The sequence below is a fragment of the Hyla sarda genome, chromosome 3 (assembly GCF_029499605.1).
Source record: "Hyla sarda isolate aHylSar1 chromosome 3, aHylSar1.hap1, whole genome shotgun sequence".
Classification (NCBI taxonomy): domain Eukaryota; kingdom Metazoa; phylum Chordata; class Amphibia; order Anura; family Hylidae; genus Hyla; species Hyla sarda.
The window spans coordinates 377,049,568-377,303,782 of record NC_079191.1 but is presented as its reverse complement, the minus strand read 5'-3'; the positions used below and the strand labels follow the sequence as shown (position 1 = coordinate 377,303,782).

General features: G+C 43.7%; 2 protein-coding genes, 1 long non-coding RNA gene and 1 pseudogene across 9 annotated transcripts; 1 reads left to right on the top strand and 3 right to left on the bottom strand.

Moving 5' to 3' along the window:
• Positions 1 to 12,934: 12,934 nt before the first annotated feature.
• Positions 12,935 to 15,910, bottom strand: LOC130362821 (uncharacterized). The gene is made up of 2 exons (XM_056567877.1): positions 13,698 to 15,910; positions 12,935 to 13,555 (listed from the first exon to the last, which is right to left on the bottom strand). The coding sequence occupies exons 1-2, from the start codon at positions 15,788 to 15,790 to the stop codon at positions 13,486 to 13,488; spliced, it is 2,163 nt and encodes a 720-aa protein (XP_056423852.1). The 5' UTR covers positions 15,791 to 15,910; the 3' UTR covers positions 12,935 to 13,485.
• A 4,813-nt stretch (positions 15,911 to 20,723) lies between these two features.
• BTBD3 (BTB domain containing 3) lies at positions 20,724 to 53,012 on the bottom strand. 4 transcript variants are annotated; one of them, XM_056567875.1, is made up of 5 exons: positions 52,877 to 53,012; positions 33,620 to 33,878; positions 33,369 to 33,459; positions 31,436 to 31,554; positions 20,724 to 27,590 (listed from the first exon to the last, which is right to left on the bottom strand). In XM_056567875.1, the coding sequence occupies exons 2-5, from the start codon at positions 33,760 to 33,762 to the stop codon at positions 26,558 to 26,560; spliced, it is 1,386 nt and encodes a 461-aa protein (XP_056423850.1). In that variant the 5' UTR covers positions 33,763 to 33,878; positions 52,877 to 53,012; the 3' UTR covers positions 20,724 to 26,557. The 4 variants fall into 4 exon arrangements, with proteins under 4 accessions (XP_056423850.1, XP_056423848.1, XP_056423849.1 ...); XM_056567873.1 differs by having other exon boundaries at positions 52,832 to 52,972; XM_056567874.1 differs by lacking the exon at positions 52,877 to 53,012 and adding an exon at positions 34,167 to 34,726.
• Positions 53,013 to 53,052: 40 nt separating this feature from the next.
• LOC130362820 (uncharacterized) lies at positions 53,053 to 237,986 on the top strand. 4 transcript variants are annotated; one of them, XR_008891585.1, is made up of 5 exons: positions 53,053 to 53,158; positions 59,928 to 59,992; positions 79,024 to 79,205; positions 142,918 to 142,971; positions 237,862 to 237,986. It is a non-coding gene; the product is annotated as an uncharacterized LOC130362820 (long non-coding RNA). The 4 variants fall into 4 exon arrangements; XR_008891586.1 differs by lacking the exon at positions 142,918 to 142,971 and having other exon boundaries at positions 237,862 to 237,898; XR_008891584.1 differs by lacking the exons at positions 142,918 to 142,971; positions 237,862 to 237,986 and adding an exon at positions 119,172 to 119,589.
• Positions 71,200 to 71,369, bottom strand: LOC130363343 (U2 spliceosomal RNA; annotated as a pseudogene).
• Positions 237,987 to 254,215: the final 16,229 nt, after the last annotated feature.

The window sequence follows — 254,215 nt, the reverse complement described above, 5'->3', positions numbered from 1 at the left end:
GTACAGACTGCAGGGGAAGAAATCTCATACTGGATCTCTATATGTGAAGGGGGAGGGGAGGGGGACTCCTGAATGACACATGCAGGGAGTTGTAGGTTGTAGTCCCTGTTATGTGTGTGTATGTTAGTGTTTCCAAACCAGTGTGCCTCCAGCTGTTGCAAAACTGCAACTCCCAGCATGCCCTGACAGATTTTGGGCATGCTGGTAGTTGTACATTTGCAACAGCTGGAGGCACACTAGTTGGTAAACACTGTTCTAGCCTATTCAGCATACACATCAAGATACACCAGTGTTTCCCAACCAGTGTGCCTCCAGCTGTTGCTAAACTACAACTCCTAGCATGCCCAAAGGCTGTCAGGGCATGCTGGGAGTTGTAGTTATGCAACACCTGGAGGCACCCTGGTTGGGAAACACTGGTGTATGCCCTATAGAGGTGTGGTGAACTACAACCCCCAGGAGACTACAGAGGCAGCATGCTGGTGTTATACCACAGACTGAAGACTCCTGAATGACATGCTGGGAGTTGTAGTCCCTTTTGTGTGTGTGTGTGTGTGTGTATTACAGTGTATCCCAACCAGGGCTGATTTTATTAGTGTGCTGTGTATAAGGGGGTCGACCCGGGAAAATAGTAGGGTGGGTAAAGGGCGGAACAAACAAACACAAAAAAATGTGGCATGCTGGGATTTGTAGTTTTCAGCACAGCAAGAAACAGGAAATAGAAGCAAAGGTAGGAAAACAAAGTGGGGGATAAAAAGACAACAAAGAACGGAAATAGAGTAGGCTAAACAACAAGAATAGAAATGAAACAAAACAAATAGGGTAAGTCAAAAACGGAAAAACACGTTGACCAACGGAGTACCCCTTTAAGCATGATTAAGTATGAACTCACGAAATATCAACAATGTCAAAATTTTCATCTGTAAAGATTACACAACTTTTGAAAAGCAGAGCTAAAAAAAAAAAGGTTACTCAAACGGTTAGGAATAACTACAAAATTTAAATTGTCTACGCATAAATTTAAATGATAAATAGTAAATTGGGTGGCTAGCAGTGCATAATAAATATAATTTACAACATTTAAAAAGCTAAGCAAAAAAAAAAAAAACTGCCTAAAATGCAGACTTGGGGACCTTATTGAGAAGAGAGGACATTTGTAGAAAATGACTATGTTCAAAGCAATAACAAGAAAAATATCCCTCTAGTCAAAATTAATTTAAAATTAAACAAAAATAGTGCATGTAAAGAAAGGCTGACTAAAGGGCTCAAAATCACCCACCAGCTTGTTAACATCTCTAACGGCTATTGTTGTGAAAACCCTCCGCTTTTATGAACTTTCCGACTGCTGCCGGCAGTCGGGTTTTCTTTTTCACATTCTCACACTTTTTCCGTGTGTTTCACATTATACTCCGAGATCTTTTGGAATTTAATCAGGAACACGCCCGATTTCTGTCAAACCACGCTCATTTGGTGTGTTTTCAAAAACACTCGCAGAGTTTGCAAAAAGACAGTTTTTTGGGGTCGCACAAAGTGTCGCATACATCGTGCGACAGAATATTAGGCGCATAACCCGACAAAAACACTCAGGTTCACTTTAGTAAATCAGTATCTCATTTTCTTTTGTTAAAATTGTTTCTTCTACTTGATCTGGAAAAAAATATATGCTATTAATAGAGTTACCCAGCCTTACAAAATTGATAGGCCACCAATATTAGATCGGCAGGGGTATGACCCCTGGTACCCTAGTTGATCAGCTGGATAAAGGGTCTGTGGTACTCTCATGAGTGGCGGAGCAAATTATTATGCATTGTCCCATTTATTTGATTGAAAATCTGGTACAGTACCTTAAACTATGATTGATTTATGGATGACCAGAGCTAAATATTATAAGCTGTAGGGCTTGCATGTGTTTTGAAATCATATCTGTGATTTTCTTGTACTTGAGTGACTAAGTGTGGTGATTCTGTAACTTCTGACCAGGTATTGACCATGGGTTGGGACTCCCTAGGATCCAAAAATGGTCTTACTCAAAGACAGACACTCCATTTCATTTCCTCAGGAACAAGTAAAAAACAAGTAAAAAAAATATGTACCCAGAATTCCCTTTTGAACCCTGTTTAAACCTCTCAGAATTTTACCATTGATATAATAAGGATTACAACCGTTAGCTGTCCGAAATCTGAGGCTCTCATTTTATCCTGAACACTAAATCTGTCTAGTCTATAACAGAACAATGACTTGGGGTGCTGTTCTAAAGTCATAGCTGAGAGGAGAACATAGATTATGGTCATTGTTCTAATAGGCCATCCGAACAGCTAAAATCTATATAAAAATGCCCATGATGAAGTCAATCTGGAGGGTACCATGTTCCACATTAATGTCTTTTTTTTTTTTTATGTATAATCTATACTGTGTACAGTTCTGCCAAAAAAGGACAATCAGAGTAATAGACAGAATGGGAGGACTACAGAACCCAGAAAGATAATAAATATTAGGGCTGTACAGAGATCTTTTCCATGATCTATTCATACCCAGGACTGTATCTAAATCCTAATGCGCATCAATAGATCAATGTAAAGATGTGGATTCCGCCATTTTGGTTTCAGTATCATCAATTCTTGATTCTGCCCCAAAGATAGCTTGGCGGATAGGCTGGAGATTTTTAGAAACATTCGCAGGAATGGAAGTATGGAACAACAGCAGCATATTTTTCATGGAGGTTTCTGTCAGAGGGATTGCCTAGGTAGACATAGCATCAAAATAATCCTCACTTATTGTCAGGGGAAATCGTGTGGGTCAGAGGATCCCTCCTGCCTTCTGGTGTGGAGAGGCAGGGTCTCTGCATTACCAGGCTAGATGAGGCTTGAGAAGATGGCGTTGATGCCTCCGAACACCGTGAAGAGTGATATAGTAAGTTGGCAACCCCAGTGTCCACAGTTTCAGATGCCACCAGATCTTTCGTTGGAAAGCAGGTGATACAGGCACAGAACTACTTCTCCTATGCTGCCAGTAGCAGCCTGATGGGAAACCAGCTGTGAGCGTTCAGAAACTGAGGAGAATGAGGCAGTGCCAACTTGGTGCATGCTTAGCAGTGGTTGAGTAGAAATCAATCCAGTTTTTCGATTTCGCTGAGGTTTTTCCTCTCCTCCGAGAAGACATTATCAAACAACAAGGTAATATTGAAAGACTGGTCAGTAGAGAAAAGTGGAACAGGTCTGCAATCACTATATAGATCACTTTAGAAAGATGCTCAGCGATCATGTAGCCATATTGCTCAGCAGCAACAAATAGCATTAAGACTATGGCACTCTCACCCAAAGAAGGTGGCCATGGTGACCTCAATAAAAGAGTTTATAAAGGGGCCTGGAGGCATTTCTAAAGAGTAGTAATAACACAGGTTATAGTCACAAGATTGAGGAGGTGGGATGTTGATCCAGGGATTTAAATGAGATTGCCAGAATTTAAAAGATTGTCAGAAATTTGTACCCCTAAAACGAGCTCCACCTTATGGTTTATTTTTTATTTTTTTTTACTTAGTCTGGATCAACACTATAGGCTAATGGTTACACTATAGGCTAACAGCTGTCAGGAACCGGACTGGAAGTGGGTAGTGGATCCTCTGTGTTAGTGAGGCGATGACGTGGGCCGTACCAGGGGACCGGTTCTAAGAAGTTACTGGGATGGACTTGCTGCAGCGGTAACTCCTTGGTCGTATCCCCCAATAGCGACTCGACCTCACTAACAGCTGAGATAGGCGTAGTACACAAGGACAAGGTGAAGGCAAGGTCGGACGTAGCAGGAGTTCAAGGCAGGCGGCAAAGGTTCGTAGTCAGGGCCAACCGCAAGGGTCTGGATACACAGGCTTGGGAACACACAAAACACTTTCTCAGGGCACTAGGGCAACAAGATCCGGCAAGGACAGGAAGGGGAGGAAGGGGAAGCGGGTTTATATGGAGTAGGGAGTGATTGGAACTGATTGGGCCAGGCACCAATTAATGGTGCACTGGCCCTTTAAATCTGAGAGACCCAGCACGCGCGCACCCTACAGAGCGGGGCCGCGCGCGCCGGGACTGAGCAGGAGGACGGGGCAGGTGAGAGATATGGGATGCGACCCGCGGGTGGGCACGTCCCACCATGGGGATCGCATCCCTGCCGAGAGACACAGAGCAGCGCTCCCGGTCAGCGGGTCTGTCCGGAGCGCTGCAAGCAAGGGCAGAACGCTGTGAGCGCTCCGGGGGAGAAGCGGGACCCGGAGCGCTCGGAGTTACAGTACCCCCCCCCCCTTAGGTCTCCCCCTCTTTTTTGAACCCCAGAATTTATGAATGAGTTCCTTGTCAAGGATGTTGGCCTCGGGTTCCCAAGATCTTTCTTGGGGGCCACAATTCTCTCAATCAATAAGATAATCTCTTTCACGGAAAAGACATCCGAGGACCCAGTGACAGGAGCAGGAACGGTGACCTTGGGGGAAAAACGGTTAAGTATGAGAGGTTTGAGAAGGGAGACATGAAAAGAGTTAGGAATGTGGAGAGAAGGAGGAAGATGGAGCTTGTAGGAGACAGAATTAATTAGATTTTTTATTTTAAATGGCCCGAGGTACCGAGGACCAAGCTTGTAGCTAGGGACACGGAAACGGATGTATTTGGCAGAGAGCCAGACTTTGTCATCGGGGGGAAAAGATAGGAGGAATTCTTCTCTTTTTGTCAGCATTTCTCTTCATGCAAGATGAGGCCCGTAGGAGCGACTTTTGGGTCTCTTTCCAAATGGAGGCGAAATCTTGAGTCAATTCGTCCACGGCAGGGACTCCAGAAGAAGTGGGAATGGGGAGGGGGGAAGAGGGTGACGGCCGAACACCACAAAAAATGGAGATTTGGAGGAAGATTCAGCATTTTTTAAGTTGTACGAGAATTCAGCCCAGGGCAGAAGATCAACCCAGTCATCTTGACGGGAGGAGACAAAATGTTGAAGGTAGTCACCAAGAATCTGGTTTACTTTTTCCACTTGTCCATTGGATTGCGGATAGGAGGAAGAGAAATTTAATTTGATTTTTAATTGACTACAAAGTGCTCTCCAAAATTTAGAAACAAATTGAACGCCTCTATCAGACACAATATGCGTGGGAAGCCCGTGGAGACGAAAAATGTGGAGAAAAAATTGTTTAGCCAATTGAGGCGCAGAGGGAAGACCTAGAAGTGGGACAAAATTTGCCATTTTGGAAAAAACGACCCACGACCACCCAAATGACAGAGTTGCCAAGAGATACAGGAAGGTCAGTGATAAAGTCCATACCTATATGGGACCATGGTTGTTCAGGCACAGGTAGAGGAAGGAGAAGACCCGTACAAAATCTTTCTCCAGAGAGGACCACCAATAATGTCTGACAATTAACTGTATGACTTTTTGATACCAGCATGACCAGCCAGGTGGGAGGAATTTCCCCATTTGAGAGTTTGGAAGCGAAGACGTGGAGGAACATATGTTTTTCCAGGAGGAATTGGTACTAGGGAAGCAGGAGCAGAGGAGATCAGACATTCTGGAGGTATGATGTGTTGAGGAAAAGCTTCAGATTCTGAGACCTCGGTGGAACGTGATGGAGCATCTGCCCTGATTTTCTTGTCCGCAGGGCGAAAATGAATCTGAAAATTGAAACGGGCAAAAAACAATGACCATCTAGCCTGGCGAGGATTTAAACGCTGGGCGGACTGGAGATAGGACAAGTTTTTGTGGTCCGTGTAGATGATGATGGGATGAAGGAACCCTTCCAGAAGAGGTCTCCACTCTTCAAGTGCCAACTTGATGGCCAATAATTCACGATCACCTATAGAATAGTTTTTTTCAGGAGGGGAAAACATTTTGGAGAAAAATCCGCAAGTGACATTTTTTCCTTTAGCGTTTTTTTGTAGAAGAACAGCTCCGGCTCCAACTGAGGAGGCATCTACCTCAAGGATGAAAGGTTTGAGAGGATCGGGCCAGGACAAGACTTGTGCAGAGGCGAATGCGGCTTTGAGATGATTAAAGGCTTCCTCCGCCTGTGGTGGCCAGGATTTCGGATTAGCATTCTTCTTGGTTAATGCTACAATAGGAGCAATGATGGTGGAGAAGTGGGGAATGAATTGTCGGTAATAATTAGCAAATCCAAGAAATCGCTGGATAGCTCGCAGACATGTGGGGCTTGGCCAATCCATTACCGCAGATAGCTTGTCAGGGTCCATTTGAAGGCCTTGGCCGGACACTATGTAACCCAGTAAGGGTAGGCTGCTGCGTTCAAAGAGACATTTCTCAATCTTGGCATAAAGGTGACTTTGGCGTAGGCACTGAAGCACTTGACGGACATGGAGGCGATGTTCCTCTAGGTTGGAGGAAAAGATGAGGAGGTCATCTAGATAGACTACCACACAGGAATACAGCATGTCCCGAAATATCTCATTAACAAAGTCCTGAAACACTGCAGGGGCGTTGCAAAGTCCAAAGGGCATGACAAGGTACTCGAAGTGACCATCTCTAGTATTTAAGGCAGTTTTTCATTCATCACCTTGTCGAATGCGGATGAGGTTATATGCGCCCCTTAGATCCAATTTGGTGAAAATGTTTGCTCCACGCAGTCGGTCAAAGAGTTCGGAGATCAAAGGCAAAGGATAGCGATTCTTTACCGTGATTTTATTAAAACCGCGGTAGTCTATACAAGGGCATGGAGATACGTCTTTTTTGGAAACAAAGAAGAATCCAGCTCCGGCTGGAGAGGAAGATTTTCAGATAAAACCTCTTTTTAGGTTTTCCTGAATGTATTCAGACATGGCTTGCGTTTCTGGAGCAGAGAGTGGGTAAATCCTACCACGGGGCGGAGTGGTACCAGGGAGCAAGTCGATAGGACAGTCAAAGGGTCTATGTGGTGGTAAGACCTCTGCCTGCTTTTTACAAAAAACGTCTGAATAGTCCTGATAGGCCTTAGGAAGACCAGGCAATGGAGGAGCGATGGAGACTAGATTGACAGGAACCGACTTAAGACATCGCTTGTGGCAGGAAGGTCCCCAACTCTTAACGTCCCCAGTGGCCCAGTCGAGGATAGGCACATGACGCTGGAGCCAGGGCAAGCCAATAAGAATTTCTGAAGTACAATTGGGCAATAGGAAAAATTCGATATTTTCAAGATGGTGAACACCAATGTTCATGAGCAGGGGTTCAGTGCGGTAACGCACGGTGCAGACCAGTCTCTCTCCATTCACTGAGGCTATGAAGAGAGGTTTGACGAGACGGGTAACAGGAATATTGTACCTGTTGATGAGTGAGGCTTCGATGAAATTTCCTGCAGAACCAGAGTCCAGAAAGGCCTCAGCAGAGAAGGAAGACTTAGTGGATAAGGAAATCCATATTGAAATGGTAAGACGTGGAGAGGAAGAATTCACACCTAGTAACGCCTCTCCCACGTTCACTAGGTGCGCGCGTTTCCCTGACGCGGAGGACGAAGAGGACAGTCCTTTAAGAAATGCTCAGAGCTCGCACAGTATAAACACAAGTTCTCGTTCCTACGTTGAGTCCTGTCTTGTTGGGTCAGGCAAGACCGGTCCACTTGCATGGCCTCCTCGGTGGAAGGCACAGAAACAGGTTGCAATGGATGCTGAAAGAGAGGAGCCAGGCGCGGATTACGCCTGGTGCGAACAAGATCTTTTTCCTGGCGAAGCTGCTGGCGTCTTTCAATGTAGCGCATATCAATGCGGGTAGCCAAATGGATGAGTTCAGTCAGGGAGGAGGGTATCTTGCGGCTTTCTTGAAGGTCGCGCAGAGAACCTCATTATTCCAGGCCAACTCAAAGGCCAGAGTAGGGAACTGTATGGCATATTCGCCCACTGTAGAGTCTCCTTGGACGAGGTTTAGCAGGGCTATTTCAGCAGAAGAGGGACGGGCAGGTTCCTCAAAGACACTTCGTAGTTCGGTGAAGAAAGACTGGGTGGTAGCAGTAGCAGGATCGTTGCGGTCCCAAAGCGGTGTGGCCCAGGACAAGGCCTTTCCAGATAGCAGACTGACCACGAATGCCACCTTAGACCGTTCCGTGGGAAAGTGGTCCGACATGATCTCCAGGTGCAGCGAACACTGGGTCAGGAACCCACGGCAGAGCTTAGAATCCCCATCAAACTTGTCAGGTAGAGACAGGCGGACTCTGGACGTGGAGGCGGCAGCTCGCTATGGAGGAGATGCAGGAGCTGGCGGGGGAGATGGTAGCTGCTGTGGAGGTAGAAGCTGCTGGAACATAACAGTCAACTGTGACAGCTGCTGTCCTTGTTGGGCGATCTGCTGGGACTGCTGGGCGATCACAGTGGTGAGATCAGCGAGGCTGGGCAGTGGTACCACAGCGGGATCCATGGCCGGATCTACTGTCAGGAACCGGACTGGAAGCGGGTAGTGGATCCTCTGTGTTAGTGAGGCGATGACGTGGGCCGTACCAGGGGACCAGTTCTAAGAAGTTACTGGTCTTCACCAGAGTCCACCGCAAGGTGGGATGGACTTGTTGCGGGGGTAACTCCCAGGTTGTATCTCCTGATAGCGACTCGACCTCACTAACAGCTGAGATAGGCGTAGTACACAAGGACAAGGCGAAGGCAAGGTCAGACGTAGCAGGAGGTCAAGGCAGCCAGCAGAGGTTCGTAGTCAGGGGCAACAGCAAGGGTCTGGATACACAGGCTTGGGAACACACAAAACGCTTTCTCAGGGCACTAGGGCAACAAGATCCGGCAAGGACAGGAAGGGGAAGCGGGTTTATATGGAGTAGGGAGTGATTGGAACTGATTGGGCCAGGCACCAATTAATGGTGCACTGGCCCTTTAAATCTGAGAGACCCAGCGCGCGCGCCCTAGAGAGCGGGGCCATGCGCGCCGGGGCTGAGCAGGGGGACGGGGCAGGTGAGAGATACGGGATGCGACCCGCGGGCAGGCACGCCGAGAGACACAGAGCAGCACTCCCGGTCAGCGGGTCTGATCGGGGCGCTGCAAGCAAGGGCAGAACGCCGTGAGCGCTCCAGGTGAGGAGCGGGACCCGGAGCGCTCGGCGTTACAACAGCCTTACAAACTATGTTACTATGTATCTTACTAGAAAAAGGCAGTGAATATTTTAAGTGTGATACATGCTGGATTATGATAACTAATAAAATTACTGATACCTTTTTTCCGATCTTTGCTAAATTGGAACTTTTTTAAGCATCAATCTGAATTGTGCAGACATTGTACGAACCAGTCAATAGATGTTTGTTTAAATCCAGCCAACTAAGAACAAGAAAAATAAATAAAGAACCACAGATCTTGTGAATGAGGCTTGACTTGTTGGATTACCCCATGTATTCCAAATGTGGGTTAGTGGGACACAGATTTATTCCTTTGACTGTGTTGGGAATTCTTGGACTAGTCACATAAAACATGCTTAGGACAGGATTTAATATGTGAAGCATCTACAAGTTTAGTTGGATCTGTGTCTCCAGCTTTTAACAGCACAAAGAGTAACGCCTTAATAAACATGATATATTTACATTACCCTAATAAAAAATCAGCTCTTGGGAAATGTCCTAAAAAATGTCATGCTTGTTTATTTTTGTGTGTATCTATTGATCATATAATGCCTTTTATACAAATAGAGAATTTATTATTTGCTCAGTTCCTTGTGCTCTAACTCTATTGATAGACTTTTTTTTCCCCCAGTGTGTAAATTTATCATTAGTTGGACGCCTCATCTTTTTCACGGCATGTGCGCCAATAGTACATAAACTATATAATACTCCGTCCATTAAATTGTACATTCAACGAAGGCTCCGGCGTTAGAATATGTGATTTGAATTTCGCTGCAACTTTGGAGACTTGCCTGAGGCTACAGTGATTAGGATACAGATTTCCCAGTCCCATAGGACTTTTGGCAGGTACATATTCTGATCACTGTAGCCTCGGGTAATTCTTGGGCTCAGAAGTTGCAGTTAAAAAGAAAAAAAATATTCTTCTGTTATTATCCATTTTAAAAGGAAAAATGACAAACAGAGCATCACGTGTCCTGCATGCAGGCCAGCATGAAAATAAGTGTTGTTACAAACATATACACGAGCATAGGAGCTTTCCCATGCCCAAGGCCTCAAGCATAACAAGCATTCTTGGTCTATGTTGTATATGCGTAAATAGATGTTTACAGAAAGTAAGCACCACAGAACGAAAGGAAAACAACGAAACCGGCGGCCTCTCACACTCTCCACTCCATGATAGAAGTTGTAAATTCAGCAAGTTTTAACCTCTTAAGGACTGAGCCCTTTTTCACCTTAAGGACTCGGCCATTTTTTGCAAATCTGACCACTGTCACTTTAAACATTAATAACTCTGGAATGCTTTTAGTTATTCTGATTCCGAGATAGTTTTTTCGTGACATATTCTACTTTAACATAGTGGTAAAATGTTGTGGTAACTTGCATCCTTTCTTGGTGAAAAATCCCCAAATTTGATGAAAAATTTGAAAATTTAGCATTTTTCTAACTTTGAAGCTCTCTGCTTGTAAGGAAAATGGATATTCCAAATATTTTTTTTTTTATATTCACATATTCAATATGTCTACTTTATGTTTGCATCATAAAATTGATGAGTTTTTACTTTTGGAAGACACCAGAGGGCTTCAAAGTTCCGCAGCAATTTTCCAATTTTTCACAAAATTTTGAAACTCGCTTTTCTTCAGGGACCAGTTCAGGTTTGAAGTGGATTTGAAGGGTCTTCATATTAGAAATACCCCATAAATTACCCCATTATAAAAACTGAACCCCCCAAAGTATTCAAAATGACATTCAGTAAGCGTTTTAACCCTTTAGGGGTTTCACAGGAATAGCAGCAAAGTGAAGGAGAAAATTCACAATCATCATTTTTTACACTCACATGCTCTTGTAGACCCAATTTTTGCAAGGGGTAAAAAGGAGAAAATTTTTACTTGTATTTGAAACCCAATTTCTCTCGAGTAAGCACATACCTCATATGTCTATGTTAATTGTTCGGCGGGCGCAGTAGAGGGCTCAGAAGGGAAGGAGCGTCAAATGGTTTTTGGGGGGCATGTCACCTTTAGGAAGCCCCTATGGTGCCAGAACAGCAAAAGAAAAAAAAAAAACACATGACATACCATTTTGGAAACTAGACCCCTCGGGGAACATAACAAGGGTTAAAGTGAACCTTAATACCCCACAGGTGATTCACGACTTTTGCATATGTAAAAAAAAAATAATAATAATTTTACCTAAAATGCTTGGTTTCCCAAAAGTTTTACATTTTAAAAAAAGGGTAATAGCAGAAAATACCGCCCAAAATTTTAAGCCCAATTTCTCCCGATTCAGAAAGCACCTCATATGGGGGTGAAAAGTGCTCTGCTGGCGCACTACAGGTCTCAGAAGAGAAGGAGTCACATTTGGCTTTTTTGAAGGAAATTTTGCTCTGGGAGCATGCCGCATTTAGGAAGCCCCTATGGTACCAGGACAGCAAAAAAAAAACATATGGCATACCATTTTGGAAACTAGACCCCTCGGGGAACGTAACAAGGGGTAAAGTGAACCTTCATACCCTACAGGTGTTTCACGACTTTTGCATATAATAATTCATAAAGAAAAAGGCGTCAAACAGGACATAATTGACACAAAGTATACTTTATTAACATGAAAAATGACAAGACATTTAAAATAATTTAAAAGAATACATATATAGTAGTAAACATGAATCCAAGAGATGCTGAGAGAGAAGAACGGGGGCTATGCTTGTCTGCCAGGGAAAGAGTTAAATAAATAGTGCACATAAGTATTGTTTCCCATGAATTAATGAGGGAGGCTACGGCTCAAGGGTTGTGGAATAGATATTAGGAACTGATCCGGCAATGCTCGGATCGCAATTAAATACAGAAAATCAGAGAGCAAGAGAGAGCCCCAGGGGATCAAAAGCGCATTATAAGTAGAACAAACCCTAAGCTAGACAATATAAGGAAATACTTTACCAAGTGGAGCAGAGAGTACAATGCTACAGCCACCCGCCACCCAACGTTTCACCAATGAAGGCTTCTTCCGGGGTGTGGTCAATAGAGTGTGGGGTATGTATATATGCAGAGACTTAACCAATTAAAACCAGGGACAAAAGCACGTGATGTAGTTAGGGCGTCGTAATCGCCCATAGGTCACTGTTACCAAGCCTCGCTTTCATACCGAGGTCCGGAAACAGATACGTCTGTCAGCGTGCATCACCTGACAAACCAAGCCTCGCTTCCAAAGCGAGGCTCGGATGTACGGGCCAATCGTATACTGGGATATGTCATTATCCAGTAGAGAGCCAAGCCTCGCTGTCAAAGCGAGGCTTGGAAAGTGCTCAGATGCGGAGATCCCTACTAAAGCGAAAATTCATAACTCTAGGTAGTTAGTTATAATTATATACAGGCACAATTCAAACATAAATAAAAAATAAAATATATTCATTTCTATATCAACATATTATAGATTACATATCAGGGACTAAATATCATGATGGGTACATATTGTGAGTAAATACATAAAGAGTACACACTTAAGGTAAGTACATATAATACTAGGGTCACATGTTATGTGGATGCAAGTGCATATTATTATATTTTTATATATTCATATATTTTATTATATAGATATTCATGCAGCTGCACTGCACAAAGGCAGTACAGCATCATGAAGAATCAAGGTAAAGTGCATCGCGTGCAAAAAAAAAAAAAAAAAACACAACAGAACAACAGTGAAAAAAAGTCAAGTGCAAGGTGAACACACAGTGACAAAATAAAAGTGGCATGCAGGAAAAAAGGGGGGGGGGGGGAAAGGAAGGGGGGGGGGAAAAAAGGGGGAAGAGGGGAAGAGGGGGAGAAAAAAGAAACCTATATAAAAATCTACCTAGTAAAAAAGGGGGGGGGAACCATAATGTCAATGAATGTGTGAAAAAGTGGAAATATGAAAAATGGCTTAATAATTAGTACCGCTGTCATAATTAAATAAATAAATGGGTAGCTGTGAATGTTAAATATAATTTAAGCAATTAGATTAGAGCCCCAAAGATAATATAAATAAACAAAGAGGGGCATAAAAATGTGGGTATATAGAAAAAATATAAAATAGGGGAGTGACAGTGTAGTGTGAGATTAGTGTACGGAGTGTAAGATGGGATGAAAGAAGTGAATAGTATGAGTGAAAAACGTATATATGTGATTGAAAGGCCTGTGTAGAAGTGTGATGAGGTGATAAGAAGAAAGAGGGATTGTAATCATGCATAAAAAAACATAGGGTATAAGAAGTGGGAGTAAAAATATCGTATCAAGGAATATATAATTAATTGAAAATTAGTAATAAAATTAATAATAAATATAAAAAAAGTATTAAAAATATATGTAAAAGAATATATAGAGAGAGGATTGTGACCCTGGAAGTGTACATAAAAAAGTATGTTTTAAAATTGATAAGAGAAAGGGAGTCCCAACATGATTCCGGTGGTAAGGTCACTCCAACGATAGAAGGAGGCTAGAAGTAGTCACGTGATGGCCCTGGTTGGTAAGTCTCATAACACATCTAGATAGACAATCAGATAAAAAGGAATAAATTAATAAACAACAGTTAAGACAAAATGGAAGCTGCTAAAAAATCACTTAAAACCCATTAATTACACACACTAATAAAAATCCGAGCTCAGAAACCAACCAATACTCCTCACAAAAATGGGGCATAGCTGTTTATCTCATTTAAGCCGTGAGGTACAAGTGTGTCCAGCCTGAAGATCCATCGCGTTTCTCTTTGTGCAACCAATTTCTTCCATTGGCCACCTCTGATACCCACCGGGACGTGGTCGATACCTATGAATTTGAGGAGAGTGGCATCACTGTTATGTTTAAGTTTAAAGTGTCTTGGTAGGGTTTTCAAAGACTGAAGGTTTGTTTCATTGGCTGCCGCATTAATATCCAGGATATGCTCTCTGACCCGTCGGCGGAGCTCCCTGGTGGTCATGCCCACGTATAGCAATTCGCATGGGCATTGTGCAACATATACCACCCCTTTGGTTACACAGTTTATTTTCTGCCTAATTTCATATGACTTGGTACAGGATGAATTGCGAAACATATCAGTCCGTAATATATTACTACATGCAAGGCATTTACCACATGGGGAGCAGCCGTTTTTGGGGCCCTTGGAGCCAAATAAATATGGCTCCTCAGTCTCATAGTGGCTCCTCACCAGAAGGTCCTTCAAGTTTCTATTCCGTCTATATGCAATCGCTGGTCTCGAAGGTATCATACCATTTAGTGTCTCATCCACTTGTAGAACGGGCCAATGCTGTTCAAGTATCTGCCTAATCTCATGGCTACGAGAGTTATAATCTAAAATGCACCTCACCTGGTTGTCAGTTGTCTTGTTGGTCCTTGTTCTATGTAGGGATGACGCACGATCCGTTTTTTTCGCTCTCCAGTATGCCCTTTTAATGCTCCGATTGCTATAGCCCCTTTCACGGAATCTTTTCTCTAGATCACGGGCCTGCATTTCAAAGTCCTGTTCCGTGGAGCACAGGCGTCTTGCACGTAGGAATTGACCTATGGGAATATTTCTGATCAAATGTGTGGGGTGAGCAGAGCTGGCGTGTAGTACGGTATTAGCTGAAGTAGATTTACGATGTAGATTCGTCTGGATAAATCCATTGGCGTCCGCCTGTATCTGGATATCCAAAAACTCAATATTAGTTTTATTCACTTTATGCGTTAGATGAATGTTTAAGTTGTTGTTATTGAGGGCATCCATGAACTGTTCCAACTCGTCTAGTGTACCCTGCCAAATAAACAGGATATCATCAATGTATCTGCCCCATGACAGTACTTTTTCAGCCAAGGGGCAGGTATCCGACGTAAAAAGGGTCCTCTCCCACAACCCAAGGAACAAATTGGCATATGAGGGCGCACAAGCCGCCCCCATAGCCGTTCCCTGCAGTTGTAGGTAGAAGACCCCTTTAAAGATGAAAAAATTTCTCGTTAGAATGAAGGACAACAGTTCCAGGATTAAGGCACATAGGTCTCCCTCCAAATTGCTGGATTCCAGAAAAAATTTAGTGGCTGCTATACCGTCATTGTGTCTTATCGACGTGTATAGTGATTCTACATCACATGTCACAAGGTAGGAGTTATCATCTAATTGGACACCATCAAGTCTACGTAGAACATCATTTGAGTCCTTAATGTAGGAAGGTAACAGTTCGACTAGAGGCTTCAAGAAAAAGTCAATCCACTTACATATTGGTTCAGTCAGGGAGTTACACCCAGACACAATAGGTCTTCCAGGAGGTATCAGCGCGTTCTTATGGATCTTCGGCAATAGATATATTGTAGGGATGGTCGGGTACTGTATAATTAGTCCTTGTTTCTGTTTCAAATTCAAGATGTTTTCCTCCACAGCATTGTCCAGAATATGAGCTAATTCCTGTTGATAAGACATCAGGGGGTTAAAAGTGAGTCGCTTATAGCAATTGGAATCACGTAGTTGTCTAAACATTTCCTTCTCGTACATATGAGATGGCCATAGGACAACATTACCCCCCTTGTCTGATGGTTTTATAACCACGTTTTTCAAAGCCCTCAGTTCTTGAACAGCCTTTCGCTGGGGGTATGTTAGATTGTCACTGGCTCTTGTTTCTGCCAGGCGTCTCAAGTCCCTAATTACCAATTTGATAAACATATCCACCTCAGGAACCAAAGTCGTAGGAGGGAAGGTGACACTCTTAGGTAAAAGGTAGCGCGGGTACTCACCTGTTCCTAGTTGTGGCATAGGATCCTGTTCATCCAGTAATGATTGTAAGTTTAAAATAGCCTCCTGTTCTACCGTGGAACCCAACAGGTTTTCAGTATTCAGATCAAAGTGTCTTGTGTGCAGTTTTTTGAGGATCAGGCGTCGTGCAAATAGTTGAATGTCTTTTACTTAAGGGAAGGACTTTTGCATATGTAAAATAAAATAAAAATTTTTTACCTAAAATGCTTCTTTTCCCAAAAATTTTACATTTTTAAAAAGGGTAAAAGCAGAACATACCCCCCAAAATTTGTAACACAATTTCTCCCGAGTACGGTGATACCCCATATGTGACCCTAAACTGTTGCCTTGAAATACGACAGGGCTCCAAAGTGAGAGCGCCATGCGCATTTGAGGCCTAAATTAGGGATTGCATAGGGGTGGACATAGGGGAATTCTACGCCAGTGATTCCCAAACAGGGTGCCTCCAGCTGTTGTGAAACTCCCAGCATGCCTGGACAGTCAGTGGCTATCTGGCAATACTGGGAGTAGTTGTTTTGCAACAGCTGGAGGCTCCGTTTTGGAAACCGTGGCGTACCAGATGTTTTTCATTTTTATTGGGGAGGGGAGGGGGGCTGTGTAGGGGTAAGTGTATATGTAGTGTTTTTTACTTTTTATTTAATTTTTTGTTAGTGTAGTGTAGTGTTTTTAGGGTACAGTCACACGGGCGGGGGTTCACAGTAGTTTCTCGCTGGCAGTTTGAGCTGTTGCAGAAAATTTGCCGCAGCTCAAACTTGCAGCCCGATACTTACTGTAAACCTCTGCCCATGTGAGTGTACCCTGTACATTCACATTGGGGGGAGGGGGGGGGGGGGGGGGGACATCCAGCTATTGCAAAACTACAACTCTCAGCATGCGCTGACAGACTGTACAAGCTGAGAGTTTTAGTTTTGCAGCAGCTGTAGGCACACTGGTTATGTATCACTGAGTTTGTGACCTTACTCAATGTTTCAAAACCAGTGTGCCTCCAGCTGTTGCAAAACTACAACTCCCAGCATGTACGGTGCATGGTGTAAGGTGACTGCTGGGAGTTGTAGTTTGCAACAGCTGGAGGCACACCGGTCGTGAAACACTGAGTTAGGTAAAAAAAAACTGAGTTTCACAACCAGTGTGCCTTCAGCTGTTGCAAAGCTACAACTCTCAGCAGTCACCGACAGCCAATGGGCATGCTGGGAGTTGTAGTTATGCAACCAGCAGATGCACCACTACAACTCCCAGCATGAATTTTAGCTGTTTGCGCAAGCTGGGAGTTGTAGTTATACAACAGCTGAAGGTACACTTTTCCATAGAAAAAATGTGCCTCCAGCTGTTGCAAAACCATAAGTTCCAGCATGACCATAAGGGAATGCTGGGAGTTGTGGTGGTCTGCCTCCTGCTGTTGCATAACTACAGCTCCCAGCATGCCCTTTTTGCATGCTGGGAGCTGTTGCTAAGCAACAGCAGGAGGCTGTCACTCACCTCCTGCTGCTGCTCCATCGCAGGACAGTCCCTCGCCGTTGCTCCTGGGGCCCCGATTCCAACATGGACGCCGGGAATCGGGGTCCCCAGCACCCGGGGTCGTCTTCCCGCACCCGCTCACGTCCTCCGGAAGAGGGGCGGAGCGGGTGCGGGAGTGACACCCGCAGCAGGCACCCTGATTGGTCGGCCGGTAATCCGGCCGACGAATCAGGGCGATCGTGAGGTGGCACCAGTGCCACCTCACCCCTGCAGGCTCTGGCTGTTCGGGGCCGCCAGAGACGGCCCCGATCAGCCAGTAATTCCGGGTCACCGGGTCACTGGAGACCCGATTGACCTGGAATTCCCGCAGATCGCTGGACTGAATTGTCCAGCGATCTGCGGCCATCGCCGACATGGGGGGGCATAATGACCCCCCCGTGGGCGATATGCCCCGATGCCTGCTGAATGATTTCAGCAGGCATCCGGCTCCGGTCCCCAACCAGCTAGCGGTGGGGACCGGAATTCCCACGGGCGTATGGATACGCCCTGCGTCCTTAAGGACTCGGAATGCAGGGCGTATCCATACGCCCTGCGTCCTTAAGAGGTTAAAGAAACACGGGCATGTACATATATAAAAGGAGCAGTATTAGAAAGTGTCCAAAGAGCTAAGGTTCCCAAATGGAAAAACATTGATCATGCGATCCAGATTCTCAACTGACTAGCTCATCTAATCTCGCTAACTCTTGGGCCTTAGCTATCCATAAAATTTGAACAGATACCCTGCTGCAGGAGCCAACATAGGATGTACACCTTAAAAGGGTATTTCACTATGCTACAGGGTCTGTAAAATTAATGTAGTTCATAATATAGTGTCTGTACCTGTGTTTGTTGGCTGTTCTTGCAATTCTTATATGATCGTTATACCAATGTTTATTTTTAACAGCATACAAAATAAGTGTTGTCTAGGCTTTTGCCAGGTTGCAGTGCAGTCCGAGACATTACACCACTAGTCAGGTGTTGAAAGGGAGCCTGTCTGTTTCAATGGGTGGAACAAGCGCTGGGTGGAGGGGGGAAATCATTCTCCATAGGGCTGCAGGGAATTGTCCAAGGTGTGCTTCGGTGGGTGTGGTGACTGATGTGGCTGATGTGTCAGATGGAGAAAAGTCACCTTACACTTACAAAGGATCCTGGGACTTGTAGCTGGAGGGAGGGAACCCTAACAGGAAATAGCCATTTCAGAAAACGATAGCAGGAGAGTTATGGTGAACTCACAACATAGCCATTTAGCCTCAAGAGAAGTACTGAACCTTCCTAAGCATGTCCATTACTGTCTGGCAGGTACGTACTAAAATCACTTTATGGTGAATAACCCCTTTAAGCTTGAAAACAAATCACACCTTGTGATGTCAGAATGCAACTTTTTGCGATAAAACTTAAGTCGTATTTAATAAATTCAACACAAAAAGTCAGGTTGAGTCATGCACATGTCTAAGAAGTAGCACATTTTTGCTCAGTTGCGGGCTGCTCATAACTTTGCAACAATCCAAAGTAAAACGCACAGCATAGATCAAGGATAAATTCCCACAATAGATTTTGAACATAATTCTCTGCAGCAAACACTAGGGAGTGTTCCAAATAATTTTTTCACAGAGCCTGTTTACTGTATGCATCTTGAATACTCTCTGTGTAAATGCTGAACCAGTCTACTGACCCATATTAACTGAATGAGATTAAAACTGCAATGAAAAACCTTGGCACTCAAATATTGAAGAAAATTTTAGTTTTATTTGCAGTCCATAACAGAGATTAATTACCGTATTTATCGGGGTATACCACGCACCGGCCTATAACACGCACCCTCATTTTACAAAGGATATTTGGGTAAAAAAAGTTTTTTACCCAAATATCCATGGTAAAATGAGGGTGCGTGTGTGTGCATGCGTATACCCCGATACACCCCCAGGAAAGGCAGGGGGAGAGAGGCCGTCGCTGCCCGCTTCTCTCCCCCTGCCTTTCCTGAGGTCTAGAGCCCCGCTGGCTATCGGCGCCGCTGCCCGTTCTCTCCCCCTGACTATCGGTGCCGGCGCCGATAGCCAGGGGGAGAGAAACGGCGCCGGAAATGGGGCAGCGGTGCCGACAGCCAGGGGGAGAGAAGGGGCAGCGGCACCTATTGCCGGCGCCACTGCCCCGTTGCCTCCCCGGTTGCATAATTACCTGTTGCCGGGGTCGAGTCCGTGCTGCTTCAGGCCTCCGGTGTGCGTCCCCTGCGTCGTTGCTATGCGCTGCTATGGACCCGACAGGTAATTATGCAACCGGGGATGGGGGGAGGCAACGGGGCAGCGACGCCGGCAATTGGTGCCGCTGCCCCTTCTCTCCCCGTCTGTCGGCGCCGCTGCCCCATTGCCGGCGCCGCTGCTCTCCCCCTGGCTATCGGCGCGGGCACCGATAGTCAGGGGGAGAGAGCGGGCAGCGGCGCCGATAGCCAGGGGGAGAGAAGGGCCGGCAGCAGGGCTCTAGACCCCAGGGCAGGCAGGGGCAGAGAAGCCGGCAGCGCTGGCTGTCTCTGCACCTGCAAAGCCGCTGCAGTTCATTTTTGGTTGATTCCCCCGACAGGAAGTTGTGTATTCCTCTTATTGTCAGTGTGGCATTGTCCCCAGCTCCTCTAACTCCCGAGACAACGCATCATCCTCTTCTGTCTCAGGATACGTTGTGTGAATTCTTTTTCAGTACACGTGTAATTCACACTGCAGTTCTCCTACGTCTGGACCAACAGCCCATTTGATTCCACTTCTAGTGTAACAGTAAAATCATATGAAATCTAGTTATAGTGCAGAAAGTACTGTGCACCATAGTTATTTTTATATATAAATAACATTTTTAAATTTGCTTCTTAAAAGTGGTTGTAGAGGATTAGAAAAAGAGACCTAAATTCTTTAAAAAAAAAAAAAAAAAAATTTAATAAACAAAACCTCACCACACCTGTTTGTGTGGGGTATTCAGCTCCATTCCATTGAAGTGAGTAGTGCTAGATAGTAATACCAAACTCCTGATTACACGTGTGATGCTGCTTTTAGAAGAAGTGCGCTCTATTTTTCTATTCCTGGATCTTGTCTGCGCGCCGAGATGCTCATAACTGTGCCTTAGGAGACAGAGCCACCTGCTCCGTCTCCATAGCACCGGTAGCCAGCACGAAACCCAACCCAGTAGAATCACTTTACACTGGGTCTCTCACTGGTTACGAGTGCTATGGAGATAGAGCAGGATGATATGTTTCTTAATACAAAGTTATGAGTAGTCAGGAGCACTGATATTTCATAGAGGCATTTAGAAGCAGATTTTGAAAATTAAAGTAATTAAGAAAAATTATTATTGTGCACCGTAATCATTTTCATATAAATTTAAAGGTACACTTGGATGTTTCACGATCCTGTGACTTTATATGCCTATGAAATAAAGACAAGCTGAAACTGTATAATATAAGAAAAAAAATGTCACTTTTATTTTAGGAATGAAAAGCAAAATAAGTTAAAATAATTAGAGAAATAGATAATGCTGGAAATGAATAAACTGGAGAAGCAAGCAGTGTCACCTTCTACATATACTCAGCTTTAGCTGGATTACACGTTATATACCAGATCACCAATACAATACACTGCAGTCACAGGCAATACCATTAGGATGGAAACAGAGCAAGTACAGAAAGAAGTGGCAAAACAATACGGAACACTACCATTGGCCTGATCTACTCTACAAACTAACTAGAAATATTAAGAATGAGAGGAAATAAAATCAGTGAAGACATACTTCTAAAGCAAAGGCACAAAATGGCAACATATGGATCTATACAATAGGTAGAACCAGTGATATGCTCCGGAAGTGTATTTAAATAAAGTGCAAAAGCCAGTTATAGTGTATTTCCAAGAGGTTGTATAATTTAAGAAAAAACATGGCGGTTTCCCTCCAGAAATTTTGCTACTGTATCCTATATGCTGTTATGTTGATATAGTATTGCATTTCTACCCCATTTACTTAAATGGGGTTAAGATGCAATATCAACTACAGCTCACTAACAAGAGTGGCGCTATTAGTGGAAGAAAGCAGCCATGATTTGTTATCTCATACTTACTGTGCTTTTCAAACAATGGGGTATATTTATTAAAACTAAGGCAAAAATGTGGCAGCTGCCCACAGCACCTACATACAGTGCTATGAATCGGGTCACAGTTTTAACTTACTAGAGGGCATTTAAAAAATTTAAAATTGTGAACTTTGGTACAGTGGGCAACTTCTATGCTTTACACCAGTTACATAAATACTATTAAAAGGGTTACTCCACTGCCCCTTGCAGAAGGTGGTGGGGTCGGGACATCAAGGCCACACCCCTTCAATGCAAGTCTATAAGAGGGGACGTGGTATAGACTTGCATTGAGAGCACGTGGTCAGGATGTCATGAGGGGGCGTGGCTGTGACTGCCCACACCCAGCCTTCTAAACGAACGCCAAGTGCTGTACAGAGATCACAAGGGTCCCAGCTGTGGGACTCCCGCGATCAGACATCTTAGATAGGGATAAGATATCTAGGGGTGGAGTAACCCATTAATGTTATACAGGCTAATAATATTACATTAGTGAGTCCTTTAGACTATTACTACATACAGGATCCGGTCACACGGACAAGGCTATACGGACACAGGAATAAGGATTTCCGCATGAACAGAGCGGCAGAATCCCACTGAAATCAATGGGACTCTACTGCAGCGGAATGTCCGTGCGGAATATTCCGGTGGAATTCTGCACGGACATTCCGACGTGTGAACATACCCTAAGGGTGTGTTCCGACGTTCAGGTTTTCAATTGCAGGTATTGAATACAAGGCAAGGAAGGGTTTCGAAAACAGAAGTCTTTTCTGGCTTTGTAGTCATTAATTGCAATTAAGAACCTGAATGTGGGAACATAGTTCTCTAACAAAGGTCCTTTGATCTACATCAGTGTTTCCCAACCAGTGTGCATCCAGCTGTTGCAAAACTACAATTCCCAGCATGCCCCAAATGAATGGTGATAAATATTGATATTTCCCAGCTTAGTTTATCATGACAAGCAAAACAAATGTACTGTATAATAAAAAGTGTATAAAAGTCGAAATATCAGTTTAGACAATGGAATTTTTTTTACCAATGAATGAAATCTGCCTGTATATAGTATACCATATCTGTGCCCCGTGTATAGGGTACCATATCTGTGCTATATTATATATATGGTACCATATCTGTGCCCCATATATATAGGGTACCATATCTATGCCCCATATATAGGGTAATAATGTATTGTGGTCATGTACCAATCCAGCAATAATTGCTGTATTACATAGAACGAGAAACAGTAATTCTTATGTAAATTGTTTTATATGTAATGGAGCCTATAGGGATAATATGTATATTTATATGACCTCACATCTGCAGGCAGTCTGTCTGGCTCGAAGACATGAAAACTACTCTGTATACTCGACTTCTGTGTGCACAAAGGCAATGTCCCAAGTGGGCGACTTCCCAGCTGAGCATGCTGAGAGTTGTAGTACTAAATCAGCTGGAGAAGCTTGGGGAACAGAGCAATTGAATGGTAATATAAGGGAAACACATTTTGAGGATAAATTTTCTTACTTACAAACAACATGAATATAACTTTCAATGTATCTCAACCATACTTTCCTATAATACCGGATTTATCGTAGTGCAACACAACATTACAGCGATGAATGTGGTGGCTGTGAATGAGGTCATCTGCAAAAAACTTCAGCAAAACTTTTACACTCCAGGCTAGGAGAACAATGCCTGGTAGAATTTTTTTGTCATTCGCTTAATGTAACAAAAAAAAAAAAAAAAAACTGAGCCTAAAATGTATTTTGTAATATATCACATAAAGTCGACTGAAATAATTTTACTACTACTAAAATAAAAATCTCTCTTCCTTTGGTTAATATGTTATTATTACTTGCTAGTCTGGGGAGACAGCAATTTATTGCTGCTTTTTAGAGATGAGTGAACTTACAGTAAATTCGATTTGTCACAAACTTCTCGGCTCGGCAGTTGATGACTTATCCTGCATAAATTAGTTCAGCTTTCAGGTGCTCCCGTGGGCTGGAAAAGGTGGATACAGTCCTAGGAGAGAGTCTCCAGCCCACGGGAGCACCTGAAAGCTGAATTAATTTATGCAGGAAAAGTCATCAACTGCCGAGCCGAGAAGTTCGTGACGAATCAAATTTACTGTAAGTTCGCTCATCTCTACTGCTTTTAATAAAAAACCAAGCTTGGTCTTGTTAAAATGTACCGGTCATCAATTTTATGCAACTTGAACCACGTCATTAGGGCAGTCAGTCTCAGTTGGTTTCAGCCCGGCCTGCAAACCATGATTGATCGCTTCTTATACTTAAAAGGGTATTAATACTATTAATACTCCATGGCGAATGGTTCAGGCAGCATGAAAGGGTCCCTTTTAAGAAGACCTGTAATTAGTATAGTCATAAATAATCCTTTTTATATTGACTTATCAAATCATTTTGTAGCCTCTGATGCCTCAATTCCAATGTGGTTTTACACACACTTGTGCACGTTCTCCCACTTAAAAAGATGAGAGAGGCCTGTAATTTTCATCATAGGTATACCTCTACTATGAGAGACACAAGGAGAGAAAAAAATACATAAAATCACATTGTCTGATTTTTAAAGAATTTGCAAATTATGGGGGAAAATAAGTATTTGGTCAATAACAAAAGTTCATCTCAATACTTTGTTATTTACCCTTTGTTGGCAATGACAGGAGGTCAAAGTTTTCTGTAAGTCTTCACAAGATTTTCACACACTGTTGCTGGTATTTTGGCCCATTCCTCCATGCAGATCTCCTCTAGAGCAGTGATGTTTTGGGGCTGTCGCTGGGCAACACAGACTTTCAACTCCCTCCAAAGGCTTTCTATGGGGTTGAGATCTGGAGACTAGCCAGACCACTCCAAGACCTTGAAATGCTTCTTACGAAGCCACTCCTTCGTTGCCCGGGCGGTGTGTTTGGTATCATTGTTATGCTGAAAGACCCAGCCACATTTCATCTTCAATGCCCTTGCTGATGGAAGGAGGTTTTCACTCAAAATCTCACGATACATGTCGTCCTGGTTCCTTAGCAGAAAAACAGCCCCAAAGCATGATGTTTCCACCCCCATGCTTTACAGTAGGTATGGAGTTTTTCGGATGCAACTCCGCATTCTTTCTCCTCCAAACACGACGAGTGGAGTTTTTACCAAAAAGTTCTACTTTAGTTTCATCTGACCGTATGACATTCATCCAAATGCTCTCTAGCAAACTTCAGACAGGCCCGGACATGTACTGGCATAAGCAGGGGGACAAGTCTGGCAATGCATGATTTGATTCCCTGGTGGGACTAGTGTGTCCCTAGTGTGTTACTGATGGTAGCCTTTGTTACTTTGGTCCCAGCTCCCTGCAGGTCATTCACAAGGCCCCCCCCCTCCCCCGTGGTTTTGGGATTTTTGCTTACCGTTCTAGTGATCATTTTGACACCATGGGGCGAGATCTTGCATGGAGCCCCAGATAGAGGGAGAGTATCAGTGGTCTTGTATGTCCTCCATTTCATAATAATTGCTCAAACAGCTGAATTATTCACACCAAGCTGCTTACCTATTGCAGATTCAGTCTTCCCCGCCTGGTCTACAATTTTGTTTCTGCTGTCCTTCAACAGCTCTTTGGTCTTGGCCATAGTGGGGTTAGGAGTGTGACTGTTTGAGGTTGAGGACAGGTGTCTTTTATACTGATAAGTTCAAACAGGTGCCATTAATACAGGTAACATAAGGAGGACAGAGAAGACTCTTAAAGAAGAAGTTACAGGTCTGTGAGAGACAGAAATCTTGCTTGTTTGTAGGTGACCAAATACTTATTGTCCACCATAATTTGCAAATAAATTCTTTAAAAATCAGACAATGATTTTATGGATTTTTTCTTCATTATGCCTCTCATAGTTGAGGTATACCTATAATGAAAATTACAGGCCTCTCATGTTTTTAAGTAGGAGAACTTGCACAACTGGTGGCTGACCAAATTTATTTTAGTATATAGTTGACTGTCTACATTTTTCCCATGAATAGTCAAATGAGGGGGAACCTAATTTTGTTTTATAAAAGGAAGGTGCAGACTAGGCTCCGGGGGAGGTAAATTAAAACCTGTGTAAAAGGAATCTGGTTGCTATGGGCAACTGCACCACTCTTCCTCTACACAGGTTTTGATAAATCTCCTCCCATGGACTGCAAGTTGGAGTCACACCCCCTCAGCCTCACATTCACACCCCTTCTTAAAGATAAATTCAGACGCACCTGACTATTCAGGGAAAAGTGCAAATAGTCAACCAAATAGTAAAATCCCAATATCACAGAAACATGGGTTGAAGATGGTAACATGATTTACATGATGAAATGATTTCATACAGAACAAATGTCCTTTTTAAAAAAGACATACAATCAAAGCAGATTTAATCTGCAACTAAAATTGACAAGATGTAGAAATGAAAAATGTTCTCAGCATGTGGGCAAGGTTTGTAAAATCTCATCTATTCGTCCAGTACGGTACTGCAGATATTTTTACTGTACTGCATTTTTTTTAACCTGCTCAGATCTAGAATTTACCACAGGGTTTGGGTCACAAAGGGTGTATTTAGTTTCTGTCCAGTAAATCTGCATAGTTTACAACAGTGTTTTCCAAAGAGTATGTCTCCTGTTGTTGCAAAACTACAACATCCAGCATGCTGGGAGTTGTAGTTTTGCAACAGTTTAGGACATGCTGTTTGGAAAACACCGATTTGCAGAAATTGACCTGTGACGTCCCATGACCCGGTACACATCACTGTGCACTGAGGACAAGCAGGGCTCTGTGCACTGAGGACAAAAATACACATTTTTTTTAAACATTGTATATTATAAATATACATATAATGCTATTATCTACATTATAAAAAGCTTTTGCAAACAACAGGTACACTTTAATGGTCTTTAGAAATAAACTAACAGTAAATAAAATAAAGATAGGATGCATTTATCAAAATATCTTTTCTGCATTAAGCTAGCTTCAGGTTAATGAAAGTTTAGAAACTATTTTAGAAAGTGCCTTTAATTTACAATATTACTGTACAAGTGGAATCTATACCAAACAGCTAACTAGATATAGGTGGCATTCTCACAATAATTTATATATAGATACATCCCATTTGGTCTAGTCTCATTGCACTGCACAATGGGTCTTTTAGACTCTACAATATATTTCTGTTAGGCATAGAAAATAAGTTCGGGTATCTGTCCTCCTTGCACCCCGGTGCCATTGGTGCTGTCTGAGGAGCACTGAAACTGCACAGTTACTTTTCCGCACTGTACCTCAGTCATTCCTTCCTGTCCAAAGTAGCTCAACTCATTGCCATCCAGGACCACGCTGGCCGTGTAGAAAGTATCTGGTTCAATTTGCACAGGGTACTCAAACCAGACAGGAAAGGTGTTGCTGGATCCATCTGAAAAATATTTGCTCAGATTCTGTCCTAATATCACACCCTGGCGTTTCAGTTCGATTTTTGCGCTATATTCAGCTGACCCGCAGCTGGAACCATAAAGGCCAAAACCTGCAATAAATACCCTTTTATCCACAGAGAACTGAATGCTGTCACAACGGCCTCTGTAACGCCACTGGTTGCTACGGTAGGCACATGACTGAAAACGGTGGCATCTCTGAGGGACAAGACCCTTTCGGGGTTTGCTTACAAAATCTAAATCTGGTTTCTTAGCAGCGGTATACCAAAGAAATATATCATTTGTTTCATTAAGAGTCAACACTCCGGACTGGGCCGCGCCATTGGCAAAGTCATCAAGCGCCATCGCTGGGATGCGAATTAAGTAAAGGGCTTTGCCCAAAACTTTCCTCTTGTTCTCGATCGTGGGTGTTAACTCTTGACGTTGACATTCAACTTCGGCCCAACTGAGAGCCGCCTCAAAGACGACTATTTCTTTGGCGTTCAGAGTCTCTCTATTAAGGATACTTTCCAGCGTTTGAAAGTCAATGTCGCAAAAGCCTTCGCTTTTTAAAGCCAGCTCTGCCTGCGCATCAATCACTTCCCAACATCTCTGGGTCAGATCAGGTTCTTCAAACAGGCAGCTTTGAGACAGGAGAACACAGGCATTCTTTGCACTTAAGCTGGTTTCTAGGAAGTTGACACAAGCTCTGGCAAGATGGGGAACGATATATTTTTTAGCAGCGTACAGAGTTGCCAGAACGGTGTCAGCAGCCAAGTCAATTTCATCACAATACAAGTACCTACATAAAAGAAGACAACATGTTACAAATAGTAGTTGTGAACAGATTGACTCTGGTCAGCGCATCTAATGCTAGACAAATCCTCAGAGAAATATAGACGTGAAGGGCACATAAATATCCTTATCCACTGTCAGTATAGTGTTTTCTTTCAATATGTTCCTTTCAATAAGTCATATACCCCCTATTCAAAATAATTACATCTAAGTCCCCTCAAAGCTATGATCATACACCATGCTACCAGCAAAGGTAAGGCACGAGGACAGCGAGTGAACCCCTAGAGAAATGGTATATACCCCAGGATAGACAGAGAACCAGCATACACCCCAGGGATAGATTACATGCAATGTGGTTTCTTCTATTTCCATTTACAAGCTATAGCCACATTTTGTTTTGCAACTCTGACTACTAACCTTTATGGGAAAAAAATAATTATTAATTTAATCCCAACATGACAAGGGTTAAACAATATTCCCTAGTATATACCAATGATATAATTATCTTCTACACATTGAACGAGCGCTGTTTAGGAGGGGTCCATGGCCCCTTCAGGCAATGAAATAATAAAAGCTTTTGAGCTCTTTTTAAAATGTTTTCAGAAGAGTCATTTTGTATATACCTGTCTATGTTTTGTCTTTATACCCATGTCTTTTGTATTGAATATAAGTGTGCACCATAGTGTTTTTTTGTTTTCCCCTTCGGTCTCTGTAAGGGTTAAACAATCTCTGACTCTGGACATGATGACTATCGATCACAACAGCAGCTACATGGGTGATCGCGCAGGCACAAGCTTTTTGCCGTCACGTTAACAGCAGTGAAGACGAACAGCGATGGGAGTTAAGCAAGAGTTCGCTGTGCTGTAAATTTAGGCTTCAAGGGGTTAATAGGAAACTGCTGTAACTAGCGATCATTACTGTTATAATGCTAAAGGTGGTAAAATATACACTCCAATACAAGTCATTAACAACACCACCCGAGCAGCCAAAATGTGAGTCATGATGGGAAATTATCTCGATTCACTGTCTTGTAAACATGACCACAGAACTAGGACTATGGTGGCTTAGACATCAGCACTGTTGCCTTAAAGCACTTGGTTTCCACATCTGCTCAGGATTTCCTCCCCATATCTGAGTGGGTTTCCTCCAACACCTTTCTGAAAGGTTTACTGTTTTCCCATGTAACTAGGACTAGGACATTAGATTGTGACAAGGACAAGCAATACGAATCTCTGGACAGTTCTATGCAATATATTGGTCCTATATAAAGCAACAGAACATATTTCATGATCTTCATCCATAAACCACTTCCACTCTCCATAGGGATTATATACCGGCAAAACAGGATTCCAGTCAGTAGTAAAAGATGATTCATTGATAAGAACAACGCGTTTCAACACCAGGACTAGCATCTTCATCAGGTTCATGTATAAAAAAAGCAAATACCAACAAATACATAGAATACTCACATGGTGTGATGCTCCACCCGTCCAACTCGGACGGGAACTGAAACCGCTAGGTCAAGGGGTCAGCAGGAAGCAATAAACCATGTCAGTAAGTATCACAAGAGATGAAGAATTAACCATATCATTAAAATCACCAGACATAGGTTATTCTTAATTAAAAACAGTGTAGATTAATCTACAAAATTATATATCTCATTCTATCATCATCATGATTTCTTTTTTGGTTAGTCAGTATGAATATCTATGTTCCGTGCCCCTTTTTATGATATATATATTTTGTAGATTAATAGATTATTCTTAATTAAAAACCGTGTCTATGTCTGGTGATTTTAATGATATGGCTAATTCTTCATCTCTTGTGATACTCACTGACGTGGTGTATTGCTTCCTGCTGACCCTTTGACCTAGCTGTTTCAGTTCCGGTCCGGGTTGGACGGGAGGAAAACACGCCATTTGAGTATCCTATATATTTGTTGGTATTTGGGTTTTGTATATATGTACCTGATGAAAACGCAAGTCCTGGCATTGAAACGCGTTTCTTATCAATAAATCATCTGAATAATATCTTTTACTAGTGACTGGAATCCTGTTGCGCCGGTATATAATCCCTACGGAGAAGTGGTGGAAGTGGTTGAAGATAGCAATACGCCTTTAAGGTGGAGGGATCGGCTGCATTTGGAGTGCTTTCTGTGCCTATATCAGTGTTGTGCCTGCATACTGCACAACTTAGCGGCTAAACGCTTCCAGTATATTTAGAACATCGGAATCACGGATAATTGCACTATGGAGCGCTTCCCCTTTTGTTTTTTTATGATCTTCATCCAGTAACAGAGGTAACTTGATATCGCTGACTTCTCTACTTAATCGGTCCACTCCGGCCCTTGAGTATTGCAGAGAGCCCATGATGCTTCTGTACACTGCAGTAATACACCAGCACGCTGGGGCGCACCACCATACTGTAGAAGTCACACTGCAAGAACCTTGCATATGAACCAGCTGAGCTACATTTTTTTTTAAATTTTTTTGCAGACTCAATCCACAGATGACGGAAGGAACATTTCCGACAAGCCCCGTTTTCAGCTACTTTCACACTTGAAGTGAGAACTGATTTGTATTACTGAAGTCTCACACTTTGAACTACTGTATATTTCAGCCCTGGCTTCTTATTTGCATGCTTGGTGCTCTTGGATCTAGTTTCATGCACCATTTCCCTGTAGTTGCCTGTATAAAGATGCTTGCTGCATCAATAATAAAAACATATAACACACACACACACACACACACACACACACACACACATTGAAACCTCTTTAAGAAGACCACCAAAAATTGCACTGAAAAGTGGTCTTCTATTGGAATTGGTCTTCTCAAAGAAAATGGTCACAATGCATAATGTATTGTGGACTGAAAATCTGTCACACAAAATCAGGTCTGGATAAGGGGGTGGTCTTTTGGAGAGGTTTCACTGTATTCTGCAGCATTGTAGACCAATATTTCTCAACTAGGGTGGCTACAGCAGTTGCAAAACTACAACTCCCAGCATGCCCAGACAGCCGAAGGCTGTCTGGGCATGCTGGGAGTTGTAGTTTTGCAACACCTGTAAGCATCCTGGTTGGGAAACACTGATCTAATGAATGGTTTTCCTTCTCTTTGCCATGGGTATAAGGGTCCCTCCTACTTAATAGCCCCCTAAAGAGGTGGTGACCCTGAAATATTCCCCCCTGAAACAAGACACAAAGCATGCTGGGAGTTGTAGTATTGCAACACCTGTAAGCATCCTGGTTGGGAAACACTGATCTAATGAATGGTTTTCCTTCTCTTTCCCATGGGTATAAGGGTCCCTCCTACTTAATAGCCCCCTAAAGAGGTGGTGACCCTGAAATATTCCCCCCTGAAACAAGACACAAAGCATGCTGGGAGTTGTAGTTTTGCAGCAGCTGGAGGCACACTGGTTGGGAAACACTGTTCTAGACATTCCCATCTGTTTTGTTCCCAGGTATTTTGCCCTTAGTTTATCCCCATTCATCTGCATTGACATCTAATGTATTACAGTTTTGTTAATATCAGCAGTAGTTTTCTTCACAGCTGCGTCAGGATAAACAATGACAGGATCGGAGCGCCCGGACTCCAGCGCTTTAACATTTTATTATTCCTCTTGTGTTATACAAGTTCAGAAGAGAAAAAAATTTACCAAATAAACCTCAAAACTGTTTGCTACAAAATTTAAATAATGACTTCTTAATAAGCCCAAGAGTCCATGGTGAAAGGACACGGATTGTAGATGTGACACGGCTGTGGGAGGATGTCGGCTATAGTCTGCTCATTGAAGCTGCAGTGAGCGCTGACATAAATACGCACATTATTATAATGTAGGGATAAAGCTTACTTCAGCATTGCGAGGAAAGCAGCAGGTTCAACATCTGGTATACGGATTTCATCTTTGTCCTCTGCAAGCTCTCCGTAAAACATTGCATGGAACACCGAACTCCCAACAGCTAGGACATACTGGGGATAGGGAGAACAGAGGGCAAGTTAGCGGGTATATAATAAGGTCACCAATATACGGGGACAAATATAAAAACACACAAGGATGCATAGGTATGTATGAGACAGTTCTGAGATAGATAGATAAGATAGATCTGAGATAGATATGAGATATAGATAGATATGAGATATAGATAGATATGAGATATAGATAGATATGAGATATGAGATATAGATAGATATGAGATATAGATAGATATGAGATATAGATAGATATGAGATATAGATAGATATGAGATATAGATAGATATGAGATATAGATAGATATGAGATATAGATAGATATGAGATATAGATAGATATGAGATATAGATAGATATGAGATATAGATAGATATGAGATATAGATAGATATGAGATATAGATAGATATGAGATATAGATAGATATGAGATATAGATAGATATGAGATATAGATAGATATGAGATATAGATAGATATGAGATATAGATAGATATGAGATATAGATAGATATGAGATATAGATAGATATGAGATATAGATAGATATGAGATATAGATAGATATGAGATATAGATAGATATGAGATATAGATAGATATGAGATATAGATAGATATGAGATATAGATAGATATGAGATATAGATAGATATGAGATATAGATAGATATGAGATATAGATAGATATGAGATATAGATAGATATGAGATATAGATAGATATGAGATATAGATAGATATGAGATATAGATAGATATGAGATATAGATAGATATGAGATATAGATAGATATGAGATAGATAGATATGAGATATAGATAGATATGAGATATAGATAGATATGAGATATAGATAGATATGAGATATAGATAGATATGAGATATAGATAGATATGAGATATAGATAGATATGAGATAGATAGATATGAGATAGATAGATATGAGATAGATAGATATGAGATAGATAGATATGAGATAGATAGATATGAGATAGATAGATATGAGATAGATAGATATGAGATAGATAGATATGAGATAGATAGATATGAGATAGATAGATATGAGATAGATAGATATGAGATAGATAGATATGAGATAGATAGATAGATAATGAGATGATGGATATACAGACAGATGGAGGCAAGCTGCCCCACACGTGTATATCAATCTTTCCATCGGAGCGCAGTTACAGTAAATGTCAAGCAAACTCATTGGCCGACATTTATCATTGTCTTTAGACTGTTTTTGTGTCTAGAAAAGGCGCAAAAAAGGTGCAAGCAGGATTTTTTGCACCGTTTTTTTGCGCTTTTTTGGTTTACACATTTCTGCTGATTTTGAGTTGCAATCCACTGATTTTGGCAATACACATGATATGGATGGGTTTTTTGAACTGTGCCTTTTTGTGAAAAGGCGCAAAAAAGGTGCAAAGCCACCGAAAAGTCTCTAAAACTACACCAGCCCAGACTTAGCTTAGCTTTTTGGTCTATTTGAAGAGTGAAATTTCAGAAAATGTGACCTGCACAAAATTTATCAAATGCTCTGTGACCATTTAATAAATTTGGTTCTCCTACACATTACCAGCACACACAAAAAGGCGTAGAAAAATACTTCACTTACACCTACAATGATAAATGCCGGCCATCATGTTATACCACTAGACAAAAACAGGTAAGTGACAATCTCAGCTCTGCTACATAAATACAAACTACTCTATTATTGTACAATTAAAAAAAAAAAAAGTCTTCTTTATCACATGAAACATTTTAATCACAAGAAGACCTGGTTAAAACTCAGACTTTGTTACCATGAAGAGCACCTGTGCTTACCTTATGACCTGGCAAGCTTTGAGTCCCACTCGGGGGTCCCACCACAAAATGCACATCTGCCATCAATTCATTATTAAACATCACAGCGTTCCTAAAGAGTTAAAATGGCTTGAATTAACATTTCTATACATTCAGAAGCAAACCCACCCCCTTTTCTAATATACAGAAGATGCATTTCCTATATATATATATATATAATATTCATGAATTCATAGAGGTAGTCATTGCAATGAGCCCCAGGAGCCCCTCACCTCTCTCGGATGGTACCGTACAGCCCTTGCCAGTTCGGGGATGGGATGGTGTTATTGTTGTTCAGGTTTTGCTGGTGATATTGCTGCACAGAGTTTGAGTTGCTGTTGGCCGGCTTCTTGCTCGGAAAGATCTCTGCAGCCATCTTCTTCTTTTTTCGATTTTTTAATGTAATAATTTCATAGCAAACTGGAGGTAACTTGCTGCCACTACTGGAACTAGCCTTTTTGGGACCTTTTTTGGACCGATTCTTCACCGTTTCTGGAAGCATCAAGAAAAAAGTGAGACATTTCATGTTCTTTTCTTTGGCATCTACCATCAGTTCATGCAGCCCAGCAGCTTAAAAAGTAAAATATCCCAGAAATCCAAAAAGGTATATTACACACAGACACACACAAAAAAAAAAAAATGGAAAAAAAAAAGCTGTGACTTTTTTTTTTTGGCAGAAATGTGACTTCAAGTTTGATCCATCACTTGATGTGATAAATCTTTTCGGAGCATGTCTCCTATTTTATTCCCTTCAGACACGGCACAGCTGGGGCCACCTACTGTGCAGCAGCGGCAGAACGAGGAGCGCGTATAGCTGTCTGCATTTCTTATAGTAAATTAGGTTAACAAGATGGGATTCTGCTTAAAGCAGAGATAGTCCCGTTGGCTGACTCCAGTCGTGTGCTGAAAGGATCTGAAGAGAGTCGAGATTGCAGCTTTGCAGATGGTGTCAGACAGTCAATAGCTTTGAGCCAATAGCTGAAGCCACAGATAATGATTGGACCAAGCATCGCAGCAAGAGTGTTTGTAACATACATCGTCCCTCGGTTAAAGGGGAAATGCTATAGTGTGGGGGCTTATGGAGTCAGCTAGGAAAATGCACAGGCAGCACAAGCAAAGGCCAATGCCATAGGGAACATACAGGAGCATGCGTCAATGTGCAGCATACATCTATAGGATTTTTATACAATAGTGTGAATGCAAGCTTAGTTTCTGCGTTTTACTAGTGAAGGAAATGGAGATGAGGTCACTGCCTGGGATTTAATCCATTCCGGTCCCAACTAACATAATGGGCTCTGACAGGAGCTCCGCGCATTGCTAAGCTGTGCTAATCAGGCCAATGGCTATGGCAGCCGTACAAGAGGGGAAAGTGTGAATCTCTCCCAACAAGATGCACCGAAATAATACAAACTGTCACCACTCCCCCCCTCTCTCCTGCTCCCTTTCTCAACCTTATTGCAGATTTGGCTTGTAAGGGATTTTAGGCAGTCAGATATGAGAGCTTATTTCCCAGATCAGAGAGGGATTGATTTTAAGGGCTGATGTAACACCTCTCCTCTACAATCATCCTCAGCGGGGCACTGCCACTCGTATGCCATCCCGCGAGCGCTTTTATTCATGTATTATGAACCAGTGTTTCCCTCTGGTGCCACATAATTCTCCGTAATGTTTTGTTAATGAGGCTCGGATCATTGTAGGATAAAAAAAATAAAATACAATAAAAAAAAAAAATCAGGTTCAGTATTGCTGTGCCTGAGCACCTCGTATACACTGCATCCGTATGGATGCCTGTTTATAGCTTAGGGAAGCTCTTATTACGGCACAATGACTGATCTCTTTCCAGGGAGTTCCCTGGTCTATTGCTTCTTGCAGCAAGGCACGGAGTAAGCTTGTTAACCCTTGATGCCTGTCTACGTGCAGGGAAAGCCCTTTCATCTGGTAATCCAGAAAATCGAATTATTCAGCACAGAATGTGGCCAATTTTCTGTGCTATGGTTAATAGACAATGAAATCTCTAAAGCAGGGTTTTCTAAACAGTGTGACTCCAGCTGTTGCAAGACTACAACTCCCAGCATGCAGGGCATACGGGGAGTTGTAGTTTTGCAACAGCTGGGGACACACTGCATGGAAAACACTGCTCTAAAGAACCATGCACACTGAGTAAATTCAGGACAATTCTCCAAAATTACAAGTATTTTTAAACCCGGTGCCAAATTTCCTGAATGGGGCGCTGCTCTCTCCGCTGTATATAACTATACAGTAAGAGACGAAGCTAAATCTCCAACATTGGCCCTCATTTACTTAGAAAATCGGGTTGTAAGTCTATCTTGCATTCTTTCCCGACTGCTTTTTTCCCCTGGTATTTATTATTATGTTGCATCCTGTTTGTCGCACGTGGGTTTTGTTGGTTTTGGTTTCCAACTCCTCTGAGTTGTCGGGGAAAAAATCCACAACAATTCAACAAATTCGGGTTGGAAACCTTTATAAATACGTGGGAAAGCTCAGAAATGTCGGGTAACGCCCCTTTTTCGGGTTTGGGAGAATCCACATCGGGTCCGTTGGGAAAAAATGTTGCATCGTGTCGCAGACAGGAACACGATGTCTGCGACATGTCGCAGACAAAGATGCGCCAAAAAAACCCGACAAAACAAGTAGGGTTTAGAATAGTAAATGAGGGCCATTGTCTTTTTTACATTTCACATATAGGGCATACAGTGCAGGTTTCATCAGGGTAATTAAGGTTAAAAAGCTGAGGGAAGCAAGGTGTTTGCCAAAATGCAAACTGTATACCTCTATATGTGAGACAAACAACATTTTTAGCAGAACTTTGAGAGCGCTGGGACCTTGGCTTTTCTACATGTACAGGTTCGTGCAGATGGCCGATGTATAGAGCTCTGTCTAAGTTAGGCCCCTTTCACACTGCCATTGTGCCCCGTCGGAAATGCCCATTAAGCGCTTTATTTTTTATTTTTTTTGCCTTTGACGTCTTATCCAGACGGGGCACAAAGTAAAAAAGTTTTTTTTTTTACTAAACCCTCAACTTTGGAAATATACTGGATTGCTGATGGACCCCATTCGAGTCAATGGAATCTGTCGGGATCCTGTAGTGTCAGTTGTGCTCTGACCCGTTCAGCAAATAAAAAATGAACAGACCCAAAATGGGATATGGGATGGAGTATGTCACTGCCCACGGCGTGCTGATAATCCATCTACACTCATGTAATTCTATGGCACTGGTCTCGAGGTGAAGTCAGAACAGGAATCTATTTCATAATGCATATTATTATACAGTGGAGAACAGTGGGAAGAGAGGAAAATGCGCCTCATTCAGGAATTTAGGCACCAAATTTGAAAAGACTGTCATTTAGACAAATGATTATGGTGCATGACAGTCATTTGTCTAAAAACCATTAGGTACACTTTAAGCCTATATGGCAACGTAAAGACGTGTACGGCTCCTTAGTACAGAGACACAAGGCCTTACAGGCTCCATTGGTTGCTGCATGTACATAGAAATTCTCTCCTAGAAGCAATGTTTTAATGGCGGGAAACCTATGGAAATATAGTCATGAAATGTGCCATTACTTCTTACAGGGTCCAACAGGGTAAGATTACACATAAAGGATCAAGGGTAGGTTCACACATAGCATTTCACGATGTGCAAAATCCGCTGCTCCTATTTTTTTTTAACCCCTTAAGGACATGTACCGTAAATGTACGGCAATTCTAAGAGATACTTAGCGCACAGTGCCGTACAATTACGGCACAGCTTTCCTGGATCACCCCGACTCCGGACGCGGTGATCGGAAGGGGGATGACTGCTGACAACTATCAGCAGCCATCCCAGGACATCGCCTGTTGATTCTCCAATCAATTCTGACTGGTAAATCATGGCTTTTCCAGGCTGATCGGGTCTCTGGTGACCTGATCGCCTGGAAAATAGGGGTGATCGAGGTTGTCAAAAACAGCCCCGATCAGTCTAAAGGATAGGAGCGAGGTGGCCAGGTTTTCACCTCCTCCTTTCCCCTGTGATTTTCAGGAATGACAGGTGAATCGCAGGGCAGGGGTGGGGGGTTAAAGTTGAGATCCCCCCCTTTCTGCCCGCCTCTGGACGTCTGGGCAGAGCAGGGGAAGATGGCGGCGACATTTACCGGCCACTATGGAAGAGGGAGTCAGTGGCAGGCAGTGTGGACTGGCGGCAGGGAGGACAGGCGGCAGCAGAATGCAGGCGGCAGGAGAATGCAGGTGGCGGAGACAGAGGCAGCAGTGAAGATCTGGTAAGTGATCTTCACTGCTGCCTTCTAGTTTCACAACTACAACTCCCAGCATGCCCAGACAGCCAAAGGCTGTCTGGGCATGCTGGGAGTTGTTGTTTTGCAACATCTGGAGGGCTACAGTTTGGACACCACTGTATAGTGGTCTTCAAACTGTGTACTTCCAGATATTGCAAAACTCCAACTCCAAGCATGCCCAGACAGTCCAGGCATGCTGAGCATTGTAGTTCTGCAACATCTCCCCCCCCCCCCGGGCGGGGGTTTACAGCGAGTATCCCAGGCTAAGTTTGAGCTGCGACACTGTTTCCAAAACAGAGCCTCCAGCTGTTGCAAAATAACTCCCAGTATTGCCGGACAGCCATTGACGGTCAAGGAATGCTGGGAGTTTTGCAACAGCTTGGGGCACCCTGTTTGGGGAATACTGTCTTACAGTATTTCTGGTGGAGGAGGCAAGCGCCATGCTTGCATCCGGGTCCATCCCTATGCAATCCCTAATTTAGGCCTCAAATGCGCATGGCACACTCTCACTCCGGAGCCCTGTCGAATTTCAAGGAAACAGTTTAGGGCCACATATGGGGTATTTCCGTACTCGGGAGAAATTACCTAACAAATTTTGGGGGGCTTTTTCTCCTTTTACCCCTTATGAAAAGGTAAAGTTGGGGTCTACACCAGCATGTTAGTGTAAAACAATATTTTTTTTTTTTTTTACACTAACATGCTGGTGTTGCCCCATACTAGCCTCAGAGAGCAGCATGTACATTTGAGGCCTTAATTGGTGATTTGCACAGCGGTTCTAACAAACGCAAAAAAAAAAAAAAAAAAAAAAAAACACCCACATGTGACCCCATTTTGGAAACTACACCCCTCACTGAATGTAACTAGTGGTATAGTGACTAACACCCCACAAGTGTTTGACACATTTTCATTAAAGTTGGTTGGGAAAATGGGGAAAAAAATTCCACTAAAATGCTGGTGTTACCCTAAATTTTTTATTTTTACAAGGGAAAATAGGGGGGAAAAAAGCCCCCCAAAATGTGTAACCCCATTTCTTCTGAGTAAGAACATACCCCATATAGGGATGTGAAGTGCTCTGCGGGCAAACTACAATGCTCAGAAGAGAAGGAGCGACATTGGGCTTTTGGAGAGAAAATTTGTCAGGAATTGAAGGCCACGTGTGTTTACAAAGCCCCCATGGTGCCAGAACAATGGACCCCCCACACACACACACACTACCCCATTTTGTAAACTACACCCCTCACAGAATTTAATAAGGGGTGCAGTGAGCATTAACATCCCACTGGTGTTTGACAGATTTTTGGAACAGTGGTCCGTGAAAATGAAAAATTAAATTTTTCATCTGAACAGTCCACTGTCCCAAAGATCTGTCAAACATCAGTGGGATGTAAATGCTCACTGCATCCCTTATTAAATTCTGTGAGGGGTGTAGTTTCCAAAATGAGGTCACGTGTGTGTGTAGGGGGGTCTACTGTTCTGACACCATGGGGGCTTTGTAAATGCACATGGCCCCTGACTACCATTCCAAACAAATTCTCTCTCTAAAAGCTCAAATGGCACTACTTAGTTCACCCGCAGTGCACTTTACATCCACATATGGAGTTTTTGCCATATATTGGGGGAATTTTCTCCTATTTCCTCTTGTAAAAATAAAAAATTTGGGGAAAAAAAAAATTTTTTAGAGAAAAAAAAATTCCATTTACACACCCGACTTTAATGAAAATTCGTCAAACACCTGTGGGGTGTTAAGGCTCACTGTACCCCTTGTTACGTTCCTTGAGGGGTGTAGTTTCCAAAATAGTATGCCATTTTTTTCCCCCGCTGCTCTGGCACCATAGGGGCTTCCTAAATGCAACATGCCCCCAAAAACCATTTCAGCAAAATTCGCTCTCCAAAATCCCATTGTCGCTCCCTCCCTTCTGAGCCCTCTACTGCGCCCGCCGAACACTTTACATAGACATATGAGGTATTTCCTTACTCGAGAAGGGGGGGGGGGAGGGATTTCTCTCCTTTTACCCCTTGTAAAAATAGAAAAAAATGGCTCTACAAGAACATGCGATTGTAAAAAATTTAGATTTTGAATTTTCTCCTTCACTTTGCTTCTATTCCTGTGAAACACCTAAAAGGTTAACAAACTTTCTGAATGTCATTTTGAATACTTTGAGGGGTGCAGTTTCTATAATGGGGTCATTTATGGGGTATTACTCAAAGAAAGGCCCCTCAAATCCACTTCAAACTTAACTGGTCCCTGAAAAATTCAGATTTTGAATTTTTCGTGAAAATTTTGAAAATGGATGCTATACTATTAAGCGCTCTAATGTCTTCAAAAAGTAAAAACATGTCAACATAAAGTAGACATATAGGCCGACATTTATCATTGTCTTTAGACAGTTTTTTGTGTCTAAAAAAGGCACAAACAATGTGCCAACAGGGTTTATTTGCACCTTTTGGTTTGCACATTTCTGCTGATTTTGAGTTGCAATCCACTGATTTTGGCAATACACATGATATGAAAGAGTTTTATGAACTGCACCTTTTTGTGAAAAGGCGCAAAGCCACTGAAAAGTCTCTAAGACCAAACTAGCCCAGACTTAGCTTTTTGGTGTATGTGAAGAGAGAAATTTCAGAAAATGTGACCTGCACAAAATGTATTAATGCCCTGTTACCATTTACGGTAATACATTTGATGCTTCTACACATTACCAGCACACACAAAAAAGGTGTAGAAAAATACTTCACTTACACCTACAATGATAAATGCTGGCCAATGTATTTGTGAATCAATATATAACATTTATTTTCCTTACAAATAGAGATGAGATGAGCGAACTTACAGTGATTCGATTCTTCACTAACTTCTGGAAAAGGTGGATACAGTCCTAGAAGAGAGTCTCCAGCCCTCCAGAGCACCTGAAAGCTGAACTAATTTATGCATGCTAAAGTCAGCAAACGCCGAGCCGAGAAGTTTGTGACAAATCGAAATACTGTAAGTTTGCTCATCTCTACTTACAAGCAGAAAGTTTCAAAGTTAGAAAAATTCAAAATTTTCACGAAATTTTAAAGTTGGATTTTTCACCAAGAAAGGATGCAAGTAACAACGAAAATGTACCACTATGTTAAAGAAGAATGTGTCAAAAAAAAAAAAAAAAAAAACACAATCTCGGAATCAGAATAAAAGGTAAAAGCATTAATGCATAAAGTGACAGTGGTCAGAATTGCAAAAAAAGGGTCCTCAAAGGTGAAAATTGGCTGGGCCCCTAAGGTTAGGTTCAGAATACGGAATCTCCGGGCAGAAAATTTCCGCCCGGAGATTCCGAGTGCGGCCAGCGCTGACTGAATCAGTCGGCGCTAGAACCACGGACACTGCAGTCTCAAATAGACTGCAATGTGTTCCGCGCGGATTTCCGCCTGAAGAAAGAGCATCGCCATTCTTCAGGCGGAAATTTCCAAGTGGATTTTCCGTTCACAAATTCCAAAGTGTGAATTTGTGAACGGAAACCCATTCACTACACTATGCATTTTAGCAAGCGGAATTTCCGCCTGCAATTTCAAAGCGGAATTGCAGGCGGAAATTCTGTAGTCTGAACCTAGCCTAAGGGGTTAAAAGCCGAGGCAAGAGCTCTCCATCACCCAAAAAGTGCAAACGTGTCACACAAAAAAATGTGCACAAAGAATGCGGTCTATCGCTAAGCGGTTCTCCAACAGGAGAGAAAGGCCCCCCCAAAATCCTACCCTTCACCTCCGGACCAAAAGACACCTGCAAGGATCCAGGTTCAATGCCCCTTTTTGCCGAAGCTACTAAGGGACCACAAATGCACCTGGCTTAAACCTAGATGTTAACCAAGGTATCAAACCAAGGAGCCGTATACTGATGGCATCTCGACCAAAACCAAGATGCCCAGGGTTTGCAAGGAGCTGAGGAACCTGATTGCCACACACACCTCCCCTAGAACGCCAGGAGGCACACCCGGAAGGGCTACTGCACCCTGACAAATCCTGAGTACAAAAAACAAACACGTTGGAGTGGCACAGGGCCAAACAAAAAGAATAAATAAGCGGATGAGTGCAGATATACTGCCCAGTCATCAGTCCGGATCTATAAAAAAAATTTCCCTGATCCTAGCCAGAAGGCCAGGATAGCAAGGGTGAGTGCTAAAGGTGAAGAGTTAATGGTGCAGTGCTTCCACTCAGTGAGGCATCTATCCAGCGAGTTTAGGCACCTATGGGTCACCACTCCCGAGGCACAAAAGTACCTCGGCTCTAGACCCTCCCAGCCTCATTGCGAAACCAGGAGGGAGCAGGTCTCATCGGGGCAGCCGTTGAACTGGTGTCATGCCCCACCCGTCCCTGCCAGCTCCCCACCGATGCTGTTTGGACCACTGGCATAAAACTGATAAGAACAGATACTACACTTGATCTTAGCCAAAAATCTGCTGCTCCCATGAGCAGAAACACGGCTACCTGGCAGCAGCCCTGTGTGTGGTGAGGTTTGGAGGTTGGCTGAGTGAGTCGACTGGTCTGCCTAAAAACCTCACTGCACACACAGGGCTGCCGCTGTGTGTCCGCTCATAAGAGAATACGCATCATATCTCCTGCTATGCAGTAGATATAGCGCAGCGAAAAATATGCTAATTATACGCTATGTGGAGTCCAAGAACGGGTCACTTACTAAAATATATCCAGTAGGTGCTGAGATATATTCCCCAGAAGATCTTCTGCTAAATTCAGTGAATTATACACAGGAGGCAGGGCTTCACTGGCCCAATTTACAAATTCATTGTAAAGTGGAGTCACAGACAATAAATATGTAAATTAAGCAGCCGGAGTCCTGCCTCTTGCGCGCAATTCACTGAATTTAGCAGAGACATATCACAGGACCTTCTGGACATATTTAAGTGACCCCTCGGACTCCTGCTCCCCCCCCCCCCCCCACAGCGTACCCAGTGCATTGGCTTTAGTGTGGTTGAACAGGCTGACAGGTTTCCTTTAAAGGGGTTGTATTAGAAATCAGTGAAGCCACCAAGGGCCCATGCCCACTGAGTAAATTCAGCAAGGAAATTCTTTACAGAAATTTACAGAATTTCCCACTGAGGAAATGACGAGGAGAAGCTGAAGTCCTCTTCTTCACGCGGAAACCAGTGTCCATGCACACTACGGAAATTCCAGACCGATAAAAGGCAGAGATTTGTGATTTATATCCTGCTGGTGATACTAAACATATTCCGCACCATTCTGTGAAATATATTAGAGATACACTTTCCTTTACACAATTAGTGTCATTTCCATAGACCAGATTAATGCCATGAATAATGTCCAGAACCATCTGTGTACATATAACAATACTGAGAGGTCCGCCAGCCTAAATGTAAAGCACTGGTGGCGGAGCACAAGTAGTCTGCACTATTCCCCTCAGTCATCATTTGTAGGAGAATGAGCACATTAGTAAAGATCATGCGCTGTGCATCTACATCCGAATTACAGCAACTGGAATATTTCAACAACTTCTACCATGGTGTAACTATACCCAAGACAGGTAATAGGACTATACACAGGACTGGCTGATCCAAGGGAGGCCTCACCGATCAAAAGAATGATGGAGTCCATTGTCCCCCCAAGTGAAGATAAGATCTTCAGAAGCTCCATAGAGAGCAAACAGAAAAGTGTCTCAGCCTATGTGCTGCCACTTCTATCATTTGGGGGACAAGTGACCTATGTACTCAGTAGGGATGTCCCGAATGAGTACAAGTACAGATACTTTTTGTTTTAAATACTGGCCAATACCAATTACCATAACTTTTTTTAAATGTCATGTGACAGGGTTTTTAAAGTTTATTTACCGTATTTTTCGCCATATAGGATGCTCCGGCATATAAGACGCACCCAATTTTAAAGGAGGAAAATCTAGAATACAATGTAAAGTATAGGACAGTGATCTTCAACCAGCGGACCTCCAGATGTTGCAAAACTACAACTCCCAGCCAACGGCTGTCCGGGCATGCCAGGAATTGTAGTTTTGCAACATCTGGAGGTTTGCAGGTTAAAGACCACTGGTATAGGAGGTAATAGTCACGTGTCCCCGCCGTTCCGGACCCATCACCGCTGCCCTGGATGTCGCCCTCCATCGTTGTTGCCGCATTCCCGTGGTGTCCCCCTCGCTCTCCATCGTCGCCATCACGTCGCTATGCACGCCGCTCTTATTGGATGACGGGACGGCGTGAGCGACGACGTCATGACGACAGAGAGCGCCGGCCATGCAGGGGATCCCGGTACGGAGCAGACACCGAGTAGGCAGGTAAGGTCCCTCCCGGTGCAGCCGGGTTAGTGTCACTTTTGCTTCAGACGCGGCGGTCAGCTTTGATCGCCGCGTCTGAAGGGATAATACAGGGCATCACCGTGATGTCCTGTATTAGCCGTGGGTCCCGGCCACTTTTTAACTCCCCTCAGGGCTCTGTGTACTGCCTGTCACCTAGCTTTCCCAGTCTCCTGACATATAGTCTCTACAGGGGACTGGAAAAGCTGGGTGGCAGGCATGTGTTATTTTAGTATGTGGGGGAGGGAAAGAGGATAAGCTGCTGATCGGTTAGAATCAGACCGCTGAGACCCCCACCGATGCAGAGAACATGGATATAATTCTCCCGAGAATAAAAGGGCACAAAGTGTTGCGCAGGCACCGCTACATTTATTCTTTATGAAGCAGCCGGATACTTTTGAACTCTGAACTCGAAAATGTTCACTGGGCACCAAAGAGAATAAATGGAGTATTATAACTTTTTGTACAAACATTAGAATGCTTTAAGTTGTCCTCTTCTGACCCCTATAATTATTTTTTATTTTTCTGGGATTTATGAGGGCTCATTTTTTTTTGCACCGTGATCCGTAATTTTTAATCGGTGTTGATTGGACTTTTTGATAGCATTTTTTTTTATTGTTTATGAAGTGACCAAACATACACAATTTTGGGCTTTTTTATTACTTAATTTATTTTTTTTTTTTTTTTTTTTTTTTTTTTTTACGTTTACGTCACTGACCGTGCAGTTTAGTTAACATATTTTAATAATTCGGGCATTTACGCACATGGCAATACGTGTATGTAGCTCATGAACAGAAATTTGACATACCTTTAATATTGACAGTGAAGCGATCTACTTATATCACTCTGAATGTTAAAGGGGTTATCCAGGAAAAAACTTTTTTTTATTTATCAACTGGCTCCAGAAAGTTAAACAGATTTGTAAATTACTTATATTAAAAAAATCTTAATCCTTTCAGTACTTATGAGCTTCTGAAGTTAAAGGGGAACTCCCGTGGAATTTTTTTTTGACAAATCAACTGGTGCCAGAAAGTTAAACAGATTTGTAAATTACTTCTATTTAAAAATCTTAACCCTTCTAGTACTTATCAGCTGCTGTATACTACAGAGAAATTTGTGAATTTCTTTTCTGCCTGACAACAGTGCTCTCTACTGACACCTCTGTCCGTGTCAGGACTGTCCAGAACAGGAGGTTTTCTATGGGGATTTGCTTCTAACCTGACAGTTCCTGACACGGACAGAGGTGTCAGCAGAGAGCACTGTTGTCAGGCAGAAAAGAAATTCACAAATTTCTCTGTAGTATATCTGTAGTATACAGCAGCTGATAAGTACTAGAAGGGTTAAGATTTTTAAATAGAAGTAATTTACAAATATGTTTAACTTTCTGGCACCAGTTGATTTGTAAAAAAAAAAAAAAAAATTCCACCGGAGTGCCCCTTTAACCCCTTAACCCCTTAAGGACTCAGCCCATTTATGCCTTAAGGACTCAGACAATTTAATTTTTACGTTTTCATTTTTTCCTCCTCGCCTTCTAAAAATCATAACTCTTTTATATTTTCATCCACAGACTAGTATGAGTGCTTGTTTTTTGCGTGACCAGTTGTCCTTTGTAATGCCATCACTCATTATATCATAAAATGTATGGCGCAACCAAAAAACACTATTTTTGTGGGGAAATTAAAACGAAAAACGCAATTTTGCTAATTTTGGAAGGTTTCGTTTTCACGCCGTACAATTTATGGTAAAAATGATGTGTGTTCTTTATTCTGAGGGTCAATACGATTAAAATGATACCCATTATTATATACTTTTATATTATTGTTGCGCTTAAAAAAAAATCACAAACTTTTTAACCAAATTAGTACGTTTATAATCCCTTTATTTTGATGACCTATAACTTTTTTATTTTTCCATATAAGCGGCGGTATGGGGGCTCATTTTTTGCGCCATGATCTGTACTTTTTTGTGATACCACATTTGCATATAAAAAACTTTTAATACATTTTTAATAATTTTTTTTTTTATAAAATGTATTAAAAAAGTAGGAATTTTGGACTTTTTTAATTTTTTTTCGTTCACGCCGTTCACCGTACGGGATCATTAACATTTTATTTTAATAGTTCGGACATTTACGCACGCGGCGATACCAAATAGGTCTATAAAAAATGTTTTTTACGCTTTTTGGGGGTAAAATAGGAAAAAACGGACGTTTTACTTTTTTATTGGGGGAGGGGATTTTTCACTTTTTTTTTACTTTTACATTTTTTTACATTTTTTTTTTACACTTCAATAGTCCCCATAGGGGACTATTCATAGCAATACCATGATTGCTAATACTGATCTGTTCTATGTATAGGACATAGAACAGATCAGTATTATCGGTCATCTTCTGCTCTGGTCTGCTCGATCACAGACCAGAGCAGGAGACGCCAGGAGCCGCACGGAGGAAGGAGAGGGGACCTCCGTGCGGCGTTATGAATGATCGGATCCCCGCAGCAGCGCTGCGGGCGATCCGATCGTTCATTTAAATCGCGAACCGCCGCAGATGCCGGGATCTGTATTGATCCCGGCACCTGAGGGGTTAATGGCGGACGCCCGCGAGATCGCGGGCGTCGGCCATTGCCGGCGGGTCCCTGGCTGCGATCAGCAGCCGGGATCAGCCGCGCATGACAAGGGCATCGCTCCGATGCCCGCGGTTATGCTTAGGACGTAAATGTACGTCCTGGTGCGTTAAGTACCACTTCACCAGGACGTACATTTACGTCCTGCGTCCTTAAGGGGTTAAGGTTGTTCTTTTCTGTCTAATGCTCTCTGATGACACGTGTCTCGGGAACCGCCCAGTTTAGAAGAAGAGGTTTGCTATGGGAATTTGTCACACCAAACCCCAAAAATGGACTGAACAACATTTTTGGCATTAACTTAATATTTGGTTGCACACAGCTTAACTTAATATTTGGTTGCACACCCATTGGAAAAAAAATAACAAATAAGTTGCTTCCTATAACCATCAATAAGCTTCTTACACCTCTCAGCCGGAATGTTGGACCACCCTTCCTTTGCAAACTGCTCCAGGTCTCTCTTATTGGAAGGCGCCTTTTCCCAACAGCAATTTTAAGATCTCTCCACAGGTGTTCAATGGGATTTAGATCTGGACTCATTGCTGCCACTTCAGAACTCCCCAGCGCTTTGTTGCCATCCATTTCTGGGGGCTTTTTGACGTATGTTTGGGGTCATTGTCCTGCTGGAAGACCCAAGATCTCGGACGCAAACCCAGCTTTCTGACACTGGGCTGTACAGTGCAACCCAAAATCCACTGGATTTAATGATGCCTTGCACACATTCAAGGCACCCAGTGCCAGAGGCAGCAAAACAACCCCAAAATATCATTGAACCTCCACCATAATTTTACAGGTACACAGCAGTTCATACTCGCAGCCATTCTCAAATGGAAATCTGAGCTAAACAACGGAAGAGATTTACTATTTTCGTCCCAAAAGTTTAGCCATAACTAACAACTATAATGATACCTTTAAATGTTTTTCAATAATATATGCTCCGAAACTAAACAAAAAATAAATAAAAATTGGTGACGTGAAATTGAAATAGTAAAGATAATTTAGCAAATTTGGTGGTTTTCTTTTCTACGCCATTTACCTTGTGGTCAGCTAACATGTTATTTAGATATTTTATGCCAGCCTGATTACAGCAATACCAGATTTGTATATTTTCCGTCATGTTTTACTAATTTAAAAAAAAAAAATTAAAATCTGAATTTTTATTATTTGACATTTTCTGACCCCTGTAGTTTTTATTTCTAAACATTTTCTAAATTCAAAAAATTTTCGCATGCAAGGCTGTATGAGGGTTAATTTTTTGTGCCATAATCTGTTTTTGTATCGGTATTATTTTGGTATTGATCTGACTTTTAAATCGCTTTTAACTTTTTTTCTGGGATATGATCAAAATTGCAATTCTGTGTTTTTTTTTTTTTACATTTACCGTACGGGATACATAATGTTATATTTTAATAGTTCATACAATTACGCACACAACAATACCAAATATGTTTATTTTTATTATGTTTACATGTCTTTATATAGGAAAGGGGGCTGATTTGAACTTTTAATATGGAAGGGGTTAATTTGTTTCTTTTAGTAAAATTATTTATTGATTTTTTTTTTTTTTACACTTTATTTGCCTTTTCATTAGGCTTTTAGGAGGAATCATTAGATTCCTCATACACATCAATAGAGTTCTATTGAACTCGATTGATCTGTGTGCTCTGCAATCCATTGATAGAGCCTAGTCCAGCCAGGCTCTATCAATGACAGAGCCATGTACACCAGGGAAACAGATGTAAGCCCTCTGGCTACACTTAGTGGATCCACCCATCTAGCCCACCAGGGAGCATTCACATGTCCCTTTAGACGACGCAGTGAGATTTGACAGCAGCGATCTAAAGGGTTAATAGTCAGCCGCGGCTGGCTATTAGCGGCGGCCCCCAGCGACCGAGAACAGCGGGAGGCTGCAGAGTTTAGAGTGGGCACGGGTCCGAAGACCCCTCCATACACCCCTCTGAGCGCCTTCGTGCTTGTCAGGGGCATTCAGGTCGGGCCCTGCTTGCCTGAAGACGGGCCAAGGGCCTGAAAAATTTACCTGATCGGCACTGGGAACTGCGCGTCCCGGGCGTCGGGCGATAGGAATTCCACATCCCTGTAGTCTAAAGAGCATGTGTCACACTGATCTGGCGTTGGGATATGTGTAAACACCATAAATACCGGCCAGTTTACACATATCATAACGCCAGATCATTGTGACAGGTACTCTTTAAAATGCCACCAAGACCCTGATAACTAGTCATGGGCGAGGATGGCAGCAGCTGTATTCCAACCCAGTAGTACTCAGCAATGATGTGTCTTCCCCTATATATGGATAGAATGAGGCATGCCACACAGGCCAGACAGGTAGCAGCTGCCAGGACCCTCCCCTACGAATAGTTATTTAGGTCCCGGTGGTGTCCGAGTGTTTCAAAGTCATAGGCCAAAATTTATCATTGTCTTTAGACTGTTTTTTGTGTCTAGAAAAGGCACAAAAAAGGCGCAAGCAGGGTTTATTTGCACATTTTGGTTTACACATTTCTGCTGATTTTGGCAATACACATGATATGGAAGAGTTTTATGAACTGCGCCTTTTTAGGAAAGGCACAAAAAAAGCGCAAAGCCACTGAAAAGTCTCAAACTACATCAGTCCAGACTTAGCTTAAAGGGGTACTCGGCCCCTAGACATCTTATCCCCTATCCAAAGGATAGGGGATAAGATGTCAGATCGCCACAGTCCCGCTGCTGGGGATCCCCGCTGCGGCACTATGCTATCATTACAGCACAGAGAGAGTCCGCTCTGTGCGTAATGAAGGGCGATACAGGGGACGGAGCAGCGTGACGTCTTGCCTCCGCCCCTCGTGACATCACGGCCAGTCCCCTTAATGCAAGTCTATGGCAGGGGGCGTGATGACCGCCATGCCCCCTCCCATAGACGTGTATTGAAAGGGGCAGACCGTGATGTCACGAGGGGCGGAGCCGTGACGTAACGATGCTCCGGCCCCTGTATTGCCCGTCATTACGTGCAGAGCGAACTCACTCAGTGCAGTAATGATAGCGGGGTGCCGCAGCGAGGATACCGGGTCTCCCCAGCAGCAGGGACCGCGGTGATCTGACATCTTATCCCCTATCCTTTGGATAGGGGATAAGATGTCTAGGGGCGGAGTATCCCTTTAACTTTTTGGTGTATGTGAAGAGAGAAATTTAAAAAAATGTGACCTGCACAAAATTTATCACATGCTCCGTGACCATTTAATAAAGTTGGTGCTCCTACACATTACCAGCACACAAAGAAAAGGTGTAGAAAAATGCTTCACTTACACTACAATGATAAATACCGGCCAGTGTGTCCCGTCTTTCACTGCCTGCACCTGCTTTATGCTGCGAGCAGTTTGGGCAACATAAGGCCATGTTCACACGTCAGAATTTCCGTGCCGGATTCCACATTGGCATGGAGATTCCGCTTTGTAGAATTCCACAAAATATAATGCTGGTTTTACATTTTTGCAGAAAGCAGAATTTCCACCACGGAATGCCAGACACGGAAATTCTGCTGTCTGAATGGGACTGCGGAATCCCATATAAATCAACAGACAGTAAATTACAGCAGAATTTCCGGTATGAACATATCCTTAGGCTAAGTTTACCCACCGGAATGTCCGCAAGGAGAATCTCCAGTGCGGACATTCCGGACACTGCCGGCGCTAGCACCGCACAGGAATGCACCGTCTCAAAGATGGCTATGAGAATCCATGGCGGGATTCTGCTGCGCTGTGCACATGGTGGAATTTCCGTGCCAGATGTTTCTGGCATTGGAAATTCCATTTTCCGTGTCTGCACAAAGAATGAACATGTTTCTCACGGAATGCATGAATGCAAAGCCATCTATGAGACGGCACATTCCTGTGCGGTCCTAGTGCCGGCAGTGTCCGGAACGTCCGCACGGGAGATTCTCCTTGCAGACATTCCGGTGGGTAAACTTAGCCTAAGGATATGTTCATTCCGGAAATTCTGCTGTAATTTACTGTCTATTGATCTATATGGGATTCCGCAGTCCCATTCAGACAGCAGAATTTCCGTGTCTGGCATTCCGTGGTGGAAATTCTGCTTTCCGCAAAAATTTTAAACCGGCCTTATATTTTGTGGCATTCTACAAAGGAATCCTATAGAAATCATCGGGGCTCGAATTTCATGGCAACAGAAAAATTCTGACAAAATCGCACCGCTTTGCTGGGCGGCATATCTGCTGCATTTAGGAAAATCCGCCGTGTGAACATAGCCTTAGGCTACATTTTTTTCTGCCATTTTTCAGAAAAAAGCTTTCAGATCGGAATTGCGGAATTCCACTGCACTATTCCGCAAAATAAAAGACTGGTCTTATATTTCTGCTGAATGCAGAATTTCCGCAGCGGAATGCAACGGAAATTCAGCTTTCTGAATGGGACTGAGGAATCCCGTTGAAATCGATGCGCAGTAAATTTTGGCGGAATTCTTTTTTTGCAGAATTCTGCACGGAAATTCTGTTGTTTGAACATAGCCTTACGGTGCAGATTTAGTGCAATTCTGCCCCATTGACTTCAACAGTATCTGCAATAAAGCCACAACAGTTGGGGATTTCAAATATATTAATTTTTTTTCTTCAACAAGGGTCTTCAAACTGTGGACCTCCAGCTGTTGCAAAACTACAACTCCCAGCATGCTCGGACAGCCAACGGCTGTCCGGGCATGCTGGGAATTGTAGTTTTGCAACATTTGGCGGTCCACAGGTTGGAGACCTCTATTTCACAATATTCACAGCTAAATCTGCAACAAATATATCCTGTGAAAACAAAGCCTTAAAGGGGTACTCCGGTGGAAAACTTTTGGTGCCAGAAAGTCAAAGAGATTTGAAAATTACTTCTATAAAAAAATCTTAATCCTTTCAGTACCTTTTAGAAGCTGTATGCTACAGAGGAAAATCTTTGATTTTTTTTTATTTATTTTTTGTCTTGTCCACAGTGCTCTCTGCTGACACCTGATGCCCGTATCAGGAACTGACCAGAGCAGGAGAAAATCCCCATAGCAAACCTATGCTGCTCTGGACAGTTCCTGATACGGGCATCAGGTGTCAGCAGAGAGCACTGTGCACAACACAAAAAAAGAAATTCAAAAAGTAAAGAATTTCCTCTGTAGCATACAGCTGCTTAAAAGTATTAAAAGGATTAAGATGTTTTAATAGAAGTCATTTACAAATCTGTTTAACTTTCTGGCACCAGTTCATTTAAAAAAATAAAATAAAAGTTTTCCACCGGAGTACCCCTTTAAGTAGATCTGGAAGAAGGAGAGGAAGAATGAGGAGAGATTTATCAATAATAGTAATTATTAATAATAATAATGAGTAGAGATTAGAGCTGAGCGAACTTACAGTAAATTCGATTTGTCACGTACTTCTCGGCTCGGCAGTTGATGACTTTTCCTGCATAAATTAGTTCAGCTTTCCGGTGGGCTGGAAAAGGTGGATACATTCCTAGGAGACTCTTTCCTAGGAATGTATCCACCTTTTCCAGCCACCGGAGCACCTGAAGGCTGATCTAATTTACGCAGGAAAAGTCATCAACTGCCGAGCCGAGAAGTTTGTGACGAATCGAATTTACTGTAAGTTCGCTCATCTCTAGTAGAGATATATCAATAGTAATAAATAATAATAATGAGTAGAGATATAACAATAGTAATAATTAATAATAATGAGTAGAGATATATCAATAGTAATAAATAATAATAATGAATAGATATATGAATAAATAATAATAGAGATTTATTAATAATAATAATAATAATAATTTAATAATTAATGAATAATTAGTATTATATTTATACTTTTTAATTTTGACAGCTAAATAAAATATTTGGCTCCTGAATTTTTCACTTTATTTCTTTTTATTTATTTTATTTTTAAATATGTAAATTCTATAAAAATTCTCAATTCCTCGTTTATGTCGGACAAATAGACTGATTTTTTTTTTTCTTCCCCTGCACAAGTTCAGATACTTTGAGTACAGGGGGATACAATTAGGTAGAACTACAAGTTCCAGCAGTTCTATACACCCCCCCAAGGCGATGAATACAGAAGAATAGATCCAGCCAGCGCCCCCAGCCCTAGGGAAGACCCCCGGTGACCCGGCCATATTGATGCCGCAGCCTGCAGCATAACAAACCCTCCGCTGTGATCTCCCAACCCCGAGTGTACATGATAGCGCACTGGTCTCCTACCTCCGTCTGTCCGCACCGTCCGGTGCCGCTCGGTTACCGACTGACCTGGGGGACCGGAAACGGAGACTCGGTATCCCAGCAAAACAATTCTCCGCCGAAAGTCCCGCCTCTCCCCATACACACTCAGCTCCGATAGGTTGAATGGTGAGCGCGCAGCAGCCAATCAGAGCGCAGCTATTAGCATCGCCTACTGCGGGATGGATATAAGGTCAATCGTGATTGGCTGAAGAGTGACGTTCGTAAAGAGAGCACGGAGGAGGGGCGGCGCTGAGCGGGAGACGGGGAGAGTAGTGGAGCTTCACGAGGAAAACAGCTCCTCTTCATAGTGTAAATTATAGTGACATGTAAATAAGTACTTTAAATGCTCCTGGGCTGTCTTCACACGTGGCGTTTATTTAGCAGTTTTGCCGCTATTTTCCCAAATCTACGTGAAGAAAATTGCGCACTTTTACTGCAATTTTTTAGTTTTTGAGGCAGACACAGGAGTGAGTTTCTTTTGCTCTAGCAAACGCATCAAATAAACTACGTGTGATTCTGACCTTACCAAAAAATTATTGACAGCATTTTATATGGACATATAGCAACCAGGAAGGATATGGTGCTGTGTGTATGTTGGTGCTATATATATATATATATATATATATATATATATATATATATATATATATATGTATATGGTGCGTGTGTATATTGGTGGTGCCATAGATATGTATTATTTTTGAAAGAATCGTTTTTGTGTGCTGTGGAATCATTGGACTGCTCTATATATATATATATATATATATATATATATATATATAGTGCGGCGTGTATATTGGTGGTGCCATATATATCCCCTTAAGGACCGGGGTTTTTTCCGTTTTTGCATTTTCGTTTTTTGCTCCTTGCCTTTAAAAAATCATAACTCTTTCAATTTTGCACCTAAAAATCCATATGAGGGCTTATTTTTTGCGCCACCAATTCTAATTCGTAATGAAGTCAGTCATTTTGCCCAAAAATCTACGGTGAAACGGAAAAAAAAAAAACATTGTGCGACAAAATTGAAAAAAAAAACGCAGTTTTGTAACTTTTGGGGGCTTCAGTTTCTACGTAGTACATTTTTCGGTAAAAATGACACCTTCTCTTTATTCTGTAGGTCCATAGGATTAAAATGATACCCTACTTATATAGGTTTGATTTTGTCGTCCTTCTGGAAAAAATCATAACTACATGCAGGAAAATTAATACGTTTAAAATTGTCATCTTCTGACCCCTATAACTTTTTTATTTTTCCGTGTATGGGGCGGTATGAGGGCTCATCTTTTGCGCCATGATCTGAAGATTTTAACGGTACAATTTTTGCATTGATAGGACTTATTGATCGCTTTTTATTCATTTTTAAATTATATAAAAAGTGACCAAAAACGCACTATTTTGGACTTTGGAATTTTTTTGCGCGTACGCTATTGACCGAGCGGTTTAATTAACAATATATTTTTAAAATTCGGACATTTACACACGCGGTGATACCATATATTTTTATTTACACTGTTTTTTTTTTTTATGGGAAAAGGGGGTGATTCAAACTTTTAACAGGGGAGGGGTTAAATGATATTCATTCACTTTTTTTTTTTCACTTTTTTTTTTTGCAGTGTTATAGGTCCCATAGGGACCTATAACACTGCACACACTGATCTTTCACATTGATCACTGGTTTCTCATAGGAAACCAGTGATCGATGATTCTGCCACTTGACTGCTCATGCCTGGATCTCAGGCACTGAGCAGTCATTCGGCGATTGGACAGCGAGGAGGCAGGTAGGGGCCCTTCTGTTGTCCTGTAAGATGTTTGTGATGCCGCGATTTCGCCGCGGCTATCCCGAACAGCCCACTGAGTTAACCGGCAGCTTTTACTTTCGCTTTTAGCTGCGCGGCTCAGCTCTGAGTGCGCAGCTAAAGGGTTAATAGCGCGCGGCGCCGCGATCGGCACTGGGCGCTATTAGCGTCGGGTCCCGGCTTCACTATGATGCCGGGCCCGCCGTGATATGATGCGGGGTTACCGTGTAACCCCGCGTTATATCACGGGAGCAGGACCAAGGACGTACCGGTACGTCCTTGGTCCTTAAGGGGATATATATATATATATATATATATATATATATATATACACACATATACTTATGGTGAGTGTGTGTATATTGGTGGAGATATATATATTATAGTGCGGTGTGTATAGTGGTCCCTCAAGTTACAATATTAATTGGTTCCAGGACGACCATTGTATGTTGAGACCATAACTCTATGGAAACCTGGTAATTGGTTCTGAAGCCACCAAAATGTCATCCAAAAATAGGAAAAAGTGAGTATTAACCCCTTAAGGACCGGGGTTTTTCCGTTTTTGCATTTTCGTTTTTTGCTCCTTGCCTTTAAAAAATCATAACTCTTTCAATTTTGCACCTAAAAATCCATATGATGGTTTATTTTTTGCGCCTCCAATTCTACTTTGTAATGACGTCAGTCATTTTGCCCAAAAATCTACGGTGAAACGGAAAAAAAAATCATTGTGCGACAAAATTGAAAAAAAAAACGCAGTTTTGTAACTTTTGGGGGCTTCCGTTTTTACGTAGTACATTTTTCGGTAAAAATGACACCTTATCTTTATTCTGTGGGTCCATACGATTAAAATGATACCCTACTTATATAGGTTTGATTTTGTCGGACTTCTGGAAAAAATCATAACTACATGCAGGAAAATTAATACGTTTAAAATGTCATCTTCTGACCCCTATAACTTTTTTATTTTTCCGTGTATGGGGCGGTATGAGGGCTCATTTTTGCATTGATAGGACTTATTGATCGCTTTTTATTCTTTTTTAAATGATATAAAAAGTGACCAAAAATGCACTATTTTGGAATTTGGAATTTTTTTGCGCGCACGCCATTGACCGAGCGGTTCAATTAATGATATATTTTTATAATTCGGACATTTCCGCACACGGTGATACCATATATGTTTATTTTTATTTTTATTTACACTGTTTTTTTTATTTTATTGGAAAAGGGGGGTGATTCAAACTTTTAATAGGGGAGGAGTTAAATGATCTTTATTCACTTTTTTTTTCACTTTTTTTTTGCAGTGTTATAGGTCCCATAGGGACCTATAACACTGCACACACTGATCTTCATCATTGATCACTGGTTTCTCATAGGAAACCAGTGATCGACGATTCTGCTGCATGACTGCTCATGCCTGGATCTCAGGCACTGAGCAGTCATTCGGCGATCGGACAGCGAGGAGGCAGGTAGGGGCCCTCCCGCTGTCCTGTAAGCTGTTCGGGATGCCACGATTTCGCCGCGGCTATCCCGAACAGCCCACTGAGCTAGCCGGCAACTTTCGCTTTTAGCCACGCGGCTCATCTCTGAGTGCGCGGCTAAAGGGTTAATAGCGCGCGGCGCCGCGATCGGCGCAGCGCGCTATTAGAGGCTGGTCCCGGCTTCACTATGACGCCGGGCCCGCCGTGATATGATGCGGGGTTACTGTGTAACCCCGCGTTATATCAGGAGAGCAGGACCAAGGATGTACCGGTACGTCCTTGGTCCTTAAGGGGTTAAAGAAAAATAAGTAGATAACTAATACAGATAAAGAAAATCCTTACATATAAAAGTAAGAAAGATGCTGGGAGCTGTAAATCACTGCTAATGTCAGTGTTTCCCAAGCATGGAGCCTCCAGCTGTTGCAAAACTACAACTCCCAGCAAGCCCGGACAGCCAAAGGCTATCCAGGCATACTGTCAGTTGTAGTTTTGCAACAGCTGGGGGCATCCTGCTTGGGAAACACTGGTATATGTAGAGGATAGGAGCTTCTTCGGAGTCCTGTACAGTACACGCAGCGTCCTAAAAAAGTAACATGGAGTCGCCCTCACCTGGTGTCCAGAGGAGCAGGTAACCCTGGTACGGGTAAAGTGTACAGAACATGTAATACCTTCCTGTACTGTAGAGGGCGCTACCAGACATCAGTCAGTGCATACGCTTCAGTAATACAGGGGTTTTACCAGTGAATGACCATTCTGATTGGTCAGATCTTCCAGCCATTGACACGTTTCACAGATCTGGACTGTCCGTACATTGTATGTTGAGTCTGGTTTCAAGTTACAATGGTCCAGAAAAGACCATTGTATGTTGAAACTATTGTATGTTGAGGCCATTGTAAGTTGAGGGATCACTGTGTGTGTGTATATATATATATATATATATATATATATATATATATATATATATATATACATATACATATATATAGATATAGTGCGTGTGTATATTGGTGGTGCCATATATATGGTGCAGGTGACCACCACACGCTCCTTATGAGGCTTGTTCACACCATGGAATGTCCATCCGAAAAATGCAGCACTCTAACCCTCGGAAATATGCTGTCTCCATGCACGGCAATGGGTTCCCAAGCGGATTTTGCAGAAAGAACTGACATGTCAGGGAGCTGCTCAGTGTTTTCTATCCCAAGCCTTTTAATCCCTTGAGGACGGAGCCATTTTTCATTTTTGCACTTTAGTTTTTTCCTCCTTACCTTCAAAAAGTCAAAACTCTTTAAATTTTACACCTACGGACCTATATGAGGGCTTGTTTTTTGTGCCACCAATTTAACTTTGTAATGACACCACAAAATTTATGGTGAGGGGAGGCGTGGCTTGACGCGCTGGCAGCCGGACGCACCCTGTAAGAGCTCCTGCCTGGGCCCCAGCAAAAGGGACTGATATTGCCAATATGGGAGGCAGAAATAAGTACAAAAAGCTGGAGGGAGCCCCTCAAGACCCCAGGGTACTCCACAGCCGATCACAGCGTATTTTCGGCCGCAAACGGGGGCCGTTGCTCCCCCTTATCTCAGACTGCAACAGATGGATCAACTGCCTTCTCCACTCGCTCGGCGCGCCGCACTGGGGACACAGAGGCACTCCCATCGGTTTCACTTACTCTTGCCCACATGCGAATAGAGCCTGCAGTGAGTGCATCATGGGAGGGTTTTCTCCCTTCTGGGACCGCAGCACGCCGCAGGTGCTGCCTTTACACACAGAGACCAATCTGTGCTCCCGCTGCCCACATGAGACATGTCAGCTCCTGCACAGGCTGACAGCCCCTCATCCTCAACCCCTGGGCTCTCTGTCTATCTACACCACCAATGTGTAGGCCACAACATAATCTGAGCCCTGTCTGCTGCTACCTCTATTGCTGACCCCACAGTGGTCTCCTCGCCTACTATTAACCCTCTGGGGGCTTGGCAACCTCCCCTCCCCCAGAGAGGCTCTCCATCGCCCTCTCATAGCCCTGAAAATGGCACACAAGGATCTGAGCATCCGGCACCGGCTCCTTATGGTCCTTCCCTCTGATCATAATGCCACCATACAGTCCTATCATATGGACTCTGAAGCGTCTGTCTCAGGAACAAAAAATTGTTTAAAACACTGTTAAAAGCCCCCTCCATGATAAGCAACCGTACTATGCACTCTTCTGATGACTCACGTGGCCCTTGCCAAACCAGAGGACCAAAATCCTGTATGTCTAACCACTCTCCAGTACCGTCTTCTCAACCTACTGCCAAACAGCCAGCTTGCTCTAGTGAAACACCTGCTCTTCCAAGCCCAGAGGCTGCTGCTAACACCTTAAAGAACCACCCTGAGCTGCAAGCTCTATGGTGCTTCTTCCGACTAAAATGGACATGCTTTCCATGGCTGCAGAAATTAAAACAGCCTAGGGCCGATACCTAGTGCCTGTCCAGGCAGATGTTGCTCAACTAACAACCCGTGTGTCAGACCTAGAGACTTTCCGCACTTCCATTGCCTCAGAAGTCCACACATTGCGGACCACCACTAATTCTCTGCTATCTCAGCAATCCCTGATTGTCGACCATATGGATGACTTAGACAACAGAAACAGAATCAATAACATCCGCATAAAGGGCCTCCCTGAATCTGTTGTCCCACAGGAGTTGCCCACCACTCTCCAGAGACCACCTGACTCCCCCGTGAAACTCAATCACACTCATTGGGCCCTTAAAGTGAAGAGCCCCAGACCCCATGAAACCTAGAGACGTCATCTGTAGGGTCCACCACTATCTTTTGTAAGAAGATATTATGAGAAAGGCTCGCGCTATGAGGTCTATACAATTCCAAGGGACTGAGATACACCTCTTTCCGGACTTATCTCTTCGTACACTTCGCCTCTGTGCTACCCTAAAGCCCCTTCTCACTACCCTCCAAAACGCGAAGATCTTATACCGCTTACACTTCGCCTCTGTGCTACCCTAAAGCCCCTTCTCACTACCCTCCAAAACGCGAAGATCTTATACCGCTTGGGCTATCCATTTTCTCTCACCGCACGCTATGGAGCCACGGTGGCTGCCTGACACCGCCCCGAAGACCTTCCTGAGTTCCTGGCCACTTTTAAGCTACCACCGGCGACCCTGCCTGACTGGGAACTACTCTTCTCCCCCTCAACCATGCCGGCTTGCCATTCAACCTCTGTGTGATCAGCTTTGAGAAGATCTGGGGGAGAGAAGACTCTGACTCTTCTACCCCAAAGAAGAGGGTGCACAACCTGAAATAACACTGACTTGTGTTATTGTTCTCTTCTCTAACTGTTGTGACCTTAATACATCTGGAATGTTATTGTTCCTCCTTACTCTACAATTCCCCTAGAGCCATAACTTATTGTTACGGCTATCAGTATACCATTGCCCTCTCACTATACTGATTTACTTGTTTGCTTTATGCCTCCCATGTTTTCTAATTTCTATGTTATAGTTAGTTTCCATAGAACCCTTAGTCTTCCGCATACCCCCTCACTTTGAACGGGGGTGTCCTCTCAGTTTTCATCCGGCCCTAGGCTGTAGCCCCTTTTCGCCCTATACTCCATAGAGTTACCTGCCGCTGTTGCTTCTTCCACGCTACCACACTAGTTTGGCACTCGGACTAGTTCTTATTGTGCCTAGTTTTGGCCCTTATGGCCTTTCTCCATAGTCCCTGTGTACCCGTTCTCTTATGGCTGCTTTTTCTGTCCCTTTTTTCTTTTCCCTGTCTTACGTCTTCTTTTCTTCTCTTACTCTGCAGATGGAACCTTCATCTCCCAGAACTGCCTTGGTGGATGGCGACGCGGGATGGACCTGGAGATGGTGGTAAGCTCCTCAATCATCCCAACGCACCCAAGAAACGTGCCCAAATTTTATACACTTTCCACAAACAGCAAAAACACATTTTAACCTGACAAGAGACACACTTTAAGGAAGGCCATCTCCCCATGCTTTCTACTAGATATTACTCGACCTGGCTCCATAGTACTAACCCAGAAATGAGAACTAAGGGGGTATCTTTAGTCTTTCATAAATCCTTGCCCATTTCCATTTTAGACACTGCCATTGACCCTAACACCCAATATGTTTTTGCTAACTGTGACCTCCTGGGTCGCCGATTGACAATTGCTTCCATTTACGCACCTAATCGCAACCAAGTCATCTACCTACTTAATACCCTAGAGGCCCTGTCCTCTTTTGCGACTGGCCAGATACTACTTTGTGGAGACTTCAATCTCCCTGTGTCTCCCCTGTTAGATACATCCTCGGGTCACTCCTTGCTCTCTTAAAGGCAACTCCATGCCATTCGCACCAAATTACACACTCTACAACTAAGTGATGTCTGGCACACCCTACATCTTCGCTACCGAGATTATACCTTTTTCTCACCTCCAAAATTCCTACTCTTTAATTGACTACATTTTCTGCCCCCACCATCTACTGCCTTCAGCTCGACGCTCCTCCATCGGTTGGATTACCTTTCCTGACCACGCTCCCCTCCTGTTTACCTTCACTTTTTCCTCGTTCTCCAAACCCCATTCCACCTGGAAGTTAAACGAATCCCTCCTCTTGGACGCCCTGTGTATCCGGGAACTGAAGGAGACTGTATCTCACTTCCACGCGGATCATTGCTCTTCCACTCCCCTTGTTAAATGGGAGGCGCTAAAGTGTGTGTTCCGTGGTGTTCTAGTAAAACATGGGGCCAGGCTGAAGAGGGATTGCATCAGCTAAACTGTCCTCCCTCCAACTTGAATTACATTCCGTAGAGTCGCTCCATAAGCAGTCCCAACAGGAATATTCGCATTTGCCAAGCGCTTCTAGCCCTGCTGAATGCGAAACATCGTTATTACAGACAAATCATGGGTAGACTTTTTTATACATGGCGGAATAAGTCTGGTAGAATACTGGCCGGGCACTTAAGGAGAAAAGATCTTCCCTCTTTGTCCCTTAACCATCTGAGACCCTACGGGATCCCTTGCCCCGGACATTCTTGAGGCTTTTCGCACATACTACGCTGCCCTCTACCACCTGCCCACCCCTACTGCTAACTCCTCGTCCAGTACGCCCCCTCCTTCTGTTCAGTCCTACATCACTTCTACTGCACTTCCTACCCTCTATGCAGATATTATATCCTCTCTGGAAGCACCGTTCTCATCAGAGGAACTGTGCTCAGCCATAACATCCCTGCCTGTGGGCAAGTGCCCAGGCCCAGATGGCTACACAGCTAAGTTCTACAAGCTTATTCGACAGGAACTGGCTCCCCCTCTTCTTTCTGCTTTTAACACCATTTCCACTTCAAAACCCCCTCCACAGTTCTTTCTGCGTGCCTGGGAAAGGATCCAACGCTGTGCCAGAGCTACCGACCCATCTCCATACTTAATACTGATACCAAATTCTTCGCCAAACTGATTGCTAATCAGCTTGCATCCCATATGACATCCCTAGTCCACGTTGATCAAGTGGGCTTCATCCGTGGCAGGGAAGCCAGAGATATCACCCTATGAACCTTCTCTGTTGTCCACCATGCTTGATTGAGCAATACTCCTCTATGCCTGCTCTCACTGGATGCAGAGAAGGCCTTTGATTGCGTGGACTGGGGCTTTCTTAGACTCTCTTCCAACTTGGTTTGGGATCACAGATGATGGCACACATAAAGGCACTGTACACTGACCCCCAGGCCCAAATCAGAATTAATGGTCAACTCTCATTGCCTTTCAACATCTGTAATGGTACGAGGTAGGTTGTGTTGTGTATTGAACACCTCCTTGTAGCGATTCTACAGAATCCCAATATCAAGGGTCTCCTGGTGTCCTCGTACCATGACAAATGCTCTGCTTTTGCTGATGATCTCTTACTTTTCCTGTCTTCTCCCCTCTTACTTCTCTCCCCTCCTTGGTTTCTACCATACGCACTTTTGCATCTTACTCTAACTATAAACTGAACTCCTCAAAGAGCGAAGCACTTAATATCTCTCTCTCTCCTGAGATTCGGCAATTGCGTGCCAACTACCCCTTAAGCACTCAGCCCATTTGTTTTTTCCTCCTTGTCTTTCTAAAATCATAACTCTTATATTGTTATCTTCAGACCAGTGTGAGGGCTTGTTTTTTTGACCGTGCGGTTAAAGTGATTATATTTTTATAGTTTGGACATTTACGCACGTGGCGGCGATACCACATTTGTTTGTTTATTTTTGTTAACTTTTTTTTATGAGAATAGGGGGATGATTCAAACTTTTATTAGGGAAGGGGTTAAATCACTTTTATTAACTTTTTTTTACACTATTTTATAGTCCCCATAAGGGGCTATACCAAGCAATCTTTATATTGCATACACTGTTCAATGCTATGCTGTGCTATCATTATCGGTGCCCTGCTGCTCCAGCCTGCCATGGTGAACTGGAGCGTCATATCATCAATCAGGCGGCAAGGAGGCAGGTAAGGGCCTTCCTGCCATCCTCTCAGCTGATCGGTCCCAATCAGCCCTTGCTTCCAGTCTCATGTGGAGCCCTTGCTTCCAGTCTCTTGTGGTGCCCTTGAAGTCAATAGGAGCTTCAGGCCCATTTCTCCAGGACTGCCCTTGGCTCAGAGAGATCAGCAGCACAGTACTGTTTACCCATCCTAAGGGTGGTAGGTTCACATGGACGGATCTGCAGTGTATTTTACACTGCAGATCCGCCAACGATGGACCCCCTACATTATGCCTCCATCTGTGTCTGCTCATAGCGGCAATCACGGCCGCTCCCCCTTCTCCTTGAACTAGGCAGAGAGCAGCCGTGATGTGTGCTAGTATACTCCACATGCACACGGTGACATCGCAGCGTGTCTGCTCGTAGCGGCATATTGCCGCTATGAGCAGGCACAGATGGAGGCACAATGTAGGGCTACATCGTTGGCAGATCCACAGCGTAAAATACGCTGTGAACGTACCCTAAGCCGTCTTAATTTTTTTGTGAAAAAAGAGTTTCCAACTTTTAGGCTCTGTTCGCACTACAGATTTTCAGCACTGAATTTTCATAAGGAAATTATGTGCAGATTCTGCTTGCTGCAGCCTTCTATTGATTTCAGTGGAATTCTTCTGCTTAGTTTTTATCTGGAAAATTCCATAGCAGAACTTCTAACTAAGAATTTGATTCCACCAGAGCATTGAATATTTTCAGTCCTTTGGTGGAATCTATCTTCATATTTAATGGCACAACACTTATGTCATGGGCAAAGTGCAGTAATCCTGATTCCTGTGTCAACAGAAACCTTGAACCAGTTCTATGGAGATGGTGCATTTCCCAGCGGTCCTAATGCCACCAATTCAAGCTAATGTGCGGAATGTCTGACTGTATTTTCCAGGTGGACATTCTGCACATTTTTGGCTGTGTAAACATGGCCTTTGACTCTATGAGAATTTATAGACATTTGGCACCCTACCTGTAAATATCCCTCCTGAGAATTTTTGGCAGCAATTTATATGGCCCTCAAAGCCTAATTGGTGTAGGGGGCACATGAAAGGATGCCCACACACTGCCCAGACTTGGAGACAAATTTTTTGACACCCAGGGCCAGATGGTACCTGGAACTTCCTGGTATTGCTAGTAATGGTGGGTACAGAGGTAAAAAAAAAACAGGGGAGCTTAGCGAGAAACAATCTTATGGGCTAATTCTAAGGCCCAGTTTAGTAGCGGACCCTGTCTTTGAGATTCCACCACAAAGTCTGTAAAGTAAGCAACACCATTGAAAGTTTTTTTTAATACTCTCCCACAGCCCTCCTTAACTATGTTATAAAAAAAAATAAAAATCAGGTCATAGGGGTAGTCCACCAAATCCTCCATAGTCCTCTGCATTCACTTATCTGAAAAGCAAAAAAAAAATGCTCATCAAGTGCAGTAAGACTGGCTCACACATGACATTTTCATGTTAAAAATGCAATATGTGAACACAGCTGGAATCACCTGTCCTGTAGAATAAGATAGCAGACAGAAACCAGGAAAGGATAACATCTGTATAGATGGATGTACATTGTATAGCCCCCAAGGAGTTAAGTAACGATGCTCAGCGAGGGGGAGGGGAGCGGGTACACTAAGTATAACATTACTACTTAACTCTTTCCTGGCTGGGCAGGAGGTATGAAAAAAGGGGGTGCATAGTGTACACAAAGCTTAGTCAAATACAGAACCATGTACTCTGTTAATACATGGTGCAAGAAACGTAGTGCATGACAGGGTGGTCATTTTTATTATGTATTTCTATGAACATGTCTGGAACCTATGATGATATCTAGTTAGGTAATCCTAATTTTGTGTGACACTGTCTTCTGAGTTGCTGTGTCTGAGCGTCTCATCTTTGATACTGTCTGCTAAGCTGCTGTATCTATGTCTATCACGCATGAAACTGTCTGCTGAGCTGTGTATCTAATCCCATCATGTGTAATACTGACTACTGAGCTGCCTATTTTTTATATAGCCTGCCGAAACACTGTATCTAAACCTACTTTCGTTCTTGTAACTTGCAATGATTATAACAACTGGTGAATATACTCCCTGAAGGTGTCTCATTGAGATCGGTAACATTGATGATAAAAACAGCTCCACAAGCATTTGTAGTAAAGATATGAAATGTTAGATTATAAACACTTTATTTTTCCAGTTTTCTTCACAAATAAAAAAAAAAAAGTTAAGTTTAGAAATAAAAAAGTTTAGAAATAAAAGTTAAGTTTCAAAATCCAGTTACCGTTGGCAACTGAGGTTTTTTGTCTAAGGCGAGTACATTTTTTTTATAGACACAGTAATTATGGGTCTTGAAAGGAATCATGCTGTCAGGCTATGTGCCTCTTTTGGGCTGTATTTTATAGATCAAAATTTAGTTTTTTCATATTTTTTTTTTTTTATAAAAAAAAATTATTAAATTGCTTTTAGGACATCTTTAAGCTGTACAATACAGCTATTTCTTGGGATGTATTATTGGGCTGTAGCCAAAGGTATATCCTCCTCAAAAATCTTCTTGACTTGCCCCAAAATATGTTACAGATTACATAAGAAAATAGATCCACACAGGCAGGACTGTCTTACCATATTACAGTTCAGTAGAACTCAATGAAAATAAACGTCCATTTATTTTTTAAACATAATTTATTGAAATTTTTCATATTCAAAACAAAAGTCAGTGAACACCCTTCCATCACATACAATGCATACAAGGGATTAACCGCAAGGAACATATTGAGACCCAGCACATATAAATCAAGGCTGAATAAGGAAGAGGGGTCAGTTCACTGAGACACCGAAAACTAAAGGGACGGCAGAGGTCAAGGTCATATAATGCAGGGGGGAGAAGTAAAGGACTCAAGGAGGGAGTCTGAGTGCTCCTAAGGAATCCCCGAGTGAATTCAAGCAATACCACTCCATCAAATCAAAGGGCCTTACAATACCAGCTATTTCTGAATCAGTGTAATGTGCTACAATAAACTCTTTCCATTTTTTAAAGAACTGTTGTGTCTTAGGGACGTTGTGTTTTTGGGACGTTCCGTGTCCAACCTATCTACTGTACAGAATAATTTGAGTTGTGTTACCAGCATATCTAGAGTAGGAATAGAAGTGGATAGCCAGGAGGCAGCGGCGTGCTACGAGAAGGACAATATGTATAATTTGGGAGATCTTGGTGAGTTCCGGTTGACCAGGTTCCGGAGGGTGAAACTGGTGGAAAAGAAGGGCCTTTGGCCTGAAGGGCATATTAACGTTCCAGGTATTCTGGATATACCCCTGCACCATACGCCAGAAGCATTCAGAGAACTTACAGGTCCAATCTCTGTGCCACATATTTGTCAGGGGGGTGGAGCATTTCGGACAGGCAGTGATTCTATCCAGGAAATCTGGAGAGGGGAGAATGTTAAACCCATAAAGTGCCTTATGTGCAAATTTAAAATACGTCTCTCTCCAACGTTCGTTAATAACACACTTCACAACTATATATGCCATCCTCTCAAAATACAGTCAGAGATTACCTCATTCATTCTCATGGAATCCAGGAGCACCAAGGTCCGAAAAGAGAGGAAGGGTCGACTTTTAGGAGAACTGTCCTAAAGGATGGGTAAATCTCTGATATTGTAAGCCTGCGTTTTCTCATACCTATTAGATTGTCCATTGTATGAGTAACCGCTTCCGCAGACAAGTCACACAATCGACAACTAAAGAAGGAATACAATTGGTGGAGGGGAAGGAGATGGGAAGGGGGTAGCTCAAATTTAGTCACCAGTACCTGAGGAGAGTGGCAACATTTATTAGTGACATCTACGAGATCCCATACAGAGCAGAGGCCTTTCTCTGCCCGAGCGGACAAAATCTGGGGGGGGGCACACCACAGGGAGTTCAGGAAGGCCACCTAGAGGGAGATGTTTGGATACTAGGAAGGGAAGGAGAAAGAGTTTTTGGGCCTCCTTCCATGCGATAATAGTGTCTCTCAACAAAGTAGTATGTTTGATTGGGAGAGGCAATTTGGAATAAGGTGTGTAAAAGGGCCACCAAACTCCATGGCGAGGCTATGGCCCATTCCAGGTCGGAGATTGCAGGGAAGGAGGAGCCGTGAATCCAATCCACCACAAAATGGAAAAGACATGCTAAATTGTACCCACAGATATTAGGGAAGTTAAGACCCCCATCCGGTTTGCTCTGCATCAATTTATGTAGGGCGATACATGGGCGTTTTCCTCCCCAAATTAATTTAGTAAAAACACAGTTAAGTGTGCGAACATCAGCATGGCGTAGTAGTAAGGGCAGCGTTTGCATGAGATAAAGAAGGTGAGAAAAGCTGATCATTTTTATCAGGTGGCATCTGCCCATAAAAGTGAGTGGTATCCCTGCCCATTTCTTGAGTTCAGCTTGTATTTTAGAAATTTAGGGGGGGAAAGTTTAAGCGGTAGAGAGTATCAAGGGTTTTACCGACTTTGACTCTGACATAGGTGACTGAGGAGGACGCCTGACGTATTCCCAGTTGGTTAATGGACTGAAGCCAGCGAGGGGGGGAGGTACCCAATGGAAGCAATTCCGATTTAGCTATATTTATCTTATAGCTGGAATGGCGGCCAAAAAATTGCAGAAAATCAAGTATAGCCTGCAGAGAGGAGTCTGGATTGTTGAGGAATAAGAGCACGTCCTCCACAAACATAGTTAGTTTGACTTCTGATGACCCCACCCGAATACCTGTATATAATGTGAAATTGAGTAAGGGTCTGGCCAATGGCTCAATGGCCAAGTCAGATAGGAGTGGTGAAAGAGTGGGAAGGGGTGGGAAAGTATACCTGGGGTATATACCCTAGCTAATGGTTTCACTCCCGATAAATAATCACAGCAGCACCCCCAAATACCAAACCAGTCCAGCGTCAGCATCAAGGGATAATAATGCCGGTTGATCATCTGGACGTGGCTGGTGATGAAGCCAAAACAGCTAAAACAGACTGTATATTCATGGTAGCCGAGCGAATCTTATAAATCCCACCTGGTGAGTGCCTAATCTGGACAGGCGGTCCGCTGGGACTTTTGAAAGAATCTTTATATCTTGATTTATCAAAGATAAGGGGTGGTAGGAGCCAGGGTTGGACAAGTCCTTGCCTGGTTTAGGTAGGACCTTGATGTATGCTAAGGAGGCCTCCCTAAATATCCATCCGGATTCCAGGAAAGTGTTAAAGACATCCCGCACTACCGGAGACAACTGGGGTAATAACACTTTATAGAACTCCCCCATGTACCCGTCAGGACCCAGAGCCTTCCCATTATGCAAGTACCTAATGGTAGTCTGGATTTCCTCCTTGGTCACCGGGGCATTAAGGACATCACTCTTGTCTGCCGACAGGCTGGTTAGATCTAGACCCTGTAAAAAGGAGAGGCCTGCTGAGAGGTCAGAGGGAGAGTCAGTATAGAGATTCTTGTAAAAGTGAGCTAATATGCGGTTTATAAAGTGTGGGTCTGTTTGTAGGCTACTTGTGTCATCTCTTAGCTGAGGTTGATGGGACTGTATATTACAGCCTTTTGCTAGTCGTGCCATGAGTTGCCCCACTTTATTGCTATGGCGAAATAGGTCCGCCTCAAAATAGGAGCAATGAAATCTCTCTTTTCTGTCAAGCCATAACTCAAAGTGGGAGTGAACAATTTTCCAATCCTCCCTATGGGTTTCTGTAGAGGTTTTGGTAGGGATTCTAAAAAGAGAGCATAAGCTGCCCTCAGGCATCTACTGCCATTGTTAAAGTGGGTATGAGAAGCACGTTTGAGTGCAGACACATTTGCTATCAGTTTCCCTCTCAGTACAGCTGTTACAACTAGCGCTCCGGCCAGACACGCTGACCACGATTGCTTTCCTGCCCGCATGCGAACACCGGACCGTTACTCACCTTCTTCTTCTTCCACTGTCCCAGGTTGCCGGTGTGTGCATACCCACCCTCTAGGGCGCGCATGCACCATCTCTCTGCGATTTGAAGGACCAATACACCCTTAATTGGTTACTGCTGCTCGCTGACACTATGTGTCATAACTTCCTGTTTCCCCTTGCCGGATCTTTGTGCTCACTTGCCTAAGAGAAAGCATTCCCATTGTGTATTTCCTTACTGTGTACCTGACCACTTGCTCTGTGACCTTACCTTGCTCCTGTGCCACCTGCCCTCTGACCTCCCAGCTACGTTCCTGACTACGCTCCTATGCCGCCTGCCCTGACCTCTTACCTGTCCACACTTCGAGTTGCCTTATCCTTTCTGTGCCATGCTTCACCTCGGCAGCCTGTGTGGAAGAGTCATATCAGGGGTAGTGACTTGGGTGCCAAGTCCATCCCGCTTTGCGGCGAGCTCTGGTGAAAACCAGCGGCACCTTAGACTCTGCTCTCTGGTACGGCACACACCGTCATCCACACAGGTTCAGCGGGTCCACTTCACCATTGCCGTTACAGTAAAGTCCAGCCATGGATCCCGCCAAGGTGCCTCTGCCGAATGTTGCTGATCTCTCTGCTATTGTGGCACAACAGTCTATGCAGATAGAGCAACAAGCACCACAACTGAACCAGTTATCCACAATGATGCAGCAGCTCCTCACCGCACAACAGCCGCAACAGCCACAACAAGTTCCTGTGGCTCCTCCAGTGTCTGCAGCTTCCATGGTTTTCGTAGGCTCCAAGATACGACTGTCTCTGCCCACGCAATATGAAGGCAACCATAAATTGTGTAGAGGGTTTGTGACTTAGTGTTCAATACATTTGGAACTTATGGCTGATCAGTTCCCGACGGAGCGTGCTAAAGTGGCGTTTGTGGTCAGTCTTCTTTCTGGAAAAGCCCTGGCCTGGGCTACTCCTCTCTGGTACAGAAATTATCCAGTGTCCTCCAATCTGCAGGCCTCCAATCTGCCTCTTCCTTATCGGGATTATTCAGATGTGTTCTGCGAGAAGCAGGCAGAGTGTCTTCCACCGCATCATCCCTATGATTGTCCTATCGACCTTCAGCTTAGGACTACGCCTCTCCGGGGAAGAATTTACCCCTTGTCTGTCCCTAAGTCGCAAGCTATGGCTCAATACATCAAAGAAAACCTACAAAAGGGCTTCATCCGGAAGTCCACCTTTCCTGCCGGAGCTGGATTCTTCTTTGTGGGAAAGAAAGACGGGTCACTCCGCCCCTTTATTGACTATCAGGGACTAAATAAAATCACGATCAAGAATCATTACTCTCTACCTTTTGATTTCAGAACTCTTTGTTTGTCAGGGTGCCAAGGTCTTCTCCTAGCTGGATCTGCGGGGAGCATACAACCTCATTCAGAGAGACAAATGGAAGACAGCATTTAATACCTGTGATCGGCACTTTGTGATGCCTTTTGGCCTCTGTAACGCTTCGGCTGTCTTTGTCAACAACATCTTTCTTTCGTGATCTACGCTACACGTTTGTCTTTGTGTACCTTGATGACATCCTGATCTTCTTGCTCAATTTAGAGGTGCATCGTTCACATGTGCGACAGGTATTACAATGCCTCCAGGACAATCGTTTATATGCCAAACTCAAGAAATGCCTTTTCGAGAAGTCAAATCTTCCATTTCTTGGTTATATTGTTTCCAACCAAGGTCTCCAGATGGATCCTGATAAGCTGTCGGCAGTTTTGGACTGGCCTCGACCTACTGGCCTACAGTCTATACAACGCTTTCTGGGGTTTGCCAATTATTATCGTCAATTAATTCCACAATTTTCTTCTTTGGTTGCACCGATTGTGGCTCTTACTAAAAAGAACTGTAATCCCAAATCCTGGACTCCTGAGGCTGAAAAAGCCTTCTCTCCATTAAAATTGCCTCGGCACCAGTCTTGTCAGGACCTGATCCTGAGAAATCTTTCTTCCTAGAGGTCGATTTTTTATCTAAGAGCTGCGGAACGTGCTCTCGAGTGCAAGAAAAAGTGCAAATGTGTTACACTAAAAAAAGTGCACAAAGGATGCGGTCTATCGCAAGCCCTTCTCCGATAGGAGAGAGGCCTCGAACAAACCTTACCCTTCGCCTGTGAACCAAAAGGTACCTGCAAGGTTCCAGGTTCAATTTCCCTTTTCGCCGAAGCTACTAAGGGACCACAAATGCTCCTGACATCCCCCTTGGCGCTAGCCAAGGTATCTGCCTTCAGAGCCTTAAACGGTCGGTACCCTGCCCATGCAGGATTACCCGGGGTTTTTGCAGGGAGGTGGGGAACCTGATGGCCACACACACCTCCTCTAGACCGCTAGGAGGGACACCCAGAAGGGCTATCGCATCCTAACAATCCAACACACAACACACAAAAAGTGAAAAAATAAATAAATAAGTGAATGTGTGCAGATATACTGCCCGGACATCCAGCCGGATCTATAAAAATTTCTCTGATCTTAGCCAGAAGGCCGGGAATCAAGAGGTGAGTGCCACAAGGTGATGAGTTCATGGTGCCCATGCTTCCACTCAGTGAGCCAGTACTCCCAGTTAGTTTCGGCACCTCGGGGTCACCACTCCCCAAGGCACTAAAGTACCCCGGCTCCAGACCCTCTCAGCCTCATAGCGAGACCCGGAGGAAACGGGTCACATCAGGGCAGCCGTCAAGCTGATTCCTCAAAACCAGCCCCGGAACACCCTGGTACACCTGTCCCCTCCATGCAGCACCCATCCGCACCAGCTCCACACCAATTTGAGACTGATCAGAACAGATACTACACTTGATCTTAGCCAAAAGGCCAAGAATCTTCCTAGAGACATAAAAAAAGACCTCCAAAGGTAAAACAGTAACTTGTGGCTTCTTCTCCACGACCTTTTCTTCTGCAGAAAGGAAGGTTCGTCTTATCCTGTCAGCATCTATACAGATCAAAAGAATCTTTTATATCTCCAGACTGCACAGCAACTGGACCCTGGGCAGGCCAGATGGTCTCTATTCTTTTCCAGGTTTGATTTTTTTTTATTCATTTTCATCCTGCGGACAAGAATGTCAGAGCCGGTGCTCTCTTAAGGTCCTCTGATGTTGTAAGACTGGACTCCACTCCACAACATATTGTACCACCTGAGCGTTTGATTTCAGCAGCGCCTGCCAACCTTCAGCATGTTCCTCTGGGGAAGTCTTTTGTGTCTTCTCAACTTAGACATGTGTTGAACTGGGGACATTCCTCTTTGCTGGCTGGACATTCTGGAGTACGGAAGTCCATACAACTAATCTCCCGGCATTTCTGGTGGCCGAACCTTGTATGCGATGTCACTGATTTTGTCCGTTCTTGTACTACGTGTGCCTGTGACAAGACTCCTCGGCTTAAACCTGCAGGTCTTTTACAGCCTTTGCCATCCATGGTCTCACATTGCTATGGACTTCATCACCGATCTACCACCTTCCTGTAATAACACAGTCATCTTGGTGGTTGTTGATCGTTTCTCCAAGATGGCTCATTTCATGCCTCTACCTGGTCTTCCTTCTGCTCCACAGCTGGCAAAACACTTCAGCTTTCAGCATATCTTTCGCCTACATGGCCTTCTGACTCACATTGTCTTTGATCGAGGAGTTCAGTTCGTCTCCAAGTTCTGGCAGGCCCTCTGTTCATGGACGTTTCTTCTGGCTACTAGCCCCAGACCATGGCCAGGTTGAGAGAGTGAATGAAATCCTTGGAGTCTGTCTTCGTCATTTTGTTTCAGCCCGACAGGACGATTGGGTTGACCTTTTACCTTGGGCGGAGTTCTCTTATAACCACAAGGATTCTGTGTCTACACAAACTTCACCTTTCTTCATAGTCTACGGCCATCACCCTCATCCTCCTCTTCCTTCCTCTTCTTTGAGTACCCGCTGTTGATGACCAATTATGGGATTTTATGACCATCTGTCGAGAGACCTGGCTCTCTTTAGTTCTTGCCTCCTCCCGTATGAAGTCTCTGGCAGATAAAAAAGAAGACCCCCTCCGACTTACTCTCCTGGAGACAAGGTCTTCCTCTTGGCCAAATATATCCGTTTTAGGGTTCCCAGTTACAAGTTGGGTCCTCGTTTCCTGGGTCCTTACAATCCTGTGTCATACAAACTTCATCTGCCTTCTACTTTGCGAATTCCAAACTCTTTCCATGTCTCTCTCCTCAAGCCTTTCATCTTCAATCGGTTTCCCAAAAAGACATCACTACTCCCGTGTCCAGTTCCTCTGATGTCTTTGAGGTTGGGGAAATTTTAGCTACTAAAACCGTTAGAGGGAGACAGTATTTTCTTGTAGACTGGAAGGGGTGCGGTCCTGAAGAAAGGTCCTGGGAGCCGAAGGAGAATATCTTGGACCGTGACCTGGTCCTTAATGTTCTGCGACCTAAAAAGAGGGTGAGACCAAAGGGGGGGTACTGTTACAACTAGCGCTCCGGCCAGACACGCTGACCGCGAGTGCTCTCCTGCCCCGTCCTCCTTTGCTGGCGGTGCCGGGCCATTACTCACCTCCTGCTTCTTCCACTGTCCCTGGTCGTCGCCGTTTGTGTACCCGCCCTTCCTGTTTCCCCTTGCAGGATCTTTGTGCTCACTTGCCTAAGAGAAAGAGTTCCTGTTGTGTATTGCCTTATTGTGTACCTGACCACTTGCTCTGTGACCTGACCTTGCTCCTCTGCCACCTACCCTCTGACCTCCCAGCTACGTTCCTGACTACGCTCCTGTGCCACTTGCCCTGACCTTTTGGCTGTCTAGACTTCGAGTTGCCTTCTCCTTCCTGTGCCATGCTTCACCTCAGCAGCCTGTGTGGACGAGTCATAGCAGGGATAGCGACCTGGGTGCCGCCCCCCCCCCCCCCCGCAGCAAGTCCATCCTGCTTTGCAGCGGGCTCTGGTGATAACCAGCGACACCTTAGACTCCGCTCCCTGGGACAGCCCATGCCATCATCCACACAGGTTCAGCGGATCCACTTCACCACTGCCGTTACAACAGCCTTCCCTGTCTCCCAGTACAATTGCGGGTCAGAATGGTGAGCAACATTATCACTGGTGAACTCAAGTCACCCTACCTGAAGTAGTTCTAAAAGGATTCATCTTTTGCCAGAAAAGAGGGAAAGCGCCATAGTATGTCCGAGCCTCTCGGGTGGGAAGGATGGAGCCATAATGTCACTGGGGCATGATCCGTGACCAGGTCTGATGAGCATGGGAGAAATGGTTGAATTCCCTATCATCCAGATAGGATACTCGCCATGTATCGATCATATTAAGTTGGTCAAGGAGAGCTGGAAGAACACAGTCACAGGGTCTGGGAGTACTAGATGGGGGGGTAGGACCCTTCCTATCCACTAACGGGTCTAAGACAGTGTTGATATCACCCCCTAATAATGTCCACTGGGAGTTATCATTAAGAACCTGGTCTCTGAGGTCGCTAAAGAAGAGTCTGTTCTCCCCATTGGGGGCATAGTTGTTATAAAGACTGAAGATCTCCCCATTGTGTTCAAGTTGCAAATGAGAAAGTCTAACTCCGGTATCATTTGTGTGGGATAGCAGAGTGTAGGGAAAGGATCTATGTAGCAGTGTTAACACCCCTACCTTAGCCCTCGACAGCTGGAGAACCATAAAAATGCCCGACCCACTGCTACTGCATCCTAAAGAAATCTTCCTGAGATAAATGTGTTTCCTGAAGCATGACTATATCTGGTTTTGATCTCTTAAAGGACATCTATAGTGCAAAATAACTTATCCCCTATCCGAAGGATAGGGGATAAGTTATAGATCGTGGGGGGTCCGAGCGCTGGGGCCCCCCGCGATCTTTGGTACGGGGCCATGGCAATATACAGGAAAGGGGGCGTTCCGTCCCCGCATGACGTGGCGGCCGACACGCCCCTCCATGAATCCCATAGATATACATGGATGGGGAGTGTCTGCCACGGCTTTCTGCTGGGGACGAAACTTCACTTCCGGCAGACTGCCGCGGCCCCGTCCAGGAGATCCCGGGGGGCCCCAGCGCTCGGACCCCCGCGATCTATAACTTATCCCCTATCCTATGGATAGGGGATACGTTATTTTGCGCTGGAGTACTCCTTTATGGAAACAAAGCAAGAGCCGCTGCTTATAAGGAGAGTGGAGGCCCTTTACATTCCACGTTATGATGGTGACCATGGTTAAGGAATTAGAGATACGTAATGGAAGGGAGACCAATGATTATAAGAATTGCAGACATCAAAGTCAGGAGCAGCAGCAGGGAGCCTAGCAAGAGGGGCAGCAAAATATGAATACAAGTTTGCATGTGAATGAACAAATAACATATATACAACAGCCCATTTAGCGAACACATCAAGACAATCTGGAGATTTGTTGATGATGTGTTCGTTATATGGAGTGGCAGTGAGCAACAATTCAATCAGTTTGTGCAATATCTTAACCAGGTCAATACTGTCAACATGGCATTCACCTCTTACTTTGGTCATGACACATGATGTAAAGATCAACATTAATGAAGGCAAGATAATTACAGCAGGCCATAGAAAGCCGATTTCAAGAAACGCATTTTTACATTATAAATCTTCACACCCTGTTCAGACCAGGAACAGTATACCATATAACCAAATGATCAGATTAAAACGCATTAACAATGACACCGCATCTTACCAGCAACAAGTAGATGATTTATGTCACAGATTTGAAAGACGAGGCTATCCAAAAGAGATTCTGAAGCAAGAGAGAGGGTAGAATTAGTTCCTCGTTCAGAATTACTGAAACCAAAAAAAAGAAAACCGCAAACAGATGGAGCAAACAATGGCTTCATCTTTGCATTTAAAAACACGCCAGTGAATAATGCTATTAGGAAAGCGATATACCAGAATTGGTATATGTTACAGCAAGATACGGATTTAGAGGAACATACTAAACAGAAACCCATTGTGACATACAAAGGAAATAAAACTATACATGATTTTCTGAGGTAAAAAAAAAACAACAAAAGTGAAAAGAAAAAGGATTGGTTATGCATCTCTAAACCAAAGGGCAATTTCCCTTGTGGGAATTGTCCTTTGTGTCCCCAAAATTCTAGATCCAAAGAAATAACTTTTAGGAGGAGAAAAAATAACAATTAATGATTTCCTGACATGCAGATCTAAATTCGTAGTATATGCCCTGTTTTGTGATTGCGTTTTTTTCTATATAGGGAAAACAATTTGTCCCCTAGATCACCGCATTAGGGAACATCTGAAATCAATAACCAGTGGCACAGGTGCAACGAAAATGATCGCTCATGTTGTAAAAAAGCATCAGCATAACCCTAAAGCATTGAAATTTTCAGCTATAGAACAGGTTAATGTTTCCAGAAGGGGAGGAGACCACCATCGGCAATTGCTGGTTAAAGAAGCCAAGTGGATATCTAAGCTGAATGCCACTGGGCCGATGGGGCTTAAAGATCGGGTAGAAGTAGTACTTTAATTTATGCAAAACATAAAAACCCGATGATGATTATTAACCCCTTAAGGACTTAGCCCTTTTTCACCTTAAGGACTCGGATGTTTTTTGCAATTCAATTTAAAGTCACTTTAAACATTAATAACTCTGGAATGCTTTTACTGATCATTCTGATTCCGAGATTGTTTTTTCGTGACATATTCTACTTTAACATAGTGGTAAATTTTTGTGGGAAATTGCATCCTTTCTTGGTAAAAAAAAATCCCCAAATTTGATGAAAAAAAATGAAAATTTTGCATTTTTCTAACTTTGAAGCTTTCTGCTTGTATGGAAAATGGATGTTCAAAATTATTTTTTGGGGGTTCACATATACAATATGTCTACTTTATGTTTGCATCATAAAATTTATGAGTTTTGCTTTTGGAAGACATCAGAGGGCTTCAAAGTTCAGCAGCAATTTTCAAATTTTTCACAACATTTTCAAACTCCTTATTTTTCAGGGACCAGTTCAGTTTTGAAGTGGATTTGAAGGGTCTTCATATTAGAAATACCCCACAAATGACCCCATTATAAAAACTGCACCCCCCAAAGTATTCAAAATGACATTCAGTAAGTGTTTTAACCCTTTAGGTGTTTCACAGGAATAGCAGCAAAGTGAAGGAGAAAATAAAAAATCTTCATTTTTTACACTCGCATGTTCTTGTAGACCCAATTTTTTAATTTTTGCAAGAGGTAAAAGGGAGAAAATTTTTACTTGTATTTGTAGCCCAGTTTCTCTCGAGTAAGGACATACCTCATATGTCTATGTTAATTGTTCAGCGGGCGCAGTAGAGGGCTCAGAAGGGAAGGAGCGACAAATGGTTTTTGGGGGGCATGTCACCTTTAGGAAGCCCCTATGGTGCCAGAACAGCAAAAAACAAAAAAAAACCACATATCATACCATTTTGGAAACTAGACCCCTCGGGGAACATAACAAGGGGTAAAGTGAACCTTAATACTCCACAGGTGATTCACAACTTTTGCATATGTAAAAAAATCTTTACATTTTTAAAAAGGGTAATAGCAGAAAATTCCCCCCCAAAATTTGAAGCCCAATTTCTCCCGATTTAGAAAACACCCCATATGGGGGTGAAAAGTGCTCTGCTGGCGCACTACAGGTCTCAGAAGAGAAGGAGTCACATTTGGCGTTTTGGAAGCAAATTTTGCTCTGGGGGCATGCCACATTTAGGAAGCCCCTATGGTGCCAGAACAGCAAAAAAAAAAAAAAAAACGCATGGCATACCATTTTGGAAACCTTAATATCCCACAGGTGTTTCACGACTTTTGCATGTAAAAAAAAATAATAATTTTGACCTAAAATGCTTGGTTTCCCAAAAATTTTACATTTTTAAAAAGGGTAATAGCAGAAAATACTCCCCAAAATTTGTAACACAATTTCTCCCGAGTATGGCAAAACCCCATATGTGACCCTAAACTGTTGCCTTGAAATATGACAGGGCTCCAAAGTGAAAGAGCGCCATGCGCATTTGAGGCCTAAATTAGGGACTTGCATAGGGGTGGACATAGGGTATTCTACGCCAGTGATTCCCAAACAGGGTGCCTCCAGCTGTTGTAAAACTCCCAGCATGCTTGGACAGTCAGTGGCGGTCTGGCAATACTGGGAGTAGTTGTTTTGCAACAGCTGGAGGCTCCGTTTTGGAAACAGTGGCGTACCAGACGTTTTTCATTTTTATTTTGTGTTAGTGTAGTGTAGTGTAGTGTTTTTAGGGTACAGTCACACGGGCGGGGGTTTACAGTAGTTTCTCGCTGGCAGTTTGAGCTGCGGCAGAAAATTTGCCGCAGCTCAAACTTGCAGCCGGATACTTACTGTAAACCTCCGCCCATGTGAGTGTACCCTGTACATTCACATTGGGGGGAGAAACATCCAGCGATTGCAAAACTACAACTCCCAGCATGTATGGTCTATCAGTGCATGCTGGGAGTTGTAGTTTTGCAACAGCTGGAGGCACACTGGTTGTGTAACACCGAGTTTGGTAACAAACTCAGTGTTTTGCAACCAGTGTGCCTTCAGCTGTTGCAAAACTACAACTCTCAGCAGTCACCGACAGCCAACGGGCATGCTGGGAGTAGTAGTTATGCAACCAGCAGATGCACCACTACAACTCCCAGCATGCACTTTAGCTGATTGTGCAAGCTGGGAGTTGTAGTTATACAACAGCTGAAGGTACACTTTTCCATAGAAAAAATGTGCCTCCAGCTGTTGCAAAACTATAAGTCCCAGCATGCCCATAAGGGAATGCTGGGAGTTGTGGTGGTCTGCCTCCTGCTGTTGCATAACTACAGCTCCCAGCATGCCCATTTTGCATGCTGGGAGCTGTTGCTAAGCAACAGCAGGAGGCTGTCACTCAGTTCCTACTGCTGCTCCGGCACACAGGTCAGTCCCTCATCGCCGCCGCCGCTCCTGGGGCCCCGATCCCAACAGGGATGCCGGGGATCGGGGTCCCCAGTTGCCAGGGTCAACTTCCCGCACCCGCTCACGTCCTCCGGAAGAGGGGCGGAGCGGGTTGCGGGAGTGACACCCGCAGCAGGTGCCCTGATTGGTCGGCCGGTAAACCGGCCGATGAATCAGGGCGATCGTGAGGTGGCACCAGTGCCACCTCACCCCTGCTGGCTATGGCTGTTCGGGGCCATCAGATCAGCCAGTAATTCCGGGTCACTGGAGACCCAATTGTACAGCGATCTGCGGCCATCGCCGACATGGGAGGTCATCATGACCCCCCTGGGCGATATGCCGTGATGCCTGCTGAATGATTTCAGCAGGCATCAGGCACTGGCTCCGCTCCAGCTGGCTGCGGGGGGGCGGGAAAGCTCATGACGTTCTCATACGTCATGAGTCCTTAAGGACTCTGAAATGAAGACGTATGAGAACGTCATGAGTCCTTAAGGGGTTAATATCAACAAGAGCATGTTAAGTAAGTTTGTTTTTACTTACCTGCACCTGTTTTTGTATTTTGTTTACATTCACCATGGTGACAGGTTCTGGGTGATATAAACGCGTTGCACACGGAAGTGCGCTAGGGGCCTGACGAAGTGCATTGTGCGGGATACGGTCCGTGGCCCAGTCCTCCCCCCACGCCAGTACACCGCTCTCCCATCCAGCTCCTGTACCCCAGAAGATCTTTTATGAATAAAGACTGAATAGATTCGGCAAGACATTGGTGAGTGCTCCTTTTTTCTTGATGACATGCACAATTGAACAATTGCTATATCTGTATGTGAAGCACCTCTCATCTGCTGATCTGGGGATACGTACATGCCGTTTACTGACAGTGGTCTTGAATACAAGTGGTTTCAGCAGTGCAGAAGTTGCTTTCTTCTTCAACATTATATCTATAATTAATGAATTTGGTGCAATATTCGGACTATGTATTAACTGGAGTAAATCCGATTTGTTGCCTATTGGATATGAATATCCCCCAAATCTGTTTACTTTTGAGATTGTTGGCCCTAAGAAAGCTTTACAATATATAGGGGTTAAACTCACATTCAAAAAAAATATTATGAGCTTTATATGATGCCTCTTGTGAAATCTGTTAAAACTGAAATTAATGTCTGGTCAAAACTCCCATTGTCAATGTCTGATTGCATTATGACTATTAAAATGGTTATCCTCCCTCAGACTCTATATATTGAACGCCTCCCCAATTTGGATCACTGAGAAATGGTTTGAGACTTTTGAGCGTATTCGAAATATATTTATATGGGGCCGCAAAAGGTCGAGACTAAAACTTTTTTCTCTTAATGAAGAAGATGGGGGGCTAGGACTCCCTAATTTTTAACTTTTTTTCTTAGCCAAAGTGATTAATTTTTTAAAAGGGGGACAAGACCTACAACTACATTGACGTGGTCTGAAATGGCAGGAGATGATCAACCCCAAGTGCAGTTGTGCACCTACGCTGGGGTGGAGGTCCTGCATTTGTGGACCACAATATGGGTTCAGAACTATGGTAGATGTAAACAATGACATTAGCTAACCCTCAAAACTGATGTAAAATTGAGACATTAGCCAGTATATCCATAGATGAAGGACATTCCTGAGCCCGGACACCAACGCCAAGGTTTCTCAAGTGGTACGGGACCTAACACTAACCTACCTGTGCCGGATAAGCAACCAAGAACCAAATTACAGCAGCATTAGGTCCGACTTGTAGACTCCTCCCCAGTTACCTCCAGTGTGACTAAACACACATACAATGGGAGGGGGAGACAGGCTACAAGCCCCACCCTGGTTGGCTAATGTATTGCCGGCCTCACAGGTGAAACCTTAATGCAACCCAATATGATAAAAGGGTGCATTAGTATAAACCCGTACCACTTGAGAAGCCTTGCCGTTGGTGTGCGGGCTCAGGTATGTTCTTCATCTAAGGATATGCTGGCTAATGTCTCAATTTTACATCAGTTTTGAGGGTTAGTTAATGTCATTGTTTACATCTACCCCAGTAGTGAACCGATATTGTTGTCCACAAATGCTGGAGTTTATACTAATGCACCCTTTTATCATATTGGGTAGCATTAAGATTTCACCTGTGAGGCCTGCAATATATTAGCCAACCAGGGTGGGGCTTGTAGCCTGTCTCCGCCCCCCATTGTATGTGTGTTTAGTCACACTGGAGGTAACCAGGGAGCAGTCTACAAATCGGACCTAATGCTGCTGTAATTTGTTTCCTGGTTTTGCTTATCCTGCACAGGTAGGTTAGTGTTAGGTCCCGTACCACTTGAGAAACCTTGGCGTTTGTGTGCGGGCTCAGGTATGTTCTTAATCTAAGGATATGCTGGCTAATGTCTCAATTTTACATCAGTTTTGAGGGTTAGCTAATGCCATTGTTTACATCTACCACAGTACTGAACCTATATTGTGGTCCACAAATGCAGGACCTCCACCCCAGCGTAGGTGCACAACTGCACTTGGGGTTGATCATCTCCTGCCATTTCAGACCACGTCAATGTAGTTGTTTGTTTAAATTATAAGTGTTACGTATCCACATATTTATCTTGTGTAGGATGTCATTGATGTTACCATCTGCAGGCATCCCCCATTGTATGCATATTATGCTGGGGATCGCCCATAGCAACGGACCACAAGTGCATGACCTCCACCCCAGCATAGGTGCACAACTGCACTTGGGGTTGAGCACCTCCTGCCATTTCAGACCACGTCAATGTAAGCTGTTTAATGGACAAGACCTACCCATTATAAAGTATTGCTTTGACACTGAGAAGTATAAATTTATACAGAGTTTTGTAAGAAACTTTCATATGGTGAAGTGTTTAAAAAGTCCTGGTATACACTCAGGAAAATTTGTAGGGTTAAGGATAGTTTATCACTTTCCCCATTGTGGAACAATGTGAATTTGGTTGAATTTTTCAAAATTGGGTATCAAGTGTTTTGGGTTTCACGTGGAGTTACACTAGTCAAACAACTTTTCACGAAGGTGTGTTGAAAGAATTTTCAAAGTTACGGAGGGAATTTAGCTTAGAACAAAAACACTTTTTCTGGTACACTCAATTGAAAGAAGCGGATAGATTCAAAATTGATAGGAATTTTTTTAATATTGTTGATAGCTATGTGATTGATTATATACATAGCTGGGATAGGGATAAATGCACCACGGTTGGAATTTATAGATTATTTAGAAAAGAAATTGGGAAAGTACTACACTCTAAAATTAAGCTTAAGTGGGATAAAGATGGTACCCAACTGGGTTCAGAACAATGGGGGGTCATTCTTCAACATGGTAAACCTTTCTCGACTAACACTAATTTTAAAATCCCGCAATTTAGGATTTTTCACAACACATATATTTCTCCAAAGTACTTGGCTAGGGTAGATTCGAGCTGTCACCGTTGTAGAATAGAGGATGCAGACACGGCTCATTTTATTTGGGATTGTGTGGTTATTCAGGGGTTTTGGGCAAAAAGCTTTCATGAAATGTTCGTTAGGGGGGTGCTGGAGCATGAGTCCTCCTTAAGCCTGCCTCAGGTTATTTTGGGTGATTGGCGAGGGAGAAATACATACAAGGAGTTAATCTCAATACTATTTATGTGTGTAAAGACGTTGTTTTTAAGAGTCTGGCTTTGTGACAAGGTTCCAGAATTTAAAGCCTGAGAAAATCTTATCGAAAGAATTAGACAATATGAATATATCAAAGCACAAGGGTGAAATAAAGGTATGCTTAATTATATGAGATCTTGGGGTAAATATTCCAGATCATACTATTATACAGGTGTTTTTCCAGTGAATGTCCATTCTTACTGGTCTGTTCTTCCAGCCATTGGGATTACTTTACTTTACTTAAAAGTACTAAAAACCTGGAATACCCCCTTAAGGCTATGTTCACATAGTGGAATGTCTGTGCCTAATTTTGCCAGGTTATTCTGTCTGAATATTGATTTCAATGGGATTCTGCTGTACTTTGCACATGGCGGAATTTCCATGGCGGAAATCTCAATTACAGCGTCTGTTGAAAGAATAGACATGTCTATTCTTTCTACTGATTTCACTCAGAAATGCATTGCTGTCTAGGAGATTGTGTATTTCCGAGCGGTCCTACCGCCCGCCGGAACATTCAGATGTACGGAATGTCTTCCCTTGTTTTCCAAGTGGGCATTCCGCACATTTTACGACTGTGTGAACATGGCCTTATAAAGAAGCAGCCACAGAGCTACTTTGGCAGCGTAGCATTGTAACTGTTTTCCCAGAATAGCTACACCCATAATCACCTGCTCTGCAGGCATCTGCACCCTTGACCATACCGAGAGGTTTCTTTTTTCTTTAAAAACACATTTTAAGGAAAATAAATTGTGCCAATCAATATACACACCTTATTTGTCTTCCAGATTGAGTCCTCTGGTCTGATCACCTATTTGCTGAGTGTGTGTAATGTTCCTAGGAGATTTAATAAATTATTTCTTTACTACTGTGCAATCATTCTAATGAAAAATATGTACTGGTTGTGCAGTAAATGTTGAGAACAGCTTGACAATCCAAAATAATATCAGTAAAACTAAATCACTGCATGTTTTGAGCCAGAAATAGTGTTTGAAACTGGCATTTTCCCAAGAAGACCTTCTGTTATTTTCATACAGTTGCTGCTTCCTGTTAACACCCACATAATGTATTGTTCTAATAATTAAGAAAATAGGTGTTGGTAAATGCAAATTTACAGGACTGTGCGAAAGTCAAAGATCCCCTGCTTCTTTTATTTATTTCCAAGTCACAAAAGTTAAAGGGTACCTGTTGTTTCAAACAAATGTAAAATAAAGGCATGTATCATAACATAGTAACATACAATGCATTCAGAAAGTCTATAGACCCTTTTATTTTGTTTCACATATTGTTATATTGAGTCCATGTGCTAATATATAAGACAAAATAAAATTTCCCCATCATTTTGCCACCATAATGACAGTGGTTAGTATGTCACTGAGAATTTTCATTTCTCACTGCACCTTGTGCGATCCTCCATAACCCTGCTGCACACCACTGAGCAAAACACCGTACCTTCCAGTTATTCCACTTCTGCTAGGGGTAAGACTTGAGCGCTCACAGTTACTCACCACCAGACCACTGATCTTAACAGCAGAAACACCAACTTCCCTTCTTCCTAGAGACTACTTTGCTGGCATGTGAAACCATCTTCATGGAGACAGTGCACCCGTTCCAGCAGACCATACGCTGTGGGGGCCCATTGTTCAAGCGACCAAGAGACCACTGTTTACTTAGTTTTTAGTTGAGACACCTTTGGCAGTTATTACAGCTTCCAGTCTTCTTGGGTATTATGTATACCTGGATTTGGGGACTTCCTGCTATTTATTCTCTGCAGATCCTCTCAAGCTCTTTCAGATTGGATGGGGACCATTGGTTAAAGCCATTTTCAGGTTTCATTAAGTTCAAAGCTCACAGAGTTGTCCCTAAGCCACTCCAGTGTTGTCTTGGCTGTGTGCTTAGGGTCATTATCTTGTTGGAAGGTGAACCCTTAGCCTAGTCTTAGGTCTAGAGCATTCTGGATCAGGTTTTCATTAAGAATATCTATGCACTTTACTCCATTCAGCTTTCCTTCAACCCTGATCAGTCTCTTTGTCCCAGGCTCTGAAAACTTCCCCTACAACATGATGCTGCCTCCACCATGCTTCACTGTAGAAATGGTACTTAGGGGCTAGTGCTTTGTTTCCTCTAGACATGATGCTTAAAATTGAGGCCAAAAAGTTCAATCTTAGTTTCACGAGATCAAAGGATCTTGTTTGAAAACTCAGTCAGGTTTTATTTTACTAAGGAAAGGCTTCTTTCTGGCCACTTTTCCATATACCGCAGATTGTGGGGGCTGCAGTGATGGGTTACCTTCTGAAAGTTTCTCTCATCTGCACACAGGGTACTTGGAGCTCAGTCAGAGTGACCACTGTTTTCTTGGTTACCCATTTTGCCAAGGCCCTTCTTTCCCAATTTAAAGGGTTTTCCAGGATTTTTTTTTCATTTGACTGTACTACAGGGGCTGTAAAGTTAGTGTAGTTCATAATATAGTGTCTGTACCTGTGTTTGATGAATGGTCTCCCAATTCTTATGTGATCTTTGCTCCAATGTTCATTTTTAGCAGCATAAAAATTAGAACACTAGTCAGATGTTGAAAGGGAGCTTGTATTTTAATGCGTTGAATGGCCGCTGGGTGGGGAAGATCATTCTCCAGAGGGCAGCAGGTGTGCTGCAATGGGTGGAGTAGCTGATGTGTGGGAGAGGTAAAAATTACCTAACACTTACAAACAAGGAATCCTAGGAGTTGGAGGGAAGTAACTCAAACAGGAAATAGCCAGTTAACAAAAAGAAAGCAGCAGCTTTATGGTAATCTCACAACACAAACATTTAGCCCCAAGACAAGCACGGATCCTTCCTAAGCATGTCAATTACTGTCTGGCAGATAAGTACTAAAGTCAATAACCTACAAAATTAGCCCAAAGATATAGTCAAAAAATTCCTCTTTATTATATATACAAAAACAGGTAGAAAAAACACCCATAAAATGACCCACCCTTAAAAAAAAACCAACACAAAGCTAAGCAGGATATCACTGGGATATATACAGTAATCGGTAATGCCATATACAGTCTAGCAGTATTAGTTTGGTCAGCACATAAAAACACAATAACTTAAATCAACACAATACCTAATTGTGACATGCTGACGGCTTCCCAGTGATGATCCTGCAACCTCGACACGTGTTTCGGATGATTCCTTTCTCAAGAGGCGCTACATGAGGTAGGAACTACCGGCTATTTATATGGTCGCCCTCAAATGGCGCATGTAGCGGAACCGGACGCCGGACGACTTCCGGGTGGCGTCTCCGACGGATGCGCATCATAACTTGAAGCACATCCGCCCGTACTGACTGCCCTCTGAAAGGCGGCATAGCGCCACGAATCCGCGCATGCGCTCCGAGCGTAACCATCCTCAGGTATCCACTAGGGGAGCCGCATCGCATATCCCAACAAGGGAAAGGTATATAAGATTATAAATTGTTTGCACTGTATTAAGAAATATGTATATAGAATAGAAATAATGATCATATATCAAACATCAAAAGTAGGAATACCATACCATTCGATCCTAAATATGAATCAATTTTTACAATATAATTTTAATACCCTCATTATCTATCAGAGCAAATATAAATCAATTTTTACAATACAATTTGATACCCTCATTGTCTATCAAAGCAAGAATCATGAGGACCTATGAACCATACCACTATCCATATTTATCGTATAATCACTTGATATCTCTCGTAACTATGTATCCTTGTCTTTAGGGAGCCCCCTATATACTAGTATGGAACCTACACAAGAGTCCCACAGCCTACACCTAATGTCCCATATCCAATGATATATTCTAACCAATCCCTCCATTTACACTTATCATGGAAACAATATAAACAATGATTAAAAAAGTGAAATAATATTGTGTGAGAATTTTTCTATATATGTAAAATATATATATATATATATATATATATATATATATGAAGTGAATGCACATACATAAATACACACACACACCCATGTGTATACATGTATGCATGCGCACACACCCACATACATACCCATGCATGCACGACCCAACACCATAATACCCAAAAATAGATGATATATCATACATATATGCAATTGATAATATTCCCATAAGAGAGCAAAGCTCAATGAAACACCTAGTGATAAACCCCCTATTATGTGTACTTGTGATCATTGTATGTGCTAGTGAACATAATGTGAAGATATAAATAACCTAAACTAATTATAGTGCAAGTGTAATTGTAATTGATTAATTCATTAATTCGTGTAATAATGACGACAACCTCCCCCCCATACCCCATCCCCCCTTCCTTATGGTATCCATATCCATGGTAGCTAACAACCCATACACCACACACTCATACCAATCAATAACCCCCCCATCCCCCCCCCGCACCCCCAAATATCTAATACCAAACCCACATACATACACACCTACACCCCATGCTGTGTGATAATACACTGTGACCCACCACCTACACACCCATACCACATTCACAACACAGCCTACACGTTTGCCTATAACCACATAGTGAAAATTCCCAAAACCTGGACACAACTTTACAATATGCATTAGACCCAATTGGTCCTCAGGACAAAAAGATTCCTATCCATTATTGTTATATATCAGTCCCATGTTTTGAGAGTCCAAATCCTTTACTGTCGGATAAGCAAGTGGGTCCACATCTTTCAATTGTTATTCTTCCATGTGGGTGAAAAATGATTCTTGCAATGATGCCAATCGACTCACTCCTCCTTAGGTCATATACGTCACTTCATCACAAAGAGCACAGTAGTACCTCAATAAAAGAAACAGTCATTAAAAACAAGTCCCAAATTATAGGAAGGGAGAGAAACTCACATATTCATTTAGCCCTTTAGGGGCCATGGTATCCAATGTCACAATCCATTTAGTCTCCTTGCGTAGGAGGGCCCTTGTGGCATCGCCTCCTCTATTCCCCATATAAATCCTATCAATGCCCTTGACCTTCAGTAATCTCCAATTGGATTGGTGCATGATCTTAAAATGTCTAGCTAGAGGTTTCCCACGTGATCCACCCTCATCTATCCAATCATCGCGTGCAGAATTTTTGATGTCCCTGATGTGCTCCATCACGCGCGCTCTCATTTCCCGTGTGGTCATACCCACATAGATTTTATTGCATGGGCAGCGCGCGTGATAAACCACACCAGAGACACCACAGTTGATGGTGTGGACAATCTTATATTCCCTCGTCCTGTCAGAGTTGGCAAAATTCTGAGTCCTTTCCATAACGGAACAGGCTCCACATCTACCACAAGGATAGTTGCCCCAGGGCGGTCCCCTTGATCCAAACAAATATTGTCCTGACCTGGGAGGGCCATAATGGCTGGTCACCAATAAGTCCCTCAAGTTGGGTGCCCTCCTGGGTGTCATAAGAGGCCTATCCGGTAGTAGGTGTCTTAACTTGGCATCACTGTGTAAGACGTGCCAATGGCGTGTCAAGATCCTCCGCATCCCTGACCATTGTTTGTTAAACTGGGATATGAACCTCGTGTGTCCAACTCCCTCATCCTCCTTCTTCTCCTTCTTGTTCATAAGTGTCTTCCTCGGTATTTGTTTAACTTGTAACCACTCCTGCACTACCTTATCACGTGGGTATCCCCTGCTAGAAAATCGATTAACCATATCATCCGCTTGTCTATCAAACAAGGTATCATTAGAGCATATACGTTTAGCCCGTATGAGTTGCCCCCGGGGTATTCCCCCAATAACATGGGGAGGGTGAAATGAGCTAGCCAATAGATAGGAGTTGACGGAGGTCTCTTTCCTATGAATGTCAGTCGATATTGACCCATCCATTTCAACTATCAACTTAACATCCAAAAAGTCCATATTGGACCTACTCCACTTACTGGTCAACCTGACATTCATGGAATTGTCCTGTAAATAAGCTAAAAATCTTTCCAAGTCATCTGTCGGTCCCTGCCATACAAAAATGATGTCATCAATATAACGACGCCACATGATGACGGACTGCACGCATGCATGCTCACCATCCTGGATCATTGCTCTCTCCCAGTATCCCATGAATAAATTTGCATATGGGGGCGCACAAGGCGCCCCCATAGCAGTCCCACTGATCTGTAAATAAAATTTGTCACAAAAAATGAAAAAATTATGTCTCAAAACAAATTCCAACAGTTCTAACAGTAAATCCATAAGTTGTGATGAAAGATTACTGGTACTGAGAAAGAATTTGCATGCGCGCAGTCCGTCATCATGTGCGATAGAGGTATAGAGCGACTCCACATCACTTGTCACGATGACCATATCCTCCTCCAATCTAATCTCCTCAAAACATTTAAGGACATCAGTGGAGTCGCGTAAGTATGATGGCAGGGACTCGACAAGTGGCTTCAAATAAAAATCCAAGAACTGACATACCACCTCCGTCAAACTCCCTATCCCAGATATTATGGGACGTCCCGGGGGGCAAGTTACACTCTTATGGACTTTAGGCAGGAGGTATAGGGTTGATACCCTCGGATGAGTCACAACCAAGCCATCCCGGACCTTTCTTGATATAATACCTTCGTCCACAGCTCTGTCCAAAATTCTACATAATTTACCCTGAAATACTGTCATAGGGTTGCTAGATAATTGGCGATACACTCTAACATCATTTAGCTGGCGTCTGGCCTCCTTCTCATACATGTCGCACGGCCAAACCACCACGTTGCCACCTTTGTCCGCAGGTTTATAGATGACATCTTTAATACTCCTCAGTTGTTTAAGTGCTATACGTTCACTACCAGTGAGGTTATCCCAACGTTGGCCCTGTAGCATCTTAAGGTCCTCAGAGACCAATTTGACAAATACTTCAACCTGCGGACAAAGTGCAAAGGGTGGGAAGGTCGTGGACTTTTTCTGTATGCCCCCTGGTATTGGGTCATTACTCTCACCTTGGGCCTCACTCCATAATTCTTCCAGCATGGCCAGAACCTGTGAGTCATCCGGGATCAAGGACGTCATCTCTCCGCTACCATGGTACCTACGTAGCATAATTTTCCTAGCAAAGAGATGAAGGTCCTTGATCGCCTCAAAATAGTCAAAGTCAATGCTCGGGGAAAAGGTAAGTCCTTTTGATAACACTTTCACCTGTTCGTCTGTCAGTGCATATCTTGATAAATTTATTACCTATAACGCCTCCCTCTGTTCCTTTGATGTTGAGGAACCACTTGACGTTGTCTCTCTCTAAGATTCCGTGTTGTAACTGGCATATCTCTTGTACCTTCCTCCTCGCCCTCGCTGGGCATGCGTTTGTCTAAAGTCACCTTATGGTGGATAACCCCTTTAACCCGATAACGACCATGGACGAGTATAGACGTCCAGGTTGGCGGGCGTTTCGGCACCTGGACATCTATACTCGTCCATTATTCTCGTGGCTGCTGCCCAGTGCACCCACGAGATTGCGGCAGGGACTCGGCTGTATCACACAGCCGGGAACCTGCTGCACTGCTGGGACCAAAGTAAACTTTGGTCCCGGCAGTTTTAACCCTTACAGCCGCGATCGGAAGTGACCGCGGGCTGTAAGTGTCATCACAGAGGGAGCTCACTCTGTCACCCCTGCAGCACCCCGCATCGCGATCGCGGGGTGCTGTGTGTGGCTGCGGCTGGCCGGGGCCTGCCGCACTGCCGGGAGTGAAGTTCACTCCCGACAGTTTAACCCTTACAGCCGCGGTCAGAAGTGACCGCGCGCTGTAAGGAGTTCTGATAGAGGGGGGGGGGGGGCTCCCTCTGTCTCTCCTGCAGCACCCCGGAGCATCTTGGGGTGCTGCTACATACCTGGGCAGCCGGGGGTCCTACAAAGACCCCCAGGTCTGCCCTGGGTATTGCCTGAAAGGACGTGCCAGAGACACATCCTAATTTGTTGCCTGCTAGTGAAAACTGGCAGGCACCATATAACTGCAATGCTTTGGAATACTAAGTATTTCAAAGCATTAAAAAGTGTAAAAATAAATAAATAAAATAAAAGTGTAATAAAAGTGTAAAAAAAATAATTTAAAAATACAATTATTAAATTAATCTAATAAAGAAAAATGCATAATGTGTAGGATCGCATTGGCGGACATCCGCAGCATGTAATATGCTGCGGATGTCCACCATGTGATCCTACACACTATGCAGCAGTCACGGTAATGAGCTCCCTGCTGCGGCTGGGTAGCTTTGTGTGTCCACTCATAGCGGCAGATTTCCCATCGGCAGTCATGAGCGGACACACTGAGCTACCCAGCCGCAGCAGTGATGGATATATTCGCCATGAGCGGGTGCTTATTCCCACAACATGGCGGATATATCCATCAGGAGCCTTAACTGTCACAGAGAGACGCTTTATACTGCTAGCCGACTAAGGACCAATCAGAGAGGTCCCTGGTCCAGCCAATAACTTGTAGGGGTGCGGTATATAAATGGGGTCACTTGTGGGGGTGGGGGTACTGTTCTGCCCTGAAAGCCAAATGGCGCATCTCTCCTTCTGAGTCCTACTACGCGGCCAAGGAACCATATATGGCCTAAGCGGGGGTATTTCCGAACATGGGACAAGCAGCTAAATAAAATATAGGGTGCATTTCTTTCAATATCAGAAGTAATGTACAAAAAATATGCCCCCCAAATCATGCATTTGTGAAAAATTTCAAATTTCAAATTTTTAACACTGACTTTGTAATAATTCCTGCCAAAAATCTATGGTGTTAAAATACTCACTGTACCCCCTAGCGAATACCTTTAGGGGTCTAGTTTTTAAAATGGGGTAATTTGGGGGGGGGGGGGGTGTTCCTATGTTCTACCACCTTCAAATTTCTGCAAACCTTGCATAGCACATAAAAAAGATGTACTGTGCTTTTCAAATTTTCAACATTTTCAAAATTTCAAGTTAAATTGTTAGGCTTCTAACTAATTTAAAATGTTAATTAAAAACAAAAAAATGATGTCAAAATAAAGTAGACATCTGAAAGTATAAGTTTCATAAACTATTTGGTCAGTAAAAAAAAATCTACAAATGATATCGGCTTACTTTTACTATGTACATGAAGGACAACTTGTGACAAAAACACAATGTCAGAATTATCGTGATTGGCAAAACGTTACCAGAGTTATTCTCTAATAAAGACAGACATTCCCGATTTGAAAAAACAGGCCTGGTCTTTCAGGGGCGTACAGGTTTATTTGTATTGGTCCTTAAGGGGTTAAATAAGTTTGGTTGAGCATCCAGTGATAGGAAGATTCCTGGTTGTTCAAAACATTTTCCATTTAAAGGGTACCTGTGGCCACTCTTAAACAATTGACTTTGTGTTACCTACAGATATCTGAGAGGATGCTAACCCTTACCTTTTTATAGTATGTTAATCGCCCCATAACATTCTGTCGCCCCTCTGGTGATCTCAGTAATCCGTCATAGTGTCCAGCACTTAATTATACCTTGCACTGTGTTTGCCGTGCTTACAGTGAAAAGGGGCAAGTGTATGTTATGTCTGGGGCATGTATTCAGGTCCAGACAAAACTTGATAAGAACTCTATTTTGACCAGATGCCAACTTTTCCGTGCAACAATGAGGCAAATTGTAATGTGAACCCTTATTATAAAATAACTGGCTCTTCATAAGCTGTTTCAAATTTTAAAACAATGAAGCCATGAAATCCATGGATATAGGATTTTTTTTACGTGATCTCAATCAGTATCCTGGAGATACTGTTCCTTAAGGGGTCTTTTTGTTTTCTCCATTATGACTAAGCTTGTATTTTCTAGGCTGTATACAGATGCACAGTACTTTTTTTCCTTTATAAAATTATTGAAATGCACCTGTCATTATAAAAACTTTTGACATTGTCTTAGGGACAGGTAAAAAGTTTTTATCTGTCGGGTTCTGAAATAGGGCAGAGAGAAGTGTCCATGTGGGTGAGACAGTCCTATACACATACGTTATGAGACAGTAACTTGACAAAGAGTCAGGAAAGAACACAGTAAGCATTCACTTCTTCCGGCTCATTCTTCCTAATTGGTTGGGGTCCGAACACTCAGTCTCTGCCTGATCACAACTTTATATCTATATTTATATGTCTCTGCGACATATAAAAAGTTTTTGTTTTTTTAAAAGGGGTATTCTGGCCAAAGACATCTTATCCCCTAACCAAAGGATTCTGATTCTGCAGTCTTGCTCCCACACACCCCATGTATTTTAGCAGTTTTACCCATTTAATTTCCTATTTAAAATCTCTGCTCTCAATTTTATTTTATCAGAAGCAATAGTAGGCCAAGGCTAAACAGTTTCTGTCTTACAGCACGGCTTAGTTCCCCTCCTATTCACCCAGCTCTGGTCCTTGTGCACTGCATTGTAACCAGTCACATGGGTTTGTGTGCGAAGCGGGAGTCACCATCTCTATGTAATGAGGGTCTCATATATGGGGAAGATTAATCAAAACCTGTTCAGTGGAAGTTGACCAGTTGCCCATAGGAACCAATCAGATAGTTTTTTTTCATTTCTCTGGCCTGTTTAAAGGCCTATTCAAAAATGACTGATTGGTTGCTATGGGCAACTGGTCAACTTTTTCTCTGCAAAGGTTAAAATCTCCCCCATAGACTTACATAGAGTAAGTGATTTCCACGTCATACACAAACCTATGACTGCTGGTCACAATGCAGCACCCTGAGGCCGAAGCTGGGTGAATAGCAGGGGAACGGAGTCCTGTGGTGAGACGGGAAGCAGGGCAACTGTTTATCCTCACCCTGTCAATGCCCCTGATAAAATAAAATTCAGGACTGGAGAGTCCCATTTAGGGTGTATTCACATTCTATTTATAGGGGCTTCATATTTGATTTCAAATTCTGCACATGAAATATGCCCAAGATACTGTATGTGTAAATAAACCCTAAAAAATCACAAATATGTTGGTGAGCCATGCTTACACCTGTCACATGTTCATTTACAGATTCTTTCCGATTAGACAGGAAGAATAGGGCGGCATACAGAGGTAAAACAATGGAAATCCCAGTGGAACCTGGTGACCCCTTTATACAACAGTGGTTTCTGTCAGGAGCCGATATTGTCTTCTGTGGGAAGAAAGAGGCAATTCATTATGGTTTCTGTTATTAATGGAAACCACAATGCAACTATGAATAGAACCTAAGGAATCAAAATAGTTCATACTGTTTTCTCTTTTTTGTTGTGAAGGAGTAAACTATTTTATTTCTTTCTCGTTTTATTGGTTTCACATTGTGTTGACTTTTTTTTTTCTTTTTTAATAATAATAAGACCTCTTCCAAGTATAAATTGAGAATATTTTCTGTATCATAGCAGTAATAAAAATGAAAACAATTTGCACCTCTGAAGTCTCTCGTTCTATTTTTCCTACTTTTGCCTTTGACCTTTGCCTTTGAGTTGCATCATGTTTATTTATAGGTTTGACCTCGCACCTGTAATGATCCAGCTCAAACAATTTCAGACTGTTTCTCCCCGTTCCATGAAATATCCTTTTCTAGTCACTTTATTTCAATGCAGTGGGCTCAGCTGCTCATTGGCAGACAATTGCCGAGTTCAACAATAGAATCTAGTACAAAAAATGGAAACTCAGCAAGTTGTGAGGATGAATAGAATTGTTATTTGTAGGACAGAGAGAATATATTAAGTTACACAGGAAGTCACCTTTATGGCAAGTAATAGTAACTAATTAGAAAAACTTCATATGGAACAGTCAATAGGTCAAGATTATATTTGATTTAGTTTGTAATTATAAAGGCTTTTATGGTTATATTGGGGGAGATTTATCAATATGTGTGCAGAAGAAGAGTGGTGCAGTTGCCTACAGCAACCAATCAGATTGCTTCTTCTATATTTAAAGAGTGTGTGAAAAATGAAATAAGCAATCTGATTGGTTGCCATGGGCAACTTCACCATTTTTCTCTACACAAGTTTTGATAAATCTCCCACATAGAGTCTAAGGCTCCTTTGGGTGCCATATGTATGAAGAAATGCTGTAGCACGCAGTATTTCACACTGCGCAAAAGGGCAGCCCTGTTTGTATACTGATCGGAGAATATGCAGCGGATTTCCTGCTGTGCAGCACATTTTGCGCAGTGTGAAATATGCTGCGTAAGCGCTACAATAGAAGAATATCTCCCTACATATGGAGACTGATGAAATTTGCTTATATTATATGAAATTAGAGACATACGTTGGCACAGTAGAGCCCCATTCTATCCTTTATGCAGTATACTATTATAAACCGGACAGATTGGGGCCAAAAAGGACTCTCCTTTGTTCTCTGTCGAGCGAATAGACTCCCCATGGAGACGTTTACTGTATACAGCAGTGGTCTGAAACTGCTGTAAGGGTGCATTCACACGTGCAGGATCTTGTGCAGATTTGATGTGCAGGATTTGTAACTGCTGATTAGAAGCTGTGCTCAGTAATTTAGTTTAAGTTGAAATCTGCAGCAGAAAATCTTGTGCATCAAATCTGCGTACGTGTGAATGTGCCCTAAAACTGATCGTGGGGGGTCCCAGTGGTCAGACCCCCCCACGATCAGCTACTTACCCCCTCTTTTAAAGCAATATTGTCTATAGTTTTTTAAAGTGTACCTATCGTTAACAAAAACCTTTTTATATAATGTAGATAATACCATTGTCATAGTGCTAATCCGGCAGCTGAAAAACCAAATTTCCAATTAAATATTAAATTTAAAATCAGCTTACAGCCATTGGCTGTCTGGGCATACTGGGAGTTGAAGTTTTGCAACCACTGGTATACAGTAATGTATATAATTATAGATGTCAGCAAACAGAGAAAGACAAGGAGCGGCGGCACCACTGCGACAACAAAGGAACACAATCTGCTAGGACTGTCTGCTACTGACCCGGTTCCCAGTGTGGGGTGCAGAAAACAAAGTCTCAATGAGAAATAGACATGTGAAGAAGAAAAGTCTTACTAATTGATCCGTTTCACGTCATAGGTGACGCTTCATCCGGCCGGATGAAGCGTCACCTATGATGTGAAACGATTCATAGCCTTACTGCACACGCCCCACACCTGTGATCCACTCGCCCACTTTCCTGATCCTAGGCTGTATTGAAACAATACCTGCATGATGTTTGCTGCCATGCTAGTTCCTGAATAAAGCTGTTTTCTGGTTTCCTGGATCGGTGAGTGTGACATTTCTTCTTCACGTGTCTAATGTATATAATTATATTCTTTCCATTCTGTATATAATTTCTCAGCTCTTTTCTCTGCTATGCAATGTTTTCTGCTGATTCCACATGGCATTCTGGACTTGGATGATTCCAGGATGTAAGTTGATTTTAGATTTAATATTTAATTGGAAATTTTGTTTGTCAGCTGCCGGATTAGCACTATGACAATAGAGCTTCACTTTGCATGTTGAAAGTAATGCAGACATTTGATAATTGATTTTAGGACTGTTGTTGTGGCATATCTGATATTTATATCAAAAGGCTTAGATCAAATTCTCAGCATTTTATTTATTTTCTTAAATAAATGTATACATGCGATGTAAACACCATTATAACTGACTCACCAATGAGCTAGAATTATTCATTATTTTCTGAAAATATAAAGTAAAGCATTACCAACTTACTGAGCAACAAATATGCATATGCATAGGGGATGTCTGCCTTAAAGTGTACCTGTCGTCAACAAAAACTTTTTATATAATGTAATAATACCATTATATGTATATTTGTATTATACATTGGTTAAAAATTGTGTATATTTTTGTCCATGCAGCTATTGCCTGTGTGTCTCTATGAGGAGTCCAAAAACAGGAAGTGAGGATGGACAAGCAGGGCTCTGTGCAGGCTCCCGAATTGTCAGTCATCACGATGTATGAGCCAGGAGCATGTTATAGAGCCTCAGTGCACACTCTTCTGCTTGTCCACCTCACTTCCTGTATTTGGACTCCTCATAGAGTATATATATATATATATATATATATATATATACATGCATATATATATGTAGGTATATATATATATATATATATATATATATATATATATATATACATACGATAGCTGCAGGAACAAAAATTATACACATTTTATCTACATGGTATTATCTACATTTTATTAAAAGTTTTTGCTGACGACAGTCACATTTTAAAAAACTATAGACAATATCGCTTTAAAAGATGGGATAAGTAGCTGATCGTGGGGGGTCTGACCACTGGGACCCCGACTCTCTCAGTGAGTTATAGACCTGCACAGTAGATGGCATGCACTCCATTCATTTTTAGGGGAGCACCAATGATGCCAGAGAGCTGTACTAGGGTCTCTTCGGCACTCCCATAGAAATTAATGGAGTGCGTACCATCTGCAGTGCGCGCTACCTACTGAGAGCAGGGTCCTGTTCCAGGTCTTTTTCTTGTGGATAGGAAATACCGTATAAGCCGAGTTTTTCAGCACAATTTTTCGTGCTGAAAACACCCCCCTCGGCTTATACTCGAGTGAACTCCCCCACCCGCAGTGGTCTTCAACCTGCGGACCTCCAGAGGTTTCAAAACTACAACTCCCAGCAAGCCCGGGCAGCCATCGGCTGTCCGGGCTTGCTGGGAGTTGTAGTTTTGAAACCTCCGGAGGTCCGCAGGTTGAGGACCACTGCGGCCTTCGACATCATCCAGCCCCCTCTCACCCCCCTTTAGTTCTGTACAGTACTCACCTCCGCTCGGCGCTGGTCCGGTGCTGCAGGACTGTCCGGAGAGGAGGTCGTCCGGTGGGATAGTGGTTCCGGGCTGCTATCTTCACCGGGGAGGCCTCTTCTAAGCGCTTCGGGCCCGGCCCCAGAATAGTCACGTTGCCTTGACAACGACGCAGAGGTACGTTCATTGCCAACGTACTTCTGCGTCATTGTCAAGGCAACGCCTCTATTCCGGGCCGGAAGCGCGGAAAAGAGGCGCCCCCGGTGAAGATGGCAGCCCGGAACCACTATCCCACCGGACCACCTCCTCTCCGGACAGTCCTGCAGCACCGGACCAGTGCCGAGCGGAGGTGAGTACTGTACAGAACTAAAGGGGGGTGAGAGGGGGCTGGGTGATGTCGAAGGCCGCAGTGGTCTTCAACCTGCGGACCTCCGGAGGTTTCAAAACTACAACTCCCAGCAAGCCCGGACAGCCGATGGCTGCCCGGGCTTGCTGGGAGTTGTAGTTTTGAAACCTCTGGAGGTCCGCAGGTTGAAGACCACTGAGGGCGGATGATGAGAAGAGGATGATGAAGGGGGGGGGGTATGGGATGATGACAAGAGGATGATGAAGGGGGGTGTGGGATGATGAAGGGGGGTGGGGATGATGACAAGGGGATGATGAAGGGGGGGTGTGGGATGATTACAAGGGGATGATGAAGGGGGGGTGTGGGATGATTACAAGGGGATGATGAAGGGGGGTGGGGATGATGACAAGGGGATGATGAAGGGGGGATGTGTGGGATGATGACAGGTGATGATGATGAGGGTCTGGATGATGACAGGCGGTGATGATGATGAGGATGTTAATGACGGGGGTCTGGATGATGACAGGGGGGGATGATGTATTTCCCACCCTAGGCTTATACTCGAGTCAATAACTTTTCCTGGGATTTTGGGTTGAAATTAGGGGTCTCGGCTTATACTCGGGTCGGCTTATACTCGAGTATATACGGTAAGTTTATTTTTGCTGGAGTTCTACTTTAAAGCCTTGGGTGCCCTGATTGCAATTATGTTTTTATGTTGCTATTACACCCTTCCCATTCCTGGTTGACTCTGCTTTTCTCTGAATAGTCAGGTGGGTGTGAACTTTATTTCAGAAAGATATGTGAATGCTAGATTCAGGGGTGTGTGAGACTGATTTACACCCTTTCAGCCTCATATTCACATCCCCCTGAACTTCACATCAATAAAGGTCATTGCAATCTGACTATTCAGGGAATAGTACAGCTAGTTAACCAAATCGCCTTTAGTCCTTTAGTAATTTATCCTGTAGTACCACTACTTGGTGGATAGTTGGTGCCATGCAGCCTCCTATGAAGGAGAGATTACATAATAAAGAGGCGAGGTAGTACGCCAGTCAGTTTGTTGCTCAGGGAAATTAGGAGGCCTGTATATGATCCAGTCCTCCAGGGGTGTGAATGCTAGTCTCAGGGTCTCAATAATAAGAGCATAGTATTCAGTTTTAAGAGGGGTCTTGAATCAGGCTCCCTAACTAACTTTGCAACCCCCCCGAGCCTTTACAACCCTTTCTGAAATAAAGTACTTGACAATTAAGGGAAAAATGCAAATAGGAAACCAAATAGTAAAAACAGTGTTGGAAACACACTATTTCAACAGTCCCACATTGAGAGCCTCTCAACTAACCACCTAGCACCCTGTTCTGAACTGATGCAGAGTGAAACTGCCGCCCCCTCCCATAGACTTGCATTAAGGGGGCGTGGTGTGAAGTCAAAAGGGGCGTGGTCGTGATGTCAAGACCCCTGCAGCCCGCACCCAGCATTCAGGACAAAATGTTCTGAACGCTGAGGCAGCGGAGTACCCCTTTAAGAATTGATTTAACCCCTTAACAACGCAGGACGCAAATGTATGTCCTGGTGCGGTGGTACTTAACGCACCAGGACGTACATTTACGTCCTATACATAATCGCGAGCATCGGACCGATGCTCGGGTCATGCTCGGCAGGTCCCGGCTGCTGATAGCAGCCAGGGACCCGACGGTAATGGCTGACATCCACGATCGCGCGGATGTCCGCCATTAACCCCTCAGATGCCGTGATCAATACAGATCACTTCATCTGCAGCGCTGTGGTCTCTAAAATGGATGATCAGATCTCCCACAGCGCTGCCGCGGTGATCCGGTCATCCAGAACAGTAGACGGAGGTCCCCTCACCTGCCTCCGCTGCCTTCCACAGGTCTTCTGCTCTGGTCTAAGATTGAGCAGACCAGAGCAGAAGATGACCGATAACACTGATCAGTGCTATGCCCTATGCATAGCACTGAACAATATTAGCAATCGAATGATTGCTATAAATAGTCCCCAATGGAGACTATTAAAGTGTAAAAATAAAAGAAAAAAAAGTTTTAAAAAATGTGAAAAATCCCCTCCCCCAATAAAAATGAAAATTGTCCATTTTTCCTCATTTTACCCCCAGAAAGTGTACGGTGAACGGCGTGAACGTAAAGAAAAAAAATCCTAAATTTCTGCTTTTTTATAACATTTTAATCCAAATAAAATTGATTAAAAATGTATTAAAAGTTGTATATATGCAAATGTGGTATAAAAAAACATTATAGATCACGGTGCAAAAAATGAGCCTCATACCGCCGCTTATACGGAAAAATGAAATAGTTATAGGTCAGCAAAATGGAGGGATTTTAAGCGCACTAATTTGGTTAAAAAGTTTGCAATTTTTCTTAAGTGGTATAGTAATAGAAAAGTATGTAATCATGGGTATCATTTTAATCATATTGACCCACAGAATAAAGAAAGGTCTACTTTATCGTAAAGTGTACAGCATGAAAACGAAACCTTCCAATATTTGTAAAATTGCAGTTTTCCTATGAATTTCCCCACATAAATAGTATTTTTTTGGTTGTGCCATACATTTTATGGTAAAGTGAGTGATGTCATTACAAAGGACAACTGGTCGCACAAAAAACAAGCCCTCATACTAGTCTGTGGATGAAAATATTAAAGAGTTATGATTTTTAGAAGGAAAGGAGGAAAAAATGAAAACGTAAAAATAAAATTGTCTACGACCGTCACGCCACCTCCCATATACTTGCATATCGGGGGCGGGGGGTGACGTCACAAGGGCGCGGAGTCGTGACATCACGATACTCCGGCCCCGTGGTCGCCACCTGGCTGTTTGTGAGCTGGCACCCCGGCGTGCAGCTCAAACAGGTGGGTGGCGAATACAAGATTGCATGGGTCCCCAGTGGCAGGACCCCCACGGTGAGACATCTTATGCCCTATCCTTTGTATAGGGGATAAGATGTCTCAGGGCTGGAGTACCCCTTTAAGGCACAAATGGGCTGAGTCATTAAGGGGTTAAAGGGATGTAGGTGGCGGTATCAAGAAGAGTTACTTTGCATTACGTAACATTTTGATTATTTTTTTTTTTTCATGTACACATACGTGTACCCTGGAATGGTGCCTTAAAGGGGTACTCCGGTGAAAACTTTTTTTCTTTTAAATCAACTGGTGGCAGAAAGTTAAACATATTTGTAAATTACTTCTATTAAAAAATCTTAATCCTTCCAGTACTTATTAGCTGCTGAATGCTACAGAGGAAATTCCTTTCTTTTTGGAACACTGATGACATCACGAGCACAGTGCTCTCTGCTGACATCTCTGTCCATTTTAGCAACCATGCATAGCAGATGCATAGCAGATGCATAGCAGATGTATGCTAAGGGCAGCATGGTGGCTCAGTGGTTAGCACTGCTGCCTTACAGTGCTGGGGACTTGGGTTCAAATCCCACTAAGGACAACAATAAATAAAGTGTTATTATTATAATAACGTCAGCAGAGAGAACTGTGCTCGTGATGTCATCAGAGAGCATTCCAAAAAGAAAAGAATTTCCTCTGTAGTATTCAGCAGCTAATAAGTACAGGAAGGATTAAGATTTTTTAATAGAAGTAATTTACAAATATGGTAAACTTTCTGCCACCAGTTGATTTAAAAGAAAAAAGGTTTTCACCGGAGTGCCCCTTTAACTCCTTAACCCATTTTTTACCTTAATGACCAGGCTCTTTTTTTTTTTTTTTTGACATGTGTCTCTTTAAATGGTGATAACTTTATAATGCATTTTCTGAGCTGAGTGATTCTGATGAGTTTTTTCGTGACATACTGTATTTTATATAAGTGGTGCATTTTTGTTGACATATGCTGCATTTCTTGTGAAAAACGCCAAAATATTGTGAAAAACTGGAAAATTTCGGGCGTTAAAATTTTTTTTTTTATGGTGTACACTGTGCGGTAAATGTGATGTTAGATTTATTCTGTGGGCGATGGCGATACCAATTTTATATAGCTTTCTATGTTCTTTTTCATTTTCTGAGTAAAATTATTTTTCTGCCATTCATTTTCCAACAGCCATAACTTTTTATTTTTCATCTGACGCCATTGAGTGAGGGCTTATTTTTTGCGGGATGACCTGTACTTTTCATTGGTATAATTTTTGTGATACATGCTACCTTTTGATCTTTTTTATTCTGCTATTTGTTGCAAAGTTGGTGAATTTTGCGTATTTATGTTGTTTTTTTTTTTACGGAGTTCACTATGCGGGATAATTTACATTATAGTTTTATAGTACACGTCATTATGGACGTGATTTGCATTTTTGATCTTTTTTGGTGATAATACAGGGCTTTTATTGGGAAAGGGGCATTTTATTTATTTTTTTTACACTTCATACTTTTATTTAAAAACTTTATTTTATTTTTTACAGGTTATACTATGCTGCAATACATTTGTACTGCAGCACAGTATGACTCGATCAGCTGCACACAGTACAGGCTTCCGTAGCAGGCAGACAGGAGGTCATGATCTGACCTCCTGGGGCCATAGAAACCAATGACTACCCGCAATCGTATCGCTGCGCCGCAGTTGGTGAAAGCGGACTGCCTGTTAAAGGGGACGGAGTCTGAGCTTTAGACTACACCCTGTTCCAAATTATTATGAAAATTATGTTTAAGTGTCACAAAGATTTTGTTTGTCAGTTTAACTCATGGATGGTATTGTGTCTCAGGGCTCTTTTGATCACTGAAAACAATCTCGGACACCTGTGATAATTAGATTGCCAGGTGAGCCCAATTTAAGGAAAAACTCCTAAAGGTGGGTGTTCCACATTATTAACCCCTTGGGGACTCAGGGTTTTTCCGTTTTTGCACTTTCATTTTTTCCTCCTCACCTTTTAAAAATCATAATCCTTTCAATTTTGCACCTACAGACCCAAATGATGGCTTATTTTGCACCACCATTTCTACTTTGTAATGACATCAGTCATTATACCCAAAAATCTAAGGCGAAACCAAGAAAAAAATAATTGTGCAACGAAATTGAAGAAAAAACTATATATTTTTATAGTTCGGACATTTACGCATGCGGCGATACCACATATGTTTATTTTTATTTACACGGTTTTATTTTTATTTTTTTATGGGAAAAGGGGGGTGATTCAAACTTTTATTAGGGAAGGGGTTAAATGACCTTTATTAACACTTTTTTTAAACTTTTTTTTTTTTTGCAGTGTTATAGGTCCCATAGGGACCTATAACACTGCACACACTGATCTCTCATGCTGATCACTGGCGTGTATTAACACGCCTGTGATCAGTGTTATCGTTGCTTGACTGCTCCTGCCTGGATCTCAGTCACGGAGCAGTCATTCGTCGATCAGACACTGAGGAGGCAGGTAAGGGCCCTCCCGGTGTCCTGTAAGCTGTTCGGGACACTGCGATTTCACCGCGGCGGTCCCGAAGAGCCCGACTGAGCAGCCGGGTTACTTTCACTTTCACTTCAGACATGGCGGTCAGCTTTGATCGCCACGTCTGAAGGATTAATACAGGGCATCACCGCGATCGGTGATGTCCTGTTTTAGCCGCAGGTCACGGCTGTTGATAGCCGCCGGGACCGACCCAATATGACGCGGGGACACCGCGTGACCCCGCGGCATATCGCGGGAGCCGGCGGAGGACGTAAATATACATCCTTCATCATTAAGGGATTAAAGGGGTACTCCACTGGAAAACATTATTTTTTTTTTTTTAAATCAACTGGTGCCAGAAAGTTAAACAGATTTGTAAATTACTTCTATTAAAAAACATTAGTCCTTTCAGTACTTATCAGCTGTTATGATCCACAGGAAGTTCTTTTCTTCTTGAATTTCCTTTCTGCATGGCCACAGTGCGCTCTGGTGACACCTCTGTACATGTCAGCAACTGTCCTAAGCAGGAGAGGTTTTCTATCTGGATTTGCTCCTACTCTGGACAGTTCCTAAAATGGACAGAGGTTTCAGCAGAGAGCACTGTGGTCAGGAAGAATGGAAATTCCAAAAGAAAAGAACTTCCTGTGGATCATAACAGCAGCTGATAAGAACTGGAAGGGTTAAGATTTTTTAATAGAAGTCATTTACAAATCTGTTTAACTTTCTGGCACCAGTTGATTAAAAAAAAAAGTTTTCCAATGGAGTACCCCATTAAGTGTGATCATCGCACTATTAAGAGATTTGTGGCTGATTCAGAGCACAGACGGGTACGTGCAGATAATGGCACATTGAGGAAGATTTCTGCCAGATCCAAGCATCGGATCAAGAGAGCAGCTGCTGAAATACCATTTGAAGCTGCTGGTGCCTCTGAAGTCCCATGGACATCATGGTGTAGAGTCTTGCAACTTTGCATAAACCTTCTATTCGGCCACCGCTAAGCAATGCTTACAAGCAGAAACGGCGGCATTGGGCAGAAAAATACTTGAAGACTAATTTTCAAACAGTCCTGTTCACTGATGAGTGCCATGCAACCCTGGATGGTCCAGATGGATGGAATAATGGATGTTTGGTGGACAGCCACCCTGTCCCAACAAGGCTGCGATGTCAGCAAGGCGGTGTTGGAGTCATGTTTTGTGCCAGAATCATGGAAAGAGAGCTGGTCTGCCCCTTTAGGATCCCGAAGGTGTAAAGATGACCTCTGCAAAGTATGTGGAGTTTCTAACTGACCACTTTCTTCCCTGCTACAGAAGGAAGAACTATGCTTTCTGTAATAAAATCATCTTGATGCATGACAATGCACCATCTCATGCTGCAAAGAATACCTCTGCATCAATGGCTGCTATGGGGATAAAAGGAGAGAAAGTCATGGTGTGGCCTCCATCCTCCCCTGACCTCAATCCTATTGAGAACCTTTGGAGCATCCTCAAGCAAAAGATCTATGAGGGTGGGAGGCAGTTTACATCCAAACAGCAGCTCTGGGAAGTTCAATGGAGGCAAGACTTGTGAAGCTGCTATCAAATAAGGGTTCCTATGTTAAAATGTAACGTGACCTATTAAAATGATTAAAAAGATAAAATGTCGTTAAAAGTCTGATTGAAATATCTTTTGATTTCAGTAAATATGCTGCAAACACAACAAATGACAATTTTTATTCTTTACAACCTATAAAGTGTTTTGAAACTTACTGTGCATAATAATTTGGAACAGTGCATTGTAGGTTTTTATGTTTAAAAAAAAATACTGTTATTAGGAAGTTTGTTCCATAACATTTTAATTATACTCTTAATAGTTGATAACATGAGAATTATGCTGACTGTTGTTTACATAAATTATTTAGGTAAATGAGAAAAACATCATTTTCATAATTTGAAACAGGGTGTATGGATAACCCACATAGCAGCATCATTGTTTTAAATGGAAATTCTGCTGTTTGGTTCACAAGTTGTAAGTTCTGTAGCAGAACTTCTGATGAGCAATTGTATTTTGGTGGTATATTGAACATGTTCAAACTTTTGGCAGAATCCGCCACAGAAGCCCCATTTGTCAACTTATGTCTGCGACAAGCAGCGAATGAGTTCTAAGTGTCTATTCACATGGCAGAATATCAACACATCTGCACCAATTCCGCTTCCACTTCATTCCGGTTCATTTGGGTGGTTTCTGACTTGTGCGGATTTTGCCTGGAATTGGTGCAAAATTGGTGCAGAATCCGCATTTGGAAATTCAGAAGTGTGAATGGGAGTGCGGAATTTCATAGAAGTCTATTGGGCTTTAATTTGAGACGGAATCCGCATGCAGAAATTCTGAGGTGTGAATAGACTATTAGGGTCTATTCCCATGGCAGAATTTCCACACATCCGAACCAATTCCGATGCCGCATTATTTTGGGTGACATCTGGTTTGTGCAAAATTGGTACGGAATCCGCATGCGGAAATTCAAAAGTGGGAATGGGAGTACAGAATCCCATAGAAGTCTATTGGGCTTTAATTTTAGGCGGGATCCGTTGGGGAGTATATTGTTTCTCTTGAGATAGCCTAAATACAATTACTGATGTAAACAATGAAAATATTTGAACAGCACTGCAGACTATGATGGCGCTATACAAGAGCAGAAAATAATTAAATTAAAAAATTATCAAAAAAAAACAACTCCGCTTTTTTAAACAAAGGGTAATACAAGTTTTAGTACCAAGCAGAAGACACTAAAGCCTGAATGATAAAGGTTTGTATTAACAATTCAGGAAGGCATTCACCACACAGTACTATAAATTAAAATAATCTAAACTTCTCCTGAGGTCATGTATAAAAATAAAACAGGAAATTAAATGAGCATTAAAAATATACTTGGTAAATTTAAGGGGGTTGGGAAACCTTGGACTGCCTCCAAGGTAAATATATAACCTCCTCCCGTATCAGAGAAGACTTTTTCTAATTTAAAAAATGTTCTTCCTCTCTCCCAAGTAGTTATGTTTTGCTGCTTGGTACTGTGTAAGCTTTCAGGCATACCTTCTATGATATACTGTATATTCTGTTTGGGGAAAGACATCAAATTATTCTCTTTCAATTTTCACCAAACATTGGGAATGAGATTATTCTCCTTCAGGCAAGCGGCAGTAACAAATTTTTATGCTCGCTATAAAACTTAAGTTAGCAGCAAAGTCCGGGATGGAAGCCACTTGCTAAATGGAGCAATGCAGATATGGCTGTTGTCAGTGGCTTCCGCTTACAGGGATTGAGAAAAAAAAAACAATGAAATACAGCTTCATTTATTTAAAAACGGATGTTTCTCACCAGTATAAGCTAAAATATATGACTAGGTTATGCCATAACTTAATTTGGGTTCAACTTAAATGGTACTGCCAGGTCCAGCAAGCTGGATGCACTTCTTCTGCACCAAAATATGGTAAGCGAATCCAGAAGGTGTACAGTAGGTGTAACATCTTCAAGTTTTTATTTGCTAGCCATTAAATTTACATATTTGCAAAAGATAGCTGGTAGTAACCAACGTTACTATCGGCATACAAATCCCTTTAAATCATGGCATAACCTTTATATGTTATGCCATGATCAAGGGATGTTCGTATCCCAAATATGTCATTTTAAAGGGTACATGTCATGATCTTGATTTTGCTCTGTATTTTCTGCTCAGTCTCAGTCGGGTTCACAGACTGGGAAGGGGCGTTACCCAGAATGTGTGGCATCATCTAAAGCAGTACAGGGGAGAACTTCCCCCTCCCTCTGCTACACACAGCCCAGAGCAGTTTAGTGTGGGATGAGCTATGATTGGCTAAGGCTGCTCACACCCCTCAGCACTCCAGACTACATTTCTTGATTTTGGACTTCTGCCAAGCCAGCAGGAGAAAAAAGTATGTGCAAGAGATGGGGGAAAATGTGCTCTGGACAAGTAGGGAAACACCTAGTGGCAGCTTTTTTTAAACACAAAAATAACACAGACAACTTCAGTTTTTTTTTTAAACAAAGTTCATTAGAAAGATTTTTTTATTTACCATAAGGAATGTAATAGCAAACATTTGTTTTAATGACAGTGCCCATTTAAAGGCTTGAAATTAATAATTGAAGATTTTATACCCACATTTGCTGGATTCACTTTTCATAGAAACATAGAATGTGTCAGCAGATAAGAACCATTTGGCCCATCTAGTCTGCCCAATATTCTGAATACTATCAATAGTCCCTGGCTCTATCCTATATGAAAAATAGCCTTATGCCTATCCCATACATGCTTAACCCCTTGGGGATGGAGCCCATTTTTTGAAAATCTGACCACTGTCACTTTAAGCATTAATAAATCTGGCATGCTTTTACTTATAAATTTGATTCCGAGATTGTTTTTTCGTCACATATTCTACTACATGGTAGTGGTAAATTTTTGTCTATACTTGTTTCATTTCTTGGTGAAAAATTTAAACATTTGATGAAAAATTAGAAAATGTTGCATTTTTCTAACTTTGAAGCTCTCTGCTTGTAAGGAAAATAGACATTCCAAATAAATTATATATGGATTCACATATACAATATGTCTACTTTATGTTTCCATCATAAAGTTGACATGTTTTTACTTTTGGAAGACATCAGAGGGCTTCAAAGTTCAGCAGCAATTTTTCACAAAATTTTAAAAATCTGAATTTTTCAGGGACCAGTTCAGTTGTGAAGTGGATTTGAAGGGCCTTCAAATTAGAAATACCCCACAAATGACCCAATTATAAAAACTGCACCCCTCAAAGTATCCAAAATGACATTAAGTAAGTTTGTTAACCCTTTAGGTGTTTCACAGGAATAGCAGCAAAGTGAAGAAGAAAATTCAAAATCTTAATTTTTTTTTTACACTCGCATGTTCTTGTAGACCCAGTTTTTGAATTTTTTACAAGTGGTAATAGGAGAAAAAGCCCCACAAAATTTGTAACCCAATTTCTCTTGAGTAAGGAAATACCTCATATGTGTATGTCAAGTGTTCGACGGGCGCAGTAGAGGGCTCAGAAGGGAAGGAGCAACAATGGGATTTTGGAGAGTGAATTTTGCTGAAATGGTTTTTAGGGGGGCATGTCACATTTAGAAAGCACCGATGGTGCCAAAACAGCAGAAAACCCCACATGGAATACCATTTTGGAAACTGCACCCCTCAAGGCACGTAACAAGGGGTCCAGTGAGCCTTAACACCCGCAGATGTTTGAAGACTTTTCGTTAAAATCGGATGTGTAAATAATAGAAAAAAAGTTTTCACTAAAGTGCAGTTTTATCCCCAAATTTACAATTTTTACAAAGGGTAATGGGGGAAAATGCCCCACAAAATTTGTAACCCCATCTCTTCTGAGTATGGAAATACCCCATATTAGGATGTAAAATGCTCTGCGGGCGAACTACAATGCTCAGAAGAGAAGGAGCGCCATTGAACTTTTGGAAAGAGAATTCGTTTTGAATGGTAGTCAGGGGCCATGTGCGTTTACAAAGCCCCCTGTGGTGCCAGAACAGTGGACCTCCCCCCACATGTGACCCCATTTTGGAAACTACACCCCTCACAGAATTTAATAAGGGGTGCAGTGAGTATTTACACCCCACTGGCGTTTGACAGATCTTTGGAACAGTGGGCTGTGCAAATGAAAAATAACTTTTTTCATTTTCATGGACCATTGCTCCAAAAATCTGTCAGACACCTGTGGGGCATAAATGCTCACTGTACCCCTTATTACATTACATGAGGGGTGTAGTTTCCAAAATGGGGTCACATGTGGGGGGTCCATTGTTCTGGCACTATGGGGGCTTTGTAAACACACGTGGCCTTCAATTACGGACAAATTTTCTATTCAAAATCCCAATGGCGCTCCCTCTCTTCTGAGCATTGTAGTGCGCCAGCAGAGGACTTTACATCCACATATGGGGTATTTTCTTACTCAGAAGAAATGAGGTTACAATTTTTGGAGGGCTTTTTTTTCCTATTTTCCCTTGTGAAAATGAAAAATGTAGGGTAACACCAGCATTTTAGTGAAAACATTTTTTTTTTCATTTTCCCATCCAAATGTAATGAAAATTCGTCAAACACCTGTGAGGTGATAAGGCTCACTATACCCCTTGTCACATTCCGTGAGGGGTGTAGTTTCCAAAATGGGGTCACATGTGGGTATTTATGTTTTTGCGTTTGTCAGAACCGCTGTAACAATGAGCCACCCCTGTGCAGATCACCAATTTAAGCCTCAAATGTTCATGGTGCGCTTTCACTCCTGAGCCTTGTTGTGCGCCCGCAGAGCATTTTACTCCCACATATGGGGTATTTCCGTACTCAGGAGAAATTGCGTTACAAATTTTGGGGGTCTTTTTTTTCCTTTTACTGCTTGTGAAATTAAAAAGTATGGGGTAACACCAGCATGTTAGTGGCAAATTTTTTTTTTTTACACTAACAGGCTGGTGTAGCCCCCAACTTTTCCTTTTCATAAGGGGTAAAAGGAGAAAAAGTCCCCCAAAATTTGTAGTGCAATTTCTCCAGATTACGGAAATAAACTGTGGCCCTAAACTGTTTCCTTGAAATACGACAGGGCTCCGAAATGAGAGAGCACCATGCGCATTTGAGGACTAAATTAGGGATTGCATAGGGGTATTCTACGCCAGTGATTCCCAAACAGGGTGCCTCCAGCTGTTGCTAAACTCCCAGCAGGCCTGGACAGTCAGTGGCTGTCCAAAAATGCCGGGAGTTGTTGTTTTGCAACAGATGGAGGTTCTGTTTTGGAAACACTGCCAAGCAATACGTTTTTCATTTTTATTGGGGGGGACAGTGTAAGGGGGTGTATATGTAGTGTTTTACCCTTTATTATGTGTTAGTGTAGTGTTTTTAGGATACATTCGCACTGGCGTGTTAAGGTGAGTTTCCCACTAGGAGTTTGCGCTGTGGCGAAAAACTTGCCGCAGCCCAAATTTGAAGCAGGAAACTTACTGTAAACCTGCCTGTGTGAATGTACCCTGTACTTTCACATGGGGGGGGGGGCTAACCTCCAGCTGTTTTAAAACTACAACTCTCAGCATGTACTGACAGACCGTGCATGCTGGGAGTTGTACTTTTGCAACAGCTGGAGGCACACTGGTTGGAAAACCTTCAGTTAGGTTCTGTTACCTAACTCAGTATTTTCGAACCAGCGTGCCTCCAGCTGTTGCAAAGCTACAACTCCCAGCATGTACTGACAGACCGTGCAGGCTGGGAGTTGTACTTTTGCAACAGCTGGAGGCACACTGGTTGAAAAACCTTCGGTTAGGTTCTGTTACCTAACTCAGTATTTTCCAACCAGTGTGCCTCCAGCTGTTGCAAAACTACAACTCCCAGCATGTACTGATTGCCGAAGGGCATGCTGGGAGATGTAGTTATGCAACAGCTGGGGGTAGGCAACTACAACTCCCAGCATGCTTAGACAGCTGTTTGCTGTTTGGGCATGCTGGGATTTGCAGTTTTGCAACATCTGGAGGACTACAGTTTATAGACCACTGCACAGTGATCTCCAAACTGTGGACCTCCAGATGTTGCAAAACCACAAATCCCAGCATGCCCATACAGCAAACAGCTGTTTGGGCATGCTAGGAGTTGTAGTTTTGCAAGATCTGGAGGGATACAGTTTAGAGACCACTGTATAGTGGTCTCAAATTGCAACCCTCCAGCTGTTGCAAAACTACATATTCCAGCATGCACAAACAGCTGTCTGGGCATGCTGGGAGTTGTAGTTTGCAACATCTGGAGGGCTACAGGTTAGAGACTACTGTATTGTGGTCTCAGACTGTAGCCCTCCAGATGTTGCTAGGCAACTTACCAACTTCCGTAGGATCCAGGGAGCCGTCCTCTTCTGCCGCACGACATTGCTGCCCGCCGATCACTGTGGCCCGCTGCCTCCGGACGGGTAAGTAGACTTCGGCGTTCGGTCCCCTTCATTTCCCCGTTCTGCCCCCCCTATTGTGGGTGGGCAGAACGGGGAAAACAAAAGTTAATCCCCCTGCCCCCGATCTGCTATTGGTTATCGCTTCTGGTGCCCAATAGCAGGGATAGGAGGGGTGGCACTCCTATCCCTTCAGGGGGATCATGGGTGTCTTAGACAACCGCGATCCCCCGGGTCACCATAGATCCGTATGACCCGGAATCGGCGCAAATGGCAAGTGTAAATTCACTTGCGATTTGCTCCGATCGCCGACATGGGGTGGTCTGATGACCCCCCTGGACATTTGCGCTGGGTGCCTGCTGATCCATATCAGCAGTCACCCCGGTCCGGTCCCCGCCCGGCGCGCTGCGGGGACCGAAATTCCCACGGATGTATGGATACGCCCTTCGTCCTTAAGTACCAAGACGCAAGGGGGTACGCCCTTCGTCCCCAACAGGTTAAACTCCTTCACTGTATTGGCTGCGACCACTTCTTCCAAATGTTGTTGTTGTTACCGAGTCCAGGATCCAGGACTCTGAATCCATGTATGAGCAAGTGGACTTCATTTACCAGGTGAGCTGGATAACACTGTGTCTCCACGAATGCATTTCATCTGGCATTCTTTATGGGGCCCCATAGACTGAAATGGGGTACAGAACTAGGCCTATGTACTATAAGGCATAGCTGACTTTTGCCACAGTTGATCAGATTGAAGGAACACAGCACGCAACATTTTTCAATCTGGTGCATCCACACCGCAAAACAACTATGCCAGATAGGTGAACCCGGCCAGCCATTGAGAACACCGATCCTTATACCAATAGGTTGATGCACAACACTTCACATGACCACACATTGTACTAGTGTTTCCCAACCAGTGTGCCTCCAGTTGTTGAAAAACTATAACTACCAGTGTGGCCGGACAGCCAATGGCTGTCCGGCCACACTGTGAGTTGTAGTTTTGCACCTTGGGTTGAAAACACTGTGCAGAAAAATACAGAGAACATGCAAAGTTTAAAGACCAGATAACAGACCCCACTGATCAGTACATTATAGCTTATCACAACCATTATATTTTGTAAGAGTAGGGTCACACGCAGCACAGAGTAAGGTCACAGACCTATTGCTGAGAAGCTCCCTGCTGCGGCAGGGTAGCTTTGTGTGTCAGCTTATGACTGCTGGTGGGAAATCCGCCGCTACGAGCGGAAAAACAGAGCTACAGGGAGCAGGAAGCAGGAAGCTCACTTTGCCATCGTTCTACAACTGCCGACAGCGCATGTGCAGTGTCAAATACGCTGCACATGCACTGTGTGTGACCCTACCCTAATAGTGTAAAATCTTCTGTAAAGGGTTGACCAGATTTGACAACGAGAGATAGAGAAGCACTAGTTATGAGCTTTAAATACACATGGATGGATACTGTCTTCATTACCGCAACTGCTATTATGTACATGAATGAATCGCCAAAGGGAAGAATTTAATTACACAAGTCATTAGTAAGTACGATATTGTTGCATTTGATGACATATGGGAGCTGCTGTATCTATTATCACAAGGGTCAACCCATTCAGGAAACAATGTTATTCATAAAAATATCATTCAAGTGAATCATGGGAAAACTAAACCTTATAACTCTTTGTACAGGTATTGCAACAAAACACTTTCCAAAACCTCAATTTTTTATGAAGGGACATTCTCCTTAAAGGAATTATCAGAGCAACAGCCTTAAGTGTTCTGTGAATCCATCCATTATGTCCTCACCTCTGGCCATACACTAAGCATAACACAGCATATACATTTTTAGAACAGTGCAGAATACAAGATTTAATTAATAATAGCACATTGTCTGGCCATCTCAGTATCCCAACTTCATCACACTATCACTTTCCTCCACTTTTGAGTCCTTAGAGCATAGGGGGAGATTTATCAAAACCTGTGCAGAGGAAAAGTTGCCCATAAGAATTGTTCTTTCATTCTGAACAGGCCCTTTTAATAATAAAAGAAGCAATCTGATTGATTGCTATGAGCAACTCAGCAACTTTTTCTCTAACAGTTTATGATAAATCTCCCCCATTATCGCTAAGGCTAGGTTCACACTACGGAATTTCCGCCTTCAATTCCGCTTTGAAATAGCAGGCAGAAATTCCGCTTGCTAAAATGTATAGTGTAGTGAATGGGTTTCCGTTCACAAATTCACACTTCAGAATTTGTAAAGCAGAATTTGTGAACGGAAAATCCGCTTGGAAATTTCCGCCTGAAGAATGGTGTTGCTCATTCTTCAGGCAGAAATACTCATGGAACACAGTAGATCGTGACCCCGGACCGGAGGAGTGGTGGTCGGAATACTGAAGTGGGGGCAGTAAACAGGCATACAGCCTCCAGCCATGCACTGTATATGGCTGAAGGCTGTATGTAGGTGGGGGAAATGTACTGCACCTAATGTGGGGGAACTATACTGCCATCCTAATGTGGGGAACTGTACTGCACCTAATGTGGGGAACTGTACTGCACCTAATGTGGGGGAACTGTACTGCAACTAATGTGGGGGAACTGTACTGCACCTAATGTGGGGGAACTGTACTGCACCTAATGTGGGGAACTATACTGCACCTAATGTGGGGGAACTGTACTGTACCTCTATGTGTGGGAACTATACTGCACCTAATATGGGGGAACTATACTGCACCTAATGTGGGGGAACTATACTGCACCTAATGTGGGGGAACTATACTGCACCTAATGTGGGGGAACTGTACTGCACCTAATGTGAGGGAACTGTACTGCACCTAATGTGGGAGAGCTATACTGCACCTAATGTGGGGGAACTATACTGCATCTAATGTGGGGGAACTGTACTGCACAGTCTTGTGCAGGAGGGCAGGGTCTTGTGTAGGGGGCATGGGGTCTTGTGCAAAGGGGGCATGGAGTGTTGTACAAAAGGAGCATGGGGTCTTGTGACAGGGGGTCATGGGGTCTTGTGAAGGGGGTCACGAAGTGTTGTGCAGGGGGGCATGGGTTGTTGTGCAAAGGGGACATGGGGTGTTGTGCAGGGAGGGCATGTTTTTTTTTATTTTTATGCGGCCCACATAAACTTAAACTTTGTTTTTTATGGCCCATGTTAGCCTTTGAGTTTGACATGCTTGCTGTAGAGGATCAAAACAATCTGGCATAAATAGTGGCAATTCTATACATTTTATTGCAATTTTTTCCATGATACACATTAACTTAATATTGTGTGACATATTCTTGACTATAGCTTTATCTATATTATGGGATCATGCTAGAACGTATGAATTGCTCATCTAGTTCACTGAGAAAACAAGCATAGCCGTCACGACTCAAGATCTGTGATCAGATGAACTGAAAAGAGTTCCTGGCAATTCTTCCACATTATTTGCCTGAGGGGAAAAATCTCTTTAATGTTCAGTGAAAATGGAAAGGGTGGAATTTGATGTCTTTACCCAAACACAGAAGAACAGAAGCATTTTTAAGTTTTCGATTTGGCATAAAACAGAAGAAAACCTATGTGTGCGGGAGATAGGAAGGAGAGTTCTATAATTGGATTAAAGCTTCACTATAATAAGGGATAATATCATTTCACTTGGAGGCCGTTCCTTTCAGATCGCTAAGAAGATTTTACTGATAATACGCATAATACACATCTAGATTTTATATCATTCTTGATATCTCTTTGTAAATAATAAAAAGATGTATTATATTTCCAAAACTCTTTTACAAGATTGTGTGATCAATTTGTTCCAGTTCTTAGAGAAAGTCTGTCAGCTGCCTACACAATATTTCTAAGAAAATGAATAAGCAACTTGGCTAAAGCACAGCATTATAATAGGCAAAGTCCAATAAAATCTTACTAACCCTTTCATGACTGGGGGTGTTTGAAGCCTTGAAGTCAAGAACAAGATTTCTCTTCTTGATACGCTGCATCCAAGAGATAATTTCATTTTACTTAGACCATCCAAACCTTTAGTCTTTTTTTGTAGGACATTCAGAATTTACCTTTTTGTTCTTAATTGATTAATATCTTGTTTTGAATTTGAATTATATTTTTTAGTTAATGAAATCAATAATTTTTATGCAAGAAAATCAATTGTTATGAGTATAGGAATGTGTGCACATTGTTGTAAAACAATGTAGGGGTGAGAATAAATACCTCATGTATGTCATAGAGGTATCTTACACTGTAGTTAAACATACCACGAGAGAGAAGACAAAAATGAAACAAGATAACAAGATCACCCCTATTTTACATAGTCTTGTTGACCTCCTCCTAACGCACCTGTTATCACCAATAATTCCCCTTCCCATCACCACTTATATAATTTATATCGGTTTAAAAAATGTGCTGTTTTAAAAAAATTGGGTAACTTGTTTTAAGGGGCGTTATATATCAGATCGGGCGGAGTTCCACTGCGGAAAGGTCAGACAGAAAGGTCAGAAAGAAAATTCAAAAAGAAAAGAACTTCCTGGGGAGAATTTAACAGCTGATAAGTACTGGAAGGATTAAGATTTTTAAATAGAAGTAACTTACAAATCTGTTTAACTTTCTGGCACCGGTTGATTTAAAAAAAATGTTTTCCAGCGGAGTACCCCTTTTAGTACCAGGACGTCAGGGCGTAGCTGTACGCCCTTGGTCCTGGACAGGTTAAGGGCATCAGTACCAATGTTTTAGGTTTTTATGGCTACAGCTTTAACTTATGACTACAGCTAATTCTGTCTACAGATGTTTTGCCATCCTTTGCAGTCTAGTGCTGGAGTGGCCACTCCTGGAGGACTTTGCACCTGATTGCTCAGCAGGATGAATCCTGAAGTTGCAATGCTAGTTTAATCCCTAAATAAATACTCCGGTGGAAAACTTTTTTTTTATTAAATGAACTGATGCCAGAAATTTAAACAGATTTGTAAATTATTTCTATTAAAAAATCTTTAACCTTCCAGTACTTTTTAGCAGCTGTATACTGCAGAAGAAATTCTTCTCTTTTTTAATTTCTTTTTTGTCTTTTCCACAGTGCTCTCTGCTGACACCTCTTTCTGTGTCAGGGACTGTCCAGAGCAGCATAGGTTTGCTATGGGGATTTTCTCCTGCTCCAGACAGTTCCTGATATGGGCATCAGAGAGCATTGTGGACAAGACAAAAAAGAAATTAAAAAAAGAAAACAATTTCCTCTGTAGCATACAGCTGCTAAAAAGTACTAAAAGGGTAAAGATTTTTTTAATTGAAGTAATTTACAAATCTGTAATCGGTTGGCGACCCGTGCTATTTTAGTATTCTTATTATTTGATTATCACTTATTGGCTATCACTTTTTCATTTGAGTTATGTGATGATTATTTTAATCAATAAATGTTATGTTTTATACGGCACCTCAGTCTTAAGGGACAAATCTAGTTTTTGCTTCTATGAGTAGCCTCACCAATAATGACAAGCAGCGTTGATTTTACTGCAGTCATTAAGCCTTTAGAACCTGTGACCAATGCGATCGCTGGGGTACGATGAGCTAAAATGGTAGTGGAGGGCCCCCTTCTCAGCCTCCAGCCTCTGGATTGACACTCCTATTATGCAGCCTGGTTGAGCCTGGCTATATTAGTTGAGCGCTGATCACACTGTATAGTGGTATGCAATAGGCATAGAATTATTCAGTGAATACAATCCAATGATTTCATATAAAAGCCACATATGGGGACTTAAACTGTAAAAAAAAAAAAAAAAATTTTATCTATATTAAAAATAATAAAAAGCGATCAAAATGTCCCATTTAAACAAAAATTGTTTGGATGAAAACTACAGATCATGGCAAAATAAATGAGCTCTCATACTTTCCTGTATATAAAGTTTTAGGGATCAGAATAGGGTAATTTTAGACATACGAATTTCGTAAAAAAAAAAGGTAGGACAATAATAGAAAAACTACATAAATTGGGTATCGTTTTAGTTGTATGGACTCCCAAATAAAGACATTTTTACCATAAGTGCACTGAGTAAAATTACCTAATATGAGACTGTAGATGGAAAAATAAAAGAAATATGTCTCTAAAAAGGCAAGGATGAAACAATGAAAACATAAAAATTAGTTGTGTCCTTTAGGGGTTAAAAAGTGCTAAATAATAATAAAAAGAAAAAGACTTAAAAAATTTACTAGATTTGAATTGAATATAAAGCTAAATACAAAATACTGGAACCTTATATTTCTGGAGTCCCTAAGATACGAGCATTACTGGTATTATAGAAATATATCTGAATGCACTGACCAGGCAGCTGTAGAATTGAGAAATCCCTGCAGCTACTTCTCCTCCGCCCAGTACAGACAAGCAGCTGTTGTTCATTTTGTATGAGTCTATAGAGTGAGAAGGAAGGCGGCCGGATGAATTATGAATTTCTGCAGCTGCCTGGTCACTACATTAAAACAGCTCAGTTTATTAAAGGGGTATACCAGCCATAAACATCTTATCCCCTATCCAAAGTATAGGGGATAAGATGTCTGCTTGTGGGGGGCCCATCGCCGGGCCCCCCCGCGATCTACGTGCAGCACCCGCATTCTATGCCAGGCTGCTGCTCCAGTCTTGGAAACCTCTCTGTTTCTGGGAATGGAGATGTGACGTCATGTCAAGCTCCCTTGTGACATCAAGTTACGCCCCCTCCATTCATGTCTATGGGAGGTGGCGTGAAGGTAGTCACGCCCCTTTCCATAGACATGAATGGAGGGTGTGTGGCATCATGAGGGGGCGTAGCATGACATCACATCTCCAGTCCAGGAATCACAGAGGTTTCCGAGATCAGACATCTTATCCCCTATCCTTTGGATAGACTATAAGATGTACAGTATTCTGCGCAGATATGATGTGCAGAATTTAATACTGTATTCAGGACATTGAAATCTGCAGCAGAAAATCCTGCGCATCAAACCTGCGCAGAATACCGTACATGTGAATAGACCATTAATGAATATAATGTTATAAAAAAAATATCCCTTTTAAATTTTTTTATAGAAAATGTGCAGAATGAGCTTGTATTTCAAAGTCTATCCACAAGCATTTTAATCCAGACTCTGTGACAATATTGGGCATGCTGCAATGCATTCAATATTCTGATGGGAATATGTTCCTGATTATATGAATAGAGTGTAAAATACCCCATTTACATTCCTTTCTGGCAGAATGTCAACACATCTTCTTTCTCTATCCTCCCTCTATATACATTTTAACACACAGTATGTATTGCTTACATCTTTTATACTGTATCATGGCTGGATTAGGTTGGAAAAGCTCTCAGGCAAAACAGTTCTTTGTGGTCCCTGGAACCCTGAAACAGCTGTCTACAGATGGGTAAATTCCCTTTAACAGGGCACTGTCATTAAACATGATTTTTAATATTTGACTCCTTATGCCAAATAAATAAGTTTTGAAATTGGCTTCCATAAAAAAAAAAAAAAAAATGTTTTATGTTAGTTTTTCTGCTGTATACTTCTGCCCACCAGGGATCTCACTTCTTGGCCAAAACACATTCCATCTGCTCAAAATCTCGGATTTTGGTCTCCTGCTTGTAATGGCAGGAGACCAAACTCAGGAAGTGTTTCTCTGCACTGAGCTTAATTGACAGCTGCAAAGAGCCTCACTGAAAGCAGTGGCACAGACTAAACTGCACAGACTAAAAGCTGCACAGAGCCTCACTGAAAGATACACAGACTGAAAGCTGCTGCACAGAGCTTGAGGTCTTCTACTCATCACAGCTCTGCAATCATGTGAGGGCGGAAGTTGTCCCACAGCTGGATTCAGTGATGTCATGCCTGCTGGGAAACACCCACTTTCTTCTGCTGGGAGATTGCACTATGTGAGCAAGAAGAAAGATATAATATACAGCTTTTTAAGGGTGGTATGGATGTTAGGTGTAGTTAGGGAACATAGCCAGAGTTAGTTTAGAAAAGTTTATTATTCGTTGACAGGTACTCTTTAAGGCAGCGTTTCTGACTTGGCTTATTAAATCCCCAGTCATGTTCTAGAGGCTTTTTAAAGGAGTCAAATATTAATGTTTTAAATTTAGAATTTCTGTGCAGAATTTCTGTACAGAAGAATTCTGCACGGACATTTTGCTGCAGCAGAGCCCCATTGATTTCAGTTGGTCCTGCTGCACTGTGCACACGGCAGAAAATTTGCCCCAGATGTTTCTGCCACGGAAATCCCGATTCCCAAGTCTGCAGCAAGAATAGACATGTTTATTCTTTCTGCAGAGTCCACACGGAAATGCATTGCCGTCTATGAGACGGCAATGTATTTCCAAGCAGTCCTAGCCCCGACATGTTCTTCAGGTTCTCCACTGTCACTGGTATGTCCGCACTGAGATTCCACCGTCTGAACATAGCCTAAATCTAGGCCATAGCCTGCAGCACTAAATCTGCAGCAAAGTTTTCGAGTTCTGCAATTGCTGCTGTAAATTTACCTGCAGAAATGCTGCCAATTTTATGTTGCAGGAAATCTGCAGCATTTCTGCCTCGTGTGGATGTGCCCTTAATACCATTTTATAAAAGGATCTGTTTTGAATATATATTCTTCTGTTTTGTTCTTCTCAGGAGAATTAAAATAAGAGTTTTTATTTTTCTATCCCCTGCTGTATATACACAAAGTATAATTATATGTTTTCTCTGACTAGGTAACCGTAGGCGACAAAGCACTCTCTACAGGTATCAACTCTATTCTGTGTGGGACTACATTTCCTATGATAATTTTTTGAAGATTTGATACTTCGAGATGCTTAAATTGTTTCATTTTAAAATAAACGAAATTGAAAATAATAGATTTCCTATCTAGAGTGACATATTTAGCCTCCAAATAATAAACTTCTTGATGAACAATCCTGCCAGAAACAATTGAAGTGTTCTCCTTGTTTCCTTTTCCTTTTCTACAATTATTTCATGGAGAAGTTATTAAATATTGACTTTCAGAATTGATTTATAAAGTAAAGTTTCAGTTAGAATAAAATTATTTGTCATATATTTGTTAGTGATACTATTGTACAGTTGAAAAATAATACCTGATAACTAATCTGCTTGTATGTTTCTATTTCTATGTTATATTATGATTATGTAAATTTGTAAAAAGGTAAAAGTGTTTACTTTTCCAAAAAATAGTCATAATTGTTTTTCTTATTAAAATGTGCACAATATACTGTGTGATTCTATTTCTTTTGGTGGTGGTGATAGGAAGTTGCAAATTACTGAATTGACAAATTACCTTTTTTCATCACCAAAACGGACTCCTGTTCCTCAAAAAACTGCTCTAAAAACTTGACCACTAGGCGCCCCCCTTCCCTGCAATCTGGTATTCATTGCCAGTTGTTAAGGGAAATCTGTCTCTAGGAACAGGGAGACAGTAACAGAACATAAGAGGTGAGTGGGGCTTATCATTTGCTATGTTGAGAAGAAAGAGGCAGCGAGCCTGAGAAAGCCTCGTCTGTGTCCTTGCAAGTTTAGTCAGTCTGCTGAAGTTGATCCTTACTGTCCTTAGAAAAGGTTAAGGGTAGGGTCACACTTAACGGATCCGCAGCATATTTTACTCTGCAGATCCGCTGGGGACCTGACCCATTTTGTGCCTCCAGCCGTTGCCACCCTCCGTTCCCTCACCTCGCTTCACCCCTGGTCTGCTCACAGCGTCAATCCGCCGCTATGGGCAGCCACACAGAGGGCCTGTGAGTAGGCACTCTGACATCGCGGAGGAGCTGTGATGTCTGAGTACACTGCATATTACTTTGTAATGACATGTACACTGCACATGGCCTCAACTTAGACATCGTGGTGCAGCCACAATGTCTGAGTAACTGCACCACGATGTCAGAGTGCACTCGCCAACTAGCAGGCCCCCTGTGTGGCTGCTCGTAGCAACTGATTGCCGCTGCGAGCAGGCCAGGGGCAGAGCGAGGCGGGGGAAATGGAGTGGCCAAAACCAGAAGGAGGGAGAAGCCTGAGCCTTTACTTTATATCTCCAAAAACTACAGTGGCAATTTAAAAAAACAAAACTACCAAGTGGGGAGGATTATTTCTGCTTCAAGAATGGAGATGTTCATTCTACTTTCAATAGTTTTTTATTCAAAGAACACTTAAACAACACAATGTAACTCCAATTCAATCACACTTCTGTGAAATCACACTGTCCACTCAAGAAGCAACACTGATTGACAATCAATTTCACATGCTGTTGTGCAAATGGAACAGACAACAGGTGGAAATTATAGAAAATTAGTAAGACACCCCCAATAAACAGACCACTTCTCAGTTCCTATGATTCATGGCTGATGTTTTGGTCATTTTTGAATGCTGTGGCTCAGGTAGTGCAGCTCATCCAGGATGGCACATCAATGCGAGCTGTGGCAAGAAGGTTTGCTGTGTCTGTCAGCATAGTGTCCAGAGCATGGAGGCACTACCAGGAGACAGGCCAGTACATCAGGAGACGTGGAGGAGGCCGTAGGAGGGCAACAACCCAGCAGCAAGAATAGCAGCAAAGTGGAGGAGAAAAATCTAAATCTGCATTTTTTACACTAACATGTTCTTGTAACCCCATTTTTTTTTTCATTTTTAAAAGTGGTATTAGGAGAAAAAGCCCCCCAAAATTTGTAGCCCAATTTCTCTCAAGTATGGAAATACCTCATAGGACATCCCTTAGGAGACTCCGCCACCTCATCAGGAGCATGCCCAGGCATTGTAGAAGGTCATACGGGCACGTGGAGGCCACACACACTACTGAACCTCATTTTGACTTGTTTTAAGGACATTACATCACAGTTGGATCAGTCTGTAGTGTGGTTTTCCATTTTGATTTTGAGTGTGACTCCATATCCAGACCTCCATGGGTTGATAAATTTGATTTCCATTGATAATTTTTGTGTGATTTTGTTGTCAGCACATTCAACTATGTAAAGACGGAAGTATTTCATACGATTAGTTCATTCATTCAGATCTAGGATGTGCTATTTTAGTGTTCCCTTTACTTTTTTTGAGCAGTACATAACAGAGAAAACAAAAGAAACATGCAATGTTAAAAGCTGTGTGGCTTGGATAAAACACATTATAACCATCTATAAGGTAGGACCCGCAGCTAATGCAGGGCAGAAAAGAAATAGTAGTAAAAAGGGCAAAACCTTACCAGGTGTAATGTGCAGTATCGGTTTTGGCCTCATACCCATGAGCAATTGGAATAGAGATGTGATCACATAAGGAGCATTAACCCCTTAGGGACTCAACCTATTTTCACCTTAAGGACTCAGCCCTTTTTTTTGCAATTCTGACCACTGTCACTTTATGCATTAATAACTCAGGAATGCTTTTACCTTTTATTCTGATTCCGAGATTTTTTTTTCGGGACATATTCTACTTCGTTACATGCATCGTTACATGCATCCTTTCTTGTATTGAAAATGTAGCATTTTTCTAAGTTTGAAACTCTCTGCTTGTAAGGAAAATTTATATTCCAAATAAATTATATATTGATTCACAAATACACTATGTCTACTTTATGTTGACATCATAAAGTTGGCATGTTTTTACTTTTTGAAGACATTAGAGGGCTTCAAAGTATAGCAGCAGTTTTAAAAATTTTCACAAAAATTTCAAAATCAGAATTTTTCAGGGACCAGTTAAGTTTGAAGTGGATTTGAGGGGCCTTTCTGTGAGAAATACCCCATAAATGACCCCATTATAGAAACTACATCCCTCAAAGTATTCAAAAGGACATTCAGAAAGTTTGTTAACCCTTTAGGTGTTTCACAAGAATAGCAGCAAAGTGGAGGAGAAAAATCTAAATCTGCATTTTTTACACTAACATGTTCTTGTAACCCCATTTTTTTCATTTTTAAAAGTGGTATTAGGAGAAAAAGCCCCCCAAAATGTGTAGCCCAATTTCTCTCAAGTATGGAAATACCTCATATGTTGACATTAAGTGCTACAATTGGGGGCCATGTTGCATTTAGGAAGCCCCCGTGGTGCCAAACAGCAAAAAAAAAAAAAGGCATACTATTTTGGAAACTACACCCCTCAAGGAACGTAACAAGGGGTATAGTGAGCCTTAACACCTCACAGGTGTTTGACGACTTTGCGTTGAAGTTGGACGTGAAAATGGAAAATGAGATTTTTAAGACTAAAATGATGGTGTTACCCCAAATTTTTCTTTTTCACAACAGGTAATAGGAGAAAATTTTACGCCTAGTTTCTCCTGATTAAGAATGTGGAGATTAAGTGCTCTGCTGGCACACTACAATGCTCAGAAGTCAAGGAGCAAGATTTAGCTTTATGAAAGAGAATATTGCTGAAATGGTTTTTGGGGGGCATGTTGCATTTAGGAAGCCCCCATGGTGCCAGAACAAAAAAAAAATCCTAATGGCTAGTATTTTGGAAACTACACCCCTCAAGGAACGTAACAAGGGGTATAGTGAGCTTTTACACCTCACAAGTGATTGACTAATGTGCGTTGAAGTTGGATGTGAAAATGGAAAATTAGATTTTTAACACTAAAATGATGGTGTTACCCCAAATTTTTCTTTTTCACAAGGGGTAATAGGAGAAAATGGAACCCAAAATTTGAAGCCCAATTTCTCCCAATTAAGAAAATGCCCCATATGTGGACGTTAAGTGCTCTGCTGCTGCACTACAGGTATCAGAACAGAAGAAGTGCCATTGGACATTTGAAAAGAGAATTTTGCTGAAATACAAGTCGGGCGCTATGTGCATTTACAAACCTTCCATGGTGCCAGAACAGCAGAAACCCCCCACATGTGACACCATTTTGGAAACTAGACCCCTCCAGGAACATGACAGGGTTACAGTGAGTACTTACACTTAACAGGTTTTTTTTAACAGTGGGCCGTAAAAGTAAAAAATTTGATTTTTAACACTAAAATGATGGTGTTACTCCAATTTTTTTATTTTCACATGGTGTAATAGTAGAAAATGAAACCCAAAATTTGAAGCCCAATTTCTCCCAATTAAGAAAATGCCCCATATGTGGATTTTAAGTGCTCTGCTGCCGCACTACAGGTCTCAGAACAGAAGGAGTGCCATTGGACTTTTGGAAAAATAATTTTGCTTAAATTGAAGTCTGGGGCTATGTGCATTTACAAACCTCCCAATATGCCAGAACAGCAGAAACCCCCCACATGTGACACCATTTTGGAAACTAGACCCCTCCAGGAACATAACAAGGGTTACAGTGAGTACTTACAACTCAAAGATTTTTTTGAACAGTGGGCCGTAAAAGTGAAAAATTTGATTTTTCGCACTATATTGATAATGTTACCCCAAATGTTTCATTTTCACATGGGGTAATAGGGCAAAAGGCCCCCAAAATTTATAGTGAGAAAGAAAATACCCCATATGTGGATATAAAGTGCTCTGCGGGCGCACTGCAATGCTCAGAATAGAAGGAGTGCCATTGGACTTTTGGAGTGAAAAGTTTGTTGGAATTAAAGTCGGGGGCCATGTGTGTTTACAAAGCCCCCATTGTGCGAGAACAGCAGTAATCCCACACATGTGACACCATATTAGAAGCTACACCCCTCAAGGAACGTAACAAGGGTTATAGTGAGTACTTACACCTCACATGTTTTTTAAACAGTGGCCCTAAAAGTGAAAGAATTGATTTTTAAGACTGAATTGATGGTATTAACCAAAAAATTTTTCGTTTTACAAGTAGTAAGAGAAGAAAATCTCCACAAAATTTGTAGCCCAACCTCTCCAGAATAAAAACATACCCCATATAAGGTGGAAAAGCACTATGCGGGTGCGAAACAGGGCTTAGGAATGAGACAGCACCAATGAGATTTGCACTGCAATGGTTGAGGTTCTGACATAAAATCTAAAAATAAAAACCTGGCAAGTGACCACAGTTTTGAAACTACACCCCTCAAGGAAGGTAACAAGGGGTACAGTGAGTACTTTATATGTGTATACCTCACAGGTTTTTGAACAGTGGGCCGTAAATGTAAAAATTTAATTTTTTTACACAAAAATGTTTTACATTTTCACAAGGGGTACTAAGAGAAATTGGGTTTCAAATTTTGGAGGGCTTTTTCTCCTGACTATGGAAACACATCCACATATGAGGTAACGTGCTGGACAGGCGCACAACAAGGCTCAGAAGGCATAGAGGTCTACCTGCATTTGTGGCCTATGGCATATCAGTAGCTGACGGTTACATACATTCAGTGGCAAATACAAAAATGAAACACCCACATGTGACAACATTACAGAAAGTACCCACCCTGAGGAATGGGTATAGGGGTAAAGAGGATATTTTGAACGCACAGGTGTTTCCTAAATTTATTTTCCAGGAATGGATGAAGGGTAGCTTTTGAAAATTGCAATTTTCAACCTGTACGAATTATCGCCTGGAAATACGACAGAGCTCATGTGGGAGAACTCTTCGCATTTGAGGCCAATGTTTGTTACTGACCTAACAGTTACATAGTTAGTATGGTTGAAAAAAGACATACGTCCATCAAGTTCAACCAGGGAACTGAAGGGAAGGGTGTAAGGGGATAAGGGGAAGGGATGTAGTTTAATAATTCTGCATAAGCATTAATGTTATTTTTTTTCCAGGAATGTATCTAACCCTGTTTTAAAGCTATTAATTGTTCCTGCTGTGACCAGTTCCTGATGTAGACTGTTCCATAAATTCACAGTTCTTATGGTAAAGAAGGCGTGTCGCCCCTTTAGACTAAACCTTTTCTTCTCCAGACGGAGGGAGTGCCCCCTCGTCCTTTGAGGGGGTTTAACCTGGAACAGTTTTTCTCCATATTTTTTGTATGGGCCATTAATATACATGTATCATATCCCCCCTTAAACGTCTCTTCTCAAGACTAAACAATTGTAACTCCTTTAATCGTTCCTCGTAGCTAAAATGTTCCATGCCTCATATTAGTTTAGTCGCACGTCTCTGCACCCTTTCCAGCTCTGCAGTGTCCCTTTTATGTACAGGCGACCAAAACTGAACAGCATAATCCAGGTGAGGCCGTACCAATGCTTTATAAAGGGGGAATATTATGTCCCTGTCCCTTGAGTCCATGCCTCTTTTGATACATGACAATATCCTGCTGGCTTTGGAAGCAGCAGCCTGACATTGCATGCTATTCTGAAGTCTGTGATCTACAGATAGAAACAGAGATAGAAACAGAGCAAAGATAGAAACAGAGCTGTTAATGCCATCCTCTATAACATACATTCAGAGGAAAATACAAGAAAGGAACACCCACATGTGAGCTTATTACAAACACTACACCCCCTAGGGAAGGTGTATAAGGGTGAAGTGGAGATTTGGAACAGACGGGTGTTCCCTAAATTTATTTTCCAGGAATGGATGAAGTGTACTATGAGAGGGGATTAAAATTGCAATTTTAGTACTGATATGCCAATTCCCAGAATGATGACCCAGAGTATAGCCGAAAGTAAAAATGATGCCGCCCCAAACCCTATGCTCTGAATCATCATTCTGGGAATGTGATGTGTGTAGCCATCCCTATTCTGTTAACTCAAATGCGCACCCCGCTCAGGTGGGGAGAGAGCTCTGCGCATATGAGGCAACTACAAACCCCTAATGCTGTTGACTTTGTGTTCCATGACCCATTTTTTGGGGGGAGAAAAAAAATTATAAAGATGTTCACAGGGGTATTGGAAAATAATTATTTATTTATTTTTTTTTATTTATTTTTTTTTGGCTTGGGTGGTGGGCGTTTGGCTTTAAAATTTTGAAGACAATGTACTCTGGACTGGTACATTGGAGTCGAATTCTGGGGAATTTAAAATCAGGGAAAAGGATAAAAATTTAGTGCTACATGGAAGTGTGATACCCCCTGAAGAAATTCTTAATGCAGAGGCCCGGATGATCGGGGCAAGTGTCGCATTGAGTGGTTGTCACGATGCCGGCTGGCAGGTAGTGGACCCTCTGTGCCAGAGAGGGATTGGCGTGGACCGTGCTAGTGGACCGGTTCTAAGCCACTACTGGTTTTCACCAGAGCCCGCCGCAAAGCGGGATGGTCTTGCTGCGGCGGTAGTGACCAGGTCGTATCCACTAGCAACGGCTCACCTCTCTGGCTGCTGAAGATAGGCGCGGTACAAGGGAGTAGGCAGAAGCAAGGTCGGACGTAGCAGAAGGTCGGGGCAGGCAGCAAGGATCGTAGTCAGGGGCAACGGCAGAAGGTCTGGAAACACAGGCAAGGAACACACAAGGAACGCTTTCACTGGCACTAAGGCAACAAGATCCGGCAAGGGAGTGCAAGGGAAGTGAGGTAATATAGGGAAGTGCACAGGTGAAAACCCTAATTGGAACCACTGCGCCAATCAGCGGCGCAGTGGCCCTTTAAATCGCAGAGACCCGGCGCGCGCGCGCCCTAGGGAGCGGGGCCGCGCGCGCCGGGACAGAACAGACGGGGAGCGAGTCAGGTAGGGGAGCCGGGGTGCGCATCGCGAGCGGGCGCTACCCGCATCGCGAATCGCATCCCGGCTGGCAGCAGGATCGCAGCGCCCCGGGTCAGAGGACGTGACCGGAGCGCTGCAGCGGAGGGAGTGAAGCGAGCGCTCCGGGGAGGAGCGGGGACCCGGAGCGCTCGGCGTAACAGTACCCCCCCCCCTTGGGTCTCCCCCTCTTCTTGGAGCCTGAGAACCTGAGGAGCAGACTTTTGTCAAGGATGTTGTCCTCAGGTTCCCAGGATCTCTCTTCAGGACCACAACCCTCCCAGTCTACTAAAAAAAAATTTTTCCCTCTGACCTTTTTGGCAGCCAAAATTTCCTTGACCGAGAAGACGTCCGAGGAGCCGGAAACAGGAGTGGGAGGAACAGATTTGGGAGAAAAACGGTTGAGGATGAGTGGTTTGAGAAGAGAGACGTGAAAGGCATTAGGGATACGAAGAGAAGGAGGAAGAAGAAGTTTATAAGAGACAGGATTAATTTGACACAAAATTTTGAAAGGACCAAGATAGCGTGGTCCCAACTTGTAGCTAGGGACACGGAAGCGGACATATTTAGCGGAGAGCCATACCTTGTCTCCAGGGGAAAAAACGGGGGGAGCTCTTCTTTTCTTATCCGCGAACCTCTTCATGCGTGAAGAAGCCTGTAAGAGAGAATTTTGGGTCTCTCTCCATATAATGGAAAGGTCACGAGAAATTTCATCCACAGCGGGCAGACCAGAGGGCAAGGGGGTAGGGAGGGGGGGAAGAGGGTGACGGCCGTACACCACGAAAAATGGGGATTTGGAGGAAGATTCAGAGACCCTGAAGTTATACGAAAATTCGGCCCATGGAAGGAGATCTGCCCAGTCATCCTGGCGGGAGGAAACAAAATGTCGCAAATAATCACCCAGGATCTGGTTAATTCTTTCTACTTGTCCATTGGACTGGGGATGATATGCAGAGGAAAAATTTAATTTAATCTTGAGTTGTTTACAGAGAGCCCTCCAGAATTTAGACACGAATTGGACCCCTCTATCCGAGACAATCTGCGTAGGCAACCCGTGAAGACGAAAAATGTGTACAAAAAATTGTTTAGCCAACTGAGGCGCAGAAGGAAGACCAGGAAGAGGGATGAAATGTGCCATTTTGGAGAATCGATCAACGACCACCCAAATAACGGTGTTGCCACGGGAAGGGGGTAAATCAGTAATAAAATCCATACCAATCAGAGACCAAGGCTGTTCGGGGACAGGCAGAGGATGAAGAAAACCAGCGGGCTTCTGGCGAGGAGTCTTATCCCGGGCACAGATAGTGCAGGCTCGCACAAAGTCCCCAACATCCGTCTCCAGAGTCGGCCACCAATAGAAGCGGGAGATGAGTTGCACAGATTTCTTGATGCCCGCATGACCTGCGAGATGGGAGGAGTGACCCCATTGAGGATTCCGAGGCGTTGGCGTGGAGAAACAAAGGTCTTTCCTGGAGGAGTCTGCCTGATGGAGGCAGGAGAAGTGGAGATCAGGCAGTCAGGTGGAATGATGTGTTGCGGAGGGAGATCAACTTCTGAGGCATCCGAGGAACGAGAGAGAGCATCGGCCCTAATGTTCTTATCGGCAGGACGAAAGTGAATCTCAAAATTAAATCGGGCAAAGAACAGAGACCACCGGGCCTGGCGAGGATTCAGCCGTTGGGCCGACTGGAGGTAGGAGAGGTTCTTGTGGTCGGTGTAGATAATAACAGGAAATCTTGATCCCTCCAGCAGATGCCTCCATTCCTCAAGTGCTAATTTAATGGCTAGAAGCTCTCGATCCCCGATGGAGTAGTTCCTCTCCGCTGGAGAGAAGGTCCTAGAGAAAAAACCACAAGTGACAGCATGCCCGGAAGGATTTTTTTGTAGAAGAACAGCTCCAGCTCCTACTGAGGAGGCATCAACCTCCAATAGGAAGGGTTTGGAAGGGTCAGGTCTGGAGAGCACGGGAGCCGAAGAAAAGGCAGACTTGAGTCGTTTAAAGGAGTCTTCTGCTTGAGGAGGCCAGGACTTGGGATCAGCATTTTTCTTGGTTAAAGCCACGATAGGAGCCACAATGGTAGAAAAATGTGGAATAAATTGCCTGTAATAATTGGCGAACCCCAAAAAGCGTTGGATAGCACGGAGTCCGGAGGGGCGTGGCCAATTTAAGACGGCAGAGAGTTTGTCTGGATCCATCTGTAGTCCCTGGCCAGAGACCAAATATCCTAGAAAAGGAAGAGATTGGCATTCAAACAGACATTTCTCAATTTTGGCATAGAGTTGGTTGTCACGAAGTCTCTGAAGAACCATACGGACATGCTGGCGGTGTTCTTCTAGATTGGCAGAAAAAATTAGGATATCGTCCAGATATACCACAACACAGGAGTATAACAGATCACGAAAAATTTCATTGACAAAGTCTTGGAAGACGGCAGGGGCATTACACAGTCCAAAGGGCATGACCAGATACTCAAAGTGTCCATCTCTGGTGTTAAATGCCGTTTTCCACTCGTCCCCCTCTCTGATGCGGATGAGGTTATAGGCGCCTCTTAAGTCCAATTTAGTGAAGATGTGGGCACCTTGGAGGCGATCAAAGAGTTCAGAGATGAGGGGTAAGGGGTAGCGGTTCTTAACCGTGATTTTATTAAGACCGCGGTAGTCAATGCAAGGACGTAGGGAGCCATCTTTTTTGGACACAAAGAAAAATCCGGCTCCGGCAGGAGAGGAGGATTTACGGATAAAGCCCTTTTTTAGATTCTCCTGGACGTATTCGGACATGGCAAGAGTCTCTGGGGCAGAGAGAGGATAAATTCTGCCCCGGGGTGGAGTAGTACCCGGGAGGAGGTCGATAGGGCAATCATAAGGCCTGTGAGGAGGTAGAGTCTCAGCTTGTTTTTTGCAGAAAACATCCGCGAAGTCCATATAGGCCTTAGGGAGACCGGTTACTGGAGGAACCACAGAGTTACGGCAAGGGTTACTGGGAACCGGTTTTAGACAGTTCTTGGAACAAGAGGACCCCCAACTCTTGATCTCCCCAGTGGACCAATCCAGGGTTGGGGAATGAAGTTGAAGCCAGGGAAGTCCAAGGAGAATCTCCGAGGTGCAATTGGGGAGGACCAAAAGTTCAATCCTCTCATGATGAGATCCGATGCTCATAAGAAGGGGCTCCGTGCGGAAACGTATGGTACAGTCCAATCTTTCATTATTTACACAATTGATGTAGAGGGGTCTGGCGAGACTGGTCACTGGGATGTTGAACCTGTTGACGAGAGAGGCCAAAATAAAATTTCCTGCAGATCCAGAGTCCAAGAAGGCCACTGTAGAGAAGGAGAAGGCAGAGGCAGACATCCGCACAGGCACAGTAAGACGTGGAGAAGCAGAGTAGACATCAAGGACTGTCTCACCTTTGTGCGGAGTCAGCGTACGTCTTTCCAGGCGGGGAGGACGGATAGGACAATCCCTCAGGAAGTGTTCGGTACTAGCACAGTACAGGCAGAGGTTCTCCATACGGCGTCGTGTCCTCTCTTGAGGTGTCAGGCGAGACCGGTCGACCTGCATAGCCTCCACGGCGGGAGGCACAGGAACAGATTGCAGGGAACCAGAGGAGAGAGGAGCCGAGGAGACGAAACGCCTCGTGCGAACAGAGTCCATATCTTGGCGGAGTTCCTGACGCCTTTCAGAAAAACGCATGTCAATGCGAGTGGCTAGGTGAATAAGTTCATGTAGATTAGCAGGAATTTCTCGTGCGGCCAGAACATCTTTAATGTTGCTGGATAGGCCTTTTTTGAAGGTCGCGCAGAGGGCCTCATTATTCCAGGACAATTCTGAAGCAAGTGTACGGAATTGTACGGCATACTCGCCAACGGAAGAATTACCCTGGACCAGGTTCAACAGGGCAGTCTCAGCAGAAGAGGCTCGGGCAGGTTCCTCAAAGACACTTCGGATTTCCGAGAAGAAGGAGTGTACAGAGGCAGTGACGGGGTCATTGCGGTCCCAGAGCGGTGTGGCCCATGACAGGGCTTTTCCGGACAGAAGACTGACTACGAAAGCCACCTTAGACCTTTCAGTGGGAAACAGGTCCGACATCATCTCCAGATGCAGGGAACATTGGGAAAGAAAGCCACGGCAAAACTTAGAGTCCCCATCAAATTTATCCGGCAAGGATAAGCGTATCCCAGGAGCGGCCACTCGCTGCGGAGGAGGTGCAGGAGCTGGCGGAGGAGATGACTGCTGAAGCTGTGGTAGCAACTGTTGTAGCATAACGGTCAGTTGAGACAGCTGTTGGCCTTGTTGCGCTATCTGTTGTGACTGCTGGGCGACCACCGTGGTGAGGTCAGCGACAACTGGCAGAGGAACTTCAGCGGGATCCATGGCCGGATCTACTGTCACGATGCCGGCTGGCAGGTAGTGGACCCTCTGTGCCAGAGAGGGATTGGCGTGGACCGTGCTAGTGGACCGGTTCTAAGCCACTACTGGTTTTCACCAGAGCCCGCCGCAAAGCGGGATGGTCTTGCTGCGGCGGTAGTGACCAGGTCGTATCCACTAGCAACGGCTCACCTCTCTGGCTGCTGAAGATAGGCGCGGTACAAGGGAGTAGGCAGAAGCAAGGTCGGACGTAGCAGAAGGTCGGGGCAGGCAGCAAGGATCGTAGTCAGGGGCAACGGCAGAAGGTCTGGAAACACAGGCAAGGAACACACAAGGAACGCTTTCACTGGCACTAAGGCAACAAGATCCGGCAAGGGAGTGCAAGGGAAGTGAGGTAATATAGGGAAGTGCACAGGTGAAAACCCTAATTGGAACCACTGCGCCAATCAGCGGCGCAGTGGCCCTTTAAATCGCAGAGACCCGGCGCGCGCGCGCCCTAGGGAGCGGGGCCGCGCGCGCCGGGACAGAACAGACGGGGAGCGAGTCAGGTAGGGGAGCCGGGGTGCGCATCGCGAGCGGGCGCTACCCGCATCGCGAATCGCATCCCGGCTGGCAGCAGGATCGCAGCGCCCCGGGTCAGAGGACGTGACCGGAGCGCTGCAGCGGAGGGAGTGAAGCGAGCGCTCCGGGGAGGAGCGGGGACCCGGAGCGCTCGGCGTAACAGTGGTGGTGTCCTTCCGAATCATCCTCTTGCGACACACTCTGCATCTCTTCACGCCATACCGCGCTCTATTGGTAGGGATGTATCGCTGGAAACTGAGTCTCCCCTTAAAGCTGATGAGAGACTCATCAATACCGATCTCCCTTCCAGGGACATAGGCCTCCCAAAATTTGGCCCCAAAGTGATTGATGACCGGCCTGATTTTATACAGGCGGTCATACGCGGGATCAGTTCGGGGAGGACATGCCGCATTATCAGCATAATGCAAACATTTCTGAATGGCCTCGAACCGGGGACGGGTCATGGCCATACTGTAGAGCGGGGTCTGGTAGAAGACGTCCCCACTCCAGTATTGCCTGACCTTTGGCTTTTTAACTAGGCCCATATGCAGCACGAGGCCCCAAAAGGGCCTCATTTCGGCTGCACTGACTGGGAACAAGCCACCGGGCCTAGCTAAAAAGGAGCCGGGTTTGCAGTGACGAACTGTTGGGGATACAGATTCGTCTGGTCAACCATCAGATTGACAAAGTCGTCACTGAAAAAAAAAAAAAATGAAATAGTCCATTTCAGTGAACCTGACAATATCAATCTTGATTTCTGAGCTGCCAACAAACACAGGAATCACGGGCTCGTCCAGACAAGTTCACCGGTAACCAGGCAAGGCACCAGGTAACAAGGCACCAGTAAACTTGGCTGGGGGACTTGACTAGTATGAACGCCAGGGGGACTCATACTAGCATGGGGCACAGGGTCAGGAGCAAAGGAGGTTTGCGACCTCGCTTGGTGGCGTCTCTGTCGCCTTGGGGGCTCATTATCAGAACTAGATGAGGAGGAGGACAAGGAAATAAGGAAGGTGGGGTCTTCCTTGTCCTGTGAGGCGCTTTCAGTGTCAGAGGCAAGTATGGCATATGCCTCCTCCACTGAAAATGCCTTGTGGGCCATTTTCCTACTCTAATGGGAATGGGTGGGGGTGTATGTGTGTGGGAAAAACTTTATTAGTGTATGTGCTGCGTGTGGTGTGGTGCGAGACTACCTCCCTAACCTGCCCTAACCTAACTAAACCTACCCTAACAGAAAAAATATTAACTAAAAAGGGGAAAAAAACTTACAAAAAAATACTTCTAGCCAAAAAAAAAAGTGTTTACCTAATCAATGGTGTACACACTGATTAGCGCTTAGTGGCGGCAGGGAGCGCAGAAGTCAGTGGGGGTTCCGGCCACTCAGCCCAGAACAGTGGCTGGTGGTACGTACAGACCCCTACACAAAATACCCGAAAAATAAAATAAAAAAACACTTAACCCTGAAAAAATGCACCCACCTGAACCCCTAAAAAACGGCAGATCAGTGATAAGTCAATGACAGCGGTGGTGCAGGCTGCACACAGAGGTACGGTCCATCCACACAGCACAGGCCTTCTACTGGTGGCACGGACCACCTATAGGTGCAAAAAAAAAAAAAAAAAAAAAAGCTGCTATAACCCGTAAAACGCCTGCACCTCCAAAAAATCGATGCTGATCAGTACTACTGGACTGATCAGCGGCGGGTGGGATTTAGCTAACAGTGGTGGACCGCTTATGGCTAAGAGGGCCCAGCCACACGTTTAGCAAAAAAAATTAAAAAATAGGTCTGCACCCAAAAAAAACACTGGCGCAGACCGCAGTGACCCTGTAGGTCCCGGGTCACGCAGCTTAAGGTGCTGCGGATGCGCGGACACCTACAGATGTGCACTGAAAAAAAAATGTTTTTCTTTTTTTTACCTCCTAAACTCTTTCCCTGCCTAATCTAAAACTGTCCCTAAACGCTGCCAGATGGCACTTTTTGGACTGTGAGGGGGGAGATACAGGACAGAGCTCTGCTCTGATCAGCACCAGATGTAAAATGGTGCTGATCAGAGCGGAGCAACATGCTTCTGCTCTCCTCCCCCCTTCCTCATACACTGTGATTGGTGCAGTCACTACGGCCGCATAATCACATCGGTACTGGGGGGGGTGGAACACCACTAATCACCATCCGAGAGAAGGAAGCATCCTGACCGAAACCCAGCGCAATTATCTTCTCAAACAAATAGGTAGTATTAATTTTGTTAACTATGGATTCACTAGAATAGGGATGTCTTCCAGGTGCTTGTGAGTGCTATCTTAGCAATAATACAAATTATACAAAAAAGTTCAGGCATAGACTGGGGTAGGGGGATATGCTGCAAGTCCAGGAAAAGAAGAGCGAGCTGAGAAGACCAAATAAGTTAGCAAAAAATATATCATTTAATCCTTAAGGCCCATTATGGCCCTAAAGACCCAGCAACATTTTGTTTTTGCATTTTCATTTTTTCCTCCACCTCTTCTAAAATTCATAACACTTTCACTTTTGCACCTACAGACCCAAATAAGGGCTTGTTTTTTTGTGTCACCAATTGTACTTCGTAATTACTTCACTTACATAATCTGCTGTGAAACAAAAGGAAAATTTATTTGTGGGGTGAGATTAAAAAGAAAACGCCATTTTGTAACTTTTGGGGGCTTCCAGTTCTACGCAGTGCACTTTTTGGTAAAGATGACACCTTATGTTTATTCTGTAGGTCCATACGGTTACAAGGATACCCAATTTATGTAGGTTTTGTTTTATTTTACTACTTTAAAAAATTATAACTACATGCACCAAAATTAGGATGTTTAAAATTGTCATCTTCTGACCCCTATAACTATTTTATTTTTCCGCATAGGGGGCTATTTGAGGGCAAATTTGTTTGCGCCATGACCTGTAGCTTTCATCAGTACCATTTTTGTTTTGATGGGACTTCTTGATCGCTTTTTATATATGTTTTTATGGTATGTGAAGTGACGAAAAATGCACAATTTTGGAATTTGGTACTTTTTTACATGTACGCCATCGACCGTGCAGTTTAGCTATCCTTGTATTTTAATAGTGCAGACATTTACGCACACAGCGGTAACACATATGATTATTTTCATTTTTATTACATTTTATTACTTTTATTAACTTTTTTTTAACACTTTTATTTTTTTTTTATTTTAGCACCCATAGTGGGCAATCTTTTGATTGCATATACTTTTCAATGCTATGCCATAGCATAGCATTGATCAGTGTTATTGGTGCTCTGCTGCTCCAGTCTACATGGCAGGCTTAGAGCAATAGAACACAATCGGACAGGATGTCGCAATTTTGACGTGATAGTGCCGATCAGCTCCGCTGAGCTGCCGGGATACTTTTTGTTTCATTTTAGACGCCATAATCAACTTTGGTCGTGCCGTCTAAAGGGTTAATGGGGGACTCGGCCCGATCTGCGGTTCCTGGCATTAACCCTGGTGTAAAGACGGCTTCAAGATGCGAGAAGGCATCGGCAGAAAGCTGTGAAGAAGTACGGTGCAGTGATGGGTCTGATGAGGAGCGCCGGGTAAGTTTGGCAGCTGGAGAGAGAGAGGTGTAAGTCTCTGTAGGATCTGTACTTTAAGGTCCAGCACACAATCCTCTGCTTCCTGCAGCAAGGACATGAACTTGCTGGTCAGGAGCCCCAGGCTCTTTATATGGCAGCTTGGAGTCACTGGCAGCTGAGTGGGATCTGCAAGGAAAAAAACACGTCAGGTCTCCTATTCCAAATGCAAGTATCAGATATTACTATCTTAAAGCACACCAGAAACTAGGGGGCGTGGATGCGAATAAGGGGCTGTGTGTCCGGGGGAAAAGTGAAGGCTGTGATGAGCACAGGTGCAGGATTTTCCCTTTCTTCCACCCAGTGTTTCCTCCCCCCACCCCCCCAGCTGCTCATGCAGTATGTGTGCTTCTGCCTCAGTGCCTAGGACCAAGCATTGCTAGAGATGCTCCTAGTAGTGTGGCGACATTTCTGTTACATCCTTTACATTTTTGCCCTTGACCTGGGCCTAGTGGTAAATATGCCAGTGACTGTAACAGAAAGGCTGGAGAACGGTAAAATAATAAGTGTCTGCAGACAACAGTAAATCATGATGGAGGTCCCTTGCGAGTTTTAGGCTGCATTTTAGCAAGTGGATTTGGGGATTTGGTCAGGATTATTGGTGTCTTAAGTGCTGACAAATACAGGCAGATGCTTATCCATCATGTAATACAATTAGTAAGGTATCTGATGGGCTTCAAATTAATTCTGCAGGGAGACAATGACCCCAAACATTCAGAGACATGGACCCTACGCAAATGGTGGCGACACCAAATATCGATTTGACTTAGATTTCTGATTATTCACTTTGTATGTTCTTTAAAAATTGATACAAAATTAACTATTGACACTTATATTGTTGTAAGCATTCTTACTTTGCAGCATCTTGTCCACACCTGCCTAAAACTTTTGCACAGTTCTGTATGTGGGCCGGAGTTGGCCATTACTCTACTCAACCATTGACTCAACAAGCATAGAGCATGTTTCTCCCAATTACCAAGAGCGCTCATGGCTTCAAACTGTGTATTTTATGTAGTTATAAATATGCAAAATTAACAAAAATCTGATAATACAGTAATTCATTTTACTATAGATCTACTATTATACAAACTACAGTAGACTTGATGTGTAGTAATTTACATACCAATGCTATGCGGCTTTCATCCAAGCAGTGAGGAGGTTAGTTCTGTAGGTTTTATTTTAAATCACAGCTTTCCTCACATTCCTACAAAGAGACATTTCTGGAATAAAATAAAATTAATTTGACATCAAACCGTCTTGCAGATTTCTAAACCCTATAATGCAGACTATTTGTGTATAATATAGGCATGAAAACTGACATTTTTATCTGTGTTCCTCTGCAGTTAATTCAGTGAAGAGGCAATATATACCCATCTTGTTCAAAATCTATTAATACAAAATTGTCATAGACAGCTATATATTTAAATATATGTTCGTTTTCAGTATTTTGAATCCTCAAATGTGACAAGCTCATGATAATTTGCTGCAACATAAATAAAATGTTTTGCTTTTTTAAGTTGAGAAACGCTTCCTTTTTATATCAGACAGCAAATTATTGGAGTCCGTCATCCCACTCCATCATTTAATGCTACAAATATTGCAGTACATATTTTTCCTATAATAAGTGAACTGTAATTAATTGCCTCGCATAGTAAGATTAATTGGCTTAGGATTGTGTTTCCACAGTAATTGAATTTGGTTCTGTTCCAGATTGCGCCTATTTCCTTGTGATCCTTTCCTCTCGCAATATAATTACCCTTCATTACCGCAGATTAGCTGTTAAGGACACGTTTATTTTATTTTTAACTGTGAAATGTATTTAATACACAACCAGACATTAAACATTGAAGTTTGTTTGTCTGTATATTAGATTGAAAAATAAAAAAAATTAAAGAGTGGAAGTTTTTATCCATTTTTCAGGAGTCATGGAAGAAAAATACCCGTGGGGATTTTCAGTAAGACTATAATAATATATTGTGGAAATGATGCGAGCGTGTTTCAGATGTTTAATTATGCTAATTAATATTCAGATAAGCCACTCCAAAGAGAATAGCCTCCTGGATAATGTCAATTTTAGACTAACCCTTTGATGCCATATTTCACCCACTGGACAAATCAATGTTGCCATAGAGCTTTCACCTTAGGTAAGCCTGTTCTGTTATTATTTGGACACAACTACTATGAGATTTTAGAGAAGGATGTTAGAGAGTGATGACATTTTTAAGGTTAATGAAGCAGGTTGTCTCACTATGAAAACACGGTGTAAACTATTGAGGCATATGAATATAATAGAAAGGGTCTTTGACTTGAGATCTTTCCTGGTATGTGAGTGAAAAGATCAACTAACAAAGTGCAACTTGCATTCATGTATCATTAGGGTTGTCCATTTATCTGAATGGGCAACCTATAATACTACATATCCCTGCAGAGGAATATTTATCCAACCACAAATTCTCTTACCAACATTAGCAGTTTACTTCAGCAATCCAAACTGATTTTGCACTGAGCTGCCCTAAAAATTAGATCTGTCTGAATCTTATTTATGTATTATTATTATTATTATTATTATTTTAGGTTAATTGAAATGTACTGGAGCAAAGACTTCTGTCAAAAACTTGTCATTGTCATGTAAACTGAATTTGTTGAGCAGCGGGTATGTTGCAGTAATCCAAGCGGGAGATGATGAAGGCATGTACCAATAACTAAGTTGAGCCAAAATGGAGGACTGAGTGGATTTGAGAAATGTTTTTAAGGTTGAGGCAGCAAGAGGTGGTTATGGTATAGATGTGTGGTTTGAAAAACAGTGCAGAATGAAAGGTGACCCTAAGGCAGCACACGTGTGGGACTAGGGAGAGGGTGGAACCATTGACTGTGATTTATACATCAGGAGTGGAGCAAATTGGGGGGGGGAATAAAACATTTTTAGTTGAGTTTTAGAAAGCAGGAGGAGTGTAACACTCACGTTTCAGAAGACAGGAACTCCGGTGGATGTGGATTCGTTGGACCTGTGTGGCAAATGACTCAGACCGTACCAGGGAGCCGCTGGTTTTCACCAGAGCCCACCGCAAAGCTGGATGGGCTTGCTGCGGCAGGCTGCACCCAGGTCGCTACCCCTGGCACGGCTTGACCACCCCGGTCGGCTGAAGGGATGCGAGGCACAGGAGGGATAAGGCAGCTCATAGTCAGGATAGCAGAAGGTCAAGGCAGGCGGCACAGTAGCGTAGTCAGGACGTAGCAGGAGATAAATAGGTAGGCAGCAGAGGAGCAAAGTCAAGTCACAGAGCAAAGGATCAGATACACAGCAACACAACTCTCAGGTATGCTTTCTCTCAGGCACAAGGCAACAAAGATCCAGCAGGGAAGTGAGGAGGGTGGAGGAATTTATCAATGAGCCACAGGTGAATTACACTAATGAGCGCACTGGCCCTTTATACCTTAAAGCTCTGGCGCGCGCGTGCCATAGGGGATGGGGTAATATGCGCCGGAGCAGAGAGGCAGAGGCGAGGGCAGGAGAAGCACCAGGTGAATGACGGACTGGGGCTCGCATACTGGCACGTCCCGTGATCCGAGTCCCAGTTCCGTCGGCAGCAGTAGTTAATGGGACCATGCGCTCACGGACGTTCTGTGCAGGCGGAGCACATAACGTAACAAGGAGAAGACATAAGATATAGCTGGCACTTTGGGATCCTGGATAAAAGGCAGGTAATATTTAGAACATAGAGGTAGATTTGAATGCCATTGGCATAGAAGTGGTACTTAAAGCCATGAGGTTCTATGATCTGTCCCGGAACAAGTGTATAGATGGAGAAGAGTAGGGGCCCAACGACAGAGCATTTGAGGACTCCAACAGTAAGAGGGTGAGGTGAGTAGGTGACATGTGAGTAGGAGATGCAAAATGTGCAGTTGGTAGGGTATGAGGAGATCAAGGAGAGGGCCACCTTTATGATGCCTAAAGATAAGATAGTTTGTAGCAGAAGGGAGAGGTCAACAGTGTCAAAGGCAGAGGAAAGTTCAATGAAATAAAGCACAGAGTATTGGCGTTAGGCTTTGGCAGTTAGCAGACATTGGCCACCTTGATTAGGGCGGTTTCGATAATATAATAGCATTGAAGAAGTCCTTTTTTGCAGAAGTGGAAGAGTGCAGGCTTGAAAGGAAAATTGTCATCCTGTTCACCCACACTAAACCCAATACACTGTGTTATAGTGTGGGTGAACAGGAGTCCAATGAGGAGTCACTGGCTGAAATACGTACCTGCGGTCCGGAGATATATCCTCCAGAAGATCCTCTTCTATCTTTACTGAATTGCATGCTAGAGGCTGACCCGATTGACTAAATTTGCATAATCATTGTGGCTGGTCACGTGAGTGCTCAGTTGGTGCATGCACTTACAAGGCCAGCGACTCCACGTCACTAGGACGTGGAGTCACAGACAATGAATCTTCAAATTGTGTTGGTGGGGCTTGCCTCCAGCATGCAATTCAAAGAAGATAGAAGCAGATTTCTGGACTGAAGGTACTTATTAGTTCAAGCAGTGACCCCCTCATTGAACTCCTGCTCACTCACACTATAACCCAGTGTATTGTTTTTTTTTGTTGGTTAACAGGATGACCGTTTTCCTTTGAAGGTGAGGAGTGCATGCTTTATGGTCTGAAGTTTTCTGTTGAATGTGTTTTCTTCCAAAAGCTCTTGAAGCTTTCCTCAGTTGTTTTGTAAGATTGGTGTGCTAGGGCTATCTATTGATATGTCAAGTTTTCTTGTGTGCGAGAGGGGAGACTGAGTCCAGATTGAAGCAACAGTGGTGTTATAGAACATATTAGCTGTGTCTGTATCGTGAAGAACAGAAATGGTGGAGTGTGGTAGAAGAGATACTGAGAGTGTGTCATTGTTGAGACACTTGAGGTTCCTACAAGGCCCGGCTGGGTTCTTCTAGCCTGGAGGGGTGGGGGGCAGTTGATGAGAAGAGAGAAGACAAGTAAGGGGATAATGTGGCTATGTGGTTGGAGAGGTTAGATATGAAACAGAAGCAGGTGAGGATAGGGTTGAATGTGTGACCCTCTTTGTGAGTGGCCATGGAGGACCAATAAGAGAGGCCAAAGATTGAGATTATGGTTTGGCTGATAATCCTTAGTAGTTTCAAGGTTGATTAAGGGATTTAGCATTGATTTATGGATAGCTTAAAGAGCATACTCTTTTTCTGCTGAAGAAGATCTACTTTACATACTTTTTTTCCCCAAGAAGTAGTATGGCATGGTGTATAAAACGCCAAACGCCAACTTGGTGATATACTCAAGTGGACGCATTACTCCTTTAACCTACATACCTTCCAGAATTTCCATGAAAGTCTATAGAAAAATTCCTATAGAAAAATTCCAGTCATATTGATTGTTACACAACTATTGTAGAAACAGATTTGAATAAGGAATGTCTGAATTGTAGTCAATATAACCATGGTCCAATTCATAAAGGCTAATGTTATTCTGTAACTGGGATGTGACCTATTGGTACTATACTTCACAGTCACAAATAAAAGTACGTATGATGCTTTTTTGTACTCAGCTACCTGATGTTGGATGATGATGTATACGCTGTATGGAATACATGAAATAAAGCCTGCATAGCCTGTCATTCATGTGAGCTGAGGCTTTTCAGATGAATAATGCATTGGCCTTCATCAGGATTATGAGTAGGTGGTACTGCTGCTAACACTCCAATATTTTATAAATGGTAAATAAACTGTTTTTCAGTAATAATTTCTATTTTAGCTATTTTCAGTCACTGGCCTTTGGTGTAAGTATAAATGTGTGGTTAGAGTAAGTACATTTATTATCTTAAAAATGTAAAGTACTTATATATTTATTTTGTATATTAAAGAGTTTCTGTTGTGGAATTGTCAAATATTGTGGCCATTATCTTTCTGTGTCTAGATCAGTGTCTCCCTACCAGTGTGCCTCCTGCTGTGCGAAACTACAATTCCCAGCATGCCCAGACACCTGAAGGGCATGACCCATTGTATGTGGTAATACGTTTGGGTTATTTTTACTAATCCAGGTAATTCTGAGAGCAACGTCTCTTCCTTCTGGAAAAGTGCTACTTTGCATATTTTTTATGCGCATGCATTTTGGTTATTTCCTAAACCCCTTAAGGACCCATTTTCACCTTAAGGACTCAAAACTATTTTCGTTTTTGCACTTTGGTTTTTTCCTCCTCACCTTCTAAAAATCGTAACGTGCTCAATTTTGCACCTACCAATTGTATTTTGCACCAATTGTATTTTGTAATGACATTACTTATTTTATAACATAATCTGCGGTGAAACAAAAAAAAAATATTTGTGGGGTGAAATGAAAAAAAAAAAAAGAAGCCCCATTTTGCAACTTTTGGGGCTTCCGTTACTACGCAGTGCACTTTTTGAGAAAAAAAAAAACGTATCTTTATTCTGTAGGTCCATACGGTTACTTTAAAAAAAAAAAATAATAACTACATGCACCAAAATTGGTACAGTAGAATCTCCCAATAGCGGGCACTCACGAGGAATGAAAAAGTGTCCACTATTTAGAGATATCCCCTATTGGGAAAAAAGGCTCAAAAATCTTCCTGAATGATGAAATACTGTACTGCACTCACTACAGAGTGTTATTACCTAGAGAACACAATAAAAAGCAATATTACAGTAAAATCTCCCAGTACAGTTTAATTTCCCCTTATAACTCCTCTGTATCATTTCATCCCCCCTTTTATACCCCGCCATCTTATTACTCCCTTGCATTTTGCCAAATTACACTCCCATTACCCTCTGTGCCACATTATTTCCCCTTGATCTCCCCGTGCCATTTCATTCCCCTTTATTACCCTCCGTGTAAATTCATCACCCCCCCTCTTTATGAAGTGGCACATGGGGGTGAAGGGGGAACAAATTGACACGGGGGGGGGGGTAAAGAAGGGGGTGATGAATTTACATTTATCACCCCTTTAACAGGGAAATTAAGGGAGAATGAAATAGCAAAGGGGGTGATGAAGGGGGGGGGGTGATTTGGCTCAGGGAGAATAAAGTGGCACAGGGGGATCAGTGAAGCAGGGAGGTGAATGATGTGGCCGGCAGACATACAGAAGCAAGAGACCACTGTTTAACCCCTTAACAACCTGGGGTTTTTCTGTTTTTGCACTTTGGTTTTTCCTCCTTACCTTTAAAAATTCATAACTCTTTCAATTGTGCACCTAAGAATCCATATGGTGGCTTATTCTTTGTGCCACCAATTCTACTTTGTAATGACATCAGTAATTTTATCCAAAAATCTACGGCAAAATTATTATGCGACAAAATAAAAAAATAACAAACATTTTGTAACTTTTGGGGGCTTTCATTTCAAACTTTTATTAGGGGAGGGGTTGAATGATCTCTATTAACTTTTTTTTCCACTTTTTTTTGCAGTGTTATAGCCCCCATATGGGGCTGTACCCCCTTGACGGCGGCCCTGTGTACAAGGTAGGGCCGGAATATAAGCCTGGTTTTCCCCTATTGGGAGTGTTTTGTCTCTTAATGGGAGTGTTTTGTCCCCTATTGGGTGTGTCCACGTCCGCGTACGGGGCTATACCAGGTCTCATTTTTTGCGCCATGGTCTGTAGTTTTTATCGGTACCATTTTTGTTTTGATGGTACTTTTTGATCGCTTTTTATTAATATTTTATGTTATATGAAGTGACCAAAAATGCACAATTTTGGACTTTGGTATCTTTTTACGTGTACACCATCAACAGTGCAGTTTATATTTTAATAGTTTGGACATTTACGCACATGGCGGTACCATATATATATTTTTTTTTAATTACATTATTTTATTTCAAAAAGAGGAAAATAGAGGTGATTCAAACATTTATTCTCTCTCTCTCTCTTTTTTTATTTTTATTTTTTAACACTGTTTACTTTTTTTTTAGGACAATACCACGCAATCTTTTGATTGCATACACAGATCAGTGCTATGCCATACCAGGCTTGGAGCAGTAGATCGACGATCAGATGAGGAGGCTGATCGGGACATTGCGATTCTGTCGTGAAAGTCCCGATCAGCTCCGCTGAGCTGCCAGGATAGTTTTACCTTCACTTTAGAAGCCGATGCCCAGCATTAACCCTTGAGACGCAGCAATCAAAGTTGATTGTGGCGTCTAAAGGGTTAATGCCGGGCATCGGGACGATCTGCGGTGCCTGGCTTTAACCCTGGGTACTGACTTCTGATAGCAGTCGGGACCCATGGGGTTTAAAGTGTTCTCCGCTCGCGAGAACACTTTAAACCCCGGTAATGGGACTCAGGACATACAGGTATGCCCTAAGTCCTTAAGGTGTTAAAGGGGTACGTACTCTGGAGGAGAAAAAATATTTGAAACCAACTTAGACCAGAAAATTATACAGATTTGTGAATTACTTCATTTTAAAAATCCTAATCCTTCCAGTACTCATCAGCTGCTGTATGCTCCAGAGGAAGTTGTGTAGTTCTTTCCAGTCTGACCACAGTGCTCTCTGCTGACACCTCTGTCCATGTTAGGAACTGTCCAGAGCAGGAGAGGTTTGATATAGGGATTTGCTCCTGCTCTGGACAGTTCCTGACAACGACAGTGGTGTCAGCAGAGAGCACTGTGGTCAGACTGGAAAGAACTTCACAACCTACTCTGGAACATCCAGAAGCTGATAAGTACTGGAAGGCTTGAGATTTTTAAATATAAGTAATTTACAAATCTGTATAACTTTCTGACACCAGTTGATTTGAAAACATTTCCTTTTCTCCGGAGTACCCTTTTAAAGGAGGAACTTGACCCTTTCAGTCTCACAACAAAGGCCTCTCTTATAGCCAACCAGCACCCTGCTCTGTACTGAGGGTCAAGAACTCCAAAACAGCTGTCTACACATGGGTATTGCTTTCCTCTGAAAGATATTATGGATTGGCTAATAATCTCAATATGTGTTTCAAGGCTCTACAAAAGGCTGAGCATTGCAGAGATGTTCCTCCAATAGGTGGCACCAGAGGGTAAGCTCTCTTCCTTCTAGAGGAGGGCTATTTTGTGTAAGACTTAAAGGGGTACTCTGCTCCAAAGATAGGGGATAAGATGTCTGATTGTGGGGGTCCTGCCGCTGTGTACCCCGGCATTCTCGATTGTTGCACCCCAGGCATCCTGTGGATGGAGCAAACTTTGCTCCATGCCAGATGACTGGCAATGCAGGGCGGAGGCTCGTGACGTCATGGCCATCACGCCCCCCTCCCATAGACTTGTATTGAGGGGACGTGGCCGTGACATCATGAGCCTCCGTCCGGGTGCAGCACGGAGACTGCGGGGGTCCCAGCGGCGGGACCCCCCCGATCAGACATCTTATCCCCAATCCTTTGGATAATGGATAAGATATATAGGGGCAGAGTACCCCTTTAAGCATTGGAATACAGGGAAACTACCTCCAACAGGTTGGGACGGTAAACATCTTCTCTTCCTTCTGGAGGAAAGCTACCTTCACATGCCTCTTAACATCAAGAACAATGCCAACTTCCTATGATCCAAGGTAAGTCAGAGTAAGGGGCATGGGCAAGAAAAATTCTGTTGCTGTAAAATAGAAGCCAGAGCTTTTTTTCTAATCTCAGATAACCACTTCTGATAACTTATAACTTCCTGTTATAAATAGCAAGCTTCTAGTGCAATGTTTCTTAACCAGGGTACCATCAGCTGTTGCAAAACTACTACTCCCATAATGCCTAGTTTTTCCCTTTATGTACCATAAGTTGTGCACAGTTCAATTTATTACTATACTTTTTGCAGCTGCAGTACTAAATGTCTTGTTCGCAATGTAGCCTGCCTACTGGAGCAAATCTTACATAATATTTCCTTCCCTATTTTTCCTAATATCCTTTGGCAAAAATGTACCAGTCAACTCCGCCATCTGTGTGATATTCTACTGTAACTGTCCATTCATGTCCTATGGCTATACTCCATGCTGGCTGCGTAGTGAATGTCCCGGTTTAGTTGTCACCAGTGGACCATATATCTCCTCCAGCTGCCTTCATCCATCTGTTGTCTTTCCTTTCTGCATATTAGATTATATATATATATTTAAAATATCGGTTAACATATTCCAATAGTGTTTGTTTTGTGTAGAGGACATAATAAGTCTTTCATGCTACGTGCTGTAGCATTCGCATTGGCTAAGGAGTTGACCAAGGTGGTGAAACATTTCAGTCTCATGCACAATGCATCATTGACCCTCGCATTTTTGTCCTTGGCCTGGCACATCCACTTAAGGGGGAAATGATCCGTCACAAGATGAAACTTCCTGCCCAACAGATAATAGCGGAGACTCGAGTGCCCACTTAATGGCCAGGCACTCTCTCTCCACTATTCTATACCTGGTCTCTGGCTTCCTTTCACCCGGGCTGGTGTACCCGGTACGTCAGCTCCCCTACCTTTTCAATCACTTCGTAGAGACCCTGCCACCTAGCCAGAAATTTACTATGGACCGTTGGTACCAGAACCAGAAGCTGATCTCCCGGGTTAAAATTCCGAACCCGTGCCTGGTGATTATAAACTCTGCTTTGAGCTCGCTGAGCTGCCTCAATATGTTCCCTAACCAAGGGCAACACTGTTTCCATCCGTTCCTGCAACTGAGTGACATACTCAACTACACTTTTGTGTGGCGTGGGCTGTTGTGCCAACGCCTCTTTAGCTATGTATAACAGAACACGTGGATGTCTGCCGTATAGCAGTTCAAAGGGCGAGAAACCAGTTGAAGCCTGGGGCACTTCTCGCACTGCAAACATTAGATAGGGCAGCAAAAGATCCCAATTTTTCCCATCTCTAGCCACCACCGGCTTTAACATATTTTTTAACGTTTGGTTAAACCTTTCTTCCAGGCCGTCCATCTGCGGGTGGTAGACGGAGGTCCGTAGCTGTAACTTACTGAGCTCTTTCATTACCTTTGACATAAATGGGGTGCCCTGGTCAGTCAATACCTCTTTAGGTAAGCCCACTCGAGAAAACAACTCCATTAGCTCCTTAGCTATAAGTTTGGCCGAGGTATGTTGCAGAGGCAGCGCCTCGGGATACTGAGTCGTATAGTCCAGGACTACCAAGATGTGTTGGTGCCCCCTAGCGGATTTTGGCAATGGGCCATCCAGATCCATAGCGATCCGCTCAAATGGGACCTCGATAATTGGAAGAGGGACCAGGGGACTACGGTAATGTGGCTGGGGGCTAGTGATTTGGCAGGTTGGGGCGAGATTCACAATACCTTTCGACCTCTTTGTACATACAGGGCCAGTAAAAGCGCTGCAAAATTCGGTCCTGCGTCTACTGCTGGCCCAGGTGCCCCCCTAGAACATGCTGAGTGGTTAACTCTAACACCAGGCTCCCATATCCTTTAGGCACCATCAATTGTTCCACATTCTCACCCCAAATTTGGTTTACCCGGTACAGCATCCCTTGGTGGACCACAAAACAGGGGTATACAGTCTCAGCTCCCTGCTGTTGTGCACCTTCAACAATTAAAACATTTTCCCAGGCCCGAGATAGAGTCAGGTCCTCGTGCTGTGCTGTACCAAATTTTTCTCCTGTAACATTGAGGTCTGCCAACTCTGGCCCTGACAGCAGATCCTCCACATCTCCTACCATTACCCTCAGTGGAGACGACACCTCCTCCTTCTCCATCGTAGTGGTAGTCACCCCAAATGCCTTTGTTTCTGACTCAAGTTCCCAGGGTTCCAGGGTCACCCCTGAGTAGGGCCAGTCTATTGGGGACACCCCTGCCTCGCAGGTCTGGGGAACTCTTGTCTGGGGCCACAGAGACACGAACCCTGTAAAGTCTCTCCCAACTATTTACTCATATGGCAACATTGTGGCAACAGCCACCTCATGAGTCCAGCAACCAGTTGCTGTTGACAAAGTCACCAAGGCAATTGGATAGTCTTTCAAGTCCCCGTGTATACACAGTACTCCAGCCTGTTGTCCCGTGTACTCTGTGGGCAGCACAAGGTTTGACCTCACTAAAGTCACCATGCTACCTGAATCAATCAGGTCCACCACGACAGAATCTCCCACCCTCACCTGGCAGAGATGATCATAGTCCACTGCCCTGGGAACACCTGTGGCACACAGTCTCTGGGCATACAGGGACAGGCAGAGTGTGTAGTTGGTGTCCATACGTTCTTCCTGCTGGGGACAATTAGCCCTAACATGTTCCGTTTGCTGACACCCCCAACACAGCAACGGGCGGGGTCTTTGGGAAACACCTCCTGGGGACTTTTAGGGCTTTCTAGCCACCTGGGCAAGGGTAGGGACCGCCTGGGTTTCACTGCCCCCCTCCTGCAGTTTCATGGTGGCCTCGAACTTCTCCACCAGGTCCACCATCCCAAGGGCGTTGGCAGGGGTTACCTGGCCAATCCAGCTTTGGAGGGAATGTGGCAAAGCCCTCCAGAACACATCGGCCAGGAGAGGGTCCAGCATAGCGTAGGGACTTAGTACCTCTGGCTGCAGCCATTTTTGCAGGCAGTGCAACAGGTCATAATACTGTGGCCTGGCAGGCTCAGCTGGCTTGTATTCCCCCTGATGAACCCGCTGTGCCAAGACCAACACATTCAGCCCCAGTCTTGCCAAGATCTCACCTTTGACAACCTCATAGTCAACAGTCTGGTCGTCGGGTAAGTCGAAGTAAGCCTGCTAGGGTCCCGATGACAGGAACGGAGCAATGACCTTGGCCCACTGTTCTCGGGGTAACTTCTCCCTCATGGCCACTTTCTTGAAGACCGCCAGGCAGGTCTTGACGTCATCCGAGGGGGTTATCTTGGGGATCGCCAACCATACAGCTTTCCGGGCGTCAGGGGCGTTCCGGGTCGTCACTGCCGCTTGTAGCACCATTTCATGCTGCAGTAACAGCTGGTTGGTTACCTGCTGGTGCTTGTTGGACTCCATTAGTCCTTTTATAACAGCCTCCATTTTGGCAACACTGCACTGGTACACTTGTTGACAGGATCGTTGCCCCAAGCAACAACTCCAACGGGTTATCCCAGGCTCTTAGCAGCAGCGTGCTGCAACACAATTGCTGACCTCACTGCGATGCCCGCATCCTCCACCAAATGTGATGACTCACTCTTGCAAATAGGTGTGGTTGCAGTATAGAGGCAAGAAAACAGTACTTTTCAAATCAAAGTTCAGTGTTTTATTCACACTTGTCACACTAATCAGTCTTTAAATGCAGAACCAAAGAAAACATAACAAAAGTCCACCTGTAATCCTTAGGTGTATGTTCACATGCCATGCAGCATCAAGCAAGTCTTTTCCAGGCCTCCAGGCAGACTGTTTACCAGCTTCCAAACTTGGGAACTTGGGAAAACACAGGGAAGAACTCCACATACAGCTCTCTCTGGCAGTGTGAGCTGCAACTAGTAAATCCCCCTCAGCTGGTGAAACAGGCTGCCTTTAAGGCCAACAAAAGGTGGCCTGGATTGTGGGAAATGACCCCCACCCTGCACTTGTTCATTCCCAGTAAGAGCCATCCTGGATTGGCCTTCCAGCCATACTAGGGCCACAGTGTCTGACTGCATCGCAGTACAGACACTGAATAATATATATAAATATATATATATATATATATATATATATATATATATACACACACACACACACACACACACATATATATATATATGTATATATATATATATATATATGTGAAAGTAGATAAAGTTTCCGGCTCTATCCTTGGTCTGGATCCCAAGCAAGGAGAGGGTGTGGACCTCACCCAGAACAATGGAAATGAAGAAAGCAAACTCCAGCTCGGCTCTGGTAAATGCGGCTTTATTCACATCAACGAGGCAACAGGTACAGAGAGGAAGTGACGCGTTTCGGCCAGGTGCTGGCCTTAGTCGTAATATATATATATATGTGTGTGTATATATATATATATATATATATTGTGAGAAGGTGAAAGGTATCGTGATGGATAGATGATATGTGTCACCAAGGCTCCTGGCTTTGGTGAAGTAAGAGCCGGTATTTTACCAGCTGAGGGGGATTTGCTAGTTGCAGCTCACACTGCCAGAGAGAGCTGAGAGTGGAGTTCTTCCCTATGTTTGCTCCAAGTTTGGAAGCTGGTGAGCAGTCTGCCTGGAGGCCTGGAAAAGACTCAGGTGTGAAAAAACACCTCAGGATTACAAGTGGACTTTTGTTACGTTTTCCTTTGTTCTGCATTTAAAGACTGTTTGCTGTGTGACAAGTGTAAATAAAACACTGAACTTGGATTTGGAAATTTTGGACCTGTCTTGTGTCTTCCAGAAACAGCTCCCCACTTATTCATTGGTTGTATTTAGCATGGCAGCTCAACTCCATTTAAATGGGGCTTAGCTGCGATACCACTCATGACCTGTAGACCAGACAGATGTGGTGCTGGTTTTGGAAAACACAGATATGTTTTTGTAATTCTGTATAACTCCTCTAATCTGAGCAGCGGCATACTGTGGCTTGAGAACTCCACTTGTTCCCTTAGGCTAGGTTCACATTACAGAATTTTGAGTGGAATTTCAAAGTGGAATTCCACTGGGAAATTCCACTGCAGCAGAATCCATTGATGGCAATGAAATTGTGCTGCGCAGTGCTTGCTAATGGAATTTCCTCCGCTGAAATTCTGTCGCCAAATGAATGATCACGCTCATTCAGGCGGAATCCACGCCACAGATATTGTCGTTTATGGTGATGACAATGTCTTCGCAGTCCTCACACCAACTAATTCAGTTGCCACTGGGTGCACTTGGGATCCAGAGCTTCCTCAGTGTAAACCTAGCTTTGAAAGCACCCTGATAAAGATTGGCAGATTGCTTTAAAAGTGCTTTGTCTGATCATAGAGAGACCTATGAGGCTTTTCTTCTGACATTAAAGGGGTATTCCAACCTCTAACACTGATCCCGTACCCACTGGGACCCCCTGCAATCATAGAACTGGTACAGCAGTTGGACCTGGACACTAGTTGGCACTGAGTATCTGGTTATCTGTCTCTGTGTGGTTAATATTAGGATACCTTACAGCATTATTTATTTGCACTTTGGCTTCTTCTCACACTTCAAAAACACACACATATATATATATATATATATATATATATATATATATATATATAGTCATGGATTGTAGTAACACATGTTTTGCTGTTCACATGTTTATTCCCTTTGTGTGTATTGGAATTAACCCCTTAAGGACCGGAGGTTTTTCCGTTTTTGCATTTTCGTTTTTTGCTCCTTGCCTTTAAAAAATCATAACTCTTTCAAATTTACACCTAAAAATCCATATGATGGCTTATTTTTTGTGCCACCAATTCTACTTTGTAATGACGTCAGTCATTTTGCCCAAAAATCTATGGTGAAGCGGGAAAAAAAATCATTGTGCGACAAAATTGAAAAAAAAAACGCTGTTTTGTAACTTTTGGGGGCTTCCGTTTCTACATAGTACATTTTTCGGTAAAAATGACACCTGATATGTATTCTGTAGGTCCATACGATTAAAATGATACCCTACTTATATAGGTTTGATTTTGTCGGACTTCTGGAAAAAATCATAACTGCATGCAGGAAAATTAATACGTTTAAAATTGTCATCTTCTGACCCCTATAACTTTTTTATTTTTCCGTGTATGGGGCGGTATGAGGGCTCATTTTTTGCGCCGTGATCTGAAGTTTTTAACGGTACCATTTTTGTATTGATAGGACTTATTGATCACTTTTTATTCATTTTTAAATGATATAAAAAGTGACCAAAAATGCACTATTTTGGACTTTGGAATTTTTTTGCGCGCACGCCATTGACCGAGCGGTTTAATTAATGATATATTTTTATAATTCGGACATTTCTGCACGCGGTGATACCACATATGTTTATTTTTATTTACACTGTGTTTTTTTTTTTATTGGAAAAGGGGGGTGATTCAAACTTTTAATAGGGGAGGAGTTAAATGATCTTTATTCACTTTTTTTTTTCACTTTTTTTTTGCAGTGTTATAGGTCCCATAGGGACCTATAACACTGCACACACTGATCTTCTATGTTGATCACTGGTTTCTCATAAGAAACCAGTGATCAACGATTCTGCCGGATGACTGCTCATGCCTGGATCTCAGGCACTGAGCAGTCATTCGGCGATCGGACAGCGAGGAGGCAGGAAGGACCCTCCCGCTGTCCTGTCAGCTGTTCGGGATGCCGCGATTAGCTGCGGCTATCCCGAACAGCCCGACTGAGCTAGCCGGGAACTTTCACTTTCACTTTTAGCCGCGCGGCTCAGCTTTGAGCGCGCGGCTAAAGGGTTAATAGCGTGCGGCGCCGCGATCGGCGCTGCGCGCTATTAGAGGCGGGTCCCGGCTTCACTATGACGCCGGGCCCGCCATGATATGACGCGGGGTTACTGTGTAACCCCGCGTTATATCAGAAGAGCAGGACCAAGGACGTACCGGTACGTCCTTGGTCCTTAAGGGGTTAAACCAAAAAAGGGAGGAAAAAAAGCTAATTGGACATAATGTCACACCAAACTCCAAAAATGGGAAAAAATTATTGGCACCCTTAACTTAATATTTGGTTGCACACCCATTGGAAAAACTAACTGAAATCAGTTGCTTCCTATAACCATCAATAAGCTTCTTAAACCTCTCAGCCAGAACGTTGGACCACTCTTCCTTTGCAAACTGCTCCAGGTCTCTCTTATTAGAAGGGCGCCTTTTCCCAACAGCAATTTTAAGATCTCTCCACAGGTGTTCAATGGGATTTAGATCTGGACTCATTGCTGGCCACTTCAGAAATCTCCAGCCCTTAACCCCTTCAGGACCAAGCCCATTTTGGCCTTAAGGACCGGAGCGTTTTTTGCACATCTGACCACTGTCACTTTAAACATTAATAACTCTGGAATGCTTTTAGTTATCATTCTGATTCTGAGATTGTTTTTTCGGGACATATTCTACTTTAACATAGTGGTAACATTTTGTGGTAACTTGCATCCTTTCTTGGTGAAAAATCCCAAAATTTCATGAAAAAATTGTAAATTTTGCATTTTTCAAACTTTGAAGCTCTCTGCTTGTAAGGAAAATGGATATTCCAATTTTTTTTATTATTCACATATACAATATGTCTACTTTATGTTTGCATCATAAAATTTATGAGTTTTTACTTTTGGAAGACACCAGAGGGCTTCAAAGTTCAGCAGCAATTTTCCAATTTTTCACAAAATTTTCTAACTCGCTATTTTTCAGAGACCAGTTCAGGTTTGAAGTGGATTTGAAGGGTCTTCATATTAGAAATACCCCATGAAAGACCCCATTATAAAAACTACACCCCCCCAAAGTATTCAAAATGACATTCAGTCAGTGTTTTAACCCTTTAGGTGTTTCACAGAAATAGCAGCAATCTGAAGGAGAAAATTCAAAATCTTCATTTTTTACACTCGCATGTTCTTGTAGACCCAATTTTTGAATTTTTGCAAAAGGTAAAAGGAGAAAATTTTTACTTGTATTTGTAGCCCAATTTCTCTTGAGTAAGCACATACCTCATATGTCTATGTTAATTGTTCGGCGGGCGCAGTAGAGGGCTCAGAAGTGAAGGAGCGACAAGGGGATTTTGGAGAGAACATTTTTCTGAAATGGTTTTTGGGGGGCATGTCACCTTTAGGAAGCCCCTAGGGTGTCAAACCAGCAAAAAAATAACACATGGCATACCATTTTGGAAACTATACCCCTTGGGGAACATAACAAGGGGTAAAGTGAACCTTAATACCCCACAGGGGTTTCATGACTTTTGCAAATGTAAAAAAAAAAAAATTACCTAAAATGCTTGTTTTCCCAAAAATTTCACATTTTTGAAAAGGGTAATAGCAGAAAATGCCCCCCAAAATTTTAAGCCCAATTTCTCCCGATTCAGAAAACACCCCATATGGGGGTAAAAAGTGCTCTGTTGGCGCACTACAGGTCTCAGAAGAGAAGGAGTCACATTTTGGCTTTTTGGAAGCAAATTTTGCTCTGGGGGCATGCCGCATTTAGGAAGCCCCTATGGTGCCAGGACAGCAAAAAAAAAACACATGGCATACCATTTTGGAAACTAGACCCCTTGGGGAACATAACAAGGGGTAAAGTGAACCTTAATACCCCACAGGGGTTTCATGACTTTTGCAAATGTAAAAAAAAAAAAAAAAAAAATTTTTACCTAAAATGCTTGTTTTCCCAAAAATTTTACTTTTTTGAAAAGGGTAATAGCAGAAAATACCCCCCAAAATTTGAGGCCCAATTTCTCCTGGTTCAGAAAACACCCCATATGGGGGTAAAAAGTGCTCTGTTGGCGCACTACAGGTCTCAGAAGAGAAGGAGTCACATTTTGGCTTTTTGGAAGCAAATTTTGCTCTGGGGGCATGCCGCATTTAGGAAGCCCCTATGGTGCCAGGACAGCAAAAAAAAAAAAACATGGCATACCATTTTGGAAACTAGACCCCTTGGGGAACATAACAAGGGGTAAAGTGAACCTCAATACCCCACAGGGGTTTCATGACTTTTCCCCTCGGGGAACTTAACAGTGTTACAGTGAGTTCTTACACCTCACAGGTTTTTTGAAAAGTGGGCCTAAATTGAAAAATTAGATTTTTTTACACTAAAATGCTGGGGTTACCCAATTTTTAACATTTTCACAAGGGGTAATATGAGGAATTGGGTTACAAATTTTGGAGGGCTTTTTCCCCTGACTATAAAATACATCCACATATGGGGTAACGTGCTGGACGGGCGCACAACAAGGCTCAGAAGTCACTTTGTATTTGTGGCCTATGGCATATCAGTAGCTGACGGTTACATACATTCCGAGGAAAATACAAAAATGAAACACCCACATGTGACACCATTACAGAAAGTACCCACCCTGAGAAATGGGTATAGAGGTAAAGAGGACATTTCTAACGCACAGGTGTTTCCTATATTTATTTTCCAGGAATGGATGAAGGGTAGCTTTTGAAAATTGCAATTTTCAACCTATGCTCTGCTTCATCTTTTTGGGAACAACTAACATGTGACTCTGAATTGTCGCCTGGAAATACGACAGAGCTCAGCGAGAACTCTTCGCATTTGAGGCGGATGTTTGTTACGGACCTAACAGTTACATACATTCAGAGGAAAATACAAGAAAGGAACATCCATATGTGAGATTATTACAAACAGTACACCCCCTAGGGAAGGTGTATAGGGTGAAGTGGAGATTTGGAACAGATGGGTGTTCCCTTCATTTATTTTCCAGGAATGGATGAAGTGTACTATGGGGGGAAGAAAATTGCAATTTTAGAACTGATATGCCAATTATTTTCCCAGAATGATGACCCAGAGTACAGCCAAAAGTAAAAAGGATGCCCGCCCCAAACCCTATACTCTGAACCATCATTTTGGGAAGGGGATGTGTGGGGCCGTCCCTATTCTGTTACCTCAAATGCACAACCCGCTCAGGTGGGGAGAGAGAGCGTTGCGCATTTGAGGCAACTGCAAACCTCCAATGCTGTTGACTCTGTGTCCCATGACCCATTTTTTAGGGGGAAGAAAAAAAAAAGATATTGGGGGTATTGAGAAAAAGTTTTTTTGTTTTTTTTGGGGGGGGTTTGGTATAAAATTTGGAAGACAATGTACCCTGGACTGGTACATTGGAGTCGAATTGTGGGTAATGAAAATTAGGGCAAATGACGGAAAATTTAGTACTCCATGGAAGTGTGATACTCCCTGAAGCAGCCTATGCAGAGGCCCGGATGATCGGGGCAAGTGTCGCATTGAGTGGTGGTGTCCTTCCGAATCCCCCTCTTGCGACACACTCTGCATTTCTTCTGAGATCGTCCCTTCTTTCCAGTGTGGGGGATCCCACCTGGAAAGTGTTGACCGGGGACGATCCGGGGACCTGAAATTCCAGAGGTGCTCTGACCCGCTCTTTGGCGGTCACCATAGATGAGGGCCTTTAGAACTTCCTCTTGGAACTCCAGGTATGTCCCTGTGTTGCCAGCGTTCTTGTACAGTACAAAAGAGTTGTACATGGCAACCTGTACCATGTAGACCGCAACTTTTTTGTACCATATCTTTGTTTTCCGCATGGCATTATATGGCTTGAGGACTTGATCAGAAAGATCAACTCCCCCCCATATACCGATTGTAGTCCAGAATACAATCGGGCTTGAGGACCGGTCCCACGGTACCTCGCACAGGGACAGGGGTGCTGCCATTCCCATGAATTGTGGTGAGCATAAGGACATCCCTCTTGTCCTTATACCGGACCAACAACAGGTTCTCATGGGAAAAGGCACGGGACTCACCCGGGGGATAGGAGTCTGCAGGGGATAGGAAGGAAGGCCTCTTTGATTCTTCCGGACTGTCCCACAAGCGAGCGTGGATCTGGCGGCGAGGGATGTGAAGAAAGGGATACTAGTATAAAAGTTAAAGGTGGTAACCTTTATCTAGCAATGGGTGCAAAAGGCCCCAAACGATTTTCCCGCTAACACCCAGAGTGGGGGAACAATCTGGGGGTTCAATGCAGGAATCTCGTCCCTCATACACCATAAACTTGCAAGTGTACCCGGAGGTACTCTCGCAAAGTTTATACATCTTCACGCCATACCGCGCTCGCTTGGTAGGGATGTATTGCCGGAAGCTGAGTCTCCCCTTAAAGCTGATGAGCGACTCATCAATAGCGACCTCCCTTCCAGGGACATAGGCCTCCCAAAATCTGGCCCCGAAGTGATTGATGACCGGCCTGATTTTATACAGGCGGTCATACGCGGGATCAGTTCGGGGGGGACATGCCGCATTATCAGCATAATGCAAACATCTCCGAATGGCCTCGAACCGGGAACGTGCCATGGCCATACTGTAGAGGGGTGTCTGGTAAAAGACGTCCCCACTCCAATATTGCCTGACACTGGGTTTTTTAACTAGACCCATATGCAGCATGAGGCCCCAAAAGGTCCTCATTTCGGCTGCATCGACTGGAGTCCAGCCGCAGGGTCTAGCTAAAAGTGAGCCCGGGTTAGCGGCGACGAACTGTTGGGTGTACAGATTCGTCTGTGTAACCATTAGATTAACAAAGTCGTCACTGAAAAAATGACCGAAAAAGTCCTTTTCAGTGAACCCGGCGATGTTAATCTTGATTCCTGAGTCTCCAACAAACTCAGGAATCACGGGCTCGTGGTCCGCTGGCTCAGCCCAGACAAGTTCTCCGGTACGAGGTACCAGTGACCTTGGCAGGGGGGCTTCACTAGTATGAGCGCCAGGGGGACTCATACTAGCATGGGGCACAGGGTCAAGGGCAGAGGAGGTTTGCGGCACCGCACGGCGGCGTCTCCGCCGCCTTGGTGGCTCATCATCAGAAATAGATGATAAGGAGGACGATGAAATAAGGAAGGTGGGGTCTTCATCGTCCTCTGAGCCGCTCTCGGTGTCGGAGGCAATTATGGCATATGCCTCCTCCGCCGAAAACGCTCTGCGGGCCATTTCCCTACTCTAATGGGGATACGGCGGTGGGTGTGTGGGGGGGGAAACTTTATTGGTGTGTGTGCTGCGTGTGGTGTGGTGCGATATTACCTCCCTAACCCGCCCTAGCCTAACCTAACTAAACTAACCCGCCCTAACAGAAAAAATATAAAATAAAAAGGGGACTTTTAAAAAAAAAAGGGAGACTTCTAGCACAAAAAAAACCCTGCGCCAAAAAAAATAAGCGTTTATCTAATCAGTGGTGTGCGCACTGATTAGCGCTTGTGGCGGCAGGGGGCGCAGAAGTCAGAGGGGGGGTCCGGCCACTCAGCCCAGAACAGTGGCTGGTGGCTTGTACTCAGACCCCCACACAAAAAACCCCAAAAATAAAATAAAAAAACGCTTAACCCCGGAAAAAACGCACCCGCCTGAACAAAAAATCAGTGATAAATCACCGACAGCGGTGGGACAGGCTGCACACATAGGTACGGTCCGTCCAAACAGTACACGCCTGCTACTGGTGGCACGGACCGCCTATGGGTGCAAAAAAAAATATGCGTTAACCGAAAAAAGTGCCTTTACCACAAAAAAACGCTGATCAGTGATAAATCACTGACAGCGGTGAGGCACGCCGCACACACAGGTAAGGTCCGGCCACACAGTACACGCCTGCTACTGGTGGCACGGACCGCCTATGGGTGCAAAAAAAGCGCTAGAAAACGCGTAAAAAAGCGCCAGCACCACAAAAAAAAAACGCTGATCAGTACTACGGGACTGATCAGCGGCGGGTGGGCTTTAACAAACGGTGGCGGACCGCTCTTTTATAACTAAGAGGGTCCGCACACACGCTTAGGGAAAAAAGAAAAGCAGGGCCGGGGTCACGCAGCTAAAGGTGCTACGGACCCACGGACACCCACTGAGGTACGCCGGGGTCACGCAGGGCCGGGGTCACGCAGCTAAAGGTGCTACGGACCCACGGACACCCACTGAGGTACGCCGAAGAAGAAAAAAAAAAACTTTTTTTTTTTAACCCTAACCTGTCCCTACCTAAATCTAAAGCTATCCCTGGGGATTTCTGTGCCAAGGGGCACTTTTTTTTTACTGAGGGGATGGTGGGCAGCACGGGGCTCCGTCCTGCACACCAGATCTGAGTGGAATGGCGGGCAGAACGGAGCAACGTGCTCCTAGCCCCCACCATCCCCTCCCATTACACTGATTGGTGTGGCCACTTTGGCCACCCAATCACAACTGTACTGAGGGGGGTGGCCACAATGCCAGCCCCCAGTACAGCAAGGATGGTGATTGGTGGTGTATACTACACCACCAGTCACCATCTATATCCGGGTCACAGGGTCACACGTGACCCTGAGGACCCGGAACCGCTGCAGAACGCCGGTTAGTAGTTACCGGCGTCCTGCAGCAATCGCCGGTATAGGAGGTCCTCCTGACCTCCTCCGGCACACTGCCGGGATGTCTGCTGATAGAAATCAGCAGACATCCGGCTCCGATCCCCGCCCGGCGAGCGGCGGGGAACGGAATCGCAGCGCATCGCTCATCTAAATTGATGAGCGATGTGCTGCGATCGCTGACATGGGGGGACATAATGACCCCCCTGGGCGATATGCCGGGATGCCTGCTGAACGATTTCAGCAGGCATCCGGCTCCGGCGCCCCTCCGGCTAGCGGTGGGGGCCGGATTTCCCACGGGCGTATGGATACGCCCTCGGTCCTTAAGGACTCGGAATGCAGGGCGTATCCATACGCCCTATGTCCTGAAGAGGTTAATTGCCATCCATTTCTGGGTGCTTTTTGACATATGTTTGGGTTCATTGTCCTGCTTGAAAACCCACGATCTTGAGCGCAAACTCAGCTTTCTGACACTGGGCTGTACAGTACTATCCAAAATCTGTTGGTAATTCTCAGATGTCATGATGCCTTGCACGCATTCAAGGCACCTACCACTAGAGGCAGCAAAACAACCCCAAAACATAATTGAACCTCCACCATATTTACCTATAGGTACTGTGTTATTTTCTTTGTCGGCCTCATTCCGTTTTTGGCAAACAGTAGAATGATGTGCTTTACCAAAAAGCTCTTTCTTGATCTCATCTGTTCACAAGATGTTTTCCCAGAAAGATTTTGGCTTACTCAAGTTCATTTTGGCAAAATGTAGTCTTAATTTTTTTAAGTCTCTGTGTCAGCAGTGGGGTCCTCCTGGGTCTCCTGCCATGGGGTTTCATTTCATTTAAATGTCAATGGATAGTTCACGCTGACACTGATGCTCCCTGAGCCTGCAGGACAGCTTGAATATGTTTGGAACTTGTTTGGGGCTGCTTATCCACCATCCGGACTATCCTGCGTTGGCACATTATATCAATCTTTGCCCAGGGAGATTAGATACAGTGCCATGGGTTGCAAATGTAACACTCACATTTTAGAAGACAGGAACTCTGGTGGATGTGGATCCGCTGGACCTGTGTGGCAGATGACTCAGACCGTACCAGGGAGCGGAGTCTAAGGTTGCCGCTGGTTTTCACCAGAACCCGCCGCAAAGCGGGATGGACTTGCTGCGGGTGGCGGCACCAAGGTCGCTACCCCTGGCACTGCTTGACCACACAGGCGGCTGAGGAGATGCACAGGAGGGATAAGGCAGCTCTTAGTAAGGATAGCAGAAGGTCAAGGCAGGCGTCACAGTAGCGAGGACCAAGCTTTTAACAGGGGATCTTGAAGAGGATGTATTTGGATGAAAGCCACACCATGTCACCAGGAGAGAAGGACCAAGGAGGTCTTCTAATTTTATCAGCTTGTGCCTTCATACGTGAAGAAGCCTGGGATAACGACTGTCGGGTTTGTTGCCAGATTGTGGAGAAGTCATGGACCAGCTCATCAACAGCAGGCACTCCGGAGGAAACTGGGAGAGGAAGAGGAGAACGGAGATTGAGTCCACAGACAACAAAAAAGGAAGACGACCTCGTGGACTCGGAATCCTTATGATTATAAGAGAATTCAGCCCAGGGAAGAAGGTCGACCCAATCGTCTTGGCGAGATGAAACAAAATGCCTAAGATAAGTCTCAAGGATTTGATTAACCCTCTCCACCTGACCGTTGGACTGAGGGTGGTAGGCTGAGGAGAAGTCCAGCTTGATGTCCAGATGGTTACAAAGGGCTCGCCAGAACTTAGAGACAGACTGCACACCACGATCAGAAATGGTATGCTGAGGAAGACCATGTAAACGAAAGACATGCAGCAAGAAGTACTTTGACAGCTGTGGAACAGAAGGAAGACCTGGTAGAGGAATGAAATGAGCCATCTTGGAAAACCGATCTACAACGACCCAAATGACAATGTTATTATGACATGGTGGCAAATCGGTAATGAAATCCATGGCAATATTGGACCAGGGAGTCTCCAGAATTGGTAAAGGCTGTAAGAGTCCTCCAGATCTCTGTTGAGGGGTTTTGTCACAGGCACAAGTTTCACAGGAAAGAACAAAATCAGAAACATCAAGTTCAAGATGGGGCCACCAATAATGCCGGGAGATTAGAAGTAGAGTCTTGCTTATTCCAGGATGTCCTGCTCTCAAGAAAGAATGACCCCATTTCAGTACCTTGCGTCTCAATCTGGCAGGCACAAAGTATTTTCCTGGAGGAACTTGCTGAATTTCAGCAGGAGCGGCAGGAATCAAACGGCCAGGAGGAATAATATGCCTAGGCGTGGAGTCCAAACCAATTACGTCAGAGGAGAGAGCATCTGCTCTGATGTTCTTGTCTGCTGGACGGAAGTGGATGAAGAAGTTGAACCTAGAAAAGAACAGTGACCACCTTGCCTGGTGGAGGTTCAAACACTGAGCAGACTAAAGGTATAGAAGATTCTTATGGTCAGAGTAGATGCTGACTGGATGAGAAGAACCTTCCAATAAATGTCGCCATTCCTCCAAAGCTAGCTTGATAGCGAGGAGTTCACAATCTTCAATGGAGTAATTCCTCTCAGCAGGAGAGAATGTCTTGGAGAGGAACCCACAAGTAACAGTCTTTCCCTTGGTATTTTTCTGAGTAAGAACGGCACCCGCTCCAATAGATGAAGCATCAGCCTCCAAATCAAAGGGCCTCTCTGGATCAGGTCTTGTAAGCATGGGAGCAGAGGCAAATGCAGGCTTTAAACGGGAGAGGCCAAGACTTAGGATCAGAAGCCATTTTCGTGAGAGCCACAATTGGAGCAAAAAAGGACAAAAAATGTGGGATAAATTGACGATAATCATTAGCGAATCCCAGAAAGTGTTAAATAGCACGTAGGCATGAAGGATGAGGCCAATCAAACACTGCAGACATTTTATCTGTATCCATCTGCAGGCCTCGTTGAGGGACAATGTAGTCAAGAAATGGAAGACTAGACTTCTCAAACAGACATTTCTCCAGTTTGGCGTAGAGATGATTCTTCCGTAGTCGCCGAAGAACCAGACGAACAGGAGTACGATGCTCCTCTAAGTAGGAAGAGAAGATCAGTATGTCAACTAGGAATACAACAACACAGGTGTAGAGAAGATCACGGAAGAGGATATTTGTGGAAGAAAAGAAGCATCAATAAAGTCAACTGCAGATCCAGAATCCAAAAATGCTGTAGCGCTAAAGGAAGACTTGGCAGAAGCGAAGACTTGTACAGAAATGGTCAAGTGAGGAGATGTGGTATTCACACCTAGGGACGCCTCTCCTACGTGCCCCAGGTACGAGCATTTTCCCGGATACTCCGGTTCCGGGCTAGCACAATACAAACACAAATTCTCACTGTGTCGTCGTGATCTCTCCTGTTGCGTAAGACGGGAACGATCCACTTGCATAGCTTCTTCGGCAAGAGGCGCAGGAAACTGTAGAGGTGTACGTTGAAACACGGGTGCCAGACGAGGATATCTCCGTGTTCGAGCAGGATCCCTCTTTAAGCGCAGTTCTTCCTGCCTCTCAGCAAAACGCACATCAATACGTGTGTCCAGGTGGATAAGTTAAGTCAGAGAAGGAGGATCACGTGCAGCCAGGGCATCTTTAATCCTGCTTGACAGTCCTTTTTTAAATGTGGCACACAAGGCCTCATCATTCTATGCAAGTTCTGAGGCTAGAATGCGGAATTGAACCGCGTAGTCACCAATGGAAAAATTCCCTTGACGTAGGTTCAGCAAAGCCATCTCAGCAGAAGAGGCACGTGCCGGTTCCTCAAAGACACAGCAAAATTCTACCAGAAAACTGTCAAGTTGGAAGCTACTGGATCACCGCGGTCCCAAAGCGGTGTAGCCCAGGCCAGGGCTTTTCCGGACAGTAGGCTAATAACAAAGGCCACCTTAGCATGTTTCGTCAGAAACCGTTCAGACATGAGCTCCAAATGCATGGAGCACTGTGTAACGAAGCCTCTGCAAAATTTGGAATCACAGTCATATTTAGAGGGTAATGGTAGATGTAGCTGGGAGCCAGAAGACACTGTAGGAGCTGGAGGAGGGAGTGGAACAGGTTTCAGGTGCTGCTGCTGTTACAAGACCAAAAGCTGTTGTATCATAGCAGACAGTTGGGTAAGTTGTTGCGCCTGTCGCGCCAATTGCTGAGAATGACGTACCACAACATAGGGAAGATCAGCAACTTCAGGCAGGGGTACCTCAGCGGGATCTATGGCCGGATCTTACTGTAACACTCACGTTTCAGAAGACAGGAACTCCGGTGGATGTGGATCCGCGGGACCTGTGTGGCAGATGACTCAGACCGTACCAGGGAGTGGAATCTAAAGTGCTGTTGGTTTTCACCAGAGTCCGCCACAAAGCGGGATGGACTTACTGCAGCAGGCGGCACCCAGCTCACTACACCTGGCATGGCTCAACCACACAGGCTGCTGAGGAGATGCTAGGCACAGGAGGGATAAGGCAGCTCATAGTCAGGATAGCAGGAGGTCAAGGCATGCGGCACAGTAGCGGTAGCGTAGTCAGGACGTAGCAGGGGGTCAATAGGCAGGTGGCAGATGAGCAAGGTCATGTCACAGAGCAAAGGATCAGATACACGGCAAGGCAACTCTCAGGAATGCTTTCTCTCAGGCACAAGGCAACAAAGATCTGGCAGGGAAGTGAGGAGGGTGGAGGAATTTATCAATGAGCCACAGGTGAATTACACTAATGAGAACACTGGTCCTCTAAATCTTAAAGCTCTGGCGCTCGCGTGCCCTAGGGGATGGGGAAACCCTTGCCAGAGCACAGAGGCGGGGCAGGAGAAGCACTAGGTGAGTGACGGACTGGTGCTCGCATGCGGGAGCGTCCCGCGATGCGAGTCCCAGCCCCGCCGGCCGCAGCAGGTAAAGGGACCATGCGCTCACAGCCAGCGTGTGCGGCCGGAGCGCATAACGTAACCACAAACTTCTTGATAATGTTGCGCACTGTGGACAAAGGCAAATCTAGATCTCTGGAGATGGACTTGTAACCTTGAGATTGTTGATATTTTTCCACAATGTTGGTTCTCAGGTCCTCTCTTCTCCTCTTTCTGTTGACCATGCTTAGCACACACAGACACACAATGCAAAGACAATGTGAACTTCTCTCCTTTTTATCTGCTTTCACGTGTGATTTTTATATCTCAGTATAAATTGCACTCAAACATCCAAATTTGTGTTCCAATTCCAATACTTTTACTTCACATGTTAGTCTTCATAAGAACAACTTTCTTGTACATGGATACAGGTGAGCTTGATTGACGACGTTTCAGGATCTCTCCCTTTCTCAGGCTTGAGAAAGGGAGAGATCCTGAAACGTTGCCAATCAAGCTCACCTGTCGGTGAGCTACCAGACGCTGTTCCAGAGTCAAGCAAGGTTTGCAGCTATTAGAGATGAGCGAACTTACAGTAAATTCAATTCGGCACGAACTTCTCGGCTCGGCAGTTGATGATTTTCCTGCGTAAATTAGTTCAGCCTTCAGGTGCTCCGGTGGGCTGGAAAAGGTGGATACATTCCTAGGAAAGAGTATCCTAGGACTGTATCCACCTTTTCCAGCCCACCGGAGCACCGGAAAGCTGAACTAATTTATGCAGGAAAAGTCATCAACTGCCGAGCCAAGAAGTTCGTGATGAATCAAATTTACTGTAAGCTCGCTCATCTCTAGCAGCTATAATGGACACTCCAAGATAAAGCTCCGTCTGGGGCATGAAAGGCTGAACCAGCAGCTAAAAGCACTGGGTGAATATTAATTGTGTTCATGTATACTGTATCCATGTACAAGAAAGTTGTTCTTGTGAAGACTAACATGTGAAGTAAAAGTATTGGAATTGGAACACAAATTTGGTTGTTTGAGTGCAATTTCTACTGAAAGCTGTTATACTGAGGTGTGGACACTCAGCTGCACTGCTCAACACCCGTGTGCTAACATACACCCACAGCCTTGTACAGAGTAAAGTGATTTTTATATTGCCCACACCTGTTACTTGCCCCAGGTGAATTTAAAGGAGCATCACATGCTTAAAACAATCTTTATTTTTCCACAATTTTGAAAGGGTGCCAATAATTTTGTCCAGACCATTTTTGGAGTATGTTGTAACATTATGTCCAATTTGCTTTTTTCCTCCCTTTTTTGGTTTAGTTCCGATACACACAAAGGGAATAAACATGTGTATAGCAAAACATGTCTTACTGCAATCCTTTTCTGTGAGAAATACTTCATTTTCTTGAAAAATGTCATTGGTGCCAACATTTACAGCCATGACTGTATATTGGAGGTAGACCAAATATTTTATCATGGGTAGTAACTAATATAAATGATGACAGTTTCTACAACACTGTAAATAGTGTTGTTCCTATATCAGGTATGTAATAAAAAATTAAATAGGGAATATTCAACCCTTTCAAGTACTTCTGATGAAGAGAAAGAAGAAGCACTTCATATTGCAACATGTCATAAAATCTCTTCTCTGTCTATCACCAGCGCCACTAGAGAAATCTAAGAACTGTACATGTCTCACAGAGCAGAAATGTTGAACAAACAATTACCATTTAAGATCGCTATTACTGAAGTATGAACTGTCAGACACTTACTATGTAGCTTTTTATTGAATATAATATTTTACTTGAATTCTGGTTTCAGTGTAGATTTATTCTGAAGGTTTTGTGCTAGAGAATCTCTACGTACATAAACACAAAAAAAGACAGACAACATTCATTTGGAATTCCTACTTTATGAAACAATACCAAGACCGTTAAGAAAATATACACAAAGGTACAAAAACAAAAAAAACATTGAAGTCACAAAGACGGAAGAAAAAAATTCATATGAATACACCAATATATTTTGTATATGAACAAATACTCTGGGACTGGAGATATACTTAAAGGAGTATTCAACATAAGGTGACTTTATGTAATTACCTGACAGACAGTAATGGACATGCTTAAGAAGGATCTGTGCTTGTCTTGGGACTAAATGGCTGTGTTGTGAGTCCACCATACTGCTGCTACTTTCTTTTTGGGAAATGGCAATTTCCTATTTGAGTTCCCTCCATCCAATTACAAGTCCCAGGATCCCTTGTGAGGTCACTTATTTCCCTCCCACACATCCACTCCATCCATTGCAGCACAGCTAGGCTACCTTCCATGCTCTGCTGTGCTTGAGACTACAATTCCATGCAGCCCTGTGGAGAATGATCCCCCTCCCACTCAGCATTCGCTCCACCCATTGAAGCACAGACATGCTCCCTTTCAACACCTCACTAGTGATGTAATGTCTCCAGCTGCACTGCAACCTGAGAAAAGCCAACACTCATTTTGTATGCTGTTAAAAATAAACATTGGGACAAAGATCTCATAACAATTGTGATACCACCATCAAACACAGGTACAGACACTATATTAAGAACTACACTAACTTAAAAACCCCTGTAGCACAATCAAATAAAAATAATTTCCGGAATACCCCTTTAACAAGTAGATGCCAACACCCAAAACACTGCTAAAAATCAATGTTGATAATGAATAAAATAAAACTGATTAATAAAAACAGCTATATGTTATAAAATATAATGAAAAAATATCAAATAAATAAAAAACAATTGAAATAAATAACAGCTGTCTATACCGACCTGGGAATAGGTTTTAGGCAGGTTTGAAAAAATGCTACAATGTAGGAATGCCTTCAGAAATAGAAGGAATAATTATGTGGTCTCCTGGCACTGTATTTCATACTGTGCCTTAGTTATTAGTCTCCAAAGTTAGAGTCCCTAGGACTGTCTGGGTTCGCTTCCCTAATTAACCCCTAGTCACCCCTTAGTAACAATATTTATAAATATTGGGGGAGATTTATCAAAACCTGTGCAGAGGAAAATTTGCCCAGTTGCCCATAGCAACCTATCAGATCACTTCTTTCATTTCTAACAAGGCCTCTGCAAAATGAAAGAAGTGATCTGATTGGTTGCTATGGGCAACTGGGCAGATTTTGCTCTGCACAGATTTGATAAATCTCCCCCATTATCTATATAAATATATGTTTATGGTGTTACTTACTTGTTTTAGCGTCGCAGGACCTGCGGGTCATGTGACCGGGTTACAGAACTCTATGGTTTTGCTAAAGGACCTTTGGTGGTTCTAGTCAGGTGATCACCCACAATCCATTGTAACGGTGAATGACAGCTGATATGGACCAATCTAAAACGGCCAGCTCCTGCCCATATAAGAAAGCTGCGCCATTTTATCGCACTCTTGTTCCTGCGCTGCCAAGCAAGCAGCATCATTGCTCTTGGGTTGCTGACTCTGGACAAGGTAGGACCTCCGCAGCCTTCAAGACAATTTCTAGGCCAAAGCCTTGCGGCCTAGGCCTGCGCTAGAGACGGATAGTTCTTAAAAATCCCTGCTATCTCCGTAAGACCTCTGGACCTAATCTAAACCCTAAATCCAGCGAATCTATACAAATACAATCCTCCTAATCTTAAGAGAACTTTCCGGTCCTAAGCAACTGTCAGTCACTGCTGTGCTGTCTATATAGTCTCTGTTATCTGGACTGTTACCGATACTGCATGTACAGAAAATCTTCAGTAAAGTTCCTTCAAGTTTTAAGTTCAGCACTGCTGTGGACAATCCATTTATTTTACACTCACCTATCGCTCTTGGGAAGGGTGGTTATAGGCCCAGCATCACTACAGAGTTTTAACCCTCACCCTGGCGTCACGAGTGACAAGGGTTAACAGCGCCCTTTATTATACAGAACCGCAACACCCCAATTACCCTACATACCCCCTAGGCTACCACAATTAGTTTATAATTTTGATGATAAATTCATTTGAACAGTGAGAGACAGAATACATAAAAAACTGAAAAACACATTTCAAAAAAGTTATGAATTGATGTGCATTTTACTCAATGATATACGTTTTTGATTCCCTTTTAATCATCAAGATTTCTGGCTCCCAGGTGTCTTTTATGTAGGAAGTGAGCTGAGATTGGAAGCAGTATCTTAATGGGAGTGCTCCTAATGTCAGCTGGTTACCTGTATAAAAGACATCTGCCCACGGAAGCAATCAATCAGATTCCAAACTTTCCACCATGACTATGGTGTTACGTCATGTTTCCAGTCCCGGAAAGAAAAAGCTTTCCGAGACTGGAGACGCAGCACCGCATAGAAAGGTCCCAGTGGCAGGCCTTTGGATGGGAGATAAGATGTCTTTGCCCGGATAACCCCTTCTGTCCTCTTCTGACCCCTATAACTTTTTTATTCTTCTGTATACGGGGACATATGAGGGCTCATTTTTTGCGCTGTGATCTTTATTTTTTTAAATGTTTTTTAATCACTTTTTATAATTTTTACTCTGATATAAAGTATGATGTTATTTAAAATCAATAGTTTAGGACTTTGGTATTTCATTTTCTTATGTTCACGTCGTTCACTGTATGGGATCATTAACATGGCAGACCAGAGAAGAAGACCCCATGATGGCACCAGGAGGCAGGTAAGGAGACCTCTGGCCACCATCTTAGCTGATCTGATCCACGTGGCCGTGCCGCGGGCGATCAGATCAGCCACCAGAACAGCCACATAGCTGCAGCACTCATGTCATAGCCACGACAGATATGTCCTGGTGCGCCCAGGGCGTACCTATATGCCCTGCTTTCTCTAGGGGTTAAATATATATTGTACCTAAAATCTACCAGCTCAGTGTCAGTTCCGTCCCTTGTTTTGGTTAAAAATACTGACCAAAATAGTATGTGTTAACCTAGAATTAAAAAAGCGTAAGTATTTTGTAGAATTCACAATCCACAGAAACTAAATGGGTATGGGAGTATGCTTATATTTTTATTTTATAATTTATGTTTTACTTGTCTGTGTCAGAAGTTTGAAAATTCTTTTCTAGCCATGAGCCCATTAGAATTCAATCTTTCCACCTCTACTTTTATGGGGAATTGTGTCCATTAATCATGTAGCTCAGCAGAATGTGTTGATATATGTTAAAACCACAATATTACTGTATTTACATAATCTAGCATGTAACCTTTATGCTACAATGAAACCTGTAACCTTTTAAATTCATTACCTTAAAGAGAAGCTTAGTGTGGAATTTGTATGACCTTGCCATAGAATAGGACAAAAAGTTTTAAAATCTAATAAAGCAGAAAACCGACTTAGTCAGCACAGCTGCGGCAAAAATCAAGGGCAAATTAAGGTAAATAAACGGCTTTCACCTGTATTGTATATAATCTTTGAAAGATAATCAATTTTATTTCTGAATCTTCCTACCCGCACATTGTAAAAAATCAATAGTTCAGTCTTATGTCTAGAATAAAAAGAAAAATAAAGACATTGAAAAGGTTCTCGGCTAAACACAATAGGATAGCGAAGTAAAGGTTTCCTGGCGGTTTTTATTTGTCTCTAGAAATCCTTTTAAGAACATGGTGACGGCAAGTGAGCAATGCTTTGTTTCTTCCCATCCTGTTAGCCATAAGCGGCTTTGTCACATGTAAGGTTATTGAAGAGCGCAGACAATCAGTAAAGGGGGAAAAAATATTAAACGCTGTGTTTTGAAGACTATGAAGTAATAGGGCTATTAAATAGAAATATAGCACAAAGAAAGAGCCCTGCTAACAAAAGATGGTTGACATCTCAGCACGGAGCATAACATCGATCCTTTGTTGCTGAAGATGTGCAGCCTATTGTTATCTGTGAACTGGACCAAACCAAGTGCAAATGTCAGAACAGTTTCATAGGCTAATATAGGACTTTTATAAAAGGTATTCCGCAATGGAAATGAAAAAATGGCCACCAATTGTGCTCAGTGTGGATATGACCTGCTATATTTGTGGGGGTCTTTGAATAGTTTATCAGGTAATATTCAGGTTGTCCATGGTGATGAAGGGGATGAAGAGATGGTCGATGGTAAGGATATCCAACAGGGGCATAACTACAAAAAGACTGAGACCCTAGGCTCCCTCTGAATCCCCTTCACCCAAGTATGAACATTTACTAGTTGCATGGAAATGTTAAAAGCGTATTCCAAGATTTCTTTTTCTTCAGCCTTTGAGCCCAAGATGTCAAGTTATAATACTGTGTAATACGCTCTATTACCTCTGTGCGCCGCTTAGTCCTGTTTCATGCACAAAACCCACACCTGAAAGTGCTGTAGTGCAAGTCTTTTTATTTTACTGTTGTCTCTTTTCCAGCATTCCATGTTGCCAGAAATATGTCTCCAGGGGGTATGGCTATGCTGTAGTGCATGAGGAGATAGCATTACTTCAGTAAATCCTTCCCACCCTGATATTAACCCACTCACCCGAGCCTTTGTTGCTGAAGATGTGCATCCTATTGTTATCTGTGAACTGGACCAAACCAAGTGCAAATGTCAGAACAGTTTCATAGGCTAATATAGGACTTTTATAAAAGGTATTACGCAATGGAAATGAAAAAATGGCCACCAATTGTGCTCAGTGTGGATATTACCTGCTATATTGATCAGTACAGATCAAGGCATCAGTGGCAATGCGCATGTTAAAATAGATGATCGGATCGCCCGCAGCACTGGCGCGGGAATCCGATCATCTGTAATGGCGGATGGAGGTGCCCTCACCTGCCTCCATCCGTTTCCCGGCATCTGAGATTGAGCAGACCAGAGCAGAAGATAGCCAATAATACTGATCAGTGCTATGTGTGCATAGCAATGAACAGTATTAGCAATCAAATGATTGATATAGATAGTCCCCTATGGGGACATAAAAAGTGTAAAAAAAAAAAGTTGAAAAATGTAAAAAAAATCTGAAAAATCCCCTCCCCCCAATAAAAATGAAAATTGTCAGTTTTTCCCATTTTCTCCCCAAAAAGTGTAATTTTTTTATAAGCATATTTGGTTTCGCTGCATGCGTAAATGTCCGAACTATCAAAATATAATGTTAATGATTCCGTACGGTGAATGGTGTAAACGTAAAAAATAAAAAATAAAAATAAATGCTGCTTTTTTTGTCACGTTATTCCCAAAAAAATGTATAAGAAATTATCTAAAGGTTTGATATAACCAAATGTCATATCGATAAAAAGTACAGATGAGGGTGCAAAAATGGGCCCTTTTACCACCCTATATACAGAAAAATGAAAAAGGTATAGGTGGTCAAATTAGGGCGATTTTAAATTACAGATTTTGTACAAAAAATCTTAGATTTTTTTTAAGCGGTACAAAATATAAAAGTATCTAGCCATGGGTATCATTTTAATTGTATTGACCCACAGAATAAAGAACACAAGTCATTTTTACCGTAAATTGTACAGTGTGAAAACGAAACCCTCCAAAATTTGTAAAATTGTGGTTTTCATTAAAATTTCCTCCCTAAAAAAAATATTTATTTTGGTTTGCCGTACATTTTATGGTAAAATAAGAGGATTCCTTACAAAGTACAATTGGTCACGCAAAAAACAAGCCCTTATATGGTTCTGTAGATGAAAATATAAAAGAGTTATGGATTTTAGAAGGCGAGGAGGAAAAAACAAAAATGCTGAAATAAAATTGGCCTGGTCCTTAAAGGAGTAGTCCAGTGGTGATTCAGTGGTGAGCAACTTATCCCCTATCCTAAGGATAGGGGATAAGTTGCAGATCGCGGGGGGTCCGACCCCTGGGGCCCCCCGCGATCTCCTGTACGGAGCCCCGACAGCCCGCTGGAATGGGGCGTGTCGACCTCCGCACGAGGCGGCGGCCGACACGCCCCCTTCAATACATCTCTATGGCAGAGCCGAAGTGCTGCCTTCGGCAATCTCCGGCTCTGCCATAGAGATGTATTGAGGGGGCGTGTCGGCCGCCGCCTCGTGCGGGGGTCGACACCCGCTATCTCGGCGGAGAGCCGGGGCCCCGTACAGAGAGATCGCAGGGGGCCCCAGCGGTCGGACCCCCCGCGATCTCAAACTTATCCCCTATCCTTAGGATAGGGGATAAGTTTTTCACCACTGGACTACCCCTTTAACTCCTTGGGGACGAAGGGCGTATGCATACGCCCTCGCGTCCCGTCACTGCAGGCATCCCGTGGCAATGCCTAGGGGGGTCCTGAGACCCCCCCCATATCGGCGATCGCAGCAAATCGCAGGTCAATTCAGACCTGCGATTTGCCGCGATCCGGGCAAATCGGGTCACTGGTGACCCGATCTCCCGGAAAATAAGACTGCTCGGAGCTGTCAGAGACAGCTCCGACCAGCCTAAAGCATAGGAGCGGGGTGGCAATATTGCCCCCCTCTCCAATCCCCTGCCATTGGTCGATCAGGCTGACCACCAATGGCAGGAAGGGGGCGGGGGGTTACAGTTCATTTCCCCCCGCTCTGCGCACCGATCGAAGTCGGTACAGAGCGGGGGAACACGGGCGGCGAGTGGGGGGACATGGCCCGGCTTACCCAGACCTGCGGCGGCGGAGGCGGCGGCATCCCGGAGCAGCGGCAGGTGGAAGAGCAACGGCCGGAAAGTGCGGCGGAGAAGGCTGCAGTGAAGATCGCGATTAGTGATCTTCACTGTGGCCTTCTAAAAGCAGCAAAACTACAACTCCCAGCATGCCCAGACAGCCAAAGGCTGTCTGGGCATGCTGGGAGTTGTAGTTTTGCAACATCTGAAGTGGCACAGTTTGGAGACCACTATATGGTGGTCTCCAAACTGTAGCCCTCCAGATGTTGCAAAACTACAACTCCCAGCATGCACAGACAGTCAGGGATGCTGGGCGTGTAGTTCTGCAATATCTGGCCCTTCAGATGTTGCAGAACTACAACTCCCAGCATGCCTGGACAGTCTGGGCATGCTTGGAGTTGTAGTTTTGCAACATCTGGAGGGCTACAGTTTGGAGACCACTGTTCTTCCCCAGTTGTTGCATAACTACAACTCCTAGCATGCCCAGACTGTCCAGGCATGCTGGGAGTTGTAGTTCGGCAACATCTGAAGGGCCAGATATTGCAGAACTACACGCCCAGCATCCCTGACTGTACGGGCATGCTGGGAATTGTAGTTTTGCAACAGCTGTAGGCACACTGGTTGGGAAACACTGAGCTAGAGTCTGTTTCCTAACTCAGTGATTCCAACCCGTGTGCTTCCAGCTGTTGCAAAACTACAACTCCCAGAGTGCACTGACAGACCGTACATGCTGGGAGTTGTAGTCTTGCAACAGCTGGAGGCACATGGGTTGGAATCACTGAGCTAGAGTCTGTTTTCTAACTCAGTGGTTCCCCACCAGTGTGCCTACAGCTGTTGTAAAACTACAACTCCCAGCATGTACGGTCTGTCAGTACATTCTGGGAGTTGTCATTTTGCCACAGCTGAAGGTTTGGGGTGCCCCCCCCTTGGGGCGCCCCCCCCCACTCCCCCCATGTGAATGTACAGGGTACATTCACACGGGTGGGTTTACAGTGGGTTTCCTTCAAGGAAACTTACTGTGAACCCCTGCCTGTGTGAATGTACCCTAAAAACACTACACTAACAAATAATAAAAAGTAAAACACTACACATACACCCCCTTACACTTCGCCATAGACTGTCCTGGCAGGCTGGGAGTCTTGCAACAGCTGGAGGCACCCTGTGGGAGACACTGCTGTAGGGTTTTGGTGGAGACAAGCCCCATCCTTGTAACCGGGTCCACCCCTACTGCAAATTCCTTATTCAGGCTTCAAATGTGCATGGCACTCTCTCACTCACTTCAGAGCCCTGTCGTATTTCAAGGCAACAGTTTAGGGCCACATATGGGGTATCTCCGTACTCGGGAGAAATTGCGTTACAAATTTTGGGGGGATTTTTCTCCCATTACCGTTTGTAGAAATGGTAAATTTGGGGAAAAAACCTGCACTTTAGTGAAAACTTTTTTTTTTTCATTTACACATCCGAATTTAACGAAAAGTCGTCAAACACCTGTGGGGTGTTAAGGCTCACCGGACCCCTTGTTACGTGCCTTGAGGGGTGTAGTTGCCAAAATAGTATGCCATGTGTTTTTTTTGCTGTTCTGGCACCATAGGGGCTTCCTAAATGCGACATGCCCCCAAAAACACTTGACATACACATATGAGGTATTTCCTTAGTCGAGAGAAATTGGGTTACAAATTTTGGGGGGCTTTTTCTCCTTTTACCCCTTGTAAAATTTCAAAAACTGGGTCTGCAAGAACATGCGAGTGTAAAAAATTAAGATTTTGAATTTTCTCCTTCACTTTGCTGCTATTCCTGTGAAACACCTAAAGGTTTAACAAACTTACTGAATATCATTTTGAATACTTTGAGGGGTGCAGTTTTTATAATGGGGTAATTTATGGGGTATTTCTAATATGAAGACCCTTCAAATCCACTTCAAAACTGAACTGGCCCCTAAAAAATTCCGATTTTGAAAATGTTGTGAAAAATTTGAAAATTGCTTCTGAACTTTGAAGCCCTCTGATGTTTTCCAAAAGTAAAAACATGTCAACTTCATGATGCAAACATAAAGTAGACATATTGTATATGTGAATCAAAATATTATTTATTTAGAATGTTTATTTTCCTTACAAGCAGATAGCTTCAAAGTTAGAAAAATTCATCAAATTTTGGAATTTTTCACCAAGAAAAGATGCAAGTATCGACAAAAATTTACCACTAACATAAAGTAGAATATGTCACGAAAAAACATTCTCGGAATCAGAATGAAAAGTAAAAGCATCCCAGAGTTATTAATGCTTAAAGTGACAGTGGTCAGAATTGCAAAAAATGCTCCTGTCCTTAGGGTTATAATGGGCTCCGTCCCCAAGGAGTTAAAGGGGTATTCCAGGCCAAAACTTTTTTTTATATATCAACTGGCTACGGAAAGTTAAACAGATTTGTAAATTACTTCTATTAAAAAATCTTAATCCTTCCAATAGTTATTAGCTTCTGAAGTTGAGTTGCTGTTTTCTGTATAACTGCTTTCTGATGACTCACGTCACAGGAGCTGTGCAGCTCCTATGGGGATATTTTCCCATCATGCACAGCTCCCTGGACGTGACATCATCATTGAGCAGTTAGACAGAAAACTTCAGAAGCTAATAACTATTGGAAGGGTTAAGATTTTTTAATAGAAGTAATTTACAAATCTGTTTAACTTTCCGGAGCCAGTTGATATATATAAAAAAGTTTTTGCCTGGAATACCCCTTTAAGGTAAAAATGGGCTTGGTTCTTAAGGGGTTAAAGGGGTTCTCCGGTGCTTAAACATCTTATCCCCTATCCAAAATATAGGGGATAAGATGCCTGATCGCGGGAGTCCCGCAGCTGGGGACGCCCGTGATCATGCACAACCCCTTTAACCCCTTAAGGACCAAGCCCATTTTTACCTTAAAGGGGTATTCCAGGCAAAAACTTTTTTATATATATCAACTGGCTCCGGAAAGTTAAACAGATTTGTAAATTAAATCGAAAAAAATGGGGTATGTGCAGCTCACAATATAAATTAATCGAGGCTAAATGGAAAGTATTTACACCAAAAAATACCAGTACAAAATAATATATAAGGAAAAAAGGGGGGGTACCAAATGCCTCTAGACTAATACCATAAAATGGTACATGATGATGAAATTACAGAAAAAATAATAAATAGGACTGTGCTTCACTTTAAATGATGTACAAATTTAATATAAAAAATACAAATAGGACATAAAATAAATAATACAAATCTAATACAAAAATGCCTCCTACCACAGGGCCCTTGTGGGGAGGTGAGATAATTAAATACAAAGCATATATTAAAAATATTTTTGTAAAAATTATAGCATGTGATTTAGAACAGTTCACAAAGTGATATAGTTACCAACTCCTCAGGGTGGTTTTGGCTGGACGTCCGAGAGATAAATATATGAGGACTGTATTCAGCGTTTGCGTGCGCTTACGGTGACGGGCCCGGATGCCACAGGCCAAAAAACGTCACCGGTCACGGAATAATGGCAGGCTCGATGGCAGATGCAATGGAGGCTTTATCCAGCGCTGGCATGCGCTTGCGATGACGGGCCCGGTTGCCGCAGGCCAAGGAGAAGTCACCGATCGCGGAGTAGCTCCGGAGATGTAGATATACTCGGAGATATATGGATCTTGCTCCGGAAACAGGGAAAGGAAAGCCTCGTGGAAGATCTCTCGGCGTCTGGTGGAATGGCGGATGAATTACAGCCAGGTGTACAATCAGCAGGTGATGGAGTTGTATCGGAGATAGATGATGGCGGTTTGTAGATTGCGGTAGTCATGCAATAAATATTTCTTTCTCTAGACGCGTTTCAGGGTACTTATATATGACCCTTTCCTCAGTAGAGATATCTTTAACAGTGAAGCTCAAAGTCCTTTTATACATGTTACCTGTCTAATTGTTACAGGTGTGTTTCTGTTTAAATCTTCCGCAAATAGCGGAGTGGAGTGGGAAAACATGGAGTTGTTTCATCTTAATAAAGCAGTGTTCACATTTAGAATCAGTATATATGCGTTCTTATTAAATATAGTGTCATATATATTGTAAACATTGGAATGATACATATAACATGCAGTAAAGTGTACAGATAAAGTGTATAGTACTGAGATAGAAGACAAAAAGATAATAAAATAAAAATAAATAAAAACGAAAATAAAGATAAAAATAAAAATAAAATAAAAATAAGAATAAATAAAAATAAAAAATAAAAAATAAATAAAGAAGGATAAAAAACTATAAAAATGGAAATAAAAATAAGAATAAAAATAAAAAGATATAAAATAAATATAAAATAAGTGTATAAATAAAATAAAATGCTATAGATTTACATGGAAATAATTAGTGTACAAGAAGGTTTTTTTTTTTTTTGCTCTGCGTGTCTGGCCATCCTTCAACCTTCTTGTACACTAATTATTTCCATGTAAATCTATAGCATTTTATTTTATTTATACACTTATTTTATATTTATTTTATATCTTTTTATTTTTATTCTTATTTTTATTTCCATTTTTATAGTTTTTTATCCTTCTTTATTTATTTTTTATTTTTTATTTTTATTTATTCTTATTTTTATTTTATTTTTATTTTTATCTTTATTTTCGTTTTTATTTATTTTTATTTTATTATCTTTTTGTCTTCTATCTCAGTACTATACACTTTATCTGTACACTTTACTGCATGTTATATGTATCATTCCAATGTTTACAATATATATGACACTATATTTAATAAGAACGCATATATACTGATTCTAAATGTGAACACTGCTTTATTAAGATGAAACAACTCCATGTTTTCCCACTCCACTCCGCTATTTGCGGAAGATTTAAACAGAAACACACCTGTAACAATTAGACAGGTAACATGTATAAAAGGACTTTGAGCTTCACTGTTAAAGATATCTCTACTGAGGAAAGGGTCATATATAAGTACCCTGAAACGCGTCTAGAGAAAGAAATATTTATTGCATGACTACCGCAATCTACAAACCGCCATCATCTATCTCCGATACAACTCCATCACCTGCTGATTGTACACCTGGCTGTAATTCATCCGCCATTCCACCAGACGCCGAGAGATCTTCCACGAGGCTTTCCTTTCCCTGTTTCCGGAGCAAGATCCATATATCTCCGAGTATATCTACATCTCCGGAGCTACTCCGCGATCGGTGACTTCTCCTTGGCCTGCGGCAACCGGGCCCGTCATCGCAAGCGCATGCCAGCGCTGGATAAAGCCTCCATTGCATCTGCCATCGAGCCTGCCATTATTCCGTGACCGGTGACGTTTTTTGGCCTGTGGCATCCGGGCCCGTCACCGTAAGCGCACGCAAACGCTGAATACAGTCCTCATATATTTATCTCTCGGACGTCCAGCCAAAACCACCCTGAGGAGTTGGTAACTATATCACTTTGTGAACTGTTCTAAATCACATGGGAACGGAGTATACCGCACAAAAGTATACTATGTCGGTTTACAATATATTGAGATAGCGGTAGAACGTAATTCACATGCTATAATTTTTACAAAAATATTTTTAATATATGCTTTGTATTTAATTATCTCACCTCCCCACAAGGGCCCTGTGGTAGGAGGCATTTTTGTATTAGATTTGTATTATTTATTTTATGTCCTATTTGTATTTTTTATATTAAATTTGTACATCATTTAAAGTGAAGCACAGTCCTATTTATTATTTTTTCTGTAATTTCATCATCATGCACCATTTTATGGTATTAGTCTAGAGGCATTTGGTACCCCCCCTTTTTTCCTTATAGATTTGTAAATTACTTCTATTAAAAAATCTTAATCCTTCCAATAGTTATTAGCTTCTGAAGTTTTCTGTCTAACTGCTCAATGATGATGTCACGTCCAGGGAGCTGTGCATGATGGGAAAATATCCCCATAGGAGCTGCACACAAATATCCCCATAGGAGCTGCTCTGCCCCGCAATGCAAGCCTACGGGAGGGGGCGTGATAGCTATCACGCCCCCTCCCGTAGGTTTGCATTGCGGGGCGGAGTGTGACGTCACACGCCGGAACAGGCGTGACGTCACATGCCGCCGGCCCTGTAGTCGCCCGTAATCAGACCCGAAGCGAACACGCTTCGGGGACTGATTATAAACGGGGTGCCGCGTGCATGATCACAGGCATCCCTAGCTGCGGGACTCCCGCGATCAGGCATCTTATCCCCTATCCAAAGGATAGGGGATAAGATGTTTAAGCACCGGAGAACCCCTCTAAACATGGTGGCCTGGGGTGGTTTGAAATGGTGATGTCTTCCCACAAGAAATAATTTTTTTTTCTATATTTTGGACCTTCAGGGCTTAACAATGTTTTTTTCACCACTGAATTTTGAAAACCAATTTTATTTCTATTTTCTTGTTTACAGCTGAAAGAGGTGTTACACTCTGAGCTCTGGCCGCAAGCACCGGCCATGAGTGCCGAGTTCCGGTGTCCCCATCTGCTGGTGTGGCAGGGATTCGCATAGCGGGATGCACTCACATGCGAATCCCGGCCCGTCACTCACCATGTTCCGCTGCCGCCTCCTCTCCTGTGTCTCAGCTCCGGCGCGCATTCCCGTCTCCTAGGGCACGCGCGTGCCATAGCTCTGAAATGTAAAGGGCCAGTACGCCCATAATTACTGTTTGCACCTGACACTACATTATAAAGTCCCTGCACCTCCCACACTTCGCTGCCGGATCTTCAGTGCCCTTAGCGTGAGATTAAGCGACCCTTATAGCCTGTTAGCCTTACTCGTGTTTCCAGACCTTCCACTACGTTATTAGACTCCGCACCTTTGCCACCTGCCGTTACCTTCTGCTAATTTTGACTAGGCTACTGCCTTGTCCTTCGGTACCTCGCCTTGCCCAGCTCCCTGTGAGGTCGAGCCATGTCGGGGGTAGTGACCTGGGTGTCGCCTGCTGCAGCAAGCCCATCCTGCCTTGCGGCGGGCTCTGGTGCAGACCAAAGGCACCTTAGACTCCGCTCCCCGATACGGTGCTCTAACACAGGTTAGAGGATCCACATCCAGCTCCGTTACAGCAAGATCCAGCCATGGATCCCGCCAGGGTTCCCCTGCCTGATAGTCCGGACTTTGCTTCCATTGTGGCGCTCCAGTCACAGCAGTAGGCACAGCAGTTGAGCCAGTTATCCGCCATGATACAGCAGTTGCAAACTGCACAGCAACAACCACAACCTCCTCCTGCTCATGTGGCACCTCCCGCTCCTGCAATCGTCTCCGGATCAAGACTCAGTCTGTCTTTTCCCGAGAAATATGAGGGGGATCTGAAGTCCTGTCGTGGTTTTGTTATCCAGTGCTCCATGCACATTGAACTCATGGTGGATCAGTTCCCTATGGAACAATCAAAGGTGGCCTCCATCCTCAATCTTCTAACTGGAAGGGCTTTGGCATGGGTAATTCCGCTTTGGGATCGCAGTGATGCCCTCACAACCAATTTTCAGGTGTTTCTCACCGAATTTTGGGGTGTCTTTGAAGAACCTGCTCGAGCTTCCTCTGCTGAGACGGCATTGCTGAGTCTTACTCAGGGCAACTCCTCTGTGGGAGAGTATGCCATTCGGTTTCGTACCCTGGCATTGGAGTTAGCATGGAATGATGAAGCTCTTTGCACCACCTTCAAGAGAGGGTTATCAAGTCAAATCAATTGCCATCTAATCTGAATGAGAATATACAGTTGGCATCCCAGATTGATATCCGTTTCTCAGAGCGATGTGAGGAACTACGCCAAGAAAGGGAGTCTGCACGACCTCGGTGCTTTCATTGTCTGGCACCTGTCTTCCAACAGCCACCAAAACCTTCTACCTCCCGCAGTAGAAGCTATGCAGGGGGATCGGTCTCGCCTGACCCTGCAGGAAAGAACTCGCCGACGAACAGAGAATCTGTGACTATACTGCGCCAGTGTGGATCACTTCCTAAAAGATTGTCCTCTACGTCTTTAGTCACAGGGAAACGGGGAAAGACTGGGCTGTACTGTGCTATATCGCACAGAACCATTGTCTATGCAGGTCGGAGTCTCACATTAGGAGAATTTGTCCTTCTATGTTCTCCCACATTGTACTTCTCCTCTCTTGCTTGGCTTACCATGGTTGCAACTCCATGCTCCGCAGCTGGATTGGAAAACTGGAGACGTTCTTCGCTGGAGTCCACATTGCGACAACCACTGTATCCACGCACGAGACTCAAAATTGGAAACATCATCTCGTCCTATGCCCGGTTTGCCTTCCTTTCTTCAGGACTATGCTGAAGTCTTCAGTGAAAAGCAAGCCGAAGTGTTACCACCGGATCATCCCTACGATTGTCCAATTGACTTGCTACCCGGCACCACACCCTCCAGGGGTAGAATCTACCCTTTGTCAGTTCCTGAAACTTTGGCCATGTCTAATTACATTAAGGACAACATTCAGAAGGGATTTATCAGGAAGTCCTCTTCCCCTGCCGGAGCTGGCTTCTTCTTCATGGGAAAAAAAGATGGGTCATTGCGACCATGCATTGACTACCGAGGTTTGAATAAAATTGCAGTAAAGAACCGCTACCCACTTCCTTTAATCTCTGAGTTATTTGATCATCTGCGAGGAGCCAAGATCTTCTCTAAACTAGATCTATAATCTGATTCGTATACATGAAGGGGATTAATAGAAGACTGCGTTTAATACTCGTGACAGACATTTCGAATATCTAGTGATGCCATTCGGACTCTGTAATGCCACAGCAGTCTTCCAGGAATTTGTCAATTATATTTTCCGTGACTCCCTGTACTCCTGTGTAGTTGTCTATTTGGATGACATACTCATCTACAAAGACCTGCCTCCCTTTTCTGGGCTACATTGTTGCCAGTCAAGGCTTTCAAATGAATCTGTAACACTCACGTTTCTGTAGACAGGAACTCCGGTGTATGTGGATCCGCTGGACCTGTGTGGCAGATCACTCGGACCGTGCCAGGGAGCGGAGTCTAAGGTGCCGCTGGCCTTCACCACAGCCCGCCGCAAAGCAGGATGGACTTTCAGCTGCAGGCGACACCCAGGTCGCTACCCCCGGCACGGCTCGACCACACAAGTGGCTGAGGAGATGCGAAGCACAGAGGGGATGAGACAACTCGTAGTCAGGATAGCAGAAGGTCAGGGCCTGCGGCACAGTAGCGATGTCGGGACGTAGCAGTAGGCAGGCGGCAGAGAAGCAAGGTCAAGGTCACAAGTGCAGGAGATCTGGTACACGACAAGGCCATACTATGGAACGCTTTCACTAGGCACAAGGCAACAAAGATCTGGCAGAGAACTGAGGAGGGTGGAGGAATATATCAACAAGACACAGGTGGTTACACTAATGAGTGTACTGGCCCTTTAAATCTTAAAGCTCCGGTGAGCGCATGCCCAAAGGGACGGGGACACGCGCGCCGGAGCAGAGAGGTGGAAGCAGAGGAAGGGGAAACACCCGGAGAGTGATGGACTAGGGTGCGTCCTGCAATGCGAGTCCCAGCCCCGTCAGCAGCAGAAGGTAAGGGGACCATGCGCTCACGGCCAACGTGTGAGGCCGGAGCGCATAGCGCAACAGAATCACAACAAGTTATCTGCAGTTCTGGACTGGCCACAACCTACTGGTCTGAAAGCAATTCAACCCTTTATCAGTTTTGCCAATTACTGTCGGCAATTCATTCCTCACTACTCTACTTTGGTAGCCCCCATCATTGCACTCACCAAGAAGACTGAAAATCCAAAAGTCTGGACTCCTGAGGCTGAAGAAACAGTTCAATAAAGTCCACCTTTGCATCTGCTCCTGTTCTAGACCCGATCCTAACAGGCCATTTATCTTGGAAGTGGATGCTTCTTCATTTCGAGCAGGTGCAGTGTTAACGCAAAAGTCTACTAAGGGGAAAACTTTAACCTGCGGATTTTTCTCTAAAACCTTCTCCCCTGCAGAAAAAAACAATACCATCAGAGATCGCGAGCTCTTGGCCATTAAGTTGGAGGAATGGCGTCACCTCTTGGAGGGCTCTGTACATCCTGTTACAATTTTTTCAGACCACAAAAACTTGCTCTATCTTCAGACTGCCCATTGACTCAACCCACGGCAGGCCCGGTGGTCTCTATTTTTCTCCAGATTTGACTTCTATATCCACTTCCATCCTGTGGAAAAAATTAACGAGCAGACGCCCTTTCCAGGTCTTCTGATGTGCATGACCATGAATCTCCTCCGTAGCATATTATTTCTCCTGAATGTATCATCTCTGTAGCTCCTGCAAGTCTTCAGCATCTGCCTCCCGGAAAGACTTACGTATCTCCCCAGATGAAGCTCCGAGTCTTGAAATGGGGAAATTCTTCTCTTCTGGCTGGCCATCCCGGTATTCGTAAATCCCTACAGCTCATCTCCAGACAATACTGGTGTCCTACCTTAAAACGGGATGTCGTTGACTTTGTCCGATCCTGTTCAGTCTGTGCTCGGGACAAGACCCCTCGTTCCAAGCCAGCAGGACTTCTTCAGCCATTGCCGGATCCAGTGCTTCCCTGGACCAATATTTCCATGGACTTCATTACCAACCTTCCACCTTCCCGTGGCAATACAGTCATCTGGGTGGTAGTAGATCGATTTTATGAAATGGCACATTTTGTACCGTTACCCGGATTTTCTTCAGCACCACAGCTTGCTAAGTTTTTTCTTCAGCATATCTTTTGCTTACATGGACTTCCTTCCCATATATTCTCTGACCGTGGTGTCCAATTTGTTTTTAAGTTCTGGCAGGCCCTCTGCTCACGCCTTCAAGTTAAGCTGGATTTTTCCTCGGCTTACCACCCTCAATCTAATGGACAGGTTGAGAGGGGGAATCAGATCTTAGGAGACTATCTATGCCATTTCATTTCTGCTGGGCGACGACTGGGTTGATCTGCTTCCCTGGGCAGAGTTCTCCTACAATCATAAAGATTCCGATTCCACTGGTACTTCACCCTTTTATGTGGTCTATGGACTTCACCCTCGTCCTCCTCACCCCTTATCTTCTTCCTCTGGAGTTCCTGCTGTTGATGAACAACTGCAGAATTTTTCTTCCATCTGGCAGAAGACACGTCGCTCTCTTCTACATGCTACTTCTCGCATGAAAGGGTAGACTAGCCGACAGCTCACCTTCGCCACCTGCACCTGTGCACGGGCCTGATCAGCAGCGTCCCTGACCACGTGTAAGCAGCAAACAAAGTAGGACGGTCCAGCCCAAGGTAGCAGGTAAAAGCAGTATTATTTTTATTGGGTAGTATTCAGACAGAACATCAGCCGACGCGTTTCGGACCTACACCCGGTCCTTAGTCATGGCATGACTAAGGACCGGGTGTAGGTCCGAAACGCGTCGGCTGATGTTCTGTCTGAATACTACCCAATAAAAATAATACTGCTTTTACCTGCTACCTTGGGCTGGACCGTCCTACTTTGTTTGCTACTTCTCGCATGAAATTCCAAGCGGACAAGAGACGATGTCCTCCTCCTGAATTTTCTCCAGGTGACAAATTCTGACTATCAACTAAATACTAAATATATCCGGTTCAAGATACCCAGTTATAAACTAGGTCCTCGCTATTTGGGTCCCTATAAAGTCAAGAAAAGACTTAATCCTGTGGCCTATTCCCTCCATCTGTCCTCCTCCCTCCGGATCCTGAATTCCTTCCATGTTTCCCTCTTGAAACCAGTCATCTACAACCGTTTTTCTCAAAAGGACATCTCACCTCCCATCTCTGGCATCTCTGATGTTTTTGTTGTTAAGGAGATCTTAGACTCCAAATTTGTCAGAGGAAAGCGTTTTTTTCTTGTAGATTGGGAAGGATTTGGTCCGGAGGAGAGGTCTTTGGAGCCGCAGGACAACATTCTGGACCAGGACCTTCTCAGGAAATTCCTGAACCGCAAAAGGAGGAGGAGACAAAGGGGGAATACTGTTACACTCTGTACTCCGGCCACAAGTACCGGCCGTGAGCGCAAATCCCTGTGTCCCTGTCTGCTAACGGGGCTGGGATTTGCATCGCGGGACGCGCCCGCATTTGAATCCCGGCCCGTCACTCACCGTGTTCCGCTGCCGCCTCCTCTCCTGTGTCTTAGCTCCAACACGCGCGTCCCAGTCTCCAAGCTCTGAAATTTAAAGGGCCAGTACGCCCATAATTACTGTTTTCACCTGACACTACATTATAAAGCCGGATCTTCAGTGCCCTTAGCCTGAGATTAAACGACCCTTATAGCCGGTTACCCTTACCCGTGTTTCCAGACCTTCTGCCTTGTTATTAGACGCCCTTTGCCGCCTGCCTTGACCTTCTGCTACGTTTGACTACGCTACTGCCTTGTCCTTCGGTACCTCACCTTGCCCAGCTACCTGTGTGGTCAAGCCGTGTCAGGGGTAGCGACCTGGGTGTCGCCTGCCACAGCAAGCGCATCCTGCCTTGCGCCGGGCTCTGGTGAAGACCAGTGGCACCTTATACTCCGCTCCCCGATGCGGTCCGAGTCATCAGCCACACAGGTTAGAGGATCCACATCCAGCTCCGTTACAAGAGGGTTGTTTTTTTGCAAAATGAGTTGTATTTATTAATTTAACCATCTTGGGTTACTTGTTGCTGAGAGGATGGATTCCAGGAGGACCTGTCAACATTTACTGGCCTAATGATATTAGAGTTAGACTATTTTCATATATGTTTCTCGGGAGACATTGGTGAACTGTAATATTTCCTGGTGTCCATGCAATGCTTAATATTATATTATCCTCAACAAGGATCCTTAAGATGAAAGATTTCCACAGCCACAACTCCACAACAGTCCTACAATCATGTGAACAATAGACTGCCTAGGAGGCCGCTTGCCTCTGCAGATGTCGTGATTTTGTTATAACATGGCAACAGGTGTGGAGCCAATGTGATACCCAACCGGATTGCCTTTGTGACACCCTAAGGTTCACCCGTTATCCTGCTCTAGGATGTGACTTTGGCTCATAGAGAGTGTTAGGTCCTGGTGTATGTAGACCCTGGCCCAGCGGACCAAAGGCACTGGTGCCATGCACCAAGGGTCATGCAAGGCAAGTGAGGGTCCAGGTGTCCTGTAGGGTTGTGGGAGGAGGCTCAGGTTCTTAGTCCACAATCAGGGTGAGATACAGGAGAGGCAATTCGGCAAACAGGGGTCAGGAGAACAAGGCACATGTAATACATAGATCTAAGCATACCTTCACCTTCACTTCGGACATACAGTTTTCATCTTCATGATGTTGAGCATCATGTGTAGGGTACACTGAGCATAGATAGGTGGTGGAACATTTAGGGATGCACACAGAGACCTTTTAAATCAAAAAGTAAAAAACAACATGCACACAATCTATGGTCTAGGCCAGGAATTACAGTGGCTGTGGATAGAGAGAGCGAGGCAAGGAACAGACCTGGAGATGGTGACAGTGAGTAACTGTGATGCCAACGAAAGCATTACATGTCTAATGCAGCTTATATCTATAAGACAACAAAAAATATTATATATAAACTGTAAAATAGAGCTTAATGGTGGACATATGCTTTAATCACAGGAAATGTAGCGGGGTGCCTGTTTAATCTCACCTATAATTTCTATTTACAGAAATAATTCTGCATAGTCTAATCCACATGTACCACATTTTAGGCGGCGAGGTAAATATATAAAATAACTTAGCAGTTCTAGTAAAAGTGAAAGGAGGAATCATTCACCAGATATGCTGTATCAAAATGTCTTTATTTCTTGTGCATCACAATGATGCAGGTAAGCAGGTAGGTGGGGGGTACAGATGAGATACAGGGTCCACGAGGCAACAACCGTTTTGTTCAAGTATGGTACTTCTTCCGGCCTCCTATGGGAAATGAGACGCAGAGTCCACTAGGCAATGACCTTTTCATTCCGGTATGGAACTACTTCCGGCCTCCAATGGGAGATGAGATGCAGGGTCCATGAGGCAATGACCGTTTCATTCCGGTATGGAACTTCTTCTTGCCTCATATGGGAGATGAGACACAGGCTCCATGAGGCAACGACCATTTGGATCCGGTATGGAACTTCTTCCGGCCTCCTATGGGAGACCGGAAGAAGTTCCATACCGGAATGAAACGGTTGTTGCCTCGTGGACCCTGTGTCTCATCTGTATCCCCCCACCTACCTGCTTACCTGTATCATCATGATGCACAAGAAATGAAGAATTTTTGATACAGCATATCTGGTGAGTGATCCTTTCTGTTAATTTTACTTGAACTGTTATGTATACTCATCTTGGCTTATATGGGACATAGAACACCCCAGAAGGTAACAGCAGAGCAGCGTCCATATAGATCTAGCTTTCCAGAAGTGCAACATTAAGCCACCTGTTAGTCAACGCGCTGTGCCTTGTGTATCTTTTACAGATGTGAATATAATATAACTTGTTTGCACCGTGTAAAGGACAAGTCAAACTTTTCTGCTGCTAATTACCAATTCGGATGTGTACTCCGGCTTCTTTTTATCCTAATATCAGAGGGTGTATTCAGTATGCAGGAGGGCGCATCATCTGTAACATTTAATTAGGAGAATATGTAAATTCACACTGGAGCTGGAAGTAGGGTAAAAAGAGAACAGGAGGTCATGTGAACCGAACAGAGTGCTTGTAGCATCTCCCAGTGGTCTCCACATTGATTTGTACAAGTGCTGGAGCTTTAGAAAGTACTGAGTGGCATCAGGATGTCAAATGTAATTACAACGTAATAAAATGAAGGCTGCCGGAGGAATATAAAGTGGTGAGAAGCAGATCCTAATCCACGATTGATTGTACCAAATGAATAAAATGCAGTTTATCATTATAAATGACAACACATCCGTCTTAGACATTTGCCAAGTTTTTTCCTAAAGCTCACATTTACAAGTGTCTGAGCTGCATTAGCCAGTTCATGCCGGTGGTTTGTCACTGTTGATGAATCATTTTATATTAGTTGGGACTTTTATGAACTTTGTGATGTATACAGTATGGCTGATTTAGTAAAATTTTCCAATGCTTAGATTTTGTCGCCTTATACTAGGCAGCCTAAAACTATGTTTTGATGAGCTATATAATATGGCTGTTTATGGTTAAAAAAAAACTGGATTTCCCCCTTTTTTGTCAAATATATATATATATACATATATATATATATATATATATATATATATATATATATATATATATATATATATATATTGTGACATTCCATCTCAGGGATTAGCTCTGAAATCGTCCTGGTAACTTGCCACAGGACACGTTTCCTCGCAATGACTCGCCAGACAACCGTTCTGCATACAAGTCTGGCACCTCGCCAGCTTTATTTACACAGGTTGCAGTTAAAACAAAACATAACTCAGGAACAAACCAAAGTCCTAGACCGTCTGGTCACTGACTACACATGTAAGCATGCCCTGACTACTAACTGGTGAGCTACCCTCAGCCAGCATAAAACATATGCCTTTCAACCTGTTTTACTCACAGTTCACACTGTCACTTGGGGCCACTCACAGATTCCAGCTGTGTGCTTCCTCAACAGGAGCCGAGTGTCTCCCCCTACAGCGACATGCTGTTTCCCAGGGAGAGCCCCAACTATTCTGTTTCCTTTCCTTTTAAACCCACTTCCCCTTCCTGATACCTCATTAATCAGGCCACAGGTGGAGCATTCTCCAGAGTTAGTAAGGGAAATACACCCTTTCCTTGCCACACTGCCACAATATATATAATCTGAAGCAGTCAATTAAAGGGATAGTCTGCTCCTAGACATATTATCCCCTATCCAAAAGATAGGGGATAAGATGTCTGATTGCAGGGGTCCCGCCACTGGGTCCCCCGTGATCTCTGTGCAGCACCCGGAGTTCATTTAGAACGCTGAGTGCGGGCGGCGGTGGTCGTGACATCACGCCCATGCGGAGGTCATCTGTTATGCAGTTGGTCCTGTTGAGGTAATTCCAACAGTTATGGGAGCCTTAATGGGTTCTCATTTTGATCGGTGGTAATCCCCCAGTTATTTCAAAACAGTGAGCCTCCAGCTGTTGCAAAACTACAACTCCCAACGGCTGTCTGGGCATGTTGGGAGTTGTAGTTTTGCAACAGCTGAGGACACCCTGTTTGGAAAATGCAGATAGATAGATAGATAGATATGAGAGAGAGATAGATATGTGATTATCCATCTATGTTTCTATGCTTCCCAACAGTGTGCCTCCAGCTTCTGCAAAACTACAACCGTCAGTATGCCCGGACAGCTGAGTTGTAGTTTTGCAACAGCTGGAGACACCTCGGGTGGGAAACACTGATCTATCTGTCTATCTAGCACCTATCTATCTATCTATCTCACATCTCTCTATCTAATATCTATCTATCTAGCTATCTATCTCATATCTATCTATCTCATATCTACCTCATATCTATCTATCTCATATCTATCTCACATCTATCTATCTCATATCTATCTATCTATCTATCTATCTCATATCTATCTATCTCATATCTACCTCATATCTATCTATCTCATATCTATCTATCTCATATCTGTCTATCTCATATCTATCTATCTATCTATCTCACATCTATCTATCTCATATCTATCTATCTCATATCTATCTATCTATCTATCTATCTATCTATCTCATATCTATCTATCTCATATCTGTCTATCTCATATCTATCTATTGTCAGGATCCGGACTGATATGCAGCGAGGACACTGGAGGTGGATCCTCTGTGTCAGTGAGGTGATGGCGTGGGCCGTACCAGGGGAACGGAATCTATGGGGTTACTGGTTTTCACCAGAGCCCGCCGCAAAGCGGGATGGACTTGCAGCGGCAGATAACCCCCAGGTCGTTCCACCCGATAGCGACTCAACCCCACTGACAGCTGAGACAGGCGCGGTACACAGGGACAAGGCAAGAGCAAGGTCGGACGCAGCAGAAGGTCAGGGCAGGCAGCAAGAGTCGTAGTCAGGGGCAACAGCAGGAGGTCTGGGTACACAGGCTTGGGAACACACTAAACGCTTTCTCAGGGCTCTAAGGCAACAAGATCCGGCAGGGACAGGAAGGGGAAGTGGGTTTATATACCGATGGAAGTGATTGACACTGATTGGGCCAGGCACCAATTAGTGGTGCACTGGCCCTTTAAAACTCAGAGTGCTGGCGCGCGCGCGCCCTAGAGAGCGGGGCCACGCGCGCCGGGACGTGACAGCCGGGGAACGGGACAGGTGAGTGGATTGGGATGCGACCCGCGGGCGGGCGCGTCCCGCTACGCGGATCGCATCCCCTCCGGCAGAGACATTGCAGCGCTCCCGGTCAGCGGGTCTGACCGGGGTGCTGCAGAGAGGAGAACACCGCGAGTGCTCCGGGGAGGAGCAGGGACCCGGAGCGCTCTGCAAAACAGTACCCCCCCCATAGGTCTCCCCCTCTTTTTGGAGCCCAGGAACCTAAGGATGAACTCCTTGTCGAGGATATTGTCCTCCGGCTCCCAAGACCTCTCTTTGGGGCCACAATTTTCCCTTTTTTTTTTTTACCTCTGACCAACTTGGAGGCGAGGATTTCTTTTACCGCAAAGGCATCAGAGGAGCCAGAGACAGGAGCAGGAACGGTGACCTTGGGGGAAAAGCGGTTAAGAACGAGAGGTTTGAGAAGGGAAACATGAAAGGAGTTAGGAATACGAAGAGAAGGAGGAAGATGAAGCTTGTAGGAGACAGAGTTGATTTGACTTTTGACTTTAAATGGTCCAAGGTAACGTGGACCCAGCTTGTAGCTAGGTACACGAAACCGGATATATTTGGCAGAGAGCCACACTTTGTCACCAGGAGCGAAGACAGGAGGAGTTCTTCTCTTTTTATCTGCATGTCTCTTCATACGAGACGAGGCCAGTAGGAGCGACTTTTGAGTCTCCTTCCAGATAACAGAGAAGTCCCGGGTTACTTAATCTACGGCAGGAACTCCAGAAGAAGTGGGAATGGGGAGGGGGGGTAGAGGGTGACGGCCGTACACCACAAAGAATGGGGATTTGGCGGAGGATTCAGAATTCTTGAAATTGTACGAGAATACAGCCCAGGGCAGGAGGTCGACCCAATCATCTTGGCGAGAGGAGACAAAATGTTGCATGTTGTCACCAAGAATCTGGTTTACTCTCTCTACTCGTCCATTGGATTGGGGGTGATAGGAGGATAAATTTAATTTGATCTTTAATTGATTACAGAGAGCTCTCTAAATTTTGACACAAACTGAACGCCTCTATCCGAGACGATATGCGTGGGAAGCCTGTGAAGACGAAAAATGTGCAGAAAAAACTGCTTCGCCAACTGTGGCGCAGAAGGAAGGCTTGGAAGCGGAATGAAGTGAGCCATTTTGGAAAAACGATCAACGACCAGCCAGATGACAGTATTGCCATGGGATACGGGAAGATCAATAATGAAATCCAAGGAAATTTGGGACCATGGTTGCTCAGGGACGGGCAAAGGAAGGAGGAGTCCAGCAGGCTTCTGGCGAGGGGTTTTATCCTGGGCACAAATAGTACAGGCCCGAACGAAATCAGTAACGTCACCCTCTAGTGTAGGCCACCAATACAGACGGGAAATGAGCTGACTGGACTTTTTATTGCCAGCATGACCAGCCAGGTGAGAGGAATGCCCTCATTTGAGGATCTTGAGGCGAAGGCGTGGTGGAACAAAAGTCTTTCCGGGGGGGGGGGGGGTTTGCCCCAGTGAGGCTGGAGCAGAGGAGACCAGGCACTCAGGCGGTACGATATGCTGCAGAGGGGCTTCAGATTCGGAGGCATCAGAGGAACGAGAAAGGGCGTCAGCTCTGACATTCTTGTCAGCGGGACGGAAATGTATCTCGAAGTTAAAGCGGGCAAAAAACAACGACCATCTAGCCTGGCGAGGATTCAGACGCTGAGCGGACTGGAGGTAAGAGAGATTCTTGTGATCAGTGTAAATGACAATGGGGTGTTTGGAACCCTCCAATAGATGTCTCCACTCCTCGAGTGCTAACTTAATGGCCAGAAGCTCACGATCTCCAATAGAGTAGTTCTTTTCTGCCGGAGAGAAAGTTTTTGAGAAAAAACCACAAGTAATGTTACATCCGGTAGCGTTTTTTTGAAGAAGTATGGCTCCGGCTCCGACTGAGGAAGCGTCAACTTCCAGGAAGAAAGGCTTCGACGGATCAGATCGGGACAGAACTGGTGCAGAGGCGAAGGCAGCTTTGAGACAATTGAAGGCCTCATTTGCTTGTGGAGGCCCGAAAGATCTCATTAACGAAGTCCTGGAAGACTGCAGGGGCGTTGCAGAGCCCAAAGGGCATAACTAGATATTCAAAATGTCCATCTCTGGTATTGAAAGTGGTCTTCCACTCATCAACTTTCCGGATGCAAATAAGATTATACGCGCCCCTTAAGTCCAGTTTGGTGAAGATACTTGCTCCGCGTGGACGGTCAAAGAGTTCTGACATCAAAGGCAGGGGATAGCGGTTTTGACGGTAATTTTATTTAGACCGCGGTAGTCAATACATGGTCGTAAGGATCCATCCTTTTTTGAAACAAAGAAGAAATCCGCTCCAGCAGGGGATGAGGACTTCCGAATAAAACCTCTCTTTAGGTTCTCCTGGATATACTCTGACATGGCTTGAGTCTCTGGGGCTGACAGAGGGTAAATCCTGCCACGGGGCGGAGTTGTACCAGGAAGGAGGTCAATGGGACAATCATAAGGTCTATGAGGAGGTAAGATCTCTGCTTGCTTTTTGCAGAAAACATCTAAAAAGTCCTGGTAAGGCCCGGGAAGGCCAGGGAAGGCCCGGTAAAGGTGAAGCCTCAGGGGTTTGACAAGTGGGAGCAGATGTGAGGCATTGCTTGTGACAAGAAGGACGCCAACTTTTGATGTCCCCGGTGGTCCAGTCGAGGGTAGGAGCATGACGTTGGAGCCACGGCAGGCCGAGAAGAACTTCAGAAGTGCAGTTAGGCAGAATGAAAAATTCAATTTTTTCATGGTGAAGTCCAATGCTCATGGGCAGGGGTTCAGTGCAATAGTGCACAGTGCTGTCCAATTTCTCTCCGTTAACAGAAGAGATAAAGAGCGGTTTGATGAGACGGGTTACTGGGATAGTGAACTTATTAACGAAAGAGGCCAAGATAAAGTTTCCTGCAGAACCAGAGTCCAAGAAGGCCACTGCTGAGAAGGAGGAGTTGGCAGAAGGAGAAATCCGCACAGGTACAGTCAGACGTGGAGAGGCAGAATTCACACCAAGAGTTGTTTCACCCTTGTGAAGTAGGTGCGTGCGTTTCTCTTGACGCGGAGGGCAGATAGGACAGTCTTTTAGGAAGTGTTCGGTACTAGCACAGTACAGGCACAAATTCTCATTACGGCGGCGAGTCCTCTCTTGTAGGGTCAGGCGAGACCGATCCACTTGCATACCCTCCTCGGCGGAAGGCACAGGAACAGATTGCAAAGGACGTGGGAAGAGAGGAGCCGGGGAGAGAAACCGCCTGGTGCGAACAAGATCCTTTTCCTGTCGAAGTTCCTGGCGTCTTTCCGAGAAACACATGTCGATGCGGGTGGCCAAATGGTTAGTTCAGACAGATTTGCAGGAATTTCTCGTGCGGCCAGCACATCTTTGATGTTGCTGGATAAGCCTTTCTTGAAGGTCGCACAGAGGGCCTCATTGTTCCAGGATAGCTCAGAGGCGAGGGTACGGAACTGGATGGCGTATTCGCCCACAGAAGAACTCCCTTGGACGAGGTTCAGCAAAGCAGTCTCGGCTGAGGAGGCCCGGACTGGCTCCTCAAAAACACTACGTACTTCTGAGAAGAAGGACTGGATAGTAGCGGTGGCGGGATCGTTGCGGTCCCAGAGCGGTGTGGCCCATGACAAGGCCTTTCCAGAGAGCAGGCTGACCACGAAAGTCACCTTAGACCATTCAGTAGGGAATTGGTCCGACATCATCTCCAGGTGTAGGGAACACTGGGACAGGAATCCACAGCACTGTTTAGAGTCCCCATCAAACTTGTCCGGTAGAGACAGGCGGAAGCTGGGAGCAGCCACTCGCTGCAGAGGAGATGCAGGAGCTGGCGGAGGAGATGATTGCTGTAGTTGCGGCAGAAGCTGTTGCAGCATAACGCTCAGTTGAGTCAGCTGCTGTCCTTGTTGCGCGATCTGTTGAGATTGCTGGGCGACCACCGTGGTTAGGTCAGCGACACTAGGCAGCGGGACCTCAGTGGGATCCATGGCCGGATCCGGATGTCAGGATCTGGACTGGTATGCAGCGAGGACACTGCAGGTGGATCCTCTGTTTCAGTGAGGTGATGGCGTGGGCCGTACCAGGGGAACGGAATCTAAGGGGTTACTGGTTTTCACCAGAGCCTGCCGCAAAGCGGGATGGACTTGCAGCGGCAGGTAACCCCCAGGTCGTTCCACCCGATAGCGACTCAACCCCACTGACAGCTGAGACAGGCGTGGTACACAGGGACAAGGCAAGAGCAAGGTCGGACGTAGCAGAAGGTCAGGGCAGGCAGCAAGAGTCGTAGTCAGGGGCAACAGCAGGAGGTCTGGGTACACAGGCTTGGGAACACAGTAAACGCTTTCTCAGGGCTCTAAGGCAACAAGATCCAGCAGGGACAGGAAGGAGAAGTGGGTTTATATACCGATGGAAGTGATTGACACTGATTGGGCCAGGCACCAATTAGTGGTGCACTGGCCCTTTAAATCTCAGAGTGCCGGCACGCGCGCACCCTAGAGAGCGGGGCCGCGCGCGCCGGGACGTGACAGCCGGGGAACGGGACAGGTGAGTGGATTGGGATGCGACCCGCGGGCGGGCACGTCCCGCTACGCGGATCGCATTCCCGCCGGCAGAGACATTGCAGAGCTCCCGGTCAGCGGGTCTGACCGGGACGCTGCAGAGAGGAGAACGCCGCGAGCGCTCCGGGAAGGAGCAGGGACCCGGAGCGCTCGGCATAACATCTATCTATCTCAGATCTATCTATCTCATCTATCTATCTCATATCTGTCTATCTATCTATCTCATATTTATCAATCTCATATCTATCTATCTAATATCTATCTCATATTTATCTATCTCATATCTATCTATCTATCTTATATCTATCTATCTATCTCTGTGTTTCCCAACCAGGGTGCCTCCAACTGCTGCAAAACTACAACTCCCAGCATGCCTAAAGAGACGTGGCTGTATGGGCATACTGGGAGTTGTAGTTTTGCAACAGCTGAAGCCCCCTGGTTGGGAAACACTGATCTATCTATCTATCTTGGCTCAAGGCCAAAAGGGATTGTGTCCCAAAGGAATTAAAATATAATTTTTTTTGTATTGCACATGGATGGATGCATGGTTTTCCCATGAGTTGTCAGTGCACCCATGCACCGCAGTATGTAAACACAGACAGTGTTTGGCAGTGTAGCCGCAGCCTCCTGTGCCTTTTTCCCCCACCACCATGCTCCTCTACTCTAGCAGCCGGCTACAAAAACATTACACAGTCATGATAACACTGACCATGCCCTGGCCGGCCCATGCCACCCATGATACCCATCATGCTATATGCCCTCCCTACTACTATGTGCAGTGCCACACTGACACTGTACTGTGACATCACTGCTTAACTCTGTACTTTGCAGCACGGCCTCCTCCTGTACTGTGATATTACTGTGTATATTAACCATGTACTGTGATGGTGCTCTGCATATTAACACTGTACTATGATTTACAGTACAGGGTTAATATGCACAGTGACATCACAATACAGGGTTAATATATACCGTGACATGCCAATACAGGGTTAATATGCACAGTGATGTCACAATACACTGTTAAAGGGGCTATCCAGCTGAAGGGTTTATATAGACAGATTTGACTAACCGTTATTGGTAAATCTATCTATAAGTTGAGCTATGGTAAACAGATATGCCTTTCAGGAGCCCAGAAAAGCTAGGTGACAATTTCTCACCTAGCTTTTCCATATTCCTGAATGGCATATCTGCTTATAATAGCTCAGCTATTATAGACACATTTGCCTAGAAGTTATAGACAAATGTGCTTAAACCCTTCCAGCAAAAAAGTGTGTTAAAAAATAAAATAATAAAAAGTAATACAATTTAATTAACCCCTTTCCTAATAAAGGTTTGAATCACCTCCCTTCTCATTTTGCATATAAAAAATGTAAACAAAAATAAACATATGTGTAAATGTACAAAATATTAAAATATAGTGTTGAGTAATCCGCATGGTCAATAATCCAATTTGGGTATTGTTGTGATCGTATGGACCTACAGAATAAAGCTATTGGGGGAGATTTAGCAAAACCTGTGTCAAGGAAGAGTGGTGCAGTTGCCCATAGCAACCAGTCAGATCGCTTCTTTCATTTTTATAAAGGCCTCTGAAAAATGAAAGAAGCGACCTGATTGGTTGTTATGGGCAACTGCACTGCTCTTCAACTATACAGGTTTTGATAAATTTCTCACAATATGTCACTGTTTGCAAAAAGTGCACTGTTTAAAAAGCCACAAAAAACAGCAACATTGCATTTTTTATGTTTTTTTATTTTCGCCCACTAATATTTTTTTGTGTGTGTCACTGTAGATTTCATGGTAAAAGAAGTGATGTCATTGCAAAGTATAATTGGTGACGCAGCAAACAAGCCCTTGTATAAGTCAGTAGATGGAAAAACAGCAATGGCATTCAGGAGCATGAAAAAGCTTGGCTTTTCCATGCTTCTGAATGGCATATCTGTTCATAATAGATCTGCTATAAGACAGATGTGCCTATAAGCAGATATGCAATTCAGGAACACAGAAAAGCTAGGTGACAATTTCCCATTTAGATTTTTCATGCTCCTCAATGGCATATCTGCTTATATCAGCTCAGCTATTATAAAAAGATATGCCATTCAGGAGCATGAAAAAGCTAGGTGTGAAGAGCTTTTCCTTGTTTCAGAATGACATATCTTCTTATAGCTGTACTACTATTATGTGGTGCTGGGTAATTGCTGCACCTAAAAAGTTTCCCTAATAATTCTGCAGAAACGATATACGACTGGAAGGAATCGTCACAGCGGTCCTAGCTAGATGGAAAAAAGAATACAGTGATCCCTCAACATACGATGGTAATCCGTTCCAAATGGACCATCGTTTGTTGAAACCATCGCATGTTGAAGGACCCGTGCAATGAAAAGTATAGGACAGTGGTCTATAACCTGCGGACCTCCAGATGTTGAAAAACTACAACACCCAGCATGCCCGGACAGCCGTTGGCTGTCCGGGCATGCTGGGTGTTATAGTCTTGCAACATCTGGAGGTCCGCAGGTTGTAGACCACTGTTAGAGGAAGTTGTACTCACCTGTCGCCTTCCATCGCTTTCGGCATCCGCGCTCTCCGTCGCCGCCTTCACGTCGCTACGCACACCGCTCCGCACGCCGCTCCTATTGGATGACGGGATGCCATGCGCAGTGACGTGATGATGTCGATGGAGAACGCCGACGATGCAGAGGATCCCGAAGAGGATGCGCCGGAGCCCCAAGGACAGGTGAGTGACCATCACCGGAGCTCAGGGGGCACCGTAAACGGCTATCCTGCGGCAGCTGAAGCAGTCTGCGCTGCCAGATAGCCGTTTATGCGATGGCCCCGACATAAAAAAGCAGCGTATGTGATGCTGCCTTCAACATGCGATGGCCTCTGAGAGGCCATCGCATGTTGAAATGATCATATGTCGGGGCCATCGTAGGTCGTGGGGTCACTGTAAAAGAGGACAACTCTAATGAGAGAAGATATGGCCTGTGAGTCCCAAAAAGATATGGCATTATAACCATTTGGGCACTATATATGGCGGGGTTCAAATTTGCAAACAATCGAAAACAAGTTTGAACATTCCGCACATTTGACTAACTGGAGGGCACTAGGACTGCTTGGGAATGCACCGTCTCATAGACGGCAATGCATTTCCATGCGGGATCCGCAAAAAGAATAGACAAATCTATTTTTTCTGTGGATGCCAGAATCTGAATTAATGCACAAGAAACATGCCGTGTGAACAGTGCAGCAGCTTCTCATTTAAATCAATGGGACTCTGCTGCTGTGGGATATTAATGTGGAATTCCCAACGGACATTCTGTCATGTGAACATACCCATAGAGTGTTTGTATAGAGGGGCCAAGGGTGCCGGATAATTGCAGAAATCTTTTCTATAAGGATTCTGTTATGGCACTTTATTAGTAATTAAAATTGTTCAAAGTGCATCTGTCGTACGTTTTATGCATATGAAATTGTTAGCATAGCCAAAAAAGATGTTCGATACTTTGCATATCTTCATAGATGTTGTTTGATCCTTTATTTTGCTAAACAAATTTTTTTTTTGTCAGGGTACATTAAGTGTCAAAGAGGTGTGGCTAGAGTGCGCTGTGCTACAAGGCTACAACACTTCTCCTCACCTTCTTAGACACTTGTATCCCCTATGCGCTGTGAATGGGGATTGTGATGGATGCGCAGTCTGACAGGTTTGAATTCAGACTTGCAGCTTGTGAACCCCAATCCCCATTCACGTTGCATGCACAGGATGTCAACACGTCGCTGGCAAGCAAGCCCTGGTGTTAACCAAAGAAGCAGTGGGTGGGACTTTACATCAGATAGATGTTACAGTCTGGGAGTATAGCGGACCCTCTACCACAACTCTTTGACACTCTAGGCCCCCATAAAATTGTGTGTGTTTTTTTTGTTTTTTTTATAGCTGAAGAACAGATTCTATAAAGATATTCAAAGTTTCCATACACTAACATATATTCATCTATCCTGGTAATTTAATGTGCATAAAACATGCGAGGAATGCACTTTATTTGTGTTAAACTAAATTGCTTTGTGTTGTGTTTTCATTTTATATATTTCTATAAAAAAGGCCCATCAAAATCTTCAGCACCAGGCCCATGATGCTCTTAATCCGGCCCTGTCTCTGCACTATACTCCGGCCGGCCAGTGATGTGAATAGAACATCGCTCATTCATATTTTCCACCCAGAATGGGGATTGGCCGGATGATTGCAGCCAATCACCACTCTCAGAGGGAAATATGAGTGATGTTCTATTCATATCACTTGCCGGCCAGAGTATACTGCAGAGATGTGATGCGTTGTATAGAGCTGTATAGAGCGGCACCACATCTCTGCAATACATAGGACGATCGCATCGGGTGTCAGGAGTGACATCCGCTGTGATCTGTCCTTAATTGCAGGTACTACTACTGCCAACATGGAGCACACTCTGCTCCATGCTGGGAGCTGTAGTACCTGCATTAATAGACAAATCGTAGCAAGTGTCACTTCTAACACCTGTTGCGATCTGTCTATTAATTCAGGTACTACAGCTCCCAGCATGGAGCAGAGTGTGCTCCATGTTGGGAGCAGTAGTACCTGCAGCTAAGAAAAGATCACAGCGGATGTTATTCCTGATACCCGCTGTGATCTACCTGTATAATGTATAGATGCGGCCGACCGGTCTTCTATGGTCCCCTGCACTGACGTATATATACACTTTTCATATTTCCTACAGAGAGTTGTGATTGGCTGGTACCATCTGGCCAATCACAGCTCTCTGCGGGAAATATGAATAGGTGTACATATACGGCAGTGCAGGGGACCATAGAAGAGCGGCCACCCGCATCTATAAATTATACAGAAGGATTGCAACAGACCTGGGGCGATCTGTCAATTAGTACAGGTACTACTACTCCCATCATGGAACAGTGTGTTCCATGCTGGGAGTAGAAGTACTACCTAAAAAAAGTTAAAAAAGAAAAAAGTGAAAAATACACACACACTACATTTTTATTATTTCCGGCTACATTTTTAGTGCCCTTCCCAAATGCATAAATTAATCCCTGTTTAACCCCTTAAGGACTTGCATTTTCATTTTTTCCTCATCACCTTCTAAAAATCATAACGCTTTCAATTTTGCACCAAAAATTCCATATTATGGCTTATTTTTGCAGTAAAATTAGTAATTTTACCAAAAATCCACGGTGAAATGGGAAAAAAATCATTGTGCGACAAAATTGAAGAAAAAAATGAAATTTGTAACTTTTGGTGGCTTCCGTTTCTACGTAGTGAATTTTTCGGTAAAAAGGACACCTTATCTTTATTCTGTTGGTCCATACAATTAAAATGATACCCTATTTATATTGGTTTTATTTTGTATTACTTCTGAAAAATAATAACTACATGCAGGATATGCAGGAAAATTTATACATTTAGAATTGTCATATTCTGACCACTATAATGTTTAAATTTTTCCGCGTATGGGCCGGCATGAGGGTTCATTTTTTGCACCGTGATCTGAAGTTTTTATTGGTACCAGACTTTTTGATCACTTTTTATTAATTTTTTCATAATATAAAAAGTGAACAAAAAAACGCTATTTTGGACTTTGGAATTTTTGGCGCGTACCCCATTGACGGTGCTGTTTAACCCCTTAACCCCTTAAGGACCGGAGGTTTTTCCGTTTTTGCATTTTCGTTTTTTGCTCCTTGCCTTTAAAAAATCATAACTCTTTCAAATTTACACCTAAAAATCCATATGATGGCTTATTTTTTGCGCCACCAATTCTACTTTGTAATGACGTCAGTCATTTTGCCCAAAAATCTATGGTGAAGCGGGAAAAAAAATCATTGTGCGACAAAATTGAAAAAAAAAACGCTGTTTTGTAACTTTTGGGGGCTTCCGTTTCTACGTAGTACATTTTTCGGTAAAAATGACACCTGATATGTATTCTGTAGGTCCATACGATTAAAATGATACCCTACTTATATAGGTTTGATTTTGTCGGACTTTTGGAAAAAATCATAACTACATGCAGGAAAATTAATACGTTTAAAATTGTCATCTTCTGACCCCTATAACTTTTTTATTTTTCCGTGTATGGGGCGGTATGAGGGCTCATTTTTTGCGCCGTGATCTGAAGTTTTTAACGGTACCATTTTTGCATTGATAGGACTTATTGATCACTTTTTATTCATTTTTAAATGATATAAAAAGTGACCAAAAATGCACTATTTTGGACTTTGGAATTTTTTTGCGCGCACGCCATTGACCGAGCGGTTTAATTAATGATATATTTTTATAATTCGGACATTTCCGCACGCGGTGATACCACATATGTTTATTTTTATTTTTATTTACACTGTGTTTTTTTTTTTATTGGAAAAGGGGGGTGATTCAAACTTTTAATAGGGGAGGAGTTAAATGATCTTTATTCACTTTTTTTTTTCACTTTTTTTTTGCAGTGTTATAGGGACCTATAACACTGCACACACTGATCTTCTATGTTGATCACTGGTTTCTCATAAGAAACCAGTGATCAACGATTCTGCCGCATGACTGCTCATGCCTGGATCTCAGGCACTGAGCAGTCATTCGGCGATCGGACAGCGAGGAGGCAGGTAGGGGCCCTCCCGCTGTCCTGTCAGCTGTTCGGGATGCCGCGATTAGCCGCGGCTATCCCGAACAGCCCGACTGAGCTAGCCGGGAACTTTCACTTTCACTTTTAGCCGCGCGGCTCAGCTTTGAGCGCGCGGCTAAAGGGTTAATAGCGCGCGGCGCCGCGATCGGCGCTGCGCGCTATTAGAGGCGGGTCCCGGCTTCACTATGACGCCGGGCCCGCCATGATATGACGCGGGGTTACTGTGTAACCCCGCGTTATATCAGAAGAGCAGGACCAATGACGTACCGGTACGTCCTTGGTCCTTAAGGGGTTAAGTACCGGGTTTTTTTCCGTTTTGGCATTTTCGTTTTTTGCTCCTTGCCTTTAAAAAATAATAACTCTTTCAATTGTGCACCTAAAAATCCATATGATGGCTTATTTTTTGCGCCACCAATTCTACTTTGTAATGACGTCAGTCATTGTGTCCAAAAATCTACAGTGAAACGGGAAAAAAAATCATTGTGAGACAAAATTGAAACAAAAACGCTGTTTTGTAACTTTTGGGGGCTTCCGTTTCTACATAGTAAATTTTTTCGGTAAAAATGACACATTATCTTTATTCTGTAGGTCCATACGATTAAAATGATACCCTACTTATATAGGTTTGATTTTGTCGTACTTCTGGAAAAAATCATAACTTCATGCAGGAAAATTAATACGTTTAAAATTGTCATTTCTGACCCCTATAACTTTTTTATTTTTCCATATATGGGGCAGTATGAGGGCTCATTTTTTGCGCCGTGATCTGAATTTTTTAACGGTACAATTTTTGCATTGATAGGACTTATTGATCGCTTTTTATTCATTTTTTCATGATATAAAAAGTGTCCAAAAATGCACTATTTTGGACTTTTGAATTTTTTTGCGCGCACGCCATTGACCTTGCGGTTTAATTAACGATACATTTTTATAATTCGGACATTTCCGCACGCGGCAATACCATATATGTTTATTTTTATTTTTATTTACACTGTGTTTTTTTTTATGGGAAAAGGGGGGTGGTTCAAACTTTTAATAGGGGAGGGGTTAAATGATATTTATTCACTTTTTTTTTCTCACTTTTTTTTTGCAGTGTTATAGGTGCACACACTGATCTTTCACATTGATCACTGGTTTCTCATAAGAAACCAGTGATCGATGATTCTGCCGCTTGACTGCTCATGCCTGGATCTCAGGCACTGAGCAGTCATTCGGCGATCGGACAGCGAGGAGGCAGGTAGGGGCCCTCCCGCTGTCCTGTAAGCTGTTCAGGATGCCGCAATTTCGCTGTGGCTATCCCGAACAGCTCACTGAGCTAACCGGCATGGTTTCAGTTTCACTTTAGAAGCGGCGTTCAGCTTTGAACGCCGCGTCTAAAGGGTTAATAGCGCGCGGCACAGCGATCAATGCCGCACGCTATTAGCCACGGCCGTGGCCCCGCGTTATAGATCGGGAGCGGACACATGACGTTCCAGTACGTCATGTGTCCCTAAGGGGTTAATTAACAATATATTTTTATAGTTCTGACATTTCGGATACCACATATGTTTATTTTTATTTTTATTTACACAGTTTTTTTTAAATGGGAAAAGGGGAATGATTCTTACTTTTATTAGGGAAGGGGTTAAATGATCTTTATTGACCTTTTTTTCACACTTTTATTTGCAGTGTTATAGTCCCCTCTAGTTTTATTGCACTGCACACACTGAGGGACATGTATAAAATATTTTACCCCTATTTTGTGTGTATTTTTTTGCGCAAAATTTTGCGCAAGCTCTTTTTTTGCGCATTTTTTTTGCGCACGTTTTGGTAGAGCATGTCCTCCAGATGTGGCCGAATCAGGGTACCTTGGAGTGACATCTATAGTACGCATGGATTTATTAACTGCGTATTTTCCTTTACACCAAAAATTTTGCCGCAAGAGCTGTTTTTTTTGCGCAAACATAAGCCATCTTGGACTTAATGTAGCAAGATGCTCTAAATCATTGATTCTATTTTCCAAAGAGTGGATTGAGGAGATTACTATATTTGCCCGCAATTTATGAAGCTCATTGCGCTTGATTGATAAACTTAGCGCTTCTGCACATAATTTAGAATTCGGGAAAAGGGGTAAACTGCTTCTACCATACACAAATAATGATACATGTCCCCCACTGATCGTATACACAGATCAGTCCCATGCATTAACATGGAGATGATCAGTGTTATCGGCAGTTGATTGCTCAAGCCTTGATCTCAGGCTGGGAACAATCAATTGCCGATCGGACGCGTCAGAGGCAGGTAAGGCTCCCTCCGCTTGCGTTCTAGCTGATCGGGACATGGCGATTTCACCGCGATGGTCCCGATCAGCCAGACTGAGCTGCCGGGAAGCTTTCACTTTCATTTTAGACGCGGCGTTCAAAGTCAAAAGGGTTAATAGCACGCGGCACAACAATTGGTGCCGCACGCTATTAGCCTAGGGTCCTGGCTTTCATTAGCCACCAGGACCGACCCCATGTGACCCCGTGTTATATCCTGGGACCGGGCGCAGGCCGTACAGTTATGCCCTGTGTTCTTAAGAGGTTAAAATGTATAAAAAAAATGTTAAAAAAGATACATTTTGTTAAATACTATTTTTACCATCACTACTGTCTTTTTTTATTATTATTTTTTTAATGGTACCCTACGAAATTTTATTAAAAATGGTATCTCTATTACTTTGGAATTTTTTTACTCTTATAGACTTCTATGGGAGAAAAACGCCATGATTTTAGAGAAAAAAAAAACATAGGCTCAACATGCTACGACTTTGCAAAACCGCTAAGGAGCTGAAAAAGAGTGAAAAAACGCCAAAAGGATTAAAAAAAACGCCAAACTGAAAAGCGCAAAGTAGAAAAAGAATTTTGCGATTTCTCATTGATTTACAACTAACATCTGGCCGCAGCCTTTTTTGGCTGAAAAAACGCCATGCGGCAGAATTGGCGTTTTTCTTGGCGTTTAACAAAAAAAATTTAGTGGAATCCTAGCCTAATAAAAGCTACGTTTTAAGGTTCCCTGTACATTCACTATTTTTCTCTATTACTATTTCTGGGAGACCTAACTTACCTATCTAGTAATATCAGTGCCCCGTATTAGTACAAGTACTCCAGCTCCCATCATGGAACAGTCTGTTCCATGCTGGGAGTTGTAGCACTACCTAAAAAATTTAAAAAGAAAAAAAAGTTAAACACACATACACACACACTTTATTAAACAAAATATTAAAATACATTACTAATAGAAAAAATTTATACCCTGAGTCCGCTCCCTTTTTAAAATGCGGAGCCACGTCATGGCACCGCGTTATAGCAGGTCGGGCCCAGCCCGGCCCTGTGGCTAATAGCACGCGGCACTGACCGTGGTGCCTTGCGCTATTAACCCTTTAGACGCGGCGCTCTAAGTTGACTGCCCGCGTCTAAAATGAAAGTAAAGTACTGCCAGTTAGCTCAGTGGACTGTTCGGGACCGCGAACGTACGGCATCCCGAACAGCTGACAGACACAATCTGCCTCCTGCGTCATCGATCGCCGAATGAATGACTGCTCAGTGCCTGAGATCCAGGCATGAGCAGTCGAGCCACAGAATCATCGATCAATGTTATTCTATGAGATAACAAAGATTGATGTAAAAGATCAGTGTGTGCAGTGTTATAGCCCCCTGTGGGAGCTATAACATTGCAAAAAAAAAGTGGAAAAAAAAAAGTTTATAAAGATAATTTAACCTCTTCCCTAATAAAAGATTAAATCACCCCCCTTTTCCCATTAAAAAAAAAAAAAACTGTGTAAATAAAAATAAATATAAATATATATGGTATCACCATGTGTGGAAAAGTCAGAATTATAAAAATATATTGTTAATTAAACCGCACGGTCAATGTCGTACGCGCAAAAAAACTGCAAAGTCCAAAATAGCGTATTTTTGTTCACTTTTTATATAATGAAAAAATGAATAAAAAGCGATCAATAAGTCCAATCAATACAAAATTAAGACTGCCAAAAACTTCAGATCAGGACGCAAATAATGAGCCCTCATACTGCCCCAAACGCGGAAAAATTAAAAAGTTATAGGGGTCAGAAGATGACAATTTTAAAAGTATACATTTTCGTGCATGTAGTTAGGATTTTTTCTAGAAGTACAACAAAATCAAACCTATATAAGTAAGGGAATTATTTTAACCATATGGACCTACAGAATAAAGATAAGATGTCATTTTTACCAAAAAATGGAAGCCCCCAAAATTTTCAAAATGGTATTTTTTCTTCAATTATGTCGCACAATGATTTTTTTTTTTTTTTGCCGTAGATTTTTGGGTAAAATAACTGATGTCATTACATCATATGGAAATGATGATAGGCTGAGTGCATTGTCATGTAAGGAGCTCTGGCTGCCTCCTTAAATGACAGTGCGCTCAGCCTATCACCGACGGCCTATACACTGACGGCTCTGTGACGTTACCATCCCCAGGAAGCAGCAAGAGGAGAACCGCGAGGCCGGTACCGGAGCAACGTAGGATGGTGAGTTAAAGTTTATTTTTGCAGCCTGGGCACAGGAATATGTAAAATTCATGCAGTACAAATGTCCTTTAATGCAGGTACTACAGCTCCTAGCATGGAGCAGAGTGTGCTCCATGTTGGGAGCAGTAGCACCCGCAGTTAAGGACAGATGACAGCAGGTATCACTCCTGACACCCGATGCAATTGTCCTATCTAGATGCGAGAAAGCCGCTCGCATCTATATAATATACAGGACGATCGCAGCGGGTGTCAGGAGTGACACACGGGGCGATCTGTCTATTATTCCCATCATGGAACAGTCTGTTCTGAGAAAAAAAAAAAAGAAAAACACATACTTTATTAAACACATTATTAAAGTACATTACTGATTTAAAAAAATTGAGAATTTATACCGATCAAATCGATTTTTTTCCTTTAAATTCGGCGAATTGGCCAAATCGAATTTTTCAAACAGTCGCTCATCTCTTGTATTAAACATGCCAAAGTCAATGGTTCATTTATCTCTGCTCACAGAACAGTGTATCAGCTGCCATTGATCCATGGTAAAAGTGTGTTGTGTATTTACTCAGATACTCAATCATCCTAACATTGGTCCCTATGCATTAAGTGTGCTTAGTATCTCAGATAATGCAGTGCACTAATTTACCACTGAGATCAGCTATCTGTGTAATGTATGGTCTGTATGGCTTGAAACCTACTGTAAGTGACTAATAATAAAGTGATCAATTAATTTAGTATTATGAGGCTCAGAGCTTCCCCAGTTATTATTTTATTATCCTGTTAGGATTTGATCTAAATTACCATTGACAAAAGGCAAAACAGTTATAGTTTTGTCCATTCTTACAGGCAACCAACCACCAATTCTAGTGAGCATTAATTCCTACTTAAAGGGGTACGCCACTGGAAAACATGTTTTTTTTTAAATCAACTGGTGCCAGATGTCACGATTCGGCTCACAGGTAGTGGATCCTCTGTGTCAGCGAGGGATTGGCGTGGACCGTGCTAGTGGACCGGTTCTAAGAGGCTACTGGTGTTCACCAGAGCCCGCCGCAAAGCGGGATGGTCTTGCTGCGGCAGTAGCAACCAGGTCGTATCCACTAGCAATGGCTCAACCTCGCTGACTGCTGAGAAGGCGTGGGACAGAAGGACTAGGCAGAGGCAAGGTCAGACGTAGCAGAAGGTCGGGGGCAGGCGGCAAGGTTCGTAGTCAAGATGGATAGCAAGGGTTCAGGTAACACAGGCTTTGGACACACTAAATGCTTTCACTGGCACAAGGCAACAAGATCCGGCAAGGGAGTACAGGGGCAGTGAGCAGATATAGTCTGGGAGCAGGTGGGAGCCAATTAAGCTAATTGGGCCAGGCACCAATCATTGGTGCACTGGCCCTTTAAGTCTCAGAGAGCTGACGCGCGCGCGCCCTAGTGAGCGGAGCCGCGCGCGCCAGCACATGACAGCAGGGGACCGGGACGGGTAAGTGACCTGGGATGCGATTCGCGAGCGGGCGCGTCCCGCTGTGCGAATCGCATCCCCGACGGCCATGACAGTGCAGCGCTCCCGGTCAGCGGGACTGACCGGGGCGCTGCGGGGAGAGAGACGCCGTGAGTGCTCCGGGGAGGAGCGGGGACCCGGAGCGCTAGGCGTAACAGTACCCCCCCCCCCTTAGGTCTCCCCTTTTCTTTGTCCGGTAACTGCCTCCCCTGGGATGAGGACACCGGGAAAGAATGGAGGGTTTCCTCAACGGCAGGCAGCACAGCAGGAGTGGGAATGGGGAGGGAGGGCAGAGGGCGAAGCCTGGCACGGGGCAGTGTGACACCAGGACGGGGGCCATGAGGAGGCACTGAGGCTTGCCTGACGGGGCTGGGAGGGGGGGAGAGGCACTTCCTATGGCAGGCAGAGTCCCAGTTCTTGATCTCCCCGGTGGTCCAATCAAGGGTGGGAGAATGAAGCCGGAGCCATGGCAGACCGAGGAGGACCTCAGAGGTACAGTTGGGAAGGACGAATAACTCAATCCTTTCGTGGTGGGGTCCAATAGACATCAGGAGGGGTTCTGTGCGGTAACGCACGGTGCAATCCAATCTGACTCCGTTGACCGCGGAAATGTAGAGCGGCTTGACGAGACGGGTCACCGGGATGCTGAATTTATTCACAAACGACTCCAAAATAAAATTACCAGAGGCACCAGAGTCCAAGCAGGCCACGGCTGAGAGGGAGGAGTTGGCAGAAGGAGAAATCCGCACGGGCACCGTGAGACGTGGAGAAGCAGACTTAGAACCAAGAGACGCCACACCCACGTGAGCTGGGTGCGTGCGTGCGTTTCCCAGACGTGGAGGACGGATAGGGCAATCCACCAAGAAATGCTCGGTACTGGCACAGTAAAGAAAGAGATTTTCTTCCCTACGGCGATTCCTCTCTTCCTGGGTCAGGCGAGACCGATCCACTTGCATGGCCTCCTCGGCGGGAGGCCCAGGCATAGATTGCAACGGATACTGTGGGAGAGGTGCCCAGAGATCTAAGTCTTTTTCCTGGCGGAGCTCTTGGTGTCGCTCAGAAAAACGCATGTCAATGCGGGTAGCCAAATGGATGAGTTCTTGCAGGTTGGCAGGAATCTCTCGTGCGGCCAGCACATCCTTGATGCGACTGGATAGGCCTTTTTTAAAGGTCGCGCAGAGAGCCTCGTTATTCCATGATAACTCGGAAGCAAGAGTACGAAATTGGATGGCGTACTCGCCCACTGAAGAATTACCCTGGACCAGGTTCAACAGGGCAGTCTCGGCAGAAGAAGCTCGGGCTGGCTCCTCGAAGACACTCCGGACTTCAGCGAAGAAGGACTGGACTGTGGCTATGGCAGGATCATTGCGGTCCCAGAGTGGTGTGGCCCAAGACAAGGCCTTTCCTGAAAGAAGGCTTACTACGAACGCCACCTTAGACCGTTCTGTAGGAAACAAGTCCGACAACATCTCCATATGCAGGGAACACTGAGACAAAAATCCACGGCAGAGTTTAGAGTCCCCATCAAATTTGTCCGGCAGGGACAAGCGGAGGCTAGGAGCGGCCATTCGCTGCGGAGGAGGTGCAGGAGCTGGCGGAGGAGATGGTTGCTGCTGTAGCAGAGGCAGGAGTTGCTGTAACGTGGCGGTCAACTGCGACAGCTGCTGTCCTTGTTGGGCAATTTGCTGCGATTGCTGAGCGACCACCGTGGTAAGGTCAGCGAGACTTGGCAGCGGCCCCTCAGCGGGATCCATGGCCGGATCTACTGTCACGATTCGGCTCACAGGTAGTGGATCCTCTGTGTCAGCGAGGGATTGGCGTGGACCGTGCTAGTGGACCGGTTCTAAGAGGCTACTGGTGTTCACCAGAGCCCGCCACAAAGCGGGATGGTCTTGCTGCGGCAGTAGCAACCAGGTCGTATCCACTAGCAACGGCTCAACCTCGCTGACTGCTGAGAAGGCGTGGGACAGAAGGACTAGGCAGAGGCAAGGTCAGACGTAGCAGAAGGTCGGGGGCAGGCGGCAAGGTTCGTAGTCAAGATGGATAGCAAGGGTTCAGGTAACACAGGCTTTGGACACACTAAACGCTTTCACTGGCACAAGGCAACAAGATCCGGCAAGGGAGTGCAGGGGCAGTGAGCAGATATAGTCTGGGAGCAGGTGGGAGCCAATTAAGCTAATTGGGCCAGGCACCAATCATTGGTGCACTGGCCCTTTAAGTCTCAGAGAGCTGGCGCGCGCGCGCCCTAGAGAGCGGAGCCGCGCGCGCCAGCACATGACAGCAGGGGACCGGGAAGGGTAAGTGACCTGGGATGCGATTCGCGAGCGGGCGCGTCCCGCTGTGCGAATCGCATCCCCGACGGCCATGACAGTGCAGCGCTCCCGGTCAGCGGGACTGACCGGGGCGCTGCGGGGAGAGAGACGCCGTGAGCGCTCCGGGGAGGAGCGGGGACCCGGAGCGCTAGGCGTAACACCAGACAGTTAAACAGATTCGTAAATTTCTTCTATTTAAAAATCTTAATCCTTCCAGTACTTATCAGCTGCTGTATACTACAGAGGACGTTCTTTTCTTTTTGAATTTCCTTTCTGTCTGACCACAGTGCTCTCTGCTGACACCTCTGTCCATACCAGGATCTGTCCAGAGTAGAAGAAAATCCCCATAGCAAACCTCTCCTGCTCTGGACAGTTCCTAAAATGGACAGAGGTGCCAGCAGAGAGCACTGTGGTCAGACAGAAAGGAAATTAAAAAAAAGAACTTCCTCTGTAGTATACAGCAGCTGGTAAGTACTGGAAGAGTTAAGATTTTTAAATAGAAGTAATTAACAAATCTGTTTAACTTTCTGGCACCACATGCTCTTTTCCTTGACAGACCCCAAACAGTCACTCCATTCACTAACGGAACTACTGGGGAGATTCAGTAAGGTCAGTTATTATAAACTAAACGCAACCAAAACACATGCCATGCCGATTTTTCTTGAAGAAGATATTAAAGCTGAACTGAGAGTCAAGTACTCTATTAAATATTTGGGAATTTATTTAAGCCTCTTCCCTTATTGAACCTTACATAATAATTTAAAACATATTTCCTCTCAACTTAAAACAGACATTCTTTCCTATCTCCTGGATGGGACGTATAGCAGTGACTAAGATGTTTCTCCTACCTAAAATACTATGGGGGAGATTTATCATTGTTTTTAGATCATTTTTTTCTATGTTTTGGCGCAGTTCAGGCACAAGCAACATATTTAGTGACTTGTATGCGTCTTTTGATATAGACAGTTTCACTCTTTTTGCCTACCCGTAGAAAATTTTTTTTTTGACCATGCATTGGTCTCGTATTTATCATTTGCGACTATTATGCTATTTTGTGTGCAAAGGCACTTTTTGGGACGCAAAGATACAACACCTACCAGTAGGCATGAGAATCACTTCTACCTTCCACAATTCAACCATTAACCTCTTGTGGACGACAGCATCCCACTCCCCTTCTATGACATGTGCTCACGAATTGAGTGCAGGTCATAGCTGAGTGCTCCTGGCAGCTATCTGCCACCAGAACCCATCTCTAATGCCAGACATCACCGATCATGGTGATGCCCGGCTTTAACCCCTTAGACACCGCAATCAAATTTGATTGTAGCATCTAAAATGCAAGTAACAATGTCACAGTAGCTCTGTGAAAGTAAATAAAACACCTAACCTGCCAAATTCAGGACCCGGGAAAGTGTATACTTCCCTCCCTCACAAGCGTCTAGAAAAAGTGTATGTGGTAGAGCTTTTCCCACCACAGCAGAGCTGCTCAAAATTCACCATCCTGCTGCACCTTCTTGATAAATAAGATGTACGCTAGACAAACTCACCACCCAAATAAACAGGGGAAAATAGCTCTACTGTAGACATTCTTTACTAAATCTGGGCCTATATCTTTTCAGTAATTTACCACATAGATTTACTCGAGCAGCAATTAGGTGTCTGCAATTATTACTTATGAACTTTATTTGGCAAAATAAAAAATCAAGAGTAGCTGCCCAGACCCTTTACCTGCCAATTGAACAAGGAGGGTTGGTTGTCCCTAACTTAATGTCTTATTATCGATCTGTACAACTTTACCAACTCCAAAAGTGGTGGCATAATGAAGTCACGGCTCAATGGGTATCAATAGAATCACAAATAAGGGGAACATCCTCTTCTCAAATCATTTTATGGACATCTTCTTTCAGATTAAATGCTCTCACCACAAAACACCATCAATAGAGGCAGGATTGAATGCATGGTCTTATGTTACCTCCCATCACATTTTGAATCCTATTAGATTCGAAACTACCCCTATGCAAATTTTTCAAATATTACTGACGGATACAGATCTCTCTACCTGGGTTAAAAGAGGAATCAAAACCTTAGGAGATATTAGTAAAGAGAAAAGATTATTACCCATTGACATAACTTGTGATCAATATAACTTACCAAGTAGTGATTTTTTTTTTTTTTCATATTTACAGCTCCGTCATGCAATCCTCTCCCTGGACTGGGAAATTGAGAGTTCTCTGGGAACATACTGTATAAGTTATACTTTCTCAGATCAGTACTGGAAAAGGGGGGTATCTCTAAAGCCTATAAAGCTGTGCAGGCTATTCGGCAACCAACATAATTTAAATTCCAAGTTACTTGGGAAAAGGAAAAAGGAGTTTGGGGTATGCATTCCACGAGCGACCTGGATTAAGTCATATCATTTACCTGCTAGGGTCTCCCATAATATATCACATTTGGAATCAGCGCGCAAGCTCCTGTACCGGTGGTACTAAACACCCCAAAAGTTGGCAAAAATCTACCCAAACATATCCCCTCTGTGTTGGCATTGTGGCCTGGAAGAGGGCTCAATGATGCATATATGATGGGGTTGCCACTTGGTACAGAGGCTGTGGAAACATATTCATACCTTGATTTAAATTTTGTGAAGATGATATAGAATGGAGACCAGAAGTAGTATTACTGTCATTGGGCCTGGAGAGATTGCCGAGAAAAAGCTTTACTATAGTATTTCACATCTTAGCTATTACATGATCAGCAATAGCAAAAAGATGGAACACACCCGAGATTCCTACAAAAGTGTAAATAATTAATCGCCTTAAACAAGGATGTATTATGGAGAGTATTATAATAGATAGAATAGGCAATACTAAGGCATCACTTTTCCAATCTACAATGTGGGAGCAATGCTCACAGGAATTAAAACAACTAGTATAAATAAGTGAGAATTTATTGGATAGGGAAATGAAACAAAATGAATCAGAAGAACTGAGGAGCAATAAGATAATAAAAGTAGAACAGTCGGAGTGGAGTGGGTAAGAATGAGGGTGAAAGGAGTGAATGATTGGAAGGATCAAAGGGATGAATCACCAGCCACTGACTAAGGGGTACTCTGGTTGAAAACTTTTTTAAAGGAACTGGTGCCAGAAAGTTAAACATATTTGTAAACTAAAGTAGGAAGATAGTCAGCTCACCCGGCCACCGCACGGCAATATAATCCTCCAAGGATATGAAGAAAGCAGGTAGATGCCAGCGATTAAGAAACTTCACCTTTATTGGAACCACGTAAAATCATCGACATGGAGAGAATTCAGTAAGACAAACATTTAAAATTCCAGGAGTCAGCGCCAAGCATGACACGTTTCAGGTCATGTGACCTTTCTTCAGATGCATGATGGCATCTGATGAAAGGTCACATGACTTGAAACACATCATGCTTGGCACTGACTCCTTGAATTTTAAATGTATGTCTTACTGAATTCTCTCCATGTCGAAGATTTTACGTGGTTCCAATAAAGGTGAAGTTTCTTAATCGCTGGCATCTACCTGCTTTCTTCATATTTGTAAATTACTTCTCTGAAAAAATATTTACCCTTTCAGTACTTATTAGCAGCTGTATGCTACAGAGGAAATTCTATTCTTTTTGAATTTCTTTGTCTTGTCCACAGTGCTCTCTGCTGAGACCTCTGTCCATGTTAGGAACTGTCCAGAGCAGCATATGTTTGCTATGGCAATTTTCTCCTGTTCTGGACAAGCATCAGGTGTAAGCAGAGAGCACTGTGGACAAGACAAACAAAATAGAATTTCCTCTGTAGCATATAGCTGCTAATAAGTACTGGAAGGGTAAAGATTTTTTAATAGAAGTAATATACAAATCTGTTTAACTTTCTGGCACCAGATAATTCAATAAAAAATGTTTTCCACTGGAGTCCCCGTTTAATGAAATTTTATGAAGTAATTATTATTAGGCTATGATTCCTCTATCTTCTATTTTATGTTTTTGTTTGTATGAAATATTTAAAATCAATAAAAACATTTTTTTAAACTTTCTGGCACCAGTTTATATATATATATATATATATATATATATATATATATATATATATATATATATATAAAGTACCCCTTAAAGTACCGTATATACTCGAGTATAAGCCAACCCGAGTATAAGCCGAGACCCCTAATTTCAACCCAAAATCCCAGGAAAAGTTATTGACTCGAGTATAAGCCTAGGGTGGGAAATACATCATCCCCCCCTGTCATCATCCAGACCCGTCATTAACATCCTCATCATCATCACCGCCAGTCATCATCCAGACCCTCATCATCATCACCTGTCATCATCCCCTTGTCATCATCCCACACACACCCCTTCATCATCCCCTTGTCATCATCCCCACCCCCCTTCATCATCCCCTTGTAATCATCCCACACACCCCCCCTTCATCATCCCCTTGTAATCATCCCACACCCCCCCCTTCATCATCCCCTTGTAATCATCCCACACACCCCCCTTCATCATCCCCTTGTAATCATCCCACACACACCCCTTCATCATCCCACACCCCCCCTTCATCATCCTCTTGTCATCATCCCACACCCCCCCTTCATCATCCGCCCTCAGTGGTCTTCAACCTGCGGACCTCCAGAGGTTTCAAAACTACAACTCCCAGCAAGCCCGGGCAGCCATCGGCTGTCCGGGCTTGCTGGGAGTTGTAGTTTTGAAACCTCCGGAGGTCCGCAGGTTGAAGACCACTGCGGCCTTCGACATCATCCAGCCCCCTCTCACCCCCCTTTAGTTCTGTACAGTACTCACCTCCGCTCGGCGCTGGTCCGGTGCTGCAGGGCTGTCCGGAGAAGAGGTGGTCCGGTGGGATAGTGGTTCCGGGCTGCTATCTTCACCGGGGGCGCCTCTTCTCCGCGCTTCCGGCCCGGAATAGAGGCGTTGCCTTGACAATGACGCAGAAGTAAGTTGGCAATGAACGTACCTCTGCGTCGTTGTCAAGGCAACGTGACTATTCTGGGGACGGGCCCGAAGCGCTTAGAAGAGGCCTCCCCGGTGAAGATAGCAGCCCGCCGGACCACCGGATCACCTCCTCTCCGGACAGTCCTGCAGCACCGGACCAGCGCCGAGCGGAGGTGAGTACTGTACAGAACTAAAGGGGGGTGAGAGGGGGCTGGATGATGTCGAAGGCCGCAGTGGTCTTCAACCTGCGGACCTCCGGAGGTTTCAAAACTACAACTCCCAGCAAGCCCGGACAGCCAATGGCTGCCCGGGCTTGCTGGGAGTTGTAGTTTTGAAACCTCTGGAGGTCCGCAGGTTGAAGACCACTGCGGGTGGAGAGTTCACTCGAGTATAAGCCGAGGGGGGTGTTTTCAGCAAGAAAAATCGTGCTGAAAAACTCGGCTTATACTCGAGTATATACGGTAGTACTGTGTTGAAGAAAAATGTATCCCCTATCCAAAGGTATCAAATTGTGCTGGGACCTACCCCAATCTCCTGTCAGGTGCCCAGCCGTCCTTGTTCATGGAGCAATCTTTGCTCCATGCGAGGAGACTATCGACCCCTGTGCGAAGTGGTGGTCAATATGCCCTCTTTATGTATCTCCAGCTCTCCTATAGAGAGGGTGTGACGGCCACCACTTCCTGCCGTGGTTGACACAGCACCTTTCATACGGAGAGACAGCTATCACGCCCCCTCCCGTAGGCTAACATTGAGGGGCGGAGCGTGACGTCACATGGGGACGGAGGCGTGACGTCACACACCGCCGGCCTTGTGGTCGTCGGTAATCAGACCGGACTGATTACAAAAGGGGTGCCTCGTGCAAGATTTTGGGGGTCCCCAGCGGCGGAACTCCCGCGATCAGGCATCTTATCCCCTATCCTTTGGATAGGGGATAAGATGTCTAAGCACTGGAGAACCCCTTTAACTTCATCAACCTTAGCAGAGGATACATGAATGATTCTTCAGCGCAATTCTGTGTATTTTTTACACAAGAAATCATCTGCTGCTTATACTAGTCTGTAGACGGTATAATTACCAGCAATTCACTCCATTTTTAATACTCTGTGACAGATTGCAATTTTGGGTTTAATTTTAATTTTTATTTTTTTGTGGTGCTGCACAGTTGTGTACTGCTGCTGTTGTGCAAAAATAATTTTTTTCAGCGGACTGTAGTGCATTTTTCTGCCCTCATACGTGCATACCACATACCTACATCAAAGCAGTCTACTATTTTGTATCTGTAAATCTGAAACAAGTCTAGATACTGGGAAAGTCCAGGCAAAAGTAATCACTGGCTGTTGTTTTATGAAAATACGTTTTCCATCTGTACTTACTGTAGCGCTTTTTTTTTGCCCTCATACGTGCATACCACATACCTACATCTAAGTAGTGCACTTTTTTGTAGCTGTTAATCTGTAGCAAGCCTACATACAGTGAAAGCCCAGGGAAAAGTAATCACTGGCTGTTATTTTATGAAAATAAGTTTTCCAAGTGTACTGTAGAGCATTTTTCAGCCCTCATAAGTGCATACCGCATATCTAAATCTAAGTAGTGCACTATTTTTTACCTGTTAATCTGTCAAGGTCCTACATACTGTGAAAGTCCTGCCAAAAATACTCATCGGCTGGTGTTGTACTCAGATACTTTCTTAAGTGTACTGTGGAACATTTTTCTTCCCTCGTCAGTGCATACCACATACCTACATCTAAGTAGTGTACTATTTTGTTCCTGTTAATCTGTCAAGGGCCTACATACAGTGAAAGGACATCCAAAAGTGCACACCTGCTGCTGTTCTAGACAAATACTGTTTTAAGTGTAGTGAAGCGTATTGTACTCCCCTCATATACGCACTAAGTATGTCAGGCAGAGAAGTGCCAGGACGTGCACAGAGGAGTGGCAGAGGCCTAAATCCTTCAAGCAGAGGTCGCAGCAGACTAGGGGCGAGTGGCAGCAGGAGTCACATCGATAGGCCTGAGCTCCTGTTATCAGCTAGTGGTCGTGTCTCGACCAGCAACCCATCTGCCGTCATCGATTGGTTAACACGGTCATCCACTTCATCACAAGTGACATCTTACACCCCCAGTGGGTTTCTCAGACACAACCCTCAGTTGGCATGGCCCGGGAGCAGTCCCTGTCCTCCCATTGCCTCTGTCCTATGCTGTTCCCTCTCCTACAGAAGTATCTTATGCTGTGGGTTCAACTCCCCTATTCATTGAGGATGATCTAATAGAGGACAGTCAGCCGCTACTTCCCAGCCAGGAAGTGGAGGAGACATGCGCTGCTTCCTCCGCTAGGCAGGCAAGTAGTGATGAGGAGGGTGACATGGGAAGCAGTGTTGCCAGGGTTCAGGGTCCTGAAGCAGACACTGTTGAGGAACCTGAGGAGGACATCAGTGACGTGCAGACACTTGTTGATGATGATGAAGCCAATCGCAATTGGGAGCCAAGTGCAAAAGGGGCTTCATCATCATCAGAAGAGAGTTGCAGGTTGTCCTTGAGGCAGCAGCTGAGCAAGATAGGTGGTAGCATGGTTGGCAGTCAGCGTGGTGGCAGAAGTGGAAATACTGGAGCCAAATGTGCTCAGGGGAGACCACCTGCTTCGAGGCAGCCTACCTTCCCGGGAGGTAGTGGAACAGGGGTTCCTGGAGATGGTGGCAGTAGCAGTCAATTAGTGAGGACAATTAGTGTTGGTGGGAAAATCAGTTACTCGGTGGTGTTGCAGTTTTTCATCAGGCATCCGGAGGAGGTTCACATAGCCACATGCAAGATATGTCGGCAGAAGGTGAAGCATGGTCAGGGTCCCAATGTTGGCACCACGGCCCTGCGTCAACATATGCTTTGCCACCATAAAGCGGCCTGAGAGAACCGTGGCTCCGATGTAGTGGTCCAGCCTGCTGCATCACCCAGTAGCACGCTGCTCCCTCTTTCAACCAACCAAGGTTCCACCACCTCAGCCGAAGGGAGCTGTGTGTGATACCCTCCTTCTGTTGTTCCAGATGCTCCTGCTTCTCCCACTTTCACTCAGCCATTCCGCCAACTATCCATCCAAGAGACAACAATATGCGCCCACTCATCGAACTGTGCAGAAGCTGAATGTACTCATGTCTAAGTTGCTGGTTCTGCAGTCCCTCCCTTTTCAAGTGGTTGACTCTGCACCTTTCAGAGAACTGATGGCTTGTGCCGAGCCGAGGTGGAGAGTGCCAAGCCGTCATATCTTTGCGAAGAAGGCAGTACCAGCCCGATTGCTGGTCAGGGCAATGGAGACGTTGCGCGCACATCTCACGGCCACATGAGCCCTGTGGGGGCTGAACTGGAGGAGGAGGAGGGGCACAGTGGAGCACAGTTTAGGTTTGATGAGATGGGAGATGTTTTTAGTCATCTGACAGGAAAGGCTACTTGCACAAATGGCACAATGCATGCTCACTTGCTTGCACAGTGACCCCCGAATTGTCACCATTTGGCAGCGGAATGACTTCTGGCTCTTAACCTTATTGAACCCTCGCTACAGGCACAAAATGGGGGTCTTTTTTACACCCATTGAGAGGGAGGACAGACTGACCTACTACAGAGAGATCCTATGTTGTCAGTTGGCTTATGCCTATCGGCGACATCATCCATCCACTAGCAGGTCTTACTTGGGGGGCCCTCTGCGCTCACCTTCCACTGCCATGGCTGCTGGAGAGGGGTGGGGTGGCAGGAGCAGTACCAGCTCCATTAGCAGCAGCCTGAGTCTACAGTCGCTGATGAGAACCTTTCTTCACCCGTATAGTGAAGCAACTCATCAGCATCAGGTAGACATGGAGCAGGACCTGAACCAGCAGGTGGTGGCATACCTTGACATGGCCATGCCAACAAACATTGAAGATTTGCTGGACTTCTGGGCAGCCAAACATGATTTATGGCCGCAACTAGCAGAGTTTGCCCTGGAAAAACTGTCCTGCCCAGCCAGTAGTGTGGCATCAGAGCGGGTGTTTAGTGCGGCATTGGCCATAGTCACCCCAAGGAGAACTCGTCTGTCCACGAAAAATGTGGAGAGACTGACCTTTGTGAAGATGAATCAGGCATGGATCAGCCAGGATTTCCACCCACCAATGCCAGATGCATCAGAGTAGATTGACCATGGTGCTACACCAACACTTCACAAATATGAATAGTGCGAAACAGATTTAAGGCACTGCTCCCCAGTTGCAAACATTCCAGCCACCTTCATCACTGGGTACTGGTATTGCCACGCACCGCACCACTCTGTCACCGGGTCACTTTCAGGACTCCTGATGCTGCTGCCACCTCCAGGCTGTTTCACTCAGCTACTATTTTGTCTCCTTATGCTTCTGCCAACTCCCGGCTGTGCCATTCAGTCACCATATCGTCTCCTCATGCTTCAGCCAACTCCAGGCTGTACCATTTAGACACTATATGGGCTCCTTATGCTTTCCCCACCTCCAGGCTGTGTCATTCAGCCAATATATTGTTTTCTGATGCTGCTAGGACTGTCTTGGATATTACCTACAATTTTTTTTTATGTTAGCACTAGCAAACATTCATGCTCAATCGAGATTTCAACATTCATCTTTTAATGTTAGGGGTTGTGAAGCCCTCTTATGTACACATCCTGCGGCCTGATCCAGGATATGTGTTTCAGGAACTACTTGGCTTACTGATGCAGCTGGACCTGTGCCTAAAATGTTTTGATGTTAGCACTAGCTAAAATGCATCTTGTATACAGATTTCAACATTAATATTTTAATGTTAGGGGTTGGGAAGCCCCCTTGTAAACTCATGCTGATGCCAGCTCCAGGCTGTGTGTTTCAGCAACTATATGGTTTAGTGATGCTGCTGGGCTTGGGCCTTAAATTCTTTGATGATAGCACAAGGTAACATACCTCTTCAATAGAGATTTCAACATTGATCTTTCAATCTTAGGGGTTATGAAACCCTCTTGGGTACTGCTGCTGCCTGCCCCTGACTGTTTCAGGAACTACTTGGCTTACTGATGCTGCTGGGCTTGGACCTTAAATTGTGGGATGGTAGCACTAGCTAAAATGCATCTTCAATAGAGATTTCAACATTCACCTTTTAATGTTAGGGGTTGTGAACCCTTTTTGTGTACTCTTGCTGCTGACTGCTCCTGTCTGTGTCATTAAGCAACTACATGGTTTAGTGATGCTGCTGGGCCTAGGACATTGCCTATATATGTTTATGGTAGCACTAGGTACCATACATCTTCAATGGAAATTTCAAAATTAATATTTTATTCTTAGAGATTGTGAGGCCCTATTGTCTCCTCGTCTGCTGTCAACTCCACGGTGTGCCATTCATCCACTATATGGTCTCTTCTCATGCTTTAGCCAACTCCAGGCTGTGCCATTCATCCACTATATGGTCTTCTCCTACTGATGCCACCTCCAGGCTCTGTCATTGTGCTTCCATGTGACTTCTTGTTAGATTTGGCCCTTTGTACCCACATGCCGGGGCCCGGGACACTAAAACTTGGGAGTTAAAAGTTCATTAAATCCTTAAATTTCAAAATCATACATTTCAATGGTCTCCTCATGCTTCTGCCAACTCCAGGCTGTGTCATTCAGCCAATATGTGGTTTACTGATGCTGCTGGGCCTGGGTCTGGGCCTAAAAATGTTGTTATGGTAGCACTAGCTACCCAAAATCTTGAGTCTAAATTTTAAACTTAGTCTATTTTTCTTAGGGATTGTGAAGCCCTGGTGTCTACTCCTACTGCTGCCAACTCCAGGCAATATATGGTTTACTGATGCTGCTGGGACTGGGTCTGGGAAGAAAAAATTTGTCATGGTAGCACTAGCTACCCAAAATCTTGGGTTTAAATTTAAAACTTTGTCTTTTTTTCTTAGGGATTGTGAAGCCCTGGTGTCCACTCATGCTTTTGCCAACTCCAGGCTGTGTCATTCAGGCAATATGTGGTTTACTGATGCTGTTTGGCCTGGGTCAGGGAATAAAAACTTTTGCTATGGTAGTACTAGCTACCCAAAATCTTTGGTTTAAATTTCAGAATTCATCTTATAATCTTAGGGATTGTGAAGGCCTAGTGTCTACTCATGCTGCTGCCAACTCCTGGCTGTGCCATTCAGCCACTATATGGTCTCCTCATGCTGCCAACACCTCCACGCTGTATCATTCAGCACTATATGGTCTCCTCATGCTGCCAACACCTCCATGCTTTGTCATTCAGCCACTATATGCTCTCCTCATGCTGTCAACACCTCCACGCTGTGTCATTCAGTCACTATATGGTCTCCTCATACTGATGCCACCTCCAGGCTCTGTAATTGTGCCGCTTTGCGGCAGTGATTTTAAAAGCGATGCCGGTAATCTTCATGGCAACAGTATTATTTCACTATCCCAGCACACTCCATATGCGTGTTAGAACACAGCAAAGTGTTCTACACCCCTATTGAGGCTCTCTGCACGCCCGAAATAGCCGTTTTTAAGATAGATTCACCGCAAATAAATTTGGATCGAAAATTTTTTTTTTTAAATTCGCCAAATCTGCCGAATCAAATCAAATTTTTCAAAAGTTCGCTCATCTCTAGCAACAGCCCATTGTGGTCCAGAATGCTGTAAAACATTAGTAATTCTATGCGGTAGTTTCTAAAAGCCAGATTCATATGTGAAGGATTTCCTGCATTTCTGTACTGTAAATGCGGCATTACAAATCCACAACAATTTAAAATACCATACAATTTTCCAAATCCCATCCACATGAGGCAGAAAAATGCTGTTGCTGGCATGCTTAATGGGGTGTTCTGGTACTGAACAACTTATCTCCTTTACAGAGGAAAGGGGATAAATGCCTGATGGTCACACCACTGGGACCCCCTGCCCAACACCCTGACTCTCCCTTTGCACGAAGCAGTCGACGCGCCCCCTCCATACATCTCTATAGGAGAGACGGAAATACACGAACACTGCATCTCTAGCTCTCCCGTAGAGAAGAATGGAGGAGTGTGTCGGCCAACAAATTGTGAATGGGGAGAGCAGGAGATTGCAGAGGCTCTGTATGGCTAATGTGCATGTTCTAGACCTCACTGAGGTCGATAACAAGCCCTCTCCGTACAGCTTTATGGGAGAGGCGAGGATGCATGATCGCTGCATCTCCGCCTCTCAAATAGGTATACATGGAGGGGGCATGTCAGCCACAGTGTCATCCTGTGGCAGAGCAGGGGGCTTGTACAGAAGATCACGGGGTCCCAGCGCTTGGACCCCCCGAGAGCAGACATTTATCCCCTATGCTGCGGATAGGGGATAAGTAACGCTGTACATCTCCTTTAAAGAGTGTTAACCAGAGTGGATAGTCAAATAATGACCCTGATTTACTAAGAGTGGAGTGTAGTTTTCTTTGTGGGTTTTTGGCAACCACACCTCCTTTTCCAGGCATCTGCGCCCCTTTTTTGGATTTTCTAAGTAAAATGGAAAGGTTTTTTTTTTGGCGCAAATTCTGGTGCAGACACAATTTGTGGCACAATGCTCCAAATTCTGGCACACAAACTGACAAAACAGGTCGCGTTTACATTAGTAAATCAGGGCCATTGTGTATAGGTATTTGTGATTCAATGGGAAAAAGCAGATTCTCCTGAACTGCATTTTACCCACATAATAGTTATCACCTCAGTGCCTTTTCCCAAACAACGTGTAAAAGTAAAGTTTATGAAACGCTTGAAGGCCAAGGAAATTTTTCCATTAAATTTTCTTCCTCTCCTTCTAAGAGCCATCACTTTTATTTTTTTCATTTAAAGAGCCACCAAAGGGCTCAGGAGGGCTTGTTTTCTGACCAATTGTACTTTGTAATAACACCTTTTACCATAAAATATCCTCCGGAAGATAAATAAACTGTGAGGTGAAGGCTAAAAAAAATACAATATTTCTATATGAGGGAGGGGGGCATTTTTATGCCATTAACTGTGTGGTAAAACTGATATGCTATATTAATTTATCAAGTTAGTATGATTACATCATTTTCAAATTTGTATATTTTTTATGATTTGTAAATTGTTTTTTTTTTTGTTTGTGTTTACAGTAATTTGGAAAATGGGAAATGGAAGAAGTCTGACTTTTTTTATTTTTTATTTTAATTCAATCTTTTATTAACATTTTTCCATATAAACAAACAAACATTGTTCATTGATAAAGGCAGACAAGAACAATTATATGTGTACAAGAAGAAAGGGAAACACATAAATAAAACAATAGGCACTGTTCATATAGAAAAAAATAAATAAAATTCAAGCCCATGTATGATCAGACAGTATTGATTACCATACCGTGTTAGTGTACCTTGCTCTCAACATGGTGTGATGATATCGTCCCATGCGTATGGTCTCACTCTACGTCTAACAGCTAGAGCCTAAAATAGATGTCTAACCACTCGCTCTATCCGTCTCGCTTGTGTTAACCAGCTCACACATATGACAGTACCATAAACAGAACACAACATAGAACTTACAACGTTCTAGTTCTACATTATCTGAGGAAAACAAAATAGGGTAAACAAAGGGAAGCAGAAAGGTAGAAGGGAAAGCAAAAAGAGAGAGGAAAAAAAAAAAAGAAAAAAAAAAGGGAACAGACAAAGTCACTGTTTGGAGGAATTATAATGTGGGGAATGAATCCAAATGTCCCACAACGACTCAAACCTAGCGTGTTGGAAATGAGCCAAAGCATAAGAGCGTTCGTAGTCACAGTTTATAGAAACATGTTGAAGTACTTCTGCTAAACTAGGAGGCGTTACCTATTTCCACTTTCTAGTGATAAGCAGTTTGGTTGACATAAATAAGTGGGCAACAACAGTGCGAGAACGAATTGGGAAGTCATCTAGGTCGATTAACAATAGAGCCTTGAGAGGATTTATAATGCTTGGGAATCCAAGTAGTCTACATATTATCATCTCCACTCCTCTCCAGAGAGGTTGTAGCATCAGACACTCCCATAGCACATGCAAGAGTGAACCTACCCCACCACATTGTCTCCAACAAAGATTAGTACAGTTGGGATCCAAGTGTTGGAGTCGAGAGGGAGTATAGTACCACCTAAACATAGTCTTTGCAATAGCTTCCTGATGATTAGTGCATTTGAATATCTGTTTAAGATGATGAAATGCTCGCTGCCATTGGTGTACAGTAATATTACATCCTAACTCCTTTTCCCACCTTTTCATGTAATCAAAAGTAAGCAGTGATTGTTTGTCATTGAGATAGTTGTAAAAAATATGTGATGCCTTTAGGTTTCGTGTTGGATTTCTGTAGGAATGAGAGCAATTGTGTAGGGATCCTAATTTCAGTAAGAATGCCAGTATTGAGTAAACTTCTAATTTGTAAACTCTTGTAGAACTCTCTATTGGGAATCTCATGTCTTACTCTCAATGAAGGGAAATGGTTGGTCCCATCTGGTTCCAGCAAATCTCCCACCGATTCTACTCCCCATTGTCTCCACGTAGAGATGTCTAAGCTAGGGATACATACTGAAAGAAAGTCTAGGGGTATGCTAGAGGGTGGGCAGGTCGTCACTTGTGGGGAATGTAGCAATGCTTTCCTCCAGATAGATTCAGAAACTGTGATTGAAGACAAGTAGGATTTGGGGGTAAGTTTGTTAACTGATATGGCTAGTAATCTTGATCTCAGCGAATAAGCCGAGCAGCATTTGTGTTCTAGGTCTATCCATGATTTATGCGGAGTCGGTGTCCACCAATATCGTAGCTGATCAAGGATACATGCCTTGTAGTAGTCCTCTATATGTGGTAAACCTAGCCCCCCGTGTGTCTTTCCATGGACCATAACTTTTTTCTGGATCCTTGGCCGTTGTCCCTGCCATATGAAGGTGTTAATTGATTTATTGACTGCTTTAAAAAATGAAGCTGGGATGGCTAAGGGGATGGTTCTAAACAAGTACAAAAGTTTGGGGAGTAGTAACATCTTGAAGGAAGCTATTCTGCCAAACCAGGAGACAAAATGTGTGGCGTAAGTGTGCATTGATTCAGTTAAAGATTGTAAAAGAGGTAAAAAGTTTGTGTGATATAGCCTAGAAGATGGATGGGTAAGTTTGATACCTAAATATGATATCGAACTAGTTTGCCAATCAAGGTTAAACTTGGTCTTGAGCGTTGATACCAATGTTGGGGAAAGATCAACGGGGAGAATTTGCGACTTGGTAGCATTTAACTTGTAGTATGAAATGAGACTAAAGGTCTGTATGGTCTGGAACAATGCTGGTAAGGACGTCTGTACATTTGTAAGGGAAAGCAATATATCGTCTGCAAACAACGCAAGTTTGTGGTCCGTACCCTCGATGCTAATTCCCGAGATATCAGTGTTGAGTCTAATAGCCTGTGCCAAAGGCTCGATAGAAAGGAGAAAAATCAGGGGTGATAGGGGGCAACCCTGGCGAGTACCATTCGACAGGGTGAACCGGCGGGAAAGAGCTCCATTTGTGAAGACCCTTGCTACCGGATTGGAATATAGAGCTCTGATTGCTGATAATATCGGGCCAGAGAATCCAAACATCTCAAGGGCCGAGAAGATATATCGCCAGCTCACCCTGTCGAATGCCTTCTCTGCATCAAGTGCCAAAAAGGCGGATGGAATGTGATACGTTTCGCAGTGTTGCAGCAATGATATAGCTTTACGCGTGTTATCTGGCGCCTGTCTACCCAACGTGAAGCCAACTTGGTCGGTGTGTAGAATGTTGGGTAGTAATGGTTGCAGCCTAGCCGCTATTATATTAGCATAGATTTTAACGTCTCCATTTAACAGTGAGATCGGGCGATAGTTAGATGTCGTGTCAGTTGGTTTGCCTGGTTTGGGAATGGTAGTGATAAGGGCCTCAAGCATATCTGGAGGGAATGAACCGGTATCCATAGCAGTGTTAAGGACAGGGTGCAAATGGGGCAGTAAGGTAGAAAGGAATTTCTTATAATACTCGTTGGGTAAGCCATCAGGGCCAGGAGTTTTGTGAGAAGGCAACGAGCGTACCGCATCAATAAGCTCTTGCGCAGTAATGGGGCTATTAATGATTTTAAGAGAGCTGGGGTCGATTTTAGGTAAATTGAGAGATGTAAGGAATGGGTTGATCAAATCTAACGAGGGTTGTGGGCAGGAAGGGTCGTCTTTAAGGTTATAGAGTTCTGCATAGTAATCACTAAAAGCATTAGCTATGTCTCTGGGCGCCATCAGTGGGGTATGGTGCTTGTGATGTTTGAGTACCGGTATACGTTGCTTATAAAATGCTGGTTTCAACTTATTGGCCAGAAGAGATCCCGGTTTGTTATCCTGAGAGTAGAATTTCAGTTTGGACTTGGTGAGGGCTCTCTCATAGTCATAGAGCAAAATCTTCCGTAGACGCAACCTTTCTAGTCTAAGTTGTGAGTCTGTGGTTTCGCTATAGAGACGTTTTTGCAAGGCCTCCAAAGCAGCGATATTATTAAGAGCCTCAGTCATATTTTGCAATCTGTGCTTTTTCAGGGTAGCACCCAGTTGTATGAACGAGCCTCTAATCACTGCCTTGTGGGCCTGCCAAACAGTTGTAGGGGAAACTTCTGATGTCACATTTAGCTGAAAATATTCCTTCAACGCCTTTTCTAATGATTGAGAGTGTTCGGTGTGGGCAATTAAATGGGAATTTGCTCGCCAGACAAAGTCACTACGTGTATCCTGCTTACTAAGAATAGTGAGACTGACAGCGGCATGGTCAGACCAGGTGGGCACACCAATTTTAGAGACTTGTACCTTATCAATGAGGCTCCTGTCGATGAGTATAATATCTATTCTGGAGTAGGTATGAAATCTGGGTGAGCAGTAGGTGTAGTCTCGCTCCGAAGCGTGCTGTATACGCCAAATATCAAAAAGATCGTTAGTGGCAATAGTGTCAGAGAGATAAAAAGATCTATGGCCTAAGGGAGCTGATAAGTCTAGTGCAGGATTAACTACTGAATTAAAATCACCACATACAATAAGAGCCCCCTGCCTAATAGATTGTACTTTTTTAAAGACTTTTTGCAAGAAACGGTTTTGGTGTACATTTGGTGCATACAAATTCACAACAGTATAATCAACATTATTGATAGAGCAAACAACAATAATAAATCTGCTCTGGGGGTCTACAATCTGTTTTCTTATTGATAATGCCAGTCTGTCGCTAAATGCTATTAACACCCCTCTTTTTTTTTTCTGAAACGAAGAAGTGATTATGGTAGGGAATTTTCTATGTTGCAAAGGGGGCGGATTACTAGTCCCAATGTGTGTTTCCTGTAAGCACACAATATCTGCATTATTTTGAATCACCTCTCGCCACATAAAGTTACGCTTAGGGGGGCTATTAAGCCCATTTACATTTAAAGAGAATACCTCCAAACTCATTTCAGTGTTATAAGTTGCGATTAGAAAGGAAGAAAGAGAAGAAAGAAGAGAAAGGGGAGAAAGAGAGAAAAAAGAAATAAATTAAATAGATAAAATATATATCTATATCTATATATACACAATATATATCTATATATATATCTATATAACTCAATATCAAAAGATAATAGTTGGCAAACAATAATGAAATAATATTTTTTAGTACTAGAAAGAAGGGTAGGTAAGGAAAAACAAATAAAAAAAAATAACAAAATAAAATAGAAGAAACTTAGAGGGTAGGGCAACAAACTTATAGTAAAGTGTCACAGTGTAAAGCACTAAGCCTTCCACAATAATTGGGGTAACGTGAAATAAAAAGTCATAAAAGGAAATGAAACTGAAGTATAACAGTCACGATACATCATTACCCCTCACGGCACCGCTGAAACTGTAGGGAACGAGGATCTCTCAGACAGCAACAAGAGACTCAGTCCGGTCTTGTAGTGTCTCTAGGGGATGCAGCAGGAGAATAACCCGAGGGACTGTTGCTGGATAAGCCCCAGTTCCGGAGTGTCTGCATACCCTCTTCAACCGTGTTAAGAGCGAAGATCTTGTTCTGGCGCAGTATAAGAAGTTTTGTAGGGAATCCCCATCTGTACGGCACACCAAGCCTGCGCAGTTCCGATGTTAGTGGAGCAAAGTCACGTCTTGCCTGTAAAGTAGCTGATGAGAGATCTGCGAACATGAGAACATCCTTGTAAGGCTCAGGTAAAGATTTGTGCTTCCTGGAGAAACGGAGCAGGAGATCCTTAGTGTTGTAAAACGTGAAGCGCGCTAACACATCCCTAGGGACTTCATCAGGTAGAGCTTTAGGTTTGGGTATCCGGTGGGCACGATCTATGCTGTATTCATAAGTTTCCAAGGTGGGCAACAGGTTTTGGGTTAAGTCCTTTAAATATGCTGCTAGCTGAGAGCCAGGTATGGACTCCGGAATGCCACGGAACTTAACATTGTTTCTTCTGTTCCTATCTTCAGCATCCACTAATTTGGCCTGTACTGCCTCCATTTTGTCATCAAGTGCATTGTGGGCATCAACAAGTTCATTATGAGCTTTTGCATAGGAACCCATTTTGTTTTCAACATGTATGATTTTAGTGTCCATTTCCTGAATGGAGCAGCGGATCGGCTGTAGCAGCATGGTAAAATCTTTGTGAATCGACGATCTGAGCAGCAGGAGCATGTCTTTTAGAGTGGACTCTGTTACTGATTTATCAGAGGTCTGGTACTCTGCAAAAGTATCTGTGTCCCCCTCTGCTCCCACCTCTACATCCGTAGACCCACAACCAGTTGCAGTAGGACCATCCACATCAAGCCTGGGCTTCTGTTTAACAGGACTTACTTGCGGGGAATAGGCAGATAGCATCTCTGTGGCTGAAGTCTGGATGCCTCTGGTGAGCTCTGTTCCAAGCTGCAGCTGCGCCGCCGGGGATAGAGGCAGTGTGTCATCCGCCATTAGCGAGTCCCGGGAGTTCAAGCCGCTCTGGGAGGCCGGCGTGCTGTGTTGAGCAGGCAGCTCACAGGATTTGGGGGCCCTGGAGGAAGGTAGGTATTGTCCCCCCTTAGGAACAGGCTGGTTAGGAGAGTGGGATGTACGCTTCTGGATCGCGGCTGCAGTGGTCCGTGCCGTCAGTGAGGGGGAAGACGCGCCCGCGCCATCTTTAACTCGCCTCTTGTCTGGCTTCTCCGGCTGGAAAAAGTGCTGCAGGGACCTCGTATCCCCAGTTTTGTTGGATCGCCGTTTACCCCAGGACGCCATGTGGGTTCCGTGACCCAGTAGGTAGCAATGGGAATCGCTGGTGGGATTTTATAGCTGGTTCTGTGGGTGCCCTGGACGGAGCAGCTCTCTCAGGCGGCCATTCACTTCCGCAGCCAAGCCACGCCCCCAAGTCTGACTTTTTATTGTGGAGGGGATTCATTTATATGTATAAAAACACTGGAGTTATTTTTTCCCCCCGCCTTATTTGTCCCCTAGATGATTTGTATGAGCAATCATTGAATAGGTCATGCAGATCAATGCAGGATATACAGTATGTACTGCCTTGATCCATTATATCTACATTGTATTGGTAGAGCCTGCCATAGTTCTGGCAGCTGCAGAAGCTTTGGGCAGCCATTACAACAAATCATCTCCCCACATGATCGCTTTGCAGGGAGGCGATCCGAGCCACTGCACCACCAAAACGCACATAAAGGCCATTTAAATGCAGTATTACTAATCCATGAAAAAAGTACTTATCCAAACACATTTAGGGCCAGAAGATCAATAAACAATCCAGAAAAAAATGTAATGTGACTCCATATAAAATCAGAGGAATTTAAACGTACAATATACTGTAGATCTATACAATTTGAAGGTAAATACAATGCATGAGTCCTAAATGAAATCTTATATGTATCTCAATGCTGATTCTGAGCATGCAGATGATCACTATCTCTAAGTTATTGATGGTAAGAAACTGAAGTGTCAGTACTTGTGCATCCATGAGATTGACATCTTCTACCTATGTCTACTCTAAACAGGTGCTGCAGGATGTTGTCTTGTTTGGGTTCGGATGATTGCTCCTTCTAAATTTAGACATCTCTATACTTTTCAGCTGTTTTTACTCTATACAGACTCTATACTTTTCAGCTGCTTTTACTGCATTGTTTTCCAAGCAAGCCCATTACCAGTTTATGTCTTTTATGAAGCTTTTCAGCAGCCTATAAAGTAGTCAGTATTGTTCATGTTTTCTACCATTTTACAGTTTCATTCTTTAAAAGCGTCTAAGGATCTTCTGTCTGTAACAGTATCGTAGTGATGTATTGAACAGTATTTTTATTTCACACAACAATAAACATGGATATCTTCATGTTGTTGAAAATCTATATTTAGGTTATGGGGATTGATAATTCTAGGGGCTATTTCATAAACTATAAAGCATTAGAACACATTTATAAACAAACCAAAAAAAGTATCAAATTGTGTTATTGACAATGGTGTAGATTTTAATGGATGTGCTCTGTATTAACAATGCCATGCCCACACCTATCAGATCGCACCCATTACATTTAGGACCTTTGACACTACAAAACATTAGTAGCATACCTGCAAATGTGACATGTATGTAAAAACATTAGAGGTAAGCAAACTTTTCAAAAGAATAGTTTGATCGAGTTCAATTATTTTTTTTTCTTCCATTATTTTTGGCATAGTAGTGGAAGCCACATGATAGATGGAGTCCATTAATAGGTCAGGGCTTAGCATTAGCCTGTAAGTTGGCAAATCTATATTATTACTCCAGTACCTACCACCACCAGGGTTACTGGGAAGAGGTAGGTACAGGCTGGCCTGGAAAATAAGAAAAAAATTATGGTCTGGGACTGTACAGTAGAAGGCTGGTTTTATTAAGCAGGCAATGGCCAAAATAAATGGTCCTTTTCACATTGGTAGTGCTAGGCTGCTGCTGCTTGGTTTTGTATCTGACTGGATATGGAAAATAGGGAGGTCCCCACACATTTTACATGAATAAATAAATAATAAAAAAAAACATGCATTCACCCTGTTTTTCATTATCATCCAGATACAAAAACAAGCAGCAGCAGTCTGGTACTATTTGGGTGAAATATATTACAGTAAGCTGGGAATGCATAAAGTATCCATAACTTTCTGTATGTAAGCAGGTTCAGCTGAAAATAAACACCTAGGGGGAGATTTATCAAGTCGCACAAAAAGTCGAACATGCGTCTAAGCAATTTTTTTGTGACTTTTGGCTCTAAGCAGAAAGCTACAAAAGAGCTTACTAAAGTAAATTTTACATAAATCAAGGACAACATATTTCATATGCAAATATATTTATTCAAGTAGAACATAAGTTTCGTATAACAACTGTTGGGGGCCAGTGGTGTTTACATATACATAGAACGATAGTGTAGATGGGATCACGGATGGCCAGGGGAAGACTAGTCTTTCCCTATATAGTGGCCCTGCCTAGTGGTACTGCAGGTCCCCTGTCCTTGTGACCTGGGCCTACACTGGAACCTCCTAGTGACCCTAGGTTACAAAGGGGACAATCAGTCCTAGTACTGTGTCGCTAAGGAACAGTTGGGCTTGGCCCATATCCCATATGATACATACAGAATTAGACATACATGTGGTAAAATACAGTACAGTATCTAGACCCGAGGGTTGTATCCAAGGGTATATAGAAGTATTCACTTTACAGACCCACAGTTATATGTGTTGGATAACTGCAGGTACAACTATGCATTTGACAGAGATAGCATTAAACCAACGCATTTCGCTAATCCGTGTGGCTACAGATAGTATAGGGATTATAGTTAGCGAATACTGTAAACATAGGGTCATGAGGGACCACACATGGGGTAAAAGTGCATAATCACATGTAAATGAAGCAATGTACAGTGGCTATACTCATATGATGATATATTGAAAGTGACACACTGCTCTGGACAGCTGCGTACAGGTGGCAATCTTAAGTCCGGGTGCTTGATGACACCTGTCTATGTGGTGAGGGGAGTCTCCACTCCGACGTAGAATAAGTAGATAGGATCTTTTGCATGGGTATGCCCGTTTGATAGGGTAAGATGTCAAGGATGATCGTCATACGGGAGCGACAGGGTCTGATGACGGGATCCCACAGATGCGTGATATAGTCCGGTCTGGGGGCCCCCAGAGGGGAGTTTAGGAAGGAGGATGATGTCCAGATTATGTATTCCCGGAGAAATGGGAGGGATCGGATGAAGGAATCGGGATGGGTGAGTATGTCCTGGTCCCTTGGTGTCCGGGTGAAGCGGCTGTCCGTGCGTAAATTTTAATATATCATCATATGAGTATATCCACTGTACATTGCTTCATTTACATGTGATTATGCACTTTTACCCCATGTGTGGTCCCTCATGACCCTATGTTTACAGTATTCGCTAACTATAATCCCTGATGAGCTATCTGTAGCCACACGGATTAGCGAAACGCGTTGGTTTAATGCTATCTCTGTCAAATGCATAGTTGTACCTGCAGTTATCCAACACATATAACTGTTGGTCTGTAAAGTGAATACTTCTATATACCCCTGGATACAACCCTCGGGTCTAGATACTGTACTGTATTTTACCACATGTATGTCTAATTCTGTATGTATCATATGGGATATGGGCCAAGCCCAACTGTTCCTTAGCGATACAGTACTAGGACTGATTGTCCCCTTTGTAACCTAGGGTCACTAGGAGGTTCCAGTGTAGGCCCAGGTCACAAGGACAGGGGACCTGCAGTACCACTAGGCAGGGCCACTATATAGGGAAAGACTAGTCTTCCCCTGGCCATCCGTGATCCCATCTACACTATCTTTCTATGTATATGTAAACACCACTGGCCCCCAACAGTTGTTATACGAAACTTATGTTCTACTTGAATAAATATATTTGCATATGAAATATGTTGTCCTTGATTTATGTGTTTTTGTCCTAACATATTTCCTTTACCCCAGACAAGTAACGTCTACACAAGTTACGTCTATGCGCTTAAAGTAAATTTTAGTTTTCACTTTGCAGTGGTCAAAGATTTATCAAGTGCGAAAGTCACGCAAATTGCCTCCAAAGCACCGCAAATGTTAGCCAGCCTGGACCTGGCTTACAAAACTTTATATTGATAAAATGGTTAATGAGGGCTTGTGGGGGAGTGTTTTTTTTAGAATAAAAGTTTTTTAAACGTGTTGTGTTTTTAAAAAATTTTCTTCACAGGCTTAGTAGTGAAAGCCATGTTATAGATGGAGTTTATTACTATGCCGAGGCTTAGCGTTAGTCCCAAAAACAGCTAGAGCTAACCCCCAATTATTACCCCAGTACCTACCACCACAAAGGTGCTCCTGGGCCTAGGCGGTAACAGGCTGACATTATTTAGGCTCGGGAGGGCCAGTAACAATGGTCCGTCCCCACCCTGGTAACGTCAGGCTGTTGATGTTTGGTTGGTATCTGGCTGAGAATAAAAATGAGAGGAACAACATATGTTTTTTTTATTATTTAATAATTTATGCAAAAAACATGTGGGGTTACCCATATTTTCATTCTCAGCCAGATATCAACCAAGCATCAACAGCCTCACGTTACCAGGGTGGGCGAGGACCATTGTTACTGGCCCTCCCCAGCCTAACTAATGCCAGCGTTTTACCGCCTAGGCCCAGGAGTGCCATTTTTGATGCTCCAGGCCTGTTGGTACTGGCTCTTCCCATTAACCTATGTGGCGGTGGGTACCAGGGTAAAAATTGATGGTTAATGCTAGCTGTTTTTGAGGCTAACGCTAAGCCCCAGTTTAATAATGGACTCTATAAGATGGCTTCCACTACTGTGTAAAGTAAATTAAAAAAAACACAACACATTTAAAAAACATTCCAAAAAGTACTCCTCTATAAGCCCTCATTAGCCATTTTATTAATATTAAACAAAAAAAACACAAGTCACCATAGTAACATAGTTCATAAGGTTGAAAAAAGACCAGAGTCCATCAAGTTCAACCTATATCCCTAATGAGTCCCTACTGAGTTGATCCAGAAGAAGGCAAATCCCCTCATCTTAGAAGTAAAAATCCCAAATATGGCATCAGAATAAATCCCTGGATCAACCTCCTTTCCCTCTAAATCTAGTATCCATAACCAGCGATGTTATTACTCTCCAAAAATGCAACCAGGTCTTTACCGAGCACACCTTGACCCCCTCCTCTGGGAGAAAGTTCCACAGACTAACTGTTCTTACAGTAAATAAACCCTGTATGTGCTGGTGTAGAAACCTTCTTTCCTCTAAATGTAGAGGATGCCCGCTTGTTATAGATACAGTCCTGGGTATAAATAGATCATGGGAGAGATCTCTGTACTGTCCCCTGATATATTTTATATATCCTTTTCCATGTCAATTGTCCCAAGTGTGCTCCCATCTAATACATAATCCCAGCCTGGATTTTTCTTCCCCATGTGCATTACCTTACATTTATCAGTGTTGAATCTCATCTGCCACTTCCCAGCCCAAACCTCCAACCAATCCAGATCCATTTGTTACAGTGCACTGTCCTCTATTGTGTTGAACACTTTACAGAGTGCAAAGTATCATCTGCAAAGATTGCTACTTTATTATTCCAACCCTCTACAAGGTCATTAATGAAGATATTAAATAGAATAGGACCCATGACAGACCCCTGTGATACTCCACTAGTAACAGTCACCCAATCAGAATAAGTACCATTAATAATCACCCTCTGTTTCCTATCACTGAGCCAGTTACTTATGCACTTACACACATTCTCCCCCAGCCCAATCCTTCTCATTTTATGCACCAACCTTTTATGTGGCACTGTATCAAATGCTTTGGAAAAATCAAGATATACAACATCCAGTGATTCCCCCTGGTCCAGTCTGGAGCTCACCTTTTCATAAAAGCTGATCAGGTTAGTTTGACAGGACCGATCCCTCATAAAGCCATGATATTTTTATCAAGATACTCCAAAATAGCCTCTCTTAGAAAACCCTCAAAAATTTACATATAACAGAGGTTAAAACTAACAGGCCTATAATTCCCGGGTTCACCTTTTGACCCCTTTTTAAATACTGGCACCACATTTGCTATGCGACAGTCCCTGTCACTATAGAGTCCTTGAATATTAGAAATAGGGGTCTGTCTATTACATTACTTAATTCCTTTAGAACACGTCGACGAATGCCATCTGGACCTGGTGATTTGTCTATTTTGATTTTTTGTAGGGGGCACTGTACTTTTCCTGGGTTAGACAGGTGACCTGTACTGGGGAGTTTACCTTATTTGACTGTATTTCAGCTGGCATTTCAGTTTCCTCTAGATTACCGGGTTCTTGGCCGGTAATCTAATGTATGTATGCTTTGCACCTGTTTTATCTTATTAACACTATTCACTGTAATAATGATATGTACCTGACTCTGTAACATGCGGATCACTGGTTTCAGTGAGAAGCACCTAACACGTGCACTTTACTTACCTTATGATTGTACTTTATCCACATATGTATTATTGGATTTGATTCTTTTATTCAATTTGTATACACTGTGTAAATTAATTGATCTGCTGTACACTTCCTGTATAAATACTTTGTCAGTATCACTGGTTGTTGAGCTTGAGAAAGGCTGCAAGCGGGCATCTGAAACGTCGCTGTGATGTCAGGTCAATAAACTTTTTTTTACGTTTACCTACACTGGAGTGCTGCAGTACCTTCTTTTGGTATATAGATACAGTGGGGCAAAAAAGTATTTAGTCAGCCACCAATTAAGTTCTCCCACTCAAAAAGATGAGAGAGGCCTGTAATTTTCATCATAGGTATACCTCAACCATGAGAGACATAAGGAGAAAAAAAATCCATAAAATCACATTGTCTGATTTTTAAAGAATTTATTAGCAAATTATGGTGGGAAATAAGTATTTGATCACCTACAAACAAGTAAAATTTCTGGCTCTCACAGACCTGTAACTTCTTTTTTAAGAGTCTTCTCTGTCCTCCACTCGTTACCTATATTAATGGCACCTGTTTGAACTTGTTATCAGTATAAAAAACACCTGTCCAAAACCTCAAACAGTCACACTCCAAAATCCACTATGGCCAAGACCAAAGTGCTGTTGAAGAACACTAGAAATAAAACCAAGCTGGGAAGACTGATTCTGCAATAGGCAGTCAGCTTGATGTGAAGAAATGAACTGTGGGAGCAATTATTAGAAAATGGAAGACCTACAAGACCACTGATAATCTCCCTCGATCTGGGGTTCCACGCAAGATCTCGCCCCTTGGTGTCAAAATGATCACAAGAATGGTGAGCAAAAATCCCAGAACCACACGGGGGACCTAGTGAATGACCTGCAGAGAGCTGGGACCAAAGTAACAAAGTCTACTATCAGTAACACATTACACCGCCAGGGACTCAAATCATGCAGCGCCAGACGTGTCCCCCTGCTTAAGCCAGTACATGTCCGGGCCAGTCTGAAGTTTGCTAGAGAGCATTTGGATGATCCATAAGATTATTGGGAGGATGTCTTATGATCAGATGAAACCAAAGGAGAACTTTTTGGTAAAGACTCAACTCGTTTGGAGGAGAAAGAATGCTGAGTTGCATCCAAAGAACACCATACCAACTGTGAAGCATGGGGGTGGAAATATCATGCTCTGGGGCTATTTTTCTGCTAAGGGACCAGGACGACTGATCCATGTAAAGGAAAGAATGAATGGGGCCATGTATCTTGAGATTTTGAGTGAAAACCTCCTTACATCAGCAAGGGCATTGAAGATTAAATGTGGCTGGGTCTTTCAGCATGACTATGATCCCAAACACACTGCCCTGGCAATGAAGGAGTGGCTTCGTAAGAAGCATTTCAAGGTCCTGGAGTGGCATAGACAGTCTCCAGATCTCAACTCCATAGAAAACCTTTGGAGGGAGCTGAAGGGAAGGAATGATAATGGGATTTTGGAGAGTGAATTTTGCTGAAATGTTTTTTGGGGCATGTCACATTTAGGAAGCCCCTATTGTGCCAGAACAGCAAAAAAAAAAAAAAAAAAAACAAGGAGTCCAGTGAGCCTTAAAGGGGTTCTCCGGTGCTTAAACATCTTATCCCCTATCCAAAGGGGATAAGATGCCTGATCGTGGGAGTCCCGCAGCTGGGGATGCCCGTGATCATGCACGCGGCACCCCGTTTATAATCAGTCCCCAGAGCGTGTTCGCTCCGGGTCTGATTACGGGCGACTACAGGGCTGGCGGCATGTGACGTCACGCCTGCGCCCCCGTGCGACGTCACGCTCCGGGGACTGATTATAAACGGGGTGCCGCGTGCATGATTACGGGCGTCCCCAGCTGCGGGACTCCCGCGATCAGGCATCTTATCCCCTATCCTTTGGATAGGGGATAAGATGTTTAAGCACTGGAGAACCCCTTTAACACCTCACAGGTGTTTGACGACTTTTCGTTAAAGTTGCATATGTAAATGACAAAAAAGTTTTTTTCACTAAAGTGCAGTTTTTCCCCCCAAATTTACCATTTTTACAAAGGATAATGGGAGAAAATACCCCCCCAAAATGTGTAACCTCCATCTCTTCTGAGTATGGAAATACCCCATGTTAGGATGTAAAATGCTCTGCAGGCAAACTACAATGCTCAGAAGAGAAGGAGTCACATTTGGCTTTTGGAAAGCAAATTTAGCTGAAATGGTTTTTGGGGGGCATACATTTTTCATTTTCACGGACCACTGTTCCAAAGATCTGTCAGACACCTGTGGGGTGTAGTTTCCAAAATGGGGTCACACGTGGGGTCCATTGTTCTGGCACTATGGGGGCTTTGTAAACACACGTGGCCTTCAATTCTCTCCAAAAGCCCAATGGCGCTCCTTCTCTTCTGAGCATTGTAGTTTGCCCACAGAGCACTTTACATCCACATATGGGGTATGTTCCTACTCAGAAGAAATGGGGTTATAAATTTTGGGGGGCTTTTTTCCTATTGTCCTTTGTGAAAATGAAAAATTTAGTGTAACACCAGCATTTTAGTGAAAACATTTTTTTTTTTCATTTTCCCATCAAATTTTAACAAAAATTCATCAAGCACCTATAGGGTGTCAAGGCTCACTATACCCCTTTTTACTTTCCATAAGGAGTGTAGTTTACAAAATGGGGTCACACGTGGGTATTTATGTTTTTGCGTTTATGTCAGAACCGCTGTAAAATCAGCCACCCCTGTGCAAATCACCAATTTAGGCATCAAATGTACATAATGCGCTCCCACTCCTGAGCCCTGTTGTGCGTTCGCAGAGCATTTTACGGCCACATAATGGGTATTTTAGTACTCAGGAGAAATTGCGTTACAAATTTTGGGGATCTTCTTTTCCTTTTACCGCCTGTGAAAATAAAAAGTATGAGGCAACACTAGCATGTTAGTCTAAAATTTTTAATTCTTTTACACTAACAGGCTGCTGTAGACCCCAACTTTTCCTTTTCATAAGGGGTAAAAGGAGAAAAAGCCCCCCCAAAATCTGTAATGCAATTTCTTCCGAGTATGTTAATGTGGCCCTAAACTGTTGCCTTGAAATACGACAGGGCTCCGAAGTGAGAGAGCGCCATGCGCATTTGAGGACTGAATTAGGGATTGCATAGGGGTGGACATAGGGGTATTTTACGCCAGTGATTCCCAAACAGGGTGCTTTCAGCTGTTGCTAAACTCACAACATGCCAGGACAGTCAGTGTCTGTCCGGAAGTGCCTGGAGTTGATGTTTTGCAACAGCTGGAGGCTCCGCTTTGGAAACACTGCCGTACAATAAGTTTTTCATTTTTATTGAGGGAGACAATTTATGATTAAAGGACCGAGCTTTATATATCCCACTACGAATGTTGAGTATCCTTTAAATCACACATGTGACTCCACCTGGGTAGTTTATTTACTTACATGTCCGTGCACATTTTTTATGTAGGACAAACGACTTTGAGTCTAAAGACACGTATTAGTAATCACAGATTTAGTATATGTAGACGTAGGTTAGACCTACCGGTTTCTAAACATTTTTCAGATCTTGGACATCTGGAGAAAGAACTCCATTTTATGGCAATTGACCATATCCCGAACCCTTTGTGAGGGGGTGACAGATTGGCATTGCTCAGAAAACATGAATTATGGTGTATTCACAAGCTTAAGTCATTGCGCGCATTTGGTCTCAATGTAGAATTTAATGTGATTAGGATATGTGGTGGAGAGGTGGATGGATACCATCGAAGATCTCTCTTCATTTGTTGGCTCTTCATCTGCATATGATGTGATATACATGAGATTAACATGTTGGTAATTATATTTTCCAATTTTTTTCAGATTTTGATGTTCAACTGTAAGGGCGAGGAGACATCATCTAGTCCGACTTGTTTTGGTGAAAATTAGAAGTCGTGATGTGTTCTTCTTTTTCATTATTTTATTTTTGTGACAGGCTAAAATAAAATATGTCCACAAGATGTGTGGTATTTTTTGCATGTGTGGTTCAGGTTGCAGAGGTTAACAGGTGGATGGTTTGATAGTATTTTAGTTACTTTCTTTCAATATTTATTTATTTGTAATTTTTCATTTTATTGTAATTTTATTATTTTTTTTCATTTTATTTTACTTTATTTCAATTTTTTTGTTTTCTTGGAATATATAATGCCTATGGGCGTAAAGAGGGGTTAGCGCTACTGGAAAGTTGGCGCATTTGGTAAGCCGCTACGGTGAGGTGACTAAGGTCTTGACTTGATGGTCTCAGACACAGTGGTCCCCCCTCTGACAGTGAACGCCTTGGCCTATTTGATGTCAGGGCAGTGACCTGTCTTGAGTGGTGCAAGGTTTACCCCGATATGTGCAAAGATATAGTGACCCCTGATGTTGGAGGAATTTTATTTATAATGTTTTCGAATTTTATTTATAATGTTTTCAAATTTTTTTCTTTTCATATATTTTTTTAATATATTTTTAATATATTTTTTATTTCAATTTTTTTATTATTCCTTTGAATTTTTTTTCATCTTTTTTAGTTTTCATTATTATTTTAAATTTTATTTTTGTTTCTTTAATATTATTATTTTTAGTGTTAGTTTACCTCTGCTGTGTCTTATTGCACACATTACATGTATACATGCCATACGAATCTTGTGGCTGTATAATATCGATTTTTTGTTTAGAGCCTGTTAGGATCTTATTCATACTGCATGCGGCTCTATGTGCCCTGATTCTGTGATCTCTGTGCACTGCCGCATGTCTGGCATTGGTGGTTACTGGGGAAACAGGTCAGGTGCAATATGGAGTCACATGATTCTGATAACGTGCATGTAAGTGCACACGGCGTCTATGCGTAGGCACATTGATTGTATACTCACGCTTATATCACCATTATACGGAGGTGGTAGATGTCTCCTCCAGGGGCGGACAAACCATATGTGCAGCAGGTTCAACTGCACAAGGGCCCAGCAAGTAAGGGGGCCCACTGCCAGTGGCATAGCTATAGCGGTATCTGTACGCTGGGCCCGGGCCTTGGGAGGGAGCCCCCCCGTTAGTGTAACAGTCGCTTTAAGAGCAGAGGGGCTGGTGGGAGTAGACGTGCCCCGCACAGGCACGAAGTCAGCTCCAAGCCCTCTGACCTGTCCCTGCATCAGGCCGTGCTTCATCCCCCGATAACTTCATGAGGAACAACTGCCTCAGCTCCTCTTCATCCCCGGCATCATGTGGCCCCTGTCTTGGATTACACTGTATCCCCGGTGAGTTGAGAGCCGTGGGCTGTGTGAACAGTAGGTAACTTTATAAAGATGAGCGGGTTAGGGCTTTGCAAGTTTGCAGTGTTTCTCAACAAAAGTGCCTACATGTTGCAAGACTACAACTCCCAGCATGCGAGGACAGCCTTTGGCTGTCCAGGCATGTTGGGAGTTGTAATTTTGAAACAGCTGGAGACACACTGGTTGGTAAACACTGTGATATATAGATAGGTAGACTGGGCATAGATCAGTGTTTCCCTGCCATGGTGCCTCCAGCTGTTGCAAAACTACAGTCCAGACATGCTGGGAGTTGTAGTTTTGCAACAGCTGGAGACACCCTGGTTGGAAAACCCTGATCTCTGTCCTATCTATCTATTTATCTAATATCTATTTATCTATCCCATAGCTATCCCATATCTATCTATCTATCTATCTATCTCATATCTATCTATCTCATATCAATCTATCTATCTATCTCTCATATCTATCTATCTACCTAAATTATAGGAGCAGGGGGTTAATGGAAGCAGGGGGGGGTTGTAATGAAAGCAGGGGGGTTAATGGAAATGCGTGTGTGTCAGTGTAATGGAAGCGCAGGGGGAGAAAATGGAAAGAGGGGCAGGATGGGGTGAATGGAACGAGCAGGGGGGTAAGGGAAGTGGGGGTGTATGTGTAATGGAAGCATGGGGAGGAGGTTAATGGAAACAGGGGGAGGGGGTTATTGGAAGCAGAGGGTTAATGGAAGCGGGGGAGGGAGGTTAATGGAAGCAGGGGGGTTAATGGAAGCAGGGAGGGTAATGGAATGACGGGCAGGATGGGGTGAATGAAAGAAGCAGGGGGGTTAATGGAAGCGCAGGGGGGGAACGGAAGCGCAGGGGGGGGAAGGAAGGAGGGGCAGGATGGGGTGAATGGAAGGAGCAGGAGGGGTTAATGGGTGAAGGGGGTAGTGGAAGCATGGGGGTGAATGGAAGGAGGGGCAGGATGGGGAGAATGGAAGGAGCAGGGGGTAATGGAAATAATGGAAGTGGGGGGGGTGAATGGAAGCAAGGGGGGGTGAATGGAAGCAGGGGCAGGGGGTCAATGGAAGCAGTGAGGGGGGGAATGGAAGCATGAGGGGGGGGTGGAAGCATGAGGGGGGTAACAGAAGTGGAGGGTGAATGGAAGGAGGGGCAGGATGAGGTGAATGCAAGGAGCAGGGGGTTAATGGAAGCAGGGGGGGTAATGAGAGCGGGGGGGGGGGGTTAATAGCAGTGGGGGGGGGGGGGTTCCTGAACAATAGACATATGGGGGGGCAGGCACATTCTTTGCACAGGGGCCCTCTGCTGTCTGTGTCCATCCCTGGTCTCCTCCCTACTTTAAACCCCTTAAGGACCCAGCCATTTTACACCTTAGGACCCGGCCATTTTTTGCACATCTGACCACTGTCACTTTAAACATTAATAACTCTGGAATGCTTTTAGTTATAATTCTGATTCCGAGATTGTTTTTTCGTGACATATTCTACTTTAACTTAGTGGTAAAATTTTTTGGTAACTTGCATCCTTTCTTGGTGAAAAATCCCAAAATTTGATGAAAAATTTGAAAATTTTGCATTTTTCTAACTTTGAAGCTCTCTGCTTGTAATGAAAATGGATATTCCAAATATTATTTTATTTTATTCACATATACAATATGTCTACTTTATATTTGCATCATAAAATTGACGAGTTTTTACTTTTGGAAGACATCAGAAGGCTTCAAAGTTCAGCAGCAATTTTCCAATTTTTCACAAAATTTCCAAAATCACAATTTTTCAGGGACCAGTTCAGGTTTGAAGTGGATTTGAAGGGTCTTCATCTTAGAAATACCCCACAAATGACCCCATTATAAAAACTTCAGCCCCCAAAATATTCAAAATGACATTCAGTCAGCATTTTAACCCTTTAGGTGTTTCACAGGAATAGCAGCAAAGTGAAGGAGAAAATTCACAATTTCCATTTTTTACACTCGCATGTTCTTGTAGACCCAATTTTTGAATTTTTACAAAGGGTAAAAGGAGAAAATGTATACTTCTATTTGTAGCCCAATTTCTCTCGACTAAGCACATACCTCATATGTCTATGTAAAGTGTTCGGCGGGCACAGTAGAGGGCTCAGAAGGGAAGGAGCGACAAGGGGATTTTGGAGCGTACGTTTTTCTGAAATGGTTTTTGGGGGGCATGTTGCATTTAGGAAGCCCCTATGGTGCCAGAATAGGAAAAAAAACCACATGGCATACCATTTTGGAAACTAGACCCCTTGAGGAACGTAACAAGGAATAAAGTGAGCCTTAAGTGTTTCACGGTTTTTGCATATGTAAAAAAATTTTTAAAAAAATTTCAATAAAATGTGTGCTTCCCCCCAAATTTCACATTTTTGCAAGGGTTAATAGCAGAAAATAGCCCCCAAAATTTGTAACCCCATCTCTTCTGAGTATGGAGGTACCCCATAAGTTGACATGAAGTGCACTATGGGCGAACTACAATGCTCAGAAGAGAAGGAGTCATATTTGGCTTTTTGAGAGCAAATTTTGCTCGGGGGGCATGTCGCATTTAGGAAGCCCCTATGGTGCCAGGACAACAAAAAAATACCCACATGCCATACCATTTTGGAAACTATACCCCTTGAGGAACGTAACAAGGAATAAAGTGAGCCTTAATACCCCACAGGGGTTTCACTACTTTTGCATACGTAAAAAAAATAAAAAAAAATTTCACTAAAATGTGTGTTTCCCCCCTCAAATTTCACATTTTTGCAAGGGTTATTTGCAGAAAATACCCCCCAAAATTTGTAACCCCATCTCTTCCGAGTATGGAGGTACCCCATAAGTTGACCTGAAGCGCACTACGGGCGAACTACAATGCTCAGAAGAGAAGGAGTCATATTTGGCTTTTTGAGAGCAAATTTTGCTCGGGGGGCTTGTTGCATTTAGGAAGCCCCAATGGTATTTTGGAAACTAGACCCCTTGAGGAACGTAACAAGGGGTACAGTGAGCATTTACCCCCCACTGGTGTCTGTCAGATCTTTGGAACAGTGGGCTGTACAAAATTTTTAATTTGCGCAGCCCACTGCTCCAAAGATCTGTCAGACACCAGTGGGGTGTAAATTCTCACTGCACCCCTCATTACATTCCGTGAGGGGTGTAGTTTCCGAAATGGGGTCACATGTGTTTTTTTTTTTTTTTTAAACCGCTGTAACAATCAGCCACCCCTGTGCAAATCACCTCAAATGTACATGGTGCACTCTCCCTTCTGAGCCTTGTTGTGCGCCCCCAGAGCACTTTGCGCCCACATATGGGGTATCTCCGTAGTCGGGAGAAGTTGCATTACAAATTGTGGGGGGCTTTTTTCCCTTTTACCTCTTGTCAAAATGAAAAGTATAGGGCAACACCAGCATGTTAGTGTAAAAAATTTATTTTTTTACACTAACATGCTGGTGTAGACCCCAATTTCACCTTTTCATAAGGGGTGAAAGGAGAAAAAGCCCCCCAAAATTTGTAAGGCAATTTCTCCCGAGTACGGCGATACCCCATATGTGACCCTAAACTGTTCCCTTGAAATACGACAGGGCTCCGAAGTGAGAGCGCCATGCGCATTTGAGGCCTGAATTAGGGATTTGCATTGGGGTGGACATAGGGGTATTCTACGCCAGTGATCCCCAAACAGGGTGCCTCCAGCTGTTGCAAAACTCCCAGCATGCTTGGACAGTCAACGGCTGTCCGGCAATACTGGGAGTTGTTGTTTTGCAACAGCTGGAGGCTCCATTTTGTAAACAGTGGCGTACCAGACGTTTTTCATTTTTCTTGGGGAGGGGAGGGGGGCTGTGTAGGGGTATGTGTATATGTAGTGTTTTTTACTTTTTATTTTATTTTGTGTTAGTGTAGTGTAGTGTTTTTAGGGTACAGTCACATGGGCCGGGGATTACAGCGATTTTCCCGCTGCGAGTTTGAGCTGCCGCGCAAAATTTGCTGCATCGCAAACTTGCAGCCTGATACTCACTGTAAGCCCCCTGCCCATGTGAATGCATCCTGTACATTCACATGGGGGGGACCTCCAGCTGTTGCAAAACTACAACTCCCAGCATGCACAGTCTATCAGTGCATGCTGGTAGTTATAGTTTTGCAACAGCTGGAGGCACACGGGTTGGGAAACACTGAGTTAGGAAACAGACAATGTTTCCCAACCAGTGTGCCTCCTGTTGTTGCAAAACCACAACTCCCAAACATTCTCAGGCATGCTGGGAGTAGTAGTTCGGCAACATCTTTAGAGCCAGATGTTGCCGAACTACAACTCCCAGCATGCTTGGAGTTGTAGTTTGCAACATCTTGAGGACTACAGTTTGCAGACCACTAATACAGTGGTTCCCAATCTGTGCCCTTCCAGATGTTGGAAAACTACAACTCCCAGTATGCCAAAACTGTCCAGGCATGCTGGGAGTTGTAGTTCTGCAACATCTGAAGGGCCAGATGTTACAGAACTACAACTCCCAGCATGCCTGGACAGTAAGGACATGCTGAGAATGTGTAGTTTTGCAACATCTGGAAGGGCACAGTAGTCTCCAAACTGTGGACCTCCAGATGTTGCAAAACTGCAACTCCCAGCATGCCCAGACGCCAAGGGCTGTCTGGGCATGCTGGAAGTTGTAGTATATAGGGTCCCAATACAGCAATGCATGTCCCTTTACGGCGACGTGCATTGCTGTAAAGGGCCCGACCGCGGCTGAAGATCTACTCACCTGTCGCCGCCGCTGTCTTCATCGCCAGGATCCGGGTCTTCAGGGACGAGGTAAGTACCGGGGCCGGTCCCCAGCACTCCCCCGTCCCCCGCCGCGTCCTCCGGTCTTCCTCCCGTCCTCTCCGGACTTCAAGGGGCCGGGCAGGACGGGAGGAAGTAACCGCCCCCCCTCCTGCGATTGGTCGGTTAACTAACCGACGGATCGCAGGGAATAGGAGGAGGTGGCAGGCTTGCCACCTCACTCCTAGTCTTCAGCATGGTCCTGGCTGTCTGTGACAGCCGGGATCATGCGAAATTACCGGGCGGTCGGGTCCCAGAGACCTGATCAGCCCGGTATCGCCGCAGATCACAAGGGCGATTTCCCTTGCGATTTGCGGCGATCGCCGACATGGGGGGCATACATGGCCCCCCTCGGCGTTTGCCCTGGATCCCTGCTGAAGGATTTCAGCAGGGATCCGCTTCCGATCTCCGCCGGGTGAGCGGCGGAGACCAGGAAAAGACATGACGTATGCATACGTCATGGGTCCTTAAGACCCAGGGTGTGATGACGTATGCATACGTCATGGGTCCTTAAGAGGTTAAGTATGTATTAATTTTTTCCATAATTATATGTACACATGTGTTTGTTTTTTCAGTAATTGTGTAATTATTGAAAAGTGCATTTTTCACTTTTTATATATTTTTCAACACTTATGCGCTGTCTCACTTATGTTGGATTCATGCACTTTATTTATAGAGGGGTATATGAATATGATCTATGAAATTTTATGTGTATTTTCATAATTTTCACAATGTGAAGTGGATTTGCACTTAATGAATTATGTGGGTATAAGAACCCTCCTATTTGTGTGTGCCACTATGCTTGAAAATGGTTCCAGGAGGAGCTGAAACTTTGTAATGCTTACATGAGAAAATAAATCCCAGTCAGTTGGAGTGCTGCGCTTTGTTCTGGTTTCTATTTATGGATGGACTTTGATCGGGTCTTTTACAGCGCTGGCACCATTTATACCATGAGCAGATAAGTAGTGCTGCAATTTCTCTGGTTTTATATATATTGTAAGGATTTCTCCCTGGGGATAGCTCTGGGATCGTCCTTGACACCTCCACAGAACACGTTTTCAATTCAGCAGGCAAACAACAGTTCTTTATGTAAGTCCAGCCCCTCGCCAGCTATATTAGATAGGTTGCAAAATAAATAAAAACATAACACAAGAACAAAAATAAACTCTAGACTGTCCAGTCACTACTTAAACAATCCAGCATTCCCTGTCTATCAACTGGTGGGCTTTTCCCGGCCAGTTAAACTTATGCCTCCTGCAACCTTCTACTAACTGTTCACACACAACACAGCATTTGCAACGTATTGCTGTGTGTCTCGACCACACTTGGGGCCACTCAAAGCTCGAGCTGTGTGTTCCTCACCATATATATTAGAAATGAGTGAATTTTTGAAAAATTTGAATCGAACGATTCACCGAATTTTCTGAGAAAATTTGTTTCAGACCAAATTTATTTTCAGAGACTCACTATTAAAAGCAGCTATTTCTGCCCTACAGAGAGCCTAACATGCATAAAGAGTGTGCTATGTTAGTGAAATAATACTGTTATCCAGTATGACATGCAGATTGTTTTGGAAATGTCCTTCATGCCATGAGAATGTAGTGGCAAGAGTTAGCTTCCATACTGTACTTCTTATCAGACTTTTATGTATCAAAATTATTTATTTAAATTCTATTACATTTTATTTAAAATTTTACAAGTCACTTTTCACTTTGCACGACTAGTTGTTCTTTGTAATGAGATTACTCATTTTACAATAAAATGTATGGCGCAACCAAAAAAAAAACAAACTACTATATGTGTGGGGAAATTGAAAAGAAAACCTCAATTTTGCAACTTTTTGAGGAGACCATATACATGTTGAATGACACAGCATGGAGGTGGCGGCAGCATGAGGAGATCATATAGTGGCTTAATGACACAGCATGGAGGTGGCGGCAGCATGAGGAGACCATATAGTTGCTGAATGACACAGCCTGGAGGTGGTGGGAGTATGAGGAGATCATATAGTGGCTGAATGACGCAGCGTGGAGTTGGCCGCAGCATGAGGAGACCATATAGGGGCTGAATGACACAATGTGGAGGTGGCGGCACCCTGAGGAGACCAAATAGTGGCTGAATGACACAGGCTGGAGGTGGCATCAGCATGAGGAAAACATATTGGGCAGAATGAGACAGCCTGGAGCTGGCATCAGCATGAGGAGAACATATGGTGGCAGAATGACACAGCCTGGAGGTGGCAGAAGCATGAGAAGACCATATAGTGGCTTAATGGCACAACGTGGAGTTGGCTGCAGCATGAGGAGACCATATAGTGGCTGAATGACACAGCCTGGAGGTGGTGGGAGTATGAGGAGACCATATAGTGGCTGAATGACACAGCCTGGAGGTGGTGGGAGTATGAGGAGACCATATAGGGCTGAATGATACAGCATGGAGTTGGCGGCAGCATGAGGAGACCATATAGTGGCTGAATGACACAATGGGGAGGTGGCGGCAGCCTGAGGAGACCGTATAGTGGTTGAATGACACATCCTGGAGGTAGCGGCAGCATCAGGAGACCATATAGTGGCTGAATGACACAGCAGGGAGGTGTTAGAAGCATGAGGAGACCATATAGTGGCTGAATGACACAGTGTGGAGGTGGCGGCAGCATGAGGAAACCATATAGTGGCTGAATGACACAGCTTGGAGGTGGCGGAAGCATGAGAAGACCATATAGTGGCTGAATGACACAGCGTGGAGGTGTCATCAGCATGAGGAGAACATATGGTGGCAGAATGACACAGCCTGGAGGCGGCATCAGCATGAGGATAACATATGGTGGCAGAATGACACAGCCTGGAGGCGGCATCATCATGAGGAGAACATATGGTGGCAGAATGACACAGCCTGGAGGTGGCATCAGCATGAGGAGAACATATGGTGGCAGAATGAGGCAGCCTGGAGGTGGCATCAGCATGAGGAGAACATATGGTGGCAAAATGACACAGCCTGGAGGTGGCATCAGCATAATCAAGAGTCCTGAAAGTGACCCGGTGACAGAGTGGTGCAGTGGGTGGAAATACCAGTGCCCGGGGACAAAGGGGGTGAAAGAACGCGTGGCAGGATCAGAATAGTAGCTGAGGCAGGTATGCAGAAGAAAACGGTCTATTGTCAAAGTTTTGGTGTGCACAACTAAGTATTGAGGATATGCATTATGTAAAACTCAACTTTAATATTATTCTCAATATAAAATATATGGGCTCAAAATGTTTTTTGAAATATAACAAAAGGAAAGGTGTGCAAAAAACACCATGTGCCACCTATACCACAAAGTGTTGATGTGATACAAAGACCTCTAAAAGGTGGAAGGGAACAAATTCCACTACTGCCATTTCCCAGGGTTTTTAGTTGGAAAAAGGAAGAGGCTCCTGTGTGGGGCCGCCTTTTTAGGACGAGTAACACTTGTGTAACGCCGAGCGCTCCGGGTCCCGCTCCTTCCCCGGAGCGTTCACAGTGTTCTGCTCAGGCTTGCAGCGCCCAGGTCACACTCACTGACCGGGAGCGCTGGTCTGTGTCCTCCGGCGGGGATGCGATCCACGCAACGGGACGTGCCTACCCGCAGGTTGTATCCCGATCATGTCACCTGCCCCGTCCTCCTGCTCAGTCCCCGCGCACGTGGCCCCGCTTTCTAGGGCGCGCACGTGCCGGGTCTCTCAGATTTAAAGGGCCAGTGCACCATTAATTGGTGTCTGGTCCAATCAGTTCCCAAGCACTCCCCTCACATAAAAACCCACTTCCCCTTCCTGTCCTTGCCGAATCTTGTTGCCCTAGTGCCCTGAGAAAGCGTTTACTGTGTATCCCTAGCCTGTGTATCCAGACCCTTGCTGTTGCCCCTGACTACGAACCTTGCCGCCTGCCTTGACCTTTTGCTACGTCTGACCTTGCCTTGTCCTTGTGTACCGCGCCTATCTCAGCAGTTAGTGAAGTCGAGTCGCTATCAGGGGATACGACCTGGGAGTTAACGCCGCAGCAAGTCCATCCCACCTTGCGGCGGGCTCTGGTGAAAACCAGTAACTTCTTAGAACCGGTCCCCTGGTACGGCCCACGTCATCGCTTCACTAACACAGAGGATCCACTACCCGTATCCTACCCGCATACCAGTCCGAATCCTGACAACTTGCTTCCAAAAGGTGGAAGGGAACAACGTATTGTCCAATGTAAAAGGTGGGGGTAAAAACTTACTTCCCCTTTAAGGCCTATGAATTCCCTTTTTGCCAAGTGTTACTTGCCCTAAAAAGGGCGGCCCCACACAGGAATCTCTCCCTATTTCCAACTAAAAACCCTGGGAAATGGCAGTGTTTTTTGGTGTAAATAGGGAAAGGTTCTTGTGTGGGGTGGCTGATGCAGAGGAATTTCTGTAACTGGGGACCATCATCTTAATTATGTTTTGATTCATGGCAGCACAATGAGAGAGCCTGGAGTTGGTAGCATCAGCTTGAAGAGACCATATGGTGGCACAATGACAGAGCCTGGAGGTGGCAGCATCAGCATGAGGAGACCATATGGTGGCACAATGACAGACCCTGGAGGTGGCAGCATCAGTATGAGGAGACCATATGGCAGCACAATGACAGAGTCTGGAGGGGGCAGCAGCAGCATGAGGAGAGCATATGACAGCACAATGAGAGAGCCTGGAAAAGGCAGCATCACCATGAGGAGACCATATGGTAGCACAATGAGAGAGCCTGGAGGTGGCAGTATAAGCATGAGGAGACCATATGGCAGCACAATGAAAGAGCCTGGAGGTGGCAGCATTAACATGAGTAGATCATATGGCAGCACAATGACAGAACCTGGAGGTGGCAGCATCAGCATGAGGAGACCATATGGTGGCACAATGACAGAGCCTGGAGGTGGCAGCATCAGCATGAGGAGACCATATGGTGGCACAATGACAGAGCCTGGAGGTGGCAGCATCAGCATGAGGAGACCATATGGTGGCCCAATATAAGCCTGGAGGTGGCAGCAGCAGCATGAGGGACATGCCAATGGAGGGTTGACTCTGAGAAACCTACTGACTGTTGACTGGGGGTGTCGGATGTCACTTGGGATGAAGTGGATGAATGATGACGCCTGATGAATTTAGGCCTCTGCCACTCCTCTGTGCACGTCCTGGCACTTCTCTGCCTGACATACTTATACACCAGCTGAATGGGTATATGTTACACTTATGAGAGGAGGACAATGCGTTCCACTATGCTTAAAACTGTATTAGACTACGGAAACAAGTGTGTATCTTTGTCTGGCTTTCACAGATACTAGGCCCAAATTAGTTTAACAGGAAAAATATAAAGGACACCACGTAGGTGTACGTACAGTTTATACTTATGAGAGGAGGAGGACTAGACGCTTCGATACAAACTGTATAAGGCTACAGAAACATGTGTGTAGCTTTGGCTGGCCTTTCCCAGTAACTAGGCCCAAATTAGTTTTACAGGAAAAAACAATGTACACCACATAGGTGTACGTACAGTTTACACTTATGAGAGGTGGACAATACGCTCCGCTTAAAACTGTATTAGGCTACAAAACAAGTGTGTAGCTTTGGCTGGCCTTTCACAGTAACTTGGGCCAAATTAGTTTAACAGGAAAATATATAAAGGACACCACCTAGATGTACGTACAGTTTACACTTATGAGAGGAAGACTACGCGTTCCACTCCAAACTGTATAAGGCTACAAAAACAAGTGTGTAGCTTTGGCTTGCCTCACAGTAACTAGACCCAAATTAGTTTTACAGGAGAAAAAAATGTACACCACCTATGTATGCACAGGTTACACTTATGAGAGGACAAAACGCTCCACTACGCAACCTGTATTTGGCACTGTAATCAGTTTACTATGGCTCTTCGTTGTGTAGAGAGATAGGGCTGCCCGCACTTTCACTAACGACCTTGCATGCACACCTGCGCTATCGGACTCGCCGGTCCCACCCCGGCTTCACCAGTACAATTTAAAGAATAAAATGTCCGGTGCTGGAAGTGCAGTTGAAACTTGCTTTATTTTTTTGCTTGGCAAGGAGTCACAATACAGATCAGGAACGTCTACTATGGCTCTTCGTACTCACCCTAACTGGCCCCTGTTAGCTTTAGAGTTGTTATACACCCAACAGCAGCAGTACAGAGTCACTGTGTAGTAGAGCCCAGTACAGTATTATTAGGCACTAATAGCAGGAGACAATGGCTTTTAGTGCTCAGCCATACTAACCCATGCTCAGCCATACTAAGCTTTAGAGTTTATGGTCCATATAGGGCCCAAAGGAGTAAAGTGACAGTGCTCTGCACCTGGCCAGCCAAGTGTTTACCGAGCAGAAAGCTGCCAGTCCAAGACAGAATCATGTGATAACTGAATATGCTATCATCACCACAACCCCCTATATCACACGATCAGCTCTCAAAAATGCTAACAGCTACCCGCTATGTTTGAAATGAGGAACAGTAAAAATGGAGTCAGAGATCCTCTTCACAAATATGTACAATACTAATTAATTGTATAACAGATCAATAACAATATTTATATTACACACACTTTTCAAAGCCTAAAAGAAAACTACAATATGGATGTATTATGCATATCTCTAGTGTGTGTTTTGTCCTGTTCTATTTTGCTTAGTAGATAGTGGCCTGGCATAAAATGTTCCATTCTTAGTTTATATACTGCCCTAAGCCATTATTAAACAGCACTATATCATCCATTGAGGAGCCGTCTGATACACCTGCAATGTTATCCCTCACATCTGCTTGTACTAAACAAAGTAAACACAGGCAGAGCACAGCTCATGAATTTAGTGTCGGGACTATGTTTATGCCTTCAGTAAAGCAGCTGGTTTCCCTCAGATAACAGATTGCAGTCTACTACTTCAAGGTGCTTTTCATGAATACTGGATGAAAGGGTTTCTTTATCTAGCAAAGCTTACATGCACTAGAAATACAATGTAGAGATATTTCAATGCCAACATTTAATTTTGAATTACCACATTATTATTCATTGGGGACATATAGTATTTAAAAATATATATAAATATACACAGCATCACTTTTTAACAGATTAAATGTCGGGTCAGTAAGTATAATGTCAGGGCAAACATGCTGCCCTACCTTCGGGCAGAATGTACTAGAAAACAAGATCTAGACATTAGGTAAGTCAGTGGGAATCAACATTCCTACAGGATTACACCTTCATAACATCCAAATCTCATTATTGATAATACAAAAGCAAAAAAATAAAAATAAATGATAAATCATTATAAGTTACAGAGCTGCAAAGTATGGGGATAAAAAAAATCCACACAGCTAAAAAGGTTCAAACATCAACATACTGTACATAAACCAACCAGTAACCAGTGAATAACAAAATGCCTGATCAATAATGCAAATAAATCGCCGTTCAGATTGCATCTACATGAAATTGAAAAAATCACATTGCATTTAAGTTGCAGAATACTGCCACATTTGCAATAGTAAATCTGCCCCAGTGTCTGTTTTTCTGAAGCAATTACCTACCAATCCTGTTCAAGGAGTTTCATTATAGGACTAGGGTTGTGCAGCTCTAACAAAAAAGAGTAAATACAGAGAGGGCCGAGGTTAACTGGAAGGCACTGTTTACCCAAAAATGCCTAAACAATCTAAAAAAAAAAAAAAGAAATAAAGGGGGGTTCAGTCCCCAAAGCCTCTGTATACAGTGAACAATGTGTGGGAACAGTAAGCAGTGCAAGACACTCAGGTAATATCAGTGTCAAATAGGAAGAAAAAAAAAAGCAAGAAGGAAAAGAAAAGAAAGATAAAAGGAAGGAAAAGAGAAAAACAAAAAAAACTTAAAAAAAGAATAAAAGAGTAATAAAAGAGAAAAAAGGGGAAAAATACTGAAAGAAATAGAAGAAACAGAAAATAAAAAGATACCACACCCAAAATGCCGGATGGGCAAATTTGTAGTCTATTTGCCCATCTGGCTTTTTGGACGTGATCTCATCTTATGTTTCTTCTCTTTCTTTTAGTTTTTTTTCTCCTTTTCTCTTTTATTTCTCATTTTTTCATTTTTTTCCCTACATTTTTATCTTTCTTTTCTTTTCCTTCTTGCTTTCATTTTTTTCCTTCTAGTTGACGCTTATATTACCTGAGTGATTTACATCATTTACTGTCCCCACACATTGTATACAGCTATCCCACAGAGAGGCTTTGACGACTGAACCCCCTTTTTTTTTGTATTTTACCCACAAATCATGTTCAAGGAATTCAACTGTGGCTGTGTTCACACACTACATTTTATTTTTAGATTGTGGTTTTACAATACCCATATTTTCTATATACAAGGAAAAACTTTGTGTTTTTGCAGTGATTTGGAAACAATATTGCAAAAATTGCAATGCTAATGCTAATGTCTTTCCCAGCATTCCATGTAGCCAGAAACAATAGGTCATAAGTCACATGGTCTCCAGGGGGCGAAGCTTACTGCAATGGGTGGAATCGTGAGTAATTAATCGTTAGTAAGTCCCTTCCACCCTGCTATGCACCCACCTACTGCAGTATAGTCACACCCTCTGGAGATCATGTGACTTATTACATATTGGGACATAATGGATCAAAGTGGCGCATGAATGTAATAGAAGCATATTATATAGTATTATAACTTAGATAACTTAGCATCGAGGGGGCGTAGCGAGCCATCGGAGAAGATGGACGTGTGAGCCTACTGCTCCCGCTCCACGCAGCCTTTACTTGTAATTTGCCCACTGTGCAGTCATGCTTTTCACAAAGGGAGAACCTTAAGAGGCTCCCGAAGACTCCTGTGTGATAGCCTGGGGGAGTTGGGTGTAGGGAGTGTAGCTGTGCGGTGACTAAAAGGTGTCTGGTTAACCATTTCTGTTTGTGACGCCAGGGTGAGAGCTCCTCTGTAATGCTTGTCCTACCGCAACCCTTCCCAAGAGCGATAGGGAGGTATAGATTAATTGAATGTCCACAACCGGAGAGTTTGCTGAAAACAGTTGGAACTTTACTGAAGATTTTATGCAAGCTTCATAACAGGAACAGTCTCTACAAATGCAAAGTCTCTTGGAGATTGACAAAGGTTGGGACCTTAAGCAATTTTGAGTCCTTAGACTGATATGCGCTGTTCCACTGGATTTAGGGGATTTAGTTGCGGTCCAGTAGGATAAGATGTTTAAGCACCGGAGTACCCCTTTAAGAGTAGTTTCCCTTGTGTAGACCTTTGAGATGGTGTTAGTGACAGGTGACGGAAATGTTGCTCTCAGAGGAGCTGAGAGAGCCACCTACTAGCAACTACTACAACACCTATTATTTACATTTTTTTTCTTTTTGTGTACATGTGCCTAAAGGAAAAAAAATGTTGTGTACAATAACCATTTACATTTAGTTACATTAGCATAAACATTTATTAGACACTCCAACTGGGTTCAGGTGCATTCACCTGATAAGTGCAATTTGAGCAAAGAATATTATGTTACTATTGAGGTATATACATGTGCAAGGATAAGCAGTCCACCTGCACTAAGAGTCCCAATATCACGGCTAGCACAGTTTAGCCGGCACACACTTACAAATCTCCTACCTCTAGGAGTCTCTTGGTCTAAGGACCAGGCACAAAATCTTAATGGTTGCAGTTGAACTGGAACAGTCTTAACATAGTTCTGCTAGGCACACTTCTTGAACGTTGCAGCAAAGTCTATGAAGACAAAAAAAACTTGAAGAAAAGATAAGTGTCACATCTTAGACGAAACTCTTGCGATGACGTCCTGCTTCTCTTCTAGAGCCTCTACCCCTCTCAAGATCACCAACAGGCAAAGAATTGATGTGGCTTTCCCACACCACATTAGTGAGGGTAGAGTGTGACACTGTAGGGTTAAGACAAATTGTTGGTGCTGGTTGATTCGGCCCCACCTCCTCGTCGGGAGTGGGCCGCAGCACATTCGTTGGTACCTGGTGGGCAGGCCAAACTTCCGTGTCGGGAGTAGGCCTAGGTACTGTGGTTTTTACCCGCAGTTGAGGCCAAACCTCCTGGGTAGGAGTAGGCTTGGGTACTTTGCAAGAATCAGACGAAAGTGGCTGCTGCTGTAGTAATTCCTCCTCAGACTTGCAGGTGG

What these genes read in the sequence shown, in the direction of transcription:
- BTBD3 (XM_056567872.1), bottom strand. Translation starts at nt 33,936, where the DNA reads ATGGTAGATGCCAAAGAAAAGAACATGAAATGTCTCACTTTTTTCTTG. An exon ending in TACGGTACCATCCGAGAGAG is followed by an intron (nt 33,460 to 33,619) that starts GTGAGGGGCTCC and finishes TTAACTCTTTAG; the next exon opens with GAACGCTGTGATGTTTAATA. An exon ending in AAAGCTTGCCAGGTCATAAG is followed by an intron (nt 31,555 to 33,368) that starts GTAAGCACAGGT and finishes CCCTATCCCCAG; the next exon opens with TATGTCCTAGCTGTTGGGAG.
- LOC130362821 (XM_056567877.1), bottom strand. Translation starts at nt 15,790, where the DNA reads ATGCCACAACTAGGAACAGGTGAGTACCCGCGCTACCTTTTACCTAAG. An exon ending in AACAGCTATGCCCCATTTTT is followed by an intron (nt 13,556 to 13,697) that starts GTGAGGAGTATT and finishes TTGTCTATCTAG; the next exon opens with ATGTGTTATGAGACTTACCA.